Genomic DNA, 270,571 nt, shown 5'->3' with positions numbered 1-270,571 from the left:
GCATGCTAAAAGGAATGCCTTCATTCTCAATGTCTCTGCTGTTTTACAGAACCGTATGGGTAAATTTTCTTATTTAAACATACATGAAATTGCTGTATAGCTAATTAAAATCTTACATACTCTTTCTTAAACAACAGGAAATCAGTGTAATATTTATTTCAACTAAAATGGAATTCCTATGTAATACGTCCTCCTTGTCAGGAATGCCCAGGATATGTGTTTCTCTCCGACGATTCTTTAGAATTCCGCAGGTAACCTTCAAATGACATGTCTTGTTTGTTTAAGCCCACGAGTTCACGACACATTATTTATTTAACACACCCATAAAGTTTGAACTTTTAAATTCTTCCCAACCTCTCAAAAACCCAGGTTAAATTGCGGATAATATCCTAGGTGCGTGATTCTCAAACTTACAAAGTGTTTCAGTTTTAAATAGAATTATAAAAATAAAAAAATTTAAAACTGGAAAAAAATAGCCAGCTGCTATGAAAGACAAAGTAATCGCTTTTATCTGATTTCGTGAGATCTTATTTTGTTTTACTTCATTGTTAGAGTTATACAAATAAAATATGTATCTCAGTCTTATGTTTCAGACTTATATTACACTGCTCATCAATTTCACTATCTGTGTCTTGAATCTCTTTGAACTGTTAATATAATAATAGCAAAACATACAGAAACAAATTTTCCAAATAACGCACTACACTTTTAGACAGTGCAATTAGTATTAATTACCTCCATGAAAGACAAACAAGTTAAAAGTTTAAAAGCTTCGTTAACTATCGATATTATTTTGCAAAATTTGTTCTAAAAAGGCTTTTTAATCAAAAGCTGTAAGTGTGAAACAGGGAATTTTGACAGATGTACAAACAATTACCAGTCATATGAATGAATATGGAATTTAAATAAACTAAAATTTATTGTGCTGTGGAATGCTGTATTTTACGAACAGCTGGTAAATTATTTCATTCTTCTAAATTGAATGCTTTTTTTCAGCTATTCATTCAAGTTTGATATTTCTGCAAAATAAACTTCATTATTAATTTCTTACGTGTGTTTTTTATGACTCACTCTCAGAACATCAATGTTTACCTTAAATCTAATCAGGGACAATGCATTCTGTTCATTTCAGAAATTTAAACACAACTTTTCCATGGCACTACTATGACTCTTATTTCAAACAAAATTTCATGAACATATGACCCAAATTATGCAAATATAAATGAATGAATTATGCAAATGAAAAATGAAAGGAATGGAAAGAGTTATTGAAAAGTTTATGAAATATCTAACTGAAAAACAGCTTTAACACAGGCGGTTTATTCATGAGGAAATAATGAACTTTCGAGCTCTAAGATTCGAAAATACAATACTTAAATACGAATTTCCCAGGTTAGAATGTAAAAATCAACTGTACAGATTTTAATGCAACACTCTTGTTTTATTCTAGCTTTTAACATTTTTCTGTTTTTATTAAAATACACATAGAAATCTATAGTACACCAAGAAATTTTCGAGGTTAAAATTTTTCTGTAACCGTAAGCTCTCGAGGAATAAGTTCGTTCTTTAAAAAAATGCTGATTCAATATAGTAGTCAGTTCATGTGTGCTAGGCATTCATTCGTGAATTAGAGGCCCTAATAACGAAGAAGGAAGGAGTTTTCTGTGAAAACGACATGAAATATTCGTTGTTATTAGTTTCGCTTCTTTACGGTGCTAGCGTCTTCCCTGCCGCTGTAACAGGTAATTTTGAATTTAAAGTCCCCAAATAGTACTTCCTTTTTCTTGCCTGTTTCATTAAGAATTCATCGAATGATAATGAAATCTCTAAATACTCTTTATATTGAGTCTTTTATTGCATTTGTTTCTAGTTAAATGATGTGTCTAATGAAACTGCAACTCCTATTTAGATTTTCAAGAAATACGTAAAAAAAAGTCTTATTAGAGGGAAACCTTAAATGTGATTTATATCGCTTTCATATTCTCCTCCGTGTAAAGAAATTACGTGAAAGTCTGTTATACTGTTTAAAATTTCTGTATACCTTACGCATCCAATTTGTAACACACAGCTCTAATTCTTTTGTTAAACTTGTAACGGACATTCTCTTTAGCCAATGTTCCTCTTAATTATTTCATTTCGATGATATGAAAAATGAAATAATTAAGAGGATTATGGAGGTAATTGTGATTTTATTCGAAAGTATTTTATAAACAAAACGCTTTGTTTCTTGGACAGGGAGCAACCAGATTTTAATTGAATTAAATGTTTCAACGAGTAATTAAGCTATTGCAATGAGACATTGTTTGGAATCTTATATGAGCACATGAATGTACGTACGCTTACAAATCAAATGGAGTTTTCTTTCATTTTCTTTTATATTTTCATACCAGTAAAATTATGCTATTTCTTTTCTATGGAAGAGCGTTGAAAGCATAAAAATGGATGTAACCATAAATATTTTATGTACTATTTTCGGTCATTTTTCTTTAAGTTCCATTTTAAATATATTTTGCATTTTAATGTGCTTTCTTGTACCTTAATATGAATTTTTGTATTTTAATAAACACTTTGAATCTGTATTATACCTTGACTAAATTAAGTTTTCCAGTAGTAGCTTAATAAACATTACTGTTGTGAATTTGTCTTACCGGCAGTGGCGTCGCTAGAGATGATGAAAGCAGTGCAGATACGCACTCAGATTTTAAACAGGGAATGATTTTTAGAATTTACATAAATAATGAGCAGTAAAATTTTAGAATGGCAAAACATTAAGAATTTAAAGAAAACACTAGGTAGAAATTAGGCACAGTAAAACTTTTAGAATTTTAGAGAGAAGGGCAGTAGAATTTAGGACCGGAAAAATTGTACCGGGCAGCAAAAAACCACCACCTGTGCTGTGCTCACTAGTGAAAAATGAAAGCTTTAGTTTCTATAAGATAATTGCTAAAAATTCTAAGCTCAGGATTGTTCTTATCTAAATACTTAAAGAAGCGTTGAATCTAAATCCATATCAAAGATTTAAAACGTCACGCGTTAAGTTTATACCCCAAATATTTTAGAATTTCTCATACACGACAGCGGTGTGGAAAAACTGTGCTTAGTGAAACTTGAGGGCATTTGATGAGAGAAAGACTAGTATAAATTTTTGTTTCTACTGGAAATAAAAAGCTTCTAATTAACCCCTGACACGGAGAGCAGTTAACCTTTTAGCGAGTCTTAAAGCTACGAACAGTGATACCAACAGTTGGACCATTTGCAAATTTAGTTTTTTAAAACTGCACATAAAATTTTAATTTCAACTTTGAAATCTTAACGTTGTAGAATTTCGGTAAAAGAATTTTCCATGAAAATTGAACTTAAGCCTGCTTTTAAGAGCGAGCATCTTTTGTATTCTTGCTTTAAGCTATTTACAGATAAAACATAAAGCGACAGAAAAAAAAATTAAAAGTAGCTGACTATTAAACTATTTTAGATTAGTGAAAGGAAATAATTCTTTGGTGTCCATATTGTGCGATGTTTTCCTCGCTAAAAATTCGTTGGTCAAAATTAAATATAATTAATATGTAACGTATATTTAACGAAGCAATCTTGGATCTTTTCCAAATTTCTTATTTTGAGATCATTATTGCCAAAGTACTTGAAGACTATCAGCCCAAGGGACCATTATGAAGGACTGTTTAAGGAAAACTGGCTTGCATTTACGCTACACCCAAGCAGACAGCCAGTTCGCCAGGGTTCGAACGCAGGTCAAACTAGGTATGTTTAGAAGTTCTGAAACCTGGAAGATCAAAAATGCGTTTTCTTTCATAAGTAGCCCTAATACTCTTTAGGAATAATAAAATAATTCAATAGTTTTCTTGCTTCTCAAACGGTTAATTACTCATATTAGGTTTGTTAAAGCATACTTTAATCCATATTTTCTAGTGAAATGGAATACTGACTTTCTAATTCGATTCATTTCAGAGTTTCCTCTAGTTACAGTCGATGGAAATCTGACTGAAGATGCTACAGAAGGCATTCGAAATCCACAGTCATCAGATTTGGACTCTGAATATACTAAGAATGGCAGCCTTACAAAGATATCAGAATCTTCTAACAGTTCAATATGGGAATCTGATAGTAATCCCATATTTAAAGCGATAAGAGATTTCTGGCTCCAAGTTAAGCCTTTGGGACCTGAAACTGGAAAGTTGTTAGATGAAAATACTGAGAATGCCATGAAAATGATAGAACAGAGTTTAATAGAGGCTACAACTATGTTTTTAAAAACGACAGAGGATTCCGATTTCGCAACTTTAACAACAGATTTTGACAGTCCTACAGTTCTAAAAGTCGAAAGCAATACGCCAACTCAGCCCATTCAAGAAAGAGTTGGTTTCAACATTTTAAGCTCGCAGAACAAGCATCAGCCTGTACTGATGGTAGCTAACTCCACTAGTGCATGCAGCAGCTGTTACGAAAGCCTACACTCATGTGTCCAAAAGTGCTTCACCGAAAATAATTGCAATGATATTCAACGCAATGGTAAGTTTTATTCACATTGTATCGAAAGTATGTCTGTGATCCGAGAATAGTTATTGCCGTGCAACACAAAGGTATTTAAACAGTAGCCATAATACTTAGATGTAAATTGTACTACTTCATTACTCTTTCACTCAGCAAATCTTTTACTGAATGTTCCATTATTAAGAGAATTGAATAATAAGTTTTAACTAGAACTTTCTTAATCCACTTTGGAATTGGCATTTTCTTTGTGGGTTTAAATCCAATATGGCTGTGGCAGTTATTTGTACGCTGTAGCTTAGCTTTAAGTTAATTCCTAATATCTGCAGAGACATTACTAATAAAACGCAGAGACTGAACATTTACTTCACTTATATTTGCAAAAAGGAAAATTCCCCCTTTAAAAAAATAAATAAAAAGGTTTTACTGTAAATCCCGAGAATTTTCTTTAAACTAAAGGAATTTGTTTTTTCCCAGAAATTTTCCTGATAATATCTAAAAGCTAACATTCTCATTTGATTGCACTTTTAATGTTTGGCATTCGAAAAGGCCGTTTCTTTGGGAAACTTCTTACATGCTGCCATACTGACTTTTAACCTTTTTCAATTTAGTTTTCCTAGTTTGCGTTTCGGCCAATTCTTACCTGAATTTGGCTTGAGTGGATTTACTCGCATTGCCTATACATAAAATTTCTTCGTCTATACTTTATAAATTATGAATGTAATTTCTCAACTTTATGGATAACACGAAATCTTTATTAAACTTTTGCATTGTCTTTTTAACCACTTATTCCATTATGTGACTCAGCTTTAGGCGCAACCAACGCTGTTTTCAAACTAACGGTGACTCTGAAGTTCACAAAATTACGTTGATTACCCCTATTTATGTTTTCAAAGTCTGTTTTTCACCATATAAAGTTAAAATCTTCTTCGGTTAAAAAAAGCAAATTAGCATCAGGTATTAGGATAAGTTAAATCTTAAGGTATGTTAATTCTATTTTTTACTCCTTTAGCATTTATCTCATTTAGCGTGGCCTTCTGTAGCCTATGAGAATTTAATGTAGTTGAGTAATATTCAATAACCATAGGCAATTTCTTTTTTCGGCTTTATTGACTTACTGAAAGTAAATTAGATTTCAAGGCCTCATTTTGGAGAATTTGATTTCCTTTTCAAATTGTAACCTTCCTAGACGATGCATACCAGTTTTCTGCAGAAAAATACTGTGTGCGCCAACTTGATACTTCCAGAAAATATTCTGTCGTCATCAGTTCATAAATTATAAATTTTAATGCTACTTTTTCACGAAGTAACACTGCATTAGAGTCACACTTCTCTAAATGAAAAAAAAAATCGAATGCTTTCAGATTTTATGAAGAAATCGGCGAAATTAGTGTTAGTATTAGTTTTATACATGTGTTATGGTTTCAGAATATGTGCGATTTTTAAAGGATACCAAGTTTGCAAGGTGTTTTGTGTGCAAAGAACCGTAATGATAGAAAGTGCGTGGAGTTTGAAAAATATTAGCGACTTTTTAACCTTGATACTGATAATGGAGCAGTCATCCCCTGGGTTGAATTAGCATGTCGGCCATAAAACTCCATCATTAGAACTGTTTTACGAACTTCAGCTGCATTATATGCTTCTTGAGTCAGTTCTTTAATGACAACACAATTCTGACATATCTTCTAAGTGGCGAATCACTCACCCGCGTAATTCATCAAGGTTCATGAACTGAAAAAAGGAACATGTCTTGTTAGTGCTATAAATTGCTTACTAAATAAAATTTGTGACTTATTTCTGCTATGTGCGGAGACCAGGATGCATGTATTTTTGTGAGTAATAAGACCAATTCTGGTGCTGAATGAATTTATCTTGCTAAAAGAGACGTAGGAATAAGGAACCTGATAAATATATATATATAATTCGGAGAATTGGGGGTGGGGTTATAATGCGGGAATATGATAGACTGGCTGCATGGGCGTTTCCGTGGTTTACCCCATGTGTAACGTGTATACGAACCAGTTTCCCTTGGAAAGTCCTCCACGAAGGCATCTCTTCCCTTAGGCAGATAGCCCTAGTGTGCTTTGACGTATTCACAATACACACCACCCATAACTCCTCCTAAAATATGACTCATCTGCTTTATTGGATTTAAGATTTCTTCCCCTCTTCTAAATTTTATACATTCTCCACCGCTAACTTTCGTGAGCCTCCAATATATGCTTATCTTTTATTTTGTACTGTACATGCATTATTTCTTTAGTTCATGTTAAATATTTTTCAGTTTTTAAATAGAATAAAGCTAATACTGGTGAATCTTTGGATTATGGTAACTTGGCGATTTTTGGCGAAAATTTGGTGACCAACCCTGCTACAGCAACCTGCTTGTTTTTTTAACGACTTTATCCATGTACACTGCTAAAGTTCTTGCTAGTAACCTTTATCGCCTTACCAAAATGTCGCCAAACTACCTTTTACTATATTCCAAAGATTAGCCCTAATACTTTATTTACGACTATATGTAGAGTATCTATAGGAGATTACTAATGTTTACAGTAAATACTATCCCCGACTCCTGTAGGCTCAGCTGAACACGTCGATGTTTTTTTCTGGCCGTACGTTGGAGCACTATTCCTATCAATACCATTGATTTCCTTGGCACTAATCTACTTGAAATCGAGGATATTTTAAAAATTTACTGTAAAGGTTAGTAATTTGTTATAGTTTACGTATTTTTTGTAAATATTTGTTCCAGTCAACATAATGTATATCGTTTCCTGTAAGTTAAAATAATTGGTAACTGTAGTGTTTAAATGGTTACCAAGTATCACGAAATAAAGTAGTCGCATGATGTTAGAAGTTGCAAGAAAATTATTCAGCATGGAATATTTACACAGAATGATTCGTCCTTTAAGGTTTAAAGATTTTCTGCTTCATTGCCATTATATTTTGAGTAAATGTGTTTATTTGTTATAGATGTTCAAGCCACATCAGGCCTAAACTGATTTCGTAACTCTTGTTTTGAATGATTCTGTTCTCTTGGATATTCATTGAAAAAGGAACCAATGAGTGCAGAACATCACATAAAAGTAGACTATTCCTGTTTCGCAAGCACTCACCAGTGGCTGAGCGGCAGAATAGCTCTGGTAATTTAATCTGGGTTTGAACTGTGGCGAACAGGCTAGCTAGCTGCATGATTGTTTTCGCGGTTTTCTCAATGTCCAACATGGATCAGAAATTTTCCCTTAAGAATGCCTCCATGACGGCTTTCCTCCCCGTACGCACATCGCATTCGATTTGCTTTGCCTTAATTAACTTAATCTGTTTTTCAAACTTACAATTCCGTTTTACACAGAAATCAATTTCAAGCTTATCTTTCCTTAAAGTTCTGCTTTATCGGAACTTAATAATTCGGCTCAAAATTTGGTCAAATTGTTTTGTTATATTCGCCCAAAAATTTGAATGATAAGTGTGTGTGTTGTGTTCCTGATAAAATTGGGCTTTCTGCTTTTTTCGATAGCTTTGTGTGTAAAATATATAAAACTAGACTACACTGACTATGTGATTAAACTAGAATTGCAAGTATGGTTTTTCACTTATTGGGATACACACTTATCAACGTACACTAAGCCCGTTAGTGTAAAAATTTCGAAGTTAATGGAGTATTTAACAAAACTCTTTAATTTAAATGGTCATCTAGTAGTAAATTCTTAGTAAGAGACAGAGTGTGGAATTTTAGCTTTTTAAATGTAACATTACTATGAATTTCTCCTTGCCTTTCATGAAACGTTTCTTGTCAAAGCTAGTAGTTATCTTTCATCTCTTCCGTAATTATTCAAATCAGTTGAGTTTGAAGGACTGAAAAATTGCTTTTCTGCATTCGCTCACATGCTTCACCATATCTTCCGACCGCCGAATTCGTTCATTTACTTCACATTTCCTCTCGTTTTCTACTAACAAAGCAATATTACTGAAAGGGAGAAATTCTGCTACGGATCTCGCTGTTTGTCAAAAATAAGGTTTTATTTTCAGTCGGCTATATCCAGAAAATTTCTACAACTTGGCAAGTTTTTGAGTTAAAAACCAAAAATAACATTCCGAAGAAAACTGTTTTAATGCAAAAGGCTTCTTCGCTAGAAAATGAATTGTTTCAACTCACTTCTGGTTTATGCAGCTGGCGCAGCAACGGTCCACCGATTAAATCATTGAACACCGGTAGTTCCGACTTGGATTCGATTAAATGTGAATGGGCTGGCTGCTTAGACGTTTTCGTGCTTTTCCCCATGTGTAAGGAATTAGATCAGCCAATTTTTATGTCCTCCATGAAGGCATTCCTCAGCTTAGGTAGATAGACGTAGTATGCTTTGCAATTATCAACTAAACCATAAACTTCATGAAAAGCCCACCATAGGGCGAGCAGCGAAGTAACTGAATAATGGCATTTGCACCTGGGTTTGTTTGCAGACGAGAGGGTTGGTATGAATCATGGATAAGAGCAGTTTTCTGTAGCAAAGCCCTCCAGAAAGGCAGGTAACCCTTGCGTACTTTGTCATAATCAAATCAATTCACTCTAGGCACATGATGCATTTCATTCAGTTTAACAGGGAAGTTGCAACGCACTAATATTTGTCGAATGTGATCTTGATCTATTCCAGAATTGGATAAAGTACTTAAGTGGCATAAATGCTACTACACTGGTTTTGAAACTGTAAACATGCAATGCAAATTAGCAATTTTCGTAATCGTAATTTAATTTGAGAGGTTGAAAACCGCCAGGGATGCAGATGGCAATGTGCAAATATCTACCAACCAATTTTTGGGATGTCCTTAAGGTGTCCTACATCTGCGATGTTTGATTTGATTGTGAAAGCATCTGCAATCTCTTAAGTTTGTGAGAAGGTAAGTGATGGTCACTTATCTTGATGCAAGTTTTGTTCGCTTGCTTTTAGGTTTAAACATCAATTTATTAATCACCCTAATGGGACGTCATTATATAATTTAAGAAAATTAAATAGTGTTTTAATCTTTGTGGATAATGCTTATTTTCTTTCATACATAAACATATTTGCTACCTGCATGTGCAATGTGGTGTTAATCAAAGCTTATTCATTTTTGTTTGTTTTCCGGTGGCGTGCTTAACTTTTGGAAGCTAGTGCATATTTTATCAACGTCTATTTCAAATGAGTAGAAAAGGGATTAACTTTCTGGCAAGCGATATTCTTTAATGTGTTTAAATTAAGTTTAACAGAAATAAGTTTTTTACATTCAAATTTCTTTTAATTTTGTAATGAAAAAGGAAATTTTTAACCTACGCGAAAATGGCATAAATCCATAAGTAATAGATTTAGTGGCAAGAGACATGGGATGTTTATTTAAGCATGTAGAAAATAATTTTCATTAAATTTTGCACCAAATATCTTTACAGGAATAAATATTTCAGCTACAATCTATCTTCGTTATAATAACGCAGGAAATCCAATATTCGGATCTTCAAATAATCTTGATAGGCTGTAGATCCACTATAGACCCAATTTATCTAATTAGCTCTACCGTTATTGTTTGTGAAGGTAAGAAAAATTACCGTTTGTTACGAGAAGATATCGTGCCTGAGAAGATTTTGAACTTCGAAATTGTTTCTTACTCGATTATGTCTATAATTCACTGGCTGCAAATATGAGTATACTAAAGTTCAGCTTTTTTTTTTGCATGAACCTAATAAAAAAATCCAAGTTCAGAATTTCTTCCACGCATGGTGATGAAGTAACTCATCTTTAACTTCATATTTTCCGTTTTTAAATTCTTTCCATGCCCAGGTAATTTTTTAAGCCATTGTATACGCCAGCTTGACATTTCCAGCGAGAAAACGATTTCCTCATCAGCTCATTATGACTGTAGTAAAATGTTTTGAAATATAAATATCTGTTAATCAAGAGTTAAAAATACACCAATGTAAAATCTGAAATTGGGCCCCCAAAAAAAGCTTTATTCACAACCTACGCCAAAATAATGTGCTTTTTTGACTATTTTCAGATCTATTAGGTTGTTTATCTCAATAAACAAAGAAATGACACTTCAAAACAGTTTATTAACATTACTTTAAAAATAAGAATGTGTTAAATAAAAACACATCTGATATGGCGCATGTATCTTTTTTTGCAGAAAATTATTTCGAGCGTGTTGTGTAACAGAAAAAAATCCCTATATTGTAATTTGAGCGTAGAATCGGTAGTTTTGATTATGGGGAGGAGTTGTTGTGTGTAGGAATGAAACCCCATCCCCAGAGCTGGCAACTCATAAAGTCCATATGTTTGAAGCGGGTAGTATGGGGGAGATTAGCTGCCTTCATAGTGACTAGAATCATTGTCTATACAGTCAACCGTTCCAACTCGGCAAGGATTGTAAGGGTAATATCAACTGTCTCGGGCTGCGTCATCGCTACATATTGAATAAATTAAAATATTGGACTTTTGGGATTTCAGCCTCCCAGGACGCCTGTGTTAGTACAGAAACTGTATATGGACTACTCGTCTAGGTATCTCTGGAGCACAGTAGAAATGGAGTTTTTGTTATTGCATATAATTCTAAAAATGTTAATATATTGGCAATATATTGGCATCGAAACGAGATAAGACGGGTATTTTTACTTTGACACCATAATTTTCTTATCATTTTTGTGGATTCCCTTGTTTTAATTTTGCTGGAGCTTTCAGACATCTGTTAAATGAATAACCAAAACTGCAATGTAAAAACAGAAATCCTTGGAAAAACATGTATGGCATATAATTACTGCTTCGGAGGTGAACCTATTTTTCAATGAAAATTTGATGCACCCGTTAGCTCAGCCTATGGTGAATGGGAACTAGCTCCCTATTGAAAACTGCTTTAATTAAATCCATAATTGATTTTCATAAAGCAAATCTTTCGTGCCTAATAGTGATAGAATTTAATATTATATGACGCTGTCGCCCCTTGAAATGTAGGTCGGAAAAGAATGTGCAGGTTCAGGAAATGTTCACTGGAAGTCCTCATAATTCGGATATCTATAGAAATTAGTTTAACTCTATGCAGTCCGAGCTATTTTGAAAGAAAGAGCTGATTTTTTGTCCACGGAGATGCTGCTGCTTGGGATGGGGACTGCTCCGATCTTTTCAGCAGTATCCCGTACCCAAATGAAGACGCGTTTCATGTCGGGGAGTGTCTTAACATTGGCAAAGTTGGAAGGAATGAATGAGCCAAGTTCTTGCAAACGTTACGTTAAGTAATTGCAGAGACCTGTCGCAAAATTCCCAAATTGTTTGCGAAAACTGATAGTCTTAATGGATAACTGTGGTACTTAATGCAAAATTTTACGATGTATAACAATTCTATTAAGTAAGAAACAAAATGCTTTTTCTATTAGAGTTAAGAGTTTAAAACATAGTAAACGTTTTTCAATAGGGAATTAATTTCTGCCGACCTTGTAGTAATTAATCCATGTTAAATAAATGCTACTATTTAGTTTTCTATAACTAAGAGGAGATGAATATTTAATTATTGGTATCCAGCTAATAAATTGATTTACTTGCAGCAAAAAAATGTCCTTCTCCAGCAACCAGGTTATGTAATCCTTTTACACAGTGGAGTCCGGTTGATGAATGTAAAGATCACGAAGACTGCAGAAGTCCTCTCCTTTGTTGCAGTGATGGATGTATAAACAAATGTGTACCTGGTGTCTGGCGCTCCTAAGCTCATTTCTTCATTGTTATGAAGTTCTTGTTTTTACTTTGTATTTTAAATTTTTAGCCTTTATTTGTTTGACTTGAAATTTTGAAGCAATATATGCCTTAAACGTCATCCTTCTCAGCTGCTAAACTTATTTCACAGTTGTAATCCAACAGTTTTGAAAATAGTCGCTCTACTTGAGATTCAGAAAGAAGTAGTCTGCGTGGCAGAGCTGGTAGTCAATAAACCTCACTGCTGCACAAAAATAAACTTTTAAAAATATACTTAAATTCTGTGAAATTCAAATTTTTGAAAGTATAAATTAATGTGTTAATAATTGGCAAGTATTTTAATCATAATAAGTATTTTAATCATAAATAAACAACGAGTACGTCTGATGCACTCAAAACCAAATTTTGCCGAAATACGCATTAATTAGCAATCACTTAACAACGTAAAAATGTTAAATGAATTTGACTTCTGAAAACTAGTTTTCTGCACAGAATTCAAAGCTGCCGGACTATAATTTGCACTTTTTAATTTTGCATTCTAATAGAAAATTATACTAGTCAGGTGCAAATTATCTGCAACATCCACTAAGAAATTTAACTTTTCATTCCAGCTATGACTGAAATTCGCTTTTGTTGCAAACTATTGAGCGGCGAACGAGATCTAACACTGGCTGGAATGCAAAAAACCATTTCCACATTTCAAATTATTACCACTATTTCTAATTTTGAGCTAGAATTGAGTAGAAAATGACAGAAAAATCTAACTGCCTGGACACCATTCACTGCCATAACTTGTGGCGTTTCAATTCACTTGATTAAATTCTGCTTCATAAACATTTACAGAAATTAATGTTAACATACCAGTAACGGGAAAGTTTCAAAAGCTAATGATCCTTTGTCTGCTGCTTTACTTTGATGTGCATATGATTTAATTTTAAATGTAGAAGGTAAATTTTCTGCACAAACATTAACCCTTAAATGCACGATTTTTTTATTTTTAAAGTAGAATATACATCCGAGTTGATATCGAATAAAATGGAAATACAAAATGCAAACTTAAGTTTTTATTCCAATTTTTGAAAAATATTCACTTTTACAAATTAACTTTTACAAAACATATCCTAGGCAAATGTGTAATAACAATTTTATCTAATAACACACCTTATAAACTTGTTCAAATTTGAATACATCAAAATAACAAACACAAAATCAAAAATTCGTTCTACACCCTACACATCAACTCGCAATAATGAATAATAAAAAGTAGTCTCACCACACTGGTGAAACTTTCAAAACTATATACGTGAACAGTATGTATCCAATTGGTTGCACTATGGATTAAGCTAAAATTTGTTTTGATTCGATTTACTTGCCTGAATACGAGTATGTTGCCAAATGACAACTGCATGCCCTTAAGGGTTAAGTTTCTTTTCAACATTTCTGTTGATTTTCGTTCTGTTTAAACGTATGTTAGGAATCGAGTATAAACCTCAAATTTCTACGAAGAAGAGACTTGCGTGGGATACATTTAGCTATCTGGAATCAACAAGACCAGCCGTGAGAAGACCTCCTTCGACGAAATACACAAAGGTGTTAAACTCCGTGGGATCGCCCTGTTCTTAACAAGCTTTCAAAATGATTTCGGACTTTCGCATGATCTCATCACCTTGAGAACTAATGGCTCTTCCACCGAATTGCAAATGCTTCTGTATACAATTTTGGGCAAATATTTGTATGTTGTTAATGATGGAAAAGTTAACTTGTTAGCAGAAATTAATGTTAACATACCAGTAACGGGAAAGTTTCAAAAGCTAATGATCCTTTTTACTAATTTAAAAAAAGTAATATGCTTATGGGATTTCGAGGTTATTTCATTTTTCAGTTAAGATATATTAACTATTAAGATATTATTTTTCAGCTATATACCCTGAGTTTAAAATGAGCAACTATTATGCCTCTAGTCTAAGAATTTCATTTAAAAAATGTTCCATTAGTGAATCTCAAACTTTTTGAATTTATTTTTAAGAAAACAGAATTTTATTATTTTTAGCGTAGGCCATTTCACCTGCATCTTCTATTTTGAAAAAGAAAAAGGAAAATAGTTTATTCATAATGCCGAGCGCAGTGTATATTAGAGTAGACAAAAATGTATTTTATTTAGTTTTAATATTTGGAACATAAAATAAATGTAGCAAATACACTAAAATAATAGTAAATACATTATCAAGGATATCGAAATAAGTACATGATTATTCACGCTTAGTTACTAAGAAATTGAAGTGTAAAGTGCGTTATATTTTTGCGATATTTCTACATTTTAAAGGTACCTTGACTCGGTAAGATAATTATTTCTTACACATAACAAACATTTTGTTAAAATAAGTTGTCAAAATATAAATAAGATGCGATTTGTGTGGAAATGCCACTTAACTTACAAACTATTGCCTATCCAGCAACGAATATCTGTTTGCGTGGGAGTGTGCCTGCTTTACGATTTGTGCGGAAGTATCGCTAAATCGCTGTCAAGGTAGCGTGCTGTGGATTTAAATAAATCTGGCAAACACTTTTAGCCTATCAAGGTTCGGCAGCACTGCGTCAATCGTGGTGGAAAGGAGTCGCATTCTTATTCATTCTTCTTTGATAAAACCGCTGAATACCAGTAGATCAAACTGGAACGCCTTGGGACCAAAATTTGGAAGAATGACTGGCTGTATGAAGGTTTTCATAGATACCGCATATGTAACGAGAATGTTTCCCTCTCGTAACTTGAATGTGAGTAAGTTCAAAGTCCTCTTAAGCAGATAACCGATGGAAGCATGGGAAGCGTGAGAATAGGAAGAAGTGTCGTAGGCAAGAAATCAAAGTCGTGTCCTCTGAAGATCCATATGACTAATATAGTAAATAATTGGAGTTCATCCTTGGCTTCACATTTAATACTGATTCGCTGGCGTAGGTAGATCTTTTGTGTCCTGGAGCAATCCCTGAATATGCCGTCCCTCTCTATACGTAAGCAAATAGCCAAAATATTGCAAAAATGGCAAAGAAACAAAGCTATGTTCTTGGAGTAAAACTTTAATTCCAACATATTTAAATTGTGTTTTTCTGTTCATAAAACCATTGACATTGTACAGTTACATTTCATTGCTCCAGTTGCTGCTGTGGAGACAATACAGGAAGATTTATTAAATGCAAAGCCTACGAAGTCTTCAGAATTTCTTAAAGGAATTTTGATTTAGAACATTTTTTCATAACCAGCGCCACTCTGAGTTAAATTCGCATATATATTACAGTATTTGGGACTGCTCAGGAGATTATTTTATGTAAAACAGCAAAAATTGCAAAGAGCCTTTCAGTGTGCGTTTCACTTTCTCTAGCAGTAACAAAAACTATCAGTAACGAAATATTTCTCTTAACGATGAAGACTTCTTTATTAATGCGTTCTTGTGATTATAACTTGGTTTATATTCTTTAGAGTGGTTAAGACTGCTGAATGTTGCGAATTCGATGCGGGGACATATAAGCACTCTGTACCACACCTCCCACATACGGAAAAATCCCTCCTTGTGATTGGATATGGCTTCAGATGATATTTCCTCTACGCTTGGGAACACCTTGCCTTCTGCTCAAGGGTGCACCTCCATACCATTTGTTTACATTTTGATAGCAGTACCGAAAATATTACGTTTGTTGTATTTTTGTTTCTATGCGATTACACTTCTTGCAACACTGTCGTGTGGTGAATTTAATATAAAAAATGCAGTGTTTTTCACCTAGAGAAAAAGTATTTCTTGTGATATCTTCATTAATGTGTATTAAGTGCAGACATTTTTAATAAATGTACTAATTTAAAACCCTTCATATTAAAGGTGTCATTATTAATTCATTATTTTATGTTCATTTTACATCGGTTCTCTCTACACATGCAATCCCCGAAAGCATGAGACAAACTAGTTTTCCTCAATACCAAAAGCGACGTTGACGAGCTAACACAGCACACAGTAATATTCACAATATTTATAATCGGTTTGAAAAAATAAAATTTATTTTTGAATTTGGACTAAAATAGATTTGGAATAGAGAAAGAGATGCGCATTTTAAATTGAATAATATTAGTTTATGAATATTGCCCATTTATAATGCGTAACATCTTTTGTACCTTTGCATAAAAAGTGTTTGTCAGAGAAAGAAGTTTCTTTACTTATAACAAGTGAATTAAATTCAGCGACAATACTGAATGCACTTTTTCTTTCATTTAAGGCAACAATGTTGTTATAGCTTGGAACTAATAACAAAGAACTTGGAACATTTGCAAAGAAAAATTTTCTGCAATGTGAAAGAATCTGAATGCAACAATAATATACTTACTAGCACACAACGCCTTTACGGTTGTATCGAGATCGTCGTGTTTTGGTTTTTGCATTAAAGTCATGAATCGGCCATTTATATAATTTAAGAGCTTAAGATTGCTTCCGATATTGACAGCATCTTTGAAATATTCCGTAATTTTATTATTCCATGAAATGGTAAGCCATCTGCAGAACGCTGCAGCCAAATTTTTTTCTTTCAAAGAAAGCTGACTACAATTCCATGTCACCAATATGCGTCATTAAACGAAAACAAAACGAAGAATCCCGCCTAAATGTTACGCCAAGAGAAAATGATGTCATCTGGGAGTATGTCCAATCACAAGTACGTGAATACCAGTCAGTTTCTCTTAGAAAGTCCTTCACTAAAACATCTCGACTCTTTTGGGGGTAGCCCTGTTAAGCTTAGAAGGTGTAACAGAAGCATGTAGCTGCTGAAATCTCGCCTTGCTCTGTACTTTATCTAATGCGAAAATCAATTTTCTTAATTTAATTCTATGCAGAGTTTGCACCAGATTGCAGAATTTAGCAACCGCAAAAATTTAGAATTAAATGAAGCGTCGAGCAACGAAACTTACGGATAACGCATTTTTTAAAATTTAGTGCATGCACTGGCCGGTGGAATTTAGGGGCGGCAAAATTTTTAAATTTATCGAAGCAACCTGGCAACAGAATTTATGGAAGTATCTGCAAAGAATTCATCGGGTAGCAAAATGCACAGCTCCGGTCTTGATTCTATAGAGCAATTCAGAATAACATTAGTCTTCCTCTTCTTCGACGATCCTCATATCTAAAGCCATTTAAAATAGTTTCATGCAAAAAAAATGCCGCCACCCAAAAAATGCGCCGCCGGGCAGACCGTTCCTCTCCAGCTGCGCAACTGGCTTAATTATTTAAAAATCATTTCAGAAGGGTAAAATTAAAACTCAAGCAATAGTGGATTCATAAGGGTAAGCAAATTGCAACAAATGCTCGTGAAACAAGCTACTCGTAATTGCGTGAACTTGTAAGACCGGCAAGTAATAGTAAATGCTAAATCAATCGTTAGATACCCAGTTTGTGCTGCCATCTACTATTGAATTCTTAAACTGAAGACACCGTGTATGAATTTTTGAATTGTATATATATTTCGTGTCCTTTTCTTAGGCCCGCTTTGGAGGGCGGAGATATAGCCTTGAGGCAAAAATCTATTACGGAAACCCTTCAATTTTTTTCAACCTTGCAGATGCTAGTGATGTGTTCTTTTTTAAATGAATTGCATTTTACTTTAAATTATTCGTGAAATAAAGTATAAAAATAAAGTATATTTTACTTCTTTTTTATTTTGTTGTCATGGTTTCAGTTTAGTAAGTGTTGTATAAAACGCAAACTCGCACCTTTAAATCTAGAAATGAGTTTTTTTTTCGGTGAAACATACTTGTGAGATTGTGAGATATTCGTTGTGTAACAGTAGAAGAAACAAAAAGTGAACTATTGAAATCCTATTAACAGTACCATAGGCAGAAACGTCGCCCAGAACCATGGTCCTGTGTTTGGGAGAGTGCCCAATTGTTGAAATGGAATTTCTAGAGACGAAGCTCACTTTAATGTAATAAAATACTCGAATCATATTCAAGCCTTTGTAAAAAAATTAACATTCATTTTAGTTTCTTTATTTCTAAACCATGTAATTGACTAGACTTAATTGTTTAATCGGACACACCCATGCTTTCTCCGGAATTCGAACCCTAGCGTAAGATTATCATTACTTACCAAAATGCGAAAAAAGCGGCATTATTTTATTATTTAACATGTTATTAATTTATGTTCTTTCAAGGCTTACAGAAGCTCTTGTTTCTCTTTAAAACATGACACATGATTCCTATCGAGGACCAAATTTGAATTCATTTTTGAAAAAAGATGATAAATTAGAATTGCATTATTAACTGCATATTACAACAGTTGCGATTATTGATGGTAACTGGGATTACCGTAATTACCTTGGAAAATCGAAACCTCTGTTAACACAAATTGAATCTTAAAATCGTGCCAATTTTTCTTTCAATAACGTTTTTGTGAAATTTTTTATTTGAAATTCCAAAAATAAGTTTACAAGATATCGATTAATACTTCAAAAAACTTTCTTATTACTAAATAAAATTTGTTTCTTTAACAAATAATTCATATTTTATTTGGGGACAAAAATTTTCATGGAAACTGGAATAAACACCATCAAAATGTAGGCAAGTTGGGGAATTTTATAATCAAATAATTTCTCTTATTAAAATATTTATATTTGGAAAAAAAAAACCTAGTTCCATTATTCTGTGTATTCAAATTGCAATTCTTAGCAAAATCGGTCAATGACATTCTATACAAATATTTAATACATGCTAAATCCAGCATGTGACAGGTAATTACATTACATTTGAGTTCCTAGGGTTAGAACCAACTATTTCCACACCATAAGTTTTAAAGCCGTTTGCAGAAAAAGAAATGAATGCATAACAGATGTTAAGGAAAATTGGAGGAAGTTTTAAGGATGTTTAAAATTTTTAGAAAGAACTTGAGTATATTTAAAATCTTTTTGGGGAGGTACTTTTATGCTAATTGTTTCTGGTAATATTTAACTATTGTTTGTAAGAAAACAAACATAAAAAAGATAAAAGCGGTGAGGAAAGCTGTTAAAACTGAGAGGTCACATGGTCAGAAAATCAGAATGTAGCAATATAGGATACGCGGGAAAACATCCATAGGAAGAGATTAATATGCAGGGAAGTGATGCGATTTTGAAAGTGAACAGGTGATATATTTACGGATGGTCTTTTTGTAGATGGAAGGTTTGTGGCTCCATATGGTGGTTAGTGAGGAATTTAAGAGTACATGTTAACCATCACATGCAGAACTGACCCACGAACTTAGGTTGAAATTGGCCTTGTTGCCGTATTTACGGAAATGTGTCTGAAATCTGTGGCAATATGATGCAACTGGCAGACAAACCAAATAGCCCCCCCCCGAAAAAAAAAGAGCACTGGAAGTTATGAGATCTTAATTAAACGGTAACTGTGGTACTTCTCAGCTTTTATACGAAATAATAATTCCAGGAGCAGCACATCGAAGCCTAAATGAGAAATTCTGAAAATTTTGCCTAAATAACTGAATAAAAAAAATGCACTTCATAATCTTAAATACTTTTTAAAATTGTTTGCTTTTCTTTTGTCTCTGGTCTAAATGCAAATAATTGTGTTACTCAAATTCTCTCTGCTATTAATTTTATTAAATATGTTTTATAATTACCATTTGCTTTTATTTTATTGTTTATATTTTTATTGCACTAATTATTTATTAATTTATCTATTATTTATTGATTTTTGTTCGTATAATCTAACTAATAGTGTTCCAATGCATTTTGTTTCAAAAATTGAGCCATACAAATTCAAATAAACAAAAATCTGTTAGTTAAAATTTACCATGATTTCGCTACGAAAACCTACACACACTTTTTTCTCTCACACACAGTGAGAAAAATGCCAGTACAAGCAAAGATCTTGCGTTACTAACAGTTAGTACAATGGAAATCCCATTATCCGGACTAACAGGTTCAACGTAATATTTAGGTAAACAGAATCGCCAGCTCGGCGTAGCGGGAGTATGTACTGCGCGCACCTAATAGAGTTTAAAGTTAATTAATTGTCTTGTACTCAACTGATTAACTGCCTGCTGAGTTGCTTCTGCTACTCCTTAGTTTATGCGTAGTGAGTTACTGTGCCATGTGATTGCCTTTAATTTTATCGCCAAGTGGGCCATGTTACTGTAGAAAGCGAAGCTATTCAGCCATGAAAATAATTTCTTCGCTTTACTTAATTGTCGTTTTATTGGAGTCAGATATATTGCACTAATACTACAAGAGTCATCAAGACGACAGCAAAATTGGATTATCATTTTTCTTTTAGCAAATACGTATTCACATAATTAAGAGGAAATTTTATTTTTCCTTTTCGTATTTTATTTCAACGGAGTTTAGAAAACAGTGTATTCTTTTCTGTAGAGAGTTACACTCATTTTTGAGCGAAAATAAGCAATGAAACAATTTGCTTTAATACGCGATGCATTTCCATTCAACTAAAAGAAAACAATAAATTAGTTTTCTGCTAACAAGGCAAACTAACCTATTAAAACTGATCAATAATTTTGCTTTTATTTTTTTTTTTTATTCTTAATTAAGAAAACGGGGGAATTACTTTTTATGCTGGAAAAAAAATCGCATAAGCTGTTGTTTCAACTGAAGTTAAGCTAAAGATAATCTTATAGTAAAAAACGTAATCGGTAAGAACACAACGTGTATTACTGTTAAGTAATAAATACAATCCAAAAGGATGCATTAACTTTAAAAAATCAAATTCAAGTAAATAAATTGCTTACAAGATGAATTTACTAAAAGCTTGGCAAGAAAAAGCAACTTGACAATCCGGATAATTGTTTTGTCGGATGCTGAAGTCTTTGAAGTATTATTATACTACTGCGAGCTCAACCATCATTCGGTATATTGCGTTACACGTCGTATGATGGTGAACCTTAAGCTGATACGGCAAACAGTACCAGGCGCTCGAGCATGTTTTGTTTAATGAATTTATTTAACTGGATATATATCACATGTATCTCAGCACTCTCATCATTTTGGTGAAGCTGTTAAATTTATTGTTATAAAGAATCATCAATTATTTTAAAAGTGTTTGCAAAAGACTCCATTTTATTTGTGTGTCCAAAAGCTCATACTTTAATATTTAAGCACAAATTTTCATTGCATCAACTAACAGCTAATCTAGTAAATGAGCCTTGCAATAAAATGAGACTTTTCTGGTATTTTTTCATTGTGAAATGCTGAAATATAGCTTTATATAACATTATACGGTTCACGCAAAAGGCTACAAGTAATACTGGATTTTTTTTAATGTAACAATGTTTGAAGTATTCTTCTAAGAATATCACTGTAATGCCTTGCGCAGTAAAAACTTTATGATGATTCATTCAGTAATAAACCAAGCTACTGTGAAGAATTGCAAAAATTTCATTTATTGTAAAGAAAGCTTGCTGCCGCTGATTTACTATCAATGCATGGGTCTTTGCAATGTATGAAAGTAAAAATATTTTTTCTACCTTATTTTAAATATTAGTAATTCACTTAGCATTTACATTGTTGTTTGAATCATATAACACAATGCAGATATGGGTACTGAGAGACATACCATTCATCATATGTAACGTGAAATTAAGTCAGTGAATCGCACGTATTTTTTATGATATCGATGAATATAATTTTCCTCTTAAAATTCTTTCTGACAAAAACAACATATGAATGCTTTACGTAATAAATGATAATAGATTACTTGTTTTCAATAATACTTCTAATCAACAACTCATTATAAACACTAAAAATTCGGAAAGGGTCAAATACTTGGATTTACGAATATTTTCAACGTTGGCGACCCTCAGCTCAGCGTATTATTAGTTTCAGCTACAGTAGTAGTGGTACAGCCGTAATTATAAAAGATGTGAATATGCAGAAAATTTATAAAAATATTAAAAACCAAATGAGATCAAAACGTTATTAGATTAAGCAATCGTATTTAAATGTAATTGGCAGCAACTTGTAAAGTCTCTCTGAAGAGAAAGATTGGGTTAAAAATTCCTGTATTTAATCTGATATCAGTTCAACAAATTACATTTTGTTTTAATGGCTAGGCTAAGCATTGCTATAGCCAGTGTCTTATCGACCCAATTTTTTCTCAATGGCTGGACTGGGGCAAATGATTTTAATATATAGAACTCTTACTTAATGTAATATCGGTTCAGCAAATTATATTTTCAGTGGCTGGGCCATTTATTGCTTTATCTAGTCCAGTCATGGCAAACCGATGACATGCGAATCCATTTTTGATTACACGTAATCACGCATTTCCAGAGCCATCGACGGAGACAAAAAATTGCATAATAAAAGGTATATTTCTCTTGAAACGGCCTCGTTATTGTCAACATGTGTTGCGCTTACCTCGAATAATTTCGAATGCATTCTTAGCAGACGGATGATTTGATATGTGACATGGCACTAAGAGTTAAGTTAGGGTTTTTCCGGATTTTGACACGTCATGCTCAAAAGGTGCGTCATCACTGATATAGTGCTACATCGGCCCAATAATTTTCTTTTTCGGTATCAGAAGAAACATTCTCAGCTTTCTTCAGTTCATCAAATTATAAAAAATACATACAATTTGCTATTCAATAAAGTTAGTTCTGTTGAAATTTGTTTTTTAATACAGACAAATATAGAATAGTTTCAATGCAAAACACAAGAAATAATTCAAAAATAAAGAACATGGACTTGTTAATACTGACTGCAGGAAGGATACTCTTGTAATCGATATTTGAAACTCGGTGTTTATTATTGTGAAAGACAGTAAAAGAATTTTTGTTTCTCTTGCAGAGAAGAAGCTTTTATCTGCCTAAAGAGATAAGATGAGGATAAGTCCTATTAATGTTCCAAAGATACGATTTCAGATACGTCTTTTCGGAAATAATGTAAAAACAACTTTTCAGAAATAATATATAAACAGTTTTCGATATTCTGACATTGGGAGCTGGGAGAATCATAATGAATTAAGTCTGTTTCTTTTATAAGCAACTACGTAGATAATAATATAAGTATATAATAATTTTTAATATATCCTTTCCTTTCATAATTCCATCTGTTCTTAGGTCATTCAAGATCTGCAGCTATCTAATATATTTAAGCATGATAAATTTACAAAAAATCGTTAGAACTATTAAAAGAGATGCCACTTTAAAAATTTTTTTTCCTTGTATTCCTTTTATGTCAGGGCTTCTAAGCTTTTAATGTTTGATATATTTTTGGAGAACTTATATTAGAAAAAATTTATGAAGTTTTGTGTCTCTTGTGCCGTTTTTCTGAATTTCATTGAGAAAAGTATGAGTAAAAAATCTCGTATTTCTCATCGAAAAGCGTGAGGTAATGTACATTTTTAATTACGACTAAACGTCTGTCGTGCGACAGAAATACAAAAACCAATAAATTTTATCATCTGTAATCACAGTTTAACAATGGATATATAAAATAAGATGCAAAAGACATTGTCAACACCTATGCGCAGTAATTGCATAAGCAGTAGTACGTACGCTTAAACTGGAATTTAACGTAAAAATATAATATGTAAAGTATATTTTTAAGAATGTGTTTTCATAAAAAAATAAATGGGTAATATTTGACTGATTTGTAAGTTCTAACTTGATATTTTTTTGTGATTTAATGCATTTCTACTTAGAGTTTTCTCCCCCTTCCAAAGTGCAATTCTTTAATATTATTATTTATTTTTCATTTTTGTATGCTTTAGAAATTTTACTTGTTTTTTAGTCATTTAATGTCATTCTATTTTCTTTTCTTTCCTTTCATGAGTTTATGTTTCACCTGTAAACTTTACTTCTTAACCTCTTACTTTTATTGATATATTATCCAGCGAGTCAAACTTTTTGGCTCAGAACCTAGAGGTCAGTTTTTCACACCTTTTGCGATGGCTAGGAATGCTAATAGGGGTTAGGGCAGTAACAATTCAGATACGGATGATTTCGAATAAAAGGCGTATTCATTAAAAATATGATAAAAAGTAATGAGAAAATTAACATATTTGTTGGTGATTTTGACAAGAGTAAACTCAGAATTTTCAGATCAGGATAGAAAAAGTTAACAGTTAACATAGAAAATACAATATAAGTAAAACGGTGCGAAGAATTCTTAGCCCTGAGTTTGTTAGTCAAAGTTTCGCTACAGTGTGTTAGTATCTATTTAACTTCAGGCAAACAGCAAGAGCGTGTTCATTGCTTTCTTCTTCAGAAATCAGATGCTGTTAACCTTATGAGAAATGGCACATTTTTAAAGCATCAAATCTTCGGCTGCATTACCCTCAGCGGCCCAACGGTAAAGTCGCTAAACAAATGTACGACCTGTGTTCGTTTCCAGGTGAACGGGATGGCTGAATGCATGTTTTCGTGGGTTTCCCCATGTGTGAAGTGTATACGAGCCAGTTTCCCTTATAAAGTAACCCTCAGTTGGCTCACTTTTGTGAGTACGGGTGTGGCAATCCCGAGGTACCCTAGCCCTTCAGGGGATCATCTTCTTGGTGAGACGGGTGTCACGATCCTGGAGCCCCAGTGATCTATCCTTTTTTCCGTCTCCTCTCCTCTTTGCTGGAACTTTTTCCCTTCTCTTCTCCCTCGTGGTTTCTCTCTACGGAGTTTGGGGCTCGTCACGAGAGACTGGAACAGCCCTTGTCTCTAGCCTTCGAGTGGCGTGAAAACTGCCCACGTGTTTGCCGTGCGTGGAGACCCGTGTCGCTGGAAAGGAGGGTCCTGGTAGTTGAGGGGCGAGGTACTGTCCCCAACACACTACTTTGGCCTCTGCTTCAGCTAAACGGGAGGCACCTTAGTCGTCCTCACGGGTGTCAATCGGCTGGTCACTAGTCCTTGTGTCAGTGGCTTGGGGTCAAGCTCTCGGGAGTACCTGCTTTCGGGAAAGCCGACTGTGGGGCTTCAGTTTGCGTATAGGTCCGGCTAGCCCTAACACAGGAATCTGTGTTCCCTTGTTGGGCTCCGTGGTGGGCGGGGCCGTCGGACCCGAATCTTTATTCTTTCACTATGGCTTCTTCTCATATCTACTTAATTAAAGATTTCGAGGTAACTCCAGTCACTCAAGTCACTCCAGTCACTCAACCTAGTTCTGAAACGTCTACAGCTAAACCAGTCACTCAACCTAGTTCTGAAACGTCTACTGCTAAACCAGTCACTCAACCTAGTTCTGAAACATCTACTGCTAAACCAGTCATTCAACCTATTTCTGAAACGTCTATTGCTAAACCACTCACTCAACCTAGTTCTAAAAAGTCTACTGCAAAGAAATTACGTACAGATAGAAATGAAAAAAATCTATCAATAGTCCCCGTTTCCTAGTCATCTCTAGTCCTTCTGGCGAAATGCATAAGATGTCTCCTTTCGTAATAAACAAATACATCCAGTCTTGTATTGGTGAGCCGAGAAATATAAAGCGTCTCCGCTCCGGAGACTTGCTTATTGATACAAACTCAGCCACCCAGTCTGCTTCTTTACTTCAGATAACTAAACTTGGGCAAGCGAATGTCACTGTAACACCACATAAGTCACTGAACTATTGTCGTGGTGTAATCTCAGAATTCGACCTTCTGTATGTTTCTGAAGAAGAGATCGCTTCTGAGCTATCCGAACAAAATGTCTGCGGTGTAAGGCGGATCAAGATGCGTAAAGAAGGTAAGTTGATAGACACGAAACATCCTTACCTTCAACACGCCTGATCTGCCTAAGAATATTAAGGCCGGATATCTAAATATTCCTGTAAGACCTTATATTCCAAACCCTATGCGATGTTTCCAATGCCAGCGTTTCGGCCATTCTAAGACGTCTTGTCGTGGCAACCTTACATGCGCCCGATGCTCACAGATTGGCCACGATTCTGAAAATTGTACCGCTGCGCCTCTTTGTATAAATTGCAAGGGTGAGCACCCAGCATTTCCACGCCTCTGCCCAAAATGGAAATTGGAAAATGAAGTGCAGACTGCAAAGGTTACGAGGAACATCTCATATGCCGAAGCCAGAAGATTAGTCCAGAGCACACAGCTTCGACCAAATACATCATACGCCAGTGCTGTAAAATCATCTCGTACAGTCGCCACCCAAACATCAATAGGCACACAGACCCTACCAAATAAAACCCATCCGTCTACATCCAACAAGCAAAAAGAAAATGCAACCCATATAGTACAAAAGAAAGAAACAGTTATTCAAAGTAAGCCCAAAACTACTACACATAAAATATCCAATAAAAATAGAAGTCACAGCAATAGCTCTTTTGATGAGATGATTTCTGAATCTGCGGATTCAGACTTTATGGAAGTAGAAGAGGGTCTAAAAGTTCCCAGGCATCTACTTCCACGAAAAACAAAAGAACAGCACAGAAAAAACAAAAACCATTCATAATGGCCACCCTCCTGTCATGGAACTGTCGCGGTTTCCACCGAAATTTGCTCGACATCAAAGCCATAATTAATGCTTATCATCCTGTATGCTTCGCAGTACAGGAAACAAATCTAAAACCAGAACAACAGGCAAAACTTCGGAGGTTTTCCTTCGTCAGGAAAGATAACCTTGCAGGTGAGCGTGCCAGTGGAGGTGTAGGTCTCCTCACCTCACTGGATTATCCCTCAAATGTGCTTTCTTTGACGACATCCCTCCAAGTTGTCGCTACTCAAACAAATTTTGATATTGTTGTTACAGTCGTTTCTCTGTATTTGCCTCCAAATGAGCATATTCATCAGCAAGATTTAAATGATCTTTTAGAGCAGCTGCCTGAGCCTTTCATCATAATAGGAGATTTTAACGGCCATAGTCCGCTCTGGGGTAGTAAAGATACAAATTGCCGAGGGAGACAAATTGAGCAGATGATCGAAGATCATAGCCTTTGTCTCCTAAATAATGGGCAGGATACGTACTTCCATGAGTCTTCAAGGACATTCCACGCTCTCGACCTTGCCATCTGTTCACCATCTCTGTTGCCATTTTGCACTTTTAGTGTCGGAAATGACCTGTACAACAGCGATCATTATCCCATTTTTGTATCTCTTGCACGAAGAGGAGCAAACCCCATGTCGAGACTCCCTGGGTTTATACTGGACAGGGCAGACTGGGAACTCTTCTCTTCCATTGCAGAGCTCAGAGATCAAATGGTAGAAGATCGACATATCGATGACGCTGTGGAAGCTGTTACTAATACTATTATTCAGGCAGCTATGCTTTCTATTCCTAGAACATCAGGAAAAATGCTTAAATATACGAAACCATGGTGGAATCGCGACTGTCATGAAGCACTGAAAAAACAGAAAAAAGCATGGGGTATTTTTCGTAGATATCCTACTCTGTGAAACCTCATAGCCTTTAAAAGAGCCAAAGCAAATGCACGAAAAGTAAGAAAGCAGAGCCAGAGGGATTCCTGGATTTCATATGTGTCCTCAATAACATCCTCTACGCCCAGTAAGCGGGTTTGGGAAAGAGTTCGAAAAGCATGAGGAATGTATAAAGACCACTCACTTTCCTTTCTGGAAAAAGATGGCCGAGTGATTAGCTCCATAGAAGAAATTGCAAATACTATTGGTGAGACATTTGCTGCCGTTTCTTCAAGCAGAAACTATTCACCTGCATTTCTCTCTATCAAGCAACACTCTGAAATAAATCCTATCGCATTCAACTCTTCCAAATCTGAGCCGTACAATAGAGACTTTACTATGGTTGAATTAAGGAGAGCTTTGTTGCAGACACATAGGTCTTGTCCTGGTCTAGATGGCGTGTATTATGAAATGCTAAAGCATCTGTCCTATAAGTCACTGAGTGCCCTTCTCACACTTTACAATAGAGTGTGGAAGGAGCGTACATTTCCCAGTGCATGGAGGAGAGCTGTTGTCATTCCTATTGCGAAGCCAGGGAAAGACTTTACTATGGTTGAATTAAGGAGAGCTTTGTTGCAGACACATAGGTCTTGTCCTGGTCTAGATGGCGTGTATTATGAAATGCTAAAGCATCTGTCCTATAAGTCACTGAGTGCCCTTCTCACACTTTACAATAGAGTGTGGAAGGAGCGTACATTTCCCAGTGCATGGAGGAGAGCTGTTGTCATTCCTATTGCGAAGCCAGGGAAAGACCCGAGGAATCCCTCGAACTATCGGCCAATTGCCCTGACCAGTTGTGTTTGCAAACTGTTTGAAAAGATGGTAAACAGCCGCCAGTCTACTTCTTGGAAAAGAATAATATTATATCGCCTTATCAAAGTGGTTTTCGAAAGGGGAGAACAACTGTAGATAACATGCTCCTCTTAGAGACATCCATTCGAAAAGCTTTTGTAAGAAAAAATCACCTTGTCTCAATTTTCTTCGATATAGAGAAAGCTTATGATAAGGCATGGAGATACGGTATACTTCGCGATCTTCACGAGAGTGGCTTGCGCGGCAACCTACCAATTTTCATTCAGAATTTCCTGAACGCTAGAACTTTTCAAGTAAGAATTGGCTCTGTTTTTTCGGATGTTTTTCAACAGGAAGAGGGTGTGCCTCAAGGCTGTGTGCTTAGTGTAACCCTGTTTAGTTTAAAAATAAACTCAGTACTAAAAGAACTTCCTTCCACCATCTTGGGATCCCTATATGTTGATGATCTGCAGATTAGCTGTCGAGGGGCAGACATGAGATACGTAGAGAGGCAGTTGCAGATAGCTCTGAATAAGATCCAAGAATGGTCAAACAAACAGGGATTTACATTTTCCAAACAAAAAACTGTGTGCGTGCACTTTTGTAGGAAGCGAGATCTCCATCCTGAACCTGAGTTATATCTAAATGGTTCAATTATTCCAGTTGCGCCCGAAGTAAAATTTTTAGGAGTGACGTTCGACCAGAAATTGACTTTCCTTCCTCATGTTTTAAACCTGAAAAGGAAGTGTTTAAAAACACTAAATATTTTAAAAGTGTTGGCGAACACCTCCTGGGGTGCAGAGCGTTGCTCCATGCTTCGCATTTACAGAGCCCTGGTTCTCTCTAGACTGGACTATGGCTCAGTTGTTTACGGATCCGCTCGGTCATCAGTTTTGTTAAAACTCGATCCTGTTCATCATCAAGCTCTGCGGATTTGTTCAGGAGCTTTCAGAACTTCTCCTGTCCAGAGCCTGTATGTTGACTCTAACGAACCATCACTTTATCTGAGGCGTGAGCAATTGTCCCTATTGCAATATTTTAATATTCTATCACAACCTGAACATCCCAATAAGCTGTACTTACTTGATGATGTGTGTAATGTAACACTTTATTTGAAACACGTCCATCCTGTGTTCCTACCTTTCCTTTAAGAGTTCGCCCTATCATTGAGGAACTTTCCCTCTCTGATATGCGCCCCCAAGCAGTACAGAATTTTGAATTCCCACCTTGGGAAAATACCCGGATTCAGCTTCTTGATGTTTTCAAGCATCACGTCAAGGCAAGCACCAATGACATCATTTATAGACAACTCTTCGCTGAGCACAGGCACAAATATAGCAGTTATCTTCCAGTTTATACAGATGGATCCAAGTCAAAAGATCATGTCGGGATGGCATTTGTAATTCAAGACCACATGGAGGGCAGACGCTTGCACAATGCCTTCTCTGTCTTAACATCTGAATTAACTGCAGTATATTATTGTCTTTTGTACATCTCAAGGCTTTGCCACAAAAAGTTTATAGTTTATTCAGATTCCTATAGTGCACTGAAATCATTAGAAGCTTTTTCTAACACTCAAAACCCAGTCATAGTGGATGTTCTCAAGATACATATAAACCTTACGAGTCGTGGATATGAAATCCTGTACTGCTGGGTTCCCGGTCATGTGGGAATTAAAGGGAATGAGCTGGCAGATATCACAGCGAAATGTGCTGTTGAACTGTCCAGTCGCCTCATCCCTTTTGGAGACATCTGTTATGTTGTGAAAGAGAAGATACGAAAAAAATGGCAGCAATTTTGGGATGTTCAGCGTCAAAACAAGTTAAGACATCTAAAGCCTAGAATTGAGCATTGGGATTTTGCTGGAAATCGTAAAGAAGAAGTTCTTTTGACTCGCCTCAGAATTGGTCACACAAGAGTGACACATGGCTACCTTTTAAAAGCAGAGAATGAGCCTGTCTGTTCAAATTGTAATGTTTGTCTATCTGTCCGTCATATTTTAATTGAGTGTCCATATTTTAATAATCTTCGTCAGAAGTATTTTAATAGCTGTGACATACCTCTCGACCATTTAATCGGAAGGGAGGTGAATTGTAATTTATTTTATTATTTAAAAGAGACTGGCTTTTATCACCTAATGTAATTTGTTTTGAAGATTGTGTCTTGAATTTTAAATGTGTGGTTTTAACTTGTTTTTATATGACTTCATCCTCTGGATTTGATACATTTGTTTACTTGTTTTTATTTATTGTATTTTAATTTCATCAATTGTACTCACCCCATCTCGCGTTTGGCGCACTATAATCAACTTTGGTTTTGCGCCATAATCTCTCACTCACTCACTCACCCCTTATAAAGTAATCCACGAAGGCATCCTTTCCCTTAAGCAAATAGCCGTTGCGAGCTTTGCCATAATTAAATAAGCCAAACCAAAACCAATCTTCCCAGCTCTATCGATTTCGAGGGCGATCAGACACAGGTGCTTCTTCAGTAAAATTGAGTTTCATTTTAACATGAAGCATGCCCTTTCTGATAATTGTCACCATACAGGTTTTCTTCTGGAGTGTCTCCTGTTTCACTGATTCTAGATAATTAAAGGCTTACATCCCTTAATTTGGGGAAGTTTACCTAGTGAAACAGTATGTCATGTGGGCTCTAATTCCTTTGTCTTTCATGCTATTTAATGCTGCTTTCTTATATTGCATTTGACTTTCAGCCATTGTAATTGATGTTCATCAATAACTTATTCTAACTTCTCGACTATCAAGTAAAATACTTCATTTAAATTGCATTTACAAGAAGATCAGATGGTGCATTTTGCTTTACCAGCTTTCATTAAAAATGAAAGATTTGTTTGCTTGTTGCTCTGAACGAAAAAGGGATGTATTCTCTGCTCAAATATTATGCATAACCTGCGGGTAAACTTATAAATTTGGTTCTTTAAAACATTGAAAGATTGTTACTTCGCCATTTCTCATATTTAATTCCATTTTTTATGAGAGTGTTATGCCATTTGATCTCTGAACCATCGTTTGCAATTTGATAGAATTTTTTAAAAAAACCAAAGACCTAAGCTGTCTTCCGATTCCTTGTCAACAGACTTATCACGCCATTTTATTAAAACAGCTGTAACTCAGAAGAAGTTTAAAACAATTTTTTTATTGTAATTTAACACAGAAGAAGGTGTAAAATAAACCTTTCCATTGTAACTTTAACACACATGCACAACTCGTGCTTAAACGTATAGAAAACGTTATCGCAAGAAACAGTTTGAATAATCTAAGATAACGTAAAATAAAGAAGCCATATTCGAATTAAGTAACGTTGGAATTCACAAACCTAACGCTAATCTAAGCTTTCGTTCAGACTTCTTAAGGGGCTCACCAGTGGCCGAGCGGTAAAGTCGCTGAACGCTGGTAGTTCGGTCCGAGGTTCGAATCTCGCGAACTGGCTGGCTGCATGGGCGCTTTCGTGGTTTTCTCCATGTGTAACGTGTATACGAGCCAGTTTCCCTTAGAAAGTCCTCCACGAAGGCATCCCTCACCTTAGGCAGATAGCCCTCGAGGCTTTGCCATAATCACGCACACTCAGACTTCTTAAATAAGCTAGCAAAAAGGCTAAGAGTTGATTTGGGTAATTCTACGAGATTGGCGAGGAAAAGTACGAAGTCAGCTTCGCAGTCGAAAACTCACCTCCAAACTTTGAGAAATATGTTCTTATTTAAACTCATTTCTATCCTAGTGAGAGTCGACGAAAGTAGAAGTGGTAGTAAAGAAAACAGTTCAGAACAAAAAACAGAAGATGACCCAAAGATTTAAAAGTAGTGTGTTGCCACTAGGAAAAGGAATAAAGATATTTATTTTTTCTAATTTAATTAACAAACTCAGCCATTTAAAACAAAAGTGTTGCAACTCGGCAAAGCGTAAGATACTTTTTTTTTCAGATTTAATTAACAGACTCCGTGATTTAAAATAAATGTGTTACCATTGCTTGAGATAAAATAGTTTTTATCTTCCAAGAGACTCTCTAGTCATTTCGCAAAGCATGAGATATTTAATTTTTCTTTCAAATATAATTTTGTTGATTAACCAACTAAAGAACTTCAAAGCATTAAACGCAGTTCTTAATCTTTATTATTATTAACCACTAGCTAGACCAGTAGCTGGACTCATTAAAAACACTGCATAATATTTTATAATAACTATTTTAGGCGGCTGAAGGTCCAAGTGGCTAGGCTTTAAAAAGTAACCTTCAAATGTTAATTCGTAAATTTGATCTGTTTCTCTGAGATGAGCCCTGTCTAGTACGCATTATAAAAATAATTTTAATTGAGAACTTAAAAATCGGTAATAAATGCTCCCACATACTGTCGGTTAAATCGTACGGACGATGTTGCTGGACGTTTCGCAAGAGATTTCCGACTGCTGAAGTAAATAACTGACATTTACTTTTTGCGGTTCGTATCATTTACGTAAGAAATCCTACTTATTATGAAGATTACTACATCATTTATCTTGTATATTTCTAAGGTCTTTGAGACTTCATATATTTTCAAAATATTTTTTCTGCATTAGATGCAGAGGTTTATAATTTGCGTCAAAATAACCCACTGATGGATGCTCTACTCAATTTCACTTGAGTTCGGAAATTCTAATTTAGTTTATGCTTCATTCGTGTATTCATTCGTGCTTCAGACTCTTATTTTAGTGTAGTCTAGGTAAAACTATTCTGAAAATAATCCTTAATTCTATGCTTTCAAATGCTAATCTTTACTCTGAAAAGTCTTGTATTTTCTAATCCTTTTTAACACAAATACTGTACATTTTCATTAGTAGTCGTTCATCGTATTAAATTCTACAAAATTAACCACAAAAAGGAACACATTCGTCTTTTGTAAATAAAATTCCTTTCATTCGAACTCTATTTACTTCACACACTTTTTATTTTTCAATTTGTCAATAATTTTGTATGCCTATGTGGAATAGACCTCGTCTCTAGTTGTCATTTTGTTATCGTCTTATTTAAATTAATTTAGTGATTTCGAAACATATCAAAGTTATCTTCATGTAGACCTCGCTGTTTATTTCATGATGTTTGTTTGTTTCTATCTTTTAGTTCTTCTACAAGGTTCACAGTTACACATTTCGGTTACTGAAGATAATATCGAAGAATGCAATTTTATTTAATGTATTACCGTATATTTTCTGAACACGAAAAATTAGATCTTTCCCACATGACAGTTTAAATATCGTAATTATCACAGTAATAAAGCGTAAAAATTATTAGATTCGTTCACACATGTCAAACGGGGCCAGTTAGGAAAGATAAATTTGCTCATGTGTGATTGTGCTTACAAGTCTTCAGCTATCTTGCTTCACTGTTTAAATATCGTAATTATCTTGCTTATTATTATTATGCTTGCTTATATTATTATTATTCTTGCTTATATTATTATTATTCTTGCTTATATTATTATTATGCTTGCTTATATTATTATTATGCTTGCTTATATTATTATTATGCTTGCTTATTATTATTATGGTTGCTTCAGCGTAAAAGTCATTAGATTCGTTTACACATGTCAAACGGAGCCAGTTAGCCAGTTAGGAAAGCTAAAACAAAACCCCTCTACCATTTTCCGTGAGATACCAATATCTAGTTACCTAGCAACCAATTTTTGCTTTTGTCAATTGTTACCGTTAAGCCATCGTGGGAACTCTCCTTCTCATTAAGTATTCGTTAAAAATAGCCAAACCAGTCGGTCATTTAACCATCTCGTTCAAGATAGGGTTGACCTTGTTGCATAAGAAAGAGGCTACCAATATTACATCAACGAAAAGGAAAAAAAAAAAAAAGACAGCAGCAACCAAGGCCTCAGGAGGGAGTCGAACTCACACAAATGGTTTCGAATTAGAAATTAGCGTCTGCGAATCGCTATACTGTCCACCAGAACGAAAACTTAGTTCTTATCAAATTGCAAACGATGGTTCATATATTTCCTGTGTCAAGAGGTAAGAGATATTACTTTAAACAAGTTAAAAGAGTTTTCGTGAAAACTGTGTGTTAGGGTCCTGATGTGTTAATATTTGAGTTCGTGTAAAGAAAAATGGTAATTTCCAGCCTTTTTCCCTAATTCTGAGTGGTGAACAATATGTTTCTGCCTAAATTAAACCTCTGCAAGTAGTATCTCATTAACATAATCTCAGATTTTCCAGCTTTGCATCGTTTTGAGTTTTTCTTCTTCAGGATCCTCATAACATGCTTACATACGGGCCCTAACTCTTTAAGCACCTTTTCAATACTTCATACAGATAGCAATCTTACCGCCAACTCAATAAACATTACTATTTTGTCTAAATTCCTCTTCGATAAAAAATTACACTTTTGTCAATAGAAGTGTTGCGTTAAACACTACTTGTGTTAATCATCATAATCTGTAATAATTGTTTGAAGTAAGGTTTTTGTTTTACATGAAATAAAACTTGTAACATATACGGTTTTCATAAAGCTTGGTTGATTCGCAGGTAGTTGCCTTCTGAATCAACACTTATTCCGTTCAGAGTTATAATTTTCGGATTAATTTCGATGGTTAACGGATTATGGCGTAGTATTTGAGAGATATATACACAATTTTTGAGAAGTTATATATTTTCAACACTCAAGACTTTATTGGCATCCATTTCTAACATATTTAAAATTCCGTTATGCGTTTTCGGTTTACCATCTGCAAGTTCAAGGCAGAATTCAAACGATGAAATAATTTATTAACTCAGAAATTTTACTACATTTACGAGTTTTATTGACTATTTCTTGTATCTGAGTTCTATAATAATATGGGAAGAATAAATTCTATGAAGCTAAATGAAAATAAATTCTTAGCACAAATTTCAGAAAATTAAAATTATTATCCAAATTTTAGAAGTTAGTACTTTTGCCGATTTTCAGTTAGAATACTGAAAATTATCGTTCGTTAAATCAGTATTATAGTTGAATCAAAGATTGCCTTAACTCGATTTTAAACATGATGAACGTAATAAAATGCTAAACTGGGTTTGTTCTTATTAATTATCTATCATTTTCATGTTTTGAGCACACACTAAACAAATACAACTTTTAAAAGAAATTTTCAATATGGTGTAATATTCCTTTAGTTTCGTACGTTTCCGGGCCGTACGAATGAAAAGTAGTTAAATCGGAGTTAAACTATAATTATTTTTAATTAATAAAAATAACAGGCATTGAAGATTAAAACTCAAAATTCCAAATTTGTTTTGATAATATTCTGATTTAAGGCAACGGATTTTTTAATATTATCTGAAGAATCATGCTAAATAAAGCAGCGTCAACATATCATTCATAACTTGACATGCAAAAATTAACGACCTCCAATAGTTAATGAAGTGGTAAGGTAGAGGTGCTTAAATATAATACACTGAATATGATAAAACTGATATGACTCAGAAAAGTCTTCTAATATCTTCATCCGACAGTCCAATTACATTTTCTAAAAGAAGCCGCTGAGGAATAGATCTCAGGCACGGCAGAACCAAGAGAGTTCTTCCAAAGACTCCAGTTTCTTTGCTTCTGACGCGTAGCATGTGTTGCTCAAGTGTAGTTTGTGCCTGTTCCAGGATTATGTCGACATGACTGGGAGCAAGAAGAGGCTTGGTGCAATCTGAAAAAGTTGTTAACAATTATCGGAATATAAAATATAGCGGTAACTGTATATTTTATTTTAAAATTATTGTTAATCAGAAAACATTAACTTTATACATGGGTAATTTGCTCATAAGCAAGGTATCTCTTACTAAATTGAGCTATATGTATATTAAAGAAAGAAAAATTGCATATTTCGACCGGCTGCTGAAAGACTATAGTTCCGATTAACAAAGTTCTAAACAATTTAGAGCATTCTAGAATAAATTCTAGATTAGTTCTAATGAAGAAAGAAATAAGATTTCAGTGTTCTTGCACACACACACACACACACACACACACAAATGCACTGCTTTCATCAACAGCCACAAGTAATCATAAATTTAATCATTTTTATTAGGTGCATGACTGAAACATTTAAAGTTTTGTATGTCAAAAGAAGCAAATTCATAGGAATCAGGTCATTAATGGAAAGGAATATCTTTCACGATTCCATATTAGTTTCCTGCAGTAGCTAAAGAGTAACCAATTTGTTCCTCTATAGTATTGCAAAAGTAAATGATAATGATAAATAAAGTAGAAAATAAGAGAAATAATAAATATACGGAACAGAAAAGTACCACTGTTCGCTTAGAAAATGTTGGTACTTGTTATATGAAAATGTATCGTGCATATTAACTAGTTTGATTTTTAGATCATGGCATACCATGCTACGGCTATTTGCCTAAGGGGAGTAGTGCCTTCGCGGAGGATTTTCTGAGGGAAACTGGCTGTTATCCACATTATACATGATGAAATTCACGAAAATGCCCATGCAGCCAGCCTGTTCGTTTGGAAGCGAACCCAGACCGAACTACTATTGTCGATCAACTTTATCGCTCTGCTCCACATATAAAGTGATTGAAAAGCGTTTATATTTAGTAGAGATTATGCCTGAAACTAAATGTAACTTGTGGCAAATCCTTCAATAGACGTGTAAACGACATGCATCCATGTCTAAGATGAAACAGAACTTAAGAAGGAAAAGACCCATTTATTCAGAACTAAAAATGATTTAACAAACGGCAGTTCTTGTGATTGCAAAAACCAACCAGCTCTGAGATTTATGGCATAAGTCAAAAGTAACTAATTCAAATTAAAGCTAAGTCGGCGGCTAGTCAAAAGCTACACAGCGATGAACAACGCGCAAGTTGGTTCAAACCTATATCGGCGAGATAAGCGCTATTAGCAAGAATAACGCAACGTCGAAGGCAGACTCCTGTCAAAGAAGTGCAACTAGTAACGTGGCCTCGAGTAGGCGAAACACTCCCTAATTAAACAGTCTAAAACTTTCCTTTAAATTCTATCTCTTACTACCTCATTTGAATACGCGCGAACAAAAAATTAGCATTCTTGCAGGAAAATGGAAAGGGAAAATGACAGTAAAGATGTTTAACATAAAATAACTGGTTACTTAAACATAAATAAATCCTTACAATTTGATGAAAATTACTTTGAAGAATTATATATGAAATTCCATAAACTCTAAAACAGCGAGTAGTTGGGTGTATGGAAGTAATCTTTTCATAAGCTTAAGAAGTAGAGTGGTTATATATGAGAGACATTGTCGTCTACAGACTATGGAATCAGTTTTTCAGATAATCCATAATGTCAAGATTACCAGTACCCTGTAGCCCATTTATGCTTGCTGTCCATTGAGTTTTTCTGAGGACCGCCTGCTGATTTTTTCTACCACAAGATGATGAAGACTTTTAGTCAATGAAGGCGGTATGTCTGAAGTATAAACAGACGGTTTAAATGAAATTCCCTTCAATACTCTACCAAACCTTAATGGACTGGATTGGATTGGATTGCATTGGATTATTCAATTATGGCAAAGCACACGAGGGCTATCTGCCTAAAGGAAGAAATGTCTTCGTGGAGGACTTTCTAAGGGAAACTGGCTTGTATACACGTTACACATGAGAAAAAACCACGAAAACGCCCATGCAGTCTGCCTGTTCGCGGGATTCGAACCTCAGACCGAACTACCAGTGTTCAGCGTCTTTACCGCTCGGCCGCTGGTGGGCCCGCCAAACCTTGATAAATCAATTTTAGAGCTACATTTCAGCGGATGCCTTTTTTAAAAATTCAAGTTACAATATGCTTCAATAAATAGTTTGAAAAATTACTAAAAATTGAAAAGAAGACACGTGTGCGATAAAGGAAGCGCCTACTATAAACTTAATTTACTGAAATACGAAGCAATCTGTCTAAAATTCTGTTTCATTGAAATTCAATGAACTATTCAGAATTTTTCAGAAGAGGGTGATCATTTTAAACAACTTGTTGACACCTGAACCTTCCATAAATCCAAAGGGAAGTTGCGCAAGAAGGTAAAGCCGTTATCACATTAGCTGTTTGTTGCCGGGACAGAACGTTTGTAGCAACAGTTCTGAGAAACGGCCTTTGGCGAAATAGGGTTACCATCTTCACTTGGCAAACAGGCTGAAAGCCAAACAAGAATCAGTTATCGCTCAGATTGGCGAAAGTGACGTTTCCTTTCAAGTGACATTCGCTTCGTGTTGTTTTGTATCGCTCACACGCTTTTCGTTTTAAACTTTATTGTTAGTAATGGAAGATAATAGAAAGGTGATTGCTATCAAGTTAATCACTTTGATCTCCACTCTGGCACTTCATGTAATAGATAAACACACTTCTGGTTATAGCAATCAATTACATCAGTAATAGCCAAATTCTGTATACACCTAAGAATAGTTTAAAAACATGTGCTGGATAAGTCTATTTATCACACATCGCTTATGTGTATTTTCTGTTGTCTGCATTTCAATGAAAATTTGATGGCTCACTGGAAAATTTGTGACCTGGTGAAAGCATTTTCTGACTAACTTTATGGCTATAATTACTGTTCTGTCCATTCAAATGACAAAAATCTATATGGCTGATATTTACCTCCTCACAGCCAGCAGATACTATTCAGCAAAATGAAGATCAAATAAAGCATATGAATACATGAGCAATCAAACATGTGCGAGTTGTTTACTGTCCCATAGAACACTCGGTAATATACCTAAAACACATTAATTATACCAACTCTAGAAATTAGGTGTTCACATCATGAGTTTGTTTTATGGTTTGGTTTATTGAGATTACAGCAAAGCACACTAGGGCTATCTGCCTAAGGGAAGGGATGCTTTCGGGGAGGACTTTCTAAGGGAAACTGGCTCGTATACTTACACATGGGGAAAACCACGAAAGTGTCCATGCAGCCAGCCCGTTCGCGGGATTCGAACCTCGGACCGAACTACCAGTGTTCTGCGACTTTACCGCTCGGCTGCTGGTGTGCTCAGTTGGTTTTATGTGATTACCGCAAAGCCTCGAGGAATAGCAACAGGAGGGATCCCTTTGTAGAAGATTTTTTAAAACTGGCTCGTATACCAGTTACAAATGGGGTAAACCAAGGAAACGTCATGTAGCCAGCTCGTTTGCGGCATTCTAACCTGAGACAGAACTACCAGTGTTCAACGACGCTTCGGCCACTAGTAGGCCCGTGCACTTAATTGGAAAGTGCAATTCATTATGTAAACAGACATGAAGGTGATAATCAGTTGTGCGCTGTTTTAAGTAATCAAATGTTATAAATGCACAGCTGTTACATTTCTTATTATTTATTAGTCATGTTTTTATTACGTAGATCATACGTATGATATAATTATGAATTAACCCAATAACAAAATGTGTACATTCTTTAGTACTCAAATACTCATCAATTATTTTTCAACTGATTATTACATACCCATAATAATTTGCAAAGAACTGATAACTATAGTTGCTGCCAATTACATAATCGTTATCTGAATTAAAAGTAACTTCAAATAAACTTCTTGGCAATGTTCATTTTTGTATTCATACATACATATATATATACACACACATCTAATAAGTCATATATTTACATACAGATAGAGAGATGCGATGTTTTAGAAGTTGTTAATATATATTTATTAGTATTATATAAAAATTGTTATTTATTAGTATTAATGTAATGAATAAGATTTATATTAATGAATGTATATACAAATGTTTTTCATCATGCATAATAATAAATCCATAAATTTTCAATGTTTCAATATGTAGCATTTACAATAAAAGTATAGTTTCTAATGTATTTATAATTCAAAAAGTATTTCATTAATAACATGAAAATAATAGAGAAATTTAATGAGTATTCTCATTATTACATAAGCTATGCTTTTCTTTTTTATGCATCTTTTATGCTGTTTAAAATGTGTCACTGATTATGCAGTTAACAATTTAAAAGATAAATAATTAGGAGAAAAGCCGCGCATATACAAACGGATTTAAAAAAATTATTCAAATTTAAGAAATAAAATTCTATTATATAACAGTGTTATAATACACGATCAGCACGAAATACGACAAATTTGGCGAACTTTTGGCTACGAACAATTTGTAAACAAATCCGAAATGCAAGAACGTCGTAAAATACTGTCAACTCTGAAATTTCCACGATTATATATTTAATGAATATATACACATTTAAAAAATGACTCAGGCAGTTGTATTACAACAAAACAGCAATAATTAAAACGGCCTCTATTTCCACCGTCCATCACTTCACAGTGAGAACCATCGCCATATTGAAAGTTACCCGTGATCCTTCAGAAGCTGACCTTTCGTCTGATTGGTTGAACGTTCGAGGAACACGTCTCCAGCCGGAACATTTTGGGAAAAGTTTTAAAATGTTGCTCCTAGCTAGACGAAACATTTCTCGGAAGCCTGCCGCTTAAAGTCGTACTACTAGAATCTCGTTTCTCGGAATTGTCCCGGGTAAGCGCGCGCGTCTATAGATGTGATAACAGCATAAAGGACAGCTGGGCCTTCGATATCTAAAATGGCTAGCCTGTTAAGTGGCAATGAAATGCACTGTTCTAAAAACATCTAAAACAAGGATTCCTAACCCTTTTCTTTGCTTGTAGGCCCCCTGAGCCCTAACTTTAAATATGTAGATACCAGTATACGCATGTGTGATATTTCTAAGGGAAATATTTATTTGTAAGATACTAAAAGCTATTAATCGAACAGTTACAAAATTCCTGAATAAAATATACACATGTAGGTTATTAAAAGATAGTAAATAATTCCAGTATAATATCGAAAATGTAAATTACAAATTTTGAGAATTTTAATTGGTAAAACAAATGCATTTTTACTTACAGATATACTTAAAAATTAAACATACTAATTCAAACAACATAAACAAATTTATTCCCTATTAAACAACAGTACACCAAATAGGTGGCTCCTACCAATGAGATATTTTTTAATCTTAGCATATGAATATTCTGAGTCCAATTCATTGTTATCTGCTTAAGATTCAGAAACGATTTCATTACTCAGCTGATAACTATGAAGACAGCTGATGGTAAGATAAATTTATTCATAAATAAATAACTGTTATTTAATCAAGATGAAAGTATGGTAGGTCGTTTGACCGACAGGCTGGCCGCATGAATGTTTTTATGACTTTTACCATATATAACGAGAATATCAGCGAATTTCTGCTATGAAGCCATTCACGAAGGCATTCTTTCCCTAGATAATTCTAGCGTGCTTTGACATACTCAATAAGTTCATTCCATTCCAAATGAAAGCACAATAGTTTACATAATGAAGTAAACAAAACGTGTAATTTAATTAATGTTCCTATGATGCAGTTTAATCATGGGTCATTACATTTCTGGCCCAATATTTCCAAGCATCAATTTAAAATTCTCAGAATCCGAAAAATAAGAATTTCAGCCTGAATTATAATTAAAAGGACTACAACTAAGAGAATGGTATGTCAATGTCTCTGTTTTGATTCAAAATTCCATTAAATTTTGCATTTATTCAACCACGGCAAAATTAGAGATGCTGTTTGGAATCATCAGTTAGGAATGTGTTGGACGACAGCTCAGGTCGTCAACTCACTTTTACTGTATTCTCTTAATAATGAAGTACACAAACAGACAAATATTTTTGCACAGCAATTTCGATTATTCTAACTCAGACCAGTTTTTCCATGGATGAAGTGTATGCTAGAAATTAGTGTGAACAGTAAGGCGAATTTCTTTTCTCGAAAAGTCAATTCGATTAATAGAGCCTCTTATTTCAGAGCCAATGACATCCTTTGCCTTATATTTTTTCATCGTAAACTGAAATAGACGTTATCTTTATACTATACACGTAAATTTACTTCAATTTTCAGAGTCATACAGTCATTTCCATAAGCAATCACACTCCTGCTTTCAAGATTATTTTAAAATGTACTTTAAAGAATATTGCTACATATTTTACTAGTACGGCCTTTATTTTATTTAGGACTAAGCAAGATTTAATTGTTCGACATTCCACAATTTGATTTAGTATTTTAAAAAATTAATATAATTTCTTTTAAAATTTTGCATGCAAGTTGTTTAAAGATGAAAGTAATTTTAAAATATTGACTTTTGGTAACTGTTATAATAATACTTTTTTGTAAGATTTCTTCAACTTAAAAAGAGAAAAATATTAGAGCCAGCAGAAATTCCTATTTTCATGAACTTGTATTCCACGCTAAATCTTTTACCATAGAATTGAAATTTTTGGTTCCTGGCAGAAAATTATGGGCTTCTGCTAATGAAGTACGTCATACTATACTACAATCTATTTCAAATGTTCATATCACAAGACTATACTGCTTACAAAACGGCTGGACTTATGCAAGACTCAGTGTTATTAAAATGAAAAGAAAGCATTTTATTAACTATAGTAATCAATGATGAGCTTGCTGTCAGATAACTCATTAGAATTCTATCGTTTCAGCGTGAATTGAGTTGCTTTGACATCGTTTCTGAAACATATAATAATGAATTTCATTGTTTCAACTAAGTTTCAGCAGTTGCTCTGCATCGGAATTATTTTTGTCACCCTGTAAACACGGTTAGAAATTTGGAAGCCAAGAAAAGTGATTCCATCTGCTGGCTGAACATACTATCACTTGCTCCTGGAAAGTATATACTTTAAATGAGATAATCCCTTATTTTATTCCTCAGTTAAAGGGCAACTGAAAAGAGGCATGGAATCCAGTCATCAAATCCGAATTAGTGCCAACCACATTTTTAGTTCGTGCTCCGCTATAGAGGTTATTATAATTTTCCGTGGAATAATTGGTAGAAAGTAACAACAATTCGAACCATGGATCTTTCAATGCAGTTGGACAGGTTGTCGCTCATACAATAAAAAAAGAGCACTTGGGAAGCGATAATTCTATATAATTGGCATACACGATCACATTCTATGTCTTTTTTTATTAAAATACATTTATAGGTCGAACAGCGGCCGAACGACTGGAAGTTCGATCTGGGTTTGGAATCCAGGACGGGTTGGCTGTATGGGCGTTTTCGTGGTTTTCTTCATCTCTAACGTGTATACGAGCCAGTTTCCTTAGAAAGTCTTCCACGAAGGCATTTATCTCCTTATGCAGGTAGCCCTTGAGTACTTTGCCATAATCAAATAAACCAAACCATTTGTATGTATTTTCAAGCAAAGTACTAGATAATTTTCAATCGAAATTGCTGAAAGACTGTTTAACTCGAATCTTTGATTACTGTAGGGTTTTCTTTTCCCTTTGATTTCATATCGAAATTTGATATGCAGTTATCTAATTTTTCCTATGTGCAATTTCATGTCTAGTTTTCATCAGGTATTAAGCAGACTCATTCAATTGTTACAATACCCTGTTATTATTTCTGAAACATTTAATTTGAGCCCAGGTGCTAGCATCTCACGCGTGCTGCAGTTACACCGTTTGGCGCGGTACTTCAGTCTCTCTCTTTTTCTCTCTTACTCTTCACTTTAGGTAAATCAACGTTTTCAAATAGGTACAGTGGATACAAAAAGTATTCACACATACATTTTCGTTCACAATTTATAAGAAAATGCATTAAGAAATACAAAAATTGGCATTTAAAAAATAGAATAAGCTTATTCATTTAAATTAATTACAAAAAATGCAATAATATTAATAAAAACATTTTTTGCAACAATATTAAAATAGCTTATGTCAAAAACGTATTTGCACACTCAGCTCAACTTTAGAAAATTTGCATTTTTATGCTATTATTTGACAGTCATCCCGCAGTAAATAACATACGTAAGACGACTATAAAAGGAGGTGGTGTCGAAACGTTATCAGTTGATTGTCGATTTCAAATTGTAATGACACCTAAGAAATCTGAATTGTCGATTTCGTTGCGAGAAAAAATTGTTTCTCTACGTGAAAATGGCCTAAGTTATCGAGAAATAGGTAAAAAAGTAAATGTTTGCTTCTCTACTGTTCGGTATACTATAAAACGTCATAAAGAAAGAGGATCTACATCAAATAACTTGCGCTCTGGACGCCCAAAGAAACTTTCACTGCGAATAAAGCGAAAAATCATAAGAGAAGCATCGAAAAATCCATTTGTTAGTGCAATTACTTTAGCCAATGATGTCGCTTCAACATCTGGAGTTCAAATCTGTGTCCAAAATGTTCGAAATGTCCTGCACGATGCACACATTTATGGGAGATCTCCAAGGAAAACACCTCTCATAACTGAACGAAATAGACTGAAGAGACTTGAATTCGCTAAGGAATATATCAATATGCCAATTGATTTCTGGAAAAATGTCATATTTTCCGACGAGAGTAAGTTCAATATCTTTAAATCAGATGGCAGGAAATTAGTTTGGAGAAAAACCTTGTACTGCTTTTCATACCAAAAATGTGTTACCTACAGTTAAACATGGAGGAGGTTCTGTTATGATTTGGGGGTGCATGCCTAGCAAAGGAGTTGGTAATTTGTGTTTCATTGATGGGAATATGACAGCTCGAACCTATATTGATGTGTTGCGAGATAATTTGCCACAAAGTGCAATAAAATTGGGTATCAGTAATTCGTACTATTTTCAGCAAGACAACGATTCCAAGCACACCGCCGGTATAACACGTATGTGGTTGCTTTATAATGTACCCAGAAAACTTGCCACTCCACCACAATCACTAGACTTAAATCTTTTGGAAAATTTGTGGAATTCTTTGGATTTAAAAATAAGAAAAAGGAAGATTTCAAGCAAATCTGCCCTTAAACAAGCCCTTATTGAAGAATGGTCGAATACTGACCCTACTGTTACAGAAAGTTTAATTAAATCAATGCCAGCAAGATTACAAGCAGTAATAGATGCTAAAGGAATACATACTAAATATTAGTTATTAGAAATTTGCTTATTTATTTTATTTCTTTTGTATTCATGCAGGTGTGCAAATACTTTTTTGATACGAGATATTTTAATTTTGTTACAAAAAAGCATTGTTATTTATATTATTGTAATTTTTCTGTTTGTTTTGGATGATTAAACTTATTCTGATTTGGCAATACAGTTTTTTAAATTTCTAAATGCTTCTTTTTATGAATTGCAAACAAAAATGTACGTGTGCAAATACTTTTTTTACCCACAGTAAGTACGGAAATAATAAAGTTTGGTCGATATAAGAACGTATACAGAAATATTAATTTTAAATGAAAATTTTAGTCAGTCTTTGTATTTGGAAAAAAATCCTTCAGTGCGTGTAAGGTATTTTTTCTTTAAAATCTAGAAAAATACATTTAGGCTTTTGATCTTGTGCTAGATTAAAAGTCAGAATCTCCGCAATCCGCATGCAAGTTGTTTTAGAACTAAATAGCAGTTTTGGCTTTCTTTAACATCTATCGGGTATTTTTGAGGAAAGTGTAAACACATATTATAAAATTTTCGGTAAAATTTATTTTTATCAGAAAACTCTAGATAATATTGAACAAAGTTGTCACTTGCCTTTCCTTGCCAAAATAATAGTTTCTAATAAGGATCTTTCCAGAAGGTCAAGTTGCAGTTGTCGACATTCTATTATAGCAGAAACCACTCGCCTTGGCAAAATCTGAAAAAGAACAGAACGCCAAATTAAAATTCTGCATTTCAACCTCCAGCTCGTACCTATTTATCGAAAACAAAAATACTCTCCTCTTTTAAGAATTTAATGTAACCACTATTAATTGAGTCTTTCTCTTTTGTTTTCAGCATGTGAAAGACTGCTTCAAACGTATTTAGAAGTTTCAAGTATATTCGTTGCCATCTACGAGAATTCTGGTAGTTGGCATAATGAGTTTACTTGCTGGCTACGAGATAGTCGTCATTGATCGCCTTACTTAAATTAGCGAGTATGAGTATTGCCGTAGTAAATGTATGCAATGTTTAGGCGTTTGGAGTGTAGGAAGGGTTTAAATAATGCACTTGGTATATTGAAATGTATTATTTATTCCTCAAAACGCAGTTATCAGATCGTTTATTTCTCAAAACTATAAGTAAATGTTTAGAACGTAACACCTTTTTTGGGGGAAAGGGAGGTATTTCACTTGGGAAATGTTATAAGCAAACATCTGAAATTCTTGATCGGTGACTCGTATAAGAGTAATGGAGAATTACGTATCGCACGTGAGGAGCTTTGCGTGAATGCGCAGAAAGCGTGATTGTTGTTCATCTGGATACGAGTTTTCTTGTAGTTGCCATTAGGGAGAAAAATATTATTTCACATGCTAACTACGCGTATACATCTGTGAATTTAATCTCTACGAAAAGTAATTTGTTATACTATATTTAAATTATAAAACAATATTTTGTTTTATAATTTAAATACAGTGTATCAGACACCGTATGTACTGATCTATATGTCACAGTCTATATATATCACTGATATCTATCTGACGCAGTATATCTGGCATAGTATAATAGATCTGTATAAAGTATAACAGTATACAGATAATTTAAAAGCATTAAATGCAGATAAAACTTTAGCTCGAGTGAAGAGACCCCCCCAAAAAAAAGAGTGTTGATTTCTGATGAATCATATTTTTTCAAACGCTCAAAATCAAAACGGTATTAATTTATTGACCTTCAAGTACATACAATAGTCATTTAATTCAATGTATACAATGTCTTTCAAGGGGATTCCTTTACGTTTCTTACCACCAGCAGCTAAGAGGTAAAGTTATTGAATTTCGATAGTTCGACCTGGGCTCAATTTCAGGCAAACGCGCTGGCTACATAGGAGTTTCCGTGGTTTCCTCCATGTGTAATGTGGATACGAGCTCGTTTCCCTTATAAAAACCCTCCAAGAAGACATCCCTTATTTTAGGCAAACATCCCTAGCTTGCTTTGCCATAATCAAATAAAAAAAAGCAAACCAAATTATTGGTGGTATGAATAGGAGTCTTCTTCATCTTCCACTTAATTGTTGAATGCTGTAATCAAACAAAGTAATGTTATAATAGTATATTAAATAGTAATAGTATATTAAATAGTAAATGGTTTTTACGGAGCTACCGGCTTCCACTTTCTAGATGAAAATATAAGATCACAAAGCAGGCCCATTAAAAATCACTACTAAAGTCTCTGGAACTTAAAGTCCTCAAAGATACATCTATTGCAATAATAGTACTTGTGAACTTAGATTCTATCATAATGGGTCAAAACATTTTCCCTGACTTCTGTGGCATTTCTGTTATGATTTTCTAAGTAAGTAGTATAATTAGTACGTGGATTTTTATGTTAAATGTCAATACTGGCCACTTCATATGTTTGAACCTAATAAATTATGCGGTTTATGTAGCTTAAAATATGTTTTATGGGAGGATAGGATGATTTGGTATTAAATCGAATTCAATAAAATAAAATATATTAACAGAAGAAGAGACACAACAATAGAATGAATAGGAAAACATTTTCCCTTTTCTTCCAATTCCTTCATAAACCATCTTAAACACAGTTCATATTTCGTGTATAAGATAGTACATTTATATAGTCCATACATATAAAATAGTGCATAGTCTATTTTTTTCCGAAAAAAAAATTCCTGGCCTAGTCCTTTTAAATAAATTGCTTGAAAGTCTTTTGTATTATGCTCTGTGGGTCTGATATCTAGCCCAACTCTACCAGCTACAAAAATATTGAGCGTACTTATTGCTGAATAGTAGGAACCAGTCTGAAAATTTTACGAGTAATATTTTTTTCTAGCAGAAATAAATCGACGTATGTATTTTTGCACATGTTATCCGATAATGAAATAATTATGATACATGTCACCCTAATCAAATTTAAATAGAAATTTAATAACGAGATTGTCATGTGTCAGTAGTATATTCACATTTAACGTCCTCATTGTCATATAATAATAGTATAATCACATGCAGACATTTAACAGACTGCTTTTGTTTCCTAAATTATGAGTCTGAACTTTTTAGTTTCTGGTTGGCACTTCGGGAGATGAAACCTATGTGAAAATCGTCATTTTATCTTGATTTCAAAATGCCATGCTTTTAGCAATTTTTATGTATTATAGAAATGTCGCATTTAAAGGCTTAAGCTGACATCTGCAGAGGGTACTTCAGGATGACACCAAAGTTTACAAAATTTGGTGACACTTCTATCTAAACTGGATGCCATCCCCACGAAACAAATTACGTCTTAGCAAGACAAATTTTCTGCAATAAACGCCGCTTAATGTGATTGCGGTTAATCATTCGGATATTATTACCAATTTGTAGACGTCCCGCCCATTTGTGTATGAAAACATGGGAAATTAATCGCTTATTATGATCAAAAATTCGGTTAATAAAATCAAACTATTTTAGAATAAACTTATTAACTGAAGCACATTTGTCCAATAAGATCAAAATAGATTATAAAAATTTCAGTGTAAATTCAGTGTAATACCGTAAAGTGTGAATGAAATATCGCAGAATGACGGATTAAGTCGCCAGACAGCTTGGTTTTGATTTCAATCAACCATTTAAACTAGGTGAAAAAGGAGTACTAAACTAGGCAAAAAGCAACCTAAGTTTGACATCGATTTTGAATAACCCTATCGATTTTGATTGCGATCAGACACAAGTTTTCTTCTTCAGGACTAAAAAAAAAAAACTTCTTTTACCTCGAATTTTCTTTTCTCTTGAGAAACAGAATTCACAGGAAACACCTGCGACAAAATAAGTTTCTTAAACAAAAATTTTATATTGGCATACATTCCTCGAATGAGGAATGTCTAGAATATTAAGTTTAAGGATATAGTAACGGTAAATAATTTCCAGAAACACTGTGAACAAACTTTTGCATTTTTCTAATTAAAATGCTGTGAAAATGTCTATGTGTTTCTAATTATATTTGCATCATATTAGTTAAATTCTATTGCTGCTTTGAAGGGTACTTTTTCTCATTGTTTAATCCTATTAAAATAGCCGTGATCAAACCTGATCACAATTAAGCCGCCTACTGTATATGCCGCTTTCTTCAAAACTAAGTCTCTAGATTAAACAGCCAGTTCTTTAGTCTTACTGCTTTAAAAGCGATTATTCACCAATGTTTACAGTTAAGTAAATTCGATATTTATGGCAGAATCCGTCACACTTCCCAGTTGACTTGGCTTAATTTATTTGATCCCAGGTAGCACACGCCGTTGCAAAGACGTTGCAAACTGGTCCGAAAGGTTGCAAAGTAGTCATGGTAACTTTTACGACGTCTTTACAAAGTTGCGAAGACGCAAAATATTTACTGTTGCATCTTGACAATCTGTCGACGTCGCTGAAATGTCATGATATGACCGCTTCTAGACGTGGTCGTTTTAGCATTTTTTCATAATTCATCAGCGTTTACTTTTAAAATGTTTTTCATACTTTTAGAATGAAAAGAGACTAAATCTGCCCTTTCAAGAATCTGAAGTCCGCATAAGATTTATTTTGTAATGTTTCATTACCTTATTTAATCTAAATATATTAATCTAAGGCATATTCATCTAATGAGATATAAATTTAATATAAGTACTTTTGATTTATTAAATTTAATTAGTACTAAAATACGTGCTAAATGACTGTTTAAAATTTTGATAAGTAATTAAAATATTTTTATAAATATTATAGCAAAATATTTAAATATGAAACTAATCTATAAAGTAAGTTATTAAGTTATGCATTTTATATATTTTAAAAAATCATATTTCCGAAATCCATGCAAATCACATGTTAGCAATTACTTCACTGCTGAAATATGACTTTGTTTATTATTTTTTAAGTAAGGACGAGTTTATTTGAATTAATAAGCTGACATAATATGAAACATTTTACCGCATACAGAGCAAAAAGTACAATTTTCGCGAAGATATGATTGTGCGTGAAGATGTATTCATGGATAAAAAATGGGTCGATTTTAAGAATTCCGAGAAAACGTCCAAAGTTAAATGACGATGCAATATCTATGCATACCGTATTTGACGGCGTATAAGACGCACTTTTTTTCCTAAATTTGGTCTCAAAAAAAGTTACCTGCGTCTTATACGTGAAGGTAATTGCATTCAATAATTGTTTATTTGGCTTTTACGAAACGTGAGAACTAAAAGAAACCACGCTATTGAAACTTTTTTTCCTTGTATGTGGCCGTCTAAATAAGGGTGCGTCTTATATGCCGTCAAATACGGTATTTAACGGCTGTTCAATATATAAAACGGAAAACTCACCGACAGTCAGGAGAAGCAGAACGGAAAAATTAATGGAAAAGGAGAAAGAAATATTAACACTTTTAATGGAAAACGACAAAATTAATGGCTTTAATAAATTACTAATAAATGTTGACATCAAAATTAGAAAAACAGTGAAGAAAAATACGAAATTCATTACCTATAGAAATTCTGATGAACTGTTTGTTATGTTTTTACGTTTTTCCCATGCATTCAAAAATCATGGATCTCCATACATTCAAAAATGCTTGGTTTAATCCTAGTATTACGACACACTCGGGATTTGGGGACATTGACATTACAAATGTTTTAGGAAACCAGATAAATAACTTTTTGTATATATAATCTTGTGAACATTGTTAGTAATCCTATTCAATTGAAATAATTTTTCTAGGCCATTTAAAAAAATTCTGTTAAATTATCAGAACCGTCGAAAGGTTTAATGCTATCGTATTAATCGCTGAAAAGTTACACTGAATTGCTGCTCGACCGATTGACATTCCATGTATATTATTTACTGGATGATTATATAAACGAACATCTGAGCTCGAAGCTTACGTGCTTTGGCTAGCTCCCAAATTCGAGCAAGTAACTGCACAATTAATTGAGATTCCAGCAGTTTTTTCAAGTAATTTGGTAAAGATGCCATCAGTAAGCCATTTGAAAAGACTGATTTCATGTTTGAAATTAAAGCAATCGATGACTGATATAAATAATATTGCTTATATTAAAAGTAAATGTAATGCACTGTCAATCAAAGAACGCACTGTGAGTCTTATCATTGTTCTGTCACTAACCTACTTACTTCAACTGCCTTCAGTGAGTGAATTTGCATTGCTGTGAGCTCCTGTTTGGAAGCCTCTGATTTGAGGAGAAATCATTGTAGAAATGCCGAATTTTTTCTTATTTTGGTTGTGAATATCTGCTCTACACGAAGACACCAAAAATTGGATAAATCATTTAGAAAATATCAAATGCAACGTGCTACAATGCTAATCGTGAATACAGTGTTCGTGAAATAGTGTTCTGTTCTGGTGTTTTATGTGTTTCTGGTGATTAAAATTATATGGTAGTTGGTGTTCTCCAATCTTCATTGGTTCCACCAGTGCAATATTTGGATACACGGATTAGCGATTCGGTTATAACGTCCTAAGTGCTATATTGTATGCTGTGTTGGCGCTTAGAATTAATTTACATAAAACCAAAAATAACATACAACGGTAAAGCATTTTTTAGTTTTGCTGAAAACGCAATCAATGCAGAAGAAACAACAATTCAAGCTGTTATGGTATATTCATTAGTTTCAAAATACAAAGAAGTTATTGGACTGGTACCAGTACTTAATATGACTGCTGAAGATGAAATAGATGTATGTAACAACAAGAGCCAATACATTAAAATTAATAATAATGCACATTCTATAGTATGTTGTCTTTTGTATAGTAATCAGAAAAGGTTAACGATTTTAAAGTGTATGAAATGTATGAATAAAAAAAATAGTGTTAAGGAAACATTTGCATTATTATGAAATATTGTAGTCTATAATTATGGGATATTTAATTGTGTAATATTAAAAAACACTAAATATTTTTTTATTGATTGCAAATTTCAATTTTATTACTTTTCGTTTGGTATCTATTCTTCCAAACATTGTGTAATTCGCTTTTTTTTAATATTGCCGTTATGTATGTTTATTAGATTATCTCAATAAATGAATGTTGGAAATTAGGTTTTATTTTTTATTAAATTTAAGTATATTCTATTTTCTTAACTTACTTTTTATGTGCTCGTGACAACAAAGAAATTCATAATAAATAGAAACAAAAAGTTTCATCGTGTGCTATTTAACGAAGAGCTTACTTTAACGTATTTAGCTTACTATTGTATACTACATTATTTAAATTATTTCTGTACAGTATTTTAAAAAGTGCATGAAATAATCATTTTAATCTACCATTAATCTAAAATCTAGAAACAAAAAATAAGAAAATACATTAACATATAATCGAAAGAAATGATGTTAAGGAACATTAACATTACTAGTAAATACTGCAATCCATAATTATTGCACTTTTAATTGCTTACTATTTAAAAAACAAATAATTTTTTATTAATTGGAAATTTTAGTTCTGTCACCTCCCTTCTGCTATTTATACTTTCAAACACTGCTAGTTCATGTTTCAAACACTGCTAGTTCATGTTTGTTTTTTCTTAAATAGTGCTGTCATGTATGTTGTTTGTTAGGTTATCATTTCATTTTAGATATGAATATGGGAAGTATTTTTTTCGTTATTAGATTTAGGTATATTTTTCTATGAAATATTTTTGATCACATTTATTAACTACCTTGTACAGTGTTTCATTTGCATATCTTGGAGATATAGAAGTTAATGGCTATATTTTTTGCTATAAAACGCGAATAAATTTATACTTGAGTTCAGGTAAAATACTGATTGCGTTACTTTAAGAACGGCTTCCTAATTTATCATGAAGGGGTCAATTTTTAATGTCTCTGACATATTACAGAAGTAAATGTGATAATGCTGTTATAATCAGAAACGCTCTTTTTTTTACCCACATATATATCCTTACTTTTATTTATGTCTGATGGAGTTTAATTTACTTAAAACCTACTATTAATGTTATATATTTACAATAACCACTTTCATATTTACTCTCACTTACATACTAAAGGATTAAGGAAAAAAAAATATGAAATCTTAAATAATCGTAATTTGGAATTTAAGTAATTTAAAAAATATAGTTTAAAGTACTGAAAATAATTAAAGATATTATTAATTATGTATACTTATTCTAAAGAGAAAATAATGTATTATCTTCTGGTTTACAGGAAATGATCAAATATTTAAACTTTAGAAAAATACAAGGAATACAAAATTTTAAAAAAGAAGAAAAAATACATTAATTATTATTCTTATTTTTCTGCATAAATCAATATGTAACACAAAGACATAATAATGACGTTTTCACAACTGTTGCAAAAAGGTCGAATTCTGCGAACATTTAGGCGTCCTTAAGAAGTCGTGATACGATGCTTTCACAACCTAAATGTAACCTAAGAAAGACGCAATAACGACGTCTGCGAGACAAAAACCTCATCTACAAAGACGTAATAAAGACGTCTTTGCAACGGTTGCAAAACAGTGGAGTTTCGCGGACATCTGGGCGTCTTAAAGACGACATATTGCAACATTTTTGCAACGATATCCGCGACGAGTTTGAAACGTCATTACGACGTTGCCCTGCTACTTGTTATTATGGTAAAGCACTCGAGGGGTATCTGCTAAAGGAAAGGGATGTCTTCGTGGAGGACTTTCTATAGAAAACTGGCTCGTATTTACCTTACACATGGGAAAACCACGAAAACGCCATACAGCCTGTCCATCCGCGTGGATTCAAATCCCTCACCGAAATATCACTGTTCAGCGACTTGACCTCTCAGGTGCTGGTGGGCCTCGCTTAAAAAAAAGCTCGTGCTTCGGGATCCAAGAAACACATATGGTAGAAGAACATGAAGAATCCTTTTCAGCGACCTTGTTATCTCGTCTTTGCATTTGGTTCAACATAAGACGAGAATTACGATAGAGCTTTAGCTGCAAACATTGAGGAAATTCTTTTGTGACTTGGAAAAAGCATTTGGTTTCTACATACAACATGCAATTGAAATTTTATACAGTCATCAAACTTCAGTTGTTAATCGTGAAAACAATCGATTATCATATGTCGATTCTCCCAATGCTCTAAAGACATTTGTTGCCGATAGCTACAATGGTCGGCAAATTTTAACTGTGCAAGAATTCAATAAACAGATAGAAATATGTTCGTTAGAAATTAAAGCTCACTCAATCAAAACTCGATTGCAGGTTATGTCAGGCAGAATCTTCAGAAATATTTCAAAAACGTGGATTCAAAATCTCAACATAAACCGTGAAGTTTGAAAAGTTTGCATATTTTGGGGAAAAGGCATTTTCTGTCTTATTCTTTTACTCAAGCCTGCGTTATTGTGAGTTGTATCAGTGCTATATTATTTGTGAAAAGGAATTTTCTATTTAAATTAAAAAGTCTTTTTGTCGTTTTCATTACAAGGAAGATCTTCAAACCTTGAATTTATGTAAAAAGATAGATATGAATCATCCATCTAAAAATACATAAAATATTTATTTGTTAATATTCTATAGGTAAACAAATAAATTTAAAATAACAACGTGATTCGGGGAGTAAAGCGCTATTTAGCAAGTTCCAAAATGCAGTTTTGAAAGTTTGGTACGTTTCCAATTTGATGGATTAATGCAATAAAAATATACAATGATGAATGAAGAGATGAGTGGAAAATATATATTTTGGGCTGTCAATGTACAACTTAAAATAAAAAGATTTTTTGGTTGTTCTTCATTTTTAGTTAAAAATAATTCAATTATTATGTGTAAAATTAAAAACTTATATCTGCTTCTTGGTAAGTGTTATTCATATTGAAAGTGAGATTTATCAAGTAAAAGTAAGGTGTATTCTCAATTGTTTGAGCCGCTGTAGTTTAGTATCTATTCAGTGTCTCTTTAATTTTTAATTTGAGTTAAGTAAAACGTAAGTATTTATACAGGGTGATCAGCGAATAAGCCCTGATTTCAAAATTAAATATCTCTACAACAAAGATCGATAGAATTATGCGGTAAACTGTACGTTCATTAGCAAAACTGTAAAAATGGTGTACAAAAGTTTAGAAAATTTAGTTACGAAAATCGTTAACAGATGGCGCTCTGCGCTGAAAACTCTTTTCCTGAAAAGAGTAAAATAAACAAAATGTGTGAAAACAAAAGTGAAGCAGCCTTTGCAATCAAAATACAATTTTTTTCAAAATGGTCACCGTTCGAAACAATGAAATTATACATCACGTCTTGCAATGTCTCAACGGAAATGGAATCACATGCAACACCAATCAACGATTCAAGCTCATCTAGAGCAGCGGGATTGTTTCGATAGACATTGTCTTTTAATGCGCCCCACAGAAAGAAGTCATAAGGACTTAGATCGGGAGAATATGGAGGCCAAGCTATTTCTGTGTCAGTAAATTGCGGATAATCTAACGCAATTACTCTATTCCTAAGTATTCATGAAGTATTCATGAAGAAAGCGAAAAACTTTATCTGTTCGATGTGGTCGAGCCCTATCTTGCATGAACCAATCAATCCTCCAACGCTAGTTGAGTGCTGACAAATTGTTCCAAAATTGTAACGTAACATTCAGTAGTTATCGTTTCTCGTACGACAAAGGGTTCGATAATGCCTTTGGCACATACCGCAGCCCATGCAGTAACTTTAGGCGAATGCAGTGCTTTTTCTTCACACGAATGAGGATTTTCGGAACCCCAAAATCTCCAGTTTTTTTTTATTAACGATTCCATTCAAATGAAAATGTGCCTCATCTGTGAACCAGATGCAGCTCACATGAAATCTGTCATTGTCGACCATTGTTGGAATCTGATTCGCAAAGTCAATCCTTTGTTGCACAGCTTTCATGGGTATGGTCTAATGACTTTGGATTTTGTATGGAAACCGCCGTAGGCTTTTTTTAAATATTTTTTGCGTGCTCGTGTACTTCAAACCTGTCTTTGATGCAATCCGTCGGATGTTTTTCGTAGAATTTTACTGAACAATTCCAGAAACTTTGGCTGCATTTTCAGGAGCGACTACAGTTTTCCTAGGCCCAACATTTCCCTTTCAATCATCAGCCACGCTGCCAGTCCATTCGATTTTCGCGAAGAGCATGCGAATGGTTTTCGCATCGGGTTCGCATTCCAACTGGAACATTCAATCGGTTTTGAAAACTGCGACGTGTTGCCGTAGGACTGTGTTCTAATCGGTGAAATTCCAGAAGAAAGAAAAGAAAAAAAAAACACGTTGTTCAATGGAATACATTATTTCATTTTCTACGCTAGCCTTTTTCCATTAGCCAACAGTCCTACTGATCACTTTCGAATTCGAAGCCCATATTTAAAGGCTATTGATAGGTCATTGCGATTAGAGCGCCATCTGTTAACGAATTTCGTAACTAAATTTTCTAAACTTTTGTACACCATTTTTACAGTTTTGCTAATAAACGTACAGTTTACCGCATAATTCTATCGATCTTTGTTGTAGAGATATTTAATTTTGAAATCAGGGCTTATTCGCTGATCACCCTGTATCATGTAACATAAATAAAGCATGAAGATTTTGATTATAATTAATTTCAAAGGGCATCAGAAAATTAACTAGAATTTTTTTTCCGGGAAAGGGGATTATGACACTGAACATATTCGCCAGAGGAAGGGATGATCTCTCGATGGACTTTTATGGGAAACTATCTCGTATCCACGTTACAAATGAGGAAAAACACAAAAACACCCAGCCCGTTCTCCGTAATGCAAACCCTGGACCAAACTACCAGTGTTCATCGACTTCACCTCTCAGCCTCTGGTGGGCCCATCAGAAAGTTTGTATTTGGCTATTTAAATCTCTCTCATCTTTAACGACTTTCTTTTAACTTTCTGTAGAATATTAGCAGTTTATTCTTTCACTATAACGTATTTTTAATGAGTAAATTCATTTTATATCTATATATATATATATATTTGGGAAAAACAGAGAAAGTTAGAAGACCATTCTTGTCGGCCATTATTCCGAAAACACGACTGTTCATGAACCTACGAGATAGGTGTATTGTATACAAACGTTATACATCTTAAGAAGATGGCTATCTCGAAATGGTTACGTTTGAACATTTCTAAATCACATGCAAAGGTTTATTTTTTCAGTTGCTTCGTTTTTAGTTGGAAGGTTAATTTTTAATTGAATTTTAAGGCCTGACTACATTTGAAGATTTTTTTTTTTTTTTTACTTTTAGCACATACATGCTGTCTCATTCTGTTTATGGATTTGTCAGTAATGAATTACGGAGTGTTTGTGACAAAACTGAGCTTTATTTACTTTGTACACTATATTTAAAAAAGCATTTGAAAAGTGTTTCTCGATCTGTGTTCAGCGAAGCACAACTGGTTCTTGAAGCCTGCCTCTGTGGTCTTCCTAGATTTCCAAAAAAGCAAACAAAACAAATTTAAATTAATTGCGTACATCATGCTATATCTGAAAATCGCAGAGTTTGGAAATTACATACAAGTATGATAATCATATGCCCTATTTTCTCCCAAGTATGACATTTTATGAAATCTGTTACCAGTTATCCTATCTACTGACTACCAACTCTAGTCTTAGCAACAAAAGAGGAATTTAAAGCACTATGGCTATGGTGCTTCTTACCAGTACACATCCAGTGAATAGTTATACAAAAATCATCAGGCTCATCCATCTCATTAATTGTGAGTACCAACAATTATTTTGTTTTTAGTTAATAAGATAAAGATTATCAAAATTCACGAATTATTAAAAATGAATATAAATTATCTTTTATTAACTTAATTACTTAATACCAATATAAAATTAAAAGAATTTTAATTAATTATATTTTTAAAACATAAGTATGTTGATAGACGCATATTAGAAAAATTCCTTTTTCGACGGGAATAAAAGTAATGTGGTTTGCAAAATATACTAATTTATAAAAGTGCTCCCCATTTAAAAAAAAAAAAAATGAGAAAAACCTGTATTAGAAGAAGAATTAAAAAAATTAAGTTTTTTTGAAAAATAAGTTTTTATTTTAAATCATAAAATACTGAACAAAAAAGAGGAAAATAATTTGTAGTATGATTGGAACAAATCATTAAATAATTCTGGTTAGAAAATTTTTCTACAATTTTACATCACCGATATTAAATGCGTACGACACCCTTGGTAAACTCATAAGCATAAATGAAATTAAATTTTTAGATTTCGTTATTTAAGCAACCACGTATTAATTATGTGTAATATACAGTCATAGAAGAATTTTGTACATAAAATTAATTAATGTCTTGTTTCCATTAAACTATGCGATAATTTTTTTCTCCTATTAGTTCATATTTTATGAGTTTTAAATGAAAGATTGTTTCATAAAAACTTAAATCTTTTTAGAACCAATAAGACGTTATCAGTCAATTAATTCTCAATCAAAGTAAAAGGGTGATTGCTCATTACTAAAAAATCTTTTTCTTTAATATGAACGATCCTCTTTTATCTCCAACAATTCTGTTACGTCAACTAATAGCAAAAAAATACAGCGATTTTGTCAAAAAATCAGAAATTACGATAAAAATCTCGTACAGTGTGTATACGAAATTTGAGTTTCATGGCTAAAAATCAACGACAAAGTTTCATTCATGATGGCAAATGCAAAAATGTAAACACAAAAATTCCCCTAATTAATATCTTTTTGTTCTTCTTATCATAAAAGAGGGTGAAGAGCTGGTTTTGGAACCTTTTTCAAAATTTCAAATCTTCGTAACAAGCCCTTTTTTGGGTGTTTGAATTTTAAAGTCTCTTAAAGGAATATAATAGTATGTACCAAAATAAAATTAAGAAAATCAGTTTTTAAAATAATATGCTGAGAAAAATATGTATAAACTTAAGAGATGGAAAAAGTTAAAAATGACACAATAAATTACACTGAAACTAATTTTAAACGTTAATCATTCCTTTAACTCTCCTGTTTTTGAGATTAATAAAATGAAATTAATTGTAATTAATAAAATAAAATTAATTGTAAGTACAAAATCTAAACTTAGTATGTTTGAGGTAAGGGGGAGCTTATAAGGAAGCAAAGAAAATATTATGAGATAAAGGTATTACGACGTTGAAACTAGGTTTCGGAGTGATTCCAAAGAAAAACTGGCACTTTTCCCCTTGTGCTTCATGCTGCAACATACATGTTTTTTAAATGTGGAATATTTTCTAATTAACATCTTTTTATTATGTTTTTTTAAAAGAGTGTGAAGGGTTTGCTTTATAACTTGTGAAAATTTCAAAGATTTTTAAGGTATATTTCTAAATGTTGAAATTTTAATAAACTACAAATAGTCCAAAAAAAAAGCGATTTTCAAAAATTTACCAAAATATCGAAAATGGCGTTAAAATTCCATAAAAATTTAAGATTTCTTTCTGCTCTATTCGATGGGGCAAACTGTAATTCTCAAAATTTTAGCTTGTTTATTAAACGAAGAGCAAGGAAAAACTCGTTTAACCATTAAATTGAAAGCAAATCTTAATCGAATTTTGACAAAATCGTTTTACCACATTATTCATTCAAAATATTAAGTGCACAAATTTGAATTCGATAATTTATTAGGAATCACGTTAAAAATTGACGACAAACTTTTGGTTATGCCACAAACAACATGGGTGAACGAAATAGAAGCTTAAAAACGAGGCTTACCAAAAGAATTTGTAAAATTAGCTTTGAGGTTTCTTAAAATTTTAAGAGAAGAAGCAGTATCGTCTATAAAGGAAAATGGATGTAAAACCTTTATTATTATATGCACATCATTTTTATAATGACATTATTAATTATATTATCAACAGACAAGAAGAATTGGTAGTATCGTTAGTACCCGACCAATGTTTTATAAGAAATAAAGCTATTCAAAAAATAAATTAACTTCTTTGAATATAGGCAGACAACCCTTGTGTACTTTTCTAAGGGAAGGTATGTCTTCGTGGAGGGATTTCCAAGGAAAATTGGCTCATATTCACGTTACAGATGGGGAAAACCAACGATGCCGCCAGCCCGTTCACCTAAGTTCAAAACCGGGTCGAACTACTAGAATGAAACAGCCTTAAACAGTCGGCAGTGATATGGCCGCAACTCCAAGAAAACAATAAGTTGAAAAGTAGTAACACTTTCTTAAAGAAAACAGCAAGAGTTTAATTGCTTGAAACTCACATGAATCTACAAAAAATGTTCTTATGAAGCAAAGTTAAAAAAGATAATGTCGATTAATCAAAAAGCAAACTAAAGAAAAATTAGACAAGGCCAATAGCACTTTTTTAAAAATTTTACTCCAAGCCACATAAAGGTATTATGTGGTACTAAGCGAGTTACGTGCAATTAAAAAAAATTGTCCTTGTTATTGCTTTAAGGGAGTGTATTTCCAAATATGTATATATATTCGAAAAATCAATGAAAACTCCGCTCCAAGACTCTAATTCAAGTGACATCGCATGCTAGGCCTTGAGGGAAGATTTCTTGTAGGAAAGAAACAACCTTGTGCTACAATATTCTTGGTGTAAAATAGTTATCATAAGATCCCATTAGTAAATTTCACAATAAAACACAGAAATTTTTGGAAATATTAACATTTTTTTTCTGAGTATTTTCAGTGTAAGCAGACATATACCAAAGTCTATTTGTGCGGACATTTAAATGGTCTTGTATTTATTTTTATTCTGATGTCTCAAATAATAGATAATGGAACGAACGTATATTTCAAGAAAGTATTAAAGGTAAAGAGATATCCAAGTTGATATCAAAAAACAACTTGACACTTTAAGTCCCTCTCTCCCCGCAACAAACGTCTGTGAGATATTTCACGACTTTTACAGATGACAAGCCACTAATTCAACTGCCTCATGATCTTTGTGTTGTTCGTAAACATTTTTCAAATCGCTATTTCTTCATTCTTTTTGGTGTTATGGAGGCCCGAAAGGGTATGAGATACAATCGTTGAGTACGGATACCGTCAGCATACGAAAACAACTTGTTCCATAAAACGTAAGGCAAACTATAATACCTATAAAACCGGATTTCCACTAATTTCGACTCTGCGCTCTCAGGTTAACGATCTATCGTTACGTGATAATAATTGTGAGATTCACAGGATGTCAGTGGTCTATTGTGCGCCTAAGGCAAGTTTTAAGTTTCATGTTTACCCGTACATTCATAGATAGCGCCAACACTATGAGGTGGCTGATAAAGCAAAGTATATCATCCTGCACAATTACTAAGCGAGGTTGCACCTGTATGAGAGATTTTGCTATTGTATTTGAGAGCTGCATTTAAGATTATAATTTAGGAGTTGTGCTAAAGAAGGATTGAATGTTAACTAGTAAAAGGAAAAAAAAATAAATCGATTTGGCCGAAGGGAAAATAATCCTTGTTAAAAAGTTAATCTTTTAAATAGAAACGAAAATGCCCCTGTTACATTATAAACATATATACGGTTTAAAATTAGGCAAAACAGAAACCTTTATTTAGCGAAGATTTAATTAAAACTCTATCGATACTGAGAACGATTGGGCAAAAGTCCTTATCCTTCAGAAGCAAAGAAATTCTGCAAAGAAGGAAACGTGAAATATGGTGCTTCTGTGAGCTCTTAACCAATTAAGGATTTTATATACTGTCTGGAATTGTGTCCTAAGGCGTTGACACTGATATGGAAATACCGTAAAAAATAACTTTTACGCTACCTAACGCGACGAAAAAATGCAGAGAATGTAAAAATGTCAATATTTTTTGCAAATTTGGAGTTTTATGGAATCGTCAGTTAAGCCGGTATAGTACCCGCACCTTCTAGGTCCATACAAGAAAGATGCAGCTTAGTGGAACTGAGCTAGTGTGTGCTGAAATGTGATGGAGAGGGAGATAAAGCTGTTCGAGGTTGATGTAATGCTTAAGAGACGTCCTTGTTCTGGATTCATTCGAACCCGGACCCTTTGGTATTGTAGTCGGCTCCCCTAACCACTCTACCATCTGGGCGACAGGGCCAGAGCTACTGTTAGAAGTATTTATTTTACAGGCAAGGCTCAGATTTTTCTTTATTGTTGCAAAATTCCCAATATTTATGGTAGTTATTTTCTTCGGTTTTCAAGTGTGTTCTGAACAGGGCACTAGAAGCTCTTTTTTTAATTTTTTTTTTTTTTTTTTTTTTTTTTTTTTTTTTTTATATTCTTGCTTTCGCTAGCTTTGAGTTAAGCGTACTCTTGAAATTTTCAGACTTTATTAGAGAGGGGAAATCTTCATCTCTAAAAATCTTACGAAAAGTAGGTTTCATATTTTCACACTACTGTGTTTTTTCTGAAGTTTCTTGTCTATTTTTCGTATTCAACGAAAGGAGCTTACATGTTCATACCTTACATTTCATCAACAATAGGTGCTTACATGTTCTTTAGAGCATAAAACTCATTTTGGGTTCTCAGAGTTTCTAGTTTACATTGATGTGTTCTTTCGCTCTCTGAGCATTTTATGCACCTCGGGGGATTAAAAGATGAGTGTTGGGATTGTCCGTATCTCAAGCATTTGATGCATTTTATTGGCTGTTTCCATGGTTTGAATTTAGTGACAGTAACTCTGAACCAAAGCACGAGTCATAAAATACTCGTTCTTCTGCTGTGGATAGGGATTCTATGATTGACAGTTTTATCAGCAAGCCATTAGCTATCTTAGTGAACTGCTCCACTTTCTTGACTGGATATATCCTACGAAGAGAGTTTCTTTCAGTTATTCCCCTGGAATGTCAAGCTAAAGTTCCGTGAAACATCTCTTGTATCTCTTTTAGCAGGCTTCATAAATGTGTAAATTGCAGTTTCTAATACAGCCAAAACGTTTGTGACTGTACAATATGTTTTCTTCTGTATCCAGATATATTTGAATGGCACCGTCTATGACTTTTGCTTTGAAGTCATCGTCAATGCGTTTTACCAGCTTTTGCCTCAAATTTGACCAAGCAACATGCATGTCGGCGTAGTAATTGGCGGTATATTTTAATTTTTGTTCGTCTCTTACTCATTACTTTCTGTTTACATTTCTGCTTCTTCATCTTCAGATGATAGAAATTCATATTGTCTGTTATCCTCAAAGTTGGAAGTTTCTATTCCATATTCTCCAAGCTTATGGGTGCAATATTCATAGTATCGGCTGTTCTGAGTTTCGGTGTAGGTATTTTTACTGCAATCTTGGTTTCGGTCTTTGATTTTCGTTTTTCTTCTTTTTCTCCTTTCGCCTTCTGAGATCCTGCGGGCCTGTTCTGTTAAGAATTCAGAACTCAGCACTCGTCTTTTTTCAAATCTTGCTTCATCGTCCGTTTCTTTTCCGTCTATGATGTTCCAGAGCTTTAGTAATTTGCGATCCTTAATATACTGTAGAGCATTTTGGCTTTCGCAAGTAGTTTCCTTCATTTCGAACTTTTCATTTAGAAGATTTTTGTATCGGAATGATGCGTTTAATCTGACCAAAAAGTGGAAAGACCAACTTCATACTGAAAATATTTCTGAAAATATTCTTTCTTTGTCTTCATTCAATAACTCATTTCATACAAACCAGGAAACAAAAGTAATCTTTCTCGACATGCTAAAAATTTGAGAAACTTGAAGTTGTTTCAAGCAGGAGAGGCTAGGTAAAATTAGGTTATGTTATTTAAACATGGTAAAGTTAAGATGGCTGTCTTCTTAAGAAGAGAAATACTTTCGTGGAGGATTTTCTGCCGAAAACTAGCTCATATTCCTGTTACGCATGAGGAAAACAACGAAAAACAACCATGCAGCCAGCCTGTTTGCCTGGAATCCAAATTGAACCAGGTCGAACTACCAGTATTCAGTGGCCTTAATTACTCTTGACTAGTAAGACAAAGCTGGAGAAAGAAAACTTTGATAGTGCTCTTGTGATAGAAATAAGTAACCTCCTTTTCTTTTTTTGTCGAGATGAGATGATTTCTCAGATAAGCGCCTGAGAGGTGCAGGAATTCCTGTTTCTTTACCTATTTCCTTTTTAATATAATTTTTCCAGATTAACTGAATGCTTACATTACAAAGACAAATAGCATTAGTTACTACGGGAATTTGCTTCCCAAAATATGTAATTCTTTAGCTATTGGACGCCATTTATATATTCTAACAAGCATCAGTTTTTGATTTTGTGGGGTTTATGCTAGTACGGCAGTTTGAGTACCAATTCTCAACTTTACTAATGCGATCCTAAATTCGGACTATTGCGTAATCTGGATTAAGGGATTTTAAGAATACCGCACTATCACCTGCGTAACATCAGTTATTATGTGTGGGTCGTCGAAAAAGATAGGTAAATCTTTATCATAAATAAGACGAAGAAGGGGACCTAAGATTAATCCCTGGAGAACCCCAGCCTTAATATTTGCAAGTGGAAAAAAGTGTGTTTCATTAACTGTGAAACACCCTATTACCGAGATGGGAGTAAACGAGAATATTTTCCCTGCTTAAATTCCTAATTAATTTGCAAAGAAGACACTTATGTCGGACAAAGTCAAAAGTAAACAAAACTTTTTAGTAAATACCTTCCCCACTGATAAACCTGCTTTGCAAGCAGTATGACCGTCGATACTGTAAACTCGTATAATGCAAATTCATACTGTGGGTAAAAAAGTATTGGCAATTGCCTGTAATTGATCATATTAGCTAACAAAGGAAATGCTTGACAATTTTAGGTGGACGTAATGAATACTGGAGGTAATAAATACACAAATACCCCCTTGATGAAACTTTAATTTTAATTTTCCTTTTACACAAAATATACAACAAAAACGTGAATTTGCATGTCAAAAAATATTGGCAAGATCATACAGCAAATCGCGGGAACAAAATTTAATACTTTGTTTTCATATCGTTTGCATTTATAACAGCTTGTAATCTATTTCTCATAGAGAAAAACAAAGTCTTTGTTGCCCTACTGGGAATTTTGTATCATTATTACAGGAGTACATGCTTAAGTTCATTTTGACACGAAATTTTGTTTACTGACTTCTGGGTCCAATTTTGTGCGATAAACTTTTAGTTGCATTTATGTCAGGCGACTGAGGCGGAGTCTTTAACTGACGAGAAGATTTATTGAGTAACCACTTCCGGGTGAGGTTCGCTATATGCATAGGATTATTGTCCTGTTGAAACACGAATGATGTTCCTAAGCCAAGTTTTGGGAAAATATATTTCAAATAATGGCGCAATATGTCAATGCACATACATGCTGTCATAATACTATCAATGGAGCACAGGTTACCAACTCCGTTTGGGATGCCATACAGCCGCAAACTACGACGCTCATATGATTCATAGTCGGTATTAAATGCTGCGTTTGCAAATGTTGTTTTGTGTTAAATGGTGTTTGGCCTTTTTCCACACATAATTTCGGGAATCACTTCCGAATATGTTAAACTTCGATTCGTCGGAGACAATTACTGTGTTCTAAAACTCGTCTGATAAATTAACATGAGATTTTGCAAAATCTAATCTTTTTCTCATCTTTATTTCTAAAATGAAAGTTTTCTTTTCCCTCGCTGCCCTTCCATAATAACTTCCTTCATATAAAACATTGTGTATATTTGTACACCAAAAGTTTCATGCAAAGTATTAGAAACATCTTTGGCTAACTCGGGTGCACTTACTTATAGTGTTTTTCTTACCCTCTTTGATAATGCAACGTTCTTCCCTTGCAGAAAATATTCGAGACCGTCCACTTCCAATCTTAGTTTTCCTCGATCTTCGACTGGGCCTGACATGTGATGAAGTCCGAAGATGAGAATTCTCCATACGAGGTAGAATTGAAGAGGTGATTAAAAGTTTGATGATACTTTGATGTTTTGTTGGTTATTCTGGCATGCAGCGGGAGATGCACTATTTCTGCTATTTCCAGATTCCTGAATGAGTTCCCTTAGTGTACTAACGTATGTAAAAGTCCAAAAATGAAGCTGAGTTGCCAGTTGAGGTAACCTTGTGAAAGAAAACGAGAAGTGAAGCCCTAAGTTTCGGTAAAAGTTTAGAAGTAACACTGCATACTTTATACTAACAGGATTTCTTATCAATCTAAACACGTGACTTCAAAGTAACAGAATCTGCAGAGCAGTTAGAATTTTACCAATACTTTTTTGATATGCAAATTTGCGTTTTTGTTGATTAAAATGAAAGTTTCATTTGATTTGTGTGTTTATTAACCCATGTGTTCGTTATGCCCAGCTAAAATTGTCAAGCGCTTCTTCTATTAGCTAATATGATCAATTATAGGTAATTGCCAGTACTTTTTTTACCCACTGTAGTTTATTCACAAGTTAATTTTGTATTAGTATGAGAGATTAGAAATTAATTCACTTCTAATAGAAAAAGTGTATTCTTGCCCTGATTTTGGTTAGTATATGTTTATTGTGCGTTGCCCAGAGAAATTAGTGCATGGATGTGTACTAGCCTACGAGTTAAGAATAATATAGCGCATCAAATCAAATCAGTTTGTGTGCGGAAAATTCGACCCCAAGTAGTCGCTATATAAGTGGTTAAGTGACTGCGTAAAACATGGAAGGTTTTCTGTTTGAAGGAAGGGATGATTTGGGCAGAATTTTCCAAGTAACGCTAGCTGCTATTCAAGTTGCACACAAATAAAAGCACAGAAACTCCATATAGTCAACTTTTAGCCAAGAATGAATGATTTGATTTGAGTTGTCAGTTTTACTATTGGCAAAAGATTTTGCATCATTAAAAACCATACCTGTCTTCCTTGTTCTCATATTCTTTTCCCCTTTCAGAAACGATAGCTGTCTCTGTTCTTTCAAAGGTAGTCTGTATGTTATTATCAATGTTTGGGAAGTGTTACAAGCTCCTCATGCTTTAGCCTCATAGGTACTTCTTTGTTTTCGCAGCCCCAGAGATTGAATCTCCAATCAATACAGATATCTTGCCAAAATCTGGCTGCGTGGTCTTATACCTCGCCACGTAATTGTATATTAACACCGTATTGCATTTTTGCTCTTACAGCGTGGTCTTTTACTATCCATTTTTGATGAGGTTTTCGAATTCATGTTGTTTATTTAAAAATATATTCATTTCTTTTTGCGAATATAACATTAACAATCTTTAACTTACCAAGTAATGAGGTGGATGCCATATCATTTTTTCAAAAAAGAAGTCTTTTGCCTGACAAACGAGTCATCCTTGCGCAGGAGCGATGCTAATTTTCTCTGGTATCGTTCCAATTTCAGTATATGTACTGCTGAGCGAAATTGGCTACAATATAAAACTTTATGTTAACGACGGAACCATTTGGAGATGTAGTGTTAAAAATGGAAAAAGAAGAGGGGTCTCCGTGTTGGAAATTAGTTGCCAGAATAGCATTCGTCACTGTTATTATATTTATGTATTCTTGGGCAGAGGAGTTGACGTCCATGAAATGGTGTAACAAACAGTTTTAATATGTGTGAGAGTGTTATAGTTGACTGGAACAATTACATGCGATAAAGTGATAATAATAAGGATACGGATAAGGATTCTTAAAAATATTCTTAGGAAATGACATGTGAGTATTATTGTTATTATTATGTATTGTGTTTATTTTTACATTCTCGCCTCACGAGCTTGGTGATATTATAGCCAAGATCTTGGCGCAAATTTAAAATCACTAAACATGATTGGAAGCTGCTATAGCAAAGAAGTACCTGGAAAACTTAGACTTACTATCTAAACTTTGTCAAGTTTCTCTTTAATAGCATTTCTACTACGCGTTTTTATTGTATTGATAACGAGTTCAGTGCCACCATAAAACTCAAAAGACAGAAGCAATATTTAATTAAAGAAAAATTGATTTTTAGATTTCATTATTTCATGGTATAAATTCATAATGCTCTGTTCCATTCGTTTATAGTGGCCACATTTAAATGAATGTTCCATTCCTTGATCTGATGGCTTCAGTAACGAAAGAGGCATTTGATGGAAAAGGTTTCAGACTGAACACCCGACAGCTTCTCACTACAGGATTTTGCGGAGCAATTGTTTAAATAAAGCAAATTTTGCTGCCTTGTGATTTTAAATTTTTGTGCTAAGCAAACTTTTAGTATTTTGTTTCTTGAAACATCAAGGTGATTTATATTTGGGTATCGCGAAGGATTTTATACTTTCATGATGCTCACAGAGCTGGTAGCTTACAAAATATCATCTAAATTTTACTTATATTTAACTACTAATAGGTAGCGTTTGACTTAACAAAAGTTGTCAAAATAAGACAATTAAAGATGTCCCATATCTTTGTCGGATTTTGTTCCCATTTGTTTTGTATGGCGCAATCATTTTAAAAAGTTATTACCATTCAGGGCTTGCAATAAAATTCAAACTTGATAAACTTATAGTATCGAACTATCGTAACAAGTCATATGTACGATAAACTATCGTAATAAGTCATACGTACGATAAACTATCTTATCAAACTCGATAAACTTAAGGTAGGACTTTTTCTGCACAATCATGAGCTAATGCATGAATTCGCTTGATACTGTTATCAGTATCTGAATAAAAACATAATTTTCTTTTGATTCTTTCAAAGCAGCGCTTGGCAATTTATATCATTTGGCAACCATATTTAGCAAAGTCTTTGTACTCTCTGCAGAATCCTAGTAAGAAAATGGTGTCGCATTGTTACTTGTGCTTATAAATTAGTTTCTAGCTTAATTATCGCATCATTATTCTTAAGATTTACTGAATGGTACTTTTAAGTTTAATTTTATCCGGTTTCCCTTGGTTCGTCATAATACTCTCTCAAATCAGAAGTTTATGCAAATGAAATGATAAGCGGGATGTTTAAAAGTAGGATGTTAGTCTTATGCAATGAGCCAGGTGCAGCTGTTATCGAGTTGAGGCCGGCTTGCTTGTGAAAGTCGCCTGCAGTAATTGTTAAGGAAATACCGAGAGGAGTTGACTGTGTTCGGTAAATCGTTTCAGTGGTAATGTATTTCGAATATGGTAAAGCACGCAAGGGATATCTGCCTGAGAAGAGAGATAGCTTCCGTGCGGACTTCCTAAGGGAAACTACCTCGTATTCAAGTTTCTCATTGGAAAAATCATGAAAATTAACCATGCAATCAGCTCGTTCGTCTGAGATCAAACTGCCAGGTTTAGCGGTCTTAGCCACTCGGTCATTAGTATAACTTAATGGTTTAAGAAGTTAGGTGTATTTTTTTCGATTGGCCGAGTGATATGATCGTTGAACACTGGTAGTTCGACACCCGTTTCAAATCCCGGTAAATGAACTAGCCGCATAGGTTTTCCCGGTGGTTTTCTTACATGTGACGCCAATACGAGCCAGTTTCCTAAAAAAGTACTCCATGAAGGCATCACTTACCTTAGGCGTCGTATGTCTTATCATAATCGAAATAACCTGCATCCGTTTTGAACAGAGAGGTTTGTAGAGTTGAGTCTACATTACTATTGTAAGTATCGGAATGCTTGCATCACGGCAAGATACCTGTCTTGCACGATGGAGGCTCGATTTAGTTTATGTTACCATTTTAAGTTTTGAGAAACTACCAAGACAGGTCATATTCTTCTGTTAAAACTTTGACATTTGAATTGGACACTTTTATGAAGATAGCTAAGAAGTACTAAATAAAATATTAGATTAATTTCTGTGGATAGCCATTAGGTGTTTAAAGGCAAGTTTGAAATTATATCTCACCACAGGAATTCTACGGTTAAAGCAAGATTTTTATAACTTTAATTCTATACATACTTTTAATGCGTAACTTACAATTCTAGATAAACTAGTAATTACTGCTAAACACTAAAAGACTAGTAAGCGTTACATTTAATACGAATTAAATTGGTTACGTTACACAAATTAAAGCAATTGATTATAAGTTGTCATTTAAGACATTATATAACTGTAAAGTTTTAAGTCTGTTAACCGAAAAAAAATGTTAATGATAAAATAGTTTATTCCAAGTAAATAGCACGCAAGATCTCAACACTCATCTACATTATTTTTAACTCAAGTAATAGCCTAAATTTTAACAAAATCTTCCCTCAAGTTTTGAAGATTTAAATTGCAATAATAATAATTTAATGAGTCAAATTTTGCATCAAATCTTTGAGTCAAGTTTAACAAAAACAACACACTTAAGCCATCGCTTTTATTAGATAGCGAGGTACAGAAGTTAAACATTTCCTCGAGAACACACATATTATTAACGCTTTTAACGGATTTTTTTTGTCTGGAGGAAGGGAGAGGTGTTAAGATAATTACTGTAAGATTAACGAAAAAAGAAGACAACATAAAACTTTTTTTATCAGATATTTCTAAATATTTCAGTTTTCATATCCATTTTTAACTAAATTAAATGATACAATTTTAAATAATCAAAGTAGATGGAAATTCTTTAGGAAAAAAAGACCTAAAAATATAAAATGGCTCATTTAAAGCCTTATTATATTTAAAGCCTTAAGACGTGAAAATATCGCTTAAGGCAGCCTGAAAACTCTTCAACTCTCACATACCAGCGTGTTTTCCCATATGTAAACGCGCAATCGAAATTGCAAAAAAAAAAGGGAGAATTAAGTATAAAAAATGGCTTTACTGAAAACTGTTAAGGACCGAAAACTTGAAAATATGTCTTAAAGCAGCTAGAAAGTATTAATTATATTTCAACATGTTTTCACATCTAATAATAACGGAATTAAAAAATAAAACCTTGAAGAATCAATACCAATCTAAATACTTAAAAAAAGGAAAACTAAAAATAATAAATGGCTTCTTTAAAAGTTTTGATGGGAAGTAAGATGTGAAAATATCTCTTTAACATTAATTATAATACAGTACCCGCCTCCGCAAAGATATTATAACTCTTTGCAGAATTCCTGGTAAGAATCCTTTCTTATTTTTATTTTGAACAACCGGAACTACCTTTTTGTGGTGGAACGATTCTTCTCAACGTTCCTAATTTGGTGACTGGAATTCCTACTGCTCTTCTGCACTTTGTATTGTGCGATATCTGCGATTTTCTGGACATCGCGAAGAATGCGGTTTTCCGGTTTGTAAAATCTAGCGACACTAATTTTTTCTCCAATGAGTGTTGAGCCGACTGGTTGAGCTTGCTAGGCTATGGAAATGAGACTACGAAAAATTCTTTTGAAGACCGAAAGGAGTAAAAACCGGTTCTGCGTTTTTTGAGGCTTTAATAGTCTGTATCTTTTTTAATGTAGTGTTGCATTTCGCCTTGTTTTGTTACGTCAGTTACTAAATGAGGTAATCAAAGCTGATGCACCTACGGGTAGCTCTAAATCGACTCATAATGATTTATGTGGAGAAGCAGAAATTTTCTTCAGAGATTCCTGCTTTGATTGAGCCGATCAGTAATAGCAAATTATGAACAACCCTAATCTTAATTTCGTTTTTTTGGGGGGAGAGGAGAGGTACAATACATTATTAGTATCAACTTTCTGTTTTTTTTTTAGGAAAAGGAAGCGGTTTTGGTTTAGATGTTTTAGTGTTACCAAAAGTATCAATTGTTTCTTTAGTTGTGAGTATTTCTTGTGCATTTGAAAGAAACTGATTGATTTACTTTTCCACGGCAATGGGGGAGAAAAATTCTCTTTTACCCTTTTACCTTTTTTGGTATGAAAATTCTCTTTTACCTTTACTAACTCAACTTTCATTTTGTTACTTTCGATGAGACTTAATATAATTATTCTCATTGCCTTTTGAGCATTACTAAATGCTGTTTTTAATATTAGATTTTGACATTCTAGCACGTAAACTTAAATGTAGCAGTTTTAGTTGGCTTCCAGTATTATAAAAAAAAATGTTAATGAACGATTTTTTACAGCAGCACAAAATAATTTTTAATGTTGTCCATTTCACTGTATTTGCATTTTATTACTTTACAAAAAGTTCTGACCCATTTCATTTGTTGAATTTTTATGCATTAAAAATAAATTCTGAACATAGACATAGAATACCACGAGCATGTCAACATAGAATAACACGAGCTTTAAATAAACTATCACTTCCAGTTGAACGATTGTAAAAAAAATCTAATTTGTTTATAAACTTTATGGTTCAGTATTAATTATAGACAGTACTCATTTTCTATTCTCCCAGGAGAATAATAACTATATGTGCTTTTGTGCACATCAGTTCTCATGCTTTGATGCGAAATTATCGCATCGTTCTAAGTATATCCTCTTGTCATACAGTGTTTGGATTCACAAATGTATGACTTTTTATATCCACTATATTATTTATTTAAAAATAATGCATAGCGATTACATTTGATTACATCCTTTTACTTGCAAAGTGGTTCGGCTGAAAAGTGAAATGAATACAAATTGAGGCTGACATATTTAATTGTTTCATAACGAAAGCTCGCCTTCATAATAAGCTTATTCTCGTCGCATTTAACATAATTCCAAGAATAAGTTTAATAATTATAAATGTAACATATTGTTCTAAATTTCATACCTATTTTAAATAAGTTCTTTCATCACTTCCAGTTTATGAATTTTAGCCAAAAACTAACATAATATCCTCACTGATGTAAAAGAAGTCTTAAATATTAAAATTTAAAAGTTTTGGATTATATTTTAATACATTTTTTCATTAAGAACTGTTATGGGCTTCCAGCAAAGAGTACCATTTCCGATTGTCATTGAAGGACTTATGACTTTTCTGTAAAGTACAAGTGCCGGTTGTCTAATTTTACCCCAAATCTAATCAACTCGTTATATAAATGTAGAAAACTTAAATACAGAAAACGGAAATTTTCGGAGTTTGCTAAGAGAGTTATCGTAGTCGAAAAAATCGTCACATAACACATAAGCATCTTTGTAAAAATAGCGAAAACATGTTGTGGGGACTCTAATTTGAGTTTATTCACTGAAAATTCACTATCATATTTTTGGACGGAAAACATTTCCTCCCTTTTTCATTATGCATGTCGGTTGTCGAAAGGTAAAAATTACATTTAGTCTGTATATATTAGTAAATTTAATATCATGATAATTTTTGAAAAAAATTTTGAATTTAGCTCTCGCGCACTCCATTTCTGAATATGCATATGTTGCGGTGCTTTGAACATTCTACTTGAAAAGCACTATTTGACATAGCTTATTTCAAAAATAATATTGAAAGTGCTTTTTGATATGCTGTCAGATGCTGTTTGATGTATTATCAATATTGCGTCCTTTTATCTTCTGAAGTATTTCTCTTTTAAATGAATACGTTAACTTAGGTATGACAATAAAAAGTACAATTTTGCGTTTTTGGAAAATAAGAGTTAAAACTAGAAAAAGTAAATTAATAAAGCTGTTTTAGTAACTTTATTTTTACAAATCTTAAATCTTTTAAGTCATTAGCTTTTTTTTAAAAAAAAAAAAAAAGCAGGAGATGCGAAAAATGTGCAATGTCCTCGCTGGGACTCGAATCTGCACCTTTCGAATACGCGTCGAGTGTACTACCGTTACACAACAAAGGCATGCTGAAAGGCGAGAGAAAATACCTTATAATCTGAAAGAACAAACTCATGCAATATATTGTGATATCAGCTATTTACCAATTTACACGTGTAAAATTTAAGTTTTTGGAAATTTTCCTTCTCGAAAGTATGTTTGTTTTGGATATTCTTAGTATGGATTCTTGTTTTGGATATTCCTACTTGATAGAAAGATTAACTACAATGCTATTGATGTTCTTAAATATAATGCATTCATCTTAAATGCATTTAAATGTTACGTTGTATACCATGTTCCACTATTTAATAGTTAAAAAATGTAAGTCTGACTTTAATGATATGATACTTATTGTTTGATAAATTCAATATCTTTTGTTAATTTTAAGTGGCTGAATAACTTAAGTGGCTGAATAATTTTAAGTGGTGCTGGTACTTTAAATGTTTATGTAAATTACATCATGGATCCTGAGATATGTTTTCATTTTTATAAAAACTATCTGCATGGTATAAAGTTGTAGAGACATTAGGTATTTTTGGAAGCAGGCAAGATGAAAAATTAACAATCGCCTTCGAACCACGGACCTCTGGAATACCGGCCCAGTGTGCAGAACCACTACACCACGAAGGCACGCTAGGAAGGCGATAGTTATACCTTATAAAGTGTTAAATTTGCACGGTATAAACTGTAAATCTTGTTATTTTATGCCTTCGTTTCTGCGTTTGTGATCTTTTAGTTAACTAAAGATTCAAGACTTAAGCAGTCGTTCATTTGAACTATTATAAAATGGATTAAATACGCAGGCTGACCATACTTTCTTATTTCAAAATTATCTCAAACAAGAACCACTGGTTAGAATCGCTTGAAATTTTGTATGATTACTCATGACGTAATCGAATTTTGTTTGGTTTCAAAATTTTCTTAAAGGAAGTATACTAAAAACTCTAAAACATTTTTAAAAATAATATATTCGAAAAAGTGTTGTCTGTTCAACATTTTTTTCTCAGTTAGATCTTGGAATTTAAAAAAGACACTAAGTAATGTTAACTAAAGTATTATTTTTTATTGTAACAATAATAAAAATAACATGCTAATGCAATTATTTTATCTACGTAAGATTTTAAAAGGGAATTTAGCGTTTAACTTCGGTATATGTTCCCGAAATATGTTTTATACATAGCAGATGCCATTTCTTCATAATCTTTTTTATATCGATGAGCAATTTTTGTATTCTTCTAACGAAAATTACATATTTGCCTTTTAATAATATTTTGCTAAGAATTAATAATGAAAGAAAAAAATCATCAATCCTAGTTTCACGTATTAATAGTAATTCAATTAAGGATATTCTGACATTCAAACAAAATGGGAAAGCGTAACTAATGTTTTAATGTATTTCTTATTCTTATTTAAAGTCCCATGACTTTGGATACATCATAAAATCAAACAAAATCAACAAATTGGCTTATAAAAGTGCAGTTTACTTACGAACGCTCATCAAAGAAGATGATTTTAGGCATAAGAATATATTTTAGTTCAAAGTTTCACCGATAGACGGAGCTGTCAGTATCACGCTCTAAGAATAGACCAATATATACTAAAATTTAGGGAGAGTAGCTATCGGGAATTCGGAATAATTTCCGATATGCCGATGGCTTTTAAGTTCGCCTTGTCACCTCATATCAATGGTTTAGAAAAATGAAAGATTAATCGTAATTGTAAAATTCATCCAACAAAAAGCAATAAAATCATTAAAAGAAAAAAGATTTAATGACACTAAACGTGAAAATAAAATAAAATAAAATAAAGAAACAAATAGAAAAATTTGAAAAATAAGTTATTGGTAAACTAGTCGCAAATTCATAACTAATGATTGAACTATGATCTTTACTCCTTAGCATAAAAGTGGCGGATTTTCGTGACTCGTTACCTCGACGATTTCATATAATCACCTGTATACAAGTCAATGACTCTGCACTTCGATTTTCACATAGACATCTCGGCATCTTGATGAAGGCTGCATTCTCCATGGTATAAACTGAACCTGAATAAGACAGCCAACGTGTCATGGCGAACAATAACCAGCTTGCAAAAGGTGCTGGTACTTTATGCAAGCAGTGCGGCACCGGTCGGACTAGCCTCATCCGACTCTGAATGAGAACATACACTGGTGTGCAAAAATTAAGGACGAAGTCGAAAAATTAGCATATCAGCTGAACGAAGAGGCAGAGCGGACAGAAAGACCAATCAGGAGATTAAGTAAGGTGATGTACGGTAGCACATGCGCAGATATGCAGGTAGACGTAATGGGGGAGTGTCTGAGTAGTATAAAGCATGTTGTCGGTGTAAGATCAATATTTCTGGCAAAGAGATTGCACGCCGTATAGCAGTTAAAATCACACCGAGTTGCTGCCTCAGCGAGAAATGGCGAATAATCAATCTGTTAGACGACATCTGGATGCTTTTACCCGAGGTCGAATCATTGGGAAGTTGGAGGAAGGCCGCAGTGTGACACGTGTGGCTGCAGAGTTCGGAATTGCTCACAGCATCGTTTCACGCCTTTGGAGATAATTTCAAACTACAGGAACAGCTATCCGGGGGTTTAGTAGTGGTCGTCCACGAGGAACCACACCCGCAGATGACCGGTACATTGCCTTACAGGCCAGAAGAAACAGGCGGCAGACAGCGCGAGAAATCGCTAGACACACGACACAGGCGACTGGACGACCGATATCGTGTTTTACCGTGGCCAGAACACTGCACGGTGGTGGTCTGTTTGCACGACGCCCTGTACGGTGTGTACCTCTAACGCCTGCCCATCGGAGAAGGCGTTCTCTGTGGTGCCGGGAACACCGGAATTGGAGAGACAATGAATGGGGACGAGTACTCTTTACAGATGAGAGCAGATTCAGTCTGAGTAGCGATTCTCATCGCATACTCATCTGGAGAGAGCGCGGAAGCCGCAATCATCCCTCGAACATCATTGAAAGGGACAGGTATGGAGGTGGCGTGTTCTCGTTTGGGGAGGCATAATGCTTGGTAGTCGTACGGACCTTCACATCTTCGACGCAGGTTCAGTCAACGGGACCCGTTATTGTAATGAGATTCTTCTTCCATATGTGCGTCTTTTTAGAGGCGCTATGGGTCCACAGTTCCTTTTCATGGACGACAATGCACCATATCATCGCACAGTAGCTGCAGAACAGCTCTTACAGAGTGAGGATATTGAACTTATGGATTGGCCGGCACGATCTCCGGATCTCAATCCCATCGAGTATGTATGGGATTTTCTAGGCAGACGCTTGGCAGCTCGTACCTTACCACCAGTAACGATTCCGGAGCTTCGATTGGCGCTGCAAGACGAATGGGCAGCAATGCCTAAACAACTCATTAACACCCTCATTCTCAGCATGGGCAGACGCTGTGAAACCTGCCTAGCAGTCAGGGGAGATCATATCCCCTATTAAAGACCGGATGTTTCTTGCTGGACACCCATCACAGAGATGTTTCGGCCTTCAGTCGCATTGCGCTTCATGCTACTTTTTCAATAAAGCTTCTTTTTATCCCTCTGATTTCTCTTTTAGTAAGTGTTGCTTACATTACTCTTGTCCTTACGTATTGGGGATCTTACGGTATTAAATGTGTTGATTTGGAAAGCTTTTGTACAAAGTTATATTGAAAAAACCGTCTCGTCCTTAATTTTTGCACACCAGTGTATGACAATGCTATTAATATTGTAGCAATCTATTGCAAGCGCTCAGTTACATATCTTCTTTTAAAGGATTTAAATTGCCACAGTTTTTAGATTAAGTGTACAGAGAACTCTCCAGATGAAATTTTGATCTAGAATGCCCTCCAAATTATCCACCTCTGTAATAAGCTTTTAGATGAAAACACACTTTCTTACCCTAAATTGCTTATTTTAAATGATTTTTTAATGCTTCAAAACTGAAGGGGTATCGTAAAAATCGAATTTGATAACTTAAATAATCTGTATTCAGCTCGCGGGCCAACGAGTTTACCTATGTGTTATCTACCGAATCGAAATTATAACAGATCTTACAAACAAAAGTTGGACGGCACTTGCGCTGTAGCAAAACTTTAAATTTCCAAATGCATGTTAAAATTCAACTTTTATATAGCTTTACTTTCGTGACTCAGCTAGTAGAGCTACTGAAATACTGACGGCTACCAACTGTACAATCACGTATGCAAGACCCGGATTAATCTTACATTGTGCATTAGTGAACTGTTGTAGTTTTGCAGTTTCGTCAATGAGTGGCAGTTTTGAGTTTCGAATTTTCAAGAGATAAATTTTATTATTCATAATTGCGGAATGTTTTCGAAAAACAAACGAAACTTAACCGTCGAAAATATTTTTTTTTCAATAGATACCTAAGAAGAGGAATTTTTTGTTCCACAGAACAAACATAGCTCAACTGGTTTGCTATGCCTTGAAACAATGAAATTAAAAAACTATAACTTTGTTTGTTGTTATATTATGAAGCACAAATCATTTAAAGATACGTTGCCTCGTGGGTCTTTAATAAGAAAAAAAATTAAACATATCTTGCTGTAACAACGAAAACATAATGCCACTGGCAATTTCACAAGATAACAGCGGTGACAAGAGCATAGTATGAAATTTGTTACATATTTGCCAAACATATCAAACCACTTAAAAAATGCGTCATCAATCCTTCCGATGTATTAGTTGAGAAATTAAGTAATGAAACTCAAAAATTATAAATAAATTTAAAATATGTGATTCTCAGATACTACCTACGTTAGGCACATTGAAATTGTTGCAAAATACATTACTGATCTCATTATAAAAGATAGAAAATTTGTACTCATTTCAGCCTGATATTGTAACATGTCGACTTGGACCGTCCAGTGATTAGCGTAAGATGACTTTTCAGCCAAATTTCAGATCGGGGTTTCGAATTATGAGTAAGACATTATTATGTCTTGCTAGTATAATACCGATCTTTCAAAATGTGGAAATGTTTTGGATCTTTTTTTTTTCTCGACAATAAATTATATTTCGAAAAGGAAACGTTAAATTATATGGCAACTGTAAAAATGATGGGGTAAGGTGCATTTTAGTCTCTCTAGGACATATTAAGTGTGTTTGTGTGTGTGTGAGTATGGCAAAGCCTCGAGGGCTATCTGCCTAAGAGGAGGGATGCCTTCGTGGAGGACTTTCTAAGGGAAACTGGCTCGTATACACGTTACACAACTAGGACATATTAAGAATTTTAACAATATGAATTGTGGTTCATAGAGTGAAATTAAAAGTATTTTGCTAAGGGAAAGCAAGGTGTTTACTTCTAAAGGGAAAGGATAATATTTATTACGAAGAAACAAAAGCAAATACTGCGTACGTTTTCAACCATAACAATAACTAAACAAGATGGTTTTCAAATACCTTGCGAAAACTATATAATAGTTTCAAATTTTTTAAGGCGCTTTATCCAAGAAATGTAAGCAACGGTTTCAAAATTTAAGAAATATTAGAACTATCTGCTGCTTATAGAAAACACTTGCAATGTAGAAACAATAGTTATTACAGAACCAGTTGCAATGAGATACAATTAAGTAGCTTTGAATTCATCGAAGTAAAAAAAGATACGTATTTGCAGATTATTTTTAAAGAAAAGATAAAAGAAGAGGCATTTGCTGGATTTTCGATGTTAATCCCTAGAAAACATTGTACAAAAGTGTGCACAAATGTTCTTTACGCGTTTATAGCATCAAGATATTTCTATGAATCATCCTATTTTAAAACGAAATATGTGAAGAGTTTATATAGAAACCGACTTACTGATTTGCACTTTGATGATGTATTAGGAATTATACACCTGTTTTGTCAAAAAGAGTAAAATGTTTGTCCCAATTTCAAAAATATGACATTAGTTTTTGAATAAACATTTGAATACATTGATGTTCACTTATATTATTAAACTATAAAGTATTTTATACTATGTTGCAGCTCCCGTAACATAGCAAATAAGCCCGAAATAAGAAAGTTTGAGTATGGAGGATTTAATTTTTTCGTCTCTCGGAATAAGATACTGACACAAAATATTTGCTTTCATCCTTGTATAAATATTAAGTCATCCCATAAATAATATCTTTTTTGAACTGAACTAAGAGTCGGAGAAGAACGACGTAAACTGCCTGTATCAACTTGTTATAAAAGAGGATAGCAATTTTACCTTGTTGTTAATGCGAGGTTTGAAGAGTGCATCTCAATTTTAACAGCTATTTTTAGAAGCTAAATTGATGTGGGAAATTAGCATATTCAGCATATATTGCTTTACGATTTTAATCTAATTATTAATACTAATTATAAATGCAGTATATGGTGATCCGACAATATGCCGTGTAAGCCAGTGTTAAGGGTGGTTCCAGAAATTCCGAGCCGGAAACTACAGTCTAGAATACGAAACTTTTTTAAAGATCCTAGAAAATCTGCAAACTGAGGTTGAACAAAATCCCATAGTAACTAAAAGAACTCGCAGAGGATGCAGAAAAGCATATTTCAAAATTACAAAAATTATATTTATTATAATTTAAAACGTATTAAAAACCGCATTATTTATGGAATAACATGATAAAATGTCAAACACAACTTTCAAACCTTGAATCCTGTTCCAAGAAAGGTTTATAAAATTTTAGTTGTTGCTGTAAAAATTGGTAGCAGGTACTATTTAATTCTACTAATGAACGAAGTAATTATTCTTTGGATGTTCATCAGTATTTAGTCTTACATCGAAAATATCTGAAAGTTGTGAAAAACTGAATGTTGTCAAAAACTGCATTTCCTTTTGTATGATAAAAAATATTTTCTCTTCCGAATTACTTTCACCTTGATAAAGTCTCCGCTTCCTCAAAGAAACTCCTCTTTCTTTCTATCTGAGCATTTTTTTTCGGGAAGAAAATAACTACTCGTTTCTTCTTCTAAAATACGTGTACCTCATTCTAGTCTTCTACTGGTTTAGAAATAGGTTCGGATTAGTAGCTTCTCGAACAACTCTGTAGCTGATTTCTACCGATTTTGTTAATATGTAGGTTGTAGGAATAAAAGAGTTGTCAGAGCACAGCACTATAATTAGACAGCTTTGATAAGTTTTTCCGATTAATAACAAATTCGTTATCATTTATCAGAATTTCTTAAACTATCCTAAGTTGACACATTCAGAGTTTTTATCAATATTATTTTCCCCCAACAACGGTTTGTCTATTAAATGTTCGTTGGATGATGCTCGCAGATTTAGAAACGAGCCTCAAAGCAGAATCAAAGCTATGAGACGTGCAGAAAAAATTGAGTTGGATATTCACCGGTTAAAAAGAGTGAAAGAGCAATTATCCAGGTACCATTTTTTGGAGCAACTGACCAAGTGGGACGTGAAGCTGAAATATCCCGAGAGTATCGTCGAATTTGTTACAGCATGTTTTCGCTGGCATCGGCAATACAATTCGATGTTAGAATTGTTAGGAATTTTTTTGCAACGTTTAATAACCGGATTACACAAAGCAAGAAGAGAATTGGTACCTAGCTGTAGATTTGTGAAGACTGACACCGATTTATACAGATGTTTTCGAGATTTTCCTTTAGTAGCCGAAAGAGAGAATTCCAAAGCAAGTAGTAAAATATAAATCTTAACTTCTGTGGACATTCATCTGTGCTCGACATACCTATTATCTTTGTTTATTTATTGTCAAAAGATAGGCTTTCCTTTTTAAACATTAATTATTAAACTTAATGATATTTTCTTTAAGAGGCAAGTTTGTTATTGGTTTATGCACCTAAATTTAGTATTACTAAAACTGACTAAATTATTTATTTCAAAATCCGATTATTATCTGTTTTTCTGATTGGACTTTTACCTTTTTACTTTATTTCGCATGTTTCTGTCTATTCCTGTCTTCCTAGCCTTGCAATTACTATTTTATTATTTTGTAAAATATATTGTGTGCATGAAACTTTCATTTACTGTCGTCTCTAAATGCTGTATTAAAATAAAGAGTTATTTTTTATTTTATTCCGAAAATTGAATGCAAATCATTTGTACATATATTTTTACTATTTTTCTCGATATTTTTCTAACCTTCACCTACCATATTAACATATTGTTATGTTTTGGCATTAGGTAAATGATAGTTCTCAGTTTTTAAAACATACAGAAAGCCTTCCAGAACAGTTATCAGGCTACATTTTTAAGTTAAATAATTTATTTAACTGATAATGTAAAGTAAAAAATTAGATTTTATTATTCCTTTATAAAAATTGTTAAGAATAATGCATTCATCTTTTTGCTCCACGTAACCTAAGACTTGAATTATGCATAATGCTAAACTAACGCATTATTCTCAATAAATTTTCCGAAGATATTATTGTTTCTATATTATTTTATCAGTAAAATAAATTAATAATATCCTTAAAAGTATAGTCTGACATCTAAGAGATAGGATGATTTTTTTGTGCTTTAAAGATGGTGCCTTTAATGTGCCTTAGGCTACCTAATAAAAATAAAACAGAATAATAACCAATTTACAGCACCTAATAAATTCTTGTATTATACTGTATAGAAATAATGTCCTCCAATTATTAAGCATCTTCAATACACGATAAAAAATATGCGATATGATCCAAAACACATTTTCAGTGGTATCTGGCAAAAGAATGGAGGCGTTATTTGCAAGATTAACAAGCATCTACAGAGACTTTCCAGACAAAGCAGATTAGCAAATGGGAACAAACTAGAAAACTTAATATTTATTGAGATTTTACTTAATAAACATACTCTCTTTGTTTTATTATTAATAAAGCATATGTCTTCCTTTAAGACTAAGCATAAAGCCACTTCAGTAGTGTGACACAGATTTTGAATAGAATTCTATTTCCAGGGTGATCTGGCTTAGGTCCTTCTTCTTCAGAAAGGGAAAATAAATTGTGATTTTGGAAAAAGTGTTTTTGCTCTTAAAGAAAACGTACCTGCGTTTAGTCGCCCTAAAAATCGACAGAATTCTGTTCAAGATCTAGGTTTAATTAAGGTTGTTTTTTTACCTGATATTTAAATTTCATATTGACATGTTTCTCTTCCAGTGTGTTTCCCTTTTTTAAATATACTCGTATAGCACTTTTTACACTTATTGAATTCGCCTGCTGTTATTGCTACTTTTAAATCTAGTGTTATTAAAGCTAACTGGTTAATTGTATTTCAGAATCAGATTAAGGCCTGTTTCACTTAACTGGGCGCTAAAACTTTTTATTTTACTTAGAGTCTTCCACTCCAAACCTGTTTCTTTAACCTTCTCGGTTGTTATATGATTTTAGGATTGTTCAAAATACATTATGTATTTTTAGCATGCAAATTTCAGTTACTGGGTTTTTTTTTTTTTTTTTTTTTTTTAAATGCTGCTTTAAAAATATTTTATTTTGGTGCAGAAATATAGAATGAAAAAAAGTGTGCATATTTTCTTTTTGAGAGTTTTCGCATGATAATTTTAGTAATCTTCAAGTGGATTAATAAAATGCTATAATTTAAAGATTGCGCAAATGATATTTTTTTCCCTGTACCTTACAACCTTTTCAAGAACACTGAAATCATTCTGTCATGCAGGTGTCCGATTTTTAAGCAAATGATTAATTTGTTTTACCGATAAAGTATTATTAAAAAAACTGCTGCCATTCTTTCAAAAAAATTTGTTTAGATTAATAAGTTAATCTCCCGTTATACTCAAATCTTAGGTTACCTAGATAAAAAGCAAAACAGAATAATATTCTATAGATTGGTTGATATAATTATGCAAATGCCTCGAGGGGTATCTGTCTAACGGGAGGGATGCCTTCGTGGAGGACTTTCTAAGGGAAACAGGCTCCTATGCACGCTACACATAGGAAAAACCCACTAAAGCGCCCATGCAGTCAGCCCGTTTTCGGAATTTAAACCTCTGACCTAACTACCAGCATTCAGGGACTTTACCGTTCGTTCGCTGGCAAGCCTAGTAATCTATAGTATCTAATAATATTTTATGCTGCTTTATAATATTATCACATACCTTAAATATAAGTTATCGTTTCCACACTATAAAGAAAAATTTGTCTGTAACCAAAAAGTATGAATCAGCGTTTAATATACTATGCCTAATTTTAAATTTATAGGTAAAAATGCTTGCAAGTTGAGAATGGGTGTTACAAGTTGCCAATGTCAATATAATTTTTTCTCACAAAGTAAATCTTATTTACAGAATCTTATCGAATTCATGTTCTGGAAAATACTGGCAGGCTTCAGTAATGACACGTAGCCAAGCTGCAACATTTATTTGTATCTTATGTATTGCAATGTGTACATTAAAGATTTGATTTTTTATAGTATCTTAATTTGAGGAAATGTAGTTTTATATAAGTGTAATCTGAAAGTTCTAAAGACCTACCTTTGATTTTTGAGCGGAGCAAATTAGTTTCAAAATTTTAGTAAATAAATTGGGTTTGCAGTATAATCTGTTTAATATGCTGTCAGAAAACTTACAGGAGTTTTATTCATGTACATGTAGTTGAAATTTATGCTAAAGGTTATGAAATTGCTATTTTATAATGTTATTTTACAATTTTATTTAAAGTTGATGCTTAAATTAAATAAAATTTAAATTTAAAAGGAAAATGCTTTTTTGAAAGTGGTTGTACTCGTATAAAATGGTAATGAAATAAAAAAGCAATTATAAATTATAAAGAGTTAATTGTGTTTCAATTATCCTGGAATGAAAAAGAGAGGAAAACCAGGAAAAAATGCTTATACAACAACGTTGATACAAAACTAAAAAAGCGGAAAATTTAAAATTGGACAAAACAATAACCTCATCTTAGTTTTAAAGGCGATCAGATATGGGTCCCTCTTTTCGAGAAGCAAAATTATTTTGCATTTATCCTAGATTACATTTAATTATGAATCTTCCAAAGGTTAAGTATGGCAAAACTCCATTTATTCAGAATTAGAGTTATTCAGATATTTATTATTCTCTTTAGCCAAGCAAAATTAAGTCTGCTGTTAATTTATTGACGCGAATATAAATATTCTTGTTGATTATAAAAAAGTTATTTTATATTATTTGAGTTCAGTTTATGTTATTTTTACTTTGAGTGTAAATAAATAAATAAAGTAAAGTAAAACTTTATTGTTAAGTTTTTTTTTTTTAATCATCAAATAAAAAGTTCTTTTTTGGGGAAGGAGAAAGCATTTGGATACATCATCAGCTTCCATCTATGTGTAGAACTGTAGCGAATAACAATATAAAACAATATAAATTAGGAGAGACTTAGGAAAACGAAATTAATTAAACTAAGAGGAGTTGCAGTACATTAGTTTTCTAGCTTGCCTGTAACGACTGTATAGGCCCCGTTATGCTAATACGGGGCATTTATGTAAACGTTCACCTTCCATGACTATATCTTGTAGACATAAATGTAAGCTTTGGGATATTATAAATTCCTACCCAATAAAGACGTTTTGCGAAACAACCACAAATCTAAAAGCCGTCACTGTAAAAGATAAAGTAGCAGCCGTAGATCTTAAAAAATTTAAGTCCTCCTCTCTTTTGTTTTCCTATCATCACACAATTTTTCTTCATATTTTCTTTTCATTATCTTCCTAATTATTCCTTTAGTTGACACGAATTAGAATGTTTGTCTGATAACGTTGGCAATATTTTTGTGCCCTTTTCCGAAAGTAAGAGTCTATCACTTTCTTACCTTCAGTCTCAATGCGAGTTAGTATCCAATTCAGAACAATCAACAATCGCTTTACCGTTGAATTTCAGTATTACATGTTTAGTCGACAACTTTGCATAGAAATTAATCAGTTTTATGTCAATAAATTTATGTTTTACTCAATAAATAAAAATTATTTTTTTAATCATTTAGCTATAGTAAAAATTAAATAGTCTTTTGGAAGTCTGCTAGTCAATTAAAATAGCGAAATGTTATTGCTTACTTCCGCATAGAAATGTATGTATGTTATAAGAAATAGAAAAGTTTTTGGCTTTATAATCACAGTAAATAAATAAATACGAATATAAAATAAAAATTCTTTTTGATTTTACGGTAGAAAATAAAATACGAGAACGGGGAAAAATTAAAATTCCTTCACTTGATTTGTTTTTGTTTTACAGAATCAAAGTAGCGCAGTTACCAGGTTTTTCAAATATCTTGATGAGTTTTTGTCCCAGCTAGTCTTAATGTTTAGAGTTCTACAGCAATTAGTACTCAAAGTTAAGTACATGGGAAAGAATCATCATATAACTGACTTCAACATCGCACCGGTGACAAAAGGATGGATAGGAAATCACGAGAACTCTCCACTTATGTTACATTTCAATTTTGTTGCTGAACGTTATAGGCGCCTTTACTTTGAAGTAACAGATGAAATTTCGTATTTCTGTGTTTCTAAGACACACCTCTTAATTTCTTTCCCTACCACCAACAGAAAAGCAAAGATTGGTTCTAAGTAAATAAAATAAAAGAAATAAATCATCCGAATATAGCATTTATATATTTATAAACGATTTTTAGTTTTTAATTAATATAATTAATTTTTAGTTTTAAATTTTTAATTAATTTGTATAAATTAATAATACGGAAAAGTTAATTACTTGGCAATGATCAGTAATTAGAAGAAATCTGAGCTTTTAAAACAGTATTTTACATTGCCATTGTAGTGACATAAAAAAACAAAGATGCGTGATACAACCGAAGAAATATTGAAGTTATACCCTCCAATTATCTTTTCTAGTAATCTGATTTTCGGTTTTATGCTCCAACGAGGTTCAACGTGACTGCAGTTAACAGGTGGAGTGGAAACTTGAAAACACTCCTTAGTGCAGCTGTGCCTCGCATCATTCGATTGTCCACTCGTATCTAAAATCAACTGTAAATGTGCAATATAAGTTACACTGATTTAGGAGAAAGTATCCAAATTTAGGTATTTAAATTTCTTTGCTTGGTTCATTGCGTTTACTATTTTTTGCAGTGGAGGTTGAATCAAACTAGGATTTTTATATTAAATTGAAGAAATTTATTGTTTTTCAGAACGAAGGAAAATCAAGATCTGAAATGCTGAAAATTTGCAATATGGCAAAAATACAATTGATCTGAAGGTATTTTTTATAATGTAAAACAACTGACATCTAAATCGAAAATTTCTCTGAAAGTTTTTTAGTCAGGCACAAAACGCAATTTATGTATTAGCATATTTAAAAGTAGCATGAAAATGCTAGCGCATTCCGTGTGAAACATATGTCTTTTAAATAAGGCAGCATATAATATTTTATATAATAGCAAGTATATCTTACTTTGAGTTTCCTGTCTCGAAACTTTTCAGTAATATTACTTGAAATGCTTCCTAACATTTTTAATGCATCGTAATTGAACTTAGATTTAGAGGCTTTACCTTGGAATGTACAAATCGAAGTATGCGTTTGTATCAAAATACTGATAATATAAACTTATTCATTTGATATCTAATCTGCAATTTTAAGTGCTTCGCTCCGCCTAACTGTCAATCCTGAAATTAAAATCATCAATCTTAATCAAAATGCACATCCAGAATTCTAGTTTACTTTCCTGATAAACGGGTTCTTTACATGGGCTTTGATTATTTTCTCCGTGTTTAATATATTTTAGAATGTTGTACGTGGAGACATCTTTCCTAAGTCTGATATTCTTCGCCTGCTTCCTCATAGTCGCTTAGCCAACAAAACCTCCTAAGGCAAATTGCCCCCTCGAGCATTGCCATAAGCAGTTAAATAGAACACGACAGATATCAATAAAAGAGCATCAGGAAATTCTTTCGCACAAAATAAAAGATTATATAAAAAATTAATTACATAAGCGATTTTTTCTGCTGTCATTGATCGTGCAAAAAGTAAAACTGTCTTCCATAAACAATATGTGCACAAAATTTGAGTTCGATAGCTTATCAGGAAGGAGATTAAAAACAGATGACAATTCTTTGAACATAACGACAAACACCATAAGCTCAGCTAAATAAAAGCAGTTATATGACCAGATTTCTGTAAAGATATTACGTTTGACGATGGGATGCTAAATCCAATATGAAAAAGATTCCAATAGCAGAAAATAAAGCATTACGAGAAATGATTAATACATGAGCTTTCATTATAAATAACATATTGCACAACAAAAACAGACGAAGTTAAACAGTACACTCATACGCTAATCACTTCATTTTACACTCCAGACGCACAGTACCTGCACAATTAACAACAGTCCAAGATTCCATTATATCTTCGCCAAAAAACGATTTTCCTGCAAATTCAACGTTAACGCAATCACAGATACGTCCACTTTATCATCAGCCCCCCACATATTTATAGCTTCTTTAGTCATACACATCAACATGTATAACTGAGAACGTTAGGCCCTACACGTCGGTGCTGATCCCAAATGTCCTCGTAAACAATAACTGAAACTTGCGTCTCGGACTCTGTCGATCTAGTCCTTGACTCTGTCCCTTCCGGGAAAGAAACGGAATAATGAAGAAAAGACTTCTTCCAGATAAAAAATAGTGGGATTTGGAGGGATCCTTCGCTACTTCAAAGATATATTTCTTTCCTTTTTGTTTTCTTTCTCTGAAACGTAATTAACGGAAAGAAATGACAAAATACTTCTAGAGGAGATTCATGCCTTGGTTCCTTTTACTTACCATTTTGACTTACACCATGATATAACGCGTTGGAAAAGGGTGATTACAGACAGACATGAGGCCCAGCTGACCACATACAGGTGATGTCCACCGCATTTTAGTTCGGACGTCAGACCATTAAAATTTTCGTAGCTGTTACCTCTCGAGGGTTCCAATCACGTGTCTTGCAGTTGCCAGCTGGATATATTACCACTTGCACCCCCGCACCATGCAGAATTATAATAATTTCTTAAGTGTTGAGGGAATGAAAGAGAGAAAGCAGATGGAATATGCACGACTAGACAAAAAGAAGAACGTCTATTAATTTTCTGTTCATTACTTCATAGTATGTGCAGAGTTTGGAAATTGCATTCCATAAATGGAGAAATTTGGAGTATTATATCAGCCAAATACTTGGCTAATATAATACTCCAAATTTCAAGCCAATGTTTGCACTTCCATTTGTGAACCTTTAATAGTTTGAATTTAGTCAGCAACAGAGTGTATGTGAAATTTGAATTTACAGTTACGTTAGAACTACTTACTGACTTCGAGCATTGAGAATTATAGAACATTAACGGGTGATTTAACGGAATTCGAAAGAGAATAATCTGTTTGTCTTCATCTAGCTGATATATGTATCTGTTACCAATACAGGTCTCTTTCATGAATCTAGAGCCACATTAAGCAGAGTCGCATTTATATACTTAGAAAAGCTAATTTAGTCAAAGTAATTGCCGAGGTAAAAACAAGTGATAGTGTAAAACGAATTGCAACCAAGAAACATAAAACAACGCCTACTCAAATATGGCAGAACTTAATTCTCGTGAAATCGTTTACTTAATTCTTTTGGACTACTTATTTGGCTTTCTCGACCCCTCTATTCTGTTTCATTTTGATTGATTTTATTTTGAATATGATCACGAGTACTTTCCTTATATTTAAGAGAATTCCATAAATGCAGAAAAGGATCTGCGATGACGGCCAATTTATGCAAAATGGTACATTTTTAAAAATTTGATAGTTCCATAGACAAACAAAACGCATTTCTTTTACGGAATTTATCTCTAAGACTACCTGTACTTCATAAATGAAACGTCATGATCATGACAAAACCCTGTAAAAAGCAATGCAATCATTGTAACCTAGATACACGCATAGTTTTTGAATGGGTAAGTTTAAGAAACTTTTTAACTCCATCCCCCTCCAACAATAAAGTTTTCTTAGTTGTTTGTGACAGGGAGTAGATCATACCGCATTTTACAATAATTATGTTTCTTGAGCGTAGGCCAAAACTCTCGTTGCATAAAAATCGTAATTTCATACTTCGTTTCCAAATTGTTCAGTGTGCTCTATTCTTCTCATATTTATTTTACACAATCGAACATTAAGATGCACTTGCGCAGTTGGGAAAGGAACTTGAAGAATTGAGTAACAGTAATTTTAATCAACGGAAATATTTACATATTCCTTTTTTTTAACTTCAGTTTTTAACTTCAAGCTAACTAAGTCAGTGAATATGAAGTAAACTTTCCTGAATAAGGATTCTAGACCTTTTTTACAAATCTCAAGCTTTCTCATTCCCGAGCACAAGTGCTGATGTTAATGGGGTGTTAGAAAAATGTGAATACATAGTTGCGTATTCATATTTTTCATTACTACATGGTCGTTACTACTATCAATAAAATTCCCAGTTCTGTACTTAAAGACCTCATTCAGGATATGAATTCCTAGTGTATATACAGGACCCCTTGCCAGTGTGGTTTAATTTACATTGATCAAGCTAAGACAGCCTTAAAATTTCGCGTTAAAGAACATGAGGCATATGTTAGGAAAAAGGAAACACAGAAATCCTCTGTTGTCCAGCACTTTTGGTCCGAAAGTTACACTTTCCATTTTTCTGTAGCCAAAATTATTTCGCTGGGGAATTAGATTTTCCAGAGGCGTTTCACAATAAAAAAATCTTTCTGTTCTAGTCAACGACCCTAATTCCAATCCATCTTTGCCTTCAGCAGTTAAGTAAATTATGTTTTAGATTTCTTATTTCATCAATAGATGGCGCCAGCAGCTTAACTTCTGTCCAGCCATTCTTATCTTATCACCATACCTTATTTCTTTCATTTCCACTAAGGCAGCTAAGGAGAATGGTTCTGTAGTTAAACCATCGAAACTAGTCCTGCAAAATTTACAAATATTATGCTGATTCTTGTTGTTTGGCTTCTCCAATAATCATTATACGGCGTGTTATTTTAACCTAACCTAAATTGCATAGTACTGTACTCATACTTTCCCAATTCGGTGAATGCTTTCTTTATTCACCGCATTGAGAGAATAAGGATTGATGAAACGAGAATAATTGCCCCCTAACTAAAAAATTTGAAAGTTCACAAATACCGATTTGAGCTGTATAATAAAAGGAGAATATTACGAAAAAGTGGGAAAATATTCAGGAAGAAGAGGGGGGAATATGGCCTGGAAACGATGAAATCATGAAAAATATAATTTCGCATGTAGCCGTCAATTTTCTTCGTTTTTAATCTCTAAATCAGAAATCGATGTTTTCTAAAGACTTCGTTTGATTACGATTATTATCACAATTTTTATTAGCTATCAAAAGAAAACGTGTGCGTGGAATGTTGCTTTTCTTTTATACTCCAAAAGATTCCAAAATATTGTTCCAAGTCTTTTAGAAGTTAAGTGATAAGAATTTGTAACATTCAATCAAATTCAGATCCATTTTTAAAGAAAATTGTTTTAACTTCTTCTAAGTTTACTTCTAAGTGCATATCTGAAAATTCTAGCTGTTTAGATTTTATTTCAGAAAGTTTTTATTAGGTTTCTGAATTTGCTGAATGGTTTATCTGTTGCCATACTTGTTGTCGAAGCAATTATTATAAAATGGATGGTTTTGCAAATAAATATTTCTAATAATAACTTACTTTTAGGCAATTCCCTTGCATCATAAACCTAATACAATTGTGAAAATTATATTTTTATTATTTATTCAACTCTCTCTTTGCTAAGTTCACGTTGAAACTATAACACGAGCTTCGGGATTTCAACGTCAGATTTGCTCATGATTGCCTTTGAGGCCTAAACATATTTATAACATACTTTTTCCCTCCTTTCCGCATGCCTTCGTGGTGTAATTGGAAGCACACTCGACGCGCATATTCGAGAGGTCCAAGATTCGGTTCCCGGTAATGGCACTTCCTTTTTCACTTCTCCTGCTTCAAAAATATCCTAATGGCTCTGCAGTGGAGCCCGAACTAAAAGATGGTGTACAATAATTCGTCACCACCAGGATTCGGCGAGTGGGTTCCCCATCCCCACTCGCCGAATCTTGGTGGTGACGAATACAAAAATACCTTATACCTTTTAACGGGTGAGTGGGTTCCCCATCCCCACTCTCCCGTTAAAAGTGAAGATATATAAGGTATTTTCTCTGTCCTTTCCGCATGCCTTCGTGGTGTAACTAGATGTACACTCAGCGCGTATTCGAAAGGTTCACGGTCCACGGTTCGAGTCCCGGCGAGGGCAGAGCACATTTTTCGAGTCTCCTGTTTTAAAAAAAAATCCTAATGACTCTGCTTATTAACATATTTAACTGAAAAATAAAGTTTCATAAGTGATTTTATCCCTATCATTAAATGGATAAATACAATCTTAAAAGTCTTGCGATTTATGCTTAAAAAGAATTAGAGAAGCTATTTTAGAATTTTGCTTTGATAATTTTTATAGTTAAGTAATTTTAATGGTTTTGCTAATACGTTAGACTTTTCCTTTTATATTCCTGCTTATTGTTGTTTATGCCATCTGTTCTTTCCAAAAATATATGTAGATGAAGGAAATAAAAAATAGTCTCACAGTCACATTTACCTGGAATAAAAAACTTTTAGAAGATGGTGAGGATTTTCCCCTTGCTCACCAAGAGGGGGGAAATTCCCATTTGTCTACCACACGTTTTGCCTTAAACAGAATCTCAAGTGAAGGATACACCTAATCAAATGATGCTAAAATTCAAAGGCGTTCATCCTTTTGGCTGCTTCTTCGAAACAAAAACCAAAGCATTAACTACTTTTATTGTTTAATTGTTTACTTTAATGTGCTTCTGTTTCAGGATTTATATATATATAGGATGTGTGTGTAATTGTGTTATAAGTAAAAATTCATTAATGGTTTTTTATGTTAGTTGTAAACTATAAGTAATCGGAACAAATCTGCTGAGCAGGTATATCAAATTGAAACCTTTCACTCTGAATTAGTTTGTTCAAGGTATCATTTATAATGGTATTCTCAATCTTCAGTGATTTTTTTATACATGAATAGAAGAAAATTTAAAGTAGATAAATTGAAATCAGAAATTTCTTTTTAAAATATTTTTTTTTATTCTTTCTTAAACTTTGAGCTATATAATTTATTAAATCATTATTTCGCCTTAATACATTTATAGGCAAATTAAGTGTTTAAGTCAGGAAAGTTTTGCTCGATTTTCATAAAATTTGAGAGTTCCAAAATAGAAAATTTATTTTTTTCTCCTTTTTCGACGAATATTGAATTAATGTAGGATTTACAAAATTAAGATGATATATATAAAAACTAAAAAATAATAAAAACTATGAAATAAACAATCTAAAAATGCAATTAACCCTTTTCCCTTTATCATAATTATATAATAGTAAAGTAAATGGGGTCAATAAAAAGATGAGAAATTTGTGAAAAGATTTGGGGATCCCTGGGTTAGCGTATCTAACTAGGAATTGGATTGGTTTGATTTATTTGATTACGGCAAAGTACACTAGCGCTATCTGCCTAAGAGAAAGGATGCCTTAAATCACAAAAATGCTCATGGAGATAGCCCGTTCACCTGGAATCGAACCTAAGTCGGAACTACTACTGTTTAATGACTTAAACGGTTCGGCCGCTGGTGGACATTAGGAACTGGAAGACCTGCGGTTCAATTTCTGGAGGAAGCATCTTTATTTTTATTTTTTATCTCTCCGAAATTTTAATAGCCTCAATACTCTGACCATGCATCTCCAAAGACTAGATCATTTACCATAGGAAGAGATGTATTTGAGTATAAATTTCAAAGGTGAAAATGATGATGAGTATGATTTTCATGAATAAAAAGTATTTTTTTAGTAATTAAATAATGAATCTGATGATAGTGACATTATTTCTCCCCCCCCCCAGAAAGAAAGGAGGAAGGCAAAACAAGTGCAATAATCAGGAAATCACACGAACAGAAAGACAAATTTTTCTTTATGAAAAGAAAACAAATTAGTGGTAGATTTTCGCTAATATTATGCTTTATGCAGTTAAAATGTTTCATTCAACAATTCAAAACTAATCATTCAATAAGAAATTATTAAAAGCGTTTATAAAGTACGCTTTTCTTTGAAATGGTTACTATAATTAATGAGTTAAAAAGCAAAAAATTGTTTATCATGTTTGATGGAAACGAGAGATTGAATAATTGTCTTTACAAAATTCATCTACAGTTTTATATCACGAACCATAAAAATGTGGAGAGACCTTTACAGTGATACACAAACAGTTACTTACTTCAATTATATTTCACAACTGACTTTATATGCTCTGAACGTTTCAAATGTAATTTCATCAAGACTGACCCATTAAAATTCTTTGCATTCAGTTGATTTAAAAATTTCCCGACATAACTGAATTTGGGTGACTATATTTATTATGAAATGTATTAAATAACTTTTAAGGATTTGCGCCAAAGGGGTATATTGAAAATACATTAACTTAACCAAACATTAACTTAAGCTTAATTTTGAACGATAATTTTGATAAATTTAAATTCTTATTGAAAAAAAAAACGTTTAATTTAGAAAAATTGAAAAAACTGGGAGTTTAAAATTTGAAAAGATAATGGCTTACATATTTAGTAACGCAATTTAGTCATCAGATTTCGTTATTCAGGAACCTACGCTTTCTTTTCGTAATAGTAAATTGTAGATTATTTTTGTGATGAGAATGTGCTTTTGTTTGTATTACACTACATGAAAAAAGATTTTTCCCTTTTAATTCATTCATAATTTTTTCTGTTTTAAAAAAGTGTAAATCTTTACTTGTCTATTTCGTTTTTCACCTGTTGATATCAGGTAGAAGTTATCAATTATTCAATTAAGAAATTATTTTTCAGCAATTTTTATTCCAATAAATATATCATTATATAGCATTTTAGGGTAGATCTGTAATTTCTAACTTTTCTATAATATGTACGTATATTGTCTAAGATTTAAAAAAAAGAAGAAAAATAGAAATCCATGTATTTGGGGCATTGCTCACACATTCTGTCCACTTTGCTATTGAATTACTGGTACGCAGTCAGTTATAATAAAAGCTAGCCTTTTTAAAATATAAGTGAAAAGTTTAAAATGCTTTCATGAAAGTTTTACATTATAAACACTATAACAACGTTATAATAATATCGCCTTTTAACTCCAATTTAAATGAATCCTTTACTGCCTGGGATTAAATAAAAAATCAAAAACGACTGAGTTGCTGCAAAACTGAGCCGAGAATCAACTCGAGCGCAAAGGGTTAAAGCATGAAACAATATTCGCCTCCGCCGAGAAATGAACGTAACACTTTCGTCTCCAAAACCCACGGAACTACTTTTCGGTGGAAGGACAACAATTCCTCTTCATCATACCCTTAACTGATTCTCGAAGTTCATTTCGCCCTTTCAGCTTGCTTTGGGAAGGTGCACAGTCTTAGCGTCTGTTATCGAGTTGTATCATCTTTCAAACTGATTAATCGCGGACGAAGCGAACGTTGCTTTCTGTAAGTAGTAACACAGTAAAGTATAATTAACCCATCTATGAGTTGAGTCTGCGACAAATTTTTAAGGACATTTTCGAGTTGGTGCCTGCCATAGTATTCCAAACATTTTGCAGTCCTGCATTTCTGAAGTGCGATTTCTTGTTTTCCGATATTTTGGAAGTCTGACTATCGCGATTTGACTATTCAGTATTTTTTCGAAGGTTGTACTTCAAAATCTTTATTTTCAGCTTATCTAGTATGGCGAGTTCATTCGTAGCGAGAAATACTCAGGGAAAAAAATGTCCAGCCACGAAGCTTGCTGAAAAAATTGAACTTTACATTAAAAAGTTAAAATCGATGGAGAAGCAATTGGAGGTACTTTGTCAGAGTGAAAATAAACGAACAATTCCAGTCACATTTTGTGAAGTGTCTGGTGTTCATATGCCTGTGACTGCGTCCATTAAAGTTAAAGTGAACTACAGTAAAATCTTGTTTCGCTGTTTACTTGAAGGACTTGAGTATCATGATGTACCTGATATAAGCACTGATCGCCTTATGAAGATAGGTTTGCTACTCCAGAAGCGGGCACGGCGAGCTAGAGCTCTAACTAGACAAATTCATAGCCAGATTGATAGGCAAAATTCATAAGCATCCATGATTTCATCCGGGTTTCCTTCCAGTATGTTTCCTTTTTTTCCCCCGTAATTGCCAATTTTTTTACATTGATATTAAAGTTTATTACTTTATTTTGGAAGCAATACTATGATAAGAAACTGAGAAATTTGTTTTATTTGTGAATAAAGGGTATTTAAAATGTTTATTAATATTTTGTACTATTTTTCTTCAGTTTAACATTATTTTTAGATTGTCTCTCCTTGAGGAAATTAAGTTTGCTGCTTTATTTTAATGGTTAACAAAGGACATTTTTGAAGAACACAGCATCATTTTTATAATGTAGAATTTATGTATTGTAATTAAGCTGTCTCATAATTTTATATCAGTTCAACTTCTTACTTGTTTCGGAGAAAATAATTAATCTTTTATTAAAAAATACAGACGTTATATCCAAATCTAACTTCTATTTTATTTTGTATGTGCTAAATGCAGTATTACATTCTTAAATTAAAATCACGAGCAAAATGTTTAACTTAAAAAAATATCGCATATTAAATATTGTTCCTAAATGTTGAATAATAGCTCTTCCGTTGTTGTTTTAATACGTTTTGCAACTGAAAATATGACTAACTAGTTTTGCTACACAAACAGAACTTTGTTTAAGCTGCCTGTTGCTAATTCAGCTTGGATTTATATTTTGTTTCTCTTAACTCTTTATTTCTGTTTTATTATCTTATATCTTAGTTTTAAGCGTTTCCATATGATATTTTTTAGTATTTATGAAGCCTAGATTATATTTTTAAAAAAGAAATTTTAGTTTTGGTGTCAATAAATTAATGAATTTTTGAAATTTTTATAACTTTTATTCTATTTGGGAAAAATGCTTTAAACAATTTGTATGATTGAACAATTTCTATAATTACTGTATTTCGTACTTATTTTCTTTAGTTGGGCCTAATTTTCCGTTTGTTATCTTTCTAAAATATTTGATCTTATTTCTTATTAGCACTTCAGTTTTCATCACTGTCAACAATATTAATATGGTTCATAATATAATTATTTATGGACGTAATTTTTAATGAGCAATGATAACTTTTTGGTTAGTTTTATGCTTCTTTTCCTCAGCCTGGATCCACCCTGACCCTTTTTTCCGTAACACACGGCAGCATAATTTTGCTACCTCAGTTTTCATCATCATCAAAAATGTAAATTTTCCATTTTAATATTTTTATGAACATTATGCGATTTTCATGCACTTAGCTGCTGGTGAATTACAATAATGTGTGTTAAGTTTGTGTTTATTTTCTTCAGGCTGGTTTGGCTTTAACTCTGCTTTTGTCTAAGATACTGCAATGAACTGCGATTATCTCAATTTTTATCATTATCGAAAATATAGCTTTCGATTTTTAATGTTAAGAAAACACCATATTTATTAAATTGTAGACTGTTACTGGTTTTAAGGTCATTGATTGATTACATATTGTTATTAATAACTGCTTATTTTTTAAATGATTAATGAACAAACATTTTGCTTAGACATGACTGTTTAAAATATTTCATAATCATTTTCTGGATTGGTATAGATTTTTCCTTTGAAATGTTTCGTGGCATTACTATTATTATCTTAATTTGAATCATTAAAAAAAGTTATTTTTTTTATAAAGGACATTGAAATTTTTGCAATTATGTTGTCATTAATGAATTATAAGATTTCATCCAATTTTGTGCATAGTGAGAAAATAGAACATTAATGCTATTTTGTGTAAGATATGTTTCTCAACCATGCTTGATAAGTACTTAATTTTCTGTAATGATGTTTTTGAAGTATGTTGTTATTATCTGTATGGAAAAACATATTATAAGTATTTGTGCTTTGATACCTTTGAATTTATTGAATCTTTTTTAAAATATAGGTTTTAGCTGATGTTGTTCATAAATATTGCAGTTTTCTAAGACACTAATGCTCTATATTCGAAACTAGACTAAAATAATTTGAATAATTTGTCTGCATGTTTGATCAACGTAACCTAAACTTCACTTTTCATTGAATTAGCTTAAAGTGCACCAGTATCTTAATCATTAACAAAGATAATTTGGGGTGGGTGTTTTAGAATTTTTTTTTTTTTTTTTTTTTTTTTTTGAGAAATTGATTTTACTATTCTATATTTCCAAATTCCCCAGAATTTCCATATTTATTTTTTTTTCAAGAACAGAAAGCTTTTTTTCATTTGGTTTTGTGTTATTTTATCTAAAGATCTCAATATTTTTTCTTTTCAAAAACGTGTACTGGTGTTTTCTTTATTTTCATCGATATACTTAACTCATAAATTCCCTTGTCCTAAAATGAGTTACATTATTTTAACGCAAAAATTTCACTTGTTTTAGTTTCAAAATTTTTAAAAATTGATTGAATGATTTTTTCCAGGAGAGAAATTTTTAAAATTCTAAATTCTACAGATACCTTTTAGTTTATCTTAAATGACGTTTTATTGTTTAAAACTAATTCAGTGCAACATACGTTATCATCCTTTGGTAAACATAATTACTGGTTTTATTTTAGCACTTTCTAACGTTATGAGAGATATTAGTTGCTGTTCTTTTGATTCTTCAATTAAAACAATTAGTTATAAAACCATTTGAAAATTTATTAGGAAAGATTTATGTTCGTATTCACTATCTGTGAAACTCCTTGAATCATTTTTAAACATGCAGATTTAGACTAAAATCATTTGTGTAATTTGTCTACATATTTATTCAGTGCAATTTGAAATTCGTTTTGTTTCTTCCTTGAGCTATATTGTTAATAACTTAATAATTATCAAATTTTCGGTGTTTTGTATTTTAGTGCTTTTGAAAAAGGTATGCTCATTATATTTGAAAAAGGAAGTGACTTGAGATATTACATTATATTTTTGAAATTTTATAGCTATTCGTTGATTTATTTTTGATCAGAAATGAAAATCATTTCAGTTGATTTCTTTTCTGCATCAAACAACATCAGTATTCCTTTTCCCCCCCAAACAATCTATTTTAGTGCCATGTCCGTAATTTTCACTATTAGTTGAAATACAATCTAAATAGATGCATTTGATTGATATTTTAAAATGTTAAATATTTTTTAAAGTTGATTTTTAATAAATTTAAAATTTTTTAGAAACTGATTGACTAATTTTTCAAGGGTCAAATTTTAAGCATGTTATCTAACTATAAAACTGCATTTTGTTCCTAAATGGTATTTTATTGTTTTAATGTATTTAGATGCAACAAGTGTTGTTACGCATTAAACAGCACATTATCTGGCTTTTTGTTTAGTAATTTTTAAGAGATGTGACTGAGTTATCACTTGTTCTGATTGTTTTGTTAAGAATAATTTATAGCTTATGGAAAAAAGTATAAGTAATCTGTATGCATTTTCTTTATAATTATATGTTGCTAAATATGAACATTTGCTCATTTGTTTTGCCTTTTAAAAATGTTTTTATTTGTTTCTGTGAAACAGATTAAGTCAATTTCAGTATTTTAATATATGAGTGAAGTGCATAGAATATATTTTTCTCGCACACCTGTTAGTTTTATTGTATTATAAGTATTGTAATTGGAATAAAGTTTCCTTTGGTAATTGTAAAACAAATTTATTTAAATTAGTTTTCTTGACATTATAATAATTAATTAATCGAACTTTAAGCACGTACAATGTATAATTTCATATTTTGTGTTGCAATTTTTTTTTTGGAAAGGAAGAAAAAGTTAGAACTGTTAATATAACGCTTTTTCCTGTAAATTGTTCCTGTAAATTGTACTGAAACTAATCTAATTGGTATTACAATGATACATTAATTAAACTTTTAATACACGTATAGTGTATGCTTTCATATTTTCTGTGGTGTACATATTTTTAGAGGAAAAATTGGAAAAGAAATAAAAACTGTTAATTTAACTCTTTTGAAATGTTGTTTTATATGTATTAGTTGTAAATGATTTTGGTTGAAAAAAAAGGTAAGATATTTCTAAACGAATTGGCAGCTATAATGGAATAGAGTAATAATTACTGAAATTATATAACCACAGTTCAGAAATTACTGAATTTTCTGCATAAATTACTTTGCACGAACGTAATCGAAATTTGTGTTACCGGTTGCGTTTAAAGAACACAAAGCTGATTTTGGGGAATAGTTATGTTTTTATACGCTAGAAAGCTCTCTCTATAATATTTGCCTATAATCAAGAAACTAAAAATATTTCGAAAATTTAAATATACATATAAAGCCGTATTAGGTTTTACCGATGTAGCTTACATATTTTATATCATGTAATACACTATCAATTCATTAGAAACTTTTAGTTTCTTGAATTTAATTAAAAAAACACAGTACACAGCTGATTATTTTAAATCTAAAAAAATGTATCCATTTGCGCATCCTTTCAATTAAATTTTAAGCCTATGAAAAATTAAATATTTCACTTTGAACTTTAAATGAAATTGGATTTCAGCCGTAGAAAGTTATAAAATACTGCAATGCAGCTTTGTTTTGAGTCCAAACGTACAGAAAAATCGCAAATAATTATAAGACAATATAGTTTAATATTCAAAACAAATTTGTAAAGCTGAAAATATATTCAAAAAGCATGTTTTCAACATTAAATACCCAAACGCAATATAGTAAACATCTCAGTAAAACGAAGTGTAAAACAAAATTGGTTTTCCAGTGAATATAAAGCTTATGTTTGCTCAAGAAATGTATAATTAATGAAGCAATAAGGTCCCTTTTCTTTCTTCAATGAATTTCTAATAATTCTATGAGCAGTGCTTTAAATTCCTTCGAAGAATTTCCCAGTTTGCTCACGCCCAACTGTTTAGCAAATGTTGTCCAAAATGGCTGTCTGTAAGATTAATTACTTCTTGTTTCTGAGTTCAAATGAAGGAGATTGGAGCTTTCCGTTCATTTATAGGAAATCGTCAAGTTTTTAATTGGTCCTAATTTTAATATAATTTTAGTAAAAAGTTTGAAATATCACGAAAATTACAGCTCTGTAAAATGGGTCTAGAGGCAAAATGGCGTAATCCATATGTAAGCAATTTCTTTTGCCATTTATATGCAGTTTAACAATACGTTACATGCTTTAAGCTGTTTTCCTATTTAGGCTTAATGAACAGCTCAAATGCTTTAATGAGAAATTTAAGTGAAATCGCAGATTTGTGAATGGCAATGAACATTAACATTTAAATAAAACATTTTGTAGGCTACACCATTTTTCTTCTTTTTCACTCCTAACAAATTTAATTTAATTTGTATATAGAGATAAAAATTTAAATAATAATCATTAATGACTTAAATAATAAATATAATAGTCGCCGAGCAATTAATATCAATGGCATGACTGTTACCGACAAATTTCGATGTCATCGTGATAATAAAGCTTAAAATTCAGCGGCTACTAAGAAATTAGACACAGAGACACAAAAGAAGCAAAATTGCGTCATTCGAATTGCTCAGTAATATTGTCACAAAATTCTGATTTATGAAACAGGGCGAGAGAAAAAATTTTAAACTGCTTAAAAGCCTAATGTTTTCTAAACTATTTTAAGACGCTGATGAATTTGTCAACAGACTAGAAAAAGAGGAGGAGACAAGAATGAAACAGGAATAGTCGTATACTTGTAACCATCAACTGCAAAAGCATAAATGAAAATTATATGATTATGAGATGAACTTCAATCTTCATGTAAATGAACAAGGGACGAGCTTCATGCTTCGTATAAATGAGTATGAAGTGAAATTTATACCTAACGCAGCTGAAGTATTTCCGAAGCAGGAATATAGAAAAATAACTAAAATATTAAATTTGCTCATGCATGTTGTTTCTTTATTTCGATATTTCTTTAAAACTGATTACGTAAGCTCAAGTCTTATTGAGATTAATGTATACAATATGTAATCTAGTATATTTTTAACATTTCTTTTAATATGTTTGTCTTCTACACATCAGCAACACATTTTGGAAGTAAACAGAATGTCAAATGAGTAATCTATGTAACTTGTATTACGTATGTCGTTTTCTATTTTTACTTAGTCTTACTCCTGCACTTACGAAGAAAGAATAAGAATAGTAAAAGCCTTAAGAGCAAATAGTAGCAGACTGCTCATTTTTATGAAAGTACAGTAAACGAATTATTACATGATTTTATGAAATAGGGTTTCGGTCCCGATTTATATTGGGCTTCTTAAATAGCATTGCCAGAGACAAACAGTTGAAGCTACAGTTTGAGTTAAAGGAATAAAATTCATTTCTAAACAAAGCATTCCCTTATTTTCTATGAACTTGATTTTTTTTATTTACAAACAACAGAGTTCAAATATGTATCTTACTTAAGCGTAATAATTTTTCCGGCTTCAGCATGAATGTAAATAATTGAATGTTTTAAGAAAAAGCTTAGAAACCTCCTTAGTTCAGTCCCAATCATACAGGACGGGGACGTATTGTTGCTCTTGTGACTAATCTCACTTTTCTGACGTAATCAGAACCAGGCGCACAAATTTTATCGTGGCAATAAGAACAAGATTGGGTCAATCGTTGGCAACAGCCTTGGGTACCACATAGGTGACAGTACGATTTTGCCAGTTCCTCCTAAATTTTGATAAAAAGCACCCCTGTTTCGGCGGTTCAAGGATCTTCAATCCCTCTTCCCTTACCAACAAACCAGAAGAGAGTACTTTCGGCTCGCCATATATTTAAGAGTGCCCCCATGCTACAAAGACACTATACATTTACAATATCCATGTCTTCTTCGGGATTCGAACCCGGGCCCTTCGCTACGGTAATCAAACTAACCACTGTTCTGTTGGACGGTTGGATGGGAATGTAATGTTTGCTAGGGAAACTGCTGTGCAATTTTTTCTTTTAATGAATGCAATTTTAAAAATGCAGTACAAAATTCTGAACATATATATAAATCAGAGATCAATCACATAAATCAGTGCTGCACCGATTAACTAGCTTTAGCCCTACCTAGGGCAGAGAAGCGCACATTTAAGTTAGATGATGAAGTACTGTGACTGCCAAAAATTTAGGACACGTCTGGCTCTGCTGTAAAAATAGTAATATACGCAGATTAAATTTAAATTTTTAAGCTGTATTTTTAATGATATTTTAAGTCTAACATATACAAAATTATACATAAAATTTGTCTTTAAATAATAATTTAACAGTTAAGAAAAATTTAGTCAACTATGCAAAAATAGTGGTCTACAGAACTCTTGGGGTGTGAAGGATAAACCGCGGAAAACACAGGAAAATGTTTAACTTAATTTATGGGTCCTTCATTTGTAGTAGTACTTGTAGTAGTTTGTCTAGTACATTGAGCTTTACAAATGTTTTGGGACTGAGTGAACTATATTTTTAACCTTTTCACTAATATCATTCCATTGTTCTTCTCTTACCCTTTTTCAATTCCTCTTTTGATGAAATATTATGTACCTTAATTTGTACCTTTAATTTCGTTCCAGATATGCTCAACTAGATTTAAATCAGGAGATTAGAGAAGTGCTTTTCTAGGCAGTTATTAGAAAACCCTTGTAGTAGTTTGTTAAAAACAACATTCGCTTGTACTACATCCATAAGAAATGTATTTAAAGCGATGTGTATCTTGAAAGAAAGCTCAGTATTTTCTGATACCAAAGTTTTATGTAGACGTTCTGTAATAAAGTATTCAAAATTTTATGTTTTGATGTTAAGCCTTCACTTGAATTTGTGTTTACTATATTTAGATGGTAAGGTGAGATAATAAATCTGCTGTCTATCTATACTTTTCTATTAGCTGACATTTAAAACAGTCCTACGTTGTTCTGCTGCTGGTCCTTAATACCATAGTAGGATATCTCCGCCCTGTATTATACTTTAGATATTAAGTACTTTGGATTCAATTCTTCATTTCTCCATTTCTTCTTCTCCAAACAATAATGCAGCATTTGAAAACAAATATAAGCTTATTATTATCAACGAAGATGGCTTGATCTCAGTGTATAAGTTTTGTTTACGATTGGTTTCGAGTCGTTTATTTCTATACTTACGAAAATTGTTTGTTGCTGGAAGATCTTCGTATCCGGTTAATGTAACATTTGTTTTTTCTTTTTTGATTGTTCCAGAAAACATTTATCTATCATTCAATTTTTCAGAAACTTTCACAGCTCTGAAGTGTAGATATCTTCAAATTTTTCAGATTAAAAACGCTGGTCTCGAAGAATAAACGTAATGAACGATCGCTTTCGATTTTCCTATTTAGAAGTCAATTTTTTTCTTTCAATCATTTTTAGACGGGGAGACTCCCAGGGACATTGCGATAGTTTCTTGTCGCTCTCTCCCTGTCATCAAGCTCTTGAGTGGGCTCTCGGCTTCCTCATGCCGTAAGGACAGTATACGCTTCTCGTATTTGAAAGCCGGACAAAACTACGGCACCCGCCTTCTCTTTCACCTGGCCAACATGGCCGTTATTGTTAGGTTCATATTTTGATGCATTTTATACATAATTTTGTAAAGAATAAGTTAAAGATGTCGTTTAAAATAAAATTTCAAAATCTATGATGTCTCAACACATTTTCGTTATTTAGGCACGGCTCTGTTTGACAGGAATCTGATCCCTAAGGTCTACAACAAACTTCTCCATTTCCATATGGACCGCCAGGGATTCGTAGAAGCTACGAGAGGGTCTACAAGAAGAAATTTTATTTCAGGCGTCCAAAATATGGACTCGGGGTTCATGATAAATATTATTAATAAAATAACTTAATAATAATAATAATAATGATGAAATAAAGCAGTACCATAGAAAAGCCCAGAAATTTGCAGTTAGAAGCTACTCTTATTTACTTTATAACTGTTCAGTCAGAGGTAGTCCTTTCATTCTGTAGTGTAATCGATATGGTTATAGTTCAATTTATTAGTTATGTTATTATTAAAAGTTATTATTTTCTTGAAACGCGTTTCCATAAGTACCTCTTGCGATTAACAAAAGCGCAGCAGCAAAAGCGCCTTTGAGAAATAAAATATTAATTCTCAGTCCATTTTTTTTAATTTTCATATTTTTCAACCTTTATTTTATAATTTCCTCTTCAGGATTCAATAGTTGTTTATAAAGTGGAACATAATTAATTTAAAAAATACTGTGTTATTGTTAAGTACAGTATATTCTTTAATTTATGATATTTAATGTTATTTGTTAAATACAACATGTTAATTTGTTGTTAAATAGGATATAGTATTTATTATTAAATACAATAAATGTTACCTTCAGTGTATCAAAAGTGCTTGTTTTTCAATTTTTTAAAATTTTAATACCTTTGATTTCGTGATGTTCGGATACAACATATTTGTTAATTCACAAATGAAATTAATTTCCTAATATGACGCGCATTTCTGTGAAACCATGTCAATTCTGATAAGTATCCTCCTTCCATCAGTGAAGGTAATGAAAGTAAAAAGTGATCTGGCGAATGCCTTGTTTTAATTTTTTCTTGGTGGATGTTCGTTGTAGTTTAGATGGTTTCTTTTATCATGCCAAAGCACGCTAGGGCTATACGTCTAAAGGAAGAAATGCCTTCGTGAAGAAATTTCTAAGGGAAACTGGCTCGTGTACACATAACACATGTTGAAAACCACGAACTATCCATGCAACCAGACCGTTTGCCTGTTATCGGACCCAGGTGGAACTACCAGTGTTCAGTGTCTTTATTTCTCGGCCTGCTTTCGGGCTCTCTTGAAGTGTAGAATATTTAGTTCTACAGTGTTAAATTGAAAATTATTTAGTCTTTGAATTACGGGATATTCGTTCAATCTTATTTAAAGCAAAATTAATCATAATGGTTTGGCATCAATCTTATCATTAAATCACTAGTCTCCGTGTCTAAAAATTATCTGCATTAACAAAATTAATCATTTACGAAATGTTTAATGAAATTCAAAAGACATTATAAGTTTGTGGATTTGAGATTTGTTTTACATCTTGAGTTTATGGTAAGATCATTCTTTAGCTTCTTGAGAATTTGATTTAGTTTTTAGTTAATTACAACCGACGTTCCTTTTAAGCTGCTCGTATGCTCAATCGATCTCTGATTTTTACTATATTGCTCAAGGAGTTTTACTTCCCTTTTATCAAGACCTTTTATAATGATCCAAATAAAGTAAATGTCTTTACCTCGCAGAAACTAGTTTTAAAACATTTCTAACATTCATATCCCTGCTAGTACAGTTATGAAAAAAATTAGAGGATACATTTGTTAAAACTTCCAGACCTTTGTTCAATTTTCAGCTTATGTGCACTCTGCATTTTTTGAAAGTACGTATTTCTGGACTATTGAAAGTGATATTCTCTATTTCTGCATCTTAAAATCATTTTGTTATCTCTGATATCGTAAGTGCTGAAGTGAATATCCCCTTATACGATAAATAATAATTTCATATTGTTTTCTTATCATCAAATATCATTATACAGTTTTTAATGTAAATTTGGAGATTTTATGCAATAGTTCTACATTTTCATTGAGTATTCGCTAATGTTACGCTGATTTTCAAATGATTCATAGTAGTAATGCTGTAGAGCATTGTTATTTTAGTCGGACTCCGTCGTATAGTTATTAAGTTATCGGAGTGGAAAACGGGAAAAATCCAGTTATCGGAGTTCGAATCAGAGATCTTTCGACTGCTAACCTGTCGTACTACCAATTAAACCACAAGATATCGCTCAGGGGAAAGCGATAGTTTCAGAATGTCTTATAGTGAATATTCTAACAACACTTCCTATGATATTTCCTCACCGTATTTTCTTATAAAATGAACTAAGCTCTAGTTTCCTTCCAACGAGCAAAATGTTATAGAAAAGGAGGTGTAAATAATATATAACAGTGCATTGCATATTTTCCTATTTGAGGTGAACAACTTAAAATTGTATCTGGCGATCAAAGAAATGTCGACGGGACACAACTTAGCATCGAATAAGATATGAGATGCAGAACACATGATTTTAAAACTCAGAAGTTAATTGGAGAGAATGCTATAAGTATCTGCACTATTTTGGACAACAATACGCATTAAATACTTGTTACAAGTGACTAAATTTTATTTTTTCTTGTACATATTTAAACAAATTATGCTTTTCAAAAACTGAAATATTTTTATTTCCATAAAACAAAAAGAACACTCTTATTTCAACGAAACTCTTTAATCGACGTTCACAACCCATTTCTATTTCAAGTAAAATAAAACAACGAAATTAAAATATTATTTACGTAGGCCGAAAAACCTCAACACATAATCTTGTTTTACTTCTATAAAGAGAGATTAGGCATATCATCACCGCAAAGTGTAGCGTGATTGGAAAGAAAAAAAAAAAAAAAAAAAAAAGGAAAAAAAACTTGCTATGCCCAGTAATAATTCGAGAAGCAAATAAAGGACAGGCCTATATATGTATATATGGAAAGAGAAAAAGAGAGAGAGCTCATTGCTGTTTTTCTATTAAAATTCCTATATTTCTTTTAATTATTCTTCGTATTATGAAAGCACGTTATAAATATTATAAATATAAACATATCATGCAATTTTTATTTGCACTAAGTACTTTAACAATCTCCAGGAATTAAACATTAAAAAAAATTCAAGTAAATTTTAAAACAGTTAATTCACATAAATTTTAAGCTTATTACTTTGTAGAGTCTATGTCTTTTTGAGAGCATTCACAGTAGACCCTACGTAGAAGACTGCGTAGTGAATTCTCACTATATCTTGAAGAACAAACACTGCAGAAGAAAGTTTTAAATAACCTTTTTATTTGGACTAAGTTTAACAAGATGCACTCACTGGTGCTCACAATTCATCATCTCTCGTGACTAAATAAAATTGAACTTAAAATAAAAATGTAAAATCACATTAAATTGAGATGGCTAAACGACTGGCTGCTTATTTATCTAAATCGCTAAATCGGCTGCACAGCAAAGCCGAGCCTAGAATATCAATATAATCTGTAGAGAATGGCAGACACCAACTAGAGAGCTATCTCAATCAACGCAACATAAACGCGGAACTAACTCCGCTACTAACTTTTGAAACGCAGCTTAAATACTGCTTCTGAACACACTTAGATTTAGCATACTACGTCATTAAAAATTCACATTCTGGCAGGAAACTGAAACCAGGAGGGAAAGGAAAGTCAACTAAAAATAATTGGTTGAAATATAATACGGCTTTTACAACTTCATCTTGCAACATTCACTTAATTTTTGTTATTTCAGCGAATAAGGAATCTCGTATTCCTGCTTACACACCTACTACACAGGCAGTGGCGTAGCCAGAGCTTTTGACGCTGGGGGAAAGTTCGGGGGCGATCTCCATGTTTAAGGGAATGGGACTATTCGCCGTCGGGCCGCTTCGCCGTCAAGACATATTTTTCTTTACACGACTGAATTTTATCTTGCCGCATATATTAAGTTGATTTAAATTAATAACTCTAATTAGTTTTGTAATGTTCCAACCTAGAATTTGCAATTAAATGTGTAGAACCTTGAGAACTGGTAAGCGAATAATCGCTTTAGTACAGTAGATAGACACGTAAACTTGAGAAGGGTTAATTACCTTTTATTGCTCAAAATAAAGTTCACAGATGGCCCTTTCTCAGGACGTACATAAAAGCCTCCACTTGGGCTTGAACTCAAGAATACTAAGAAATAAAACTTAACTAATGCTTAACTAAAAAAGATATAGCCGAGGCTATCAAAATTCTACAGGAGTTGACCCCTTAAACGCTAAGTAGCAAAGCTATCAAGGGCCTGAATTACGGCCGAGCTAGAGAGAGTCTAGCCAGAAGGCTAACGCGAGCTAGTCAGAATATCTGGCTCTCTAACGAAGTCAATGGAAGTACTGCTCTTTCTTCATTTGCATTTAAGCGCGATTCTGAAAACACATTCTGGTACGAAATTGTAAGCTGAAATTAGGAGAGATTGAAAAGTGGCTTTATCTAAAAATAACTGCTAACAACTTAGGATGAACCTTACAGTTTAATAATTTAATTTAGTTTTTAAAAAAATTATATAAAATGTTTTTGTGTACAGAGAGAAAGGTTCTGACAAGCTTCCAAAATAATTCCTTTTTTCCTTCAGATTTCATAAAAATGTGAATTTCCTGCTTCTGTGAGTGATTTCTCTAAACTAGCCGATTAAAATTTCAATAAATTTTGACGAATCATGTAAATATTGTTACTCGCATAATTTTAAAATCGATAGTAGTACTTCTGTTATATAAGAAGTTTAGCCCGAGTTCTCGTTTATACTGACATAATTTTCCTACTAACTATGCGTAATTTCCTTATATCTCATACTTGTAAATAACTATATATATTAAAAGCAACCTTTATTAAATATGCAAAAGGTAAACAGAATTATTAAACTAAACGAAATAGATTTAATACGAGTGTAATACGGCAAGATAAAATACAGTCATGTAAAGAAATATATGTCTTGATGGCGAAACGTCCCGACGTCGAAACAACCACAGTGAAATAACGAAGGCGAAAAGTTCTGGACTTCATGTTTATTACCCAAGGTGGTTCCTAAATTAGCCGCCCCTCTGCATACTAAAAACTAAACCTAAGCAACTAAAAAAGACAAAATGGGGAAATATATTAAAACTCTTTATTTTTCAAATAAAACTACAGTTCCAACATTTTAAAATTGTAATATTATTTTGCTTGTTTTTTCTTTTCGCAAAATCATTCATGGCACTGTAGAGGTCTACTTCATTTCTCCAGCTTGCTGTTGTGCAGGCAGGATAGAAAGAGACCTTAATTGCAAAATATGCAATTGTAAGTTTTAAATACATTTTTATTTAGAAAACTCTTTTCGCAGCCAACAATATATACAGAAATTCTAAGGAAAGTTTCCTGTAGTATCACAGTATTTGGAACTTTGATCTTGGGTTTGCATTTTAGAGAAATCTGAAAAAGTTCAAGAGGACAACTTTTCAAAGTCGCTGATTTATTTCCTCTAGTAATAACAAAAATAAAACTCTGAAATATTTCTCTCGTAATGAGAAATTCTTCCTTATTGATATCACTGTAATCATAATTTACTGGATATTCATTCATTCAAAAGTTGGATGAAGGTCTAACAAGAATATGTAGCAATTGAAATACCACAGTAATTTGTTTTCGTAGGTTATTTGTGTAAGAACCACTCTTTCCCGTATGGCAATTTAGAACTTCTTAATTTTTCACTTGCCTCTATGATTCATATGTCTAACCCTTATAAAATAACGTTTCACAAAAAAATACTGCTCCCAAAAATGTGCCGCTCGAGGCGGATCGTCTCCTCCAGCTACGCCACTGCACAAAAATTGCTGCTATGGACCACAAAGTTGAGTTTTGATTAGTGTTTCTTCAAATAATGGAATGATGAATTAAATTTATATTATTAATTGCATATTACTTTTGCTTTACTTTTTATCTTTATTACTAAAACCTGAGATTTTACTGCCTTGCCGGTTTGTTATGTTGTTATGTTGTGAAAATCCGTATTAATGCATAAGCTTTGCAGTTTTAGTGCTTAAATATTCATGACCTCCTTTAAAGAGTTTTATAATATGCAACACAAATGTAAGGAATAGTAATTCGCAATGTCATACATACATATGTGAAAATTAATAGTTGGTTGCATATGGCTTCTAATACATTTTAATAATTTGAAATTAGAGCGGTTTCTTCCTGATATGAAGTTATGGTATTCAACATTTATTACAGATTAAGTTTTCTGGGAGGAAATATTAGAAATCAAAATAAAATTTTACATTATTAGTAATTTTTCAGATAATGCTGTTTTATTTTCAGGGGACTGGGACATATACGTCCCACACGTTCACTACTTAAAATGTGTCTCAAGAAATATCAGCAAATTATGAAGACTTAAAATTTTCTCTTGAATATGGAGTAGAAAGTGTAAGACCCTGTTGATTTGTTTTTCTGCTCCCTTCTATTAAAAAAGCTGTCTATATACCAGTACAATACTGTACCAGCACAACTCCACCACAACTATCATTACTAAATAACTTTAGATTTATTATTTCGTAACTGCTGTAGTATTGTTCACAGTTAAACATTGCTTACTTCGGAAAATAAGAGTAAACATTTTGTTTGCATTTCTTTCACTTGCTTCAAAGAATGAAAATTCTCCAGTATCATAAAGTAAAGAATTATAATGAATTATTGGAGAAGCAACAAGAATCAACACAATAATCACAAAATTACAGGACCTGTTTCAAAGGTTTGGATATAGAACCTTTTTCTTCAGCTGCAGAAGTCCAAATGACGAAACAAAGCCAGTGATAAGCTAAAATAAGATACGATAAGAATGAGAGGAAGGACATGAAGCTACTATCGCAAGATACGGCATCATAAAATACAGTCATATAAAGAAATTGATTGAATATTGATGAAAAATGAAAACAAATATGAAAAAACTGCCTTAACAATTGAGGGCGGAGACCGATTGTAAAGGTCTAGAAAATTTAATTCGCCTGCTGAAGATGTTTTTTGGAATAATTTTCGCTGCAGAAAAATGGGAAATATGATTTTCTGACCAACAATGTTAGGCACCACCGTATTTACATGTTTCTTTCCCCCAACATATGCCTCATGTTCTTTAGCGCGAAATTTAAAAGTTCTGTTAGTTTGAACAATGCAAGTCAAACCACATTGGCAAAGAATCCTGTATATACGACAGGAGTTCATATCAGGAACGGGGTCCTTAAGTATGGAACTGCGATGTTTATTGACAGAAGAGAAAATGACCCGAAGCTGGAATTTCTGTAAAATATGTGCAATTTTATAGCTAATCGATAGCAAGAAAGGAATGACAACAGAATTCTTATGAACTTTTAAAACCAGAAGGGGACTTTTTCATGTGATGAGACGGGAAGTTTTTAATCGTTTGGTGAAAAATGTTAAGTCAAAAACCTCTGCCCATAGTAATGCTTTAAAGTGATTTAGCTCTTGGTAACAGCCAGTTTGGGTGAGCCAACCTGAAATGCATGGAAAATGAAGGTAACATGTGTTTAGCCGAATGACATGATTTGAAAAGTGGTGAAAGGCAAACAAATGAACAGGTAAACAGTGGTATTGAAGTTGGATATGTTGTATATGACTAAAATATCGAGAAACGGAAGAAGATTGGATGTCTGAAGTTCAAAAGTGAAATGAATGGAAGGATTAATGGAATTCATTATTGAAACAAGTTCATTTAAATCGTCTTTATTACCGTCAAAAAAAGTCGGAGAACCTAACAGGGAAGTTTAAAAATTCAAATAATTTTGATTCATAATAATGCATATAGAACTTTAGAGTACTAAGAGACTAAGGAAACTAAGAGGGCTTTCCTCGCCAATGCCTCAGTTTGCTTTTAAAACTTGTAAGGTACAATTTAATTTTATAATAGTTATTTTAATTTGATTTTACTTTCCTATCGTTCCTTGTTTCAGCTTGCAACTCCCTACCAGAATGAGTTATTAGAATCACGTTAAATGTAAATGAGAAGGAGAACAGTATTCAAGTCGAGTTCAACTGACTTCGCCGGAGAAAGTTAGGATTCCTGAATAGCGCGCATTTGCTTTTGGGCTACGTCTCTCTAAGCTGTTACCACACTTGGGCGTATTACGTGCCTTTTGATAATTAGCTGCCTAATTTAATATTACGTGCCAACTAGTTTTGAATTTTGTTAGTTTCGGCTAAATATCTTTAGTTATTCGTTAGTTAGATCTTATTTTATAGATTTTGAGTTTAAGCTCAAGTGGAGGCTTTGCTGTACGCCCTGAGAAAGGGGCTGTCTGTTAAATCTTATTTTAGTTGAAATAAAGGGTACTTAACCCTTCTTGAGTTTACGTTTCTGTTCTTGGACTTAAGCGATTATTCGCTTAGCAGTTCATTAGGTTCGTCAACACTTAGTTTAAGAGAATAAAAGTGAGGAACTCTATTACCCCTTAGTTTGGAAAACAAAACGTGTTTGTTTCAGACAAAGTTTAGTAAGGAAAATTAACTCATCAATTTCGATACAGAAGAAATAAAATCCTCAAAGTCTCGTTTCTGGGCATTTAAGTGCCTGAATAATTTTACATTGAAAGGAACCATGAAGAAATTTGTAGGCGAAATGTTTTTTCCTTTTTTTATAAACGCTGCTGAAAATTTTTATGGTTTAAGCGTTGGAAATCTAACAACAACTAACAAAATCGGAAATCTATAAATTAAATATTGAATTAACGATCATAAGACAGAGCCTAAATTTGATACAACAGGGCGGAATGGAATACCATTTTTATAAATTTTGGGTAGGGCATATAATCTCGCACAATTGGCAACAGATGCGATAAGCGATTATTTTAAGTGGGTTAGGAGGATCTGTGAACATTTAATCGCAGTTTTCATTTTTGAGAGGTTCGAGGATTTTAAGGATCAGGTTATATGGACCTTCTTTTAGGAGTTTAGTGACACCACTGGTGTAAGTGTTTTTGTCCATGATAACTATCTGGCCATCGGGCCATCTTTATCAGGCTTTGAAATGATAATGTCTGGCTTAGAATGAATTTCACGCAATGAAGCATTTTTCCTTGCGTTTATATTAGGTTTCAAATGTTTAAAATTTCACATTATGGGCAATAAGATGCCTAATCATCCTTTCTGTGTATTTGAAAATTTACTAAGTTTGAAAGTTTTTCGATAGGAGCTACAATTTTTGGAATCGGAGGTTTTGAGGTTTGTGAAAAATTAAAGTTGTATTTCAGAATTCTCTCTTGTTCCTGTGAAAAACTAGCATTAGAACTTATTGCCTTGGTGTTTACAATGGGAAGATTTATTGAAAAAGTATTTTGAAGATCCAGATTTCTGTCTGAAGCAAACACATTTTGTTTTCCAAAATAAGCATTATAAGCAAATTGAAGGATTAGGAATCGGATACTGTCTTAGTCCTCTCCTTGTTGATAACTATATGCATTCTTGTTAATCGAAATTATGAAATTTTAATTATTGCCTGTGTGGTTCCGTTATGTTGATGATACCTTTATCTCCTGTTTGACGGCAATACAGATGACTGAAATACAGTTCTTAAAATAATAAATTTCATTGATCCTACCATTCATTTCACTTTTGAAGTTGAGGCCTTCAATCCTCTTCCGTTTCTCGATATCTTGGTGATAACCAATATATCCAACTTCAATACTGCTGTTTACCTGTTCATCAGTTTGCCTTCCACAACATTTCAAATCATGCCATTTGACTAAATACAAGTTACCTTCATTTGTTTCCTTCGTTTACCATACACTTCAGGTTGCTCCTTCAAATCAGCTCTTGAGTAAGAGTTGAATCACTTAAAAGCAGTTGCTACTGAAGGAGGCTTTTCATCGAGCAAAATTCACCGAGCGGTTAAAAAATTCTCATCTCAACCCATCAAAAGGCATCCTCTCATTTTAGAACTTCGTAATATTTTTGATGCCATTCCTTTCTTTCCTTAATTAGCTACAACGCAGCACAAATTTTACATAAAATCAACTTTCGTGTAATTTTGTCGTCTATCAATAAAATTTGCAGTTTAATACTTAAGGACCTCATTCTAGATATGACCTCTCGGAATATATACAGGATTCCTTGCCAATGTGCTTTAACTTAACAGAGCCTTCAAATTTCGCGCTAAGGAATATGAGGGATATATTAGGGGGAAAGGAACATGTAAATCCCCTGTTTCCTGACATTGTTCGTCAGAAAATCACATTTTCTATTTTTCAGCAGCCAAAATTATTCAAAAAACATCCTCAGTTTGCGAATTAGATTTTCTAGACACGTTTCACTTTCATAAAAATCTTTCAGTTTTAATTAGCGATTCCGATTCCTATCGGTTTTTACCCTCAGCTTTTAAATGAATTACTGTTTTATTTTTCACCTATAGAGAGCGCCAGTAACTTGATTTCCTTCCTCTCATCGTAATCTTATCTTATCACTGGGTCCTCTTTCATCATTTGTGAGTCTGCAACTGAAAAAGAAAGTTCTTTATTTAAACCTTCGAAACAAGCCCTGCAATTTTATGAATTTTGTCTGGTTCTTGTTGCCTTAACTCCTCCAATAATCGTTATTCTGCATATTATTTTATTTCAAATTCAATTAAGATGAAAACTCGAATTCAGATAAGATGAAATCTTTTTTATCATATAAAAAAACATGTCAAAACTGCTTTCTTATTTTAAAGTTATATTTGGGAACCTGTGGTGTGCGTGAGGACTGGATTTATACTGTTTATTACAGAGGACTGAAACATATAAGTTTATGCATAATTTTCTTCGAACTCGATTCTGCAAGATTCTCAGGAATAATGAATTAAATATTACAGCATTCAGGAGAAAACAACTATTATCAAGTAAAACATGTAAAGATTTTGTTTCCGTCTCAATAGAAATCGGAATAATGGAATTAATACAAGAGCATTCTGAACTAACGCAACTGACAACTGTATCTCAGATTAATTATTAACAGAACATTTTGGTTTACATAACTTCATGCATGATTCAACTACGACGCATGCATTTAAAGTTAGGCAAAAGACCGGTTATAGACTTTTATGCTGCTTATGATAAAAATCCTGAAAACCTCATATAACTAGGCGTTTCATCACCAAGAATAGAACTTGAACGGAAACTACCATAGTATCGTGGCTTTAGTCGTTAAACCATTGGTTGACATTTTATGAGAGAAATCCCAATCCCATCTACACATATCATTTCTTCAAGATAAATGCTAACTTGAGCTTGTAATATAATAAGTTTTATAGGTTAACATAAGTTTAAAAGTAGTTTACAAAAAAAATATTAGTTTATGTTGGCAAAAAAGAAGAGAATCAAATTCTTTCGCAGCGCGTAGAAAATTTCTTTTAAATGAATTCCATTCTAAAATAAAAATTTTTGAGAATTTTAAGTCTGAATTGTTTCACTACCTTTGTTATTTTGTATTGAAATATAGATATTACTTACAAGTTGTGATACTCTATTTTAGTGGAATGTTAAAACTACGATATTGACTAAGAATTCCAATGCAAATTTTCTATGAATTTTTTTCCTCGAATTCCAGCTACATTGAAAATTTCTTTCTGAGAGCATGCTAAATTTAATTTATGCGCTTGAATTATGGTAACATGAACGAGAATTACGGCACTTACAGCAATCTTTAATTTCAAGCCCATTTTTGAACAGAAATCTGTCTTTCAAGACAAGAAAACACTCACAGCAATTATTCATCTCTTATCACACAACCATTCATCGCTTAACAACCCTAAAGTTATGCATCAGAATATACAAGCAAATACTTCCTTTCTTTCAATACACTCAAACTATGAACTGAAGTCTGTCCTTATTGCAAATTAACCATCAATATGAAATACTAAATTTTCATTTAATAAACTTATACTGTGAGATCTCTTTACCAATATAAAGAAAAAACGACTTTGATTTAGTGGCTATTTTAAAAATTTGTTAAAGTTAGTGGCTATTTTAAAAATGTGTGATTTGAAGACAGATGCTTGAAAGAATTTTTAAAGTTTCAAAAAATTACACTTATTAGTCCAAAGGGGCAATTTTCCTTGAAGGACTATTAATTTCGTTTTGGCATTTTGTGTTGAAAACTTTAAAAGGCTGTATCACTTTTCAAACTGTTGCCACCAAATACTATCGCCCTGTATTATATTTGAAGAAATTGAATAATGAAGAATCTGCATAAATGTATGTATGTTTCTCGCATTGTGATAAAACAGCGGTACCTAGAGCCATCAAATTTTGAATGACGTAATTCTACTGCGAATATGGGCATCTGGAAGCCCAAATTTGAAATTTGAAATTTGCTTTATTATCGATTTTATATTTTGTAAAACTTTAACGAATTTTGGATTAACAAACTCAAGGTTATCAAAGCGAGCGATGACAACGTTGTGCAGAAAAAACATTTTCATCTCCAGCGCGTGAGACTGTGTATCGGAAATTCTTAAGATATGCTCAATTTAAAATTATTTTGCGATATTGTTCTTGGACTAAATTTTATGGTTTAAGAGCAAAGAACATGATATTTAATAAATAAAGAGAGCACAGAAAACGTTTAAAAAACGCCCCTTTGGACATAATTTAAAATCTGAAACCTTTCAGATTTTTTTTTTTTTTTCATTTGGAGAAGGTAGATGAAGAAAGAGAAATATTTCAATAATTTGAGTAAAAAATATACATTGTTTGTTATCCTTAACAGTATAACTGAAATCAAAAGAAGTTCTAATGCAACAAAAAATAATTAACCAGAGCTTATGTAAAATAGGATTCTCCTTTCACTTCGTTAACATTATTTTAACTGGCGAGTGATCAAACTAAATTTTTAATTTTAAATTTTCAAGATAAAGAGGAGGAAATGAAGAGTTTTGGGACCCCTAAGAATAATGAAGTGATTGTATTTCTTGTGACCTTTAGTGCCGTAGATTTTTTTTTAAAGTTTTTTTTCTCTCTCTGGTCTCATAATATTCATGCCTTTTTTGGTCTTAGTTCTCATTTCATATTTTTATAATTAAGAACAAACCCGTTGAACTTTACATGAAATTCTTACTAATCAGTCTAAATTGCGCAAAAATTAATATATTCTCCCCGATTTATACCAATGTTCTGTAAAAATGATCTTTTTAAATTATAATTTTTATGCATTAGAATTTTTTAAAACTTCTTATATTTTTTATATAATTCGGCGACGCGGGAGGTGCCTGGGATGTCAAAGTGATCCTCTGGCTAAATCCGGCTTTGTTGAAATAGTTTGTTATGCGACTTCTTCACAGCTTGAATTATTCAAATCATGGCTTTCAGTGCTAAGACAGATTTCGTAAGACTTCTTAAAGGGGGGGAGCATCACTGACGAAACATATTTAAGTGCAAGCATTACAGATGCCTTTTTCCTTTCCCTTAACACCTGTGACAGAAAGGAGAATATCGCTTGGGCTGCATGCGGTGGTGTTACAACTGCAGAGAAGGAAATAATTGGTGTTTCTCCTGAATTCTGAATAATTTATTGTTTTTTATAATTACAATAGTTGAGATATTTCTATCTGAGAATTTGCTGTTGCAATGTAATTTACATTTAGTTTAGGTTTGGCTTGTTTTTATTTCTGTAGTTCTTTCAAAATTAAATATGACAACGTATTAAACCTCAAAGAGCGTAAGGTATTTTCTCCCTTCTTACGCTTGTGTCTTCATGGCCGTGACTGAAAGCGCGTCTAATTAACAACTGGGAAGTCCGAAGTTTAAATCCTAGCATGGCCATTGCACATCTTTTATGTTATTTGCTCCGAAATCAGTATTACCTAATAGACTCTATAAAAAGAGTATATTTTGTAGAGATGTTTCAAATATAACTGCGAATGAAGTGGAGTAGTATAAATAGAATATTTACAAAGAATATAATTCACAGGCTATTAGCATTAAACATTTTTTTAAATGTTCGTCTCCCTTCTTTAGCAACCATCCAGTGCAGTAAATATAGGAAAAAAAACAGGAAAATGTAAAATATTTTTAAAGTGCACAATGCAAGGCATTTTGCTGATTAATTTGTTATGATTGGGATCTAAAGAAATAGTGTTCTTTAAAATTTATTGTTATTAATAGAGCAAGTCTGGGGACTAAAAATGAATTTTTCGATTTAAAGGAATGGTGTCTATTTTAAGACGGGAAAATTTTTTTAACTTTTTAGAAAAGTTAGAACCTTTTTCTTTTGGAGCAGTCATGAAAATCTTTAATTAAATCAAGAAATGAAAATATTGAAAAACCTTCATAATGAAGCCGGGCTAAAAACATAACAGTTTAATTCAGAAGTCAAACAACAAAAATCAGCGTTATATTTTCAAAATTTTGCAGTTTTGTAGCTGAGGATGGTGGTTCGGTAAAACAATCGAAACTAGATCTGTGAAAATTTTGAAAATATAACGCTGATTTTTGTTGTTTGACTTCTGAATTAGTATTTATTCGGCGTGTTATTGTGTCTTAATAACAGTTAATAACAGATCTAAAGATTATGCCCGTTTCTTTACCGAAAAAAAAAACTGAAAGGTTTCGGGTTTTAAATTACGTCCAAAGAGGCGTTTTTTTAACGTTTTGTGTGTTACCTTTATTTATTAAATATCATGTCTTTTCACTTAAAACATAAAATTCAGTTCAGTAGCAATGTCGCAAAATAGTTTTAAAATGAGCATATCTTTAGAATTTCCGATACACAGTTCCGCGCCCGCTGGAGATAAAAAGGTTTTTTCCCCGCCGTAGAGTGTTGTCATTGCTCGCTTTTAAATCATTAAGCTTTTTGCTCAAAAATTCGTTAAAGTTTTACAAAATATGAAATCGATAATAAAACAAATTCCAAATTTGGTCTTCCAGATGCCCATATTCGTAGGAGGATGACGTCATTCAAAATTCGATGGCTCTATATACCGTTGTTTTATCACAATGCGAGAAATAGACATACATTTATACAGATTTTTCATTATTTATTTTCTTCAAATATCATGCAAGATTCTAACATTTGGTGGCAACAGTTTGAAAAGTGAAACGGACTTTTATAGTGATTCAGCGCAAAATCGCGAAAAAAACAATAGTCCTTCAGGGACAAAGCCCCTTTGGACTAGAAAAAAGAAAAATAAACAGCTGCAATTTAAACTCGGTGATAAGTATGTTGATTCTATTATCATCAAAAAATATATAAATTCAAAGCTTGGTCTCGGGCGCCTAGGCCAGCGCTCTTTCGTAGCTTCTGACTTTTATGAAGGTCATTCTATGTTATGTAGAAGTAAAGAGGCCACCTTTTGTTTACCCTAAGTAATTAGCTATTAGCTCCCATACACTAAGTAGAAAACCAACAGCCTTCCGGCCTCCTGGAGTCGTGATGAAACTGTGACTCCAGCTAACTCTGCAAGTACCGCCACTGCCAGCTGCATCAAAAGCACTATTACCTTTCAGAGTTAAATTAGCTCAAGTCAAATGCATTACATTACATGATATAGTACACAGTAATACATAGTTATGCAGATGCATATTTTATGGCATTATTTGTTGTAGTGGCTACAGGCGTCATTTTTCAGGACATTATATATTGCAGTAGATAGCAGACGTGATGTTCTCACGTTACAAATCATTTTTGCAAGAATGTTCTGTTTACATCATTGTTTATAAACAAAATTAAGTTAGAACTATAAAATTGTTTTCAAAGCTTACTTCATTCTGCATATTTATGCTTATTGCGTACATTTAGATATTGATGTATACTTGTGCTGATACTTTAACAACACAATTTTGACGATTATGTGCTGTTACGTATGTTTTTGCGATAATTAATTTTCAGAAATTACATTATGTATAGCAGTACATTTTTATTCACGTGCAAAGGTAGATAATGGCTATGTTGCAGTGGCTGGAAGCAACTTGTTACTAATTTATATATCATACTTACAGTCATGACTTGTCTACAACAATATTTACAATGAACAGTCAAAAGTAAAAAAGGATTTAAGAAATGATAAAAAGGACATATATAACTAAGTTTGAAAACAGAAAAAAATAGCTTCATCTGCATACTTATGCGTATATCGTTCTTTTGGATATTTCTACATACTTATGCTAATACCTTGTCAACCTATTTTTTTCCTTTCATTATCTGCAATTTTCTGTGGTTTCACAATAATTAGTATACTATAATTACATTTTATGATACATTACACTGTTAATAATTTATCAACTCAATTTTGACAACCCTTTAAATGTTTTTCACATATGAGGTTATGTTATGTTGTTTTACAGGGTCATTCTAGTCTTTATGAGAGAAAAACTCAAAATACTGCATTTATTAAGATATTAGTATTTTTACAGATGTAAAGGAAATTAGTTTTTAAATGGTGTGGAATTTTCATTACGTTTACATGCACACTGAATTAATTAGACATAGTTAGGTTTTAATTAAAAGAATGATTCCGTTTTTCGATTGGCATCTTCTTCCGTACAGTCTAAAAATGTATTGTTTTAACTAGTGTAATGGTAACTTGAAGCTTGTTTCTGTGAATCAGTAACATTAGTATGTGATTAATCTTTTCATGGCCAATTCCCGAGATACTCTCAATAACTTCTCATGGTATGCCATAACTCCGTGGAGTCTCGCATTCGACTAAAATTTTCTAAACAATCCTCTGGTGAACATTTCGAATTTTATGCTATAAAGAGTCTTATTTGGTTTCGCTTATATTTTATTTCTAAAGAGGTAGAAGGCTGTTTGGCCGGAAATAAGTTTCCTTCCTGAAGTATCCAAAGATTAATTTCATTGTATTTTTGGTAGGGGAAAAAAAGACAAATTGAGTTATGAGGAGATACGATCACTATAAGAGGTCACTGCCATTGGATGTCATTAGACGATAAGTGGAAAATGAGAGTATTTTATGGCGTACAGAAACCTTTCGCAATTCGAACTCTTTTGGAGCAAGCAGAAGTTCAAATGGTGGGGTTAACAACATTCTTCACAAACAAGAATTTTGTCAGCCCTGTATTCGAAATCTAGCTGTCCTGGTTTTGATGGCGTTATGGAAGAATTTTTTTTTTTTTTTGTTTTGAATCTAAATGATACAACTTTTTCTTATAAATCCTGGTTCACATTTCCAAACAACATTTCTCAAAATAAGGTCGAGAACTTTATGACACAGTTTCAGCGCTAGGAGATGAGAGCGTTCTGTGAATAATAATAACTGAATTTCCTCTAGAGAAAAATGACGGTTATGATTTAATAAGCTCATGCAAAATTATTAGAGAAATTAATAACTGATACCACGTAGTTAGGAACTAACGCTGTTTTACCCAATACGGAACCACTAATCACCAAAACTGGAAACTTTTGTTTCATAATTGCTTTCGCTGAATAATATTGAATTTCAATCAGCAATAGGAATCGTATTATGATCTAAATTAGTGAACTGTTTATCGAATACCTCCATATTTGGAAGTTCTATTACAATGGAAAATTTCTTGAAACTTCTGTGCTGTTCTCGAGCAAAAGCCTTAATGAAAAGATATAAATGCTAGACATTAAAGAGCCCACAATGTAATTACAGGTCTTACTCGTTATGTTACAAATAACCGTTTTTTATCTGAAGTTAAAACTTAACTTAAAGGCCCTGTTTTTATTTAAAATTGCTATTTTGATATTTCCCATTTCAATTACCAATTTTGATAGAGAAGAATGTTGTTTAAAATTGTGTAAAGATGTTGTAACTTCAACAAGAATGCATTGACTAAAATTATAATTTAAACGCTTTGTAAGACTATGCTCAGCCTATTCTACGGAATTTAAACAACTAACTTGATGTCAATTGGATTAGCTGCAATGAAGATGTAGTTTCTTAATTCATTACTTTTTGAGTATTTTAAGTAATTTTAAGTAAATTAATAATAAATAAAAATAAGTATGTTAAGACTTTTTAACCTGATACTTTAGCCCAAAAGCCATAAAATAGACTGTAAGAACACAAAACTTTACGGCCTGTAAGAACGTAATTACTTATGTCCAAATGAATAGGAAAAAATTCAAGAAGATATATATTTTTGTTATCATGAATCTTTTCACAAACATTTTAGTTCTAAAGAGATAACTGGTATCAACTTAGCTTAGAAATTCCTCCACGCAGGTATCCCTCTCTTTAATCAGATAGCCCTTGCGTTCTTTGTCACATGTGAATAACCTAACGTAAAATCAAGATATTTATAAAGAAGTTTAATTTATACTCTTTGTAGGATGGTGTATGGTTTAAAAAGATAGGTTTGCTTTTTTGTTGTTGTTGTTGTTTTGTTTTGTTGTTTATTATACTACGGCAAAGCAATCGAGGGCTATCTGCCTGAAGGGAGAAAAGATAGATAAGCAAGTCTGGGACTGTAGACTAAAAAAAAACAGATCTTTAAAGCTAAATATTAAAGTACAGAATGATATAGTCAAGACCATTACATTTTTAAGTTTTTGAAAATACTTATTCTGTAATTTCGTAATTCATAGCCTTCGAACTGCTGGTAGCTCAGTTCGAAAAGGCTCTGAATACAAAGAGTGAAAGGCTATGAAGAGCAATTCCTGAAATTCTTTTACTCAGCTTATACTATAATAGCCCGCTAATAGTTTTCTATTAACTTTTAAATATGAAATATGGATATAGTTGTTCCTTGGGTTGCGTTCCTTGGCTTGCGATTGAACTTAAGTTGCGATCTTGAAAGTTAAAGTTCGCAAATAACACTTTGAAAACTGTAAATTCCAGATTGCTTCAGTAACCAAATACTTTTTTTACAATGGTTTAAATTTTCGTAATCACAGCTTCGAGGTTATGTTAATTAATTTAGTTTGGTAATGGATAGCTCAGTCAGAATAACTTTAAAATTCAGATTCAGGAGAAGTTCTTCAGGTACTATTATTTAAAGCATAAAGAGAATCTTGTGATAAAACTGAATTATTATTTTGGTCTTCAGTGATAAACAGGTAAAACAGTGATGCATTGATATTATTTTACAATTTGTGACATTATCTTTTGTGACAAGTATTTATTATGATTTCTCAATTTCTTTTCAATCTCGATTCGGGAAACCCTGAATTACTAGTAATTAGTTTCCAATTCCTTTTTTGAAATTCTCGAGAGTCTTGACATTATTAAAAATTATTATTTAACAGATATTTGTTTTATCGAGAGAAAAAAAACAAGTAGAAAAAAATCATGCAAAATTAAAACGGAAAAAATCCAAACAACTTTTCAATACACACAAATAGTCTATCGATTTATCTGTTAAACATGTCTTCTTTTTGTAAATAAAAATTCCAGAAATTTAGTTTCCTGGATTTCTGCTTTTTATGCAAAATAGTGAGTGTTTAAGCGATTCCAAATTCTACAACCATACACAATATGTACCATACGTTTCTCTAAAATCTATGCACAGAAGTTAAACAAAAAGGAAAAGAAGGAAGAAATTTATTCGGAGTCATTGAAACTTTCGTAGATCAGCTATCAAAAAAGACACCAGTAATGGGGAAAATTCAAAGAGAATGATCAATAAGCTATTAAATAATGATAAATAAAAGTATAGTACTTTTGGTGATAGAAAGCGTTTTTCATGGAGGTCTGTTAAAACGGTATGTGATGACCTCTGTAGAAAGCACATGTTCGATAACGTCGATCTTTGTCAAGAATAAAATAATTTATGGCAGTTTGAAGTATCTGTGCCTACTTATACATAATTCCAGCGGAGAAACTCCTAGCCTAGGAAACCAGCGGCCTCCCATACAGAATCTGGAGTATCTGACCACCGGTTTTTTATCTAAAGCATTGATTGGAGTAATACATAAACCCGAGTCGATCTTGACAATGCAATATTATAAGCAATCGCTTGACGTGCGAGTATGTATTGTGCTTAACGTATGAGCCCTGTCGCCCTTGAACACACCTTAGTGTAAACGAAGGCTCTAGCCACTGTGGAAGCAGTTAATTGTCCCACTGACTAGTCATCCCCGGTGTGCAGCGAAAGAATTTGGCATTCTTGAATTCACACAGTGGGACACTATGAATTGCAATCAGAGTCACTGGAGAATGTTCTGTGTGATGTTCTTAACTCGAAAAAATTGTAAAGGTAGTCGTGGAAAGAAATCTAAACGTCTTCCAATATTTTATTCATACTCGATGGCATTCAAGTTGAGTGATCTAGATGGTCATTCCATAAGAGACAAAGTTCCCAGTTCTAAGCACTGGGCCAAAAATTCAAGCTCTGTGACTTCGCGTGTTATTTTCCATAAAACTCGCATCAAGACTCATTCATAGCAGCAAGAAATGATCGAGCATATTGAGAAAGAACGGAATCTCAGTATTGCTGTCATAAAATCTAGAGGATTCAGTATTGTAAGTGATTCCTTGCTGAGTAAGGATTAAGTTAATTTTATTAATAGTTAAATTTTGAGTTAAACTTCTTTCCTGTCAAATTCCTAACTTCAACTTACTACTTCCGGCCAGAACGTAGCTTTAGATTCACGTCTGAATACATAATGAGGAGGAGCGGTATTTAAACCGCGAAGTCTTCGGTCTTAGCGAGAGAGACTCAGAGATGCTGATTAGCGCGCGTCCGCCTTTTTGGCTACTCTCTCTCAAAGCTGTTATTACGCTTAGCCGTACTCAGGCCCTTGATAGCTTCGCAGTCATCTCGTGTTTAAGGGGCCAACTGTTAAAACTTTGATAGCTTCGGCTATATCTCTTTAGTTAAGCTTAGTTTAGTTTAGTTCTTAATATCTTAAGGTCAAAGCCCGAGTGTTCGGCTTTATTGTAAAACTCCTAGGCGGAGTTCTGTTAACTCTTATCTGAATAATGAAGGGTTATTTTACCCTTTTTTTCTTGTTGTTTCATCTACACGAACTCAAGCGATTATTCGCTTACTAGTTCTTAAGATTCTCCACTTTCTACGAAAATTTCTAATTACACAAGTGAGAGTCCCTATAGCTGTAAGAAGACTTCTTACAGCAATTCATCTCCAGACCATCAAATCATCATCTACGTATGCGCATTCTTGAGATCAGTAATCATTTTTAAATCAAACAACGACATACCCTAAAACAGCCCATTGTTGTGAGCCCAAATGAGGTGATGTCGAGACCAGTTTAAGTGGGCTTATCTGGGACAGGATTCTGCGACATAAAAATAACTGGTTGCTTTCCGTACAGCTCACCTATATGTAGCTATCTGTAAAACCTTCGTGAAGATAAAGCTCTTCTTGTCTTTGCTGCAAGGTAGGTAAAAGGTTGACTTGGGACGTCGTACTTGTATGGGTAATAAAATCAATCTTTGCAACTGCATTAGCATATTGCAACCGGCTTTATGGTTTGTAAGTTTGTATCCCAGCCAGGGCACAGTTGAATTTCTCACGCTTCCCAGCTCCAAAATTCCTAATGTGTATCTACTACATAAAAGGCGTTTGTTAATGAGCTGGAATTAGGCTTAACTTTATATATTATTCCAAAACGCCAGATACGAAGCTACGATTTTAGATTAAGAAAGTTCGCATTAAAATTAACTTACTTCCTTGCCCTTGTACTTACCAAGTCATTCATTATTTTTTAATATTCAAATTTGTTGATATATATTGTTGATACTTATAATGATTGATGATATAAATCAACAAATAGTATCAACAATATGTTTATAAATCATATTGTTTATACTTATAAATGAATAGCATTACAGATTAATTCATACTAACTTTTAATACATATTATTGATTGATATTTAACAGAACGCAGAAAAATTCATGAAATATTTCAGCTGTTAGTTTTGCTATTACATCTTCTACGCTATATCACCTGGAGATTCGATTGAAAAATTACTTTTAAATTTTCCGTTGGATTATAAAATTTATGAACGCAAATTAAACATTTTTAAATGAATTAACTGTTTTAATTACCTTCATGAGAAACATATAAAGAAAAACCCTTGCTTGAAAAAAAAAAGAAATTCTTAAACTGAAATTTAAAGCTTGTTTATCTAGGTAATATATAATTCCTTAATTTTTGTGTACGACTGTTTATAGTTCGAAAACAAAATTTTATATCTGGTCTTTTCTTTAAATAGGACATAGTTGAATAACAGATTTTGGACGGCTGAAGGAAGAATTCATGCAGAGAACAAATATGCCGCAATTTATATTCACAAACTATAAAAAAATGTCCCAAAACATTTTAAATATCACACGAAAAAGATCAGATCCGCTAAGAGCTATAAACCCTCGGCAAGATTAATTTCACTAGGGCTCAAGATCAAACTTGTGAGGTAGTTCATTGGAAAGATGATAGCCGCCACAGAAATAACTGTTAAACTGTTTGCAAAGGACGCAAGGAAGCAGATATCTTGAGCTTTGTCTCCTGATCACCTCGTGCCCGCGAGTGAGCATTTGTAGCGAAGACAGAAATATTGGAACTGCATTCTGAATTAGGAACTGATAACACCGTTTGGCGAAACACGGAAACATAATATCTTCTTTAACGTCACGAAATGAGGCCAGTCTTGAAAGTGGAAGTTTGTTAATACGGATGAACGGATGGCGCAGTTTTGGACAAGAGTGAAATATTCTACATTTTATACAGAAATCTTTTTTTCAATATGAGATGTAGAGATTGTGTGCTAGAATTTCATATTACTTTGTGCTTTGAGATGCAACGAACTCACAGTTCACCATTTATCGATAATACTCACCCATATTGATCTTAATATGTCGAGGATTTTTTCAGAGAGAAGAACTATATACAGAAAATGCTAATATTATTAAAGTTGCTGAATATAGATTCCATTAAGCAGGATATGGACCATTTCAGTGCACTAAAGAGAACTGCACTCCATCCATCCTACCAAAGGCATTTCTCGCACAGAAAAGAGTTTCAATTCAAAAGTAAAACCTCGTAAGTAAACTCAAAGAAAGCTCAGAAAAAAAATCATCCATGCAAGATTGCAAGGCCACCAGAAATTATTCCACTTACAACTTTTACCTGTTTCTCTCTACGAGATACAAAAAGCTAAGTTTTTGCATTATTTTTTTCTAAATGCCTAATTTTTGAGCAAATTTCTTTTCTGTCCTTGTTTTTCTTGTTCTATTAATACGAATATAAGTATTATAAGGAAGTGCATTCTAACTTTCTCTCAGAGAAGATCCGTTGCGAGACATTAATAGTAAGCTATTAAATGTCAATTATACACTGACTACCAATACGTATTTGGACACCTATGCAAATGATGATATCTGCGGTCCTAAGGTACGTCACGGACTCCGCCGGTATATATCGTGCAGGAAACAGCATCGGCTTTGGTCGCATGCAAGATGCCTCGCAGTTCGGAGCTCTCTGATTTCGAAAAAGGTCTAATTATTGGGTATCACAAATGTGGCCGATCCTTAAGGGACAGATCTTGCGATCTGAAGTACCCAAAATCGACAGTGGCCTATGTGATTAAGAAGTGGAAGGTGAGTGGTAATTGTTGGAATGTGCTCCGAGTCGGCAGACCAACGAAACTGGGAGATAGAGACCGACGAGTGCTGTCCAGAGAAATTCGGAAGAACCGCACCCAACCGATGGCCCTCATCCGCGAGGAGTTTCAACAGGCATCCGAGAGTATTGTTTCAATGAATACCATCCGTAAGGAAGCATATCTGCTTGGATTTCATGGTCGTGCTGCTGCCCATAAGCCTTTGATCACAAAGTCCAACCGCGCTGCTCGGTTAATGTGGTGCAAAGCACATCGAAATTGCACCGTAGATCAGTGGAAACGGGTTCTTTGGAGTGACGAATTAAGGTTCACCCTTTACCGTTCGGATGACAAGGTCTGTGTCTGCCGTCTACCTGGAGAACGTCTCCTGCCAGAATGCATTGTGACAACAGTCAAGTTCGGCGAGGTGGAATTATGGTCTGGGGGTGTTTCTCCTGGTATGGGCTGGGACCCTTGGTCCCCATTCATGGTAAGCTCAACTCCGATGCCTACTGCACTATTTTGGATGGCAATGTGCTTCCTACGTTGTGGCAGTTTTACGGTTTGGATCCCTGTTACTTTCAGGACAACAATGCCAGTTGTCATGTTTCGACGTTAACCAAGGCTTGGTATGGTGCCAATGGAGTTCATCGAATGGACTGGCCTGCCCAGAGTCCAGACCTGAACCGTATCGAGAACCTTTGGGACGAGTTGCATCGCCGAATTCAGGGGTACACTACCCGTGCAAAAGCGATGAAGGAACTTCTATGTCTTCTCCAAGCCGAGTGGAAGAAAATACCACTAGTTGTCATACAAAAACTTGTGGAAAGTATGCCCCAGAGGGTCCACGCTGTAATTACCTCTCTTGGAGGCTCTACCAACTATTGATTTTGAATAAAGTTAGTTTTTCTTTTCTATCACAGGTGTCCAAATACTTATTGGTAGTCAGTGTATTGTCGAGACATTAGGACTTTTTGGAAGCAGGCAAGATGAAAAATTAGCAACGCCTTCGCTGGGAATCGAACCGCGGACCTCTGGAATATGCGCCGAGCGTGCACAGCACCAAACCACGAAGGCACGTGAAGAAGGCGGGATAAATACCTTATAAGTAACTATAAATTAGAAATGATAGATGTAAATTTCAAAATTATTCTTAACATGAATCTTCGACCACAAGCACACAAATTTTGTATGGCGTTATCCCATTGATCTAATGACAGATTTAGAAATTTAAACTTATTATGCACAGCATATGGAAAAGATATAATTTATGTAAGCCTAAGAATAAATAACGCGGGAATCGATGTAAAATAAAATTAATATTGCTATCACCTAGCAAAAATTGACATAATTAAATAGAATAAAGACGAAGGACGGGGCTAAGAAGTCTTTGCGGATGCCTGGGTGATTGGTAGTAGAGCAGGAGCAGGTTTTGTTACGTATTTTAGTGAAGTTAAATGCAAAGAAAAAGGTTTTAGACTGAATAAAAAAATGCAGTCTTTGAAGCTGAGTTATTAGCTCTCAGAAAAGCATTAATATGGGCTGATATCTGGATAAGCGAGAGAGGTTTGGTAGTTTGTTTAGCATCAATTTATACGTACTCCCAAAGTGTGCTGAAAGCTCTCGTGTCAAGGAATGTTTAGTTAAAAAGGTTACTGATTAAGACACAAAGTGTTGGAATTCATTTCAGAATTTAAAAATGAGTTTAAGCTAGGTGAATGGCTATAAAGGAGCGCAGGGAAAAGAGGCTCTAAATAATGCAGCAAAAAACAAAAAAAAAAAAAAAAAAAAAAAAAGGCAAAGGAGAAGGAGAAGGAGGTTCTAAATTTAAGCCTTTGAAACTAATCGTGCAAATTTATCAATATTAACTGATTCTTGCTGCTTTAGCTTCTACAGTAATAGTTAATCGGCGTGTTATTTTACCTCAAATAGGAAAGGAATTATTCATGACAATTATATATTCATAATTCTGAAGAGGCAAATAACAGTTAATTGACAGAAAAGGATAATAATAAAGAAATTATTCCATACCAACCAAAGATTGCAGTCACTAAATGTAATTCATATAGGAAAAACAAAGTGTCTTTAATAAGGAAAATCATGTAGCATAATAATGTCACGCATTACACTATACAGTGCATGTATGTTATAGTAAGCATACAAACGAGATGCATACAATATTTGTTTAACGAGTACAATCTTTCAATTTTGAAGACATAACATTCTCCGATAGTTTCAAAATTATTTATTTGACAGCAAACTCAAAGCGTGTTTTCGTCGAAATTTACTAACTCTTTTTAGTGCAAAGCAATATTTTATATAATACATAACGTAGCCCATAAAAATAAATTATATCTCACACGTCAGTGGAAACCATCCGCATGTTTCCCAAGTAATCTACACGTCACGCTTTCGTTTGTGGAAATAAAAAAGCAGTATAAAACATTTTTTGATTTAACTCATCCGCCATTAATGCGCGTGACAACAGATAAGTCACAACTTCTGAAGCTTTGATGCTATGGATATACTAGCGATTCATTAGCAAATTTGCTTCTGAGAATCCGTCAGATAAAAACGGCTGGCTGTCTGATTCAGTTGAACATATCTCAGTTCGGTAAAACGTTAAAGTGCTACTTGTACTTAGAGGAGTGAAGATTTCTCATTTAACGTGATTTCAGAGCATATAATTTTCTGAAAAGCTTCATGGCCTACTGACATTTGTAGACAATAAATTTGCTTTTAAAACATCCAACGGTTTTGTTTCAAAGCAAACACTATCTAGAAGTGCAAATTGCGGTGCATTTGAGAAGAGAGCTCAGCTCCTTTCGATCATGAATGCGCAATCAAATCCCTTACCTCCGGAAGAAATAGTTTTACGAGTTGAACATCAAATGAAACTTTTGTGACTGATATCAACTAAGATCCAAACATCCAACGGTTTTGTTTCAAAGCAAACACTATCTAGAAGTGCAAATTGCGGTGCATTTGAGAAGAGAGCTCAGCTCCTTTCGATCATGAATGCGCAATCAAATCCCTTACCTCCGGAAGAAATAGTTTTACGAGTTGAACATCAAATGAAACTTTTGTGACTGATATCAACTAAGATCCAAAATCTCGTAAGAAGAGAACTGGAAAAATATCGCAAAATTCAAAGTCATCTGAGAGTGATTGAATCTCTTGCAGAACTGACACAAGAGTATGCCATCATATTACTTCGCATTGTGAAGGATATTACACAATTAACAAGTCATCCTCAAGGTAGGGAGTATCATTGGTTTTGTCTTGAAGTTCAGTGTTTGTATCGATTAATTGCCAAATTAGAGAAAGCAGTCAATGAGATGATTGATAACGCTGCTCCTTTATTTTAAAAGAGTTGATCTAATCGAGACTGAGGACTAATATATTTCTAACGGAGACTTTAAAACAGCAATCGAATGGAAAAAATATATTTAACTATCGTTCCCTCATTTACACTTTAGAATTTTGTTTTAATTGTTAAATATTTAGGGGTTTTGTTTTTGAATGGAATTAGTTGAAGTTAGTAATTTAAAAGAATTTGCAATATTTAGAACCAGATTTGGTGTAGATCAGATCACAAATATTTAAATAATTTTTAAGGTTTTCATGACCTTGATTTGATAACCTGGGCTTGTGCTATTAACTATATGAACTGCAAAATATTTATAAAATATTGTTCTGAAGTATTTCCATAATTTGATCTCCTTAGTTTTTATTGCATTTACTTATCTGTTCCATGTGGGAAAATGATTTTGTTATTTGCGCATTTTAGAAATTTAATGGAAATTAAGTATATATTTTGAAATTTTTTCTTAATTTAGATTCTTATTTTTCATTATTTTCTAAATAGAATCTGTTGAATTTTACTAAGAACTAATTTTAGATGTTTCTTGAGTAATTTATTTATATCTTTGATATTATTTATATATATTTTTATACTGATGTATGTATGGAATACGAATTTATAGAGCGAACCGGTTAATTATTCGTAGAAAAATATTCTAATTTCCAGATAATTATTCTGCTTCCCTAATTTTTATTTCAAAATGATTCAAACTATTCCTTTAGAATTACCGGCAGATTCCTTTGCATTTAAAGTAGAATAATTTAACGTACTGTATAATTTTGAAGCTGTTGTTGAATGTCAAACGTAAATGACTATAATAAGAAAGCTTCTCTCCCATTTATCGCAAAAAAATAATTAAAGTAATTTTACATACTCAAAAGAGTTAAGTGATTAAATCGAGCTGAAATTCGAATGAAAATATCTAAGAATACATATAATAATCAATAAGTAATTAATTAAAAAAGTTTATAGGATGGTTGTTTGCTGACATATACGTTTTCATCACTTCATTAAATTGAAAGAAGGATGACTATTGCTATGATTCGAAAACTTAGGTTTGTTCATGAAATGAATGAAATGTGAACATTTACCAAATATTGCTTTGATCTCCAATGTCATTTTGATAACCTGATTACCTTAATTTTTATTGCAACCATTTACTTTCTCCTTCTTTTTATTTGCACGTTTTACAAATCGACAGGGAATTTCAAATGTTTTTTTAAACTTCCTTTTTTCCAAATACAGTGCTTTATTCATAATTTTAGTTAGTCTGTTGAAACTAGTTAAATTCATATATTTCATCTGTAATTTGTTTTATATCTTTGAAATTATCATTTAGACTTTGTTGTGCTGATGTATAGAAGGAGAATTTATGAAACGCAATGGTTAAATATTTATCGAATTGTATTATAATTCTCAGATTATTATGCTGTTCCATTGCCTTAATTTTTGCTTCAAAATGATTCAAATCATTCCTTTAGAATTGCCAGCAGATTTTTGAAAATAATACATTACAATACTCTTAAGCTGTGCTGTATGATTTTGAAACTAATATTGAAAGTCAAAAGAAGTAACTATGTATGCAATGAGCATGTTTTTCTCCATAACGTAAATGACAATGTTTTTTGCTCTTTTACCTGAAGAATTTTTAGTCTAATATTTTTAGTCTTTTACATATTAAAAAAAGTAAATGATTAAACAGAGCTAGAAGTTAAATGAAAAGTGTCTAAGAATATTCATAATAATATGCAATTAATTAAAAATATAAGAAAGCTGTACGAAAGTTAGATTATCGACTTACATGTTTTCAGCACTTTATTACATTGAAAAGAAGATGAATATCTATTTTACTTGATAATTAAGGTTTGTGTCTTCAAAAGTATGAATTGTAAAATTTTGTCAAATATTGCTCTGATCTCCAAGTTATTATGATAATTTTATTTCGTTAATTTTTAAGCAACTACTGAATAGCTCCTGTAGAAAAAGTAATCTTTTTATGTGCACATTTTAGAAATCTACGGGAAGTTTTAACTATATATTTTTATACTTCCTTTTTCTTCATTTTCAGTACTTTAGTTATTCCTTTTTTTTTTTTTTTTTTTTCTTAAAAGAATCTGTTGAAACTAATTAATGTCATACATTTCTTGTGTAATTTGTTTTATATCTTTGATATTAACATTTAGATTTTGTTGTACCTATGAATTTAACGAGATGGTAATAAAATGTAATGGTTAAATGTTTATAGAATATTCTTCTAATTTCCAAATCGTTATGAAACTTTAATATCCTTAATTTTTATATCAAAATATTTTATATCATTTCTTTAGAATGCACGGCAGATTTCGAATATGCAGTACAGAATATCCTTAAGCTATGCTGTATAATTCTGAAAATAATATTAAATACCTGTATTAAATGAATAAAAATTATTTTCAATCTTTGCCCGTAAAGTTTTGCATATAATTTTATATTTTTAAAATTATTTTCAGTATCATGAAACGAAATAAGAGACTAAAACGGATTGGAAGTTGAACAAAACTCTAAACGTGTTTATTCTCTTCAATTAAAAATACAAGAAATCTGTAAGGAAGCTTTTTTTCTGACATATGCGACTTCATTACTTCATTTAATAAAAATAAAGATTTTTTTCATTACAGCATATTTATATATAGATATCGTGGCAATATGTAGAGTTAAATTATATATGTAATTTGAAATAATGTGTATTTATTATTCCTTGGCAGTTCTTATGCTATAATTAGAAGCCTTCCTTACAGTTACTATTTAAGGATCAATTTTAATTCGCCTACTGAATTTCATTATTATTTAGGAAATATAATGGTGATTTTTCTACATTAATTTGAAATGAGGTAAGTGTTTCAATTATAAACTAACTTGAATTATTCTACATAATTTTGAAATTTTTCTGTTGTTGTTAATTTGAAGTAAATGAACAATTTGTTATGAATTATATATAACCGCTTATTAGCTCCTGGACTTCAGTTTGAAACCCTGCTAACAGTTACTGCTTATGATCAAGTTTTCATTCTTTCTCCACCTGATTTTACTAAATAAATTTAAGTTCTGTTTTAATTTGAAAGGAAGCAGTTTTTTTAATTACTAAAAACTGTTTCTTTCTTATTTATAAAATTAATACATTCATAAGACGTCATAGCAAAACTACAATATGTAAATTAATGAGGTTTCAAAGGGACTTTAAAAATAAACTCTTAAATTTAAATGCAATATCCATAATGTGTTAGAAATTTTTAATCCCTTTCGGAATAAGTGGAAGGAGATTTAAAGAAAATATATTATTCTTAAGTATCCATTAATTATTTATTTGGGATCACAATTACAAAGTCTTGATCATAGTTACTGGTGGTTTAGCCACTCAATCTATATTTTTCAAATGTCTTTGAAACAAATTGTAAATCCGCTTTAAGACTTAAGATACACTCAAAGTACTTTTAAATATTAATATATATATATATATATATATAAATTTGATATTGCTTATATATATATATATAAGCCATATCAAATTTATTTGCTCTTAGAGTAAAATGCTTAACATTCATTTGCATAAATAGGCTTATTTAGTACTTATATTTAATATCAGAAAATGTTGTGATATTTCAATTCAAGTTTTCGTAACAACAAATACTTTATGTAATGAGGAACTAGGCAGCCGAGTGATATTTGGCTGCATGGGGACTTTCTTCATAATTTTTACCATCTGTGTCATCAGTAAAAGCAAACTTTTCTTAAAAGCCATCCACAAAAGCAACCCCCCCTGGGTACCTAACTCTTATGTGACTTGCCATCATTAATTGCGTACCTGCCTATTTAATACAGTTTTGCACCTTCCATTATGACGTACCATGCATTGCTTTCTGATATCAAAAAAGTCCTCAATAAATCAGAATTTGAAAAGTGCATGTTCAAGATAAAACGTTAATTACACAAGTAATTTGGAAAAGTCTTTTTCACACATATTAAAATCAATTAAATACCTGAATTGAATAACTTAATCCATAAGTATTATCTTTGGTACTGATTACTCGTTTGATCTGAGTTTCTCGTTTCAAGTATTAGGATGATTGGTAATTTCTCAAATAATATATATATATTTATTATAACATATTAAAACTCTGTTAGACATAATTTTATGCTTCGCAGCGCCTCATTTTTTTAACAATTAATTCACAAAGCGATGTTCTCTATTCACTCAAGAAGACTCAATAAATTACTCAAGAACTACATTACTCAAAAACAGATGAATTCCATCAGGAAGGTAAATTTTCTAGTTCTTCAATATTTACGATATCTTTATTTTTGAATTTTTAAGTGCACTTTAATTTTATGAATTGAATCATCGCATAATGAAACTTTTGAAGCAATCTGAAGATTCGATCATATTCTGTGAGTGGATAATACATCATGGAATTGCAGACGTTTTTCTCGTGAAGAAAAATTGCAATAAACTTTAGCATCACTCATAATACTGGAATTGCCTATAGCTTTCGAAATTATTCTTCGTTTACTGAAAAATCACATATGCAGTTTAGAATAAGAAACTAAGATGATTTATAATTTAATTTCTTTGGTCATGTAAAAGTAATGAAATAATTTTAATCTTATACTAATCTTATGCAGATATCATATGCAATTTCCCGTTTTCATTAAGAAATGTCCTGTTTCAGGAATTCTTCTGCTTTAAACACGTAACTGTTTAAATTCACACTTGCATCACTAATGCATACCAGTGATCTTTATGGAGCAACTAAACACCTTTACGGAACAAAATTCTTAATACATTTCAACTAAATTCTATTAACACAAAATAGTGAAATTCTTCATTTTAATTCTATATTATTCATACTGTAATCTTTAACAGTGGATTATACGAAGAAAGTAAAACATTGGCAGCAAAGGGAATACATCTTTTATTTCTCTTCCTAGCAAATTTGTAGTTGAAAATATTTAATACGTAATGCAAACAAATAATGCATACTTTATTTTGTAGCAAATATTTTCACAGAAAGAACTGGAATAAACAAACTTCATTACGTAACTTATGAAATTTTGTCAAATATCTAGTGTGTAGTTTTATCGGCCATTAGGTTTTTAAAAACATATGTTATCCTTTTTATCCATATTACCTTATACATATATTATCCTTGCACATATTTGATCCTTATGAATACATATACTGTAGTGCATTTCTATCAAATAAAGAACCACACGACAGGTATATGAATGTTGCTGTAAAGACTAGAGCTTCAGCATGGCTGATAAAAAGGCTTTTGTTGTAATGCACAATAGAAATGTCATTTAATGGATCATCGCTGATAAAAAGGCCGAAAGATCAATCATTAATAAGAGAATTCCATGAATATTAATGATTTTTGCTGTACTATTTCTAATATTGCTACATTTTCCCAATGATTTCTTAAAACTGATTTAAGGCTCGGTTAACAGACTACTTGATACTTGAAATTATTTTTCTGCTTAACTCAATTAAAAATAAAGGGTTAAAATTTGTACTAAATGAGTATTTAGCTCTAAATAATAAAGAATTTAATACGTTTGTGCCACCGATTATGAAACTTAACAAAACTGCCTTTCAAAAATACTTTCTAATCTGCTTTAAGATATTTATTTAAAACAGATGTACACTATTCTAATGGGCTGTAAACAAGAACAGTGCTCTTCGAATCTTCATTTACTTAACAATTTATAATATAACCATAGTATGACATTTGAGTTCAACATTTTTATATTTACCTTTCCATCTTCTTCAATATGCTTTGCCACTATAAGAATATCAACCGGCCAGTAAGCCGCTTGTAAGAGAAACAATTCTCCCCATACATCTTGTAAAATTACAGACTGATCAGCTGGCGGCAGAGAACAGAAAAGATCGTTGCTTCGAGCTCTCCTAAAACTCACTAGCAGAATGTGAGCGGCTATTTGCCGAAACACCATAGCCGCTTCTGGAGGTACTGCACAGCCTGAAAGAAAATTTTATCTTTTTCTGATATCATTGCATTTTAAAGTAATATACACAGAAGAGTCATTACATTATGACCACCCTTCATCTATAACAATGGGCTCGGCCAGAAACAAAAACCAATGGGCGTGCGAGGCTGATGCTGGAGTATATAAAGCGGCTATGGATTGCTTTCCAAACACAGTTTCGATGACATACCCTACTATTATTATTAACACGTTAAGCGCGACGCCGGTCCCTGGGGACCGGCAGTGAACTTTCCGTGTGGCCGGCGTCGGTCCCTGGGGACCGGTACTGGAATTTTCGTTTGGCTGGCGTAGGTCCGCGGGACCGACAGTATTAAAATTAAAAAAATAAATATAATATCAATGAAATGTGATCAGCTTTAGTTTTAATGAAATGTCTTGAAACATTCTAAACAAAAATACGACTTAGCTTTACGGCTTAGATCGCTGCCGGCTGAACGGAAAAGACAGCAAATTCGGCGCCGCGCTCAACGTGTTAAGGTACTTTATTGACTTCTTACATTATTTTTGCAGGCCATTGCCTTAGAAACGCTAAACTAACACGATTTCTTCCTGCACCCACGTGACTACTGGTCACGCATCTCTCCTTTGTTAGCCTGTCCTGCGAACCGACTCTGAAGCATTGAATACCTGAAGCGCTCACAGAAGCAATGTAAAGAAAGACAGCCGGAACAAAGCATGCATGTCACATGCTAATTGCGGAAATAAACTGGAAATCGGAACTCTTTCCAAACATAGCCCGATTAGCGACATAATGGGAAAAGCAGATTTTATTTATCAGACGTCGATAAAACTCAAATCATTATGGCTCGGCGACTGAGAACATCAGTATCAGAAACGGTGCGTTTACTGGGCTATTGACGTACAGTTGTTGTGAGCACATATCGAAAGTGGTGCATGGATGGTGAAACGACAAGTCGCCGGCCAGCAGTGTGTCGTCGACGGCACATTGGCTCCAGAGGAGGGCGGAGATTGCTACGCATTGTTTGCAGGGATTAAAGAGCTACAACAACCGAAATCACCACCAGCTTTAACAGTGGCGACCCAGACAGTGTTTTTCAACGCGCTATACAGCATACATTGCTGCGTATGGGTTACGCCGTCGCAGGCCGAAGCATGTCCATGCACTGACGGAACGTCATCGCCAGCTACGTCTGCAATGGGCCAAGAAACATCGGCACTGGAGATTAGAAGAATGGAAGAAAGTTGCATGGTCCGACGAATCTCGTTCGATGCCACTTTCGTAGTTTGTGGTAAGTCGAGGAACATTTTTGAAAACAACTGCAACGAAACAATCTCTCTTTTCGCCAACCTCTGTGCAGAGAAAAAAACTAAAAATTTCAAAAGTAAAGTCAAAATACATTGTGTACCATAAGCCGGGGCAAACTTTAGTTAGAAATCCGTGCAGCGATCAATTGCAGCGATCAAGAGGGTAAAGGAGTTGAAACTTCTCAGAATGGTTTTGGATGAAGACTTTTCCTGGGTTCCACACTTCAAACAGCAGCGACAAAAAGCCCATCACATAGCTGACAGCCTGCGGAAAATGCAGGGTGCAAACTGGGGCTTACGCACTCACATTTTAAAGATATTATACCAAACAGTTGTGGAAAAAATATTAACATATGTGGCAGCAATCTGGTCCGTTCCAATGACCACCAGGAAGGAGCTGATCCTCTACAGCGCGCAGAGGCATTTTGCACTCGCAATAACAAGAGTCGATCTCACAACTTCGACTGTGTCTGCCTTGGTGTTGCCAGGACTCACTCCACTTCCCCTAAGGGCAGTCCAGGAAGCAATTGTCTAAACAGTTTCACAGCTTAGGGCATGCATCACAGATGGAGATGTAGCCTATGACCCTTTAAACTATGAAACCGAAAGCTCAAGGCTAGCCATTCACCCACCCCAGTATGGCCTGGAAGTAGAAGTTTTCTATAATCCGGTTCTCACCCCAAGTGTTGAAGGTAATTTTCCCATAATCCTTACAGATAGTTCGAAGATAGAAAAGGAAGTTGGGAGAGCCTTTGTAGCCTACGAAAAAGTTGCAGTCATTACACATGGAAATGTTATCAGCCCTGAAAACTCCGTTTTCCAGGCCGAAGCTATGGCAATACAACAAGCAATCGCATGGTCAATTCACAAAAGGAACAGACAGGTTACCATTTTCTCCGACAGCTTCTCGGCAATTCAAGCCATAAAAAATCCAACACATCCAGCACCATTAATTACGGATGTGCAGAATTTATTAAGGAGTGCAAATACAACAAGAATACGCATTTCCTGGGTAAAAGCTCATGCTGGTACTCAGGGCAATGAGCGAGCGGATGCCTTGGATAAGGAGGCGGCACAAAGTATCAACGCAACCCAAATTGCAATCCCACTTCCTAAATCCCATCTGAGAAAAACAACGACAGCAACAGTACTAAAAATGTGGCAAAAAGAGGACTGGGAAACGACACAGAAAAGCCGAAGGACCTACGAATTTGTTCATAAAGTAAGCACAGATCGGCTTATTTCAGCCCCTTTTCTTACGAGATTCATTACCGGACATGGCCCTTCCCCTTCTTACTTTGCGGAAAGAGGTATAAGTAGAACAGATATTTGCATATGTGGCGACACAGGACTTCCAGACCCCTACCTCACCAAGTGCCCCCTGACCAAGGACTGGCATATTAAGTTACCGACAACGGAGGTAGCCGCTTTCATACGCTTCCTGATTAAGCAGACCACATTGTTTAAAAAATTGCATAGTATCATGACGAAACTAGAGGAGCTGGGGCAGGACCTTCGCCGTCCAGAATAATAGTTGTATGTTTGCCTTGGAAATCTGCTGACATTCTTGTGCACTAGTGATACCCACAAAGTCTTCTAGCCAGAGCCTGTATACATAAAAGCTCTTTCTCACTTTAAAGCATAGTACTACTTCCATTTGTAGCAATGCAGATATTAACTCTTATACAAGACACCGTGCATAATTAGTGTAGCTACTCTATACAATGTGGAATGCGTATTACAGCATAATAGTAAAGGAAAGTTGCAGGGTTCGGACAACACCCGAGTAGTCTTAGAAAGCCGTCCAGATGTCCAGCCCTGCTGTCACCTGTCACCTGTCCATCACATCGATGGCGTGTGGTAATGCGCCTATTTCCAAACGAAACCCTGGGTCCCAGATGCACAGTTGGACGGAGACAAGCCGGTACCCGGGGTATTACAGTGCTGTCAATGTTTTCATGGAGCACATTCGGACCCGTAATCTCCATAGAACAATCCCTGACGTCTGTGCACTACGTGAAGATCGTTGCAGACCAGGTTCACCCTATCATGACAACAGTATTTCCGGCGGGGGAGATGGTGCTTACCAACAGGATAATGGACCATGTCATAAGGGTCTAATCATCAGGGAGTGGTTCGAGGTACATTGCAATGACTTTCAAGTCATGTCCTGGCCTCTAAATTCACCTGACATTAATCCAACAGAGCATTTGCGACCCCACCTGTAAAACCAAATTTGTGCTGCCACCCTTGCAAAGTGCGGAAACTGCAGGACCAGTTTGTGAGCGCTCGGTACAGGATACCCAGGACTGCGTATCAGCACCTTGTGGAGCCAATGCCACGCCTAGTGCTTGCAGATTTGAGGGCTAAAGTTGGTCCTACATATTATTAACAGGGTGGTCATAATGTAATGGCCCTTTCGTGTATATTACTCTCAGTTATTAGCCGAGAAGTTTTAAAGAAAATCATCTCATTCCTTTTTTATGTATGCAAATTTTCACATTTTCAAAAACAAATGCTCATAAATGCAAACCCACATGAACGACGCCATTCTTAAGAGGAATTTTATATAATATGTTATGAACTAAGCATATAAAAAACCTCCACTTTGCTTAAACGTAAACAATCTAATCCAGTGGTCTTCAAACTGTGCTCCGGGGAACCCCGGGATTCCGAGAGTCAAAATAAAAAACTGAAAAGAAATATAAATCTCTCACTCTAGTTGACTAGAGTTTATTAATTGAAAAATATAAAAATATATTTAGTTACTAAATGGTCTTAAAACTTGTGGCCATCATATGTTAAAGAAAATGACGTGCAATGGTTTTCGAAACTAAACGGTTTTCTAATGGAAGATGAATTTAGACGAGTGTTAAAAATTGTACAATAGAGCATCTTTTTCAATTGAAGAAAAATATAAGAAAATACACTCTTTTGCAAAAAAAATCGAAGCACCATGAAGGAAGTGGTTGTTTTTGATAAATTGAATATGTGTATAGCTCATGCACAGATAATTAAATTACTAAAACTTTAAGATCTGTTCACGGTTCACAATCACCCATTGAGTGTTCAAATTAGTAGTTGGTCGAACCGCCCCTGGCGACAATGCATGCTTGAATTCGTCGAGACAAGGAATGATAGAGGTTCCTAATGTTATCCTGCGACACATTCTACCAGGCATTCATCAGTAGTCACTCCAGATATGCGATATTTTGTGGTGCCCGAATCTGGCGGGCTGAAATGCCTCAGACATGCTCAATTGGTGAAAGGTCTGGTGATCTTGCTGGCCAAGGAAGAGTATCAACCGCACGGAGACAGTCAGATATGCGAGCGGTATGTGTGACCTGGAATTATCTTGTTGGAAAATGGCCCCAAGATGACGTGCCATGAAGGGTGATGCAACCAGTCGCAGGATGGTATCAACATATCGTTGAGCTGTTAAAGATGTACGGAGGATGACTAAAGATGACCTGCTGTCATAAGAAATAGCGGCCCACACCATCACACCAGGAGGTATGGCTGTATGCCTTTGTAAAACAAAGGCTGATTGGGACCGCTGGCCTCGTCCTCTCCAGACAGTAACACGGTGGTCATCTGCTTCAAGATTGAAGCAGGATCATCGCTGAATACTATACGATACCAGTCTGATGACAGCCATGATGATCGGATGCGACACCGCTCCAGATGTCTCCGCCGGTGTTGTGGGGGTCAAAGGCGTAACCCCGCCTCAGACCAGCGCCATGAGATGGTGGACGGTACCACGAGAGGTATAGACGTGGTTGTAGTGCGTTGAATAGTCGACAATAATACCGTTGGGGCAGTTCGGGCCTAGCGAACAATCATCCTATCTTACCTCGCATTTGTGATCCTTGGCCTTCCAGGGCCTTTATTTCGTCGGCAATTCCCTTGTAGCAACCATTGCTGCCATCATCTTTGCACAGCAGTGTCTGTACGCTGCATGTGGCGGCCTATTGCTCTGTATGACCCCTATAATTCGACCACGTTCGAAGTCGTTTAGTTGTCTGTAAGGTCTTCGATATCGTAGTAATGGCATCTTTAGTTTCTTCTTCACGGAATTACAAAAGCAGCAGCAAAAAAAAAGATATATTTTCTGCCTCTGTTACTGGTTTTATACTTTGCAAATTGCGCACTAGAAATGCGCGCTATGATCACAAATCCTGTTCATTTGCCTTGAAACTTTGATCATTTGCATGTTCGATCAAGATGTATTTGTATACCAAATTTCGTCACGATCGCAAAAGACCTTCTTGGTGCTTCGAGTTTTTTGCAAAAGAGTGTATTTCCCAGAATAAAAAATCTAAGAATGACTGAATAAATGATCCGTTCGAGTACTACGATAAAGCAAAAGGATTGCCAGCGAAGGAGAAGGAACAGCTCTTTGATATAGCAGGAAATTCGACACTAAAATTTAATTTAAGCGAGAGCAGCTCTTGAATTTTGGTTTTAGATTCATACAGAATACTAGAATTTTCTTTTATACCAAAAAACATTTTAATACCATTTGGAATTATGTATTTAGGTAAAAAAAATATTTTCTTCCGTTTATGGCAACAGAAAACAAAATATATAAATAAATTAAATGAAAAATGTGAAATACGATTGAAGATAATATCAGTAGAGCAGTTCGACAGCTCGTGTAAAACAAATGCAAGCACACACCTGTCGCTAAATATAATGCAAGGGTAAGTGACATTGGAGCTCGAGGTAATGCTATTCGTGAGTAAATTGCACTGATTTTGTGTTAAAAAGTTTTAATAAAAAATACAATACTTTAGGTATCTGTACATAAAGTACTTAAAACGTACTTATCTACTTTAAATAGTATTTTAAGAGATATTTTTCTAAGCGTGGGATGGGCTTTTCCGAAAAACCTTTAGTTCTAAGGGTTTTGCAAGGCAATTAAATTTGAAGACTACTGGTCTAAAGTTTAAGCCTGCAAGATGAATGCTGCCAAAGCCATGTGCTTTATTGAAATCAAATAAACCAAACTTACCAATTATATAGCCAGGTTGCAAGGACAAAGGTGCAAATCTTGGTCCTGGATAGACTGGGCGAAAAGCACTGACAGGAGGATCGCTTCCAGAAGAAACTTTCAAAGCCCTGCTGCTGCAACGATGAGGATTCTTTTGCATTGTCTCGGAGTTGCTGTTACTTGTACCTGCTTCTGGAATTTCCTTTGCTGTTTTTTTGTTATTTCTTGGTCCTCGCTCCTCTTGAACAGCTAAAAGGGAGTTACTGCGAGCATGTGAACATAATGTTTACATACACAAAAAACTATAATTTACTCTGTGTATTTTGATGGCTGTTAAACCTCTCCCAAACCGAGCTGTGTTTAGTAATGTATTATAGCCAGAAATAATTTAAATAATGATGTAATAGTAATTAATAATTTTAAATGAAACAAATATGTTTTAGATCTTTTAAATTTAAAGAAAAAAATTATTTTGTTAAAAATTACGAAATTTAACATTTTATACGATGCTACGCTTATATTCAGAAAAATTTTATACTCATTCTAAAAAAATAAAATTGAAAAATTGCGATTCCCGTTACTAAATATTTGTTGAAGATGTTTCAGTTCAAAATGTTTGACATCATTTTCAGGTTGCTTTAGGGAGTCGGTTGAAAAATAAATTAGCTCAATTTTAATTTGATTTTTTCTTTTAAATATCTTTTGATGGTATTCTTTTATGAGTTTCTAGAGTGTAACATAGTTTATTTTATAATTTTGGTATATTTGGTATGCCTAAACATTTTGACACAAATAATTTCTAAGTTTTCAAATGCTAAAAGTACGTTATAAATATTTTCATGCAGTTTTATTACTTGAGTAATCTAGTAGTCATACAAAAATTCCTCGAACAAGAAATATTTTTCATTTCTTATGTAATAAATATTAAGAACTGGATAAATGCCAGCCTGCCAGTGTTTTCTAGAACATGAATTCCGCCAAATTCTGTGAGTAAAATCATCCTTTTGGAAATGCATATATTGATTAATACCAATAAACGGCAATCTGATTTCAATCATCACTTAATCTATTAACATCAAATATGTTTTTCTAAATTAATATTACATTTTTAGTTACTCACATATCACATATTTCTCTCTTCAATGTATGTACGACCCCTGAATATGATCTCGACCTTTAAAATCAAATCTTTCGGTCAGTTTTTGGTATACATGAGTAAACTTTTTCTTATATTTTTTTTAATAATGGGTATAAGCCTTTCTTAAATATAACTATAGGGAGGGGGGAAGGCATAAAATGCTTAATTTCGTAATTTTTATTAACTACTTTTTTTATTTAAAATTTTTTATTTTAAACACGAATATTCACACCATTTAAAACATTTTGGAGCAGAATAAACTATAATGAAAGGTTGCTTAAAAACTTTTGTGGACAAGTTGTATATTCACTTTTAACAGTAAAACAAATATCGAAATCTCAAACAGAAGGAAAATCGCTTGTAAAATGATATATTTTATAAGGTATTTCTCCCGCCTTCTTAGCGAGCCTTCGTGATGTAGTGGTCTGCACGCTCAGCGCGTAACTGAGAGGTCCACTGTTCGATTCCCACCGAAGGCGTTGATAATTTTTCATCTTGCCTGCTTCCAAAAATACCTAATGTCTCTACAACTTTTTGAATTACCTGAACAGATGTTCAATGCAATCCTTCAATATATTGCTATGAATCTCATAATGGGAACTGCATAAAAGAGGTAACTTAATTTTAGCAAAAATCACCTTTTTTCTGGAAAATTAAAATTTTTTACCTTGAAAGTAAATAATTGAATATGTTAAAACTTTCTGAAACTGAATTTGAGCTAACTAATCTAGAATGTTTCGAAACATAAATTGCCATAAACTCATAAAAGTTGTCGTGTTCGTAGGAGTACCTGTCGCAGCAATACCACAGTCTTTACCATGTTATATAACACTGGCTAAAAAGTAGTCCTGCTTAAGGCTTAGTTGAAATTTAGGAACTTTCATCAAGAATTATTGTAAAAGTGCAAAATTGAACTCCTGAACTTCACTGGGGCGAAATCAGCGATGTTTCGACTACAGATTCAGCTGAAGTATCATCCCCAATCACAGAATGCCATGGTCGACTCTTTCTAGAGCGCATATATTCAGAAGAAAAATCATGCTTTAATTCCGATGTTGGGTTTGCCTTTTTTGTTTGGCTAATCTCTTTTAAGCAGCATTTTGGTTCCTCGGATGCTTCAAGTTAAATATTGTAGAACACTGATTCATTAAAATGTAAAACCATTTTATGAATGTATGATTCAGAAATAAAGAGTATTTCGATAAGAATGATATGATTTAAAACAAAATGGCAAACCATGTTTAAAATGTTACACTGTCACCAAATTTTATTTGTGTTTAGTATGCTCTGACAGTTCCTAATAGGTTCGAGAACCTTTGGTTAATGTCCAAAAATTTTGCGTAAAAAATATTTTTTTAAATGACGCTCCTTTCTGCTTTAATTTATATGTCTTTCATGTGAAAACAATCCACAAGAAATGCACGAGAAGCCCTTGCATTCGCAAAAGGTCACTGTATCGTTGATTTTATGGCATAGGGGGCATCATCCGGTCTTTTCTTTTCTTTTTCTCTCCGCCCCCCACTAAAAAATAAGGGAGAAGATCCAGTTTCAGTGATTGGTGAGTGATACCGATTGATGATAAAAAAAATTTAGGCCAAATTTGGAAGACAGTGATTTCAGTGATTGTAGTTCCAACAAAACGTTGCCACATATCACACTGCTGACGCCACTATCGAAAATATTACGAAAGCAAAAGTTGATGAAAGGATAATTTTACGAAATGCAATTGCTAGTTGGCCTCCCAGAAGTTGTTTAACACTTTCAGATTACTTTTATGTGGTTATTTGAAATCAGTGGTCTATGCCAGATAACAACGATCTCTTAAAGCATTAAGAATAAACGCTGCATTTGTGACATTATCCCCGAGTTATTGCATACTGTCATCAAAATTCAGGTTCACCGAATTCGCTTGTGTGTAATAAGTCGGATGGGCCACATAAATCATGTTTTATTCAAAACATATTGTCATAGAAAATTATTTCAAAATAATATAAAAAATATGGTTATTTCTGCAAACGTTTTAATTTTATTTATTTTAAAATCATATATATCTTATTAGAAGACCCTGTAAAAGATATTGCTGAAATCTGTCGTTGATTTTGAATACTTAGATTGATTAAAGAATTGAATACCACTTACAGATAAGTTTTTAAAACGCTGATTTCCTTTAAAATATCTCCTTAAACGATTTAAATTCTCACTTAAATCATTAAATATATTTGCCATGCTGATAACAGAATACTTATTAAACATCAACACTCACATTCCAATATTTTAACTACATATTTGATGTGAATAAAATTTAGAGTTTTTCATACCATTTCTGTTCATGCTGACTCGAAAACATTTTTGCAAGCGGCAAAATGGACACCAATTTCTTCTGGCTTTATCAACAACACAATTTCCAGTACCAGCTGTGGAAAGAAAGCAAAAGATTTTATGGTTTTGATTGCATATTTTTTGTAATGTTAATAAACATAAGGTTTTCATTATTGGAAAAAGTGAGATTATTTCAATAAAAAGAAATAATATTATCTCTTTTATGGTTTCACATACAGGTAAATGTTTTATCAAAACTGAAGACAGTATTTAATATTCAATATTCCCTGAATACTATTGAAAGCAGGGAAATGTTTCGTCAAAACAATGACAGAAAAAAACTGCTGTCAATCTAAGAATTAATTTAAGATGCCAATCTAATAACTCAAAGAAGAGTTTAGAATTAAGAATTTTCAAATAATTATGCAAGTATCTCACTTTTCTTCATTAAGATACTTACTGTTGCCAACTCATAAAATTAAAACTCAATTCAAAATGAATTTCAATTTACAATAAAAATTATTTCTCTTATTTCTGTATTCCTTTTTTTGAACTTTGTAAGTCAGAAACAGTCAAGTATAAAAACATATATTATTTATTCCACCTCTGACATAAAAAATTGCTGCTTAATGGTATTAAAAGTGCAGATAAAATGACATCTTAAATGATTTCCTTTCTTATGCCAGTGAACAAGGTATCTTCATAATAACGATGACAAATAAAAATTAATTCATACATCGTCGATTGCCTATAATCTGCTATCGTGATTTATCTTTATTAATGACACACAGTGCTGTATCACTGACTGAAAACAAAGACGTCTCTTAAAAGTATTAAAAAGTAGCATTTTGTGAATATTACTTGAGTCAGAAGATCGTAGGTAATAACTGTTGAGTTAATGAAGATTTCTGAAGTTTTTCCACTGGATAGCATGGAAAATGACCCTACGTGTTAAGCACCGTAAATCTGTTTTTTCCGTCCTTAGCGGCATATTTATATTATACAGACTGGATCATAAAATCGTTACTCTGTATGGAGATTGTTTAACAAGGGCAGAAACTATTTTATTGTAAATTTAGTCTAATAATGAAACTAGTTATGAAACACTAGTTATGAAAAATCATCATCGACTGAATTTTCCTTAAATATTGTTTATAGAGCCAGTCGAATTTCTAAACGAATATTCTACTCGATCTCACAGGCAGTAACGATCAGTTACTTTTGATATTCGAAAGGAAATAATCATAAGCTGAAAGAAAGAAATATGGAGATTAAGTGTCACAATACCATTATTTTTCAACTATTTTTATTCATTTTTCCTTACTGATAAATCTCCAAGACCCTTTCGTGAAATGTAGCTGCAGGAAAAAAAAAGCGAGAGAGAAAATCACATTTCAGACCTTACTATAATGTTTAGGTCTTCAATGCCCTTTATAACTACAAATGAAAAATCAGGAGCACCTCGTTTAATGTAAACTGGATAGTCCTGATAATCAATAAGCGTGCTTGAGTGAAATGTTGCTTTTCCTTAGTTTACCTAAATGAAAATCCATTAACGCGATATCTTTTTGTTGCGCGAAGTTTTTACAGCAAATTTCTGCCATAAATTTAAGTACTGCAATAATTTTAAATTATGTAAGATATCAAACATACTCCTTACATTTTTAATTTACATTAATTGAACTGCCCCGAAATCGTTCTAAAAATGTGTAAATACCCCCTGTATAATATTTAAAAGCGATTTATTGAATTGAAATAACAAGGGCATGACATACTATAAAATAGCCAGAAAATCTCAATTTTTTTAATTTCTAAAGAAAATGCTAAACATTTGAGAATTCTAATGTAGAATATATCACTTAAAGAAGTTTCCTAGTTGTGTTTCTGCAATTTTTAAATTAGAATGCACTGAAATCTGGTTCGTTCATGCTAATAAACGCTCGGATAAACAAAAGGTAATCTGAAAATGGATCGGTAAAATTTCAATTAATTGCTCAAGAGTCCTAAAAACAAAGAATAGAATCCCCAAGATGAACTTTTCAGTGTTTTTAAAGAAACGTCATTCGAGATTTTGTGTCCTGTCTAAAATACCGTTTAATTACTTTAATTTAAAAAATTTACATGGATTTCCACTTTTTCATCTCGAAAATTCTGTCATATTTCTTTTTTTTTTCCTCCTTTCTTTTGGGAGGAGGAAAGCCAGGTACACATTTGGTATAGAAAATATGGCAAACATTGAGCAAAGCTATGATGTCCTGCAATTTCAACTCATCATCCATATAATCTAACAGCTGAATTAGACATTTCATACCCAACTCGCTATATTAATCAACATCATCATCACGCTCTTCTCAAATGCTACAACAGGAATATCTTGGTCTGTTCAGATACTATAAGCTTTATCTCCTTGTTTTCTTTTCAGTTATACGTTCCTATTTTCTTACTTTTCAATTGCAAATGCTTGAAATCAGAAATGCCTTTTAAAAGCTCAGCCGTAAAACCTTGTGATATTAGTGAAAAGATTTTCCAGTCATGATTGACATTTCGGTTTTACGCGCTTATTCAAGGGTTAATGAATTTTACTGCATCAAAAGTCTTGAGTTTGTTTCTAAATACTCCAAATTTTTCAGCATTTTCAATTAGCACTCTGACGTGTTTTTAGAAGACGACGTAGGGATAACTCACATATGGATAACCAGGAGTTTTATTTCTTTACTGACGGGAAACCGTGGCTGTTCTGTATCAAGAAGGACTCAAAATATGAGTATCAGGAGAAACTCAAAATGTGGGACTTCTTGATACGAATTCTGGGAGTATCGCAGATTATTTTCATACTACAAACCAAGATTTCGAAGTTCTGAAATACGATAGCCAATATGAAATGTTAAAGTAATTTAATGAATATAAATTATTTTAAGAAATTAACAAATTTAAATTTTGAATAGTGCATTTAATATTTGTATGCAATTCCTTTATGAAAAAATTTAAGTGCTTTTATTTATCAATCACAACAGACTTCAATAATTAGAGCAGAGTCAATTCGAAAATCGGAAAATATTAATAAACGTTGTATAAAACAACCAGAACAAAGAAAAGCTTTTAACTTCCCCGCTGAATTATGAATGTTCTATCTTCCATTTTTTATCTCTGGCACGCGTTATCGAGTATTTTGGTGACGCTTGAGTCGCAGAGAAAGGAAATCGCAATGAAAATGCTATGAAATCGTGATAGCGTGCCAACATATGACAAGAGCAATTTTGAAGTAGTTTTAAAAGCATAATGGAACGAGTTACAGCATTTTAAGTCTAAAATTGTCAATAACTGGTGGGAATAATATATAATGTGTTTTGAGCTCAAACTGAAATTCAATTTCTATCAAATGTACTAAAATATTACGTGAAAGCTTAACGTTTAGCAAATATGGTGAAAATTTTGTGCATATTTGGTAAAAAGATTTAGAAAAAATCGTTCTTTTTTCAAAACTTTTCAAATACTCAATCAGTTAATCGTTGCTGCTCTAATTCTCCTAATCTGAATCTACAGGCAGATCAGGTAAAAGAATTTCATCGTGGTCTGTACTTTCTGGTTGGTCTTTGGCAAGATATAAAATTTGTCCTGCTCCGTTCCAATTTTGAAGGATTATCCTTCTCTCTCCTCCCTCTATCTCTACCACCAGCTTCTCGAGAAGGCTTTCGGTTCAATAATTGTTTTAAATGATCCTATGCTGCAAAGACACTATAACGCTTACAAATATAGATGCTTTGTCCGGGATTCGGACTCTAGCCCAAGGCTATGACACCCAACTTATCAACAGAGCAGCTCAGTTATTCGTAGAAACTGTTATTTTTTTACGATTACAAAGAACACTTAACATAGTAGTATCAAACTCAAATTGAATGTTAGCTAAATGCACGACCTGAAAGCAACTGACGAAATGAAATATTTTATACCAAACTTAATTTTAAAAACTAAGTAAATTTTAGTATAATATCAAATTTCACTTACTAAAGATTTACTAAACTTACATAAATAATAATAATGACGAAAAGGAAAAAACTCAAATTTATAGCAGTATTTGCTTCGCGTAAAAAAATAATTTTAAGAAATTTTTGTTGGTTACACGTTGTAATTCAAACGTACTAACTAAACGTATGTAAATATTAAATTTTCAGACTAACATTTATTTAAAATAATTATAATGCATTGAATTAGCCACTGAATTATTTTCTTTTTAACATAAACTAAAAATATACAAAGAAAAAAGCATTTCAAAATTTTAGAAAAAACTTTCTAAGTGGAAGAGAACTTGAGAATAAATAATGACAATCTATTTTCAGTTCATATCTCTACGTCTCTAATGTTGTTTATATTTATATTTTAAACTTTCATTTCCGGAGATGCAATGATTAATGTCCTTCTCTTTCTTACGTTCTTTTGCGTACCTGTAAGGACGCTGTTGCATGCGCGTTACGTATGTTGTTTTTTGCTGTGTGCTAATGCTAGTTTGAAATCCGTTAGAATGCAGTGATTGCTAATGTTTTTCTATTCTCCCAATAAGCACAGTATTGAATCCATTGTGCAATTAATTCATTCTGCATCTCAATGTATAAAAACAGTGTTAATAGCAAATACATAATTGAAGTGCAGGAATGAGTAATTATAAGCTCGAGTGTATATCTAACACCTAAAATTAAAATGTATCACTACAGAGTATTCGAATTCTAAAAAATTAAAATGCAAAAGTCACAAATCAAAGACCTAAAATACTCTTAATTAATCAGTAATAAATAACAAAGTAAACAGTGAATGACAAAAAGAATACATCCTGAGGAAATGGAAACTTTCACGTAAATCATAGGAAATCAACTCAACAGACCTATGAAAAGAACATCATTCCTATTAAAAAGCAGTTTTCTTAATATCAAACACTCTGAAAAACACTGTAGAGGTTACTTTAAGTTTCTAGTAATTATTTTAAGTTTAAACATGCTTTACTGTCTATTCTAGTTTTCCATCTATTATTTCCTACCAGAATGAGTTTTTAGTATTGCATTTTATGCAAACAAGTTAGAAGGGAGTATTTAAGGGAAGTTCAACTTATTTCGAGATAGAGTGCTTAGGTGTCCTTAGGGAAGCGTGTTTGCTTTCCGGCTACTTCGTTCTTGAATCTACTACGTTCGGCTGTATTGTACGTGCCCGTTGATAATCGCCGGCTACGTGAATTTAAGGACCAACTACGTCAGGTATTTGTGTCTAACTTTGGCTAAGTCTAATTAGATTAATCTCTTATCCTGATTTAAAAGCCGAAGTAGCGCGTTCTTGTAAGCCCGAGAAGGAGCCATCTGTTGTAATTGTTTTTTTTTTTTTTTTGAGTGAATTAAAGGGTATTTTTAACCCTCCTCCAGACTCTGTAGTAACTACTTGAACTCAGCGATACTTCGATAGGTTTCTCGACATTATATCGTAGACAAAGTACTGAAGAACATTACAACATTTTTAATTCTACTTGGCAATTAACTTTCAATACATGTAGCTTCAGCTGTTTCTCTTAAACTAAAAATAATATCAGTATCATAAGCAATAATGACAGAAGAACAGCCAAAAGAATTTTAAAACTGCCAAAATATAAAAATCATTATTGCACGGCAGAATGGAAATATTTTGTTCTCCTTGACCTTAAAAATGTTAGTATCAGTATTTCAGATATGTTTCTTGACTAATGTAAAAAGCACTGGCTAATGTATGGAGCGTTCTTTGCAAATTACAGGGACGATTATCATTGATTGCAGCTTTTAGCGCAATTCTCGTATAGTTTTTATCTTCTATATATCCTTCATTCCATTATGCTTTTAAGCACTATTTTAGTACCAGCCTACTTTCAATATATTATCTCCTAGAAACTTTTAAATTTTAAGTAAGATTTTCTGACCAAATTGAGGCTAACTTATCTAAAATAGAGAACAACACTTTTTTACTTCAACCTTCTTACATTCCACCGCTGAGTACAATTACATTTCCAGCCATTTAGTTTTAAATTTTGTAGATAAGTTAAATTTGTTTTAATTTCATTCCTGACAGTGTTCTTAAAATATATAAATAACTGCTTTTTATTAAACTTTAATTTAAAAGATTATGTAAATTTTGATCTTCTTTTGATTTTGAATTGTAATATTAAAAAATGTATAACTTTTGAAAGCATTAATGGTAAGATACAGTGGATGCAGTTAAATCAATATCTGCAAGGAATACAGTTTATCCAAATCTGCAGCTGGTACAATATGGAACAAAAAATCGAAAGTCTACAATGTCTGCACTTAGAAGAATTTGAATACGATGCAAAGACTGAGGAAAGTAGAGCGCAGACATGTTGAAGAAGCATTTCTGAAAGGGTTCACCTGTCAAAGAAGCCGTATTTTGTCAACATCTTGAAACATTTTCAGATAAAGGCAATTGAATTTGCCGGACACTTTGGAAAGACTGAGAAAGAACGAACGATAATTTTAACATTTGCACATAACAATAAGTAAGATGTTTTCAAAGTTCTAGAAATTTAGGTTTTTTTTTTCTAATTTCATTATTATTACAGTTCAGTTTTTCAACATAATTCCCTATTTAATTGAATATACTTCTCCCAGCAAAAGACTAAATTTTTAAGTTGTCATCGAAAAACGTTTTTGGTATTGCTTCTGTCTCTTTTCGACATGGTTAATCTCTCAGATCAAGCAATCCGTAATTTTATTCTCCAAATCTGAGAACAAAATACTCCTCGCAGACGTTGAACAGTTTCTGAAGGTTTCACACCCTCTTCCCACAAAAAAAGTTATTACTCTTTACCACTTTCATAATTGCAAAACCAGCTTTATAAAAATATCCCTATATCAGTCAAACAACTGAATCGAACTAAACAATATCCGCAGGGTATAGCTGTATAAACATGTCAAGATTTGTCTCTCGCCGATAGCGTTGCCTATAAATTCTAGAAATTGAACTAAGTTCCCTTGGAACTTAGGAAACGTCCCATGTAATTACAATTAAATCTTAACCCTATTTTTTAAAAGTTATATTTATTGTTTGGTAGATGTGAAAATGTTAGATTCTTTTTTAACTCATCATTCAATTTTTACAGGCTTTTGTGACAGCGTCCCTTTTTCTTATCAGATCGGATATAGAGAACCAACTATCCGATCCCTTGAAGTTCGTTACAGTGGAGTTCGACTGTATGCCATCTGCAACCTTTTCGTTTCGCCAAAGCTGTCAATATGTGCAACTTGCGTGCATATCGCTTCATTGTATATTATTCTACTAATTCTACTAAAATAAATATGCCTGATAAATGTCCACCGAATGCATCTAGGTGAAAAACGTCAACAACATCAACACCACCATTATACGTAACTCGAGAACGAGTTAGTCTCTCTAAAAAATTGTTCCACAACGGCATCTTCCTGTCAAGCAGATATACCTCGTGTTCTTTGCCATATGCAGCCTACTTAACTTCAACACCACCATATACGACATATTCAAGTATATAAATATATACAAGAATTTAGAAATTTAACAATTTAGATGATAAATTATTTAATTCGCGCGGTGTACTGTATAATTAACTAAATAATCAAGATATAATAATTGAATCAAACCAAAATAGTAAAGTGTTGCATTGTGTATGTGTGTGTATGTGTATATATATATATACTATATATATAAATTTAAAGCATCTAAATTAATTAGTAAATTGGAATACAAGCAAGGCGATTTCTCTAAAATATAATAATTTCAACCGTGTATAAGAGGTTTAACACAATATCAAAGCTAATGCAGTTAAAGAAAGAATTCATAGTAGAATAATCTCGAAAATTAAAAATGCGAAAGGGAAAATATACAAAATTATACAAATGCAAATTAATCTCCTCTTATTGAAACTCCAGTTCAGAACTCATCAGATGTATGATTAAGTATGATGATTATATATATATGATTCAGGGGTATGATGATTTTATATATATATAGATATATACATGTACTGTAAGCAATGTTATTTTATTTTTAAACTAACAAGTTTTGTTCTGTTACCTTATCTTTTCTAGCTTCCCTCTTTTCCATTTCCTGCCAGAATGATACTTCAGTGTTGCGTGATATGCAAAGCAGGGTAGAAAGATATTAATGTTTGTGAAAAATGCAACACCATGAATGAACTGTCAGAAACTGCACTAAGTTTATTCCGCATATTACCGATAGTAATACAAATAAACAATCAAATCTGCAAGACAAAAAAGCAAAACGAACATTGGAAATCAGTACTTTGGGTGTCCGTCACGCTGAGCGCTGAGAGCCTGCACATGTCATGACATAGAATCACGAAGGTTCTGAATGAAATCCTGGGGAATGACATTCCATATGGCTCCAACTTGAAGCCGATGTTCAGTTTCAGTGTGTGCCTCACTAGCTGTACGAACGACTTGCCGACCGATGAAATCCCATACATGCTCAATGGGCGAAATATCCGAGGAATAGGCAATCCATGGAAGAAGCGAAACCTGTTGTGCTCTAAAGAAGGGTTGTTCTATCTGAGAAATATGTGCACTTGTATTATACAGAGCCCGGAATGCGTCGAAGAATGGGGAAGAGCTATTCACATCTTGTCATTGATACAGTTTGAACTTAGCGAATAGTCGCTTCACAGTTCAAGTAAAGTTCTAGCTAACAAAGTAATTAAGCTAGAATCTTACACTATATATAAAGTAATATTCATAAATTGAAAATTAATATATATATATATATATATATAATAGGAAGAAAAATTGTAGTGAGCTTGCCAAAAAGTTACCAGGAGCTGTGAAATAAAAAGCAATTCGCGTGTAGGCTAATTTTTTCACCCTTCAATGTCATTATTTTAAAAAATACTGCGTTGAAATATTTCTTGGAGCCACAGCTCCTGGTAACTTTTTCGCGAGCTCACTACAATTTTTCTTCCTATTATTTCATAATTTTTGCAGACTATTGCGCAAAAAATTTTTAAGACCAAATAGGTCTTACAGCACAGTACTTATTAGCTTTCAATTTCAATTATATATATATATATATAATTACTAATTTTCTATTTATGATTATCTCATAGGAAAATAAGGTGTAAAACAGTTGAAAATTGAAATTAGGAAATGTTAATTCTCAAGATGACTGTGATAAAAGTATTAAAAACTTCCAATAAACTTAGAAAAAAAAATTGCATCGGTGTGCATCGAAAAAGTACACCTTAAAATAAAATGAAATAAAAAACCAAGAGTACATACATAAGAATAAAGTAGAATAGCATATTATATAAAAATAAGTAAATTATTGCTGATGTCTCAGAAGAGGACTGATTATAGTATATCTTATGAAATGTGCGTAAATTTACAGCCTATGGCAAATACACAATGCAGCAAGAATATACATGATTAGCTTTGGAAAACAGAAAGAAATACAGCTAAAACAGTGTTTTTCCTCTTCGGAAAACTTCTTGAATTCAATATATTTGAAAGCAGAGGAATTGAAATAGTGTAAAAAGTGTATCGAGGATGTGGATTCAAATTAAAAACGAGGTTAAAGGAAAGAAAGAGATAGAGAGAAACATCTTTTAACGTTTTCTGCTTCACAGTGAAACAATTAGAGAGCAGGAACCATTAAACTTGCTGCTTTTTTTAATTGCTCTCTCTCTTTCCTCTCTCCCTTTTCCCCTTTTCTCGCAAAAGTGCTGCAATTATGTGAAATGGTAGCTAGATTAGGAGGGTGCAATTCAAGAATGCAAGTGAAATTAGGAGGGAGCAATTCAAGCAATTCGAGAACTTACATCGTTTAGAACAGGATGGCAGTTATTCATCCACGGATTTTTTCAAATTACAGTTTTATATCATAATAATAATAATATAGAAATGACTAGCGACCTAAAGTCTCATTCAAACTCATTCTGGCACCACTAACATTGCACGAGCCCTAAGTGCTTTAGTGCTAAATTTTGGCTCCATGTAGACAAACAGGAGACTTAGCTTAGACTCCCAGTGAAATAATAAACAATTCAGAAAGCGGTTTAAACTTTCTATTGAATAACCCCATCAGACGATTAACAAGCACCTAAGCTGTACACTACCGTTGTGACCATATAGCAAAGGTACCGAGTACCAGATTGTGAAGACGTCTCATTATGTCATCGTTAAAAATCTATATGTTCAAAGAAAATCCACTCTTCGTAAAAGGATGCTGTCCAAACAATATTAATGTGGCTATTACTTGTATAAGAATTACATCTGAGTGACAAAAAACAGACTTTTATTGTATTTTTTCAATAAAAGTCTGTTTTTCAACTACGCCCTAATAAATTAAGTATTTCTCTCTCTGGGGCCATTACAAAAAGCTCATTATGATATTTGATAAAGCAAATATGTCTCATTTAGTAAATACGTGGAGGCTATTGAACCTTTTTTCAAAACAAGAAACTTAAATATCAACTACGTTCGTCAGGAATCGAACTTGAAACATATCTTGAGACCTGAGACAGATGAAAATTAGAAGGATATGTTCATCACTACATGCATCATCATTTGAGGAATGTTTTAAATTCCTTACGTCCCTGCTTTACTTAATAGGCGAATGGAGTGAGAGGCGAAATCCAATCAGCCGAATCAAGGTCATGAGGAATTACCATTCACCACGCAGTAGTTCGGGCACCACTATAGATTCATCAGACTTGGAGAAGAAATCTGGGAAATCAACTGTGCCATCGGAAGGAATCGAATTCGAGTCTTTTCAGCTGCTAGATGGATGCTGATCACTGCACAAAAACAGCACATTGGGGAAGTGTCTTTAAATCCTTGAAAATACATTGCGATTTATCGAAACACTAATTTTTGGGATTAAACTGGTTTACTTATTTTTTAAGTTCTTTTCTTTTCTTGAGGTTTCGAAAATCTCTTCCCCACTTTCTTAAAATCTTGAAACTAATGTGTTTATTTTATTTGTGGAGTACTTTGAAGAAATTACCTAATTTAAAAATTGATTAAATAGCTAAAAATAGAATAGAGAGGTAGAATTAAAAACTTAAACTCAGATAAGATTTCACATTTCGAATTTTTAATATGAACAGGCTGCATATTTTTATCACCATGAATAACTTTTTTTATTCCTTCATTTCAATTTTATCGGTGTAAGTCTTTAACAATATTATTCAGGCCAATGATAAGGTTGAATAACACTTCAGTGCAAATGAAGAAAAAAATGGTTCTTTTTAAAAATAACCAGAAAGTATTAACATTATGGGGATGTATGCCACAGCACTCTTGAAATTAAGCCTCCATAGAGAAAGTCGTCATGTGTTTTAATCCTATAATTTTAGCTTATTGGTTTCAACCTAGGTTCATCATAATTTTCAACTTAAAATTCTTTTAGTTTTATCAATCTCATTTTGTATTTAATGAAAAGTTCTTTCTATACAATTTGCTTTCTATTAATATGTTTCTAGTTCTTTTTTTCTCATCTGTTTTTTCAATTCCATCGTTTTTTTCAATGAACTCCTGACAGTAGCTTTGTATGAGTTATGAATTTTCTACCTCTTTAGATTTGGCAGCATGTCGGAACTCATGGCGAAAGTTTTACGATGGGAAAAAACTGAAATACACAGTTTTCTTAGACTCTACAGTTCTTGTTGTAACTTTTGTAATTCATTTATACATTTTGTTTCACGAAAGAAACATACAAGTTTATCTGATAAAAGACAAGGAATGTTTTCCTTCTACATATTAACACACAAAAAATTGGAGGAAAAAACAAAGAAACATCTCCTAAAATAATAAATTCCTTTATTGACAATAACTTTTGCATTTAAGACTGCTTGAATTCTTAAGAGAATCGATATATAAATCTTGGATGGTGAATAATTGGAAAATTAGACCACTTTTCCTGCAAAACTTACTGTGTTTTCTGAGCTTAACATAGAGCTCCACAGTATGATCGAGGAAGACACGAAACATCGCAATTCATAGAAAGCCATTACTGGACGATATGGAACGCATTTATTGAAAGTATCTCCTGCAGGAAACAATACTTCCACCACAGGCTGGAAATGATCCTTGCAAATGCTTTTTAGAGTCCTTGACAGTAAAGTGATCTAGAAAGGTGCTAAAGAAATCGTAGAATACAATGATATGACTGCCCAAACCATGAGCGAACTTCTGCAGGCATTCTGTATCAAAATCTTGGGTTGCTGTGCTTCAAACGTAAAGTAAGCCAGAAAATGCAAACAGTTTGAAAATTAATTTATCAAATCATTTGGCAGTCTTCCACTGATCGGCAGCCCACCAGGACACGAATAGTAAAGTCGCTGAACACTGGTATTTCCGTCTGGGTTTCGAATCCTAGGAACGAGCTGGCTGCAGGGTCGTTTTCTGTGGTTTTTCCCACGTGTAACGTGTATACAAACCGTTCCCTTAGAAAATCCTCCACGAAGACTTCCCCTCCCCTTAGACAGATAGCCCTTATGTGCTTTGCCGTAAACCAATCAATCAAACCAAATCCATTAATTAGAAGGCCAAGTTCTGCAACTATTGCACCACTCTGTCCTAGTTTCATTAATCAATTGCTTGGCAATTGCAAATCCAGCATATATTCCCCACTCATGGAACTTTCTCATTGCTTTTGTGCTGATGGAGTTTGAAAACATGTTATTCAGTTCAACACCTACTTTTGCAGTTGCTATGTTCTTATTTTTTGGAAAGTCGCTGAAGACTTGTAGCTCGGTCCGGGTTCGAATCCGGCGAATGGGCTTTCTGCATGGGCGTTTCCATGGTTTTCCCCATGGGTAATATGCATACGAGCCAGATTTCCCATAGAAAGTTCTCCACGAAGGAATCCCTCCCCTTAGGTACATAGCCTTCGTGATCTTTGCCGTAAATTAATAAACCAAACCAGATCAACCCTCTGTCATTTAATGAATGTTATGTTTAAAGGATGTCGCTTTTTTCAGAAGCTTAAGAAGAGATAATATTTCGAATGCATACTCTCGCTATGTACCAAATAAAGTGCTACTTGGTCAGAGAAGCATCCGCTGCACGGGGTCCGAAATTTATCTTCTTTTGAAATTCCGTAAGCTAGAGCTAATTTCAATTGCAACAGTTTATAATACCTTCTAGAAAGCAATTCTGGCTTCCCAATGGTTTTGACAAGACTTCTTGCCGCGTGAGAAATATCTCAATTGCAAACTATTTCAAGGGAACAACGATTGTCATTTTATGCATTTCCATTATTAAGCATTTTCATATTCTATCTGACGCCTCTGATTTTTTAAAATTAATTTTTGTCTCAGAAACACATGCTACTTAGAAAATTACAATCTACGAAGCCTCAAAAGGCTTTGAATTTTCCCATTTTCTGTAGCGTGTAACCATTCAATTTAACACATGTAAAGAAAATTTAAAATATGTGACGAAATTTTCAAATTAATAATAAAATCTGAATTCCCTTCCCTAAATTTAAAATAATTATATTTTCTTGATGATAAGTCTTTTAACAATTTAGTTAGTTCTTTAAAAACTTGAAGTTTAGAAAATTCTATAAAATCCTTTAGAAATTTATTGACGCTTCTCCCAAACTTAAATAAATCTAAATATATTTACTTACATTTATAAGCTTATAAACAAATTTAAAAATTTTAATACCATGCTTCAAATGGGTTTTCAAGCAAAGTTTTACACATTTACTTCAGAATTTATTGTTAACCAATAAAACTCAAACTAGCAGTCATTACATACAGTTAATAAAGATCAAAATTTAAGAAAATTTAGGATGGTTATTCAGTGATGTGAGTCATACAATTTCATTTAACATGTAGAAACTATAAGCTCCTCTGCGAAAATCATATTAACTCTAAAATTTCGAAAAAGAAATTATCAGTTTCTTTTTTGGAGTGAATTAGTTGTTAAAAACAATAAAGTATGCCATACATGTATAAATACTTTCAAAAGGCATTGATTTATTTTTGGGGTTACTCTGAAATATTTTCTAACAAACTTCATTAAAGTAATTCTATATATTTCTTAATTTCGTTAAAATATATTCTGCCAACAAAGAGTCTCTAAGCATATACAATGGTAGAAATCACACATATGCAATATCGATTTAGATACTAATATGTTATTAAATTAATTAATACTAATATGTTATTAAATTGCTCGTCGGCATGTGTGTTGACTGGGTGTTCCACAAAAACGACTGTCATTTCTTGCATTGATTGCATGGCAAAATATCTCTTCAGTATCTGGTGAGGTTTGGTTCTAGTTTAATAAATGAATCACGTAAGATAGACTTTTTAATACAGTGAAAATTTTAATCACGGGAAACCTTCTAAAATTTTTATATTTCGATTACAGGAAGAAAGTGTCAGAAAGAGATATGTTCCTCGCAAATGAAGTAGAGAGAGTCAAACGTAAGAATCCCAAACTCGTGGAACCAAAATTAACAAAGATATTTTATAATGAAATATTTACTTAATTAAGATATTCTAAGATATTGATTAAATTATCGATTAAATTCCTAAGATAACCTTAATAAAGTAATTCTTAATTAAAGAGAACAAAGTGCAAATATTACTAATGATAATTATGCATACAAAAAATTCCTCATAGAAATGCAAAAAAAATCCTCAAATTTCGTCGTGTAAATATCCTACATAACAACATCGATTTCGAGTTCCCATTTGCAGAAATGCAAACTTTTATGAAATTTAAATTTATATGCTGTTATACTGAAAATTTGTATACATATGTTCCGCTGCGAGGCACTGAGATGCTTATTGTGTGAAAAAATTAGAAATAAAATTAGAACTCGTGACAAATTGTTCAGCTGATCATCATCTATTTTTCGGTTGGGTTCCCGTACAGTTGCTGAATACGAGCATTCATTCCCGTGCTAAAAATACTTGCTATTACGGATTCTAAATGGATGCGTGGTTCCTGAAACCGGAACGTTCCCTTCTTGAATCTACTGTTGCATGAGTCGGATGGAAGCTTCTCTAAGGTGAGAACTTCTAGTGACGTTCTTCAATCATTGTGAAGAACGTGCTCTACGTTTTAATCGAGCCGTAACCACGCTCTGCTGCCATTGAATCATTCGCCTGCAACTGTGCGTGTCATCTCCAAGAAAATTACGTGGTCATTTACTGAGCTGACGAACTCTGTCTCACGGACTTCAAAGATTCTTTGTGGTGGACAATCTTAAAATAAAGACGGAAATGAGATGTTCTGTTTTTCAGTCTGTATTATACTGTTACACATTTACGTTCAATTCAGTCCCCTACGAATGAAAGATGGGATGCATTTAAAGTATCTGTATCAGGTAAAATAAATTTTAATTTTATTGAAAGTTACTTGAAAAATACCTGAGAGAAAAGCAATGTGCTCATTTATTTTAATAAAATATAATTATATAACTACGTTAAATACAAAATACATACATAAATGTTTTGTAAAGAAAATAAAACAGAAAATTTATCGTAATATTTTATTATACCTTCATACATTAACTGTTCACAGTTAGTTTTCATAAAATAAAAATTAAAATGTCTTTTCTGATATTACTCTTGTAGGGTCCTATTTAGTTTTACTAACAGTTATTTTAAGAATAGAAGAGAAACACGCCAATGTGACAATTAAAATTGCAATAACAACCTTGTATTTAGTGTACATATATTAAAACACTCAATCGATTTCGAGGGCAGCTAAAGGTCCCTCCTCATCAGGAGAACGAAATTAGTAGAAAGGAGAAAAAGAAGAAAAATAAAGCATTGGCAATGATTTATTTTTCTTCTTTTTCCCTTTTCTAGTAATTTCGTTCTCCTGATGAGGAGGGACCTTTAGCTGCCCTCGAAATCGATTGTTTTAATATATGTACGCTAAATACAAGGTTGTTATTTTTAATTTTTAAGCCTTTCCTGAATTCTCTTATTCCTTCTCGCATTTTCTCGACAGTATGTAAATGAAGTAAGTGAACGAGAGTTTTTTATCTGGTTGGAACGAAAAGGTTAGACACACCCTGATTTCACTAGTGGAAACGTAGACTTACTATTCTGTTGTCTAGCTGTTAATCTTAGCAGTTGCTGCGCATTCTGGCCGTCTGGTTTGTATATCGCCGTTGTTGGTTTCTGACTCAGACTGTTAGCTTAAATTGAAATGTGTAGTCTAGCATTATATCTTTATCTTTTAGATGTATTGTTACATTATTGTTAATTTTTTTCCGCAAGTAGTCGGTGTTTTGTGTAAGCATGTAAGTCTGTGCCTTCTGTCATACAGATTGTGATAAATAAAAGGGTCTTTTACACTCTTTCCCTGTTGCGTTCATCTTCACGCCTGTGCGAAAAGTCTCAAGACTAACACACAAATAGGTCTAGTGACCATTTCATGACAGCAAATCGCATCAGATCTCACACTTTTACATACTTAAACATAAAATTATCTGTATGTCGTATACTAAAAACGCAAAAATCAAGAAAATAGATTAACACAAACATCAAGAAAATAGTTTATTTTTTTTATTTAATTACGGAACTATGCATATAACTGAAAGAAAAATAAATATTTTTTTTCTTCGTGGATTTATCATTTCCCTCATTGCTCCGAATTTCCTTTTACAAGCAACAATTTTTATTCTCAGTACCTTTCCCACCAAATTATTTTAGAAAAATCTTACGATGCGTTGTACAAATCTTCATAGGAACAGTCTTTTTCTTTCAGCATTTTAAGCACAATTCCTAAACAAAGAAAGACATCGACTTTAAATATCATTTAGCTCAGGTTTGTACAAAAAATAATATCATTAGTCTGAAAAACTACACTTAGATTTAAATTTTTTGTTACAATCACTGTGCAGTTGTTTAAAAATGCATTCGCCTTTTTTTAAATCCATCTATACTAAGCAACAAAAAATAATGTAGTTCTTCTTCGCAAACTAATCCTATGAATGTTAAATATAGCATATTATAACATTTCTAAAAGTCTTCTTCTAAGGTATTTTCATCTAACCTACCACATATATTCTGTATGGAGTTGAAAACACTTTCGATTAACAATCGGAAGCTCCAGAATTCGAATCCAGGTGAGGGCATCATTAATTTTCCATGCTTTCTTACCTCCAAAAAGAAAACTCTAAATTGTTCTACAAGGATGCAAATTTCTCCATAATCTATTTTATCATTTCATCGAATCTATTTCCTTTGAAATTTCTTCATGCCTTTTATACTTTTTAATTGTTTAAGATATTTCATTGCTTCGTAATAGATAGCTTTTAATTTCCTCACGCTTGAATTTTCATAGTTTATTAGAAAGTTTCTTAAAATTGAACACTGTTATTACTTGACAGTTCAAATAAAGTTATATACATTGTTTGCCTTTAAATTTGCTACACTAATTCGGTTACCAGTTCGGTTCAGTTGACGATGAATGAGGACATGTGGTCTTTACCAGTGGCTCACAGGTATTGTCCTACATTCATCATTAACTATATTGTATTTTACTTTAAATAATATAACCAAATTAATTACATTTTCCAAATTATAATATATACTTTCAAATTGTAAATTTTGAAACATATTTACATGGGAAAGGAACAAAAAAATTTTAAATTAAAATTCAACTGCATTAAAAATAAAGTTCATAAATCCACAGCTCCTGGAGTCCATAAAATTTGATCAAAAGTTCATAAAATCGATTATACTGAACTCGTAATGTCTTAATGAAGCTTTTACACCTTATGCTCGAAAAATAAAAATACTGTATAGAAGCTTATGAATAAAATAATAAATTTTAAAGAAATAAATATGCTACTACTATGTTCATATTTTTGAGCGAGATAACAAATATCTTCGCAATCCAGAAATCGGATTCATAATTTTAGAAATTTTAAAAACAATGTGTCATTACTTAATAAGGAATTTTTTGAAAGAAATGACGTTAACTGCTGCCGGAAATTTAATATCATATTGTGTCGCTAAAATATATTTCATTATATAACAATGTGGAGTTTCTATGTCATCACAGACACAATCATCAGTATTACTAGTAAATCCATATTTACAGTAAAACGTTGAGAAACCATGTTATGTTTGTTATGTGGCTTGATAACTGCTGAATTGAAATATTGTGATTTAGATCAAATGTTGGTAGATAACTAACGGTGCGTTTTCCCTGTTCACAAAAATTTCACTATTCTTGCTATTTTTTTAGTGAGATAGTCAAGAGATATTTTTAAGACACGAGCATATTTCGCATTATAATTTTCAGCGTCTTCTCTCGCTAGCTAATCAGCTAACTCATTGCCATGAGATACGGCACGAGTTTTCATCAAGCAAATATTGACACTATTTCTTTTTGCTGATCCATAATAAGATCTGAATTTTGTAAATTAACGGTCTGTGAATAACATAAAATTGCAAAGAGTATTGTCATACTATTAGTATAGATATTTTAATGATAAATATTAGTGTTTACAATATATCCAAGTGCTTTAATAATAGCTAGCGTATCTGTTTGGCATTATAAAAGCGGTATGCAACACATGTCAAATTTGCATTAAACGTACTACATGTTAGGATATACAAGAGCTTAACATTCCAGCTTAAGCGCACTAATCAGGTACAAGTAACGTCAGTAAGAGTGGTAATAATAATAAGTGGGGGGAATGCCCAGCAAGTTTCTCATTTTTTTTTCCTCTGAGCATGGAATGCAAGGGTACATTGGAACGCTGTCCAAGGACAAAATTTCTCTTTCCTATGATTCCAGTCGAAATCGAAATGCCGCATTTGGACTATTTCTCAAGAAACACATTCCTTTCAGCACTTTTAGGGGAAAGGTGGATATTCACATCCGTGGTTCTGACCCCAAGGAAACTGAGATGAAACTTATTGCCTAACTTATTGCAAAAGTTACTCAGTTTACAAAGAGAACTACTGTCTGACTACGAGAAGAACTTTCGCCACAGTGTCTGGCGGGTGGCCGTCTCTATAGCAACAGGACTAGTATATTTCAAATAGAGGCGAATCAAGGGTCGCTTTATTTTTATTTTGTTGTGGGCGACTGCTGGCTGAGGTGAAAAGAGTTTATCATTCGTCTTCAAGACACCCCTACGGAAAATGGGTCAAGGCTCGTTTCTTCGGCAACAGACAGCTTCAAACTAACTGGCGAGATCTTTTCTTATAATAGATAGACCGTGTGTCATGTTATGCCTCGTAGACTCTCCTACCAGCATGTGTCGGAATTCGACCGTGACCTGTCGTTTATTGTTCCTCGACATTATTACTCCTGTTGGTAGGGGTCTCATGACAATAAACGGAATATGTAATCGATAGGTACAATTGTATTGAACGTACTGAACGCAATGCAGGATCTCAGCGGCTCCAGTCCACTAACATCTGAGTGAACAGACATCGGGGCACTTCACAGCCACCTTACGTACCCCGGGTGTGTCTCGTGTGGGGAACAATTGTCCTCACGGACAGTGCAACGTCGTCTGCATCACCATAGATTGTCAGCACGGTGACCATTTTTGCGGATTCCCTTGACGCTGCAGCAGAGACAGACGTATCTACTATCGTGTGACAAACTAAAACACTGGATACATAACTAGCACCATGTCTTTCTGTATACAGCAGCGTGACAGAGGTATCTGTGCGTGAAAGCACCGAGGAGAAACTAACGTTATCAGCTTGTATTTGTCTTTATTATTCCCACTGTTGTTATGGGGTGCCATTGGATACGCATTCCTGCCATCTCTCGTTCGCATAGCCGGTAATATGGGCAACCGTCGTTGAATTTCTGACGTAGAAAGGCCCAGGGTTTGGCCCTATCTTTGAGGCCGCTATCTTTCAACAAGATAATGGACGATCGCATGTTACACGTTCTGTCCTGACCTTCCTCGATACAAAGGGTGTTCGATTGTTGCTCTGACTAACACGTTCTCCAGATCTCTTACCCATTCTAATACGTTGCTGAGAGACTGGGACGCCATTACTCCCTAGACGCTATGATTGATGAACTCTGGCATACAGCTTAAGCCGGATTAAATGAAGTATCCGTATCTGTCGTCTCAGTTCTATTCGATATCCAGCCGGATTAAATGAAGTATCCGTATCTGTCGTCTAAGTTCAGTTCGATTCGATATCCAGCCGGATTACAGTTATTGTTGCTGCCAGATGTAGCAGCTCTGTGTTGTGAATTCTGCACTCTGTGTGGCACAAACCATCTGCAAATTTAATCATACCTTCCTCCAAGTATCCTGTACACGAACAATAAACAAGCTATTTGTTTTCCTTCCTGTTGTGGCAATTTCAATGGCATTATAGAAAACATGTAGCAGTGAAGAAGCAAAGTGTAAAACAAAACAGCTCTGAGCAAAGAGAAACATTTTGTAACAAATGGATGCTGATATTACGAAAAGATTTAAATTAGCCACAGGGAATAAAGTACCCTTATATGTCATCCAAGCTTAGCCCGAATCGATGTCCAGCCAGATTACAGACATTGTTGCTGCCAGAGTTTATGCTTGTAGCCATGCACATACTTAACATGATTTTAATAAAAAATATAACAATTAAACTTGTTTTTTTTAATATACATAATTACAAGAAATATTTGTTTAGCTGCATATAACAAAAGCACAGAAGGCTGCCTCCTAAGTGAGGTTTCCCTATTCGGATGACTTTCAGACACAAACTGGTTTTCCTTTATATTACACCCTGATATAATAGTTGAGTTTCTGTAACAAAATTAATTTAGTTTACATTTTCCTGATGCCTCATTACGTCACGGGCTCGCTCATTATAGACATTTATGCGAATTTGCGTAGAAAGAAGTTTAATATAAAGGTAAAGGAATAACTCGTAAACGTATGAGGGTTTGGATAATCCAGCTTGCCACTTGGCGAATGGCGATGTCTCGCATAAAAGTAAAAATATCAAAGTAGTCTTGGTTGGCAAGTTTCGATTTTGAGTAGCTTTTAGTAGTCGTCCATGAACCTGTAGCTTCAATCAGAAATTATTAGATGTTGTACGTATAAGAAATTTAAAGATGGAGATTACGTGAATATTTTAAAAAAATTTTCATAAGTACTAAAATGCTACAGGAAAAAATACACCACTAAATACGGTAAGTTATCATAGGTTTCCTTAAAACGAAGAAATCGTGCACCATTAAATAGCTGCTTGCAAACGAGCTTATAAAACTGAAAATGCGACCATTTATTCAATTCATTTAAAGACGAGGATTATCAAAGAAATTTGCGAAATTATACCAGTATTTCAAAGTATATTTGTCTTTGTCAAAAGAAGAAGAAAATGATGAAAATGATAGATAAAATATATTCAAAGTTTTTGCCTTAAATTTCAAATTATCTTCATTATTTATGTTGCATAATTAAAGCTTAATGTTAAAATAATTTGACTGTAGCGCTGACACATAAATTTTTAACAAGTAATCAGCATTTTTTATTTTTTGTTTTTTAAATGCTTCCAATTTTTCTTCTACGCAGTACAGAGAAGTAACTATAAAGAAGACTTACAAGTCAAGGACGTCACACACTTGTCTAAAATAGCAAACTTTATAGTGTAGTAACCTTGAGTATAAGTATATTGGGAAGCCGAGATTTAGGTCTCGTCGGTGTATAAAGATGTACTTGCGAAGCATTCAAGCAAGCTCTGTTGAAAGCATTTGAACTGGTGTGAAACAGGTCGGCAACTGTAACACCTCTCTGAGGCTTAATTTTAGTTTGCTGAATAACAAATTACCTAGGAGTCACTTCAAATTCTCGGAAGAATTTTCACCGTGAACTTTATTAAGTTCTAACGCAGCAAATAGACACAAAATATTGCTTTAAAATTTATTTATTCTGCCTCACCACTTGCTGGGGATAAATTAAAAATGTTGCAAAGCAAAGCTATCAATCATCTAGACCTGGCGAACACAAAATTTTCCTTTAAACTTCTTGTACGTACAGTATCTAATCATGTCTAACAGAACGAACAAGTTCACGAACGGCATTTCATGTCACGTTTTGAGTTCTCTACAAGTTCACGAACGACTAACAAAAATCTAAACTTATCAACGAACTCAGACATTATCCAAAATTTAAACTTACTAGTGAAGCCTACCTTGAGAAGTTTATTCTTGTGCTCTTTGATGCTTTGGTTGCATAGTCTGGTTTACAGCGGGAATTAATTCCGCTCTTACCAGAGCTTATCAGAGAATCCCACGAGAAGCCTCACACATAGGGGCTCATCAAATTCGTCCACCATAAAGGTGTGTACCTTAAGATAAAATATAGTCAAAATAAGAAAACAATAAGACGCATTGTCTGTGAAATCTCACTGGTGGGTGAGGCTGCAATGACAGAAGACTAGCATTGTCCTATCAGGGGTGTAGCGGCAGTCCTATGACTCCTGCGCTACTGAAAGTGTTTAAGTCCAAAAACTGAACAAAATTAATACGAATGATAAAATTGATACGAAAATTAATACGAAATGCACATGTTGATCTTGTTTCTGCGTTTTTGCGCTATCTAGGAGAAAAAGCTGCAAATGGCCTATTATTTCTGTCTTCTTCAAGTATTTCGTAAGAGAAAATATCTGGAAAGCCGGCAGACGTGTTCTGCGTAGCTTTATCATAAAATTTAGTATTTATTCTGAGCAGAAAATCGGAAATAAGTTCCACTTTCAGGTCAGCATGCAGATTTTTGTTTCTAACGTAGTATGGAGCTCAGGTGATTATCATGAGAATCTTGTTTTGAATTTTTTGTAGGGAACAGATGTCACTTTTGCTGGCGCTTGCCCAGGTGGCGATAATTTTAGTTTGATGAAACAATGAAAGTGTTAAGCCTAATAATAATGAAGGCGTGTGCCTAATAAATGTGTTTGTAACCATTGTACTATATTGTAAATAAAAGTGTGTGTATTAATAACGAAACAGTTTGTCACTTACCTTTGGATTTAATGCTCTCTGAATGGTAATGGAATTAGTTACTACACTATTTAACTAATTTTATATTAAACGGCTTGCCGCGCACGTCTTCATAAACTTTTGCAATGAACGAGCGCGTGAAGAAATAAATCAATAAGAAAATGTGGATTAAATTAATTTGGTTAGTGAAATCCAAATATAATGTCACAGTACAATAAGGAAAACCCTGAAAACGCCCATTTAAGACACCTCTTTCGCCATGATTCGAAATTGGTCAAACTACCAAGGTTTAGCAGTCTTTGTTTGGTCCTGAACAGAGCTGGATTAACCATTAAACAATAAAAGCACGTGCTTAGCGCTTCAAGGGAAAGGGGACACCACAAAAAGTTGCTTAGTTATTCAGGAAAGAGAGCACCAAAAAATTTTCCAGCATCAGTTTTACCATGGAATTCACAGAGCAGCTAAACCAAAACTTAAACAGAGAGAGGAGAAATGAAGAAACAGCTCGCATAAACATATGTGGGGGCACCAAACTCTCTAACTACTTAGGGTCTGTAACAGTTTTACTCCGTCCCTGCATTCTGGACTGCGTTAATTATTACAAGTTAACAAGTCTTAACGAAGAAAGTTTAAATTAAACAAATATCCAAATCATGTATATAGGCATATTTTTCAGCCAGTGTATATAATAAATAAACTACGATATTTAGCTAGCCTATAAAGAAAATACAATGCCATAAAGAGATTTTTGCAGAGCTATGTGGTAAATAATTTTACCTGTACTGTACCACATGCCTACAATGACTACCAATTTTCAAAGCTGAAAAACATGTTTCAGGTTTACTTCTAGAATATAACAAAGTATCAGCTGATTTATTGACATCTTTATCTGCTATTTTATGAAAGCACACTCTCAGTAGAGTGTTAGTTTAGGAGTTGGAACTAGTTTCCGAAAATGATCAGAAGAAAAAGGATTTTAGGGGGTGGGAGCGAGGTTCCTTTTTTTACTGCTTTACTTAAGAGCTAAAACATCATTCAATATTTTTGTTTTAAAGGTAAACATTACTTTCCAAGTAGCACAGCAACGTCGTAACAACGTTGCAAGCTCGTCGCGGATGTCGTTGCAAAAACGTTGCAATATGTCGTCTTTAAGACGCCCAGATGTCCGAGAAACTCCACTGTTTTGCAACCATTGCAAAGACGTTTTTATCACGTCTTTCCACTGTTTTGCAACCATTGCAAAGACGTCTTTATCACGTCTTTGCAGATGAGGTTTTTGTCGCATAGATGTCGTTATTGCGTCTTTTGCAGGTGATATTTTGGTTGTCAAAGCATCCTATCACGACGTCTTAATTTTTGTAAAATTCCACCCTTTTGCAACAGTTGTGAAAATGTCTATTATGGCCTTGTGTTTTATATTGATTTATGCAGAAAAAAAGTTTAATAATTAATATATATTTCTCTTTTTTAAAGTTTTGTATTCCTTGTATTTATCTAAAGTTTAAATATTTTAGCATTTCCTGAAAACCAGAAGATAATACAATTTTTTCTCTTTAGACTAAACATGCATAATTAATAATAGCCTTAGTTATTTTCAGTACTTTAAAGTTTTTTAAATTTCTCTTTAGACTAAATATGCATAATTAATAATAGCATTAGTTATTTTCAGTACTATAAACTATATTTTTTAAATAACTTAAATTTTAAATTACAGTTATTTAATATTTCATCATTTTTTCCCTTAAGTGAGAGGAGTAATTATGAAAGTGTTTATTATAAATATGTAACATTAATAGTAGGTTTTAAGTAAATAAAACTCAATTAGACATAAATAAAAGTAAAGATATGACGTTGAACATTACCCCTGTTGTGAGAAATTAGGAAGCGGTTCTTAAGGTAACATAATCAGTATTCTACATGAACTCAAGTATAAATTTATTCGCGTTTCACAGCAAAAAATATAACCATTAACTTCTATATCTCCAAGATATGCAATTGAAAGACAGTATAAAGTAGTTAATAAATGTAATCGAAAATATACCTAAATCTAATAACTTCCCATATTCATATCTAAAATGAGATAATAATCTAACAAACAACATACATGACAGCACTATTTAAGAAAAAACATGAACTAGTAGTGTTTGAAAGTATAAATAGCAGAAGGAAGGTAACAGAACTAAAAGTTTCAATTAATAAAATAATATTTGTTTTTTAAATAGTAAGCAATTAAAAGTGCAATAATTATAAATTGCCGTATTTACTAGTAATGTTGATGTTCCTTAATACCATTTCTTTCGATTATATGTTAATATATTTACTTATTTTTAGTTTCTACATTTTAGAATAGTGGTAGATTAGAATGATTATTTCATGCACTTTTTATAATCAATATCTTTCCCCCCCTTTTTTTTTGTTGTACAGAAATAATTGAAATAATATAGTATACGATAGTAAGCTAAGTACGTTAAAGTAAGCTCTTCGTTAAATAGCACACGATGAAACCTTTTGTTTCTATTTATTATGAGTTTCTTTGTTATCACAAGCACATAAAAAGTAAGCAAAGGAAATAGTATGCACTTAAATTTAATAAAAAATAAAACCTAATTTGCAACATTTTCATTTATTGAGATAATCTAATAAACATACATAACGGCAATAGAATATACTTAAATTTAATAAAAAATAAAACCTAATTTCCAACGTTCATTTATTGAGATAATCTAATAAACATGCATAACGGCAATATTTAAAAAAACGCGAATTACACAGTGTTTGGAAGAAAAATACCAAACGAAAAGTAATAAAACTGCAATTTGCAATCAATAAAAAATATTTAGTGTTTTTTAATATTACACAATTAAATATCACATAATTATAGATTACAATATTTCATAGAAATGCCAATGTTTCCTTAACACTAGTTTTTCGATTATACATTTCATACACTGTTTAAAATCATTAACATTTTCTGCATACTGCACAAAAGAGAATATATTATAGAATATGCATTATTATTAATTTTAACAATTAGTTAATTGCTTATATTATACATATATCTAATTCACCTTCAGCAGTCATATTAAGTACTGGTAACAGTCCAATAATTTCCTTGTATTTTGAAAATAATGAACATACCATAAGAGCTTGAACTGTTGCTGCTTCTGCATTGATTGCATTTTCACCAAAACCAGAAAGTGGATTACCGTTGTATGTTATTTTTGGTTTTAATGAATTAATTCTGAAAGCCAACAGGACGTTATAACCGAAGCACAAAGCTAGTAAGGTTTTCCAAATATTGCACCGCTGGAACCATAGTGATTGGAGACAGACATTATTTCCACAAGGACACTACTTCACGAACCCTATATTCCACAGACCACTATAGACCACAGAGACACTATTTCACGAACACTAGATTCGCGAGTAGCATTTCTTGTAAAGCAGATATCCACTCACAAAATAAGCACAAATGCAGCATTCTCACGATAATTTCACTCCCTGAAGGCAGTTGTAGTAAGTAGATACAAAACAATGAGAAGATTCCCAATGCGTTCTTTGATTGCCAATGCATTACATTTACTTTTAATATAAGCAATATTATTTATATCAGTCATTGCTTGATTCAATTTCAGACATGAAGTAAGTCTTTTCAAATGCCTTACAGATGGCATCTTTACCAAATTACTTGAAAGAACTGCTAGAATCTGAATTAATTGCGTAATTGTTAAAATTTGGCAGCTAGCCAAAGCGCGTAAATCTCGAGATGTTCGTTTATATAACCATCCAGTAAATAATGTACACGTCTATTTCTCCTTCCGCCATATATATTGGACAGCCGTGAATTCGTCCTTATTTCAAAAATATGAAATAAAGTAATATTTCAATAGTGAAATAATTGCTAACATGTGATTTGCACGTATTTCGGAAATATGATTTTTTAAAGTATATAAAATGCATAACTTAATAACTTACTTTATAGATTAGTTTCATTTTTTAATATTTTGCTATAATATTTATAACAAATATTTTAAGTATTAATTATTTTAACAAAATTTTAAACAATTATTTAGCACGTATTTTTAGTTCTAATTAAATTTAATAATTCATGTATTTATATTAAATCTATATTTCATTAGATGAATCTACCTTAGATTAATATATTTAGATGAAATAAAGTAATGAAACATTACAAAATAAATCTTATGCGGAATTCAGATTCTTGAAAAGGCAGATTTAGTTTCTTCTTATTCTAAAAATAAGGCTGATGAACTAAAAAAAATTCTAAAACGACCACGTCTATAAGCGTCATATCATGACGTTTCAGCAACGTCGGCAAATTGCCAAGATGCAACGGCAAATATGTTGCGTCTTCGCAAAATTGTAAAGAGGTCGTGAAAGTTACCACGACCACTTTGCAGCCTCTCGGACCAGTTTGCAACGTCATGCGCTACTTGGGTTCATACTAAAATGACGTATACCTTTTCAGTCGTACTCATAAGATTTTGTATATTTTGCTTCAAATTATACCGTATATATTATTTTATTAGGGGAAGCCTATTTCATTGTCACCATTTTCCTAATTGTACTGGCCCACTCCTGGTACAGTTAACTACAGAGTTTGCGTATATCTCGGGTAATCCAGAAATTCCAGGAAAAGCAAGAATTCAATAATTCGAAATGATGCGTTTTTTATACAGAAAGGCATAGAATGACGAGGGAATTTTTTTAATAATAAAAACATTTATCGCCTTTTAATTATAACATTTTTAATCGACAGATACCACTGTAGCGATTATGGAGATCTGGCACTTCTTATGGAACTGTGTGAAGAGCACAAAGAATCGTCTTCAAAAATATATTCTTACGAAATCCAGCCGGTTTCGAGAGACGCAATGAATTTACAAGTAAATTAAGCTGTCCAACAGATGGAAAATAATGCTGACTGTCTGTCGAACGTCCTATGGACTGACGAGGAGCACCTTTCGCTTAATGGAAGGAAACATAAATGCACACAATACAACATTTGGGCTACAGAGAACCCACATGCAATGACAGTGTGGTGCGGGACAAGGATGACAGTCGTATGGGTTCGCTGCGTCAAAGACCAAAGTGGTACATTTCGGACTGTTTCTATCAAAGTCACTTTAAAGAGACAGCATCATATCCTTTTAACAAAGAAAACTAAGGTTCCATAGTGTAGCCGTCATGCAAGATGGATCACCTGTACTCACTTCTTGCCCGACACCTCTTGCAATCGACATTTGACGATAATCGTGCCCTTTTTGCTCTTTGCCACACGAATGAAAGAGTATCTCTAAACCTTACATCTTGTGACTTGTTTTTATAGTGCTAATTTAAATCATGCGTCTGAAGAGGTCGTCCGATGTTACTGGCCGTAGCAAAATAAATTTTTCGCCATCATGATGTATTAATTACTTATGAACCCTCTTTAATCCTGTGCGACAGGTCATGTTTCGCCTGTAGGCCTTTCTCATAAATGAAAGTCTTCACACGTTGAACGTTTGTAATCTTAGTTGCGTTACGAACTGTGCAGCGCTACTGTGTTAAATACTGACATAATTGAACCAAGAAAAAGTACAACGTTTATGGCAATTGAATGTTTCCTTATTAAAAAATACCACGCTTTACTGTGATTATATATTGTGCTAGTTTAAGAAATTTTTTTTTCTGTTACTTCTTGATCCCCCAGCAATAAAAGTTTAGCAGACCATTTATTATCTTTCTGCTGCTTTTCTTCCTCAGCATATATCCATTGTAAGATTTCTTTTTCCTTACTGCATTTTAAACCAAAATCATTAAAATCAAACTAAAGTATTACATGTAACAACTATGTAAATTTTCAGTGATCATAGTGAAATACGTCAAGGAACTGTTAATTTAACCTTTTACTATAGGTTACTCTGAACCTTCTTTATTTATAGTAGATAGCAGCTCAACACAAACCAGTCCATATATTTTAGCCATGTTTTTTTTAAGACCCTCATTTTTTAGGGTATAAAAGGAATTGTTTGAAAAAAAAAATTTATGTTACTTTTTGGCTGTATGCTGATCTCCTTATTCTATATTAGTTTTAAATTTTTACCTTGAAATCTTGCTTAAAATCAAACGGTAAACAAAATGGTAAACGGTTGCTTAAAATCTTTGTTTCTCTGCATCTCATCGGTCAGTTCATTGACAACAATGCTCGTTTCAGCACTCTTTTTGAAGCTCTATTCAATCAGTGCGCCCACTTTGGGCACACCCACATAATTAAAACAATAAGTGCTATCTTCACAAAATTTTACTTGTGTATTTCTCTAGGCCTAATTAGACTGCCTACCTTTTTTTTTTGTTTTAATCAAAACTCCAATCTTAAAAGGTAGCGTGCCGGAAAGGGTTAATGATGTTGGCCTGTGGAAGCTATAATATGCCAGAAGGTTTCATTAGTCAGGTTACTGATAGCTAATTTGTGCTAAAATAATAATTTTACATTTGTCGGTATATCACATTAGAGTAATAATATTCTTTGTAATTAATCATTAATACATTAGTTTGAGATAATTACGCTTTAAATGTTAGTTTGAAAGTAATTTCTATCTTACTGTTCTTTGGCTCGTCACAATATTCAACCAGATCAGAGTTTTATGCAAATAATATGGCTAGCGGAGTAGTTTAAAATACAATCTTATCCATGAAGCTGTTAGAGCTTTTCCGTGTGATTCTGCCATCTTATCCGTAGAAGTCGTTTGCAAAACTATAAAAGCGCAACCAAAACCTCGGTAAATTAGTGTTTCATTCCGCCACCAGTGTGTTTTGAGTTATGATATTATTATCAGCACATCGCAATCTTAGCGAAAAGACAAGCAGCCTGTTTTTGCAAAGTTTGACCATAAGATCTCGATTTTAATTTGTTTTCATTTCAGTTTTATAGCATCTATAAGTGGCTGCTAATAAAACGTTAATGTTACTGTTTCATCTTTGAGTTCTTATCTTGTGTTTAATAACACCAGAATATAAGCAACACCAGAATTTCGAACTTACCAAACATTCAATATAACTTCTGTGGATCGACATCGGATGTTGGAATAAGTAGATCCAAATTATTTGACCACATAAGAAGTTAGAAGTTTATAGTTGAATGAACTATTAAAAAAAAGGGAAGAAGAAAGGAAAAAATACTAAAACGGCATTTGCGAGATAATTTTGACCACAAGCGAGCAACTTATTAAAAAACATAAATATGTATATATCGAGCCAAAATTTTTCGCAAAGCTTAGAACCACCGCATTGTAAGAATTTTACTTTTTTTTCTTGACGTCTCCCAAAAAAATTATATTCAGCTACTAGATAAAAGATGCTGGTGATAAACAAAGACATTTATCTTTCTCTCTCTCTTTTTTTTTTATAATGCTTGGAAATTACAGTTCATTTCAGATGACGTAAACAAATAAATTGTATCAACGTGAAGAAGATAAGGTCACTTAAAAACGAGTCCTTGACAATAAACTATGCCCTTGGGCAAGTTAAACACGAGACCTTCGTATAACTGGTTCGATATGCTCAGGGTTACACCATAATAGCACACTGTACAGGAATGTCTTTAACTCCTTACAAGGCCACCATGATGATTATCGTCATTTTCCTTTGGGTAAATTATACACACCTAGAGAAAAAAAAAAGATATACAAAATAAAATATTTTTCATCCTTGACCATGGTTTTCAGTAAAAACAAAAATTCATTATCAAATCATATTGTAAAGTCTTCACAGAATTATATACACGATATCCGAACTACTCAGTAACGAAATGTTTAGAAAAATTAAGGTTGAGATGCAAAAAAAAAAAATTACGGTTAGAGGAGTAGAACAACAAAAGCATCGAGTGCATATAACTAAGATATTTCCACATTTGCCGTTATATGCGCTCGAAAAGAAAATTCGTAATGGATAATTTAATTTCTCACCGTTATTTAAAACTGAACTTTTATTGATAATGGAAAATAGTTATTTGATAAAATACATTATAAATCCTAAGTAAAAAATTAATTAAATATATATATTAAAATATATGTTAATAATAGTATTATTTAATTATATTATATATATTCAAATATATTTGAATATATTTTAAAATATTTACAGCATTCAGCCAGAGTAAGTATTAAATACTTTGGAGTGATGTAATTTAACTGAAGTAGATTTACTCCTCAGATCTCTTTCGTATTCAAATTTGAGTAAGTAGGGTCTAGCTTCAGGAACAGGTTAATTCTGTCTTTATCTCATTAGGAATAAAAGGTATGCAATTTACTAAAACTACATGCAATATCAAGTTACATTCCTTTATACTTTTCGCATCTTTTAACCTTATGTCTTAATGCAAACTGAAGTATGAAATAAAATAGATTTTAGTATTATGCAAATTTTTAGCACGATATAAAAACTTCTTTCAAACAACAATAAAATATTATTTTAACCGTTTTTCAGTTTGAAATTCTGGTAGGTATCATCTATATCTTGTTACTGTTTTCTAGAAATGTTATGCTGTGTATAGACCATTACATTTTTCGGAGCAGGTAATGTGAAAAATCAACTGCACCCTCGCCGGATTCGAGCCACATAGTCAGCTGGATATGCTGAAAACTTACACCCCAATATCTCGCACTGGAAAATGTGATAATTTCTTACAGCTGTTCATGGTTGGGAATCAGTTAAATATGTTTTTTTTATATCACTGACTTTACATTTAAACAAACCGTTCATTTTTTGTTCTTAATCTTAGTGATGACAGAGTTTATGAAGATGTTGGATAAATTTGTACATAAAATCATTTTACTAATAAATTATAATTTATAATAATTGTATGCAATAGTTCAGCTGTAACATAAAAATTTTTACTCATTTTACTGGGTATTAACAAAATAATGTTTTCATATATGTATGTATGTATGTATAGATACTCTCACTATAAACCGAAAAATTTGAAACTACTAATGCAAAAACACTAAAGGTATTTAATATTTTTGTAATATGTATCTCATTTTTAAAACACAAATCAAGATCCAGAAGTAAGTTTATAGGATTCATTAATTTTCCATGCTTCTACACCATACTACAAGTGATAAAAGCCTATAGCGTCACCAGACTTTTGTATGAAGAATCTCCTCGTGAGTTTTGCCATATTTCAATAACAATAATCATAACCAGCAACCTTCCCAGCTAGATAGCCCTCGTGTGCTTTGTCATATTCCGGTAACCATAACCACAACCATCAACCTTGCCAGGTATATAGCCCTCGTGAACTTTGTCATATTCCAATAACCATATCCATCAACCTTGCCTTCGACAGGAATCGAATTTGAGATTTTGACTTTCCCTCTAAATTTGCTGACCAGTATATTTCAAGGAGACACGAGAAAAATTTCCTTAATTTTTAATGTCCAATTTAAGAGGGATTGGGTAAGCAAGACCTTGTCAGCCAAATCAAGGGTGTTAACGAGTTATCGTCGTCCACAGTATTTTTAGTTTCCACTGTTTAAAAAAAAGGGCGGAGGGGGAATCTGCAAAAATCAATGATGGGTTTTTTGAGGAATATTATTCGAAACAGCTGCTAACCAGATGGATGGATCACTACACAACAAACCCATATAACAAAATTTCAATTTTAATGCCTTAGCTCTTCGCAAACACTAACGCGCTTGATTTTAATTCGCATTCCTGTTTACAAATCCAATATCTAGATCAATTTCTTCATATACTAATACACTATCTATCTAATCTATACTAATCTTCATATAACTAAGCACTGAATTATCTAATTTCGAAAATTTAAACCGCAAATAAATACTTAAACACCAGCGATTTTAATAATCACACAAAAGATTAAAAACACAAATAAACATATTTCAGTATTTTCTCAAACATATTCCAATCTAAAATTAGGCATAAAAATATATATTTTAGTTTGAAGCAGGATTTCAGTTCCAAACTAAGGGTCCTTTTTCATCCAATTTTAAAATTTACATTGGTGTGTTTCTCTTCCATTTCATATCTCAATCTTTACAAGTAAATATATTTCAGTTTTTTTCAAAATGCGTAATAAGCACATTGGCAAGTTCTGAATTTAGGTAAAACAAGTGATTTATATATTTTTGTTCGTTCTGTCTTCAGATTAAAATTTTCTTAATGTCAAGATTCCCAGAATTATTAAACTACAAGATTCCGACGCTAATGAAATCATAATTCAAATAACTTTTGAAAGAATATTTATATCGTATATTTTAAAAATATATACTGTTCCGATCTGATTCCATTTTAATAGTGAAAATTATTAATCACACTCACATATTCTAATTTTTTTTTAAATTTTCCTAAACACTCTGCGTTTGTTAGTCTATCTTCCTGCCCAAAAAATGCTTTCATGGATGAGTTTTAAATCAAATTAGCTCCTAACTCTACCGAAATCTGCATTTGATTTTGAAACATAATCAAAACTATTGAAGATTAACATCCCAAAATAAGAACCTAATGTTGATTCTGTATCAAGCACAGCATGATTAATGTATAAAGAGAAAACTACATTTAGTTCACTTATACATTAAGGCATTCTTACTATTAATTTTACTACTATTTTCCAAAAGATAACTAACTTTTTCCTGTATCTCATGCATTCGTGTAAAATAATAAAATCTTTATAGTAAAAGAAGTGCGTTGTCTGTATGTTGGGGACATTTCATCCATACAAGGACAAATAAAATTAATTGAATGTGAAGGCTGAGTTTAGCTAATGTGTTATTTTTAATTTAATTCTTTCTCATGTGACATTATTGTTGACTTTCCCTAGCAAATTTAATTTACACCTTTCTTGTATGCCTAATTTCGTCACAGGCTCATGCCAGAGAATCATGCAGATTTGAGTGGCAAGCAGTTTTGTGCAAAGTTAGAAGAGTTTGTAACCGTGTGAGTGTTTGGTTTAATGCTATCTGTAAGCCCACCACGCTTACCTTTTAGCGGAAAGCCTCTACTCGATAAGAAATTAGGATCTCAAAGCTTAGTTTGGTTGAAAGTTAAGATTTGTGCCAGCTGTTAGTTGTCGACCAGTCGCTTCTAACCTTGATTAAAAATTATTTAGATTTCATCAACACAGAGTCTGTTAAAGAACAATTTTTCTAACTGCCAAATCCAAGTGGCTAGTAATTTTTTAAAGGGAGTGGTGAGTAATACTTTAATTTATCCCTCACAAGTCGTGAGGTAGAATAAATTTAAGTTAAATGTTAGATATTTTTGTTTGCGTGTTTTCAATATTTAGTTAAGCTACCAGTGATAATTCACATTGTAACTTTTAAGTAACATTTGAAGGATGAGAGTTAAAAAATTAATAAATAAAATTAGCTCAAAGGGACACAAACACGAGATGCCCAGGCACTCAATCTTCATTTCACAAGAGCGAAAAATATTGAGTTTCTCGTTGCTAAGGTAAGTTAGTATTTAGAGTGTTTCTGGACTTAATACTGTCCATTAATGCGATGTAAAACACGCCAAAGGCTGTAGCTCTAGAACGATCTGGATGGACCTCCGAATGATTACCACTTGTCTGATTTTGTTTCTGTAATCATGAAATCATGGAATGGACTACAGAAAAAAAATAGCTGCTTACTTAATGGGATGCCTCAAATAAACTTTCCTGACGGCGAGGTGTAAGAATCCTGTATTACAACAGAGTTAACCAAATATATATTATAACACTCTTCTGAAATTTTCTTTGAACAGTGAAATTCTTGAGCGCAAAGAAGTTTTCACCTTATCTCTAGATATTGTTCAACAAGTAAATAGTTTTGGAACACTAGCATGTATTCAAAGACGACTACGATAAAATTTCACCAAATAAAACCCAAGCATGCGCTCTCAGTTTTAAAATTTGCATCATGAGCTTAACTTTTGGGAGAAATGTACGTTAAAAAGAGAAAATAAAGGTAACAAATAAGAGTATATTTTAATTATGAATAACACAAACACATGCAATGGCTATAACTGGCATGAAATAGACTAAAACATTTTAAGCATTATTAAAAATGTTTACTTACTTTTATTTGCATCAGCAACGTACTAGTGCAGTGCTGGGCTTCAAACTCAAATCTTCTCTTTCCTGAATTGGCTGCGAAATGTTTCCTTCTTCCGCGCAAACGTTATCTCCTCTTCGTGACTTAAAATATTGATCTGTTACAAATCTTTAAATAATTAACTTTATTTTTACGAAATATGTGTCGTTCATTTGAAAAATAAAACTAATTCTTTTAAGTGTTGGAGATATTATTTTTCAGATATATATTTAATGTAAAAACGAAATATTACATTATGATATTTGTTCTTAAGACATGGCACATACGGCTGGTTCTTAAGACATGGCACATACGGCTGTTATATTTCTACAAACCTTTCTTTGAAATTTTCACTAAGAAAATTATTTTTTAGGTTTGCAAACAGTTAAGCTCAAGCTAAACAAAGTTATAGCTTCTCTTAGTTCAAGGCACAAATATTCGCTCAGACCAAATATGTATGCAAATTAAGAACAACTGAAAGAATTTTAAAGCTGTGTAGTTGTAACTTATGCTCATCGGAGTGATGCGCCGCATATTGCTTTGGGAAAGGTTACTTGCCAGTTGTATTTGTTTGAGGTCGTATTATTCCCATTTGGTGTGCAAACTGGTAGGTTACATAAAGTGCTTCTTTAGAAGAAAAACAGCCAGGTGCGCGGTTTGAAGTGAAACTTGTTTTTGAATGTTCTGTTCCTCAACATAGTAATTCACTTCGCATTTTGTGTTGTAACGTTATGTATTCTTAGCTAGCATAAAGTGTACGCTACGTTGAAAGACTGTTTAATGAATTATCACTAAGCCTTTTAAATCAGTACAAAATCAGGAGAAGGGTGTATAGAACCCTTTATAAACTCATATAAAGTTTAACAGTTAGCACCAACTCCCAACTCGTGCTTACAGAAGCCAACATTTTTGGCTTAGATCAAAAGGTAATGAGTAACTTAAAACTGTTGAAGTTAAGTATAGCCTGTCTCACAGTTTATATATTGCGCAATCTGACTGTGACTGAAATCGGGGTACACAAACCTAATGGCCAGAATAACTCAGTGCTGCAGAATTTTAATTGCCAATGAATAAAAGTTAGCAACGTGGCAGCGGACAGAACACGCTCTAATTTCACCCTCCAAAATCTTCCTTAATACTTCCTTCTTCCTACCTAATTTGAATACAGCGCATGCTGGAAATTTGCGTTCTAGTATGGAAATAAAATGAGGTTTAATAGGAAAGATACTTTAACTTAAATTAATTGAATAGAAAATTAAATGATACTCTACAATGCTAGTCAGAGATCAGTTAATGTTTCTACTTTAAAATCGCTCACATCCTTCATTGCTGTTTCCCTAAAGGTATTTGATTTTTTTCTATAAGGGGATTTATTCACAGCCTCCCGAATGATTTAGTTACTTCTGAATTGGTTGATAGAGCTACCATTCGTTTTACCGATTTTAGGATCAAAATTTTATTCGTTAACTTTGGGTTTAAATGAAAATTGCGTCGGTTCAGCTTTTATCTTTTGATCGTTATAGTGTTTTGGATATCTGTGGTGTTCTATGCTGTAAATTTGTGTTTATGGATTTCTTTTTGCTTGTTTGTTTGTCTGTAATTTTGTGTTAGATGTGTTTACTTATTTTTGATTTAGTATTTTTGTTTGCTGTTTGGGGGTGGCTGTGTTACTGGCTGCCCTCGTTTGTGGAGATGCCGGGCCCCTTCTTTTGAGCTATAGGGACACTTGTGTCCAGGTGGGCTGAAATGGAGCCTCCAATTCTTACAACTCTTACTCTACAATGCTAACAAGTTTCGAGTAGTAAATTTTGTTGCTGGCAAGAGAACTTGAAGGGCAGATCGAGAGTTTAAGAGGATAATGGCTTTGGATAAGAAGGTCTTACTGCAATAAAGTTGATGTAGGGCCATGTGGGATGTTAATATGATAGGCTTTCTCGTGATATACCCTGATTAACCACAGTCTTGCCGCTTCTCTCTGTTTCTCAGACCCAGTTTAACATGGTAACAAATAAGATAAATGGGAAAAGTCTAATTTCAGAAACGTTAATTTCTAGAGAAAGCCTACATCCCAGTAATAAGTTCTTATTATGTGCTTGAATCTCTCTGACACCAAACTTTCGTGACTCAGCTGCTTAATACCCTTTTTTTATCGCATTCAAAAACCTACCAGTCTAAATTATTGCCATTCAGTCAGAGATCAGTTAATGTTCCTACTTTAAAATCGCTCACATCCTTCATTGCTGTTTCCCTAAAGGTATTTGATTTTTTTCTATAAGGGGATTTATTCACAGTCTCCCGAATGATTTAGTTACTTCTGAATTGGTTGATAGAACTACCATTCGTTTTACCGATTTTAAGATCAAAATCTTATTCGTTAATTTTGGGTTTAAATGAAAATTGTGTCGGTTCAGCTTTTAGCTTTTGATCGTTACAGTGTTTTCAGATTTATTTAACAGTTATTAAAGTATTTCCAAATGTATTCAAATATCTTAATTTAGGTCTGCCTGAGAGTGGAAGAACGAGATTTTATTTTGAGGTGTCCTTATTCTTTCCAGTTTATGATTTCTGTAGATATTGCCATCTTTTAGTTTTATCTTTTAATCCTACACATTCAAGAATTTCGTTTCCAGTTAACTCAAATGAAGTTTTCTAATTCTTTTGAAATGTATTTGCTGATAAATACTCGATGAGCGAAGCAGGAAAATGACTCCAGTTTTGTTCTAGTTGATTGATACCTGAATTTACTTTTATAGCTTCTCGAAGTATAGGTATGTGACGCTAACAACAATTCAAAAACAGTTAAGCTAAAGCAATAGACATCTAGCAATATAAGAAGTTGTAACTTCAAAATTTATGGCAATTTTCACAGCCGTAGACCAATTGAAAGCTTGTGCATATTCGTGTTATAGAAACATGCCATCAGAAGTTACAGATTTTCATAAATTTCATTCTACATTGCAGAGAATGCGAAGACCAGTAGGAAATATTTCAATGATTTCACAAATTAGAATAACTGGGAAACTTAAAGGAGGATGTAGACTGAGGAGTATGGCCGACGGCAGAATTAGATGAAAAAGTTCAATTATTTTAGATATTATCATTCACATTACATTAGGTTCCATTTTACATTATATCAATATTTAACTTTAGAGTCATTCTTTGACACTCATAAAATAAAGCTTATCATAGTGATTCAAAATTTAATGGGAAAAAGGAAAATACAAGCTAAAACATTCCTCTTTTTCCCAATATTTATATACAGTAACCCCCACCCTAGCGCGATCCTTCTTAAGACGAACACTCGGTTAACATGAACAAAAGTTTTGTCCCGGCAACGATGCATATGATCTTATAGTAAGTTTTACCGGATAACGCGAATTAACTTTTTTAGTCGGTTGCGTCATTAGATTATTTTCATTTAACACGAACCTTCAAAGTTTTTCAATTTTTTTTTCCTATTAGGGCTGCATTCAAAAATGTTCCGTCAAGTTTTATTAAAAACCTCGCTGTATGCTTCAAAACCTAACCAGCATGAATAACATTGCTCGACAATCGCGATCATTGCGTCAACAGCGTGTTTCATTCGCATCAACAATCAATGTCAATCAACAAATGCAATTCTGCGTTCAGATGTGCTTTTTTTATTATTTAAAAGTGAGCTAGTATGAATAATTCTAAATTAATCAGGTGAAATTACTTACCTGCCTTCTTTTTTCAGCAAAAATTTCTCCTAAAATTCATTAGGCGATTGCATACTAAATGAATAAACCCAGTTAAAATTTAAGTGAATTGTGTTTAAGATAAGACATTTACAAAGACTTTCTGGACTGAAGGTTTTTTACTTTAGAATTTTCATCGAGCTCCAACCTTTGCTTATTCTCCAAAAGCTCTATAGAAACTGTTCGGAAGTCTTGCAGATAGCTTTCTAATAGCTTTCAAGACGCGGAAACTAACGTTAAATTGTAATCATTAAAAGAGTGAGTCAAGGTCCAGAGGAAGGAGACAGGTACAGATCTGCAAAACAGAACTAAAACTCTAAGAGGAAGCAGACCGTGGTGTATTGAAGAAAAGCACAGTTTCCGAAAAGGATGGAATTGTCAAATCTACCTTATACCTTTGAAGATTGCGAAAAATTCTTAATGCTGCTGCATCGGGTTCTGGGGATAAAATTAAACGTCTTTGCGCTGCTGAGTACAAAAACGTCTAAACTCTACTTCTAGAACGGTTCCATTATATGCTTGCTTCTAACGTACCTTTAAGTGGACCTGGTTGTGGTTTATGGTTTATGTGTTGCCGCAAAGCCTCGAGGGTTATCTGCCTAAGGAGAGGGATGCCTTCGTGGAAACCTATCAAAGGGAGAATGGTGAGGATACACGTTACATATGCGGAAAAACACGAAAACACTCACACAGCCAGCCCATTCGCGGGATTCGAACCTCGGACCAAACTACCAGTGACTCTATTCCTTGGCCGCTGGTGCGCCTTAAGTAGACAGGACACTGAAAAACATTTAGCTATTCAAGATTTCAGTTGCTCCGCCTGTTTTCTGATTCCAAAAGAGATACTCTATTTCATTATTACTGATTTGTGGAGAAGTAAATAAAGTTGATGAAGAAGTAGCAAACAACTCGTTGCATGAATTTTGAGCAAGTAAAAGAAAAGTATACATCGTCTAATATCTACAATATGGACGAAATTGAACCTTTTTGTACTCTTTCCCCAAGTAGTATCCTAGCAATAAAAGGTGACAGTGCCTTGGTAGAGTACAAAGTAAACAACGTTTAAATGTTGTCCGTGTGTTATTGCAGTCGGCAGTGATGAACACCGTACTTAGGTGATCGGAAAATCCGAGAAACCCTGGTGTTTTAAGAACACAAACAGCACTTCACCTTGAATCTACTCTCACTATATTAAAGCTTGTATATACAGCTCATATTTCATAAGGGGCTTCTTCGTTTTGATAGTGGAATGGTGGTTCAGATAAGGCATTTTCTTATGACTTTGGAGAGGTGTACAACACATACAATTCAAGATTTGAACTTAACAAATGTAAAGTTTCAGTCCTTCTTTCAATTGCAACAAGGCGTCTTCAGCCTTTGGATCAAGACATTTTACCTTTTAGAACTGTAAAGCAGAGCCTGGAGATGTAAAGATGCTAATCCGCTAATCCTGCTGACAAGTTAGATGATGACAAGGATACCACTTCGCCTGACGAATGGAATATTCTATAGGACGTTGCAAACGCTGATGTTAGTTTTGAGGAGTCTATTGCAAATGACGATGTTGCCGTATCTGCTCCAGTAGAATCTGAAGTGGAAGCAGTTGCGTCTGATTTGCAAGAAATGTCATCAGAAGAAAATTAGGAGGACAATATCATTCCACCCTCTCGCCAGAAAATGTACACTTTACAACGTTTTTCAGCAACATCCAAATTGGTTGGTTTCACGGAAGCCATGAGTACAGTTAGCCGTGAAATTACCAAGCATTTTCGTTCCCGTTTGAGGTAGCGAAAATTACAGAATTTTTTACCAGAAAATTATTTGTGAGTACATTTTTTCAAGTTACAGTACAGTAATCAATATAGTACTGTAGTGTTTTCTATGACGATATACATAATACACTGTAGTAAGTACTATATACCTATATACTGAAAGGGATTAATTTATAGAAAAGTTATTCCAAAAATAAAATTTAACTTCCAGTTAACACAAATTTCTTTTACATTAAACAAAATCGGGTTTATAAACGTCTTTATTTTTCTTTTCTTTGGGATTCGTGTTAACGAAGGTTTACTGTATATTCATTTTTGTTTTCAGACAGATATTGTCCAGAGTTTCTAAGATGTTCTTTTGTCCTGAATATTGAAACAGTTATTGGTTTCACATTTTAAGCTTCTTTGCATTAACATGCATACAGGACTGGTGCGGTCGCACCAGGCAGCAAAATTTTTAGAATTTAGGGAAAAACTGGCAGGAAGAATTCAAGAATCTCAGATTTTGTATCGAGTGACCAAAAAGGCCTCACAACGGCCTTGCACATACGTTGCATACCACATACCATAAAGATGCATACAAACGTGTTATTCAAGCAGTGAAATTTTAGGCAGTTTTATATATATAGCTTCCGAATTGAAACTGTTGGTTGAGTTAATACACTTAACGAACTTCTTTTAAGATTTAACGGCAAATTATCAACTGCTCTGAAATAATAATAATTACAGCAGCTGCTGAATAAAGAAGATTTTTTTTTCTTAATCCGTAGCTTGTGATTTGCGAGCTTGGACAGAGTACAGAAAAGCTCTTACTTCTCTACAATTATTCTGTGCTTCAGCTATCCATCTATCCATCCAATTATTTATTCTTTTTGAATAAGTAAAATTTTGGATGTTATTAATTTGTCACAAATTGTTTTATCACAAATAAAATTGTCGCAAATTTCCCTCTTGGACATATAATGTCGAAAAAATGTTTTATTATTTAAACCCGTGTGCGTTATTTAATTTAGGTATCATTATTTTATATCAGTAAAGAAATAATTTCTTATCTAAACTTTAGCTGAATATAAAAAACTATGTGTGTCTTTTAACTCAAATAAAAAATTATTTCTTTTTCTTTTAATTCACTACAAATAAATAAGCAAAATCACGTACTTAGAGCGCGTACACCTGCGCAAATAAAAAATTAATTTAGTTGTTTCACATTAGTTGAAACAGAAATGAGCTGTGTGATAAGTAGCTCATTTCTGTTTCATCTAATGTGAAATAAGCAAATAAGTATGTTCAAATGGCATCTGTTTTGTACTTTTTACGGATGTAAAAATACTTTCCTTTTACTCTATAATCTTTGTCGAAATAAAGTACGATAAAAAATTAAGTTCCTTTACTTTGTTGAATCATCCGGTATATTTTGACTCAGAAGGGAATCGAACTCCGGATCTTCAGACTGCTAGTCAAACGTGCTTAAAAATTTTTAAAATTAATATTAAATACATATATAAATTAATATTTATATTGATATTTGGGGGCTTAATGTAATGATTGCGTGAAAAACGTTTTAGAGCCTGGGTCACTGATCGACAACAATTCTCTTTAATTTCTCTCTGTACTGCATCATTGAGCACACAAGCATGGTAATTTTACTACTAAGAATTCCAATTCACATTAAATACCAGTATAAATTAATACATGGGAATTCCGGCGTTGTGGTGTAACTGCAGGATCGCGTTTTATGCTAATTTGCATTCGGTGATGCAATCTCTACCGTATACATAAACTGTATACTTTAATTTCCCTTTTTACATTCTAGAAGAGGTTTCAAGCGATTCTTCATTCGGCTCTGGAGATGAGTGTCTGGGTTTTGACAAAGAAGATTAAAATGTTCTTTCCCAGATAGATTGGGTATTTGCGGAAAGTATTACTTTGTATTTGCAGTACTTTATATTTAAAATACTATAAATTCATTATAATGATTAGTAATAAAGTTTTATTCTTTAAAAATGTGTATAAAAAAGGAGGTGCGCCTTATACACTGGCAAATACGGTAATTAAAAAATAGGTAAATTATTTAACTATTTTTAATTCAAAAATTGCGGATAATTAAACTGGAAAAAGGTCACTATCATTTAATAAGTCATGTTGATAGTCAAATTATATTTGATAAAAAAGATTACTAATAAATAATGAAAGAATTCAACGGCTTGATATCTAGTGCGTACACTCTCAAATTGAAAGCTTTAAATCCAGTATAATATAAATTAATATCTCTGAAACGCATTCAATCAAAATATGGAAATTTAACAATAGCTAACTCAGCAGCAGATGATGAACAAAGAAGTTATTTTCTTAAAACGTTCATGATAATATCTCTGACCAAGCTATTGAAAAAATAAATTAAAGGGATTGCATTTTTAATTTCAAAGGAGAAACTGATGATTCATATTACGACTACAAGTTGCACAAGACCCTCTTTTAAAAATTATATCCTATAAATGGATATCAATTGAGCGAAAATCGGAAAATTTCATTAGAAAATTTTAAAATGCTGTGGATTTGAGAATTGACTCTAAATATTAGACGTTATCAGAATATTTTATCTTAGAATATAAAAGCAATGTAGACTGGCATATTAATTCTGAGAGTAGTCTGTGTATATCAAAGGCTCTCAGAAAGATTTCTCATTGAGAATGAATGCTTAATTCTTTGGGATGTCGTGTGTAGATACCAGACGTTTCCTGAAAAATTTATGATTGAAAATGCTTCTAAACTGGCTTGGGAAAAGTTTCAGAACTTCAGACATTAAGTGATAATTTCTATATAGAGAACTCGAGTAAATTAAATATCACATTCGTTCCTAGCTATAAAAAATTATCAGAAAGTACTACAGAACCATTGTACAGAACCATTATAGATTGGAATGAAGTTTTCAAATATCAAACGCTTTCAAAATTATCCATAGTTAAACGTATTTATAAAATAAAGGACTATGGTATTATTTTGAAAACGGATTTGTATACAGAAGTTGTGAAAGCTACTTTCAAGAAAATGGTTTTAAAGTATTTAGCTAAAATTTATTCAAAAATCTTAATTTTATTCTTACATTTATTTTAGTTTTTATTCTTATTTTTAATCAGGAGCTTGCTGTTTTTAGTGCCCTTTTCTTTAACCCTTTTTGTTATTTAATAATTTCTTTAACCCTTTTTGTTATTTTTAAGGGCACCCCGTTTTCAGGGCACCTTTTCTGCTACATTTTGAGCAATTTTATTTTTAAAAAAAAGTGTGCTGTGAACAAATCAATATTTTTTGTAAAAAAAGGTATTGGAAGGTCTCAAGTTGTTTAAAAAAGGAAATGTATAGACGGTTTTAGGCTACTATATAGGGTGTTGTTTCTTGCCTCCTCTTTATAACGATAAGCCGCAGTCCTGAAATACCACGATCCTACAGCAGTCGAATTCCGACACGAGCTGATAGGAGTTTCTACTTTTTTACAGGAGGCATAACACGACCTTTACACAAACTACCAATGTTAAAAATCCGATTTCCAACTGTTCAGTCTTCTCATTTATACAGAAAGTGAGTGACGTTATTCATATCTGCTTTGCACGCATGTGCTGGAGTGCTAATCATTTGAATACCCGAGCATGTAATACCTTTCATGTAAATTTGACGTTTGTTGCATTCCGCCTTCATGGTGAAACGATTTTAATGGCAATAGTGCATTTAGCTTGCAAAAAAGGGGGCAGGGAGAGAGAGAGGGAACCTATCATATGAATTTTGAATTTATGTTTTATCCAGATGTGCTTCGGCTCATTTAATCCGGATAACAGAAGGCTCCACTGTACAATTATAGCACATTGCAGTCAGTTTAATATATTACAAATAACTAACTTTGCTAACATAACTGAAGAATTTGGCATGTAGGAACCACCTGGAATGCAAGCATGTTTAGCTGTAAAATTACAATAATAAGTTATCCAATTTCTACAGTTACATTCAAATGAAATCTAAAAACAGAAACTTACATTTAAATAAAGTCCAATTTGGCACCTTGGCTAAAGACGATCATGGCGAGCCAAGATTGAGTAAACAACTAAATCAGATATCATTCAAAGACGCTTTTTCACCTGCACTAATTTGCATTTTCTTATGGAGTGAGCTTAATTCATGCGTGCGAAAATGCAGTTGGAAAGAATAAAGAGAAATTTAAAAATAACCGGTTAGCAGCTTTTAATGACGTTTCTACGATATAAAATGGTGTATTAGTGTTACTCCGTTATGTCTTGTAGAATCTTTAAGTTATTTTTTTGAAGCAAGAAAGGGGAAAATGTGTAATGAGTGAAAAATGCGCTGGAACCCGAACCCTTAACTTCTTGAATACGCTCAGAATATGCTACCGTTACATCATAAAAGCATGCTGGAAGAAGGGAGAAAATACCTTATATACTTCCCCTTTTAAAGGGCGATTAGGGGACCCAGTCCCCAAATCCTGATGATGAAGAATTATTGTCTACAACCTTTTAGTTCTGGTGCCATTTGTACAGTCATTAGGTTACTTTTTTTAAGCAGGAACGAAACAAATATTCAATGCCGTCGCCATGACTCGAATTTGGACCTCTCGAATACTCGCCAAGCGTGCTACCGTTACACAGGCATTGTACTTAGTGAGATTGCCATGATATTATCCACAATGAATGCCTGGAACGCTTGACAGTAAGGTATGCAGCGAGATGCTAGTCCATGTTGACCCTAGTATCAAGGGAAAATGTCCAACTGAGTTCCGGCTCAGAAAGGTAATGCAAGGGCCACATGCGTCTGCATTCACCAGCTGGAATCTGTACGGACTCGAATGGGATCTTTTGCCACACCCACCATATAGCCCCGACGTCGTTCCTTTGGACTTCTACCTTTTCTCACACTTGCAGCTATATCTTCCTGTTGCTATCTTCCATTCTGCACAGAACGTCCAAAATGAGGTTGATCTGATTTTAGACTCGCGGCCACGAAGTTCCTGGGCCGAAAACTTTGGCTTTGAAAAACTACCAAAACGTTGGCAGAAAATCAAAGATTTGGGTGTGATTACTATCCGCACTAAAGGTACTGCTTTAATTTTTTCCTAACTTTATTAAGAACGTTTTTTGGTGGAAAACTTTCGTTACAACCAGATATTATATTCGCCAATACACACACACATACATATATATGTAAGATATAACAAAATACGATGGATGTGTAAGATATAACATAATACCATGGCTGCTTTAAAAATAATTGGCGACCTCAAAATTTACTATTCTAGATTTGGTTCTCTGCCTCTAAATTCATCTGTTCTCCTAAATTCCAGATCGTTCGATGATTATATAAAAACCTAAAATTAACAAATCATAGCTTAGAGTACTTTCTGCATGTACTTAGTATAAATATCGCTCTCAAATAAATTACATCATTCCTTTCCTTATTTTCCGCCACGCCAACATCCACACTGCTGTGCTTTCCCGCCTAAAATGCCTACATCTTATTTTTAAAATCGGTGTGCATAGGATTTAATGTACTTCATTATGATTGGATAAATATCTACTAAGCTAATTTTATATGCGTGAAAATAAAGACTAAGACTTCTTCAAAATTCATTTTGTGTCGGCATCATCTTCTTGTCCTGCCACTCTGCTATCACGTTGTTACAAAATTGGTATACATGTACCTAATTTTAGCGAAATTGCTTATAAATTGTAGTATCTGGTCTCAAGAGTGTCAAGCATCGGCTACAGAAGTCCATCTAACATTTTGTTACGAAATGTCCAAGCGCAATAAGATGGCTTTCCCGCAAATTAGTTTTAGGGTTGCGCTGGTACGCGGAGAGTTAGTTACGTGTTAGTTGGTGTCTCGTCTAGCGAGTCAGTCCGTGAGGAGTCGATCGAGTTGACAGCCGGGCAGCGAGTGCCGAGTGGGTCCTCGAGTTCACCGAAAGGGTCTCTTAGTGTATCGCGGTTAGTGCATCGTCTAGAGAGCGTGTTGAGCTCCGGGAACGACTGAACCGAAGAGGTGTGGTGGTGTATTTAATTAGGGCAAAGCACACTAGGGCTATCTGCCTAAGGGGAGGGATGCCTTCGTGGAGGACTTTCTAACTGAACCGAAGAGACGGGAGCCGTGCTCTGTGTGTCATCGTGTGCATCGCGAGTTGTAGTGTGGAGTTTCGAGAGTACGTGGAGTTCCGAGAACGACCGAGCAGAGTCGGGAGTTGTACTCTGGTGCTTTGCAGTGAAGCTGTCTCCACCGTGATAGCCTGATAACCTGAAGGCTGTGTCGCTGATCGTGTCAGCGTGTTTATAGTAGTTCATCGACGACTGTAAAACGTGTTTTGGAGCTGACCTGACAGTACTGGCAAATAAAGTGTGTTTCGATACTTCATCAAGTGTCGTCGTTATTCACTCCAAATCTACGAACCCCGTATGAACTGGTGTCAGAAAAGAAAAAAAACGCAACAATTCATATAAGTGACGAGGTGGCGAGATTGCGCCAAGTTAACGATGATTTTGTCGAGAAAATTTTGTCGGCAAATTTGGCGAGAAATCACCAAAACCGACTATTCGGCAACATTTGTAACCTATACCTTGGTAACTTAAATAAGTTTAATAACATTTTACAGTGGTGCTCAGAGCACACGCTTCATTTAAGCTCTCTGGAGTCATAGAACTACATTAGTGGCCGACTTATTAAAATGTAGTTTCCTTATGTCTTATCACTGCACTGCAATATTTGTAATCATCTCTCAATTCTTTGAAATTCATTATTATTTATGTAACCTAATTGTAAATAATGTAGGATAACATTGCAGCTCAATTGTTTTATTGTTTTTACTTACTATATTACAATATATTTTTTATTAATTTTGTATTAATATCCTTATAATACTTTAAAAGCGTATATTTACATTGTACTAAACTTATTATGGTGTCCATCATGTGAGACCCTCTTAATTAATAATAGCTATCTAAGTTCTTCTTATCCCACTACTATTAATCCACTTATGCTTTGTAACATATGATATCTTGAGGTATGGGAGTGTTATGCATTAACTACTCTCGCACACTTAATGCTACCATGTTTTACTGCACGATAAATCTCTGTAGTAACTAGGTAAGCACATTTATAAGTACGACCAATTAAATGAAATTCAATTGAAGTTTGTTTAGTATTCTCTGATGATCTTGACAGTATAATATATAGCTTTGTATCCCTTGATGATTCTGACAATACAATATATAGTTCTTATTTTACTACCCCAGTAAGCAAATCAGTATAGACTGTGACTGTAATCACTGTCATTTTTGGGATCTATTGTTGCTTAGGGACGTTTTGTTATGTACTTACTATATTGTACTTGTTTCATCTCTATTGCAATTTCATTACAGTACTGTTTAAAATGTATTGGTTATACTTATTTTTGTTAATGTACGTATCTTGCACAGTAAATATGAATGCTCTATAAACTGTAAATAGCACAGTATATTTCGTCACGTAGAAATAGAGCAAACTATTTTTCTTGTACTTAAACTATTATATCATCTTGTTATTATTTTAAAGAGATCCCACCTGCCTTTCATTCCTATTACGCCTTCACATTATATACTCTTTGCAAAGATGGTTGAAGTTGATGTGAATGTTGTGTGGATACAGTATGTCTATTATTATGCTATTATATCTAATGTATACAGTTAATGAATGTATTCGTAGCCATTGGCACAGATGATTATGTATACCTGAAATTTCTGTGATTCTGTAACTCTTGAATTTTGAATTTAAATGCCATTGGCATATGGGGCACGCTGATGGAGAGGTTGAATACTTCCATTGACCAGGCACTAATGCCGTTTGAAAATTCTCGCTATTACCTTAGGTCGGAACCCTGTATCAATGGCGAAAAGCTGTAACCTATATCTTATACGATTTTACTTAATGTTTTATATACAATGATTCTAATATCTGCATGTGGTACTTGTATGGGAAATATTGGTATTGAGCATAATTTTTACATTGAAAGACTACTGCTTATGTAAATTTACAGAAACTTAATAGTGCAATGGCACAGTACTATAAGGGAAGTACTATTAAGGTACTACTCTCTAAAAATTTACTATATTATACCCTTTATATTCTTTGTTGTTTATTATTTGTGAATTTGCATTGTAAAATGTGGGTTTTTTTGCATTAATTGGCATTATTGATAAACTTGTTGTCTTTAATGGTACCATTGCATTTCTGTGTAGCTTTAAATTTTGAATAATTAGGAATTATTCTTTTAGGGTAATAAATGCTGTTAATAGGGACAGATTTTATGACAAAGATGTAATTATATTAGAAGCTAACACATGTTCATAGGTTTCAAAAAGTTATAAATCTATAGCGTCGTGTAATTGAACCTTGTGAATAAGATATCATGTTGTGTCTTTTGGAAATGATTATTTCTATATTACTGTAATCTGGAGATCCCTATTATGTAATTGGTGTCCATCATGTGAGACCCTCTTAATTAATAATAGCTATCTAAGTTCTTCTTATCCCACTACTATTAATTGTAATTAACACAATCTCACCTCTACTGGACTGGTAACATATTTGAGTTTTGTTACGCTTTTAATACTAGCTATCGTAGATTTTGTACAACTGTGTCTTTTGCATACAAAAAGTGTCATATATATATTGAATGTCTGCTATTACTCATTGAATGTATATTTAGATGTGTAAAATACTAATGGTTACTCAGTACTCTTGAATAAGTATTGTACATTTTAGAATTCCACCTGTGTTTGACTGTTTTATCATTTTTTTTTAAGTTGTAGTCCTTGAATAACTATGTATTTTTGCATTTAACAAGTGTAATATTAATATCAATTTTTTTTCTAATGATCAAATGTAAACCAAGATTTATTGTGTAAAACAACAACTGTGACTTTATACTCTTGAATGAGTTTTCAATAAATGCCGTTGATCTGTAGGCTTCACCCTTGGCAGGTGATAGCTGCTGGTAGTAGATCTCTCCGCTGAGCTGACATTATTCGTTTGTTATAGCTTTACCTAAGGTCGGAAGTCAGTTCAGCGGTGTTCTGTAACCTATATCTATGTAACTGTAACTGGTCCGATCCTTATGTAATTCTATCCGGCCCTACGCACTTGTAACTGTGTATGCCTTCCAGGAATTTCGAGAAATCGAAAATACTGGAAATTTCCCTGCCGATGTGGGGGGGGGGGGTAGACTATAAGACCAGAAAGAGCATCAGTTTAGTTTAACCTAACATCTTGTCCTCCGGTCTCATTGAGGCATTTCTGTACCTGCAACTACAAGTAGCATCATCTTATGACAGCTGGTATACAATTTGCAAAATGCAAGCTTAGACGCTGCTATAACGGCAACTGGAACTGCCAGTTTAGTTAGCTCAGAGTTAAGCACAGAGTGCTGGAGTTATCACTATGCGGTCTTACGCACTTTAAGCTTTTTCTGTTGTCTTGTGTTTCGCGGTAGTTTGAAATAGTAACTAAAGTTTGAGCTCTGTCATATTGAGAAGAGTAAAACAGTTACTCTTGTGAACATTTCGAGAATTGTACAATGTTTCTTTTGAGAAAATAAATTTCATCGAACTTTAATCAGTTCTGTGTGCATTCAATCCATTACGAACCTGTGCCGCCCAACCGGTATAGTGGTTAGCGTCTCTGACTGCCATGCCGAAGGGCTCGGGTTCGAATCATGAAGAAGGCATGCATATTTGTAAAATGTATAGTGCCGGTGATTCATGGCGGTACTATAAATATGCGGCTAGTCGAAAGTCCTCTCGTGTGGTTTGATGGAAGGGAAGAGGGGGAGACCCTCTGGCCCGTCTCTCCGGGGTGCTCTCCATCAAAAGTTGGGGCGGAAATGAGCTAAATCGTACTGTCACCTGTAAGTGCACCTGTGCTCAAGCCTGTGCTCAAGCCAGGAATTTCTTGGGCTTAGGCTGACGTTACTGTCAGTTAAGTAAGCCTAAGTAACAACAACAACGAACCCGCACGCACTTAACAGGATGTTGTCACCAAATGCTATCGCCGTATATTATTTTTCAAGAAGTAATATAAATTTAATTTTTAAGAAGTGATAGCGAACATAGAAAAAAATGTATGTCAATGTGCATAAAAGTATGTTGCTGTCACATGTTACTCCATGTATTATTTTTAAAGAAAAAAATATAGCGAAAATTAAAAAAAGAGTGCATGGCAGCATTTGACTCTTTATCCGGAATTCTAAAGATACTATCTCACAAGCATTACCCCACTACTGCACCCTGCAGGATATTTTGCTTGTTTTGTTTTCGCCCTGGGCTGCTTCACTTCCCCTTAAAAGACCCGGTGGATCTAGGCTTCCCCATTTCAACCATATAGATACCGTGCTAGTGCAGATGCCTAATCAATATAGAGACAGAACCTCCAACATAAAATAATTTTAACTTTCGAGTGCCGGTTTTTTGGCATTTGCCGAAGCGTAGCATATTTAATTTTCCTTTAAAATTTAATCTGTTTGTTACTGATTAACCAAGCTAAGGGATTTAAGAACAATAAATGTAGTTCTTTACCTCTTTTCTTGGTTACCAGCTGGGCCCGTGAAATGACACTAGATGGATTTATTAAAAAATTATATATATATTTCCTTTTTATAATAACTAGTTAAAGTGACTGTCCAAGCCAGCAGCAAGTTATTTGAAAAGTGAAACGGGCAACAAAAGTTATTTGACGCAAAAGTAAGGTTCGGGAATAGTAGCCCTTCTGAGCTAAAATATTTATTGTAATACTTAATACTTAATCGGGAATTCTAAGGGTATGCTGTTTTTAAAAATTTTGGGAAATTGCTATTGAATTTTATGTGGCGTAAATGTGAAGAAAGTGGCGTTTTAAGTTAAAAAGACAAAAAGTTGCGTCAGCAGGAGCGAGTCCAAGAGCAGATAAACAATCTACAAACTCAACGGGAGGATAAAAAACCTTAATAAACCCTCAGGTGCCACTTAAAATCTGAATCCTTTCAGATTTTCTTTTCTTTTCTCCCCCCCCCCTCGATAGGCATGCCTTCAAAATTCTTTTAGGTATTTCTTCTCTGAAGTTATATTTGACGAAATATTACTGTGATTATACCGAATATATTCTAAGCCAATTATAGGTAAGCAGGAGGGGCAATAAGAAATCAATCCTTTTTACACTTAATTGAAATTGCATTCCCCCCATACGAATTCTTTGAACCTGCAATCGCATAAATGTTTTTGTATTGCTTCAATAATTTCCTTAATGAAGTGTATATATTAAATAAGTGCAAACAAAGTGTCCTCCTATAGATATCATTAAGTACACCTTTTAGCCATGCTATGAGCTGAACCCAGACAACATGGTTTCAAAAATATATTTATATTATTGTGAAAGAAAACGTACAATTCTACAAATTCTACGTATAAATCTACAAATACTATAAGTGTATTTTGAGAGCCATGCTGCCTGAGGAAAGCGTGACGAAAGAGCGTAGTGAAATTTTATCAGCAAATTTTCAAACATGCATCGAATTAGCATTTCAGAATATTACTTTCCATACTCTTTTCATTTATTTTTTAACACAACAGTAAATGCAGTTTTGTAAAGATTAGTTTGATGAAATTATAAACGCTCATTTCAGCGATAGTAAGTGTTAATGAGCAGCACTAACCTATGCAACTATACACAATTCCTCTTCTGATGCTTCTTTTGAAGAAACAGCTACAACCATCGCAGCAAAATACTCCATAATGTTTCCCGTACGATTTGTCGCCGCATACCAAACACGACACAGGAACCGGAAGTGTCCTTCCTGCAATTAAAAAGCAGTGATGATAACACAGCAGCAACAAAATAATGACGCACTAGAGCTCATTTCGACATAAAAAATCTTAAATGAGTTTTTCAATAGAAATTTTCTACACCAACAGCAAAGGTTATTTTTTAATATATAACTTTGTGATAATCACTGTCAGTGCATCTGTCACATTTAAAAAAAAGCTCTAAGCACAAACTCTTGAAATTTCTCTGCCCGCAGACATGCATGATATATGGTATTAAAAACATATTTTATTTACTACAGTTGGGTGTACTGAAAAGTGAATATGAATTTTAAGTTGAATCGATTAGATATATTACTAAATATTAAGTGAATCTATTGCTTTTGTGTAGCTCAGTTAGTTAAGCAGTGCAGCTTTAATTTGAAATATAAATTAAAGATCTTACTATCACGGCGAATGCAACATTCTGGAAACTAGCTATTTGTCAGACCGAGTGCCTAAAACATGTCATTGTAGCATGAAATAACGTAGAGACTCAAAACAAAAATTCAGAAACACTCTGTTGAAACGTTTCCAACAACAAAAATTTAACGTTTAAGGAAACGGCAGTTGAAGTAAAGCATGAAATAACGAAGCCACAACAATGAGGTAAAAAAAATGTAATCCTATTCAAATAAGTTTTAAAAAGAAACTTTTTTTACTTCTGTGAAGTATCATATGCCTTCAATGTACCACAATTATTATTCCTAGGGATCAGGTGATTGGGGATCATATTATAAGGTATTTCTCCCCCTTCCCTAGCGTGCCTTCGTGGTGTAGTGGTTCAGCACGCTGGGCCGGCGAAGGCGGTTGCATATTTTTCATCTTTTCTGCTTTCAAAAAAATACCTAATGTCTCTACAATGGCGCCCGAACTAAAAGGGTTGTGGATGATGATTCTCCGCACCCAGGATTTGGCGACTAGGTCCCCTAAAACCCCAGTCGACCTTTAAAAAGGATAGTATATAAGGTATTTCTCCCACTTCCGTAGCGTGCCTTCGTGGTGTAGTGGTTCTCTACACTGAGCCGGTATTTAAGAGGTCCGTGGTTCCATTCCCGGCAAAGGCGGTTGCATATTTTTCATCTTTTCTGCTTTCAAAAAAAAATACCTAATGTCTGTACAATGTAAGGGCCCGAGCATTATGAACACATAATTCTTTTTAATTACACGGAATGGCTGTATGGGCCTTTTCGTGGTTTTCCTCATGTGTAACGTATATACGAAACAGTTTGCCTTAGAAAGTCTTCCACGAAGGCGTCTTCCACGAAGTCATCTTCCGCTCAGGCAGATAGCCCTCAAGGCTTTGCCATAATCAGATAAACCAAACCTTTTTAATTACATCAGGCTTTACTATGATTTTGTGATTTAATTCAAGTAAAAATGAATCAAATATCAAGAAAATACAATTTTTATATAATAAAACGGGAAGTCTGCTTTTTGAATTGACAACAAAACACAAGCCCCTTAAAGCAGTGCAAATGCAGATATATGGTTACGTTACAAATCGGTAATCTCAGAGCTGGCGAACAAGACACTGTAATTCATAGCAAAAGGATATTTTTTTTTCCGAACGGCCCGGCACTATTTTGTCATTTTTCGACATTGGCCACTCCTAAGGAAATTGTAGTGATTTTATTGTGGAGGCACCTGATACGCGGCCACCGTTACTTCCATAAAGGGACGGACAGCTACAACCATGTTTTCTCCGGGATTCGAACCCGGGTTCTTCGGTATCGTAGTCGGCTTCCCTAACTACTATACCATCTGTGCGGCGGTAGCAAAAGGATGCGGCCGTACTATTAAGTTTCGATTTTATCAGTTTATCATTATTATTTATTAGTTGTAGTATTATTTTAGTATTGAAGGTCTTTTCAGTGATGATTTTGGCTGAGCCAAAGACTTAAATAATTGTTGCGAAGTAGTAATTCCTCTGGAAGTATTCAAAAAGTACACAATTTTTCGTGCTGTCACGTAAGCGCAAGATATAGCTCTTAAAAATTAATACAGTTTATGTAAAATTTTGGAAGGAAGTGGGAAATGTTGTACGGTTGTTATATAGGATATATGACATCAAATCTATGAAATTTATAGAAACTCATATAGGAAATTTATTGTGATAAATTTTTAAAAAAAATGCTTTATGCCCCCAAAAAAGTAAATTTTGGTATTTCACTGAACTACAGCATGAATCATATCTTAAAACTTATTTTCCTTAAATTGTGACAATACACAGTGCGCTTATATAAAGTTTTAACGCCAAGTTCTTGCAAGAAAAGTGTAATAAAATGACATTCTTACTTTTTAGCCTTTTAATGTACAATCCGTATAAGTTCCTATAGCTGCTTGATTCCTTCAAAGGATGCACCATTAGGAAAACTGTTTACGGCTCTTATTATTGATCTTCGTTGTTGTTGAAATAATGATCATGGAGGTGACAGTTCGCATTAGCGAAGAGTAAGTAAACCACACGTCAGTATCAGGTATCAGTATTGGGCTCAGCCCAACCCGCCTAACCAAATAAGTTGGTCTTATGGTCATGACAGGCCATGCCCATTTCAACAAAGGAAAAAATGAAACATAAAATATCTAAATGAAAATAATCATGTGTTAATAATAATTATAAACATAAAAGTGAAGAAAAAGAACAAATACAAACCTTTAGACAAGAACAGACCACCAAAGACAAAAACGAAAAAAAAAAAAAAAAACGCGAACAACAAACACAAACAATGGTAACGACAAATTAGTAAAATAGACCAAATAGTGGTGGCAATAAAGAGCAAAAATCATACACTGATTCCCACTGCCGGGCGCTCACCGTTAATAATTTTCCTCACAGATTTACATAATTGTGCGAAATCTTTATAGCAAAAAAAGAGATTTTCCAAATCAATATTTTTATTGTTAAGCTATTAAAATAGAGACAGACCTCGAGGAAATACTTAGCATCAACAAACAGACCACATAGTTTACATTTATCGTCGTTCTGTATCTTAAACCTAGCGAAGTATCGCGAGAAACGCCCATGTCCGGTCAGAAACTGGTCGACTTCGAAATCATTGAAGATAATATTCTTTTCTTAGTCAGTTCTAAGTGATTCAAATAATGACTTTTCCTTTCAGAAGTATTCCCTTGTAACTTCCATTGCTTAAAATAATACGAATAAATGACTTTGGTTACTATTTTTTTTTTTGAACCCTTAACATAGGGCGTCCCCGAAACACTCCCTAAGGCAGCCTCTATTGAGAGCACAACCACGCTCTCATTACCGAATATTCCGATATGGACTTTAACCCAGCCAAACTTAATATTAAAGGATAAGGATAGTTTTTGGTATCTTGGTATCTTTAATATCGATAATCATACCATTATTATTTTCTGCATTATAAAGTGCATTTAAGCAAGACGTGCAATCTGTAAAAATATAAAAGTTAGAATTTCTTGCAAAATTACTTTTCAATATCCATTTAAGGGCATAGAGGACGGCGATGAGCTCGGCTTGATAAACAGAGTTATATTTTTCAAGGCCCAACTTATAGTGATAGATCTCAGTATCAAAATAATATATAACAAAAGCCGAGCCCACTCTGCCCTCATAACCCGAAACAAGGATCATAAATATTATAATTGACAGAAATACGGTTAAACCACATGTGCCAAATCTGGTAAATAAAGGGAGTGTTTGCGAACTACAGCTCTCTTTGCTAAAAATTATTTGATCGGAATGGAACTGTTTGATGGCGTTAGAAATTCGTTGTTCGATTAAGTTCTTTCAGGCCTTTCGCTCTGAATTCTCTACAGAAGTCTGTCCATTACGACTTTCTAAAATATGGAGTTGATCGTTTGTCTTTCAGGAACACATTTCTTGTGGACTATCCCTCTGCAGTCAAAACAAGGACACCAACATTATTTTTAGACTTCTGAAATGTAAGTTCATCTAACTGTTCTTCAGCCCCCAGAGATGATTGCCGTTTTGTCTCTGGAGTATCTTTAGTCACAATTTGTTTGAAAAACTTTGCTGCTTTTCGCTATTTACAGCAAAATTTTAATGCTACCTTTGCTTGTGTTCTACCTTCCTTTTATATGATGCAATGAATTGGATTATAAATGTAAGTAGTAATGTAATGTATTTTCGTAAATTTTCCCACATATTTTCGTTGTATAAGCCGAACTACGTGCAATCGAAAAGTCCGGAGTGTGAATTCCAGGGAAGGCATTGCACAATTTCCTTGTTTCTTGCTCCGATAAATACATCCGAGATTCGAATCCCGGGAACGGGCTGGCTGCATGGGTGTTTTCGTGGTTTCCCCCATGTGTAACGTGTATACGAGCCAGTTTCCCTTAGAAAGTCCTCCACGAAGGCATCCCTCCCCTTAGGCAGATACCCTTAGTGTGCTTTGCCATAATTAAATACACCGATAAATACCTAACAGCTCTACAAGGGGCTCCCGAACTAAAATATAGTGGATGATAATTCGCCACCACTAGAATTTGCGATTGGCTCCCAGTGTTCCCAGTCGCCCTTCAAGTGGGGAAGAATGTAAGGTATTATCTCCCTTCTTACGCTTTCCTTCGTGAAATGTACGTCCAGCTTACTTTTGTGACGTCCGGAGTTCGAATCCCAGCGACAGCACTGTATATTTTTTTAACGTTTCCTGCTTCGACAAATCTACTGATTCTACAGTAGGTGCAACATAAGTAGAAGAAGGCACTTTAGGGAGTAAATGTAAGTAGAGCTACAAACCTGTTCAATTTAAATTAGTTACAATTTTTCTTTTTCTGAAGTTAAATGCAAAAGATTTAACCTGAAATTCCTTGATGTAAAGAGTTCAGTTTGAAATCAATAATCCAGTTCTGTACAACATAATGTACCTATCATGCATATATAAAAATATGCATGATAGGTACGTTATGTTGGACAGAATTGGATCTGCTAACCACAGTGCAGTTATCTCTTCACTGTGGTTAGCAGATGGTTGGCCGATATGCATATCGCATTTTAAATTAGGTCCTAGAACTAGAAACTATACTCAAAGAAACAAAGGTTTCCCCATGCGGCTCACGACGCACAGCAGGAAACGAAGCGATGAAGCGAATCAAATTATAAGAGTGAAGTGCATGAACAGCAAGAAAAATAATGCAATTTATGCAGGTTACACGACTAATGAGTTTCCTAATTAAAAAGCAAATAAAACTGGGATTAGGACAAAATTTCCTTTGTGAATTTGGAAATACTGAAGAAAGATGTGGCTGACCCAAATTACAATTATCGCCCGGCCGTGAAACAAGTCTGACAAGTTGATATTAAGCAACTACTAGGAATTCAGCATGGCATGGAGCTGTTGCTCGGTCTTAAACACAGTAGAGGCCCAGGCAGGGGAATTCGACAAAGAAGTAGTAGGGGAGGGGAAACCGCTAGTCTAAGCACGTAGTATTCTAGATGGAAAAGTTTCCAGCGAGGCCTAAGGGGATGGGTTTAATAATAAAATGCATTTCGATTTTTTTTCCGCCTTTTACTTTAGTGGCAGGTCATAATTAAAAGAGAGACGTTCGGAGAGTTTATGTTACATGCCAGAGTAAGTTAACGAAGATCATAGCGAAAAAGGAAGAGAAAATGCTCTAAAATTGAATATTATTTTCGTTCGAAACGTCATCTGCAGAGTCTTTCCATAATTGTTCGGCCTTTAAGTTAGGTTACGCTACTCCGCATTTAATAACTGCCTAACTGGGTGATTGTGTGGAATGTAAGGTTTCTGTTTATCTTTGAAGTGGTCCTACAAATAGGTTCTCAGACAATTATTATTCGACTATGCATTCTTTGTCTTTCGAACTTAATAAGTCTTTGCGATCTCAGAAATTAAAGGGAATTTCTCGAAAATATAAATCTTTAGTTTATTTTGTAATAACATAGCTAACTGATATAACTTTAAAATGCATTTAATTCATGATAATTTTATGAACGCTCGCAGCGTCGTGGCAATTGATGAAAGGCGCTTCTAAATGCCATATATTGGGTACCTCGGTAGAAAGCCGTCCAAAGGCTTTCATTTCGTAATCCAGTTAGAATTTAAGTGCATATAAGTTAACACGTAATCTATCAGTTTCTACTATTTGTATATAAACTGACATTTTTATACGTGAAATGCTCCTTACATACCGCAGAACATTAATATGAAAGATCTACGATACTTTCTACTGCGTCGTAAACGTTTCGCATCAATTACAAACAAACAGAATTCCGAACATTAACCTTGAAAATTATATCTACGGCGCAGATGGAGGGAATGGAAGGGGGCTGAAAAGTTGCAAGCCGACTTTTCGAGTCGTGTTCTGTAGTGCTGAAGCCTACAGATCTAAGTGACCCACTGTGATCTCCAAATGAGCCATGAAACGTAAATTGATTGATTATACTTCTTTCCAGCTCATTTTCTTCCCCACAGATTACATAAACAGTATTATACATATTTCATCAAAAAATAGTTAAAAATAAAACTGTTCGAAAGTTTTGCCTTTTCCTTTCTAGCCCTGCTACAAAATTCATTAATGTAAGCCCAATACTTCTTAAATTTCTTGATTATTTCTTATCATACAGGGTTGATCCTTATTCAAAAACTTCAGGAATAGTCACCTAAAATTCCTCTTCAAAATAAAATACGATTATACGATAAAATTGATGACGTGAAATCTGTCGTTCATATATGTATCGTTACGATTTATTCCTTAAATGACTATAATACTTAGCTACCAATTATTTTACTGTTTCTTCTTCTAAAATGAATTGGATTCAGCGGTTCCCCCTTCTTCCACCATTTCTTTTTGTCCATTAAATCATTAGCCCATTAAATTCCACTTTTTGGCAAAAGAACATGAAACACGATATACATTGTGTCCTAGCTGCTTTTTTAAATTTATTTAAACTGCAAATGAAGTCGTGGTATTGTAAACGATGCTGTGCTCGATATGTCGTTAGCGGTGCTACTGGACATATCTTTAGGCCAGGATTCGAATCCTGGAGTAGGCATAGATGTTTGTTAATGTATAATGCCTTTGCAGCATGAGAACGCTTTAAATACCATCGAGCCGAGAGTCTCTCCAGAGATGGGATCCATCCTGTGTCAAAAGAGTAAGATCAAAAGATTACTGAGTAAATTGCTACTGTCAGCTTTAAGAGGCTGCTCTCTCCTTCTTGGCCACAATAAAACGCGGAGATGTGGTATAGAATCTGATCTAAGGTAAAGATTAAAAGCAAACAGCTGCTTTTAAAACAGCGAGGTGCCGAAAATATCAGTTAGATTTTGGAAATATTCAACGATGCTTCAGATACCGATATATCCGTCTTATTATGAGATACTTTAAATTTTAGAGCTGATTTTCTTGAAAGATTTTTTTAAATGTCTATGGCTATTGTGATCTAAGTTAACCCATCATTTTTATGCTGAATAATTTACTCACAAAAATTGCATAATTTATCATTCCGTTGTAGAGTCAATAGGTTTTATGAAGTAGGAGACTTGAAAAATTTGCAATGCCCTTGCCGGGACTAAAACCCTGGACCTTTCGAATACGCGTCGAGTGTGCTACCGTTACACCACGAAGGCATGCGGGAGGGGAGGATAAAATACCTTATAACATCATATATTTATGTAAAGCATCTAACGTATGATCACTTTTTTCCCTTAGTTAATTGCAATTTTATTTTAAACCACTTTTATAAACATTCAGTGATTTTTGGTTTCTCATGCTGCTTTAATTTATATAGCCTTCTTTATCTTTTTACAGTTTATACATTACTAAGATAAAACTTCAATTGCAAAGTTTTCTTTTAAGTTCCGTAAAGCCCAAACCCAGCTCGCCAGCGGTAATATCGCTGAACGCTGATAGTTCGAGCGACAAACGGGCTGGCTGAGCTTAAATCCAGACAAACCGGCTGGCTGCATAGATGTTTAGGGTTTCCCTATGTGCACGTGGATAGTTTTAATTAAAAATCCAGTTTTAATTAAAAAAAAACCTTTACAAAGACATCCCTTCCTTTAAACAGACAGCTCTAGCATGTTTTACCATAGTTAAAAAAAACTAAAAATCAAGATTTTTATTTCATCATCACAGCGAGATATGTGGAAAGCCACAATCTCGATTTTGTGCCTTTAGCAACAGTGACACCAAGATTTCCGATATCAAGTCCAGTGACCTTGCATTTCAGAAGTCGGTATGTAGCCTACAGCAAGAGAAAGATCTAGGCCCTTAGTAGCCAGAAACAAAATGAAACAAACAAAAACAAATTAGACGCTTTCCTGAAATTCCATAAAATATGGATGAAGAAATCTGTAACATTTAAACGTTGCTCGATAAGGATTTTATTTATGTGTTTGTTTACCCTTCTACAAGGAGCGTTTATAAAATACTAAAATATTCCTTCTCATCCCCCCCGATTTAAATCTTTTTTTTTCTTATGTTTATTTTTTTACCTCAAAATTTACTACTTTTCGCTGCAACGTTAAAATTGATCTTCTCCCGCAATAATTTACTCAAAACCTGCATGAAAGTTTCCTGAAATGGAAACATTTTCTGTTGCATGTGTACTTTTAAAGACATCAAGAGTGAAAGGCTTGCAAGTAAAATTATACTAACAGAAGTTTTGCAGCAAGAATTCCTAAAGCTCTTGCAAGCTCTCGATGGGTCAGAATTAATGGCTTAAATTTAAATGGTGATATAATGCAAATAGGAATATAACTGCTTTGCCAGTACAAAAGTGCAATCATTAAATTACTCTGGATTTTTCCTGTTGTCTGATAATTTTTTTTTCGGAAAGAATTCTGTGGTTTTAATTAAAGAGCGCTACTAAGGAATTAAAGTCTCGCGTATCCGTGTAGTGAAATGTTTAGCACTGGAAGCTCTAATTCAAATCTCCAGGAGGACATAGTTGATTTTTCACGTTTTCCGTTTACAGAAAATCGTAATACATCTCTACAGTGGTCTCTGAATTCAAATGTAATGGACAATAACACGTCATCACTTTCATTTTGACACTCAGTCTCGTTTCCGCCAGATAACCGATCTTTAAGAAAGCGAAATGTAAGGATAATTCCTCCTACGAGGCATTTTTCCATGTGACAACATCTCCAGTTTAAAGGAGAAAAATCTTGGATTTGATAACCTGTTAACATGATGAGCAGTTAACTTTTCGCGGTGCAGACTCGGGAAATAATTACTCGGCAAATAAATAAATGATTTAGTTTATTCTAAGGTTTTTAAGTTCTCTAAAGATTCAGTTACGATGATTTCTGAAATCACTGTAAATAAACTGGCTAGGAAAATATTAAAAAAATGTGAAATGAAAAACAATTTCGTAAGTATTTTTTGCATTAACGTAAAACTGGAAAATTAACCCCCTGAATTTCTCTTGGAAGCTGTTCAGAGAAAGGAAACGTATAAGGTATTTCTTTCGCCTTTTCAGTATGCCTTCGTGATGCAGTGGTCAGCACACTCGACGCGTATTCGAGAGGTCCGTGGTTCGAGTCCCGGCAAGAGCATTACTCATTATTCATCTCTCCTGCTTCAAAATAACCTAATGTCTCTACAAAGGCTTTATTGAAAAATAAATGGTAGAGAAAGACTTAATTGCAAACAGAATCCTCCAAGATATAAGCATTCAAAACAATTTGACCATTAGACTAAATATGATTCTTCTTGGCATTTAATTGCCTTCTTTGGTGCAGCTTTCAACAATTGTTTTGTCAACAAGACATTAGCCTAAATAGAACAGAATTTCAACGGAGCCATTTGATCTTCGTTATCTTTTTCTTTCTCATCTGCGTAATTTAATGGGAGCTCCAGGATCTGTAATAATTTAATTTCATGTGCAACAGCCTATAGCAGCGGTTCTCAGACTAACGCGTACCATCTAAACAAAACTTAAAAAACTTTAGTACCACCAATACCACTTGCAATGATTAATTTTCAATTTCTCAATAGAAATATTTTAAAAATATATATAGTTTGCCATTTGCACAACCTATTGTCTATTTGTATTAAAGATGCACACATTAAAAAAATATTAAAAGACTAGTTACTATTTTAATTACCTTTAACATTTTAATTTAAGTTACAATACTTGAATTCTAAAATTTAGTGCGAAATTTGGGCCTGTTTAATAGAGAGCTATTTCTTTATGTCTGGTCTTATTTCACTTCGTTTTAACCGTAAATTAGAATCCACTTTAAATTCCGTTTTATGTTATTTTTTAAATATCACATGGAAGAAAATATTTGCTCGCACAAATAGGTTGTGCCAAAAGCAATAAAAATTTAATAGCTTTATTTAATGCCTTTGAATTCTTTTTTCGGTTCAGCCAAAAGTGTGCAAGTGTATTGATTTCTGAAACCTCCAGTTAGAGTTCAATCACAGGAAATTTCTATCACTTGTTCTTTTTCTTCAGGAGATAAAATTTCAGGTACGTTTGAACAAAATGAATTTCTAATCCAATTTTCTTTTTCATAATCCTCGGTAAAGGACGTGTTTAAATTATTTATCACTGAAATAATAACATTTTTATGTCAGATGCTAATTCTTTTATTTTCACATTATTTTCTGTTAGGAAACTTTCTAAAAGTAGTGAAGAGCTTAAAATAGTATTATCCAATTCTTTGATTATCAGCTCGAGTTTTTTTTATAATTGCATTTATTTTATTTCTGATGGTAAATAAATTAACACTTTGTCCTTGTAATCCTAAATGTTTTGCATGAGTTGGACTAAATTGAGCTTTAATGTGCAATTTTGCGATGGAAGCAGCGATGAAGAGATTGTGAATCTCTGCAGTAGACGTACCTTAATGTGATCTCGATTAATGTTATCTGTCGGATATTGTTATCGACTTGTCTTAGTTCCTCCGTCCGTAGAAAATACATCACTTATTGTGATCAGCAATTCAGTTAATATGGTCAAATTATTATGAAATAAATTTTTAAACGAAAGTAAAATCGCCAAATAAGTTTTAAATGCATTATAAAAATTGCTGTCATGCTGAAATGTCGTAGACATATTGATTTCGTTTTAGTCATCTATTTAAAATTAGGTAAAAAACAAACTTAGTTTGACATAGATTTTTCGATAACTGTAGCAATTTTTAGAGGATTAGACACAGATCCCCTTTTTCAGGAGCAAAAAAAATAATCTGCACAATACTTTTTCCCACACAAAATCATCTACTCTACACTAAGATTGCTTTTTTTGCCTAATTTTAAATTTTACATTAGCAAGTTCTCTTTTAGAGATGAATACCCTTCGTGTATTAAGATTTCTAGCTCAGCATCGGTCGAATAATTTCCAGAAAAGCTGTAAGTAGTTCATATACGAACTTTTGCATTTTCCAAGTCAAAACGTTCTGAAAGTGCATGTTTATATGTTTATATGTTTCTATTTATATTTATAATTAACCAGTTATATTCCACTTTCCTTCTGAAGGATATTTTTTCCCATCGTTTAATATTATTATTCGGTTAATGTTGTCGAGCTAGTCACGGAAAAAAGTGATCACATTAAGAGATGACCTATGTAATTCCAACAATAAATTTTCCTACTAGAAAATAGTGAAATAAATAATATTGTGAAAATGAATCGTTACATTTTTAGAATAAATTGCTGTGGTTAATTTAACTGCTCTTCATTCCGCCTGTTTTATAGCAAACATTCCTATTAACATTTACTTGAAAATTAAACGAAACTGTGCGATTAAAGAATCTATATTAAAAATAATCTGACTCTTAGTATAAAGTAATTGTAAGAGATAATAAGGACGTTACAAGCTATATAAGCAATTTTGCTGTTTATTACGTTTGACACCACGTTGAATCTCAGATAAATCAAAGCGTCAGACTAATCCAGCGCGTAACTATGAAAGACGAACCGGAACGTCGGCCATATATCGCCAAGAACGAAACGCAGTTAAGGCTTGTCTTTCAAGTGAGGTAAAATGAATCCCCAATTTTTATTGCGGAGGGGGAGGAAATAAATAAAGCAATTTTCGTGTACGAAAATTCCATTTTTGTTTTAATTTTCGGAGGCTGAACGGAAGACTGATGTTTTTTATACAGCTGCTGATAAATATCTAAATAACCAAAATCTATGTCAGAGGAAAACAGAAGCTGACGGTAATATCCGCATACCTTCTCGTACATAAAAAAAAAAAAAAGAAAAAAAAAAAAGAAGAAAAAGAAAAGAAAAAAAAGAAAAGAAGTATAAAAATTCTGAATACGAAATTAACGGTAAAACAGTTCAAATCAATGAAATTACGATAGATTAAGTTTTAGAACTTCAGAAACTTCAGTTTCAAACTTCAGAAAAAGAAATTGAGTAACATCTCGGCATAATCACATTCGAATTACGTAAATCTGATTTACATCAAATGTAGTATTTTAGAAATGATTAATTCTGATAGTATCACAGATTTCCATACTTTGAATGTTAAAAGGTTTATGTCAAAAGATTCATATAATAAAGAGAAAACAATATTCGTTTGAGTAAATGTGAGAAAAGTCATTTTTTTCATTGAATTGTGACTTTTATTATTATTGTAATTCTTGTTATAGAGCTCAGAAGCCAGAACCTTCGGGTGTTCTTTCTACTAGAATTATGTAAAATCATATTAAATCGCAGTAGCAAAGTCTCCTATTTGATTTGGTTATTTTCCCTTCTATCCTAAAACGGTGACTGTTTATAAAAAGAATCTCTAAACTGTGTCATTTCAAGATTAATCCATCATCATAGGATTTTTACGTAATGCTAATGATTCAGACTTTAGCCAATGATGGTGTTAGAAACTTGCGAACTGAAATATTTAACAGTCAGCCGGAGCGTATTCGAACCAAAATTGATTTCTTCTTAATCTAACCTTCGTAGCATAACTGTCATTTTACTAATTTCTCGGATTTGTAAGCATGTGGTCTGCATGTGGGTCTTTCCCTCCAACTGCATACTGCGTGAAACCTACATGTAAAGCTACTGAGCATTGGATGCATGCATCTGTGTTACTTATGCCGCGTTCATTATTCAAAGTAATTAAATCTAAATAAAAATTATGACCGGAAGTGCAGCTTTATCTACTTCAGTGATCTTCAAACTTTGAAAACTCACGAAGCCCTTTAGAAATAAAGTTTTTAGGGAATCCCACCCCACCCTTAGAAAACTATATTTAAAGTAGATCAATTTGTTATGTGTATTTAATGTAAAAATAACTAAAGAAAGGTACTGCATTTTTATTAAACATTTTAACATAAAGTTAATATAATTTGCTCATTAATAGTATTAAATCGTGCTTCTGGTGTCACCTACCCTTGCATTATATTTAGTGACTAGTTAGCGCTTGCATTTCAACGGTATCTAAATGTATCTTTGTATTTTTTTTTGTTTGTTTGTTTGTTTGTTTGTTTGTTTAATAAACACTAGTCAACTCGTGCAAATGCTTTATAATTTTCTTTGCAAACTTTTATTTTGACTCGCGGAGGGTTCCACGAAACATACTTTGAAAACCATTGATCTACTTCTTCATATTCTACTTCAATAAAATTGATTTCATTATACTGAATATAATCGACAAGGATAAGACTTGTGTTTGTGGCTTTCCTCTTTTTTTTTTTTTTTTTTTTTTTTTTTTTTCTTTCTGTCATCGACAGAACAGCTGGTCCACTGGGAATTTGTTAGATTTCGTCGATGGGATAAAAAAAATTATAATAAAAAAACCACAGCTTAGCGCTAAATATGCACACATTTATAATTTGCATGTCAACATACGTAATATTCATTTTTTTAAAGTTGCTGTAGATGCTAAATTACTTAGAAGTGTCTTTCCTCCAACATAGCTATTAGTAGTTCTTCAATGCAACATAATTAATGCGTGTATAAAAAGTGTTTAGAGAAGTGGATTTATATTGAACCATCCCTTCAAATACTCGATAACAAGTGCAGTGTAACTTTAGGAATTGAAAGAAAAATATTCGTTGTATCATCGTTTCACAACAACATCCCTCAAAATTAATGATCTGAAATGTACGTCATTAAACTCCAAAGTGCCGGCCATCCATCCTAAAAAATGTTTTCAATTAATTCCCTTCACTATATTCGTCCAATCCCATTTTCTGTGATATATGTCATGAAAGAAAATTCAAAATTATATTTATCTTTAAGTCAGTTGTATTACGTTCGTCTTCGGACGAATAAATTTTTAATGTAACTGCAATGGACTTTGCTAATTAAATGCTTAAGTTCAGATTTCAGTTAATGAAGGTTTTTAAAATTTATTGTGATGATAATTGTTATAGTTAAATATTCTGTATTATTTTCAGAATGGGATAAATATGAACAAATACAATAAATAAAAAAACTGAAAGCTTTCAGATTTTATATTATGCCCAAAAGGGACTTTTTTAACCTTTTGTGTGTTACCTTTATTCCTTAAATGCCCTTTGCCCTTAAACCATAAAATTCAATTCAACAGTAATATCACAAAATAATTTTTTAAAAAAGCGTATCTTTAGAATTTCTGATACGCAGTCTCGCGCGCTGGAGATAAAAATGCTTTTTTCCCATCCGTACAGTGTTCTTGTTGCTGGCTTTGAAATCGTTGAGTTTGTTAATCAAAAATTGTTAATCAAAATATGAAACAGGTACTAAAACAAATTCCAAATTCGGGCTTTCAGATGCCTATATTCGAGTGGAGGACTACGTTATTCAAAATTTGATAGTTCTAGGTACCGTTCGTTTTTCACAGTGCGAGAAACATTCGCACATATATGGCAGATTCTTCATTATTTAATTTCTTTAACTATAACACAGGGCGATAATATTTGGTGGCAACAGTTTGAAAAGTGAACCAACCGACAGTTAAAGTTTCCAACGCAAAATGACAAAACGAAATTCATAGCCCTTCTGGGCTTGGACTAACGCCCTTTGGACTTACAATTATGGCTTGAGTATTAGTATAAAAAAGTTATCTAAAAGTTGTATTTTTATGTATAATATAGAAAATGTTTTAATAATGTTGTAATAAATATAAAAATACTAATGACTTACAAAATTGAATAATTATAATAAACCTGAGCATGGTTAACGTACTTAAAAGTGAAGTGTAATAAAAACAGTAATTTAAAAGTATGATAAATGCCTGTTACCAATTGTGTATCTGGATAACTGAATGTAAAGAAGAGAGTGTGATGAAAGGACTGCTGGCTGAGAAACAGACGACAATTTTTTACCTCTGAGTAACTGTACTTTATACCTTCACATACAAGAGAAGGTGAAGACTACCATTAATAAGAATGAATGTGAAATATTTTTTAATTACTTTATTTTTTGGAATGCTTTAATGCAGTTCTCAAAGGGCCAGTTACCTTATATAAGGAAGGAAGCCCTGTCAAGAGATTAATTGAGCAGGCCTTAACCTACTGATGAAATAACACACTAGTCAGTTAAAGAAGATTTGCTCAATTCTTTCATCGAAATGTTTGTATTTAGAAAACTGTATACCCTTCAGTTTGTATAAAATCAGGAATTGAACTGAAATTGTTATGGAGAATTTAATCTTAATTTTAGTAGGCTATTATAATGTTTATGATGTGAAAAGATAGATTATCGAATTCTCATACTATAATTTCATTCTGTAATTCATCACCTTTCGTCTTCGCTTCTGTATCCAAATTCGGAGATAGTATTAATCAACCTTGACTATCCAAATAATTGTAACGTTTTCCTAACGATGCCTGTTTATGTAAACTAAACGTGAAAAGCCTATTCTTTTCGTTATTAAAAAGATCATTAGACGTGAAATTAGTGAAAGAATATCTCACGGCCAAAATTCTAATTAGTTAGTTAAGATGAAAAAGCTACAGTGTATATGATTCTTCTTTATTGGTAAAGATCTTAGAAACTACGAAGCTTATGTTTCATATCTTTTTTAAGAACAGAGAGCACGAGCCATCTACTCAAATATACTACGAAAATTTAAAACATCATAACGATGCAGGCTCAATTCACATGAAGCAAAAGTGCATCATGGAGAGTTATTGTAGAAAGTCTAATGGTATAAAATAATTCGAACTACTTTTCCCAACACCCAAAGACTAGCCACAGAAGTTACACCCGTCTCCTTGGCGAGTCATGGCCTCTGGTATTGCTTGGCTATTAAACACGAGATAAAACCCAAAGGCAATATAAACTTCATTATTCATAACTTGTACTGCAAAATAAAATACTAACAAATTAAAATCGAGGGGAAAATAAGTTTTTATAAAAGAAAATTTTATTTAAAGTTTCTAAACTAATTTCTAAACTAACGAGCTAAAAGAAGAAAAATAATTTATAGTGCAGTTTGATAGGAACAAGAGATTAAATGATTCTCTTCCCATAATTCATCTATGGTTTTGTATTACGAATAATAAAAAGGCCTGATAAATTTATAAAGGATTATACTTTTGATTACACAATTCGATTCTTCATTTTGTTAGTTAGGAGCTCGATCTTTTAATGATCGTGATACCAAATTGTAAACAAATTTTTAGTGAAATTTGTTTAATCTGCTGTTCCCATTCAACTATACGGTACTTTTTCCCTTTTAATGCATTATTTATTTTATGAACTTTAAAAAAACTTTGTTTATGAAAACTCTTTCTTTCATTTCATTATTTTCCTCTTTTTAGTCTCAAAAAAATATTATCAATGATATTATTCAAATCAAAAATTCTTTCTCAACAATGAATAAGTACTCTTTTATTCCCAACAATTCTGTTACGTCAAATGATCAGGAAGATCCAGCGATTCTACCAAAAAAATCAGAAACTGGCATTAAAAATCGCTCGTAAAATTAATTTCAAAGATTTTTTTTCACTTTCTCCGAAGGCGCAAACGGTAAAATTCTGAGAGTTTAGCAATGTATATGAGAAAAAATTATTTTAATATTAAATTTTATAAAATCTAAATCAAATTTTTAGAAATCGCTTCACAACATTATATTATCATCCACCATGAGTGTGTGTGTGCAAAATAAGAGCTCGATAGCTTGTCAAGGAGGAGTTTAAAAATGGATGACAAAGTTTTAACCACAGTTATAAAAATTTTAAGCGAGTTAAATAAAAGAATCTAAAAAGACTAGAAATTCTAAAAAATGCTGATTTCTAAAAAATTTTAGAAAGTCGCCTAATTAATACTTTTTATCACTCTTCTTTTAAAAGAAGATGAGAAGTTTTTTCATAAACTTTGAAAATTTAAAATCTTTTACACGTATACATTTTTGGATGTTAGAGTTTTAAAGTCAAATAAAAGACTATAATATTACATACCACAACAAAATTAATTTAATGAGTTCATAAATTGAGATGCTGAAGAAAATTGTATAAATTCAAAAAATGGTAAAAAAAATAAAATTGGCTTGATAGATTTCATTAAGACGCAGTAACATCATAACCTTGAAACGGCGTTTTCCAGCAGTGCCAGAAGAAGCTTGTCTGTTTCATATTGTAGATTATTTATTTAAAAAAATGTAGAAAATAGTCCAATTACCTCTTTTAAATCATTCTTCTTTTAAAAGGAGCCGAAGAGTTTGTTTTCTAATCTGCGAAAATTTCAAAATTTTATGATCGATATATTTTTAGATTTTGAAATTAAAAAATCAGAAACATCAGTTAGTCAGAAAAGTCGAGCGATTTTCTAAAATTAGCCAAAACATGAGAAATGAAGTTAAGATTTTTATACAAGTTTCATTTAAAAGACATTTTATCCTTGCTCTATCTGATGATACAAACAGTAAATTTCTGAGATTATTGTTCGTTTCTGAATTGAAGGTATATGCGAAAAATCACTTAAAATATTGAATTTTAAGAAACCCAAATCGAAGTTTTAAAAACCCATGCTCCACTTTGTCATCCACAAACAGTGCGTGTACAAAAATTTTACTCGATAGCTTATTAGGAGGAAGTACGTTAAAAACCGGAAATCGGTGACAAACTTTAAATCACAGCGATAAATACTACTAGTGAACTAAACATAATTAATAATAATTAACATTCTGGTCAATTAATTATAATTAATATTCTGTTCAAAGGAAAAGAAAGTTCCAGATATATTCAATACTGCAGTCGGAATTCCATTTTAAAATTAATTTTAATTTTCAAATATTAACTACAAAGTTCACGTACAATTTCCGTTTCAAGCAGATGTTTCGAGATGGTTAATTACTATGAAAATATAATCAAATGTAAGTCAATTCTTATGAAAATATAACCAACTGTAAGTCACGCTTATGAAACTAATAAAGAGGTACTTCAAGCGGCAAGAAACGAATTAAATGTTTCTTGATATTTTCCCAAAATATTTTCGATTTGTTCATGCAGAAGGATAATCACGAAGCAGAGGATATTCTTTCCTGGCAGCTGGCGAGGAAATTTTAAGCACACAATCATTCAGGTATTTACATGCCGGGAAATAAATAATTAAATGGTTTAGATACGAATAAAGTATGGCATAAGACTTTAATGAGCAAGAAACAGAAACTGAAATGTCAGAAGCAATAAACTTAAAACATTTGCAGCAAAAGCGTAAATCGCACATAAAGTTGGGGAAGACGTAAATTACTTCAGGTAATGTGAGTCTTCTCAGGGATAAAATAATATATAGACAGAGCTCAGTCACTGTTACCGGAAAAAAAATAGTTAAATATACTGAAATCTGCTCAGAAACCAATTTTCTAAAAACACATGGGAATGAAGGAGCCCAAAAACTGGTAAAATTAAAATTTTACTAGCCCAATAAAATTAAAGCTCGAATCAACTTCTTGTACTTTCTTCTTCTTTTGAAGATTAAGCAACTTACTTTTGAAAAGTCTCGAGAAGATAGCTGACAAAAACCAATTTTTTCTGTCATAAGAGCATTGCAAAATCAGTGAACATTGTTTGAAGACATTCGTTGGGGAATGAGCGAACATACAGGTCAGTTTACCCATTTCATCCCTGAGTACGTTACACAGGAGTACCTTAGGTGAGTCGATGTTACACTAATGAAAAGCGGGCACAATTACTCATGTACAGTAGAGCATTAGGTAGGAAACGAACACAAAAACCTTGTTTTCGGGTTATCAACCAGCCTTCGTTGTGCAACTCATAACACCGTCCAATACAACTCATAACACCGAATTTGTTGTTCTAAATCTTTAATTGTAATTTAGGTAGTATAAATAGCATACATCTACGGACTCCGCCTGCACTTTCCAGGAGCTCCGCGGCCGCTTCAGGAAGATTAAAAAAAATTACAGAATAAAAGCAAAAAGTAGATGTAAAATGAGAAAAGAAAAAAAAAAAAAAAAGATATAATTTATATTCTGAACCGGAATTTTTCAAGCTCAATTTCGCATTTCTACTAGAAGACAATGCGTGTTTTGCTAGAGGACGCGCGTATAATTGTTATGCTTAAAATATGAAATATATGAAAGCAAATATTTCGGATCTCATAACACGCTACCCTTCCTCACGCCCCCTTAAGCAGTAGAAAGGACCATTTGTGTCTCTATGGTTGCTGCGATCGCCCTGATCTGTATAGAGATCAGGGATGCTGAACTACGGTTATATACTACGACTGACTACGGCCCTTGCTTCGAATCGTGGAGAAGGTTTAGATATGTGTATAGGTATTAGTATAATATTTGATGCTTTGGTGTCATATTTTGGTGTATAGCAGAGTAATTTTCTGCTCTTACCAGATCAATCAATGAATCTCACTAGTGGCCTCACTTTTAAAGGCTCTTCACAAATGTGTCACCATAAAAGATGAGAGCAAATGAGTTGGTACGCGAGGCCAACGCCTCTGAGATCTCACTGCTGGGTGAGAGTACTGAAAACTAGATATCAAAGTCTGTGTCAAATCCAGAGCTTCTTTATAATCACGAAACGTCAGTAGTGCTATAATTTCACAGGTACGTTCAGTAAAGTAAGTATAGTATTTACAGTTAATGCACATGTGATAAATCAAAATAATGCAAAAAATGTATACAATTTCGCTGCAATTTCAAGCTCAAAATCCATCGTTTTCAAGACACAGTAAAAGAAATCTAAATAGAATGCTGCAAAGGGCTTTTCATTTAATTTATGGCCGTGATAACAGTAGCTCTAAAATAATTTGGTACAAGGGACTGTAGGCTTTTAGTAACAGTGTTCTAAGGGAAAATAAAGTAGATCAAGAAATCAAACACCTGCGTAACAGCGTTTTACATTACGGCAGAGCGGCTTCAGTCGATAAAAATGTAAATTTTTTTGTTACTGATGATAAAGGTGTAGAGACATTAGGATTTGCTTTGGAGGCCGGAGAGATGGAAAAAATAGCAACCGCCTTCGCCGGGAAACGAACCACGGACCTCATACCGGCTCAGCGTGCTGACCACTATATCACGAAGGCACGCTAGGAAGGGGGGAGAAATACCTTATAAAGGTATGTAATTCTATCACTGATACTTTATCTATATAGTAGTAGTAATGCTAGATTTGCGCCGCAAAGATATAAAAAAAATTGTAATTATATTGATAGAATAATAGACAGAGAAATGAAATTGCAATTTTAAATATCGGTGTTATATGGACGCGTTTTTTTTTTTTTTTTTTTTTTTTCCCGGTTTGCTTGCTAATACTTAGCAAAAAATTTGCAATTAAAAAGAAATAAACTCGAGAAGACGATAAAGAGGTGTTTGAAAGAAACAAAAAAAGGCATACAAAATTTTCTTAAAGAAAAGTTTGAATTAATCGTAGACAGACCTAAGCACGGTTTTGGTAATTCATGCGACGGAAGTACGATTAAGATCATTTCTCTCTCCCTTGTCTTGAAAGGAGATGTTAATTTGATTTTTAAAATCCACATATTTTTAAATATTTGTATCAAGCAGTTACAAAATTAGTATCTATAAATTCAGAGAATACGTTCATAGTACATACAACTAAGTATTTTGTAGTACTATATTCTACTTACGGTATCTTTGTACGTCAAATAAAACCCTTACTTGATGAATCACAGATATGAATGATGATGTAATACAGATAGATACTTATCAGTCGCATCATAAGTACCAAATTCGTGTTGCAAATGGATAAACTGACTGATGTCGCGGGTTAGTAGTTTTAAGGGTTTCTTAAGCTTACTTATGAAACTACTAAGAGCAACTTCTCTGCGGGGCATTGCAACTAGCAACCGTATCAGGAGATATGAATACGATCACAGTCGGACTTGAAGAAATTTTAGGTTGGAAGAAATTCAAATCTAATGAGCAAGTTATTGACATTGTTCAAGAGTGAATCATCATGTATTTAAAAGACTTTTATTCTTCTAGAATTAAGAAACTTCCTGGGTTCTGGAACAAAAGTATGGCATTCGCTGATTCCTTCATACAAAATCAGTGTGTAAGTCGTTTCATCGGATGCAGTAAATAAAGTTTAACTGATAAATCTCTGTTTATATCTGAACATCACTCGTTTTTATGTATATGATGTTTCTAAAAATGATTCAAGAAAATTTATTGCTTACTTCTTTGCACTCATGATGATGTTTTACTGATCTAACAAGTAATAAATTATAACTATAAACAGAATAAAAAACTTTTTATAACTATGATAAAATCCGATCGCCTGTAATATTTACAGCATTAAAACTTATGTGATTGTTTCTCATTTATATCATTCAACCCTTTTCTTGTAAGGCGTATGACATTAAAAGTGTTTATTTTGCTTCAGTTTAATTATATGCATAGCTTTTATCAAATCAGACTTAAAATATACTGCATAACCAATATTTTTAATTAAATAACAGCAAAATAAAATTTTTGCAGATATTTGTCTTGAAATTTGTTTAATTGCATTTTCTTCTATACCATTATATAAAAATTATTTTATCAATTCTTACGGTTACTTATTTGTAAACTTTGTCTTAGGTTGCTATATAAAATTTATCTGTAAGGTAAATGATTTCCTAGTGAAAATAAAACTTTATGTTTTTTACTTGCACTTTGCAATTTCGCATCATAATACCTTACTTTATGAAATGAATGATATTTCTTTACAAGTTTTGAAAAATTCATTCAAGAACACTTTGCTACATATAGTTCTAAGATAAATTTTTAAAACTTTAATGCTATGATATTGCAAGTTTACGAGAAATAAACGTATACACAATATATGATTATGATCACATTATTTAAGAAACAAAAAAAAAAACTGCGAACCTTAAATTTCCATTTTTTTATAATTTTCTAAATGAATTTACTGAGCTAAGCAAAAGTGATTCCAGAACAGTAGATATCTGTTATAAGCAAGCATGTATGTATTCATGAAAACTTGTAATGACAGACATCGATCCTAAGTTGGAAAAATGAAAAACTCGGACGGAGGTTGAAACATTGTAAGAGATCTTACACGAATATTTCTGATGTTGATCGTCGTTCATTACACTCTTGTAAAAACGTTTGTTAATTTGAAATAATTTAGTTCTCGAAATCTTTTCCCCAAATCATTTATGTGTAAAAGGTACGTTGCTTAAATAAAGTTCAAATTGTATAGATTAAGAGTTTAATTGAGAGCAGAAGCTTGCTGTTATAAAACTCAAAATTAAGCAGCAAAAAGAAGAACTTTAGGATCCTCCCTATCACCCTACTTTTGGAATCTTCGCCAATCTAAGGTTGCTTTTATCCGAAATTTTAAGAGTTGGATGGCTGCCAATATCATCCAGTACTTTTTACATTATGGAAATGGCTTCTTTCATCCAACATTCAAAATCACCTGGAAACTTTCTTTTTCTAGTGACTTAACAAAATACAGATGTATTAGAATTTGCATGATAAAATTAAGGAATTTTATTAAATTCTAAAATTAAACAACATTTATGAGATAAAAAAAAATACTTTACATGTAACGCGACAAATAGTGAAATCCTACATTTATCTCCGTGATACTGACTTCTCCGAGAAAGAAGCATTGTTGACTATGTTGACTTTGACAAAATACACTCGAGGGCAAGACATATATGACGCAATTAAAAACTGTATTTTACTGACCAGAACGTACCAATAAAAAAAAACTCGTGGCAATCACAACCGACGGTTAACCAGCAATGATCGGGAATAATACTTCTCGTCTTCTCGTCGTCGAGATGATATTAGGCCTAAGGCTGTGGTGGCTAACTGACTAACGGATTAATGTCATCCTGACGAAATAAGAAAGCTACCAGCAGACACACATTTACTGATACAAGCGTTGCAGGTTACATACTATTGAATTACATAAAATATTACATGGTACACAAGTTTATGTTCGCTAGACTATTACATTCATTATTCGCAGTGATAATTTCTAGTATTGCAGATTACACACATTTATGCTATATGTAACATTACATGGTGTACAAATTCGTGATTCTTTAGGCTTTTACATTATTCACAATGGTTTTTATGCTAGCATATTACAGCATTTAGGGTTAGAATGGAGTATACATATATATGTAAGGTAAAATATATGAAAGCAAACTTCTAATTTTCATTGGCTTTAACTTCTTTTAGTTTTATTTAATTTGGGGACTTCCTTTCTCTGTTTTAGAAATAGCGCTATAAGTCTTAACTGCATCATTCAAACTAATCATGAGATCTTACGAGTACGTAAAGCTTAATGCAGATATCTCTTGCCCAATCAGGCCCACCAGCGGCCAAGCGGTAAAAGACGCTGAACACTGGTAGGTCGGTCCGAGATTCGAATCCCGCGAACGGGCTGGCTGCATGGGCGTTTTCGTGGTTTTTTTTTCCATGTGTAACGTGTATACGAGACAGTTCCCTTAGAAAGTCTTCCACGAAGGCATCCCTCCCTTTAGGCAGATAGCCCTCGTGTGCTTTCCCATAATTGAATAATCCAAATCCATCCTCTTGCCCAATCAAAGTAATTGTAAACCAAAACCTCCTGACTCCCTCCCTTCTTCGTTTGCAGCTAAATGATGTGTCTACGATCGTTGCGTCACCATACTGGGTTTATTGGGCCCCGCAAGCAAGATGACACATTTTCCAAATTTAAATCATTCCACTGCGTTATTCACTAAGAAAATATGGCCGCTAAAAACTCAACCCTAATGATATAACGCCTGTTATTGTACGCATGCGAAATTTTATCCGAGGACGACATACGAATCGTCGACTTTTTAAAACATTTGCTTGATAGCGACTAAGAGTATGACTAAATAGTACCTTGCGTGTATAAGGTTTTTGCCAAATGTGCTTATTTCCTGTCAAGAACTGCACATTAAAAGAACGGGTCAGTTTCAGCAGTCAAGCTTGCTATCATATTTCAAGCTTTACATATTAGCCAAAGCATTAAAAAAAACCTACACTTTCGTACTTCGCGTTACAGGCATAAAAACCAAGGAACTTCAAGTTCTTTAAGAGAAACTGCAGACGCAGTGTCCTTATGAGTGTATATTACATAATGATGACATATTAACAGATCTTCGTGTTATATATGTCATATTGTAGACACTTCGTCACTCCCCACACAATCTCTGTCAGCAGCTCAACTTAACGCGACATCTCCGCAGTCACTATCAATAAATCTTCCAATATGATCTTTTTTTTTTTTTTTTTTTTTTTTTAATGGATGATGGTCTGAAATTTTTCAAAGCTTTCTGTCATGTAAATGGGTAGCAAATGCTTCTGCACTTTACACCATGGTCTGAGAAACGCTCTACTTTCGCAAAGCGAGGAATACCTGTAATTCAAAATTTTCATCCAGGCAGTGTCCGAAATATTCAAACATTTTAATACACGTTAATATGGGTCTTCATTTTAAAATACAGTAGAATTCCAGATGTTTGAACTAATATTTTGGATAACTATGTCGTTTTTTGATTATCGGTCAGAAACATGTAATACTGTAATCTGAGTGAATTTTATTTCTTCGTTTAGCGTCTTTTATTTCAAAAGTCACATTGTTGAAAATAAAATGTTTGTATATCCGTAAAATAAAGATTCTTCTTTCAATCATATGAAACAATGGAACCTTAAACCTTAAACTTAAAGAAAAACCTTAAACTCGAAACTCGTTTCTGTCTCAAGTAACTTAAAGCAACAGAGTATATTTTCATTTACATAACCTATAACAGAGCATCTAATCACGTTTTTATTTTTGCTGTAATAAAAGGAAACACACCATAAAGAATTTATTTATTTTAATGAAACCAAATATGTAACTCATTGCTATTCAACTAAAATGAAACTAAGATATATTATAGTGGCGTGAAACAATGAATTTAACAACCTAATATATATCGAGTTTTTATTCTTAACAGTTTGTAACAATTGATTTCAACGGAAATCTTTCACTTATCTAAGTTAATTAATAACTTCATAAAAGATATTTTCTGTTCTGTTTTATCTTTTTTATATTATTTACATCAAGGAAAATATTAATAATGGATAAACTAATAACACCGTCAGGATATCTGTACTCCAAAGAATCGGTGTTTCTAATGTCTAAACAAGAATTATGTTTTTTGAAATTACTTTGAGTCAAATTAAATAATGAAAATCTTATTGCCTTTTTTTTTTTTTTTTTTTTTTTTTTCTTACATCTCTTAGCACTTAAAATCGTAGCGAAGTGCAGCAATTGAACCTGACCATTAAGTTGTCCTTGGCATTGCTTCCAGGAAATGAAGATGATAGCGCCATCTAATGATAAAAACTTGAAATGAAAAGAAAAGTTATCGTAAACATCTAAATGTTCAGGAAAATGGAGCAGATTTGCATTAGTTTCTACACTAACCAGACTTCATATTGCCATTCCTTTATGTTGGACGAGCACAGCTTACTCCTCAGAATTAAAAATGCTAGAAATGGGAAAAAATAAATGAATAAAATGGCTATGGATAACTAAAAACAAATAAAATTTTAAATGATAAGTAACTTCAAATAAAAGATAACTAGAAAATTAAAAAAGGTTAGTAAAATAAATGATGAACGTTTCAATGGAAATTAAACGTTACAATAAAAAATAGATAGTGATAAAATAAACAATAGTAAAATATGATATTGAGGGTGAAAGAAAAGTAAATTCTTTTAAGCAAAATTTCAGTTTCTTTAGGACTACGAAGGATACCATTTATTCAGAAATACTTTGAGAAATATTTTCCTTCATGTTTCCAATGCGAAAAACAATGCCGTGAAAATTTTGACTACAGAAACATAAAATATCGCGCTAAAAATTGTCGAACCGAAAAAAAGGTCTATATAAATAATCAAAATTCGTGTCGCCTACACCTTGAACAGTCAAATGTTCAATGCTTTGTAGCCAAAACTTGACTCCAAAGCTTCTTTAGAATGTGGACTTTTTAATAGTTCAGTTCTCGTGAATTCGTTTGCTGATAGAATTATGGCTAAAACTTACAACTCAATTCAGAAACAAAGAAATAACAAAAAAGTTTTATGAAGTATTTACTTGCGTTTCCATCTGATAAAAAAAATATTAATTGATTAAAGTATTGAGATTAAAAGATGAATCAGAAAATCTCACGTAAAATGGCTATTTCGTAATTCGTGAAAGCCTACTAGCGGCCGAGCGGTAAAGTCGCTTAACACTAAGGTAGTGCGGTATGGGATCCAAGTCCCAGAGACCATGCAGCCAGGCTGGCTGCATGGTTATTTTCGTGCCTTTCTCAGCGCGTAACGTGTATACGAACCAGATTTACCTTAGAAAGTCCTCCAAGGAGGTATCCCTACCCTTAGGCAGATAGTTCTCGTATGCTTTGCTATGATCAAATAAACGAAACCTTGCCTAATTTCTGAATCAAACAAAAGAAATTAAAAAAAAAAAAAAATAGCATGCATTATAAAAACTTCGGGTTTCTCCCGAAGCCTTCACATCTAACAGCTAATAGCTCCAAGAAAAGTTTATCATAGAAAGCTAAAAAATAAAAATGAGTAAATAAATTTTAAAAACACTAATATTTCGTTTTGTCTCTTAAGTAAAAATATCTTGTCTGTTTTTGAAACTAAATTTTTTACTCTTAAACAAAATAAAATCTCAACTAAAAAGAATTTCAATTTTAAAAAGTTCTGGCATTTGTTTCTGCACTTCTCTTTTGGAGAGAGAGGGAAGGGGGACACTTTAAATTTCATCTGAATTCGATTTTATTTTTGGTATAGAAGCAGACGAACAGAAATTTTGCATACTGCATATACAACTCTGATTAGCAAGGCACATAAATGAAACTAAATAGCAGAACTTATGCTTCACTAATTAATAAGAAATGAGCTCATATTTTCTAATTTTACTTGCAACTACGTTTTCTGGGGAATTGTTCATTCTTTTGAGAGATGTTAAAACAATCATCAACTGCAAAATAATAAATAAACGGCGACTACACTAAAGGCGAATAATAAATTGGAGAATATACTACCTAGAGGGGGGGGGGGGTATTAGAAGGCGAATGAAAAATGAAAAGAGGATGTCCTTAGCGTTGCCTTCGTGGAGGACTTTCTATGAGAAACTGGCTCGTATGCACGTTACACATGGAGGAAAACACAAAACGCCTATGCAGCCAGCCCGTTCACCTGGATTCGAACCCAGGTCGGAACTACCGGAAAACTAAAAACTCATGTACAAATTTCAGTTCCTCACTACGGTTATCTTTGAAATTCCATCACTTTTATCTCTACTTCTTCTGTGGCTTCTGTTGAGTCTATGATACTAGACTGCCCTTGGTCTTATTAAATCTAACAGCCTTTATTGCTATTATTTTTCTTCATTTCCACTTCTTCTGTTTCATTCATTTGTTATATTTTCAAACTCTTGAACACCATAAGTAACTTCAAAGGCTCAATATTTTTGCCTCAGAGTCGTCAAGTCATTCCTATATTAAGACAGCAAATCAGCTTTAAGCTTAATTCAGTCCAGGCTTAGCAGAGAGATTTCTGTGTCAAAACTGTGAGTCTCTTCCAAAACGTTAAATGTTTTCCGTTTATAGAAATTTTCGTGCGATGTTACTTGGTAGACCACAGTAAAGATAATTCATATATGTATCGGTATATTGTCACCTTCAGTCATTCATTACTGAGAAATTTCTTAGTTCCAAAATTCATTTAAGAATATTGTATAAAATATTTAAAAATAGTGCAATTAGAGCATTAGATATTTCTGATTTAATAGCATAGCAAATTCTAGCTTATTTAATACAATGCAAATTTGAATTGACATAATCTGTCAAAAACACTTAAAAGTATCTCTTGAAAATATTTATTTCACAGTGTGCAGTTACGCGTGCAGACAAGTTTTCAGTGGGGTGGGTAAAAAAGGTGTTGGATACGATTCAAGTGCTATCATTCCCCACCATTCTTATCCAGACTCATTTTGATTCAGCTGGGTTTTACTGTAATTCTTGACTCAAGATGAGTAATTACCTAAATATATTAAGTGATTAAGATTCAGAATATTTACGAAGTTATTTATTTAGAAATATTATATACAGTAATGTAAAACCTAATAGCATTTAACGCAAATACATAATATCTTTAGAATTAAATTGAATAATTAAACATACGCATGTTTTTAAGACCGGTGTCGGAGCCATTGTGACGTCACTGGGTGCCAAAATTTAAGTTAATTTTAATTTAAGTTATGTAATTTAATTTCTGACAGAAATCTCTGAAAAACTGAGCAATTGTTCTAGCAAACCAACGGCTGGAAAATTATTTGAAAAGTCGGCCTGTCGATAGCCGTTCAGTTGGCTACTGTTAATGCTACTGAAATTAAATTCAGCTATAAAATAATCAATAAAAAATCCTGTTGTAATCTTAATTGTAAGATTAAAAACAGCCTCGTACGAAATTTTCTGTGACTAAACACTGTTATAAACCCTCAAAGCTGATAGTTGTTAACTCGTTTACTAAATACCCTTAAGGATTCTTCAGCTTCTAACCCATAAAAATCAGAACAAAAATCATCTAATATTCTTCCAACCGAAACAGAAATCATCTAATATTCTTCCAAATCATTTAAAAAGCTTCTAATTTCGCTTGCATCTTGGGTTTTATTCCCTTCCGAATTCCACACATTGTCATTTTATTTCGCTCTGCTGTTTCCAATTTAAGAACTTTTCATTCATAGATTTAATCAAATATTCATTCTTTGCATTTGACCAAATATTCATTCTCACCAAAGAGTTGAGCAAATCTTTTAACAATTTTAATTTCCATTTTAATACTAAAGTAGCCATCAGATCCTCGGTAACAAAGCAAATTGGAAGATTTTAGTTGCGAGAATTGTACGACCCATTTTATGAATCAGTGAACGACATTTTTAATGAAGCACTATAAGACGAAGCGCAAAATCTGTTTGTTGAAGTTAAATATTTTTAACTTTATTTTCTTTATAATAATTTGACGCAATATTCTTAGTAGAATAAATCATACAATGACTAAATTATGAATATCAAACTTTCTTTAGAATCCATTAAAAGGGAAACATTTTTATTCCAATACATATCACATTTTAATCACAAAAATACGCTTAAAATTGCCAAAAACCTTAATAAAGATACAGATCGGGAATCTGAGATTAAATTTGCAGTTAAAATACAACGAATGCAGAATACACGTCAGTTTCAGTACGAACATCAAGCTGAATCACTACAAATTCCTAAAGACAAACTTAGAATTATGTATTTTATGTGTTCTTAGCTATTGCATGGATATTCTTTAATAAACGTTTTCAACTACTAAAACTGCACAACGTTAATTTTATTTTTTGATACAGTTTTTCAAAAATTGGTAAAGAAAATCAGCCGAAAAGCTATAACATATTGAGGGGAAAATAGTCTAGAGGTACATGCTGTTAAAGATATTTATAAAGATAAATTGAAAGCTCAAAATCCTTTGATTTTGCAGTTAATTACATCTAGCGATTTTATTTTTTCTAACTTACTCCTTTTCTTATAAATATTATTGACTTTGTATGTTGGTGTTACAAACGACATAGGATTATCTTCCAAATTAATATTAATTAAGACTTATTTATATAAGAGTATTTCACAATTACGATTTGTGAAACTTGCATTATTAGCAGATGAAGTTATGTATATACCGAATTAAATATAAAAGAAATAATTTCTATTCTCATTCATCTAAAATAAAGGAAAAAATAATTTATCGTTTGAGTAATTAAATTTTATACATTAATGTTTAATTAGAAATTTAATTTCGCTCTTCTTATATTGTAGAGACATTAGGTTATTTCGAAGCAGGAGATGTGAAAAATGAGCAATGCTCTCGCCGGGACTCGAACCACAGACCTCTCCAATACGCGTCGAGCGTGCTGGCCACTACACTACGAAGGCATGCTAAGAAGGCGGTAGAAATACCTTATAATATTTTTAATTAAAACACAATTTAATTGTTTAAAATATGAATTTTTTCACTTATTTCTTCTTTCAGATTCTCTTATCGTTGATAGAAAATGAAAATAAATAAAAGCTGATCTATAAGAGAGATTTTTTTTTTTTCCTAATTCGCAGATGGACTCCGAACATCTTAGCTCTAGCCCTGCCTCTGGTAGCAGTTGTACACGGCAATTCATCATGCACAACTGGTATTCTGCAATCTAATCATACACAAATTATTAAACATATTCCATTGTCAGTTCCAGTATAGTTGGTGCTAGCGGTCAAACAGTACTAATTACTATTATGATACATGTCTATAAAGCGCAAGCTAAAGCAGAAATAGCAAGACTCTTAACTATGACATAATAAAATATGCTACGATATGGAAAAAAAATAGTGTCGCCAGTCTGTCTCAGACGTTAGGTTTATAAGAATAGCGCCTGAGTGTCGCTATGGTAAATAAACATTGTAAATTTCAAAGAGTGACTGCATTTATTTTATCTATCGATAGATTCAATTCAGTTGAGTTTACAGGAGTTGGGTAAAAAGTAAAAGAAACACAACGACAGTTCTAAAAAGGCTTACCAGAGGTGCAAACATTTAAAGTTCTTATCATATCTACCACCTTCTGTTAAATTACTGGAAGGCGTCCTGCACCATCAGCATGTCCATTTTTGTTGATGTTCCTCAGGACCACCATAAGCTAGAATAACCTCCCCCCCTGCTGTTAGCCCACGGGCTACCAGCAGGGGGGAACTTCTTACTCATATTGCTTAGGTGTAATGGTCAGCACGCTCGACGCGAATTCGAGAGGTTCATGTTTCGAGTCCTGGCGAGGGCATTGCTCATTTTTCATCTCTTCTGCTTCGAAATAACCTAATGTCTCTACAAGATGAGCAATAAGACTTCTGTTAATGCATTAAGCCGTTTATTATAAATCATAGCCCTATTCTGTATGTTTCTGCATGTTTATGTTTTCTGTATATAACGTTAAAAAACAGTTAACGCGTACTACTTTTAAAGACAAAAATCATTTAGACAACTTGAATGTTGTGTTAACGAGGTTCGAGTGTATTTATTAATAATTAATGAATGGCCTAATAGTATTGTCTAACTATTGATTTCAGGCTGTGCCACGTAATTACCAGAAAGCAAGTAACAGGGGATCTTGGACACAAGAACAGTTATCTATGGCGATGTGTGCAGTAATGATGATCCTATATCCTCCAAGGCCGCCAACAAATCCTATAGTATTCCCCGGCAGACATTGCAATTCGCATGAAAGACGAGGGGGAAAAAATGCCTCGGACCATAAGGAGTCCTTGGTATTTCGAGAACGAAATCGAAGCTTTTTTGATAAAAGTGAAAAATATTGGATTTGCGTGAACGAAATGTTATCTTCGAAAGTTAGTTTTTGATTTTGCCATATGGTTACGACTAGTTTAATTTTTTTTTTTTTCCGTCATCCTCGACTTGTAAAGAAAGCAGAAAGTCTGGCAAAGGGCCCGAACTGAGCTCTTGGCATGGATAAGCAAGTAGTATATACGTATTTTGACCTCCTGGAATAAATCTTGAGAGATGAAAATCTGAAAAACAAACATTCTCATCTGTACAGCGTAGACGAAAGTGGACTGCAACTTAACATTCCTTTCTGATAAGGCCGTAGGAGAAATGGAGAAAGATCTTTATGTAATTATCCCCATGGAAAAGGGTTAAACTGCGACCGTCGTTGCTTGCGTTGCTGCAGATGGTTAGTTTATTCTCCCACCATTATTTTTAAAAGGAAACGTCAACAACCCGCTTGGCAAAGCCACTTATTCCCCAGTCCCGCTATCTACATGGGGGATAGAGGTTATATTAGTAGCGAACTTTTCTCAGATTGCTACAAAAACACTTTGTGCTGCATAAGAAATCTAGGAAAACTATTTTCCTTGTAGATGGTCATAACTCACACATTTGGAAAGTAGAAGTTCTGGACTCTGCCATGGCATATGACATTGTGATAATTGTTCACCCTAGTCACAAAAGTCAATATTTGAAGCCAGCTCGTTCATTTTTCTTCCCTTAAAAGTTCATTGCTACGAAACTGCTAGGATTTGGGTGAGAAGTAAACCAAGTAGGAAAATTGATTGAGTGGCCTTGGAGATTTGATTCCATTACATTGGAGATTTTCGGACGTGCTTGGGGTAAAGCTGCAACAGTCACCAATGCATGCAATGGTTTCCAGGGGTGTGATGTGTTGCCGGTTGATCGTACAGCTACATCGAATGAAGCATTCCGCCCTGAAGACGCCGTTACTGGTCCTAGTTCAAAATCTATCGCCCAGGTGGCTACCAGATCGACGCCAAAACACGCAGCAGCAGAATCCCATAGCTCTGACCAGCAGAAAAGCAGACCTAGTAAGCTTCACAGTTTCTCTACACACCCAGTCATAACGACATTCGAGGCACTTTCGCCAGTCTCTACTTTGGAGTTTCAGACAACCCAGACAAAAGGTGGGAAACGTCAAGCGGCTGGGATGTGACATAACTGAAATACCGCAAGTCTGCTGTAGAGATATCGGAACGCTTTAAGACTAAAAAAATAATAGAAAAGAAGATAACTGTATAACAAACCTCTCAAGGCAGAAGTCTTTCCTTCGATCCTGATGCAAGACCTTCAGTGTCTGAGAACACTGGCTTGAATAACGATCCTGCCAATTACTGGTGGGAGTGGAGTCTTCAGCTCCTACTTCTATTCCAATTACAGCACGAAGAAAAGGTGGATCGAGTGTCTAACATATGGTACTTGATTCCGTGAATCTTGCGCTGGGGCTAAAGGTTGCAGATTCTTTCGTTCTGATTTATGTGAATAATTATGTGGGTGCCCATCTATCTAACACACCATGCCCATCTTCCCCATAGTGTGGATAAGACGGGCACATTATAGACCTTCACAACTATTTTTATATCTCTGTTTATTTGATACATAAGCAGTAAGGCACGGTCCTCGTGCAGCTAAAGGATAGCGCGCAGGAAGTCATTACGTAATAGAACAATAGGTGACTTGAGAACAATGGGGGCGCGCCTGATGTGCCGCCGCCACCATCTTGACCATGTGAAGTCCAGAAGTTACGTAGACGGGTTAAATGACGTCATGCATGAGAGAGTTTTTATTTTGTGGCATATATAATTATTTTCCAAAGTTTTTACTTTTGAGATAACGATCAATTATACCGTGTGCTTGGTATGACATTAATTCGTCATTGTTTATATTTATTTAATCTTTTTAATTATCATACGTTATTTTTCATACGTTATCATACGTTATTTTTGTTTCTTGAAGTGGACTTGTTATTTATTATTTTTGTTTCTTGAAGTTTAGAAAGCCAAATTTATTTTGGCTTTCTAAATGATTACTTTAATATTTGCTGTTTTAAATGTAAGATTTTAACACATTTTAAATTTCTGTTTTTTAATTTACAAGCATATTTTTATTGTTTTCTTTTTTTCTCGTTCTTAATAAATTAAATTTATTATTTTTTATTCCATATCTTTTTCTTTTGTAAACGTAAGTTTTACATCTAAATTTCGCAAATTAATTTTCCACATTTTTATTTCTACAAATGTATTATTTTTTCACATGTTTAATTTTCTTTTTCAATTTTCGCTTTGTAATACTTCTTTACATTTAAAGTTTTTTATTTTATAAAAGTAATATTTATTTTGGCGTAAGGTTTTTTTTTTTTTTTTTTTTTTTTTTTTAATTTTTTATTTTAAAAAAAGTCATTTTACGTTTCTCACATTATTTATTTCACAAAAGTAATATTCATTTTCATAAGTCTCATTTTTCACATATTTCTGTTTTCAAAAAACAGATTTTTTTAAAATTTTTTTCATTCTGCATTTCAAAAATAAATTTTAATTTTCCCTTTTGACTTTTCTTTTTCATAAATGATAATTTTTTATTCTTCAAAATTTTTTCTTGTCATATTTTTATTTTACACTAAACTTGCTTACTTATTTTAAACACGTAGTGATATTATTTTTCTATTCTTCCAAATGTAAACTTGCATATATTTCTGTATCTACGAACTTTAACCTAGAATTGATATGCATATCATTTTTCTCTGGAGGTCTTCATCGATGATATTTTCTGTAACTCTAAACTAATATAAGCTCACTGTTCGTTCTACATAATTTAATTGGAAAATTTCATTTCTTATTTTTATGCTACTAATATTTAACAGGAGATGTTCAGAACTTAAACTTCTAATGTATTGTGCTATCTACTAATGAATGTATTAAATTTTTGAAACACTATACAAAAACATTCTCTTTTATACATCTTATCTTTATTCAAAGGTATCACCAAACTATGCCTGACAAACGTAAATTTTTACACCTTCCATTTACATGTGTTTCCTTATATTTAACTTTTATTCTGCTTTTGCAACATATTCATGTTACCTTTCTGATTCCTCTTCATCAAAAATACAGACTTACGCAAGAGTTTTTATTATAAGACCTACTGACTTTGAACAAATTTTATAAAACAGGAGTAATAAATTTTCATGGCATAAAGTCTACTTCTACCAATGCATGGGAATTTCTACCTAGTGCAATTCAAATACCAAATGTACCAAAGTATTCAATACCTTATTATTTTACTCTACAGACATTTACACCAATATATTTAGAACACTGCTTTTTAATTAGTAGGAGATTTCATTTATATTAACAACGCATTCTGTTAACTCTTTGAAACACTTTACAAAAATATATTGAATTTTCTTGGACACATCCTATTTAAGTCAAAAAACATAAGCAAAAACTCAATTTTCTTCATGTGAAACGTCACTCGGATTCTTAATATGATTCCACCGTTTACCGCAGAACGTCATAAACACTGTTACGTTCGAACTTATTGCAGTCCTACTTTCTTAACAAGTTACAGGAGAAAGAATTATTTTTAGCTACAGAGAAGAATATCCTTATTGTAACGTATTATTTTTAATTTGAATTATAGTCATATTTTGTGATTAAGAACTCATAAAACGATGCCTATCATACACATGGTATTAATATTCAGCTAAAAATTTTAAGATTGTTCCCTTTCTTCCAGCTCTGATTATTTTTTCAAACAGATTCATCATTATTGTTTAGGAGTCTTAAACATTTTTGAGATATTCATTTTAACTTAGGCTGAAAGATATGCTTTCCAAATTGACAAACACTCAACTCTTACAGCTTTCCGAGAATGACATTTACTTTATCTTATATAGCAAATAAATTCTGCATAATAGAAAATATTGATATGAATTCCGAATAATGATCCAGGTTAACTAAAAGTTTTAACACATTCTGACGTGAGAAGCGCATTTAAATCTTACACCATTTTTGACATTTAATTTCTCATAGGTAGCACACAAAATTATGCGTAAATACCGTACATAAGAGGTAGTATTGACAGAAACTCTACATAATGATTTAACATAGTAGACAACTTAAACAAATTTTAACACATTTTAATACGACTTAATCTAAAAAAGACCACACTTTAAAAAAGCATTATTTTAATTAAACACTGGAGTTGTACAATTCTTCCCACATATATAACATTTTACTTATGAAGACCATCACCCATAATAAGTAAATAAAACACATTTTATAACGTACTAAATATATTTTTATTTTAACCAGTTGTATTCGTGAGAAGAGGAGATGCAGTATGAATGCTTGGAACCACTCGGTGCCAGTGTTCCTCATTTCACCACGCATTGGTCAATCTACACTTGTACTTTAAAATCAGCCAAAAAGAATTCAAATGCAGGTATTCACACAGGAATATTTCACAAATTAGAGAAAGATAGGAACACAGTTAACTTAATTTATAAATACGGAAAAGCGTATAAAGAACCAAGGAAAGAGTGTAGTAGTGGAGTACATTCTAAGGTAAAGTTGTTTTATCCTGCAGATGGGCTGCATTTTACTTTACAGATTAAGCAAGCATTCAAGATTATTCCTGTATAGGCATGGATTTTATTCACACTAATTGGTTTCATAAATTATTAGAACAGTTGCAGATAGATAGAAAAAGTGTGCAGTATTCATAGAAAAAGAGTTATAGACTAAACATTGAAATATAAAATAAATTTAACTTCAAAAATTTCACTGAAGTTTCTTCTTATTTTTCTAACTCTTTTGTAAGAGCTAAGATCAGGAGCTTCAGAAGATTACCAATATATTTCCATTTTTGAAATCACCCTTTATGGGGATTTGCAACATAGTTAGGTTCGTATAATTACTGTCCAGGTTTTGCGGAAAGTTTGCCCTTCAACATTTATCTACCTGTAAATTTACGTCTTATATGCTACGTCATTCCAAAATAAGCCTTGAGTGTTAAGAATATTTACACATCCCACTGAATAATCTTTCCTAGACCTGAAAATTCTTCTTATACTTTCCAATTTTTGCTTCAAGTCTGTATATCCTGCATTTATTCCATTCGTCTTCTAGTTAATGGTTGGATAACTTACAATTACGTGAAAGATTTGGAATACTGAATCTTGTATGTATGTTGAATAAAGAGGACAAACCCGGCATCCTGTCGTAAACGACTAACATTCTGTATAATAAAATGTTAAGAAAACATCAGTTTCATTCGCGTGAATAAAATAAATACTTTTTTCCAAAACCAGTCATGAAATCTAACAAAAGATATGAACATACACAATCGATAAATATATTTTTAAATATTTAAATAATTATAAGCTGAAGATAACCAGAAATAATATCGAGAATTCATTGACATGTACAAATAGCAAAGATAAAATAGTTCCGAATTGTCTAAGAGCCTTGCTAGAGCGCACTGTCAAAGTCTTTCCAAAAGACAACGACATCTCAAATATGTGCATTTCGTGAAACATGAAATTATTTTAAAATTTTCGTTTGAAATTTTAGTTGTGATATAGGAAATTACACATTAAAGAATTATATATGGATGTTCATGTATATGATTGTAAAGAAACAAATATATAAAGTTTTTGGAAAGTTTTGCATATTTTCTATTTTGGTAGTAATGATGGTATGTCAGGAGAATTTTCTATACTGACTATGTATGGCTACGAAATTCTTTGGAAAAGCGAAAATTAATAATCATTTCAAGACTTCACAAGAAATCAAGTGTTATAGATAAGCAATGATTTGAAAATTAACCAAGAATACAGCAAAGTACATGCATAAATTAGTCTGCTAATCAGTTATGGACACTTTCTCTTGAGTAGAATATATCCATAATCTTCAAAATTAGTAATAAAACGTTCAGCTTAACGTTTAAGATTTTACTAAAAACACTCTAAATACGTCTGCGTGATAGTAAAATACTGTTTAAAACTGTGCTAAAGTAGGAAAATATGTCTTTTATTTAAATAGTCACGAGATATGTAATAAAAAAAATATGACCCCGATTCAACAATACAATATAAGGCGTTAAGTAAAATTTTCTAAACTGAGTTTTTATCCCATAAGAAATGCATCGGAAAAGCGAAAATTAGTAATATATCAGCACTGAATTAAGAATCAAATTTCAAAGATAAGCAAATGATAAGAAAATTAATCAAAAAGTATAAAAAAGTATAATATATACAAATTTTTCTTCGTAATAAGTTATGAATGTTTTCATTTTAGTAGAATCAAGTTCGAAATTATAAATTTGGTAGTGAAACACTCATTTCAGTCTCTTAAGATTTTACTAAAAAAATGCACTAAAGACAGCTGTGTGTTAATAAATTTCTACTTTTAAAATGAGCAGGTAGAGGAAAACATGACTTTCTTCACATGTCCACTTGATATATAATACAATATGTTAAAATATAAACCTTTTTAATCAATGCAGTACATTAGTATTCTATGGTTAATTTTTCGTTTCGAATATGGTAAAGAAGTAACTTTTCCGTCAAAGAGAAACATGTTTATAAAACAATGATTCTTCTTTTCCTTGTAATTTAAGTCAAATCATTCCAAACGTTGATGCTTCTTATGAAGATGAGATATTTTCTTACGAAATTAGTGTAAAAATTTCTTTTAAGAAAGAAATAAGACTTCACGAGAAAGTCAATGGCAATGCAAGTCAGTGATTATGATAACTTAGAGAGAGAAAAGCTTCGAAGTCGGTATGAAGTGGTTTAAATCTTCGGTCGCCAACATACGAATGCCTCAATGTCAGAGAAATTTTATCTATCACAACAGTGTGCTAAGATAAATTCCTTTCAGGCTGAATAATAAAACACAGAATTGAAACTTCATTGAAAATTTAATAAAAAGTGTTACTTACTGGTAAAATATAACATATATTCTCTCTAACTATAGCGAAATATGACTTCTCTCTGATATTTGCATGATACGGAAAAAAAAAATTAAGAGCAAGATCAGCGGCTTTTAATCCAAAACGAGATATGCTTAATTGGCTACTTCAAAGATACTAAAAAAATAATGTGTCCCCAAAAAATTTCCCTTTTATCATTTTTCAGAACTGTAAATCAAAGAAAAGATAACTAAATTAAATAACTACTAGGATAAATCTCATGAAAAACAAATAATTAACACGAAATATTTTCTTAAAGTCTATGGAATAGAAACAATGGTCGTAGCGAATATAAAAATATCAAAGCTCTATAAACTTTAAAATAAATAATTTCCATTTGAATATGTAGCGTATTTGAATTCCATTAAAGTGCATAATTATTTTGCTGGCGATCTGAAAATTCATAAAAGTCAAAGAAAGGAAATATATTTTATCATGTTCGCTTGCTCCTTGTGGTTATAATATATTTGATTTTGAATTGTATTATTTCTGATATTGTAATATTCCTGATTTTGGAGCTTGGAAACACAAAATCATTCTGATGGATCAGCTTGCACTAAATACTTTGAAAAGAATACAGTAGTCAAAACTGAAGATTTTAGTATACGTAAATATGCTACAGACAAAAATAAGATTAAAAATAATTTAGTATTTTTCATGCCCTGTTCGTGAATTTGGTTAAGATTCCTATCTTTGACTTATCTCATTCGGAACAATTTTTAAAAAAATATTAATTTCTTGTTCATGTTTTGCTTGCACGCATACTAATTTTGTTAGAAATCTGACATTTTCTAATTCCGTTTTATATTTCACTATACTGTTTGGTTTTGGGAGATGATATTCCCTCGATATTGCATATCTTTCCCGCACGTCTACGACTGTTCTAATAAATTGCGTTACCAACTGTGAAAAAAATCCCTAAAATACAGGAATGATCTTTAACGTTTACTTAGTTTGTAAAATAAAATGTAGCACATCAGCAAAATAGAGCAAGCTTACCTTAGAATGTCCTCCACTACTACATTATTTTCTTGGTCCTTTATACTCTTTTCCGTATTTATCAATTAAATTCACTGTGTTCCTATCTTTCTCTAATTTGTGAAATATTCCTGTGTGAATACCTGCATTTGAATTCTTTTTGGCTGATTTTAAAGTGTAGATTGACCAATGCGTGGTGAAATGAGGAACACTGGCGCCGAGTGGTTCCAAGCATTCATACTGCATCTCCTCTTCTCACGAATACAACTGGTTAAAATAAAAATGTATTTAGTACTTTATAAAATGTGTTTTATTTACTTATTATGGGTGATGGTCTTCATAAGTAAAATGGGTACTTTTCCGTTTCGCCAGCGCAAATCTCGCCAAGCAGACTTTATTGGCGACAACATACAGTATACACATAAAAAAATTTTAACAAATGTTAGTTTTAAGTTTTTTTTTATTTTGAAGACATAAACATTTTAATATCGTTTAAAATTTTGTAAAAAGCCGATAAATAAAGGCAATAAATTTGTAAAAAGACATTAATTTAAGAATTTAGTGTGTTTTCATGGTTCAACATCCTGATTCGCCGTTTCAGATCACGTGATCCCATCTCACGTAAACTACGCTAAAAAAATCTAATTCTCTAATTAATCTAATTATCTACATTCATATTAAGTTAAATCTTGATTTGGAATGCAAGTTTAAATGCAATAATTATTTCAATTCGTACGAATACCTTACTCAGAAATTATGTAAAACAGCAGTGCTTTACTTCACTAGGACATTCTCATTAGAATTGATGAATTTAACCCTTGACTTTGCCTTTTCTATATTTTCGCCTTCGGGTGAGCGGTCTGATTGCATTTTAATTGTTTTAATAACCGGGAATGGCCTTAAAGCATAAAATTGAACTATCTGAGTAAAAATTCTAATTGTATGCCAGTATTGAAAGAAACAGTCAATCTGATAAGAAATGGCTGCGACTTCTTTTGAAAATGAGGCGTAAAAGGTTACCAGCGAGGATATTCCGTTTGGCCTCAGTTGTACCATTATTGGCAACTTTATCGCCTGCGCCGGTTAAACGGAAAAGTACCCTAAAATGTTATATATGTGCGAAGAATTGTATAGCTCCAGTGTTTAATTAAGATATTGCGTTTTTAAAAGTGCGGTCTTTTTTAGATTAAGTCGTGCTAAAATGTGTTAAAATTTGTTTAAGTTGCCGAGTATGTTAAATCATTATGTAGAGTTTCTGTCAATATTACCTGTTATGTATGATATTTATGCATAATTTTGTTTGCAACCTATGAAATGTCAAAAATGATGTAAGAGTTAAATGCGCTTCTCACGCCAGAATGTATTAAAACTTTTAAGTTAACCTGGATCATTTTTCGGAATTCATATCAATATTTTCTGTTATGCAGAATTTTATTTGCTATGTATGATAAATTAAATATCAATCTCGGAAAGCTGTAAGAGTACAGTGTTTGTCGAATTGAAATGATTTGTCATGGTTTGATTGAAATGGTTTGTCAAATTGAAAAATTGGAAGCTTCCAATTTTTAGCTGAATATTAATTCCTGAATAATAATATAATAAATAGGCATCGATTTTTCAGTTCCTCTTCACAAATATGGGTATAATTCAAATTTAAAATAGTACATTACATTTAAAATAGATTGTTAATGTAACATGAATGTTTTAAAGGCAGGATAAAAGTTAAATATGAGGGAAAATGTGTAAATGGAAAGTGTTAAGTTTACATTTGTCAGACATAGTTTGAATAAAAGTAAGGTGTGTAAAAGAGAATCCGTGATGTTTTGTATGGTGCTTCAAAAAGTTAGTACAACCATTAGGAGTTAGTACAATACATTAGAAAGTTCTGAATATCTCCTATTATGTATTAGTAGCATAAAAAATAAGAAATGTAGTGTTCCAATTAAAGTGAATAAAATGTAATATTCCAATTAAACGAAACGAGAAATGTAGTTTTCCAACTAAACGAATATTATGCTTAGTCGTTTAAAGTTAGAGAAATTGTAATATATGTAGACTTCCAGAGGAAATCATATGCGTATATATTCCGGGTTCAATTTCGTAGGTAGAGGAAGCTATGTAAATAATACATTTGGAGAAACAGAAATATAACATCAAAACTTATTTTAAATAAGGAATAAACATATTTTAAATAAGGAATATTAAGTCAAATATAAAAATATAACAAGAAAAACTTTCAAAGATTAAAAAAATTTGCATTTATGAAAAAGGAAAAGTCAAAAGAAAAAATTTTAATTTATTTTTGAAATACAGTAGGGAAAAAGAATAAAAATACAAATTACCCTTGTGAGAACAGAAAAGTGAAATATTAAACTTATGAAAATAGATGTTACTTATGTAAAATAAATAAAGTGAAAAACATAATGTAACGTTTTTAAAGTAAAAAGTGAAAAAAAAATAAACTTGGGAAATAATAAATATTACTTTTGTAAAGTAGAAAAAGCTAAATGTAAAAAGGAATTATAAAATGAAAAAGGAGAACTTATGAAAAAACATTTCGTTTGTAGAAATAAAAATGCAGAAAATTTAATTTGCGAAAATTAAAGTTTCTGCATTTTTATTTCTACAAACATATGGAATTTTTTATTCCATATGTTTTGCAAAAGAAAAACATGGAATAAAAAAATAATATTTTTTTTTTATTCAGAGTGATAAAAAAAAGAAAACAATGAAAATATATGCTTGTAAAATGAAAAACAGAAATTTAAAATGGGGGAAAATCTTACATTTTAAAACAATAAAGATTAAAGTAATGATTTAGGTAACCAAAATAAATCTATGCCCACTTCAAGAAACAAACGTGCTGGTATGTTGAAATTCGAAGACTAGGCTTAGCTAGAAGCAGGTATAATAAGGTCTTTAAAACTGTGTTCGTTCACATTCGCGGAAATACACAGCTTTAAAGCGGCTTAGGCACGTCAGAACAGGCTCGCGCAAGCGCGGTCCTTCAGCCTAGTGAATTTTCGTTGGAAAAGATAAAAAAATAGGGCTCAAAGGACAGCTTGACCTTGAGTTATCATACGTGTATCCGATGCAAGATGTGGCAGGTTCGATCCCAGCTTTTCAAAACTCTTGCAATTACATAAATTTTATTCATTAAAAATTACTGTATTAAATAATAAAAATTAATTAAAAAGATTAAATAACTAAGAATAACGACATATTAAAATAATTAAAAATAATGACAGTTTGAATAAATAAAAATACTGAAAAATATTAATGTCATCCCAAGCACATGGTTCAAGAGGTCGTTTCCACAAAAATAAAAACTTTGAAAAATATTATGTTTGCCACAAAATAATAACTCATGCGTGACACCATTCAATCCGTCTACGTCACTTCCGGTTGTCACGTGGCCCAAGTTGGTGTCGGCGGCATACCAAAGGTGCGTCTCCATTGTCTCTTCTTGCGTCATGTATTGTTTTATTACGTAATGACTTCGGGCGGCATCCTTTGGCCGCACGGCAACCATGGCTTGCTACTTACATACATTCAATTCCTTGTATACCATTTCAAAATAAAGATACATACTATCATTTTAGTAGGTTAATTGGTTGTTTTTATTTTTATTTTGGTACATTTTGAGAAAATTTTCTATCCTGCCCGTCCTTTCCCCAGTCATCCTAGTGATAATAAACAGAACTATAAGAATATAGCTCTATAATGAGCAAAAATATCACCTATAATATTGGAGTTTTAATTCCAGTTAATAACAACAAACAGGGCTATAATGAGTGAAAAATCACCTAGAATATCACAGTTGTAGGGTTGCACTGCTTAATTAACTTGAATCAGTCTCTATTGAAACTGACAGGCTACTTGTCGTCCCGTCTGTATATGTAACTATCTGCTCAAAAGAAGGTTTAAACAAGCCTTTTATTTAAATATAACTTAACAAATGCACGATTTATGCTTACAAATTAATTTCCGCCGGCTTTTGGAATTTCAAATAACATAAAAAGGGAATTAAAATTCGAAGTATATTAATTCGGAAAACTCACAGGGTAAAAGCCTACTAAGCATTGGCTCAATCAAATTTGTGCGAGTAACTAAACTGAAAAAAGGCTAACGCCAGATAAAATAATTCTCAGAGCTAGACGAGGAACTAGCACAACGGTTAGCGCCGGCTGCCACAGCTCCCCTTTAACTTCCAAGAACTTTGTTTTTATACATACGTATCTCATTTGCATCTTCATGAGAGCTGACGAAAAGTGGAAGTGATAGTATACTTCAAATAATAAGACAATGGGTTAATTAATTTAAGCATTACAAAGTAAAAGTTGCAACAAATAACACTTGATGTTATTTTAATCGGTAAACTAACATCAAATGTTATCAGCTTCGATTCAATCCGTAAGAGTTTTATTTATTTCAATCATTATGGGATGACAAGCATCAAATGAATTGAATAATTACTTTTACACTAAATCTATAATAATTAGTATATAAATCTCCTAAATTTCTCATCAAGAATTTTATTTCATATTTTTCAAATTTAATATTGACGTACATTTTAACGCACCTGAGTATTCAATAATTGTAGACTATGCATGGAACGAGTTGTATATCAACTCGTTCAATGGAAATGTTTTTCTCTGGTAATCTCTTGGATTATAGTCTAACATAAAAATGTATAATTACGTATCATGTAATCTAGTGGGATCATATATGTTTCATTTTTACGGAAAAGACTATCTTTGAAGGCATTCCTTATTACAAATTGCCTCGTTCCCTATTTTGCAAGTAAAAAATGCAAATCAAATATTTTATGCCTTTCAGCAAGATAAAAGTTTCAAAGTGCATTTAACCCTTCAAGAAATGATGCGCAGAATAATTAAAAAATAAATAAATAAAATAAATTGCTGTTTAGATTTAGCGCAAAGTAATTTTTCGTGATAAAGCAGCCAATAGTCTACCTAAGGCTAGGAAAAACAGTGAAATTTTAGATCCCAAAGATTTCAAAATTTCCTCAATGCAAATATAAATGACGTATATGGATTATATGCAGACATGAATCGGGCTTTTGGAATACGCGATGCAACAAGTCTCCAAGAATGGTTTCGATAGCTGTGCGAATACATAATCGCAACTCCTTGGGATAGGATCAACATCTCTGATAGGCTGTTAAGGAAGAAAATCAGAGAGTCTAATATCAAGTGGTGTGCGCAATGTGTATTCCACTGAATAACTAAAAGCTTTTTTTTTTTTTTTTTTTTTTTTTTTTTCAGATGATGTCGTTATGGCCTGTTGTAAAGTTTAGGTTTAATTTAAACATTATCATATTATCTGAATTATACTATCACTTCTACTTTTTGTCAGCTCTCACCTGGATGTAAATGAGACGCGTGTTTATAAGAACTCAGGTCTTGAAAACAGAGAGAGAGAGAGAGTCAGCAAAGCTGACCGTTGGGTGCTGTTTCCTTGCCCAACTCTGAGAACTCTATAATCTGTCGTTAGCCTTTCGTCAGCTGAGTTATTTGCGCAATTGTTAGATTCGAGTCAAAGCCTGTTAAGCTTTTGCATTTGTAAACCTTCAATGTTAAATAACTATTTAATTTTAATTCACATTTTGTGCTATCTAAAGTCCCGCAACCTGTGGAAATTAAATTGTGAGTATAAGTCTAGCATTTATTAAGTCTGAAATCAAGAGAGTTTTCTTAGACCTTCTTCTGTGTCTGTATTTGCTTTCATAGACGAAGGGGGAATAAATAGCCTGGCAGTCTCAATAGGAACCAGGTAGTTAGTAAAGTGAGAAGAATCTTACACTGGTGTGCAAAGATTAAGGACGAAGTCTAAAAATTAGCATATCAGCTGAACGAAGAGGCAGAGCGGATAGAAAGACCAATCAGGAGATTAAGTAAGGTGATGTACGGTAGCACATGCGCAGATATGCAGGTAGACGTAATGGGGGAGTGTCTGAGTAGTATAAAGCATGTTGTCGGTGTAAGATCAGTATTTCTGGCAAAGAGATTGCACGCCATATAGCAGTTAAAATCACACCGAGTTGCTGCCTCAGCGAGAAATGGCGAATAATCAATCTGTTAGACGATACCTGGATGCTTTTAATCGAGGTCGAATCATTGGGAAGTTGGAGGAAGGCCGCAGTGTGACAAGTGTGGCTGCAGAGTTCGGAATTGCTCACAGCATCGTTTCACGACTCTGGAGACAATTTCAAACTACAGGAACAGCTATCCTGGGGTTAAGTAGTGGTCGTCCACGAGGAACCACACCGGTATATTGCCTTACAGGCCAGAAGAAACAGGCGGCAGACAGCGGGAGAAATCGCTAGACACACGACACAGGCGACTGGACGACCGATATCGCGTTTTACCGTGGCCAGAAGACTGCACGGTGGTGGTCTGTTTGCACGACGCCCTGTATACGGTGTGTACCTCTAACGCCTGCCCATCGGAGAAGGCGTTCTCTGTGGTGCCGGGAACACCGGAATTAGAGAGACAAGGAATGGGGACGAGTACTCTTTACAGATGAGAGCAGATTCAGTCTGAGTAGCGATTCTCATCGCATACTCATCTGGAGAGAGCGGGGAAGCCGCAATCATCCCTCGAACATCATTGAAAGGGACAGGTATGGAGGTGGCGGTGTTCTCGTTTGGGGAGGCATCATGCTTGGTAGTCGTACGGACCTTCACATCTTCGACGCAGGTTCAGTCAACGGGACCCGTTATTGTAACGAGATTCTTCTTCCATATGTGCGTCTTTTTAGAGGCGCTATGGGTCCACAGTTCCTTTTCATGGACGACAATGCACCATATCATCGCACAGTAGCTGCAGAACAGCTCTTACAGAGTGAGGATATTGAACGTATGGATTGGCCGGCACGATCTCCGGATCTCAATCCCATCGAACATGTATGGGATTTTCTAGGCAGACGCTTGGCAGCTCGTACCTTACCACCAGTAACGATTCCGGAGCTTCGATTGGCGCTGCAAGACGAATGGGCAGCAATGCCTAAACAACTCATTGACACCCTCATTCTCAGCATGGGCAGACGCTGTGAAACCTGCCTAGCAGTCAGGGGAGATCATATCCCCTATTAAAGACCGGATGTTTCTTGCTGGACACCCATCACAGAGATGTTTCGGCCTTCAGTCGCATTGCGCTTCATGCTACTTTTTCAATAAAGCTTCTTTTTATCCCTCTGATTTCTCTTTTAGTAAGTGTTGCTTACATTACTCTTGTCCTTACGTATTGGGGATCTTACGGTATTAAATGTGTTGATTTGGAAAGCTTTTGTACAAAGTTATATTGAAAAAACCGTCTCGTCCTTAATTTTTGCACACCAGTGTACACTGTAATGGCTCTTCTCGCATCTATTTATGGATTTCTTGAAACAGTTAGGATGATATGATTACGCGGTGAAGGAATATTACGCGGTGAAGGAAAGCAGAATATTACACTGAAACCTCGATTAGCCGATACTGTCATGGGAAAAACGATTAATGTTGATTTTGTGGATGAAAAATTATCTAAAGATGTGACATTAAGAAAGACGTTTATACTGAAATTTCGAAAGGATAGAAATTTGACATATTAACTCTTTCTTACTGAGCGCAAACAATTGTTTAGACTTTTTCATTTGCACTAAATGCTATAGTAAATCAGCATTTAATTGGTATGGAATTTTTTTCCAATAGTTCCATTTGGGATTCGTTCCAATTTAAGGGAGTTTAAAAATTTTCCCATTTAGAGTTCGTTTTCGCGTTTTTAATGCATGTAAACTATTTTCAACATGATGTAAGTATCGTTTCTGTGCAATCTAAAAAATTCAGTTTATGGTGTTTTAGCTGTTACCATCACCTGTCTTTTCACCATCACTTGTCTGAGTTTGCCTTTTCAGGAGACTGTACTGAATGCTAAAAATTTCTTTCTTTAAATGTAACAAAATCCTTACCAATTATCAGATATTGCTCACCCTCTGGGTATTCAGATTGTAAATAAATATCAGCCACTTTTCTCGCCGGAAATTGTTGGGTAAGGGAAAGTTTTTTGTAAAGGAGGTGGATTTATATTAACAAATGCTCGAATTCATTTATGTATTTAAGTTAACGAGGGTTTTATTCATAAAACAATATATTATATTAAACTAAACCTTAAAGAATGTCGAGTTAGTCACGGCTTCAACTTATGATTGTTAACAGTAGAAATCATGTATAAAAGATTCCGAAGATTAGGGTTTTCCACATACATGCCCCCAAATAAAATAAAATAAAAAGATTTTGAAGAATTGTTATAACGAACTAGTTGTGAAATGAAGGAATTAAAATGCAAATAAGTTTACTCATGGACTACATTCAGACGTCAAAACCCGCTATTTCAGTTCCCCCACTATCATCTGGATAAAAAAATAATAAATAAATAAAAAATTTTAAAAAACTGACTGCCACTAATGAAAAAATTGTGTTGTAACACGGGGCGAATTACGTTTCTTAATTTTATTCAGAAGCTGATCTGTGCATTTTTCTTATTCAAAAGAAAAATGACAAATATCATTATTATGCATATTATTTTTATTCAAAACACGATCTTCTGTGTAGTGTTAAGAAGAACTTCTGCATATGTTAACTTTCTTAATTTTATTCACAAAATGATTATCTTTATTACAACGTCTTTGTAAAAAATGCTTTTAACAAGAAACTTTTTAGCTTTTTAATATTTTCATTTTTTTAGGTATGTATGCATGTGAAGAAATTTTGTTTTATAGTAAAGATTTAGTTTCATCAGTTGACAACCGTAGTAATTGTATTTATTTATATAAAGCTGAAGTCCTTCCTGAAATGCTTAAGTTTTCATAATTCAAGGTTTTTATTTGTTTTCCTTAAAAAAAAAAAAAAAAAAAAAAAATCGCGCAGTCACTAAAAGCATACAATATTTAAGCTTTTCCTACTTTGAATTTTAATTATTATTAGTGGTAACTAAGAAGTTATGTATATTTGATTTTACCCTGTTATATTGATATAAAGCAAGTAAATATAGTTCAAGAAGCATAACTACGAGGAATGGAAATTAGTTTTGATTTGGAAAAGATGAAATGTAGTCATTAACCTTAAATAAGTCATATAATTTCTAGAAATGTTAACTTCAAAATTTTATTGTATGAAATAGTTCGTTATTAAATATGACCTGGCATGATAAATAAATTATTTCAAACTTCAGAAAAATAATAATAGAAATTAAATTGATGACTGAAATTTCGTAATCGAATTATTAAACTTATTTTGAACATTTCATTTCAACTGACTAGATAAAAAATTGTAAATTTCAGGCAAATTTTAATTTTGGCATGCTTTTTGTGTTCCCCTTATTTTGGAAGAAAGAATCAAAGTTAAATTAATAGTAACGGGTTTGGATTAGACTGCACACACAAAAAAAAAAAAAAAAAGTTAACTTACCCATTACTGCCAAAAGCAAAGTCGTCTATCCGAATTCCACACGTATTTCAAAATAAACATGAACATCCTAGGGAGATAAAAATCCCTAGTAGGCGTCCCATTCAACAGGTCACGCCTACTAAGCTGAATGCTATTCGTCTAGGAACGGAAAGAAATACGAAATGCGCCCAATCCACGAATAAGAAGAAAGGAATATCATCACGTTTGTGTGAAAGGAGCTGCAAATGAAAAGAGGTTGGTCTTCAATTTATATTTGCATATATTTTATTACTGCTTATTAAACACTGTACAATCAAGTCTCGATTAACCGGGGGCGAAACCCACGATTAACAAATCACGGTTAATCCGAGACCAATTAGAAAAAAACGCAAGAAAGAGAAATAACACATATTAAAATTAACAGAAACTACTACTAAAAGTTTTCATGTAGTTTTCATGATGTTCATTTTCATGAGGATATGTTCATTTTTATACATAAATTAAATCAGTATTCAGAACAAAGATAAATTAAAACGTCATTAGAAGTAAAAAGAATTAAGTTATAAATAGCATTCAAGAAGCGTATTTACAACAGGGACTTGAACAATGTCACTCAGAAATTTTTGTTTTTTACTATACAATGTTTATAAATTTCAAGCTGTGTACAGTTAAAACAAACAATAACAATTTTTTCTGTCGTTTCGTAATAAATAAAGTGAATTTTTTAAGAAGGGCTCAGTTAACTAGGGAGTTAAATGTATAAATTTATTTTCGAATATATGATTGCAAAAGTTCGTAGTGATAATATAATTATGTAATTAGTAAAGCCAAGATTAGTTTCTTGGCTGATATCTTTCAACAACTGAATGAACTGATTAAAAGTGTGCAGGGTAAGCACACAACACCCTTCTTCTCATATAGCAGATTGTTTACCTAAGCAGGCAGCATTTGCCAGCTTCAACACAACGGGAGCATGCATTGTACGCACCTTAAATAGACTTTTAAAGTGATTAGTGTTCTTCTACTTAGGTTGTCAAGTGACTAAAGAGCTTCTGAAACTTTTATACTGCTCTTAATACGTTATTACCTTTATTTACGGCAGCAGGTGGGCAAAATTACTATAAAAAAACAAAGCAATTATCCTGGAAAATAGAGAACTTTTTCGCTCACCAGAAAGTAGCTAATGTAGTCACTACATGCAGTTCATTTTAATTTCAGCAAAAGAAGTGCTTTCAGCTTATTCGTTTTGTTCTCATGATATCATGATATGAATCCAAAGTTTGAGCAAGTTCTTTCCTTAGATTTATTCTATTAAGTTTATTCTAGATACGAGATCCCTTTCCGCAATGAAAGTCTAGACTTCCTTTTCAAAGAAAGGCTTGGTTTTGTATATTGAATTGAGAGAAAGCACACGAGGGCTATCTATCTAAGGATGCCTTCGTGGAGAACTTTCTAAGTGAAACTTGATCGTATCCGGGATTGTACACGGATAAAGCCACGAAAACGCACATGCAGCCAGACCATTCAACTGGAATTGGACCTAAGTCGAACTATTACATATTTAATTATTAATCGCGCTACCATATATTCATTTACTCAGGTCGAACCAAGGTTGCTGAAAAGTGTTCAGTCACTTTATCGCTCGGCCACTGGTGGGCTTCAACGAAAGGAAACTATTGAACTCTCTTGCGACAAACCAGACATCAGAAGGCTGTGAGTAATAACCCCTGCTGCTGATGACTGATAATCTCTACACTCCAAAATTAAGATTCAAATTTTGGGTTAGAGAAAATAAAATTATATATTTTTAATTTGCTTTTATATTAAAAATTATATATTTTTTATTTTCTGTGTTTCGCATTTTATATATTCTGTATATCTTTTACTTATCCTTTCTGCATTAATTATGGTAATATCAACTTGTGTTTGACTTCATTCAAGGAGAAGCTAGCAATTATTTACATCATATGTACAAAGAATTCCTTAAAATCAATGTTTTCAGTACCGAACCACAGATGAATTATCGCTGTTCTAATGGTTTTAACCAGTTAGTTACCAATGCATCTCCCTAACTTTTATTTTAACTCTTTACTTTCAGTTCTAATATATAAGCGTTTTAATCTTTTTAACTGCTTCTACTTTTCGTTCTAACAAACATTTTCATTCCCCTTTTATTCTGTTTCGTTAAATCTTTTATTCGAAATTAATTCAACACCAACCTAATTCACCAGCCAACTTCACTTAAAATCTGTTTCATACACTCTCATGTTAAAATTTTTATAAAGTTTAATTATTAGTCGTTTCAGAATAGATCTGGCATAAGAGCTCAAATTCCGCAGGAATCCGGCTCAAGTAATTCTCAATTTTTTAGATAAATCGTAATTTTAGCCTGAGTCCTTTTATGTAACTAAAACAAAGTTTCATGAGAAAAATTCTTTTTAATCTTGAACATTTTTGTATAACATTTGCTCAACACTGATATTCGTTACAACTGAGGCAGCAACAAACTTTCATTCCTTTCAATATCATTTAAAACTTTTTTAAAAAAATAGGAAATATTGTAGCTGCCTTATAATGACTACACTTTGCCGATAATATATGCTGTGCATTCTCAGTTAAAACAATATAATGCGTCTAAAATAACATCTTATTTCCAGTCAATGAAAGTGAATATTGTGGAAACAAATGTTATAAAAGTACATTAACTAATCGCAACAATAAATTCTAACGTTGACATTTCACGATACTTGGGTGTATTAGAATGAACGCACTTTATTTTATTTCGGTGGATTAAGCGAAGATGCTCCAGTTACATCAAAGAAACACATCTTACCTATAAATCTGACCAAAATAATTGATTCTGCATCCTCGAAAACCTGTGAAAGAAAGAACATTTAGCCAAATGTGCATCTAGCTAAATATGGTACAGCAAAGAAAACAGTACTTATGCAGATTTTAAACGTGAGTCATTATACAACAGACTTTTACGGCATTAAATTCAAATATCCGTTATTTCTGTTAGAAAAGACTAAGCATCAAAGCCATTTTTCAACTTATTAGTCTAAAATAATCTTAACTTATAAAAAACGTGTTTTTAACTAATAATTTTTTTCTCAATTAATGGTGATGCTCTAAAGGGAAAATCTTAAAGGAATGCAAAAGAGGCATATTTCACATCTATGGTTAGTTGAAAAACATTTTTTTTTTTAAATTTTAAAATAAGATGGAAATATTTGGATTAGTAGCAGCAGGAGAAACTTCTTTCGTTAAATAAATTTCGTTTTCTAACAGTTTTATCTTTAAAATTGACTATGAACAAAATTAAATCATTACATTAAACAATAGAGCCCTTTAACTTTAAAAGCTGCTCTAAAATTGCAAAATCTTTTGTTTGTAGAACAGTGAGCTAAGAAACTGTATTCAAACTGCAGAAGAAGTATGGAACACAGTATTTTCCTAAAACCAAATTACAGTTAAAAAATAATGCAAACTATCTATTGAATTTTGTCGAAAGTTTCTTCTGTTTACTCACTTTTAGGTAAAGTTTAACAGATTTGTTGTCTTACCCTAGGCATGTTGTGACAAAATTCCATCGGCAATTTTTAAGTTATACATACTTTAATTATTTCAGAAATTAATTTAAGTTTAGCGGTTTCAAATTTCATTATAATTTTAACAAGGTGAGGAATTTTGACCTTTTAAATACCTTTTCAAATTTGTCTTCTGTCAGTGTGCAGAAATGCCATTTAAATTTTGCTCGTCTTGTAGTAATACCGCTTTACTTTTACCCAAAGCTATCATCTGAACTCCTGAGTGATCACGTGATATTGATTATCATGTTTGCGAATAATACAAATTTTTAATAAAATAGAATACAGATGTAAGTGTGATATGAGTGTGAGTGGAAAATTTTATTTCATTTATTTAGGTTAATTCGTATTATTTACTGGTTTGTATGCATGTATTCAGGTCTGATGAATGAAAGAATTATCCCAATAGCCGTTTCAGTTTTGTTAGTTTAGTCACTTTATTTTAACATTTTCTCTTACTTAATTTCTTCGGAATGGTTTCCCTGAGTTTTCGAATTGTTAAATAAATTAAATTTGATTTATTTTCCTATTTCTGGACATCTAACACATCTTTATTACTTGTTGAATACTCTATGACATGGCACATCACAATAGAGATAATTTGCACCTCGCTATTTTGATGATGACGCATTACCTGTGTAACCCCTTCCGAAGATAGCAATTATAGTTTTAATTCTGTGGGTGTGCCTAAAGTGCGCACACTGATTGAATAGAGCTTCAAAAAGAGTGCTGAAACGAGCATTGTCGTCAATGAACTGACCTATGTGATGCGGAGAAACAAAGAATACAGACTCTCAGTTGTCCTAGATAATCGGTGAGCCTGGTCTGGGCACACCGTTTGATTTTAGGCAAGATTTCAAGGTAAAAATTTAAAACTAATATAGAATAAGGAGATTAGCATACAGCCAAAAAATAGCATAGAAATTTCTTTTCGAACAATTCCTTTTATACCCTAAAAAAAATCTGGAAGATTTCTTTGAAAAATGAGGGTCTTAAAAAAAAACTTAACTAAAATATATGGACTGGTTTGTGTTGAGCTGCCATCTACTATAAATAAAGAAGGTTCAGAGTAACCTATAGTAAAAGGTTAAATTAGCAGTTCCTTGACGTATTTCACTATGATCACTGAAAATTTACATAGTTGTTACATGTAATACTTTAGTTTGATTTTAATGATTTTGGTTTAAAATGCAGTAAGGAAAAAGAAATCTTACAATGGATATATGCTGAGCAAGAAAAGCAGCAGAAAGATAATAAATGGTCTGCTAAACTTTTATAATAACAGAAAGTATAGTAACAGAAAAAAAAAAAAATTCTTAAACTAGCACAATATATATTCACAGTAAAGCGTGGTATTTTTTAATGAGGAAACATTCAATTGCCATAAACGTTGTACTTTTTCTTGGTTCAATTATGTCAGTATTTAACACAGTAGCGCTGCACAGTTCGTAACGCAACTAAGATTACAAACGTTCAACGTGTGAAGACTTTCATTTATGAGAAAGGCCTACAGGCGAAACATGACATGTCGCACAGGATTAAAGAGGGTTCATGAGTAATTAATACATCATGATGGCGAAAAATTTATTTTGCTACGGCTAGTAACATCGGACGACCTCTTCAGACGCATGATTTGAATTAGCACTATAAAAACAAGTCACAAGATGTAAGGTTTAGAGATACTCTTTTTCATTCGTGTGGCAAAGAGCAAAAAGGGCACGATTATCGTCAAATGTCGATTGCAATAGGTGCCGGGCAGGAAGTGAGTACAGGTGATCCATCTTGCATGACGGTTACACTATGGAACCTTAGTTTTCTTTGTTAAAAGGATATGATGCTGTCTCTTTAAAGTGACTTTGATATAAACAGTCCGAAATGTACCACTTTGGTCTTTGACGCAGCGAACCCATACGACTGTCATCCTTGTCCCGCACCACACTGTCATTGCATGTGGGTTCTCTGTAGCCCAAATGTGGCATTGTGTGCATTTACTTTTCCTTCCATTAAGCCAAAGGTGCTCTTCGTCAGTCCATAGGACGTTCGACAGACAGTCAGCATTATTTTCCATCTGTTGAAAAGCTTAATTTATTTGCAAATTAATTGCGTTTCTCGAAACCATCCTTAAGCTGCGTAGTTGGATTAAACGGGTATTTGTAATAAACCTTATACGTTAATCTGATTGGCTAAAGTCAGGATGGCATAAAATGAAATTAGTTTTCCGATATGACGCAGTTTCGAAAAAGTTATTACTATTTTTAGAATAGAGATTAATTTAAATTATAATTTACCTTTCTTACCTATTTCCCCGTTCATGGAGAAAAAGGCGTAGCGATAGAGAAGTCTTAAAAAAAATCTGAAAGGTTTCAGATTTTAAATTACGTCTAAAGGGCGTTTTTTTAACGTTTTGTGCGTTACTTTTATTTACTAAATATCATGTTCTTTGCACTTTAACCACAAAACTCAGTTCAACAGCAATGTCGCAAAATAATTTTAAAATGAGCATATCTTTAGAATTTCCGATACACAGTTCCGCGCGCTGGAGATAAAAAGGTTTGTTTTTGCCCCGTAGAGTGTTGCCGTTGCTCGCTTTTAAATCGTTGAGTTTGTTAATCAAAAATTCGTTAAAGTTTTATAGAATATGAAATCGATAATAAAAAAAATTCCGAATTTCAAATTTGGGCTTTCAGATGGCCATATTCGCAGTAGGATTACATCATTCAAAATTGGATAGCTCTAGGTACCGTTGTTTTATCGCAATGCGAGAAACATACATACATTTATGCAGATTCTTCATTATTTAATTTCTTCAAATATAATGCAAAACTCTAACATTTGGTGGCAACAATTTGAAAAGTGATACGCCGTTAATAATGATTCGACGGAAAACCGTAAAACGAAAACAATAGTCCTTCAGGTACAAAGCCCTTTTGGTCTAAAAAAAAAATAATTAAAGCAATAGCAAATAAAGAGAAATGTAAATCATAAAATTTTGACCAGTATAATTAATTAAATAACTGAAAAATATCACTTTTTAATATAAGTTTTTTTTAAATATATAAATGTAATTTTTAGAGGCTTATTAAATTTTTCAGTATTTCAGTCTAAAATTCTTTCTATTTTAGAGTCCAAATAATCATATTTCTTCAGAGAAAATTTTTATTTTCACAGATTATCACAAATAAAACTTTTACATAACGTTTAAATTCAGTTAAACTGTTACACATTCAGTTAAACTGTACACATTCAATTAAACTGTAACACATATAAAAATTTATGACAGTAATTTCTCTAATGCTTCGCTAAACTTTTTTTTTTTTTTTTTTTTTTGTTGTTATTGTGAAATATTATTATCCCTTTAAAAACTTTTTTAAATATCATGCAAGCTTTTTTATTTTTTACAAGAAATGCCTTTGATAAGGAATGCATTGAATTTTCAGTATTCACCCATATTGTAAAATATTCTGCTTAAGTACAGAATTATTTGGCTACACATTGCTCTTAACATTTGGTTATTCTTATTTCACTTTGTTTCATGCATTCATATAGCTTAAATTTGAAAACTTATATTCATTATTTAATTTTACTGTTACATAAGAGCCAACTTCTGAAAAATGCCCAAATACTGAAAATTTTGCACTACATGCTGATTTAGTTTAGCACCAAACTGCTGCAAAATTTGGATTTTAAAAAACTCTATGCTTTTCCTGTGCCGAGTTGGAGATAAATGTGTTTTTTCTTTGTCATGTTCATATTTTGCCCCACCTCTTACAAAGCTATAATGCTAATTCTTTGAATTTCTGAAGATCTCACGATTTCCCAGAACTAGTGATATTTTTCGCCCGAAATGACATTTCTGCCGACTTTCCTACTCCTTGTCACACGCGAAGCAATATCTTTGCCCCCCATTCCCCCCATGTCCAAATCTCAGCCTTATGTACCAGAAGAGGAGGCAAGGTATAATATTCTCAGTCTCTGTCTACCCTTTCATTCCTTATCTCATAAGTCTCTAACTTTCGACTGTGTCACTAGTTCATATTTGTTATCTAGAATTTTTAATAAATTATTTTTTAATTAATTTCGCTTAATTATTCTTAAAGCGTTTTCTTGGGTTCTTTTATTTTAATGTGTGCTATATTTTAGGCACCATATGTTAAATCTTGATTACACAAAATCAATAAAAAGTAACTAGAATTTCAAGATTTAAATATCAGTTCCAACACTGAATGTTCTCAGTCATTGATATTACTTCTTTAAATCATTTTCAAGCAAAATTTAAAAGCATTCTTTTCACTTTGTTACTATACGATTCCTTTATTTTTCTGCTTGTAGAAATGAGAAGAAGTAGATTTCATTGACATAAAAGTGGTTAACTTTCCCATTTACAGTTAAAATAGTGTTGATGAGACAAAATTAGATAGACAAACTTGGTGGTGCTTTTTCTACAAGTAAATTCTCCATCTGTTCCTGATGGCACTGCAGTTTCATAAATATTTAATTCAAACTTGGCTTCAGGACGCTAATATATTGCTTTCAATGTAAGTACAATTTCTTTGGTTTCATTTTTTATTCCGAAATAAAACTATTAACAAACTTACTTCTGCGGTATAACTTTCTTAGGTTGAAGAAACTTTTCTAACGACTAATATCGGAGAAGAAAAGACAGAAAACTTTCTTTTGAGATTTAAATAAGTGTGTACATACAGAGTTGTGCCTAAGGGATTTTTCATTTGAGGCAAAGAGGTAAAAATCAAATTAACAGTATCTGTACACTTTTGTACTCAACAAAGGTAACTATACTGATTATATTATAACTTTTGTAATTATTTTTAACCATAACTTTATTTATTCGGAAAATTAATACGAGTATTAATTTATTATTTTTAAATGAATATATTAAAATATACCTTTCTGATAAATACCAGATAGAATAGACAAGTAGACAGTGAGTACAAAAAGTTATAATTTTTTACAATTAATTTTAAAAATGTTTCATTAATAGTCAAGTTTCTGTTCTAATTTAATTTTTCTTGCTTTTAACGAAATAAAATAGTCACTAACTTTTTTTAAATTTATGTAATTTATGATCTATACTGAAAATTTAAAGACTATTTAAACTATTTAGTACTGAAAATTTAAAAACTATTTAGATTATTTAGTATTTAAAGACTATTTATAAGTCTTTAAAAAATAAAACGCCAGCGATTCTATTAGTTTTGATCCTCCCTTTATTATTCGTATCAGATTTCAAATAAAATGCTATTGCTCCCAAATGTTATAACCGTGCATTATTTTAAAGAAATGATGTAGCGAATGTAAAAAAAAAAAAAAAGAAAAAAAAAGGGGGGGAAGTAACATCAGTAAAAGGCAGGGACTACCAAATATTATGGCCACGTATTATTTTGAAAGAAATGGCGAATTGAAAAAATATAGCAACACTAAATACTCGATTGGGAATTCTGGTTTTAAATATTTTGCGATCTTGCTGTTGAATTTTATGTAGCGGAAGTACATAGAAAGTGATGTTTCGTAAATAAAGTTAAACAGACATAACGTGAATGAGTCAAAAACTTTTATGTAAGTCATCTTACTAAGAAAAACTGAACAATGATAGTACGAGATGAGAAAATATTAAAAAACGTAATGGCAACATTTAACGCTCTTTCTGGAATCCTAAGTATATGCTGCATTTAAAAATTTTATTATTTTACTATTGAATTTTATGTATCATTTCGTATCTATTATATTCAAATAAAAAGACATTTAATAATAAGTTAAAAAAGACAAAAAAAGGTTTACTACTAGGCATAAGTCCAAGAGCAGACTGGTAAATTGCGAACTCAACGAAAGCACAATAAACCTTAACAAACACTTGTTGTTGTTATTGTCGGTGTACTTTAAAAAAAAAATTAACGTTTTTTTGGAGTTTCTTTCATTTTATCATTAGTAACTGACAACATTAAAAATTTGTTAACACGATTTCTGAATTTAGATATAATTGAACTGAAATGCATTCCTGAATTATCTTTAAAATATCTAGTTTTAGCACGAATTGTTGAAAAAGCGGAGTTTCTGAAACTAGATATGTCTGAGAAAATATTTGGAGCATTTAAATTATTTTGATATTTAAATGCTAAGCTGCTGCTTTTCAAAATGCTTAAATCCAATAACATTAAGTTTAAAACCAGTTAGAAATTGGAAATCGGGAGATACCGCGTTAAAAATTTTATATCTCCATTTCAGTTGTAGTTTCATTTATACTATGAAAAAGTATTTTTCTGAAAAAATAATTTTTTTATCAGTTGTTTCTTGACAATAGGATTTATTAATCTTTCTTTCCGATTCTCTTCATATTCTACAGACGAATTAAATTTTTAAAGTAATTTTTCACACTTTCCAAGAATATTTTCCATAAAGAAAGAGACTTTCCTTCCATTATGTGTGCTTGTTTAATTCAATGTGGTAAATAATTAGAAGGCTATTTGTATGAGAATTGAGATCTCTTTGTTGAGGATTTTCTAAGAAAATCTATTTAAATTACACATTGGGAAAAATCACGAAAACATCTATGAAGTCAGCACATTCACCGGGATTCAATATTATGGTTAATCCCTTCGTTAAGCGTGCAGTTTTTGTATCTTTAAAAGTAATATTTGACTAGAAGGCTTTATTGACATTTTTTTCCCTTGCTTTATTAAATTCCCTGAAGACATATATAAAATTTTAAAATAATGTGCTTTAAAAAGATTATGAGTTCCGACCCTTTGCAGTGATTTATTATTTGATGACGAACGAATTGGAACTTTGTATAAATAGGAAATAATAATAGCGAGCTGAGAATTATAAAGTATGTGATAATGATTTTTCTGCCTCATTTTAATCCTTTACGATTAATTAAAGTTTGGATTTGGTTTGGTTAATTGATTATGGAAAAGTTCGCGAGTGAGCTATTTAAAAACGGTGCTTTTCAACAATGAGAGTTTGCAATCATAATAATTTAGTTTTGAGATAATATATCACTAAAATATATCACTAAAAAATGTAGCTTTTGAAGCTAATTTTGCTGTAACTTTTGGAGCTAATTTGACGCCTTTCTAGCAATTTAGCAGAAGCTTTCACCATTGTCTCTTTCCCTGTACATACAGCTATATCATCTAATTTAAATTGAATTATCATTAAAAACAATTTAATGAAAATTCTCTTCATATATCCTTATCCTTATATATATATATCCTTATATATATATATATATATATATATATATATATATAAGGATAAGGATATATGAAGAGAATTTTATATATATATATATATCCAGTGTCTTTCAGAAACATTGTACTTTTAAGGACGATTAAGTCACAATTATTCTGTACCATAATACGTAATGCATGACGTTAGAATCATGTTGTATTAACTACAACTATCAGAAATATTGTGCTATTAATAATTTGCTGTTAAGCATCGATTAATCTGTAATATGATACGTAATATATGACGTTAGAAATATGATTTATCAATTACAGTTGCCTATATTAACTAAAAAAATGGCAAAAAAATATTCTAGATGAAAAAATTTTATGAATAAAACTTAAATTTGTTTTGAAGTTTTTATTGCTTTTTCATATACAAAAGAAGTATCTGGAATTACTTCTCAAACGATGGAGCGAACAACGAGGAACCACTAATCATACTGAAGGTTATCATTGTAGGTTGAATAAAAAAAGCTACCAGACACCATATAGGTTTTTATATCTATTAACCAATTACCTTACTAGTTTCTTTTGTCTTTTACTTTCGTTTGATCCAGCTAGGATTGTTATTTAATGTGTTTAAAAATATAGAATTCTTGAATTCAAGAGAACGCTTTTGGTAACTATTGCAGAACGTCTCGCTTTTATTTCTCCCAAAACTGAGCTACTTGAACCAACTTTGCTAGCCGTCATTGCTCGCGCAATTTTTAAGGTCTGAGCCAAAACTTATAGGTGCGCTTTGTACTTTATTTTCCTTGAGTATCTCCTTGAATTTCTTTCCTTGAATATATCTTTCTCCGCAAGCTGCGGAGATTGATTTCCGTTATTACACAAGTTGCAAGAAATTATTACACAATTTGCTGATTTGTATGAATAGAAAGGCCGTTTTTTAAATTTTCTTCTGGCTTGATGTTATTTAACTTAGAAGTTGAGACGAGACGATAAGTCATCTGACTGTCTTAACGGTTCTGGAAATTAACACTCATAACAGTGTGGTTCCGTATAACCATTTAAACACATGTTCGTTGATAGCGCTTCTAAAGCAAGAGCAATCAAAAAAATGAATCTGTGATGCTGATGTTAATTTGAGGCAGTATTAAAACGCAGACAGCAAAACTGAAATGTAGAATATTAAATGAAAGATAAAAATTATTGAAAGAAAGTTTAAGCCACGAAATTTTGTTAGAAATTACTTCGATGTTAGTAGCTAATGCATTCATTGATACGCATAAGTGTTGCAATGTAACAATATCTATTATGTGTATTCTGAAAAGGAAGTTCACTTGTTTAAAAATATATGATTTGTTTCTAACCAAATAAAATTTAGGCTAAATTTTACTCTCCTTAGTACATGATTACGTTAGATTAGTCATAACGGGAAAGATAAATTTGACGAAATATTAAGTGATAAAGATTACAAACAAAATTCAGTTCATTCTTTGTTTAACACAGTGATTTGCACTTGCATTATAGCTTATTTTGTAATTGGCAACCATAACATAAAGATTTGACTGGAAAACTTTTCTGTTAACTCTGCAGTATATTTTATTACCTTCAGATACAACGAATACCCTATGCAGTTATTTTTTCTTAAAAATGCATTATGTTACTTCTAAAGAGAAAAAAGCACACAAAAGAAAAAAAATCGGGTTAAATGCGCAAAGATGATGTTTTAAGATATCGCTGAATATGTTTGGTGCTGATAATGATATTGCTTTTATGTAACTTAATAATCATTTTTATTATAATGATTTTAAATAATTCCTTTAGTTTTCCTCATAAAATTATCCAAAATAATATTTTGTTTCAAGGAGTCCTATTTCTTTATTCAAATTATATATACAGGACTACTTTATCTATTTTGGAAATCATTTTATGTAACCTAAAATTGCATACAAATCAATACAACAAAAAAATTAATAAATTTAAATATAAGGTTTATTGTTATTTCAACATAAATGTTAATATTCTTTCAAAATATAAATCTTGTTCAAGTAAATAAAGTTGAAATTCTGAGAATATCAGTTTTTGATTAGTATTAGTAATCGTTTACAATAAGATTCCTACACTTTTCTTTTTATTGCTTGAGGCTGCTGCAATATTCAGGTATACTTTTCCAAGCTATTACATTTTTTTAAACCCGTTGCTACAAGCTATTGCATTTTTAAAAATTTGCTACTGCCCTAACTGAGCAAATGTGGTTTTTTCAATCACATCACTGTATCACATCATGAGTGCAAGTTTTCAATGTGCAAATATAAATAAAACTTTAAAAGCTTGAATGTTGAAGGAATAACGAAAAATCTACGTGAATATCGAAATATACAATTTGGAACTGATATTAATTTTTAATCGATCAAAACTGATATCGAATTTTTAATATTTGTTTATTGAGGTGTGTTTTCCTTCAGTTTTGGCTTATTGAAGCTTGACTATATTTCGACGCATTCTTCGCCTTTTTCCATAAACACGAAAATCCTATAAAATGAACCGTATACCTATATCATAGCGCATAGTTTCAAATTAAGTATTTAAAAAAATAAACTAAGCTTCGATGATTTGGGTCATATCCTATTTTTAATAAAAATATATTAAATATAATTTTTATATTAACTTTTTTACAAAAGTAAGTTTCAAATAGCTTATTTTCCCTCGTATTGTTACAGATAATTAAAAAAATATGCTCTTTAATATGTCAGTTACTAGTCTTCAAAATTGTTAAAATTATATGATTTAGAATACTTTCATCCAATATTAATATCGAATCAGAATAAAAGCTGGGTTCTGCTGACCACAAAAACTTGGAAGATACTTTATTACTCTATCATTTGATAAGCACATATTAATTCAAATGTTTGTTCTCTGATTTTACTTTAAGTTTGATATGCAGCTTAAATGTCTAGAAAATGAAAAGGAGTTTTCCTGAAAGATACAACTGAAGTTTTAATAGAATTTGATAAGAATACAAAATATATGGAAATATAACTGTCAGGGCCGTTCCTAGTGAGGGTACGCGGGCGGCCAAAATCAGGGGCGGGTGGACTCTCGCGATGCCATGCTTAAATATTTTAAATTCATTAAATTCATTGTGAGTACATATCATATGTAAGTACTTTTTATATAGTTTGTTATAAGTACTTAATGAGTATGAAATAAAAATTTTATTAATCATTGAGCATTTTTTTCAAATTTGGGAGCGGCAATCTTAAGAAAGTACGCGGGCAACCAATATCCTAGGAACAGGGCCGTTCCTAGTATATTGGCTACCCGCGTACTTCGCGATAACTGTCGAAAATAACTGAATATTATTGTGACAGAAATGAAAGCAAATTTTTCTAAAATAAGGAAATTCGAAGAACAGGAGTTTTTCGTGTTCAAGGAGAAAGTATCAGGAAGCTCAAATCATGTTTTGAGTAAGTTTTCCACTCAGTGCTCAAATATTCCAACGAATTAACTTGTCCTCAAGAAAAAGATACAACAAATACAGTTGAATATACGAGGGCAATCCCAAAAAAAAGGTCTCCTATATTTTTAGATATACAAAGAACCGTTTATTTTCTATAATTGCTACATCACTTAAAAGATTGAAGAATCCTTTATTTTTCAACATAATCGCCATTTCAGTCGATGCATTTTTGTAGACGCTGTGGCAGTTTTACAATGCCCATGTCATACCAGCTTGCCGCCATGCCCTTCAGGAAGCGTTGAACCTCATCTTTCACCTCATCATCGGTGACCGTCGTCCAGACAAATGTTCCTTCAACTTAGGGAACAGGTGGAAATCGCTGGGTGCCCGTTGCCGTTTGTGGTCTTCTTTCAGCATACGCGGCACCCATCTTGCACACACCTTCTGATATTGCAACTTTTCCGTTAAAATCCTGTGGATGGTGCTTCTGGAAACCTCAGGAATCAAAATGCAGAGAGCATCCAGAGTGATCCTCCGAATTTTACGCATGAGTTCCTCAACTTTCGCGATTGTCTCGTCGGCAATTGACGGCCTCCCGCTTCTTTCTTCGTCATGAATTTCAGTACGACCGGCTGTAAACTCTCTACGCCACTTGCGAATGTTTTTGACATCCATGCATGACTGTCCATACACTTCCGTCAATAGGCGGTGAATTTCAACCGGTTTAACGCCTTTTGCGTTCAAAAATCGAATAACTGCGCGCACTTCGCACTTGGCGGTAACGTTTGTCGGGAGCTCCATTTCAAATGGCTGCCAAGCCAAGACTGAGTATCCGAGCGAAGCGCCTGCGTGTTTATGTGGTAGCGGAGAAGGCACCACTCACCACGCTCGGCCGCTGGTGAGCTGCAAAACTTGGATGTTCTAATTGATGGCTAAACGATCTAGCTCAGCATATGAATACACAAAATTCCTAAAACTAAGAACCGCGGCATGGAATTAATTGATGTGCATATGCTTAGGTTGTGGCCAAAAGCATCGCTTTCTATAGAGCCTCATAACGGGAAAGAAAAATAGTCAAGCATACGGAAATAATATGTTATGCTCCTAAAGGTCATTCTTCCTTTGCATCTGCAGAGATCACAGCATACGGAAATTATATGTTATGCTCATAAAGACCATTCTTCCTTTGCATCTGCAGAGATCACAAGAGAACACACAAATTAAATGCCTTCGCAGGCCTGCCACCCTTCTATCTGGTCGCACAAAGAGAAGTTATCTGTAAACAGCACTTCTGATTTGGGAAGTCTAATGAACTTTAGAATACTACATTGGTATATACAGATTTCTAAAGAAAAGTATCTCAACTACACCAACCGAAGTATTTTATTATTTAATAATTGCAATCGGAAGACAGTCGTTGGATCATTCTAAGAATTTTGTGACATATTTGGAGGAATCCAAGGACTAGAGGAAAAGGCTGTGCGTTTCTTTACTGCAGAACTTCGTCCTTTATTTGAGGGCACGGAAGCTCCACAGGCTTAGTTTTGTGTTTTAAACTGAAACTATTTTTCTTCGTGAGGAAACGAAGTATAAAACTTATAAAGGACTAACGATAATATTAATTCGGATGCCTAATCTAAATTGCAGGTCAGCTAGTGCACACATCTTAAAAACCATATTGTGATAAGCATCCACATGCTTTTATTGCCATTACTCTGACAGCCTGAATCGCTCCTTATAGTACGTGCCTGTGCATGCTGGTATAACTGGAAATGAAGTTGCAGATGCCATAGCAAAAATTTTTAACTATAGAGAAGAATATCAGTATTATATTTGAAGATTTTGGTGTTCTTTGAAGAACCTTCAGAGTTTTGCGTAGTGGTGGGTGTAGCACCAAAATTTTCTGATCCAGAAATATAAAATGCACCAAGTTGAATAATTAAACATAAAATTCAATCAGTGTCTTCTATCTTTAACATTTAACAACATAGATGAACATACGTGTCAGGCTTTGACACTTTAATGAACTTACACGATGGATAACGTTCAAAATGTACTAGATTGGTACACTATGAATTGATCCTGCTTAGTAGTCCTTTTCATATGGGCAGGTATTTGGCGATGTTGATGGATAATCCAGATAGCTTGAGTAGATTCATGTTTTTGCACCACGCTTGAGAGAATAACAGCGGCTGGCCACATCGGCAAACTTCATCAGATAGGCGTAGCAGGGAGGTCAGACATCAGGACCTTCAGAATCGGAAAGACAGAATACCTGTTCGTCTCTCCTCTTCCCCCCATTTTTATCTCCAACAATCAGCACTGTAATGTATCATTTTAAATTCAAATTACATTCACATTTTTAAAGGAGAAATCAAAAAAAGAAGTCTATAATACACATGAAATTAATATTCAATTAGGAATTGAAAGCTTGTTCCTTTCTTCCTGCTGGGAATATTTTTTCACATAGCTAATAAAATTCTATAAAGCAAATGAAGCGAATAAAATTCTAAAAACATATAGTTACCTTTTATTGCTCAGACAGCCGTTGATCTTTCCAATGTCTGACAGAAGTCATGTTTCCTTTTGCTAGAGAATTTAACTAATATTTTCATACCATTACTTTTCCAATCAAATATTTTTCATTGCCAAATAATAACATGCTTGTTATTTTTCGCATCCAAATGAATTTCGAGTCTCATAAATGCTCATTACATATGATTTAACAAAATTAAAACTAAGTTAGAAAATAAGTGAATATTTCATAAATACTGTGCATTTCATTTCGGAAATTTTTGCATGAGTACCCTCATTTTTAATCCTCTACTGAAATGCAAATCATTGAATTTTCAGATATTTTCCTATTTATCTTTTACAACGTCTTCTAAAGACTTGGGAACAAATTTTTCTAAATAATTATAGATTAATTATAGATTAATTATTTTAAACATTATAGTGTTTGATTTAGTAATTTTATTACACGTTTGGAAAATTCAATTTCAGCAAGACTGCCACATTGAACGAAAAATTTAGAAACGAAATGGAACTTTATCTTACTATATTACTGTGACAAATTAATTTTCTCTGACCCTGATGTATTCGTATGTAGATAAAGAAGACTTTATCCCAGCTCATACGAACTTTAAATACCTAATTCCTTTAAGTCATCGCGATCGCGATCACTGACTTGCATTACCATTGATTTTAACAAATATTTTGTAGTACTAATTTCCTGAGAAACACGTCTAAGAAAATATCCGGTGTCTGCCGATAACATCGCGGCAAAAACATCGCGGACAAAAACTTCGCAGAAAAAACAACGCAAGGCGAAAACGTCGTGCTACAAAACATCGTGGGAATAAACATCGCAAAGAGAAAACATGGCAGTTCTAAAACATCGGGGTACAAAACATCGTCGTCGAAAATAAAGTGGTTCAAAAACTTCGCAGTTTAAAAGCATCGCCGTCGAAAATATCGCGGTAAAAAAAAAGTAACTACAAATCATCGCAGACATGCTTTTTTCAGGTTTTAATAATTGTATATGGTTATTCCCATAATGATTTGTGAGCGCAAGATGTAAAGAAGGATAATTTTTACTTTCACATAATTTTTTATCATATTTAATTGGAATTGGAAATGTAATGGTATGAAAAATAGGAAAATATATTTATATGAAATACCTAGACGATAATTTTTTAGTGTGTTTCTTTCGAGCAGAAAAAGTTTAAGGCTCCTAGATTTGTAATGAATTATTAAATTTAATAAACTTTCATTGTAAACGCAATAAAAAGTGCTGCTTACTGATAAAATGTTGCTTAAATTCTCTAGCAAAAGAGAAACATGACTTCTCTCAGAGACTGGGAAGACCAGCGACTCTGTGAGCAATACGAGACAACTATATGTTTAATTGGTTACTACAAAGACATTAAAAAATAACGTTTGAGGAAAAATATGGAAATTTTCCAAACAAAATAAAATGTTCTCTTATGCTTTATCGGTACTATAATTGAAAAGAAAAAAAAATGCAAAAATTACGTATATACCTGGATAAATCTTACGATTAACACAAATTAACACGAAAGATTTTTCTTGAAATCTATTTAAATGGAAAACAATTATTTTAATAAATTTTAAAAAAACATAGTTCAAATAAAGTTCATTTTAATTTTGCTATTGATCTACGAATTCATAAAAATCAGCGAAAATGGCAATTTATCACCTTCGATTGCTTACGGGGTATCAGCTTGTGCCTATACGTAGAATACAGCCGTCAAAACGGAACGGAAGATTTTAATATATATAAATGTACTATAGACAAAAGTAAGATTAAAAATACTTCATTATTTCCCATGCCCTTCTCGTGAAACTCGTTACTCTTCTTATACTTAACTTATCTCATTCAGAACATTTTCAGAAAAAAATATTAATTTCTTGGTCAAGTTCTGCATACTCAGATAGTAATTTTGTTGGAAATCTGACATTTTCATATTCCGTTTTATATTTCACTATTACGGTTAAGCTTGGGAAGAAAGTTTCTTATGGATGTCGCATACCTCTCCTATACATCTACGACCGTTCCAATAAATTGCATTACCAACTGTGAATGAAATTCCTACTTATACAGGAATTATCTTGAATGATTGCTTAATCTGAAATGAAAAATGCAGCCAATGTGCAAAATAGAGCAAGGATTAGCATAGATTCTTCTGCAAACATGCGTTTTTTTTTTTCCTTGGTCGTTTACATGCTTTTCCGTATTTATCACTTAAGTTCATTGTAATCCTATCTTTCCTCAAATCTGCGAAGTATTCCTGTTTGAACACTTGCATTTGAGTTTTTTAACTTAATTTTAAAAATATGTGTATTTCGATCAATGCTTGGGGAAATGAGAAACACTAGCACCAAGTGGCTCTAAGCATTCATACTGCATCGCTTCTTAAGAATACAGCCGGTTAAAACAGAAATGTGTTTAGTACTTTATGAAATGTATTTTATTTACTTATTGTGTGTGATGGTCATCATAAATTAAATGTTACGCATGCGCGAAGAATTGTATGGCTCCAGTGTTTCATTAAAATGATGCTTTTTTGAAAGCGTGGTCTTTCTTAGATTAAGACATACTGAATACTAATATTAGTATTAAAATCTTTTAAGTTACTATATTCGATAATTATATGGAGTTTCTCTGAATATAATCTACTTTGTATGATATTTATGCATTATTTTATTTGCTATGTATGAGAAATTAAATGTCAAGAATACTGTAAGAGTTCATTGTTAAGTAATGTCAGTTTGAAATGCGTATTTCAGTTTAGAACAAGTTAAACTACGTTAAGTTAGGTCATTATTTGAAGTTCATGAAGTATACATTTCTTTTTATGCAGAATGTTATTTGCTAAGGGAAAAAATATCTCCCTCTTGGAGAAAAGAATAAGCTTATAAGCTTTCAGTTCCTAGATGAATATTAATTTCATGTGTATTATAGACTTCTTTTTTGATTTCTCCTTCACGAATGTGACTATAATTTGAATTTGAGGTAACACATTACAGTGTTGATATTCTTCTCTGTTGTTAAAAGCAGTTCGATTTCCAGTACCTTGTTAAGAAGTTCAAGCCTGTCATAACATAGAATATCGTAGTGTTTATGAGTTTCTGCGGTAGATAGGTAGCATTATATTAAAAATCCGAGTGAAGTTGTCACATGAAAGAAAACAAGTTTTAGAGTATGCTTAGTGGTTGTGTACAATATAATCCAAGATTTTTCTGTAAAGCACTTCAAAGAGTTAACAGAATATGTGTTAGTAATATAAATGAATCCTTCTGCTGAATAAAAAGGAATGTTTTAAATATATTTGTATAAATGACTGTATAGTAAAACAATAAAATGAAATAGTTGTAGTATGTATTTGAACTAAACTGGTTAGAAAATGTCCATGTATTTTTTAAAGTAGACTTTATGACTTAAAATTTTATTATTCCTTTTGAGCTTTGATACAAAGTCAGTAGATCTTATAATAAAGAAACCTGTGTAAGTGCTTATTTATTTTGGGGGAAAAGTAATCAAAAATGCAACATGAATATGTTTTAAAAGAAATTTAAAAGATTAATATAAAGTAAAATGTGTAAATTTAAAGTATAAAACATATTTTGCTAGACATGTTTTGGTGAATCATTGGAATAAAAGTAAGATGTATAAATGAGTATTCGTTATGTTTTGCATAGTATTTCAAAACGTTAGCACAATCATTGTAGTTAGTACAACAGATTAGAACAGAAATTTCTGAGCATCTCTTATTTAGTACCATAAAATGTTAAGAAAAGTAACATTCGAATTAAAGTACATAGAATGTACATTGTACGTATTGGTTTTTAAGGTTTAGAGAATATTATCTATGAAGTAATATGCATGTAAATTGCACATTTAGAGCGAAATAATATGTAAATTCCAATTTAAATTTCGCAGACGCAGAAACGTATGTAAATGTACGTTTGGAGAAACACAAAATTTAACATCAGTAAGTATTTTTAACAAAGGGGAAAAGTTAAAATATGACAAGAAAAAATATAAAAATAATAAAAAATTTACATTTGCGGGAAGAAAAATAAAGAACGTAAAATGAGAAATTAAAAACTGTTTTTGAAGTAAAAGATAGTAAGAAGAAAAATTAGAAACAAAAACTGGGTTTGTGAAAACAGAAATTGAAAAAAATTAAACTTATTTTATATATTAAATATTACTCTTCTAAAATAAATAAAGTGAAAATTCTAATAGCAACTATTTTAAAATAAAAAGCGAAAAGGAAAAATTAAACTTGAGGAAAAGAATATTATTTTTGTAAACTCCCCAGAAAAAGAGAAAGAAAGAAAGAAATGAAACTTAAAAAAAAAAAAAAAAAAAAAAAAAAAAGTAAAGGTAAAGTGAAAAGATAAAAATTTAGAAATAAAATCTTTTGAAAAATAAAAAAGTGGGAAAAATGCAAAAATAAATTTTCTTTTGTATAAATAAAATTGTGGAAACATTTACTTGTGAATATTAAATGCAAAATTTACATTTGCACAGGAGTATAAACGTGAGAAATAAAATCAATAAATTAAATTCAGTGGAAACGAAAAGAAGAAAGAAAACAGTAAAAAATACGCTTGTAAAAATGAAGGGAAAATCTTATATTTAAAAGAGTAAAGAATAGATTTAAAGTAATGATTTAGAAAGCCAAAATAAATCTATGCCCTCTTCAAGTTGATGGAAACAAGGAAAGTGTTGTTAGTGAGAATCTGATTGGTCCTTCGGGGATTGTATTTGTTCGCTTTTGCGAAACACAAAGACGTGAATCGGTTTTGGCACGTCGGAACACGCTCGCGAATGCTCAATCCTCATCATGGTCGTTTCCCAGGGTTAAAAAGACTTGACTTGCAATCCTCGTAGGGGGGTGTTAAGAGGATGTAGTCTGACGTCACTATGTTGCATCTGCTGTGAATTCGCCTGTTTAAAACTAGCAATATGAACATCCAAAATTAATTTTAATCAGATATATTATTTTCTAGAAAAGCAGTGTCAAAATAAAACTGGCGGCCCTCAAAGTAATTTTATACTGCCTGTGAATACATT

General features: G+C 33.0%; 3 protein-coding genes and 1 pseudogene across 5 annotated transcripts; 2 read left to right on the top strand and 2 right to left on the bottom strand.

Moving 5' to 3' along the window:
• The first annotated feature begins 1,552 nt into the window (after positions 1-1,552).
• Positions 1,553-12,336, top strand: LOC118186197 (uncharacterized). 2 transcript variants are annotated; one of them, XM_085808615.1, is made up of 3 exons: positions 1,553-1,742; positions 3,964-4,524; positions 7,085-7,209. In XM_085808615.1, the coding sequence occupies exons 1-3, from the start codon at positions 1,676-1,678 to the stop codon at positions 7,192-7,194; spliced, it is 738 nt and encodes a 245-aa protein (XP_085664741.1). In that variant the 5' UTR covers positions 1,553-1,675; the 3' UTR covers positions 7,195-7,209. The 2 variants fall into 2 exon arrangements, with proteins under 2 accessions (XP_085664741.1, XP_035212159.1); XM_035356268.2 differs by lacking the exon at positions 7,085-7,209 and adding an exon at positions 12,071-12,336 and having other exon boundaries at positions 1,564-1,742.
• A 22,691-nt stretch (positions 12,337-35,027) lies between these two features.
• Positions 35,028-199,512, bottom strand: LOC118186201 (photoreceptor-specific nuclear receptor-like). The gene is made up of 6 exons (XM_035356271.2): positions 199,385-199,512; positions 147,118-147,213; positions 143,683-143,910; positions 137,148-137,374; positions 45,937-46,039; positions 35,028-36,061 (listed from the first exon to the last, which is right to left on the bottom strand). Exons 2-6 carry the CDS (start codon positions 147,128-147,130, stop codon positions 35,844-35,846), a joined length of 789 nt encoding a protein of 262 aa, XP_035212162.2. The 5' UTR covers positions 147,131-147,213; positions 199,385-199,512; the 3' UTR covers positions 35,028-35,843.
• Positions 67,491-67,603, bottom strand: LOC118186202 (U6 spliceosomal RNA; annotated as a pseudogene).
• On the top strand, positions 95,104-133,999 carry LOC118186196 (uncharacterized). Of its 2 annotated transcripts, none has more exons than XR_004757732.2 (2): positions 95,104-95,985; positions 103,427-103,661. XR_004757732.2 is itself a non-coding variant. In XM_085807900.1 (2 exons), exon 2 carries the CDS (start codon positions 127,851-127,853, stop codon positions 128,610-128,612), a length of 762 nt encoding a protein of 253 aa, XP_085664026.1. In that variant the 5' UTR covers positions 95,131-95,985; positions 126,611-127,850; the 3' UTR covers positions 128,613-133,999. The 2 variants fall into 2 exon arrangements, 1 of the variants encoding a protein (XP_085664026.1); XM_085807900.1 differs by lacking the exon at positions 103,427-103,661 and adding an exon at positions 126,611-133,999 and having other exon boundaries at positions 95,131-95,985.
• Positions 199,513-270,571: the final 71,059 nt, after the last annotated feature.

The sequence above is a fragment of the Stegodyphus dumicola genome, chromosome X1 (assembly GCF_044657685.1).
Source record: "Stegodyphus dumicola isolate Sdum_Otavi_A_Nest chromosome X1, ASM4465768v1".
In the NCBI taxonomy this organism is placed as follows: Eukaryota; Metazoa; Arthropoda; class Arachnida; order Araneae; family Eresidae; genus Stegodyphus; species Stegodyphus dumicola.
This window is presented reverse-complemented; position numbering and strand designations above follow the sequence as displayed.

What these genes read in the sequence shown, in the direction of transcription:
- LOC118186201 (XM_035356271.2), bottom strand. An exon ending in GCAACCTGGCTATATAATTG is followed by an intron (nt 137,375 to 143,682) that starts GTAAGTTTGGTT and finishes ATTTTCTTTCAG; the next exon opens with GCTGTGCAGTACCTCCAGAA. An exon ending in ATATTGAAGAAGATGGAAAG is followed by an intron (nt 46,040 to 137,147) that starts GTAAATATAAAA and finishes GTTCTTTTTCAG; the next exon opens with ATTTTGCCAAGGCGAGTGGT.
- LOC118186197 (XM_035356268.2), top strand. Translation starts at nt 1,676, where the DNA reads ATGAAATATTCGTTGTTATTAGTTTCGCTTCTTTACGGTGCTAGCGTC. An exon ending in CTTCCCTGCCGCTGTAACAG is followed by an intron (nt 1,743 to 3,963) that starts GTAATTTTGAAT and finishes GATTCATTTCAG; the next exon opens with AGTTTCCTCTAGTTACAGTC. An exon ending in CAATGATATTCAACGCAATG is followed by an intron (nt 4,525 to 12,070) that starts GTAAGTTTTATT and finishes ATTTACTTGCAG; the next exon opens with CAAAAAAATGTCCTTCTCCA.
- LOC118186196 (XM_085807900.1), top strand. Translation starts at nt 127,851, where the DNA reads ATGCCTCGCAGTTCGGAGCTCTCTGATTTCGAAAAAGGTCTAATTATT.